The sequence below is a fragment of the Crinia signifera genome, chromosome 3 (genome assembly GCF_055691185.1).
Source record: "Crinia signifera chromosome 3, ASM5569118v1, whole genome shotgun sequence".
Classification (NCBI taxonomy): Eukaryota; Metazoa; Chordata; class Amphibia; order Anura; family Myobatrachidae; genus Crinia; species Crinia signifera.
The window spans coordinates 106,407,517-106,683,099 of NC_139219.1; the positions used below are offsets into that span (position 1 = coordinate 106,407,517).

The 275,583-nt window shown below is 43.7% G+C and overlaps 1 protein-coding gene across 1 annotated transcript; it reads left to right on the forward strand.

The window, feature by feature from the left end:
• The first annotated feature begins 28,387 nt into the window (after positions 1–28,387).
• Positions 28,388–199,857, forward strand: TULP4 (TUB like protein 4). Its single transcript, XM_083176351.1, has 15 exons — positions 28,388–28,540; positions 68,925–71,053; positions 114,755–114,883; positions 121,435–121,596; positions 124,598–124,778; positions 161,370–161,504; positions 162,036–162,202; positions 164,079–164,303; positions 165,304–165,538; positions 184,483–184,627; positions 190,920–191,064; positions 192,200–192,293; positions 194,356–194,499; positions 195,331–197,891; positions 199,285–199,857. The coding sequence occupies exons 2-15, from the start codon at positions 70,802–70,804 to the stop codon at positions 199,399–199,401; spliced, it is 4,692 nt and encodes a 1,563-aa protein (XP_083032477.1). The 5' UTR covers positions 28,388–28,540; positions 68,925–70,801; the 3' UTR covers positions 199,402–199,857.
• Positions 199,858–275,583: the final 75,726 nt, after the last annotated feature.

Genomic DNA, 275,583 nt, shown 5'->3' on the forward strand with positions numbered 1-275,583 from the left:
CATTCCTGAGAGTTGTGTAACTCCCCTGCCAGGCTCCATCATATAACAGACACTGAACTTTGTTTGCAGAATTGTGATTGGTGCAGCGCGTGGCATGCTTCTCAGAGTTTAGTCATGGGTGGGTTTGGATTGAGAAGGAGCAGTATGACTGTGAGGTGTTCTACAGAGTAAAGGGTAGAGGGTCAAAATCAGGCTTTCCATGTAGTATGTATGCATGTATGTATAGGTGTATGTCTCATATATATAGTTAGATATGTGTGTATATATATATATATATATATTTATATATAGAGATATATATATATCTATATATCTATATATCTATATATATATATATATATATATATATATATATATATACACACACACACCTGTCAGAATGCATGTTTAAAATGTAGGTTTGACTATGTTAAATGTATGCATGAATATCATTAGTCATTTTTAAATTTGAATTTCCTCCACAGATGAGCCTGCCCAAGCAGAGGAGGGTCGCCGTGGGGCCCTCCTTCGTCTACGAGGCCTGATGCGGCAAATGACGAGCCTCATTGAAAGCTTAATTGATGCTGAAAATTCATTTTCATTTTTGTTATTATTGTTTGTGAATAAATATTTATTTAAAGTTCAAAGTTGTCAGTGTTTTTTTCCTAACATGCTAAAGTATATGTGTAAGTTGTTTAAAAAGTTTAAAATAAGCAAAATGTACATAGTGTATATAGATGTATGATAGGGTCACATGCTGTAAGGGTTAATGTGTGTCATGAATGAAGTAGGAATGTGGGTTAGTATAGATGAGTATTTAATTGATTGAAATTGATAACAATCCCTTTTTCAGGAGGTTGCCTAATAGCCTAAGTGGGTCATGTGATCGTGTGGGTCATGTGGGTCGTGTGTACTCAGTACAAAAGTGTTGGATTGTGCGTAAATACTCCGCATCGGGGCGTACGGACAGCTTCCCGTACGTTCTGACGCGGTAAGACCGTGCTTGTGCGGGAAGACCATGCAAGAATCTGTACGTTTCCACCGCACACGCACGGTTTGTATGTCGCCCGTACACACGCCCTGTTCTTAAAGAATGAGTCCGTCCGAATGCGGAGGACACGTGGGCGTTTCTACGGACGATGCCCGCACGCCGCCGCACAGCGTGGCGTGCGGACCGCACTGTAAGAATTCGGGAATATCCGCACCGATCAGAATAAGGGCCAAAGTCTGCTGCCGATCAAAAAAAAAGCGGTTCTAAGCCTTAAAGTAGGAGTTCATGTTTGGATATAAACACAAACCCCCACAAAAAAAGTTTACTCCAAGGTTCATTGGTCCGTATCCTATTGAGAGGGTGTTGCATCCTACAAAGTGAAGCACCACCATATCTACGCATTTCTAGTGCTTTTCATATTTGTTTATTGAAACCTTCAGTGTTGATCCGTTCAGGCTTCCTCATCCGGCGCCAACGCACTTTAGGCGGAGAAACGCGTATGTAAGCCTCAAAGAAAGAGACCAGTCACTGCTGCTAATCTGCATTGTACTAGCAAAAAGCTGATTGATTGGAGATAATCTCTGATACTGTAGACATGGTAATTTTGCAATCCTGGGTGTGTGGAGTCCAGTATAAAGAGCTGAAAGGGGGCTTGTATACCCCATATGAAAGACTGCCAGGGAGGAATAGCCTTACAAAACAGCCATAAGGCCACAGGAGATACTAACCCTTTGATGCGGGACTGGTAACTATGTGATTCCATTGCCTCATTTAATCATCTATAAAAAGTCATGATTACCAAAGCCTCATTATAGTCAAAAATAGAGCCTCGCAATAAGTGATTTTGAATTTTATGTTGTATGTTGTACGTCTTGTGTGTCTATTTTTATTGTGTTAGAAGTGCACTTCAAAACGGTTTTTAATTTATGATATTTGATGAAAATAAATATATCATGTTTATTAATATAAAATTGTGTTTATTGTCCTGGGTGTAGTTGTACTTATAAAGAGAGCTGGTGATATATTCACCGACTCCTACAAGTTTTCCCTAGAGGGCCACAAAAAACTCTGATCATAGGGGGCAGCAACTTAGACCCAGAGTAATAAAGGATCCCCCCATTAAGATATTGGTATCAGCGCTACTGTGTGACACATTGTCATCCCTCCCGACCCCTAAAAAGAAGACTAGAGGAAGGAGAGGATGCCGAGGCAGGGGAGGGAATAAGCAGAGGCTGCAACAAAAGAAAAAAACTTCAATAGATCCCCCAACCCCCAAAGGCATTTTCAACCTCTCCGGATATACCCTCACTAACCCAGAAATTAGTCTACTCATTAAGGGATTGTCATTCGTATCTTCGAAAGGTAAAAGCAGATTTGTTATCGATCTTAACAAATTCACATGACAACTAACACTGAATAGGCACTTTCTCAGAAAGGATGGCGCAAAAATACAGAATTATGAGAAAAATTCCAAATCCGGCCTCAATCCACTTTGAAGTACTACCCCTTGGAGTCAAAGGGACCATATATAGGTACCTTCTATGAAGCGGTTAAGAATGAAATTCTTGCCAAAGATGAGCCACAAGTAACAAAGAAGAACCTCACGTACAAAGAAAGGGAAGGTATAAAATCTTTACAAGATGACAAGATAGTGATAAAACCAGCCAATAAGGGTAATGGATTGGTCATCATGGACAGATCAGCATATGAAGCGGAAGCTAATAGACTGTTAAGTGATACATTATCATATACCATACTACCCGAAGATCCGAAGGAAGACTTTGTAGAACTTCGTATTACTCTTCTTAAAGGCATGCGAAAAGGTACCTTTACTAAAGAAAAATATCAGTACCTACTCCACACCAATCTAACCACCCCTATCTTCTACTTTTTACCGAAAATACATAAATCCTTGCAGAATCCACCCAGTAGGCAGATTGGGACCGGTATAGAATCTTTGACATCTCATCTCTCAGAATTTGCAGGCAAGTTCTTACAACCTCACATCATGAACCTCCAGTCCTTTTTGAAGGACACCACCTCTGTTCTAAACATCATGGAGAATTTTACATGGAAAGAAAACTATAGATGTGCAACTATCCATGTCCAATCACTTTACGCTTGCATTAAACATGAAGATGGCATCAATGCCTGTCATGAATTCCTCAAAGAAGATAGTACCTTATCAGATGAAAACAGGCTCTTCATCTGTGACGTAATGAGATTCATCCTGAAGCATAACTATTTTAAATTCTTAGATCTCTTTTACTTACAAACCTGCGGTACTGCTATGGTGGCTATCTTTTGCCCCAAGCTTTGTAAATTTATTCATGGGTCACTGGGAGCGCAAACTCATTTATAACAACCACCGTTTTAAAGAAAATATTATTTTTAAACTATATATTGACATCATTTAAATTGTCTTGAATGGGTCAACATCTGAATTTGAGGAATTTTTAAACTACATAGGAGACAACAACCTCAATATGATATTTACTTCGAACATCAACACAGAACAAGTGCAATTCCTTGACTTGGTATTAATGAAAATACAGTGGGAATACAGTCACTACCAAAAAAATATATAAAAAAGGTGGATACAAACCAGTGGCGTAACTACTTATTATGCGCCCCCCCCCCCGCCGCAAAAAAAATATCGCCCCCCACTCCCCCTCCCCTCGGCGTGCCCCCCCCCCATGCCCATACCTGCCCACCCGCTGCTGTCTGCGGTAGGTACCTGCCTGCCGTGCCATCACAGTCCCGTTGCGCTGGCTCCTGCTGCTAATAATGAAAAGTGACTCTTAGAAAATGGCTGCCCCCATACTGCAGACAGAAAACTGTCTGCAGTATGGGGGCAGCCATTTTCTATGTGTCCGTTGTAATTATAGAAGCAGGAGCCAGCGCTAACAGAAACGGGACTGTGACGGCAGTCACGGCACGGCAGGCAGGTGCCGCAGACAGCAGCGGGTAACTATAGCCCCGCAGACCCCGGCGCCCAAACTTTCTTTGCACCTCCCCGCCACCGCGGGGGCTGCGGAGCTATAGTTACGCCACTGATACAAACCGCTATACACACTATGAAAGCAGCCACCTCAAGAAATGTAAGGACAACGTACCATTTTCTCAATACCACAGGCTCACATGAAACTGCAAAACAGAGACAGAGAGGGACACCCAAATAACTATCTACGCAGACCAATTCAGGGAGAAGGGCTATCCTGAATACATACTTAATCATGTGGAACAGAGCGCAAAAGACGTGGACAGTAACTCGCTACTCAAGTATAGCAAGAAGGAACAGCATAAGCCAGGAGTCAAGTTCATTACCACATACAACAATCATGAGAAAAGTATCAAATCAGCACTCAACACAAATTGGGGAATTCTGATAAATGATTCAATCCTCAAAGACCATCTACCTATACATCTAGAAGAAGTGGTATTTAGAAAATCTAAAGGACATGGTGGCTCCCAGTATTCTATGAGGTCAGGGCCGGTGCAAGGGTTCTTGGCACCCTAGGCAAAACTTCTGCCTCCTTTAGTGGTGAAGAGTCACTTTGAGCCGCTGACTGCTGCCCTCCAAGGCTGCTGCCGAGTGAAAGGTGATGTCCATCAACTTTAGAGAAGAGAAGAGAAGTCTATTGCCAATGTCCCTCTCTGCTGCTGCTGCTTTCGGGCGCCTGCCGCTGCCGCAAAAGCCAATGTGTCCCACTGCTGCTGCGGCTTCCGGCCGGTGCCCACTGATGCTATCCATTACAAAGAGAAGCACAACAGCAACCCAAATTCACTCAAATTCATCGGCTTAAAGAAAGTGACTGCACCCTGGAGAGGAGGGAATCAAGACGATCTACTAACAAAAGAGGAAAGTAGAATGATCTACAACATGGGAACCCTCTCACCCAAAGGTCTGAACATCGACATGGAGATCACCCCCTTCATAAAATAAAAATAAAAATAAAATACAAAGAAATATAAATAAAATAAAAATATATTAATAACAAAAAAGCAAAATAACACACACACATAGATATATGGCTGTTTTGACCAATGCGGATATAGCCAAACTACCTCGACCGAGACAGGTGTCCAGGACCCTTATTGGCATTTATTATTATTTGTGTATATTTATTATATTTCAGTACCTGTGTATATATCTTTTATATATATATATTTTTTTATATTGATTCGGATTCCTAACTTTAATATAATTGTCCTATATATATATTTTTATTAGCTATTTTAACATATATCATAAATACCAATCTAAATCACTCAATCATCGATTATACTTTTTTCGGCATCAATATATATACCAGTTGCATAACTTATGTCCTAATAAATTTCTGAGACCATTACACATAGCTTTATTGTGTTCTTTTCTCACAGTAACATTACTATTAATTTTACCACCTTTTATTACATATATATTCATATAGGCATCCACAATGGAATTTATATATTTTTATATATTTATATGTTTATATTTATTTATTTATTCATATATCTCTATAGATATAAATAGAATATAAATAGAATATTAAGCCAGACTTCTACAAGTGTCTATTACCCCATGTGTCATCTATGTTTGTATGTCCTGAATGTTAAACTGTACAAATTCCAATACTGGCAAATTTGCCAGTTTCAAAGATGGCGGATATAGCCCCAGACACCCGTATCATCGGACCAATACTCCCGGACAGTGTAGAACATAGCACAGACTAGTGCAAAGAAGCAACTCCCCCTCTCCCCCCGTTTTATGAAAGGAGATGGGCACTGCAAAAATACGCTACATAGCAACAGAGTATGTTGCGGTGCGCGAGTACCGGAAGTGACGAAACGCCGGCAAATACCGGCAGACACACAGACCCCCAAAAGGGCGGAAGTGACGCCGAGCGCTCTCCCGCGACAGCAAGCGGGAGAGCGCTCAGACAACACAGGCTAATACCTAACATAATCACCACACCGCTAAGGGCGGAAGTGACGCCACATACTCAGGGCGGAAGTTATCATCTAAGCCCCAGCTCCCATTACACTACTAAGGGCGGAAGTGACGCCGCATACCCAGAGCGGAAATGAACATTACCTAAGCCCCAGCATCCACGTATTTAAGAGAAGTGGCAGAGGCACCAGACCATTCAGCATCCTGAAGAAGCCGCAAGGTGAAACTAGTTGATGACCTGAACAAGGTTTGGAACCCACTGGAACTGTGCATCATCACGCAGCCCATCTGGGAAGTCTGCCGGCAGACCCTCAAGCCACCCACAGCACCCTGGTAAGCCACCAAAATCGGGTGTATTTATAATACAACACTTACAGGAAATGCAAGTTTGTCACTGACTTACGAAAGGGACAAATAAATCCCACAAAGAGACTTTGCAATCCACCACCTACTAAGGAGAAACTACACTGGACTGTTCCTATTCATTTATTTATTCATTTATCTATGTTCCTTGTTTGTTTGTCTTGTACTGTCTAAACCTACCCCAGTGTGTATACCGGTATTAGAGTATGGTTTTATTGAGCACACCCTACTAAAATGTCTTAATATGCCCCCCATTATAAACTTTTAGATTGTATGTACATACATTTATTTCTTAATAAAGTTATTGTATTTTGAAATTACCCATTGATATATTGCATTTATTGGCACACGGTTTTGTAGCGCAGAGTACACCCCCTTGACCAGAAAAACACTGATGCTCAGTGCCTGCCGCTCCCCTAGTCACAGTGACAGAGAGCTCTTCAGCTGTCTCGTCCTGCACTGCCTGCAGAGCCGCGGACGGCACAGGCTTGTGAAAAGCCGCCTCTGTCTCTGCCCTGCCAGGAACTCGGGAGCAGCGGCAGCAGGACATCGGCACTAAGCATTCACGCAAAAAAATAGGGGTGGGGGTTGCTGCTCCCCGCTGCTGCATGATTAATGAGCTGATGCTCAATTTCTCCCCCATCGTCTACCTCGCGAAAACCTATTAAAATTAAAAAAAAACCTGCTGGGAGTGGTAGCTCAAGGGCACCCTCCAGCGGCACCCTCTAGTGGTAGCGTCGGCCCTGTATGAGGCGAGACCAACTCTTCAAATATGATGCCAAAATGAGTAGGTAGGCTCAAGTGTGGCCATTGTAACGTCTGTCGATTGCTCCATCCATGCAGAAAAAAATTCCAGTACAAAGTAAAAACTAAGGATTACAAAATCAAACAGTTCACCACCACATCTGTCATCTATATGTTGGAATGCCCCTGCGGCCTCCACTACATCGATCAGACCATCTAAAGATCCAGATTAAAGAACATGTCAGAAACATTAAAAACAGAGTTTAAATGCATGCAGTATCCTAGCACTACTTAACCCATCACAACTCGGATCCAGAGAAACTTGTACTCAAAGGCATCTAACAAGTTACACAAGGAGAACGAGGTGGAAGCCTGTCCCATCTAGGATCAGTAAAGTAACTCAACACTGACAGCAGAATGAATTAAAATTGCTATTGATATTTTTATTCATATTTACAATTTTATTAATTCCTTATTAACTTTTTTTTATACTAATAACCCCTTTTTTTATCTCCTTATGAATTTTAAATTCATACACCCCGGCTCCCCGAGAATCTTAAAAGAGCATCTACTGTTAATACCACCACAAGATGTCCTTCCAAAAGAAGATTGCGTGACAGATGTGTTCCACAGATGAGGAAACAGGAAAATAACTCTGATCCGCCTCCCTCCACAAGACAGCATGAAGCACCGCAATATATAGACTGTCTCACCCCTCTACAGAAAGACACCACACACGCAAGCGCACTGGAACAAATGTGATGGCGGATGTGGGGCGAAAGTGACGTTGCCATTCTCCTACATCCCGGACGCCATTATATTTATTTTTCGGCTTGTGTTTATATTTAGGTTTACCCATAGACTAAATAATATAAGCTTTAATGTCTGTATTTACTGCACTTGTGTCCTAATGAGGTATAATTGAACAATTAGCAACAGGAAGTGATGTAACTCTGTCCTCCTGATAAATAGTAGCTCCTACCAGTTTGTCCCCACCCCCTGAGGAAGTTATACATGACGAAACATGTCGGCCAGCTTCTGAGACCTACCTCATCTCCAATTCAAAAACTATGCGTTCCCTTTTTACATTTTTATTAATGAAATTTGATCCAATGTACTTATCCGGCTTTTAACTATTTATGCAAACTATATATATATATATATATATATATATTCTTATATAAGCAGCATAGATTAGTGATTCACATTTTTATGAATTTTAGGTGACAGCACATTATATATACAGTGTGTGTGTGTGTATGTATGTGTATATATATATATATATATATATATATATATAAATAAATAAATAACAGACAGCGGCACTTAGTGGGATATTCCAAATGTGTATTCAGTGACCAAAAACCAACGTTTCGGGGTCTAGCCCCTTTTTCAAGGTGTAGGTGAGAAACAAATAACAATAAGTGCTTACCTTATATAAGGATTAACATCAAAACAATCTGCCCAGGCTGTGTCTCGGAACGGCACCGGGGAGCTCAACGCCAGACGTGTATTAGCCGGAAGTGACATATGCGGTCCAAATCCGAATGTCTGTGAGCATTTCCCTTTGTTCGAACGCAAGATGGTAAGTGGTTGTTATGGTAACTCACTGTTTGGCAGTGATTCTCCGGCACACGTCGGGAGGCAGACCTGTATGTATACAAAGAAATTGAGATTGTGACTTTGTTATTAAAACATAAGCAAACATCAGATATGAGTCGCATATATCAATAAAACATCTAAACATTTAATTGTGTTTAAGATGTAATGTTTTGCACCACAATGGATCTGTAGATTATACTGTGATATAATGTGAACACTAATCTCTGTTGTGTGGTGATGAGAATCGTTATGGATTAAAACAAGAGAGCGGTGTAAATACTGGTGTGAATAAGCTATTCTACTTTTAAACGGTATTCCGTATCTCTCAGAGGCACTTCTTTGCATTAATTTGGATCCCTTATGCTCATACAACGGTATCGCTACTTTTTGGATCCCTTATGCTCATACAATGGTATCGCTACTTTATGTGTCACGCCTCTAGATACGTCACGTTATATATACACGTGTGACTATACCAATTATTTTTGGACATGAGAACTGGAACTATCATCATCATAGCCCTGTGTTATCATATGTTTCAATTTGATCAATATATGCACACTATAGTTGGGTCTATGCAGAAAAATAATTATTAAAAGGGACAGTAAGAGAAGACAGAGAGGAAGGAAAAGCACACAACTATTAGCCTATAAGGCTAAATATAAGCACGATCTCTGGGTGGTGTCATTGTTGTCACAATCTTTTCAGAGGCACTATATTGATGTTCTTATGAAGTCAATAAAGGATAGTAAGGGGAGGTGAAGAGGAAAAAAAAAAAAGCACACTGCAATCGGCCTTACTAGGTCATCTTATTCTGATGTATATGTGGATTGTATACATTATATACATCATATACATTATACCCTAAATCAGCAATCCATACAATTGAGAACAGATGAAAAAGGGACAGTAAGAGTAGATGTAGAGGAAGAAAAAGCACACAACGACTAGCTTCATAAAGTTTTGAAAAGTTATGGGCTGAACTGATCCAAAATGTTCATATACTATTATCTTCATAAGAATATATTGAAAGACAATTTGTCGTTAAGTCCCTGTGGTTTCATGCTGTTCAGTCGATGGATCCAGGTGGCTTCTTTCCTGAGTAGATTCCCATCTTGATCTCCTCTTCTCAACATTTCTGGGACATGGTCTACTATGATGTGTTTTAAGTCTGTGAGCTTGTGTTGTTTTAACGCAAAGTGCTTGGCCACTGGCTGCTCGTTTTCCTTACCGGTCAGTGCTTTACTGATTGCTGACCTGTGTAGGGCCATTCTGGTGCGTAAAGACCTCAGAGTCTTGCCCACATATAATAACTTGCAGGGACACTGTATCACATAAACCACATGTGTGGTAGTGCACGTTTCCACATGCAGGTGTGGCACTCTGAGGTTTGAAAAAAACTAATACACCAGAAGGAGATATCAACTTTTCATTTTGCCTCACAAAATGTCATCAGGATACCTGCAGTAAGTTGTATATTTTCCACTTCTGAATATATGGATGTCATGGGCTGCGACCGCAGCAGCAACTGTTATTCATGTCCTGTGTGGTGTTTTTCTGTTCATCGGATTGCCTTGTTTCCATGCATACCTTAATCTTTGGGTGTGGCTGCCTTCTAAGCCACTGGGTACTGTATATAGGTATGCTCCAAGCAATAAACCCTGATGGTTATATTCCTGTGATACTCTTAGTATACTCCTTGTTCCTGGTGATTTCTATGTTCCCAGAGATCCTCAGAGTTCCTAGCAAACTACTGTCTGAGATTATTCAGTTTATTCTAGCCTGTGTATCTAGGATCTCAGTGCAGCAGCTGTGTCCTAGATTGCTCTGGCCTGTGTCTGAGTATTCCAGCAAGTACACCTGCCGGTTGTCCTGTGAGATTTGTGTCAGAGAACCACTGCATTCAGTGTGTGAGATCTTGTCTGTAACCAGCTTCTGCCCAGAGTACAAGTGGCTTCCCCGCACATTGAGGTGGAAGTCACACCTCTCATTACAATCTGCTGTTGGTATTCTCACAGTGCCAGCTGGAGACAAAGCTCTTGTCCTGAGACAGAGTCATGGAGGTGGTTAGGGCACAGGCCTTGTCTTGTTTATGTTTCTTGTTTGTTTGTCTCATGGCAGATGCCAGAGATCTTGGTCTAGCCTTGTGACAGTGTTGCCTAGGCAAATCTAAGTACCTTGGTTATGGTTCTTGTTTGGTTTATTGCAACAGATATGCATTATAGTGGTAAAGGCTGCTAATCCTGTGTTCAGTCCTTGTCTGCGAGGTTGCATATTCTAGTCCATGTTCATGTTCAGAGTCTAGTCAGTTTATCCTCTTACTAGTAGCCTGAATCTGCCACTGCGAAAGAAAAGGTGGCATCCAAATACAGGGTGGAGCTAGTCTGCCCTGGAAAGGTGGCTATTAGTGGCGAAGTCTAAGACCTGTGCAAGTGCCAGCCGACTCAGGGTATAGTAATAGAGTCATGGCCAGGCTCAAGTGCTGCTGTGGCTTTACCACCTCGGCCACAGAAGCACAATTCTGGCTGTAAGAAACATCTCGCAGACCTGCCAATGAGCGCAAAGTGTTAACCCAGAGTTCAACCCAGGTTATCATAACAATGGGGACACAAGAGTAATTATGTTCAATTAGAATAGTACCTGATCTGCAATGATATTTTATATACTGTGTGTGTATATATTATATATATATATATATATATATATATATATATAGAGAGAGAGAGAGAGAGACCGTGTATATATATATATATATATATATATATATATATATATATATAGTTATAAGAATGTGCAGCACTCCAAAACGTCTACATTAATGAGGTAAAAAAAAAAAATCAAATTCTTTTTTTACTTCATTAATGGAGAAGTTTTTGAGTGCTGCACATTCTGTTAGCTATTTAATACTTTTTTGTTAAGGGCGCCCACTCAACAAAAACATTTAAGAGGCTTTGCCAGGCAATCTTGATACTATATATAAATACATATAAGTCTCAGGAAGGCGGCACTCAAGGACGATAGTAAATACACAAACAATACTGGTGTCACAAACCGCAGATCTTACCATCGGAAACATCGCTCATTACCATCTCGATGGTCAGTACTGCGTGAGAGGCCTGTCATCCGCATGACTTCTGATGTGTGGCGCGATGTCCCCTGTGTCCCCGCGGTCGGTTGCCATAGTTCCCTGCCAAGCGCACGCCGTTCCCGGACAGCATGGATGCCGCCATGACACTCTCAAGTCAGCTGATTCCCCAGACCAATCCCCGCTGTCCATCCACGTCACCTCTGACCCACACACCTGTACCTGGATCAAGGTGTGTGCTCCTTTCCCAGCATTGATTGGTGCTACAGCTGGCAGCCAATCACAGACAAGCAAGGGGGATAAAGCCGGCCTGCGGCCTTCCTTCCTTGTCTTGAACAATTGCTTACCTGCTCTCAGTATTCTCCTGTGACAGAGAAGTTCCAAGACTCCGAGATCTCCAGGCTCCCCTGTGATTCTCTCCAGCGTTACCTGCATCCGCTATACTTACCTGGGTTGTCCATCTCCAGAAGACTCCTGCTATTCCACCTTTGCAGTCGAGTACAGGTGCCTCGCCATTACCACCATTGGCTCCCAAGCCTTTCAGAGACATTCTCCATCTTGTCCTGAAATAGCGACTGGCTCCGTCGACACCAGCATCGACATTCAGCTGCTGTACTCTATAGAGACATTACCATCTACGTCCTATTGTTCCAGCATAGACCTGAGTCATTCACCAGCCGTCGGCACCATTGTCGGCACCACAGTCTACCTCAGTTGTCGACATCCTGCGCAATCCTCTGCAGTCTCCAGATTGCCTTCCCTTCTCCATTGCTACCTCCAGTATCATCTCCCTTGCCTGCGTCCAGAGGACCAGGGCAGGGGGCCGCGACCTGCCTGTCAGACGCAGCTAAGTCCAAAGTTCCTTGCGGGGCTCCCTGGTGAATACCGCTGGCAGGTTAGACTCCGCGCCCCTGTTCCTGGTCTCCGTCAACTCTCTGGTTCGCTGTGCCCTGATCTCCCCGTGTATGTCCTACATCAAACCCTCTGCCTTTGGCTCTCCAGCGCCCTCCACTGGTCCACCACGGTCACAGCCGGGAACACAAAACCCGCCTGCGCTGACAGTTTGTTCAAGACCGATGGACTCGGCTCAAGACCCCAGTGTGGGACCAGCGGTCATCCAAAATGTTACCGCCCGAATAGAGACTCAAGAAGCCACACAGCAGCGAGTGATAAAATTCCTCCAAGAGGTATCCAATCGATTGGACACATTGCAACAGTCATTGCCGACTCCTGTGTCAACTGCCCAGGGGAATCTGTCTCCACCCGCTGCCCTACCTTCTCGTCTCCTGCTACCTGTCCCCAGCAAATATGACGGCGATCCAAAACTCTGCCGGGGGTTTATCAACCAGTGTCAGATCCAGTTTGAACTTCTTCCACACAATTTCCCTACCGCCAGAATTAAAATAGCCTACATGGTCTCTTTGCTAACTGGCTCCGCCCTCAATTGGGTATCACCGTTATGGGAGAGATCTGATCCCCTGTTGTCAGACTATGGCAAATTCTTACAGACTTTCCGCCGTATATTTGATGTACCTGGACGCTCTACTTCAGCATCTACAGATTTACTACGGGTCAAACAAGGGTCCCGATCCATGGGACAATATGTGATCCAGTTCCAGACTTTGGCCTCTGAGTTACAATGGAATAACGAAGCCCTGACAGCCGCATTCTGGCTAGGGGTATCAGACCGCATTAAAGACGAACTGGCCACCCGCGATCTTCCTGATTCCTTGGAAGACTTAATTGCCTTATGTGTAAAGATTGATCTCCGCCTCAGAGAAAGAGGTCTAGAGAAACAAGAGAAGTTAATTCCCAAGTTTACTCCTCGAGTACACTCAGAGTCCCCTGCGAGTGAAGAACCAATGCAAATAGGTAGATCACGCCTGACTCCTGAGGAGCGTTCCCGTCGACAGCGCAACAAACTCTGCATTTACTGTGCTGCTCCCAGTCACTTCATCAATGATTGTCCCGAGCGGTCGGGAAACTCCAGGGCCTAACCTGTAACGGAGGAGTTAGGTTAGGTCATGTCTCAAAGTCTCCTCCCTGTACTGACTTTATCCTCCCAGTGTCCCTAGAGACCCCTGCTGGACTCAGATCAAGCTCCGCTTTGGTCGACTCCGGGTCGGCAGGAAATTTCATTTCTCAACATCTTGTTACCAAGTTACAAATTCCCGTGATGCCTCTACATCCTCATCTCATTGTCACAGCAGTGGATGGCAGTAAAATTCCGGGCAGCGAGGTACGTGCCTGTACCAAGCCGGTTCTGCTGAAAGTGGGCACATTACATCAAGAGCACATTAAATTTTTTGTCATTCCTAAAGCGTCTTATGATGTTGTATTGGGCCTTCCCTGGCTCAGGCTCCACAACCCCACCATCAACTGGTGGCTTTTACAATTAGAGCAATGGAGTCATCATTGTCATCAGCATTGCATCAATCCTGTGATACCTGTGCGCTCTGCTGTGGCCACCTCTGTACCTGGCCTCCCCGAAGTTTACAAAGACTTTGCTGACGTGTTCTGTGAACAATCAGCCGACACACTGCCGCCCCACCGTCAGTGGGATTGTCCAATTGACCTCCTTCCTGGAAAGACTCCTCCCAAAGGACGTACATACCCCCTGTCGGTCCCTGAGACTCAAGCCATGTCTACATATATTCGTGAGAACTTACAGAAAGGCTTCATCAGACCCTCAAAGTCCCCAGCGGGCGCAGGATTCTTTTTTGTAAAAAAAAAGGATGGTGGTCTGCGACCTTGTATTGATTACAGAGGGTTAAATAACATCACAGTCAAAAACAGCTATCCGCTCCCCTTGATTACAGAATTATTCGATCGAGTGAAAGGTGCCACCGTCTTCACCAAGCTGGACCTCCGTGGGGCATACAACTTGATACGTATCCGCAAGGGTGATGAGTGGAAGACTGCATTCAATACGAGGGATGGTCACTACGAGTATTTAGTGATGCCCTTCGGCCTCTGCAATGCCCCAGCTGTCTTCCAACAATTTGTTAACGAGGTCTTTCGAGACATGCTGTACGTCTGTCTTGTGGTCTATTTGGACGACATTCTAATATTCTCCAGAGATCTACATTCACACCGTTCCCAAGTCAAAGAGGTCCTCCTCCGTCTCAGAAAAAATCGACTCTACGGCAAGATCTCCAAATGCACATTTGAGGTACCCTCAGTTCCATTTCTAGGATACCTAATTTCCGGGTCACAATTGAGCATGGACCCCGAGAAATTGGAAGCCATCACTGGGTGGTCTCAACCCACTACACTGAAAGCCGTACAACGCTTTATTGGCTTCGCCAACTATTACCGAAAATTCATCCGGGGTTTCTCCACTCTGATTGCTCCTATTACAGCTCTCACCCGCAAGGGTAGCAACCCGTCTGTCTGGTCCCCAGAGGCCTTGTCGGCATTCCAGTTGCTGAAACAGTCATTCATCTCTGCACCCATTCTGTCCCAGCCTGATATGGAACGACCTTTCTCCCTAGAAGTCGATGCCTCCAACATAGGGGTAGGTGCAGTACTGTCTCAGACATCCGAGGATGGGAAACAGCATCCCTGTGGTTTTTTCTCACGCAAATTCTTACCAGCAGAGAGAAATTATTCCATAGGCGACCAGGAGTTACTGGCTATTAAATTAGCACTCGAAGAATGGAGGTATCTCCTGGAAGGCGCCAAATTTCCAGTTATCATATACACTGATCATAAAAATCTCCTGTACCTGCAGTCGGCTCAGTGTATGAATCCTCGTCAGGCCCGGTGGTCTTTATTCTTTTCCAGATTTTCTTTCAAGATCTTGTACCGTCCTGGTTCTCAAAATGTAAAGGCCGATGCCTTATCTCGCTCCATGGAAGAGGATCCTCTAGTACCCGAGAATCATCCCATCATTGACCCCATCGCATTTGCTCCCACGCAACTTTCTCCGGTACCTCCTCCTGGCAAAACTCTGGTACCCCCTGAGCTCCGTCAAAGACTGCTGTCCTGGGCTCACAAGTCCTTATTCTCCGGACACCCTGGCGTTCAGGGCACTTTTGAAATCCTCCAACGTTCTTACTGGTGGCCCCAGATGAGAAAAGACGTCAAAGACTTTGTGGCATCGTGTACTGTCTGTACCCAGCATAAAACCCCTCGTCAAATTCCTGCTGGAAAACTTTGCCCCTTATCTATTCCAACGCGTCCATGGACGCACATTTCAATGGACTTCATCACAGAGTTACCCAAGTCCCAAGAATACAACACCGTCTGGGTGGTAGTTGATCGTTTTTCGAAGATGGCCCGATTCATACCTCTCTCCGGGTTACCCTCCGCTCCTACTTTGGCCCAGTTATTCGTGCAGCACATCTTCAAAAGCCATGGCCTGCCTACAGAAATCGTCTCTGACCGAGGAGTGCAATTTGTGGCACGCTTTTGGAGAGCCCTGTCTTCAGCCCTTCAAATTAAATTGAAGTTTTCATCTGCTTATCATCCGCAGTCCAATGGCCAGACAGAAAGGGTCAATCAGGATCTCGAGACATTCCTACGGCTGTACATCTCATCTTCCCAGGATGATTGGTCCAAGTTACTCCATTGGGCTGAGTTTGCCCATAATTACAGGTACCATTCATCCACAGGTCACTCCCCCTTCTTCATTGTTTATGGCCAACATCCCAGGCCACCCACCTTCGAGGCATTAGCAACCATCGAAGTGCCAGCAGCTACCGCAGCCCTGAGACACTTTTCACAAATCTGGAAGAAAGTGCACTTCAATCTAAAAAAAGCTTCTGTTCGTTACAAGTTCTTTGCGGATCGTAAGAGACGTGCAGTACCAGAATTCCGTCCTGGTGACAAAGTATGGCTGTCTACCCGAAACATACGACTGAGGGTCCCCTCAATGAAATTTGCGCCTCGATTCATAGGTCCATATGTTGTCGAACAGAAGATCAACCCGGTAGCATACAAAATAAAATTACCCAAGTCTCTACGCATTCCCAACTCCTTTCATGTCTCCTTGCTACGACCTCTAATTCTTAATCGCTTCCAGTCTTCATCCCCGGTATCACCGCAAGTCAGAACTGAGCGAGGAGTGGAGTTTGAGATAAAAAAGATCGTGGATTCTCGCCATCGTTATGGACGCCTTCAGTATCTCATTGACTGGAAGGGATATGGTCCTGAGGAGAGAAGTTGGACCAATGCTGAAGACGTTCATGCTCCTCGTCTAAGAGAAAAATTCCATCAGGAACATCCTTACAAACCCAAAGGGTGTTCGGTGCCCACCCTAAAAGGAGGGGGTACTGTCACAAACCGCAGATCTTACCATCGGAAACATCGCTCATTACCATCTCGATGGTCGGTACTGCGTGAGAGGCCTGTCATCCGCATGACTTCTGATGTGTGGCGCGATGTCCCCTGTGTCCCCGCGGTCGGTTGCCATAGTTCCCTGCCAAGCGCACGCCGTTCCCGGACAGAATGGATTCCGCCATGACACTCTCAAGTCAGCTGATTCCCCAGACCAATCCCCGCTGTCCATCCACGTCACCTCTGACCCACACACCTGTACCTGGATCAAGGTGTGTGCTCCTTTCCCAGCATTGATTGGTGCTACAGCTGGCAGCCAATCACAGACAAGCAAGGGGGATAAAGCCGGCCTGCGGCCTTCCTTCCTTGTCTTGAACAATTGCTTACCTGCTCTCAGTATTCTCCTGTGACAGAGAAGTTCCAAGACTCCGAGATCTCCAGGCTCCCCTGTGATTCTCTCCAGCATTACCTGCATCCGCTATACTTACCTGGGTTGTCCATCTCCAGAAGACTCCTGCTATTCCACCTTTGCAGTCGAGTACAGGTGCCTCGCCATTACCACCATTGGCTCCCAAGCCTTTCAGAGACATTCTCCATCTTGTCCTGAAATAGCGACTGGCTCCGTCGACACCAGCGTCGACATTCAGCTGCTGTACTCTATAGAGACATTACCATCTACGTCCTATTGTTCCAGCATAGACCTGAGTCATTCACCAGCCGTCGGCACCATTGTCGGCACCACAGTCTACCTCAGTTGTCGACATCCTGCGCAATCCTCTGCAGTCTCCAGATTGCCTTCCCTTCTCCATTGCTACCTCCAGTATCATCTCCCTTGCCTGCGTCCAGAGGACCAGGGCAGGGGGCCGCGACCTGCCTGTCAGACGCAGCTAAGTCCAAAGTTCCTTGCGGGGCTCCCTGGTGAATACCGCTGGCAGGTTAGACTCCGCGCCCCTGTTCCTGGTCTCCGTCAACTCTCTGGTTCGCTGTGCCCTGATCTCCCCGTGTATGTCCTACATCAAACCCTCTGCCTTTGGCTCTCCAGCGCCCTCCACTGGTCCACCACGGTCACAGCCGGGAACACAAAACCCGCCTGCGCTGACAACTGGTTTGGTGTCCAACGTTTCAGTGCAAGTGCACTTTTATCAAGAGCAGTTTAATAAAAAATCACAGTGCCTTCCCCCATATATAACATTCATGTAACATGCTTGAAGGACTGAAATTACATCATCACACCCGACAGAAGACATTGCCTAGCAATGATTGTAAACAATATATTGTTAGTGATCAAATGCTTGATGGTATTACGAAGTAAAAAATATAAAAAGTTTGAAAAATACCACACTCACAAAACCTTCACTTTATTCTGCTGTAGCCAATGACAGACTTGGCCTTGTATTTTGGATCATTGTCATGTTGGAACATCCAAGTCCATCCCATGCGCAGCTTCCAGACTGGTAGAGTGCAAATTTTCCTCCAGTATTTTCTGATAACATGCTGCATTTATCTTGCCATCAATTTTGACCAAGTTTCCAGTGGCTTTGTAGCTCACACATCCACAAAACATCAGCAATCCACTTCCGTGTGTCACAGTAGGAATGGGGTAACTTTCATCATAGGCCTTGTTGACTCCTCTCTAAATGTAACGGTTTATGGCTGTGGCCAAAAAGTTCTCTTTTGGTCTCATCGCTCCAAATTACTTTGTTCCCGAAGTTTTGAAGCTTGTCTCTGTGCTGTTTGGAATATTGTAAGCGGGATTCTTTGTGTCCACCATGGATTTTCTTCAGACAGGACGCCGACCCGAAGCCGCCGACACCGGAGCCGCCGACACCGGAGCCAGCGACCTACCGACGGGATCAAGATAGGTAAGTATTAGTGTGTGTGTGATGTGTGTATTAAACTTTTATTTAAAATTTGTGTCAGTGTGTTTTGTGTACTATTTTTTTAACAGTGGAACTACAAGTGCCAGCGGGCCCTTTAATGCCCAGCAGGCTGGGAATTGTGGTTCTCCAAGTCCCAGCTTGCTGGGGAGGCTTGCTGGCACTTGTAGTGCCACAGTAAAAAACAATAGTTTAATCTTTTTTTTACACTTGAATCAGCCCGATGCCCAGCGCCCAGGGGCATCAGGGACAGTACCAGGCTTCAGCCTGGTCAGGTTAGTCCTGGAGGGGGGGGACCCCTTCATTGGGGGGGTCCCCACTCCCCCAGGGCCCCTGGCCAGGCTGACTGGTCGGTAGGGATGAATGCTTTGGCCGGGGGGACTTGCATAAAAAGTCTCCCCCCGGCTGTGGCATTACCCTGCTGGCTGGTTTTGCCTGGGGCTGGTTCTTAAAATACGGGGGACCCCTACTCATTTTGTCCCCCGTATTTTGGGAACCAGCCCCAGAGCAGGAGCCTGGGGCTGGTTGTTAAAAATCAGGGAACCCCTATTTGTCGGGTTCCCTGATTTTTAATTACCGGCTCCAGGCTCTGTCAGCCTGGTGCTGGTTTCGGCTGTGGGGGGGACCCCACGCTGTTTTTTTTTTTATATTTATTTATTTTTCTATTTTTTTTTTACACTCTGCAGCCTGCACGGATCTGACTGATCCGTGCAGACTGCTAGAAAAATTTGTATTAGCGGCCGTATATATGGCCAGCTAATACGAATGAATATGACATCGGAGGGTTACAAAGCAGTCGTATATGACTGCTTTGTAATTTCCCCTCCGGAACACGACTTTGCATACGACTGAAACAGTCGTATGCAGTCGTAGGGGAAATACCAATACGAAAAACTAGGTTTTTCATATTGGTAAATTTCCCCCTAAATAGCATTTCACATCAGACAACCACCTCCCATTTCCGGAACGCAGCCGGTGGGGGTGGCGTCATCATAGCAGCTATAGACAATTAAGTTAATTACATAGTACAAAAAACATAAAAGTGCACAAATGAATAAAACAGACAAGAAAATAAACAGAAAATATCTGCAACACCACATACCAGTGTGCAAACAAGAAGTATTATAAAGTTAAAAAACACAGCATGTGGACCTAGAGAAATGCGCGGACACACCATCCATTCAAACTTATTGGACCAACAAGGTCCACAGTGCAAAATGAACAATAATAATGGCAGCACAATATAGCAACAAATGTACTCTTAAAGGTAACATTGTAAACCTAAAGATTTATTAAGCCCTTTAGAGGCCAAAGAATCCAGGCGGGAAATCCACCTTGATTCTAATCTTAGCAATAGATTAGAGCGATCACCGACACGTATCAGAGGAGGTACCTGGACGATGATACGGTATCTAAGGGACGCTAGGCTATGCCTCGCAGAGGCGAAGTGCCTAGCAACCGGCTGTTCACTGTGCCCTGAAGACAACGCTGCTCTTATTGCACAGCGATGCTGCACCATTCTTTCTTTGAAGGGGACATCTGTCTTGCCCACGTAAATATGTGAACAACGACAGGTGATGGTGTAAATAACAAATTTAGTGGAGCATGTGAGAAAATGATGTATGAAGAACACTTTGCCAGAAAACGGATGATGGAAAGTACGTCCCATCTGTAGAAAACTGCACGTAGTGCAATTAGGACATTTAAAACAGCCTAATGCTGCTTTCAGACCGCATCTCTGGCTTTGACCCTGTATTTGGAAACGTTTCCAAAAACGGGTCTGCCAGATAAAACCCCTTTCACACCGCAGCACTTAAACGGTATATTACCGTTTAAGTGCCGATTTTTTGACACTGGCAGACCCGTTTTTGGAAACTTTCCAAATACAGGGTCAAAGCCAGTGCAGCCTTCAGCCCTCCCCTCCGTGCAGCTCCCCCCCCCCTCGCGCGTGTCGACCGTCAGCGTGTCGACGCCCCCCGCACGTGTCGACGCCCCCCCCCCCCCCCCCCCCGTGTCGACTTACCCCGTGCCGGTACCTCCGTTGTGGATCCCGGCACTGCAGCTCAGTATGCTCGGAAAGCACTTATGAAAAAAGTGTCTTCCAGAAAATGGCTGCCCCATAGGAAACCCAGTTTAAAAAAACTGTCTTTCGTATGGGGGCAGCCATTTTCTGAAAGACACTTTTTTCATAAGTGCTTTCCGAGCATACTGAGCTGCAGTGCCGGGAACCACAACGGAGATACCGGCACGGGGTAAGTCGACACGGGGGGGGGGGGGGGGCGTCGACACGCGCGCAGGGGGGGCTCCAGTGCTGTGAATACTTAATGAGCGCTCATTAAGTATTCACTGTGCTGAATTTAGGACCCAGCTCATTGGCTGGGTCCTAAATACCGTTTCAGAACCGATTTTGAGCCTAAAATACCGGTTCTGAAACGGGTAGGACCCTGCATTTTAACCGGTTAGAAAAAACGTTTTTTTCTAACCGGTTAAGTGGTCCTGCACCTTTCAGACCGCACACATTACCGTTTTAAAACGGTAAAAAAACGGCAATATACCGTTTTTAAAGTGCGGTCTGAAAGAGGCATTAGTGACCTCAGGTTTCCCGATTTTACTGATGTCATTCTTAACAACGAGGTCCTTGATGTTGGACCCTCGCTGATAGCAAGGCATCAATTTGGATTGTTGCAAAACTTGTAACTCTTTATCCGTAGTTATTATGGGCCATAAATCCTTAGCTAAGTTGACTGCTTTTGGGGTATAATGATTAAATTTGTTAACCCATACGTGATGGCTCATTTTTTTTAACTTCCGGACGGTCTTCTAGAATGTAGATGCTGTTCTGGAATATCTAAGACTTGTTTTTTGACATTTTCCAATAATGTTTTTATCATAACCACAATCTAGAAATTTCTGCCGCATCACTTCAATTTGACCAATGCCCTCATCACAGCTACTGGACAATCTCAGTGCCCACAGAAATTGTGATTGCGGGAGTGCTTTTTTTCAACGGTACAGGGTGAGCACTTGACGCCAACAACAGATTGTTCCTGTCAGTTGGCTTACTGAACAGGGAAGTTTCTAAGTGGTTATCAACCTTTTTAATAGTCACGTCAAGAAAGTTGACCTGTGTCAATACTGTAAGTAAATTTGACAGGGTTGGCTAGGGAATTGTGCTCATCAATCACGGAACTGAATTCCGCTGCAGTGCCATCCCATACGATGAACAAGTCATCTATATAGCGAAAAAACGCAATGATTTTGTTCGCAATATTGGTAGTGCTAAAAAAGACATCCTGCTCAATAGGTGCTTCTAAGCACCCTAGGCAAAACTTCCACCTACTGCGCCCCCCTCCCACCCCCCATATTGCCACCAATACCCATTTTCCAACCCTTAAGGAATACTTGTCTAACATTCCGGAATGACAGGAAGGCTCCCAAAAACCTGGAGGCCTCCATTTGCCATCCACAACAGAGTACAAGGAGGAGGAAGCAGTTAAAAGTATGCCTCAAGGGAAAGTATGGAGATGAGGTCTTAGAAGTTCCACAGAAGCCACCTGCATTAAGTACCACAAGGATCCTCATAGACATCCTTGATTTTTTGATAGGCAGACTTGGTGGCACCCCTTCAGATCCTGGCGCCCTAGGCAGCTGCCTGAAGCTGCCTAATGGTAGAGCTGGCCCTGCACACACACACACACACAAAAATACAGTAATAAAGTAAAACTTGAATACATACTACTTTCACACATACATACAGATGGAACCGGGCTCCCTCTTGCTGGCGAATCGCCAGAACATCACCGCTGTCGATCCGCCAGCAGCCCGGCATCCATCTGACTGAGACACGCGTGTGTCTCACGTGCACGCTCGTCTCAGTTTCCGGGTGGCGGGGAGACGGGAACCCTGTCTGTCTCCGCTTCAGGGAGACGGACAGGGTTAGGGGGGGTGCGGGGAGGTGGTGGGGACCCCGGGTGACCGCCGACAAGCCGGCGGGGACCCGGGGGAAGCCGTCGGAAGGGGACGCGCGTGCATCTCATGCGCGTGCGTCCCCTTTCGCAGATACAGATGGCGGGTGATGGCGGCTGATCTATACGATGCTGATGGCTTGTACGTATTTGACTGCTGTAAATTCAGCAGCCAAATAAGAATGGCTTCGCCATTGGAAAATATGAATCAGGAGAATACGGCAGCTTAGTAAATCTGAGGGATTGTTTTGTCACCAGCGATTAAGAGTGAAGAGGTTAATATATACTGTAGGTTTGCAATTCAGCAGCCACCTGATTGGGGGATTGCCAGCCCCCAATATGAATATAGAAACAGAAAAAAAATCCAGGTGGAGCTTAAATCACATACAAGCGACTGAATTAAATTAATAAACAGTATTTATTAGTAGCAACATTATTATATAATTGTTATATTCATTTTTATGTTTAAGTTTAGGTAGAAACAATTTTATCGCGAAATTGATACCCCCGGGGATTCTTTTTCAGCTTAGTAAGTCTGCTGTATTCTCCATTGGTATTTGATCCCAGTCGTACCTGTTCGTACCGCAGATCAGTTGTAATTGGCAATCTTGGTAAATTAGGAGCTATTCACTACATCTACAGTATATCGCTTTTAATCATAGACATGATCTCGATGAAACATGTAGAAATAAAATAATTTTTTACTCCTAAAACATGCAGGTGATATACAATACCAGAGAGCAAATCCTAAATATTTGCATACCTCCCAACGTTTCAGAATAGCGAAGAGGGACAGCTGAGCGCTCCAAAGGTGTGGACCCAAAATTAGTGGGTGTGACTTAGCAGCAAGGGGGCATGACCTAAAAATGGCGTAATTCCTGGGAGACTACGCCCCTGTTTTCATCGCTGTGGGGGCATGGCTAGCGGCTCTGTAGGCTGATGGCCAGCCCCCAGCCTCTCTGCTGCAGTAATAGATGTCTATTCACCGGAGACAGGGGGGACTCCCAACTGCCCCCCCCTGCTGCGGGACACTGCCGACCCCGGGCAGGATGCAGGAACATTCCCAAAAAACAGGACGTTCCCACGGAAAGTGGGACAGTTAGGAGGTATGTATTTGTACAATGTGCACTGTGTCAACTTACGACTCATACATGTTGAAAAACTATTATCTGAGAGGAGTTGATATGTATTTTTTTCAAATTAATGTGAGTAAAGATTTATATGTTTTAATGTTGTGAAACGGGACAGGAGGGCCTGACAATTGATTAGCCATAGGACCAGAGGGCCCGACTAACGGGGGGCCTGACTGTGCCCACAGGCGTAGTGCCTGAACACCGGGTGGTCTAGGGTAGGTGCTAGGTGGCCCTACCTGATATTGGCAGCCATTTTCTGGCACAGGCCCGCCCTGGCCAGCGGCAGTGCCACCCCCCCCCCCCCCCCCTACAACGATCCCCATTTTGACACCCGTACTGTCAGCGCTGGAATCAGTTCATGGGTCCCAGTGCTGGAACTGCATCCCTCTGGGGAGACAACTCCCTCTCAGCCTGCCACTGCTGCTCCGGTGCTGGGAGCAGGGGAGCTGTCCCAGCACCGGGGCACATTATTAGTTTACAGTACCACAACTGAGTAATTTTTACTACACATACATTGTGGCCACCGAGGGTTCGCGGCCAAACTACCTTTGTGATGCCGCTTGCAGTGACAAATCAGCTGCAAAGTGATTGACATGAAGAGACCATTTGGGGCAGTTAGAATGTCTGCAGAAATACAGGCATGCCTCTTGCACAACTGCAAACTCATACTCATAACTCATGGCTCACAAATAGAGCAGTATGTAAAAATGGAAATTATATATTTATGTACACAATACAATGCACAAGAACTAATGTTAAAAGGCACAATTAACATTCATAGAAGCATATGCTGTTCTTAGAGCCATCTTAACATCATTATGTGACCCCGGACAAAGCAGTGCAGCAGGGCCCCTACCTAATACATACCATACATTACACAGTATACATTAACACAATGGACCTATGTCCCCCCTGAACATATAACACTAAGTACCTGTCCCCTGGCTCTCCCCTGCTCTTACCGGTGAGGTTGAGGCTCTGGTGCCTGGGTGATGTTGAGCCCTCGGCGCAGTACATACACCGGGCTGTACACGTAGCCCTTGCCCTCCATCTGTATTAGCAGCCAGCTGGGATCAACCAGGGTGGTAGACATTGTTGAGATGGAGCCGAGGACAGTGACGGACGGGATCCCGTGTCCAGGGCGAGGCTGCGACGGCATCTTCCCGGCTATGACTGGTTGACGGTTGCAGTCATCCACCACTTCCAGTGGCGCCAGTAATACTCTGCGGGCCTGTCAATGCAGTGCAGGATGGTTATCAGTATGTTGAAGAGTGCTGCAGATCAGGTAGGCCTTCTGATGGCCCGGGATGGGGCCCTTGGGCAACTGCCCATCAAGCTCATGCTTTAAGACGGCCCTGCTTTAAGACGGCCCGGTCCTTTTAGGGCTGTGGTAGTGGAGTACCTTGCAGCATATTTCATAGACACAGGGGAAGGTTGTAACGCACTGGCCAATCAGCTTCTAAATACCATTTTTCAAAGCCAGCGGTCAGATTTACTAAGCTTCAAAAGGTGATAAAGTGGAGAATGAAAAGTACCAGCCAATCAGCTCCAACTGCCATGTTACAGGCTGTGTTTGAAAAATAACAGTTAGGTGCCAGTTGTCTGGGCAGTTTATCACTACTAGCATAATGAGGCCCAGCCACTATGCCGAAAAATTCCACAATTGGACAACATTTGCATAGTGGTGGAATTGCTTCTTAAGGCTCAACCCATCCATTGGACTGAGGTAAGCTCCCTGTTCTGCTCGTGTGACTGACTCTCACATACATTCCTAGCTGACTCTTCTGCAGTTTTAAATGGAGCAGCCAGCAGGTGAATATTTATTATGAACAAACAGTGGGGCAGATGTATTAAGCCTTAACAAGAGATAAATACAAGGGTGATAAAGATAGATAAACGTCCAGCCAATCAGCTCCTTACTGACTTTTTTCAAACACCGTCTGTACCATGGCAGTTAGGAGGTGATTGGCTGGACGTTTATCACCCTTGCATTTATCTCTTGTTAAGGCTTAATACTGTACATCTGCCCCAGTGCTTTTAATCCCCAGGCTTATTTAGAACACTGATCATGCTGTGTTAACATCAATACATGTCTGTATTGGAGGCCATGCCCACTTTTCTGAAAAGACCTCGCCCATTTTATGAAGCCACACCCACTTTTCCGGGAGCAAATTTAGGGATGATGGGTGGGGGGAATCTCCAGGAATCAAAGGTGCCTGAGGTGGCAACCCTAGCCCTGACCCCAGTGATTAACTAGATTCATACCCTCCAACTGTACCGATTTTGCCAGTACAGTACCGTTTTCTAACAGTACTGTACCGGCAAAATCATTTTGTACCGATTTACAGATTTTTTGAAGCTGCACAGCTCTCCCCTCTCTGGTCCCATTCCCAAGGGTCCCTTGCGGTGCCGGAGGGCATTGCATGATGTCATGACATCACTGCCGCACCAGCGCCACACCCTGCGCACAGTCTGGCGCTCAGGGGACGGATGGGAGACCAAGTACTGCCCTGCATGCGCAGACTCAGGGCGCGAAAGGGCAGTGAGGCGGGCGTCAGTGACTGAGTGCGCGGTCAGGTGTAGCAGCAAGAGCCGGGGCGCGCATGAAGGGGGATCTATCTGGAGTGGACTACTGAGTGGGACCCCTGGTGACCCGAAGCCTAAGTAAGTGCATGATGCAGTGTTTTTTTTTTTAAAGTTTAGGGGTCGTGGCCACGCCCCCTTTATGCGTGGCCACGCCCATTTTCTGCGGTTGTACCGATTTTTACTCCTCAAATGTTGGAGGGCATGTAGATTTATCCAGTGTGCTGGATATTAACCGCCAGGGCAGGGCCGTAACTAGGGGGGGGCTGGGGGGTCACGCGCACCGGGCGCTGGAGGTGAGGGGCGCTGTGAGGTCCGGGGACGCTGTAGCGCAGGGACCGGCAACTGGCGGACCGCTCCGGACCTCACAGTATTTGTGTAAATATGCCAGGGGAAGTGAGACATGACGTCTCCTTCCCCTGACGAGCGAGCGTCCTATCGCGGCGCCTCACGGGGGCGGGGGCTGACGACGCGGCCAGCGTGATCATGTGGAGACGCCGCGCGCGCCAAGCCCGTCCGCCCGCCGAGTGAAGGAGCTTCCCGGCCACCCTCCTGCCCGTCCTCCCACCCGCTAAGTGAAGGAGCTGCCCGCCCTCCCACCCGCTAAGTGAAGGAGCTGCCTGCCTGCCCTCCCACCCGCTAAGTGACTGAAGGAGCTGCCTGACGCCGCACCCCACACCTGAGCAGGGGCTGTCGAGCAAGGGCTGTCCCTGGAGAGAGTCCAGGTGAGCAGAATGTGTCTTCATTGTCCCTGTATTGGCAGCATTGTCCCTGAATTGGCAGCATTGTCCCCGTATTGCCAGCATTGTGCCCGTATTGCCAGCATTGTGCCCGTATTGCCAGCATTGTCCCCGTATTGCCAGCATTGTCATTGTATTGCCAGCATTGTCCCCGTATTGCCAGCATTGTGCCCGTATTGGCAGCATTGTCCCCGTATTGGCAGCATTGTCCCCGTATTGGCAGCATTGTCCCTGTATTGGCAGCATTGTCCCTGTATTGCCAGCATTGTGCCCGTATTGCCAGCATTGTCATTGCATTGCCAGCATTGTGCCCGTATTGGCAGCATTGTGCCCGTATTGGCAGCATTGTCCCCGTATTGGCAGCATTGTCCCCGTATTGGCAGCATTGTCCCTGTATTGGCAGCATTGTCCCTGTATTGCCAGCATTGTGCCCGTATTGCCAGCATTGTCATTGCATTGCCAGCATTGTGCCCGTATTGCCAGCATTGTGCCCGTATTGCCAGCATTGTCATTGTATAGCGGCAAAATGGGGGTGTGGCCTCGCGGGAGAGCAGTGATTATAGGCCACGCCCCCAAATTAGGCCACACCCTCCCGAAAATTTCGGCGCGCAGCAGCATCACTAGGGGGGGGGGGGGGGGGGCACCAAAAGACTGCCTTGCCCCGGGCGCCGGAAACCCTAGTTTTGGCCCTGGCCAGGGCGACAGTGATACGGCTGCTCAATGCTATGCCCCTACACACATAACGATGTAGTGCCATTTTCTAAGCGATCTAGTGTGATTGCTTAGGTGCCCGTAAATCACTGTGTAGGCTTCATAAGTTTGCTCCACATCAAAAGCGCCATGGTAAAAAAGAAAAAAGAACATTTGTTATGGTATGTGTAAGCTATCGAAAAGGAATACATTGATTGCGTTCATTTTCTGCAACACTGGTATCTTAAGGGAACTATGATTGCAGGCTGCAGCCACACAATCACAGCAATCCTTTTAAGTGTGCTAAAGGTGGCACATCAGCCTTGACATCATGTCTCCTCTATTCAAGTCACACGCCACAAGGAGTGAAGGAGGGATGTGAAAGGAGGAGATACAGGGAAGTGACAGACATCAGCCTGGAGCAAGAGGCAGGCAGCTTTGGAAGCGGTCATGTGACAGCAGGGATCACGTGCTCTGGGAGATGGAGGAGGGGGCACAGCAGAGAGATAGGCCCTGCATAGAAGAGACAAGACAGGCAGCGGAGACGTGGGAGCTGGGTCTGCACAGAGGTGAGCTGCTGTCATGTATGTGTATGTGTTTTGCTGTATGAAATCTTCATCACTGTGTCCTGTAACCCGCCTTGTTTGTTTCGGTTATTCTTGTTGCCTGGAGCTGTGTGTTTTTGTATGCAGTAGTAATCTGCTGCCAGTGGTGTCTAGCCATGCATTTGTGTGTGCGTGTAGTGATGCAGCTATGTGTGGTATTCCTCCTGCCACTGCTTTGTGCTGTTCCTGTAATGCAGCTTTGCAGGCATGATAGGTGAACTTGTTTCCCTTGAAGCAGTACAGGCTATTGCTGTATAGCAATGAGCAAGCAGTCCCTTGCAGTGTACATTTCTCATATTGCTGTATGAGGAGCATCCATATACATTTTTCACTTATTGCAGACAGATATATTTTGGCTAAGGTAGCACTGCTGATCACTGCTATACATACCATTTATGTGTAAGGTCTATTTTTGGAGATCTGTGGTGGGAGCCCTTGGAAGATAACAGGGATTACAATATGTGATGCTGTCATGATAGAGGGCTTCTTTTACCTCTAATGCCCTAGTGTGGAACAGGTTACAGAAAACTGTCTGTCACATTCCCTGTGTCAGACAAACATTCATTCTCCTGTATATACTGTGGAAAGGATGGCTAGGCTTTATGCTATAGTGTGTTTAGGCTTTTTGCATTGCTTGTTTTAAATAAAAAATTTGTGGTAGATGCTGCAATTTGTGCCCTACCTATTGTCCATGTCCATTTATAGCAAAATTATCAGTATTATGTAGGTCACCTATTATGTGTTTTAAATTCAGACACATTACAGTCACTTAGTATTCTTACAAGTACTATTGTTACTACTGCTATATTATATTATTACAATATCATTTTCCTTAATATTAATTGAAAATAAGTTTTATTTTTAAATATTACAATATGGTGTTTTAGTTGTGGTACATGTGAGTTTATTTTTTTTTAAATACCCTATAACAAAATATGGAAAACTATTTGATATTTATTATTATAGAAAATAAATAAAATTGTTACTATTCAAATTTTTTTTCAAAACTGCTTTACGTAATACGTTCATTCTCAACTTCGATTGTAGTTGGGATCTGCCTATTTGTTAATGTTTTTATTATTCTCTGCCACCGTATGAAATACCTTGTTGCTGTTATCTATTGTAATTTAAATCCCTAACATGAAAAAATGGATTTCTACACACAGATCCTATACCCACCAGCTATACTGCTTTGTTAATTCCTTTTTTGTTTGTTTTATTTTTAAGTAACCTACAACGTAGGTTTAAAACAGTTTGCAGAAGGCTACGTTTAATGGTGTGTACACACGGTGAAGATATGTCGTGCTATGCTAGTCCCGATACGATCAGATCGTGTCGGGACTCGATTAGCACGGCATGCATGCAGTGGCACAATTTTGACTATATAGCGCAGATCTGCACTATATAGTCAATGCAGCCAAGACTTTGTCTTGCGATACGTGAACATGCATCGGGATCGCAAGGGTTAAAAACCCTTGCAATCTGCATGCGATGCCGACACAATGTTGACTATATCGCCAACATCCGAAGGCATATCTTACCGTGTGTTCACACTATAAGGTAGAAGCGTTGTTTTGTTTAGATGGTTACTAATAACAATAGCAGGTGTTACATTTGCAGTATCATTTCTATTTGCTTAAAATTGTATTTACAGTGTGTTAATTTCAGTAATGTCCTGAAAAATCCAGAATTATGTCATCCTTTGTTTCTGCATCTTAATTGTTGGACTGGAAATGGCATGTACAGTGCAAAACATAGTAAATCTATAACCGCAATGTGTGTCAGTGTGTCTTCTTTGTTGGTGGAGTGTGGGCCAACTGTGTTTTTATATGGTGGGTGTTTGTTTTTTTACATCTTTTTCATATTCCTGAATTGTGCCTGCTTCATCACATTGCGTATTTTTATACAAATACAATACAATTATTTTTATTTTTGGGGTGTCTTCAATTATTTCAGCAGGTTTACTTTTAAGCCTCAGAAACCTTCTCCCCTCCTTTGTTCTGCTTATATGTAAACTTTGATGTCTTCTGTTGAATGCAAGTCTTGTATGGTGTGTGTGTGATATAGGAGATGACATCACCTCCTACCTTCTGTTTTTGAAGTAACAATCCATGGGAAGGGTGGTATGAATTGCAGGGCAAGGAGACAACAACTGAGTAAAGGGTAATTTGGAGGTGTCTTAATTATTTCTCCAAACTGTACTTCTCTAGATATTCCAGGAAGTACATTTTTTTCCCAGCAGTATAAAATAACAGTGTAAACAGTATAAAATAAGAGCTACGTTTTCTATTATTTATTTTTATTGGGATGCTTCACTTTTGTTGCACGTATCTATCACACAAATGTCTAGATTTGAATTCTTGCAGCTTAATTTTTTTTTTTATATTCATTAGAATACTTTGTCAAATGTATATGTATCTGTAAACATTGAAATCAATGAGATCTCATTTAGTTAGGGTTCAAATTATTGTTGCTATTTATTATTTGTTTTTTTGTTGTTGTAGTATTAAAGCCAGCCATGCATAATAAGTGTCTTTTACTAACCATATGTAAAAACTTTTTATTTTGTATATTATCTGCTTCAACCTTTTGAACTATTTTCCCCTCTCATTTGTATCTTTATTCCGGACATCTTCAATTTTCTTCTCCGCTTTCCACCTCCCTTCACTGACTACACATTTCTTAAACCGTTAAGTTCAGGGGTCGCTGTGCTAAGCTGCAGTACAGTAAAACGGGGGTGTGACTCCCGTACAGTATAAAACAGAAGTAAAATGGAAGGGTAAGTGACAACGTTTTACATTTTAAATATGTAAAAAAAAAAAAATTAAAATAGGTGACTGTAAGCTCAGTTTTTTTTTTTTTTATATAATGGTTTAATCACCCACAGGTCATTAGACCTGTTAGAAGCGAGTGTCCGTTCCTGTTGGTGCCTCGTGGATGTAGCAGTCCCCTGGGAGCAATAATGGTATGCTTTCCTGTGGCTTTACAGAGAAGGCAACCTCCTGTGCTTTTTGTAGCCTGCAATGTTATTGATGGGTGCACTCCGCTAGGGGGTATGTATAAGTCTCCTCCCGAGTCGTCACCCGGGGAACAATTCCTTGAATGGGGAGGCTGGTCCAGACACTTTGGTGGTGATAAGTCTCTAAGCTGAATGGGTCAATAGAGATGGTCACCTGTGTGAAATCTCTCATGTATTTCCCACAGTTAGAGCATGAAACTGGCTTCCACACAGGTGAGCCAATGGAGAGTTGACATAGAATGATTTTCTGATGATGCACCAGTGGTGACCAAATTGTAACAGTTTGGTAATATTACCTAGCAACCCTGTAGCAGCCAGTGTGCGGTGATTGGCTGGGCAATTGAGAAAACAGGAGAACACTCAGGATTGGCTGTGAACAAACAGGTTACTGGAATGGACATGACTGCTTCCAGGATGGCGGGAAACTCCTCCTCCCCCTCCACCATACTTCTCCTGGCATCCGCCAAATCCAGACTCGCCCATCTGACTGCCAAACAGAGAAGTGTGATTCGTCACTCCAAAGAACATGTTTCCACTGCTTTACAGCTCTCCATCTGACGCTTGGCGTTTACACTTGGTTATGTGCGGCTTGCCTGCTGCTCGGCTATGGAAATCTATTCCATTTAGCTCCCGCCAAACAGATTTTGTGCTTACATTAATGCCAGTGGATTTTCAGAACTATGGAATCAGCAGAGAGTTGATGATTTCACCGTACCATGCTCCTTATCAGTTGCTGACCCCACTCTGTTATTTTATGTAGTCTTCCACTTTGTAGCTGAGTTGATGCTGTTCCTAAATTTTTTTTTCATTCTCATTTGAAACCTCAACTCAATAATTTAACAGGTGTGGCCAAATACTTTATTCCATACTGTATCTTATGCTCACCATCTTGTCTAATTTCACTACACCCTCCCTAAATCTACATTCTGCCAATGACCATCGCCTAGACTAGTGATGGCTCACCTCGACACTCCAGCTGTTGTTGAACTACACATCCCAGCATGTCGCCCTTCATCAGTTTTAGCATCGCCAAATAGCAAAACTGTAGCAGGGCATGCTGGCATGTGTAGTTCAACAGCTGGAGTGTCAAGGTTAGCCATCACTGTTCTAGACTCTCCTCTCATAATGCCTCCAAGACATATGCCATGTTGCCCCTCAGCAGTGGAATACATTTCCATGCCCCATCTGACTTTTTAACCGTTCTGCAAAGCTTGTAGATGATCCTAAACCTACCTCTTGATAAAAGAGTACAAGTTAATTTCAGTTACTGACCCAAGCTATTGCTGCCCACCTTTTCATAGTGTATGATTTGCTGCAACAAGTTTGCTCCAAGTTCTGCATCACAGGTTGCTTGTGAGCATTGTATGTCACCGCAGCTCTGAGGTGGGTCTTGGGCTGATTCCCAGGAACCCTCATGGGCTACTGGCATGAAAGCCATGCTTGAGTGTCTCATCACAGCTGGCAATTAATACTTTGCAGACACAGCAGGATTTAAAAGTGCTCCCGGCCAGGGTGGATATTCTAACACCCATACCAGGGGTGTCCCGTAAACGGGCACTTGAATCCATTGCACCTGACTCCGATATAGACGATGGTGATGGCGACGTGGATGAGGTTGTAGATTCTCAGGCGTCCCAAACTTGCATACAGGGCACTGAAAATTTGATCCTAGCTATTAGAGAGGTATTAGATTTACCTTTAGAAACACCTGCTGAAGGGGATCCCTTCTTTGTGTAACACATAAGGCAAGATATTGAACAGTCTGACTTAGAAGATGTGTTTAAAGCTGCCTGGAAAAATCCAGAAAAAGGCTTCCTTTTATCCAAGCATTTTAAGGCTTCCTTCCCTTTTGACCCTACGGGCAGGAAGGTGTGGGAGGAACCCCCTGCAGTGGATGCTTCGGTGTCCCGCCTTTCAAAAAAGGTTGTACTCCCAGTCCCAGGTACTTCGAAATTAAAAGACGCGGTCGATAGGAAACTAGATTGCACGGTAAAGGCTATGTATACAGCCAGTGGGGCGTCCCAATGCCCGGTGCTTGCTAGTTGCTGGATCGCTAAAGCTATCTTTACATGGGCAGGCCAGATACAAGAAGGCCTGTTGGGTGACAGGGATGTACCTACTGTGGCTGAAAAGCTACGTCACATCCAAGACACGGCTAAAATGATGTGTGAAGCACAGGAGGAGTTAGGAGCCATTAATGCCCATAACTCGGCCATGGCTGTGTCGGCCCGCTGGGCCCTGTGGCTGCTGCAATGGGTCGCTGACGCGGACTACAAATGCAGCGTAGAAAGCCTCCCCTTCTCCGGTGATAGGCTATTCGAGAGTGAGTTAGATGACTTAATTTCAAAAGCTAGAGAAAGAAATGGACAGACACCTGAGTGTCTGTGTGGGGCGCCTGTATGGGCGGTTAGGCCTGCAGCAATCAAATAAAGGGATTGTCAGTCCCTACAAATAACACAAGAACAAGAGGGGGGTAGATTGCGCAGAATTGATGACAGAACAAAAAATTGAATAAAAATAATAACAATATTAGTTTAATAAAACATACATTTATAAATATGGTGCAATTGCATAGGGAAAGGGTTAAAAATGTAAAAATAGGGATAATGGAAAAGCTGCGTCCATTTGCATTTGCAAATAAGGTGATTTATTCCAGCAATGGACGCAGCTTTTCCATTATCCCTATTTTTACATTTTTAACCCTTTCCCTATGCAATTGCACCATATTTATAAATGTATGTTTTATTAAACTAATATTGTTATTATTTTTATTCAATTTTTTGTTCTGTCATCAATTCTGCGCAATCTACCCCCCTCTTGTTCTTGTGTAATTTCAAAAGCTACAGCTGGTAAGTCCACCTTCCTCCCGTCCGCTTCCACTCCGGTGAGACGCCCCTTTACAGGGGGTACACCGCAGTCCTTTCGGACCTCAAAATTTAGGCCGAAGGCCAGAGGGGGCTCCAACGCCAATAGAGGCGTTCAGGGTAAGCCCAGAAAGGCAACGGCTTCTGCAACAAGAGACCGTAGCACAGGCGCAGCTGCGCCTAATCCTGCCACATGACTGGCTCTTCCCACCTTGGGATATTCTCGCGGTGGGGGCTCAGCTGAAGTATTTCAGCCACGTGTGGGATGCATCCTCCCTCGACCTTTGGGTCAGGGATATTTCACACGGTTACAAGCTGGAGTTCGAAAGACCACCCCCTCAAAGATATTTCAGGTCTGGACTCCCAGCATCAGCGGAGGATCACAGGCAGTACTGAAGTTGGTGCAGGTGATTATACCAGTGCCACCTTCAGAAAGGAACAAGGGTTACTTTTCAAACCTATTTGTGGTTCCAAAACCAGATGGGTCAGTTCGACCCATCTTAAACTTAAAGTCCCTGAGCCGCTATCTGAGGGTTTTCAAATTCCAAATGGAATCCCTGAGGGTGGTTATTGCAGGACTGGAAGAAGGAGAATATCTAGCGTCCAGCGACGTGAAGGACGCATACCTTCACATACCGGTGTGGGCTGCACACCTGGCATTCCTGAGATTTGCAATTCTGGACAAACAGTTCCAGTTCCAAGCCCTACCATTTGGACTCTCGACGGCCCCACAAGTCTTCACCAAAGTAATGGCGGTGATGATGTCCCTGTTAAGGACTCAGGGGATAAACATCCCATACTTGGATGACCTGCTACTAAAAGCGGAGTCCGTGTCGAACTTGGGGCCATGAGACGACGGACATCTTCTGTCGGGTCATGGATGGGTACTGAATATACCCAAGGCTTCACTGATACCATTCCAACGTCTCCAGTTCTTGGAGATGGTTTTGGACACAGTGGAAAGAAGGGTGTTTCTCCCATTGGAGAAAATTGCTGCACTACAACAGCTGCTACTGGAAGTGCTGTCTCTGGAAAGAGTCTCGGTCTACCAATGCATCAGGCTGATGGGGTCGATGGTGGCCTCATTCAAGGCTCTCCAATTTGGGAGATACCACTCGTGAGTATTCCAGTGGGACCTGTTAAGCAAGTGGTCCGACTCACACATCCACATGCACAGGTTGATTCGCTTGTCTGTAAAGGCAAGACAGTCACTGCAATGGTGGCTACATATGCCAAATCTTCTTGCGGGGAGATGTTTCGGGATCCAGGACTGGATCCTGCAAACTACAGATGCAAGGCTGGTTGGCGGTAACCCAGGGGATGCGGTTCCAAGGCCGATGGTCACCCCTGGAAGCACAGCTCCACATAAACAACTTGGAGTAGTATACTATGCTCTTCTGGAGGCTCGCTCCCTCCTGGAACATCAGGCGATACAAGTCCAGTCAGACAATGCAATGAGGGTTGCTTATATAAATTGCCAGGGAGGTACAAAGAGCAGAGCATGCATGCGAGAAGTCTTCAAGATTCTGGCTTGGACAGAGATGCATGCAGTTGCAATTTCTGCCATCTTCATCCCCGGGGTGGACAACTGGGAGGCGGACTTTCTCAGTTGTCACGTCCTTCACCCCGTGGAATGGGGTTTACAACCTCAGTTGTTCGGAAGCATCGTAGATCTGTGGGGGCTCCCACAGATAGATATGATGGCCTCAAAGACCAACCACATAGTGGAAAGGACAAGGGATCCACAAGCAGAGGCGATAGATGATCTGACTACGCAGTGGTCGTACGGACTGGTGTACCTGTTCCCTCCCCTTCTGGGGAGAGTGTTGCAGAGAATCAGACACCAAAGGGTGGAGGCAATCCTAATTGCACCGGATTGGCCCCGGAGAGTGTGGTATGCAAGTCTGCAAAGCATGTTGGTAGAAGAGCCGTGGAGACTGCCTCTCAGAAGAGATCTTCTGGTGCAAGGCCCCTTCATCTATCAGGACTTAGGGCGTCTTCGTTTAACGGCTTGGAGGTTGAGCGGAACATCTTAGCTCTAAAAGGATTTCATTCGTCGGTCATAAACACCATGACCCGGACCAGAAAGGCAGTGACGGCGTCACACTACCACAAGATATGTGTCTTGGTTTGAGCACATGGGTTTTCCGCCAGTGGACTTTAGAATGGACCGTTTTCTGCATTTCTTGCAGGTGGGCCTTGATAACGGACTCCGGCTGGGGTCTTTTAAAGGTTCAAGTGTCGGCCCTTTCTATAGTTTTCCAGAAAAAAGTTAGCAGACTTTTTTTTACAAGGAGTCTTGAGAATACAGCCTCCCATTTGTAGCCCCGACGGCACCTTGGGACTTAGATATAGTCCTGACGTATATTCAGTCATCCTGGTTTGAACCAGTGGACACCATTGACTTAATACCTCACCTGGAAGACAGTGATGCTACTGGCTTCGTCTAGAAGAGTTTCTGAGCTTAGTGCTCTCTCTTGTAAGAGTCCATACCTGATTTTCCATCAGGACAGGGTGGAACTTCAGACAAGACAGCAGTTCCTGACAAAAGTGGTCTCTGCGTTCCACATGAACCAGCCGATTTGTGGTGCCTTCTTGTTCGGGACATCAGGATATCCCTAAATCACTTGATGTGGTTAAGATCTTGAAGGTCTTTGTCAAGAGAACGTGCATAAGCACATCTACTAGACTTTTGTATTGAAGTCCAAAACTTTGTGGAATAAATTATTTACAAGAAATAAAGAGAAATATTTATTTTTTAACTAATTTATAGCAGCGCTCTCCTGTTTCTCTTCATGGAGGGCCTTGAATTCTTCAGAACTGTTGAGGTTGCAGAAATTTTCTAAGCTCTATTTAACCTTATGTTAAAATAATGACATTAACAGATGTGTTTGGTTGAATGGTGTAGTTCTAAAGTGGTCAGTTGGACTTCAGTGTAAAGACTATTAGTTTACAGCAAGCGTCGTACTAGAGACGGTGTCTGTTCAAATCGATGCCTCCTCTCCCGCCCCTGATAACGCGTGCCCGCTCCCTCCTGCCCCCATCTGTTGTCAGTGACCCAACTTATTTGAGGTGTGAAAGGATGTAGTGTATTCTGTCTGTGTGTTTCTTATACACCTTTTTTACATTGCAGAGTCGGGTCACACCCAGAATTGTGAAGCTGGCTTGAGAGCCCTTTTACACTGGTGTCCCTATTCAGCATAATGCTGGGTGGGTGACATCACCAGTGGTGTGTCCTGAGCTTGGAGATGAGATCTCCTAGGCCAGATGTTTCATTGCTGTGAACTGGTCCTGGGTCGCATCAACCTGGGTTACCCGTTTATACTGAACCACAAGCTGGGGTTGAATACGTGTTCAACCCTGCTCACTACTAAGGTTGAGATGCCAGGTCATTTCAACTGGGTGCTTTTACACTGCACATTAGGCCTGATTCAGACCTGCCTGTTGGGCTGCAAGGCTTCGGAGCCCAGCGAGCAGGTAAACGAGTTTGCAGCCATACACACAGGGAAAGTCACTTGCCATCAAATTATTTTCCCCTTGCTCGCTGTGCTGAGTAAAGGCCCATACACACTCGAAGATTTTCATTTCAAAAGACTTTGCCAAAATCTTTAAAAAATAAATTTGTCACCAAAATAGTGCGTACACACTGAGCTATTTTCCCAAAGAGCGAGAGATTTTCAGGAGGCGAAAGACTTTGCTGAAAATCTTTCATATAAAAGGCTATTTACATAATGAACTGGGTTTGTATTCCAAGGGTGGGAGCAGCGGCCATTTTATTCAGTGCATTTCAGTGCGCTGATGATTTTGAAAACACTTGCCGGACGCTGATTGCCAACCAAATCAGCGTCCGGCAAGTCGACCAAATGACTGCCGCCCCGGGCGCCGAAAAACCTAGTTTCGGCCCTGTATATAGTGACACTCCCCCAGGCTTTAGTTCAACCCCTTATTTACATTTTGAATTCTTTTTTTATTCCCCTGAAGTTTCTGTGAGAGATTTGAAATCTCTCATGCTGAATCTGCCATTATGAATCTCTGGCACAAATCTGTGTGTGTGTGGCTCATTATCTGAAAAATTCCGTTTTAGGGAAATCTCTCGTGCTGAATCTCCCGTTATGAATCTCTGGCACAAATCTCTGCGTATGTAGGCCCCTTAACTGTTTGTTAACTAGTTATTACAGTATTACCTTTATATAACCTTGCAGATTAAGTTTTTATAGGCATATTGACAATGAAGTTCAATTTGAATAATTTGTGGGAGCATTATAGCCACAGAGTAGTTTTGAAGCTGTAGTTTTGCATAGAGTTGAATGCTTTAGTATTCTTTTTGGTTAAGGTTCGATTATTTTGCTACCAATTAGAAGATTTCAGCATGGGTTGCTTCGCTCCCCATTTTTAAAGGGCCGTACACACAGAGAGATTTGTGACAGAGATTCATAATGATATTATATTCAGCATGAGAGATTTCAAATCTCTCACAGAAAGTGTTTCGGCGACTTCAGGGGAATAAAAAAAGTCTTCAAATTGAAATAACGGGTTGGAATAGAGCCTGGTGGAGTGTCATCTTCTTTGTCTATAGTAGAAAAATAATTTAATAATGTAAAAAAAAAAAAAAATTACGTCCCCCCCCCCCCCCCCCCCCCCCCCCCCCACACACACACACACACACACACACACACACACACACACACACACACACACACACACACACACACACACACACACACACACACACGCGCGCATGACCAACCATCAGGCTTCACTAGCAGGGAGTGTAATGCCATAGCCAGGGGACACGCTTGATGGGGTCCCGTAGCCAAAGCATTACCCACTCTAACTAGTCAGTCCAGGACGGGAGTTTTTGGGGTGTTGGGTGCAGTGTTGATAGCTTGTTTAAACTCCCCCCCCCCCCCCCCCCCCAGGGCTTCTGCGGAGTCTTCTTCTGGGGCAGCGCCCTTTTAAACTCATTTGCATGGCCGCTGCTTCCCAGGGACCTCCCAGCGCTTGTTCTTCTGGAGCTCTTCTCTGCTCCTCCTCCGCCGTCTGACTGTCTGGAGCTGGCTACTATAGCCAGCTCAATGGGGCAGGGCAATGACACGGCAAGCCATGATTGGCTGGACGCGGCCATTTAAAAAAAAAAAATCCTCCGCTCCGATGGATGAGGGGGACCGGGACTGCCGCCGACTCCATTACCAGGGTGAGTTTATTGAGGGGGGGTGTTTTCGGAAGTACCGTGAGGGTGAGAGGGGGGGTCGTAACTGCCGCATGTGGGGGACTGGAATTGCCGCGAGTGTGTGTGAGGGGGCGGGGGGCGAGCAGCTACCGCGAGTGGGGGAGGGGGGTTCCATTAGGCATTCACATATCAGGTCTACATGGATGGTAAAGTATGTTGACCTATCCACCAGATACTGGATTCTTTATGGGGAACAACTAGTAATGTTTATATAAGCTACCTTTTTTACCTTCTATTTTGACTCCAATCTTTCAGCTTACTTATGCCTGGACAAAAGGGTGATAACTATGATAATAATGCTGAAATGTGAACCTTCACAAATCCCTTGTTAGATAAATATATAATGTGGCTCTATTCCCTTCAAATAAAATTGGTCCTTTTACTAGGGTAGTAACTTCAGTTGCAAATCTTTAATATCGGCATTGAAGCTGAGAGTCTTTCATCTGATATTTCCCAGAGCAATGTGTAATATACATAAAGATGTCCCTCCCTTGGATTCTGTGGATACACTCTGTACACCCAGTTAATTACTATAGTGTGAAACATACACTACTTTTAAGAGACACTGGCTGCATTTAAGTAAACTTTTTTCATTTTTAAAATTGATGTTATAAATGGTCTAAAACCTTATCTTTTGTCTCTTTCGACTCCTTCTGTTGAGGACACATGAGGTACATTTTTATAGATAGATAGATAAAGGCAAGGAAGGTGGCACTCAAAGTACTTTTCTGATTAAAGAAGTTCCCTACCGCAAAGTGGTTAACACTGATATGTGTATCGAGCCGTGGCTCGGCCTCAGGGTATGAGGACGTACCCTGGAATATATATTTGTTCCAGGAAGGAGGCGGCACTCCAATTTTAGAAAGAAAAAAATCGGTACTTATGTATTATCTGGGCTGCCGATTTTTTGATTGTATGCCTTAACTTAAGGCATACAATCAGATGCGATGCGATATCGCATCGCATACGACCATATCGCATGTGATGCGATGACCCGATTTTTCCATCGGATTCAATGATAAAATGGACTTAGTCCATTTCAACATGGAATTCAATGGGAAAAAGGGGTCCTTTTCATACCCCTACTATCCAAGTGGGCATGGAGTTGGATATAAACCTTTGGCGAGCGTAGCGAGCCACCGAGCCCGAAGCGTGGCGAGCGAACGGTATTCTGTGTCCCATCGCGGGGCTCGCCACGCTTCGGGCTCGGTGGCTCGCTACGCTCGCCACAGGTTTAAAGGACCCCTTTTCCCATTGAATTCCATGTTAAAATGGACTCAGTCCATTTTAACATTGAATCCTATGGAAAAATCGGGTCCATCGCATCGCATCGCATGCGATATGGTCGGATGCGATGGACCCGATTTCAAAATCGGCAGCCCAGTTAGTACATAAGTACCAAAAAATCTATTTTAGTAGTGAAATAATCCAGCATAATCACTTACAATACATGATTAGCAAAACATAGTATTTAATTGACATTTCAGGACTACTGTGGCCCTTTTCTCAAGGCTACCATGTAAGGATTAAAAGTACCATGTTTTTTGCTTGTACATTTATCCTTACGTGGTAGGAAACCATGATGATATCTGAAAACGTTAACTGTTGGTAGCTCTCGAGGACTGGATTAGGCTACCACTGCTCTATATACAGATGTAGCAGGCTTCATCCTTGGCCGGCGCCCACCAGATCCCTTTCACTGGTGAGCGCCGGCGATAGGGACTGGGGCACACGCGCGTCCCAGTAACTGGGCAGTGTCTCCCAGCCCATCTCCGCTTCAGGGAGACTGCCCAGTTCGGGGTGGCAAGGACCGGTGGCAGGCTCCGTTGCCATGGGCGCTCCCCTTGCAGTAGACGGACGCTGGCGGGGGCTGGTGATAGAATCGCCAGCCCCTGCAAGGATGTAGCAAAATGGACGGCATTGGAAAATAAAGAATCCAAGGGCATTAAACAACCCGTGGCCAAAACACTTCAAGAAATATGGACACTCATTGGCAAGTCTACGATGCAACATCAAAGATCATGTTCCCCGTCCACAAAGTGGTGGAGATCGTCAAAAAAGACTGTCACAATGTGAATCAAAATGGATTCATACTTCGAACACCTTAGCTCCGAAAGGAAGTTTCCGTGGAACATTTTCCTCTAAATTATTTCTTTGAATAATTATTTTGTCATAACTTTTATGAAATGCTGGTGTTCACTCCTAATAGATGTATCCACTATATATACTCCATATTAAGATTCTTTGTGTATTTACACCCAAATAATTCCCAACCTGAGCAGACCGCTTAGTTGAATATTAATAAGTATACATTATATCATCGTTTATAATTCTACATCATGTCCCCCCTTTTTTAAATTCTATTCATTATATATATTATCTTTCACTTAGTAACGTAGTTATGTGTGCATCCCTTTAATCACGTTTTTTGTAGTGCACCTTTTTTTTTCACTCATTCATTTTTTCACCTAGACCGATGAACAGAGACAGTGATGTATGAGCCAACACACCCACCAGGGGCGTATCAGTTGGAGGGAAGATACTGTTTTTGTTTGTTTGTCTTTTGACCTGCAATCTTAAGGCCCATACACACTGGGCGACTTTGAGCTGAAAGTCGCTCAAAACAGCAGGTTTGAGCGGCTTTCAGCTCAAAGCCGCCAAGTGTGTGTGTGTGGCCCGGCGATGAGTGCTGCTGCGCGCTCCCGCAACATCGCCAGGAAAGCCGTTCATCTGCTGGTTATACCAGCAGATGAGCGGCTTTCAGGGCGGCTTTGCATAGTGCCAAACAACACTTCTACTATATACAAAAGCACACTTCCAGCATCTGCACTTGGTAACAATTACATTACAAGTTTTCACTATATTTATTTATTAACAATTTCTTATATAGCGCACCATATTCCGTTGTGCATTACATAAGGAGACAGTGATACAACAAACAGGGTTTTTTCAGACAGTCAAAAGGTAGGAGGGCCCTGCTCTCAAGCTTACAATATATAGGGAAATAGGCATTGATACATAAGGATAGATACTGTCATCTTTATTGCATTAATTCCACCAGAATGCAAAGGTTCTTGGTGTGCTGTAAGATACAGTGACCCAGCAGTTTAACCAGGGGTTAGGAGGATGGAAAATGTGAAAAAGAAAGAGTGGATATGTGTGGACTGTACAGTGTGCATGTGATTAGATAGGAACGTTACATGAAGGTTAAGTGGCTGGTTCTGGAATTTTGATAAGCTTGCCTGAAGAGGTGAGTTTTCAGGGAACGCTTATAGGTTTGGAGTCAAGAGTAGAGTATTTTTGTGCTTGGGAGGGCATTCTAGTTTTCATTCTAGCACCCGCTATCTTTAAAAACCCATGCAGTTCCTCTTCCCTGCCTAGGGTGTCGCTGTCTGCTGTATAGCTTCTAGCACAGTGTGGTCTGTATATCAGCACTGATATGCAAACCAGACCTGTGCTAGAAACACCACAGCAGGCAGCGACACCCCTGGCAGGGAAGTGGAACTGCATGGGTTTTCAAAGATAGTGGGTCCTAGAATGAAAACTACATTCCACAGTGGGTGCAGCCCGAAGAAAGTCCTGCAATCGGGAATGGGAGCGAGTAATGAGTGTGCACAAGAGATGCAGATCTTGAGGCGCGTAGAGGTCGGGTTGGAAGATATTTTGAGAGATGTATGTTGGGTTAGTCTGGTTTATGGCTTTGTGTATAAGTAAAATAATTTTATTCTATGATCCCCATGGCAGCCATCACAATGGGTTAACCCCGCCTTCGTCTAGACTAGACAGGATGTTTTTTTCAGAGGACTGCCCACTTCGGGTATAACACCCCTCCTCTCATCCTCATGTGTGTCTTTTTTTTCCTGTCTCTGTTCTAGTGAGATAGGATAGTGTAGGTGATGTTTGTTTTGTTTGTTTTTTTTCCTACATGAGCTACCTAAAACCTGGGGTGGCTCCCCGTGGGGGAAGAAGGATACAGTGGAGTGTGGCCTGTAAAGATTCCTGCCACTGATATCAGGCATGGGAAGTATGGTCCTTTGGATTCCTGTCCCAAAAAACATGGTATGCATGGAGCATGCAGAAGTCATTATTACAGCATGGTGATCAGGGTGCCAGTCTGCTTGGCTGGTCCCAGGAGATGCGAGGTGATGGATGGCTTGCACGCTGCCTGCAGAGAAGCAGGTAGTAAAACGCTGACGCCTGGGACCGGAAGTGTGTCCCTGTCACGGAACTAATAGTAATAGTAATGTAGCGGAGTTCCTGGTGTGCGCATTAGCAGCACGGACGCAAATAGGAGTAAAGCAGGGATTTAAACTGCTGAAGACAGCAGAGATACTGGCAGTGGAGTGTTTGAGCTGCAAACGGAATACAGCAAAGTCCAGTATGGAGTGTGTGTCGTCCCCCCCCCCCCCCCCCATCAGCCGGAGAATGCCCTTACTACTAGGTAAGCTCAATTTTTATTTGGGCATTAGAATATTGTTTTTAAAGGTAGTTATTGATTAGGCTATAAATATTGTATTTTAGTGTGCCTTCCTCATCTAAGAAAGAGTACTAAGAAGAAGAATATTGCTGCTACTACATGTATGGCTTGTGATAAGAAGTTTACCAGTTCACAGAAGCAATCATTGTGTGAAGAATGTGTAGTAGTGAAGGATACACAGGATAAGTCTGTGCAGTCAGAAGTGCTTTCTAAATTGATGGATTGGATGAAGCAATCCTTTGTATCTAAGGAGGCATTCCTAGAGATGCAAGGGACTAAGAGATCTAGAACTCAGGCTGGGTTACTAGATGAAGGAGGAGATTCTTCTGAGGATATAGAAGAACCAGATGGAGGTTCAAGTAATGAGGAAGGTGAAATCAAAGATGAAAATAGAACCTTTAACATTGAAGTAGTAGATAGCATGTTAAAGAATATTTAAAAGCCATGAAATACAAAGAAACAGAGGTAGCTGAAGAAACCAATGTATTTTTTGAAGATCGAGAGAAAAAGGGAAGGTGTTTCCCGGTCCATAAAGTAAAGTAATGAAAGAATTAGTGTCCAAGGAATGGAGCAATATGGATAAAAGGCAAGGGAGATTACCTAGAATTGATAAGATGTATCCCTTTAAAGATGAAACATTCCTCAGTTGGTGTGAGATCCCTAAAGTAGATGCTGCAGTGGCAGAATTAACATCAACGACCATACCATTGGAAGATGGGGCAGCGCTCAAAGATCCGATGGATAGAAAATTGGAAAGTGCGCTAAAGAAGTTACATATATCCTTATCAGTATCGTTAAAATCTGGAGTAGCTTCAGCGGCAAGGGCTCTGAGGCTATGGAGTTCTGAATTACAGACTGATGTAGAGGATAGGGTATCCAAACAATATCTGTTGAGGAATATACAAATCATGCATAAAGCGATTGAATACATATGCGAGGCATCATTAGATACTTTCTCGTTCTCAGCCAGATCTATGGCAGCGGGAGTAACGGCAAGAAGGGCCTTATGGCTGAAAGTCTGGAGTTCCAATAGGTTAACTACCCTACCATTTGAAGGTTCGTTTCTATTTGGTCCAAAATTGGATGCGATGATTCAGATAATCTCCGGTGGCGAATCAGTAAGATTACCACGAGACAAGAGAATCTGATTTCCAATACCTTATTCTTCCAAGATGCAATACAGAGAAGCCAAGAGCTACCGACCTGGCCGTAATTACTACAGAAGAGGTAATACTGGAGTGTTGCGGCAGTCATTTCGTCAATCCTAATAGAAGAGGCACAAAACAATGACTATGCTGGGCAAGGGATGATTGAAGCACGCCTATCAGCGTTTTCAGACATTTGGGAGAATTCGGTAAAAGACAGATGGGTAACAAGAATTATAAGAGAGGGGTACAAAATAGAATTTCAAATATTTCTCAGAAGCAGATTTCTGGAATCAAGAGCCCCAAAGACACAAGAAAAGAGGCAAGCGATGATAGAAAAGATCCAACAACTGTTACAGTCAGGAGCAGTGGAACCAGTACCGGTATCTCATTACAAAACAGGGTTCTACTCAAACCTCTTCTTAGTGGAAAAGAGTACCGGGGGGTACAGAACAATACTCATCTTAAGAGATTTAAATTTATTGATAAAGACCAAGAAATTCCGGATGGAAACTATGACTTCAATAGTGACAGGAATAAAGAAAGAAGAATTTCTTGCTTCAATAGATCTGAAAGATGCGTACTATCACATCCCAATAGAGAGAGAACACAGAAGGTTTCTGAGATTTTCTATGTTGGGGATACATTACCAGTTCACGTGTCTATCATTTGGACTCAAAACTTCCCCAAGAGTATTTACAAAAGTACTAGTTACTCTAATTGCCCGACTGAGAGAAAAGAAAGTACAGATTTGGCCATATCTAGATGATTTATTGATGGCAGGGGATTCGGTGGAGGAAGTGCTAAAAAGTATAGAGTTAAACACGAATTACCTTTAGGCACATGGATGGTTACTGACGGCCTTATTTTGGTTCATTCTTTCTGACAAAATCCTTCTTAGATGGGCAAAACCATGTGCACTGCAGGTGGGGCAGGTGTTACTTGTTCAGAGAGAATTAGATTTGGGTGGGGTTTTACTTCAAAGTGAGATCTATATTGCAGTGTAAAAATAAAGCAGTCAGTATTTTCCCTGCACAGAAACAAAATTACTCACCCAAATCTAATTCTCTCTGCACATGTTACATCTGCCCCCCTGCAGTGCACATGGTTTTGTCCATCTAAGAAGGATTTTGTCAGAAAGAATGAACCAAAATAAGGCCCTGAATACGGAAAAGTCAGTTAATACCGAAGCAAAGAATTAAATTCCTAGGAGTAATAATAAACACTCAGAGATTTACAATTGCCCTGTCAACCAGAGAGGTGTCTAAATATACAGAAAACTGATACAGCAAGGAGAAAGGTTCAGATTGGAACTAGGAATCCGATTACTGGGTATGATGGCATCAACCATTCGGATAGTTCCTTGGGCCCAGTCACATATGAGGATATTACAATGGCACCTTTTACCGTTCATAAGAAAGAAAGTCAACAAAGAAATATCTATTTTTCTGGACATAAACACAAGAAGGTCCCTTCAGTGGTGGTCAAAAGGTCTTCAAAACAAAGAAACAAGCCTTGTGTTACCAAACAATGATTATTACAACAGATGCCAGCTGATCCGGTTGGGGAGCCCATATTGGAGAGGTAACCGTTCAAGGAAATTGGTCTCACAAAGAAAGTATGATGTCATCCAACATGAGGGAGATGGAGGCAGTATGGAGAACAATGATGGCACTCAAAGTGATATACATATCACACCTAAGAGTAATGTCAGACAACACTACGGTGGTTGATCACATAAACCACCAAGGCGGCACCAAAAGCAGAAAATTATTTTTCTGGTAATAAAAAAGATCTTGGTATGGGCAGAAGAAAATTTGCAATCAATAACAGCACTACATGGACTGGGAACACAGAACAGTATTGCAGATTATCTGAGCCGAAAAGAATTACTTCCAGGAGAGTGGGAACTAAATGCAGAGGTATTCAGTCAGATTGTAAAGAGATTTGGAACCCCAGATATAGACTTAATGGCAACCAGTACCAACAAGAAGGTGCCAATCTTCTCTCTCAAGCTCGCTGCCTAGGTGTTATCCTTGAACTTTCCTTTGTACCCCACATTCAATCTATCCCAATACAGACTCTCACCACTACAGTCCATCATTAATGCAGCTGTGAGGCTAATATTCCTAGCCAGACGTTAATCGTCTGCAAAGCTACTCTGTCATTGGTTACCTGTATTCAATACAAAATCCTTTTATTTACACACAACGCCATAAACCAAACGACACCAACCTGCATATCTTCTCTTATCTCAAAATCTCTTCCAACCCGACCACTACGCTTCTCCCAAGATCTGCGTCTCTCATCCACACTCATTACTCGTTCCCATTCCCGATTGCAGGACTTTCTTCGGGCTGCACCCACTCTGTGGAATGCCCTCCTAAGCGCAATAAGACTCTCCTCCATACCTATAAGCTTTCCCTGAAAACTCATCTCTTCAGGCAAGCTTATCAAATTCCAGAACCAGACATGGAACCTTGCATTCTGGTGGAATTGATGCAATAAAGAATACAGGGTACTTGTGTATTATAGCGGCGTCCCCGATTTCCATTGCGCAAAGTTTTAATCGCGTCGCATCGCATGCCAAGCACCCGATGGCATGCGATGCGACGCGATTTTTGGCCCCTATACGATGAAAGATTGTATAAGCACCATAAAGGGTGCTTTTAAGCACCGTAATGGGTGCTTACAATGTTAAATGCACCCCCACCACTATAAACGTGAACCCGAAGCGTGGCGAGCGCAGCGGTACACGTCCTCCAACCTTTTCATACCCCCACTATCCACGTTGGCGTGGAGTTGAGAATAGAAAGTGTGGCAAGCGCAGCGAGCCACCGAGCCCGAAGCGTGGCGAGGGGACGCGGATACCTTCACAGGTATCAGTGTCCCCTCGCGGGCTTCACAGGTATCCGCGTCCCCTCGCGGCGCTCGCCATGCTTCGGGCTCGGTGGCTCGCTGTGCTCGCCACACTTTCTATTCTCAACTCCACGCCGGCGTGGATAGTGGGGGTATGAAAAGGTCAGAGGACGCGTACCGCCGCCCCTCGCGGGCTTGCTGCGCTCACCACGCTTCGGGTTCACGTTTATAGTGGGGGTGCATTTAACATTGTAAGCACCCATTAGGGTGCTTATACAATGTTGCATCGCATCGCATTGTATGGCATTGTATGCCATATACAATGTCATACAATTTTAAAATTGTATGGCATTGTACAATATTGCGTCGCATCGCATACCATCGTATGCCTTATGGTATGCGATGCGATGGGCGCCGCCAAAATACACAAGTACCGAATACAGTATCTATCCTTATGTATCAATGCCTATTTCCCTATAGATTGTAAGCTTGCGAGCAGGGCCCTCTTACCTTTTTACTGTCTTTAAATACTTTGTTGTATCACTGTCTCCTTATGTAAAGCGCAACAGAATATACTGCGCTATATAAGAAAATGTTAATAAATTAGCTCCTCTGTAAGCAAGAGGCTTATTGGATATTTGCATTGTGAAAGCTATATGCGAAAGGCCTTAATGAGAATATGGAATTGAACAACATCTAGATGCTCTACTTAATTGAACTATTGGAGGTTATTATAGGGTCATAAGTCTGGCTTAGATAGGTTGAAGCGGATGAGCACCCATAATCAAGCTACTAGCCTGAGAGGTCGATAGACTGGTTGGGGTCAGTGGCAATTTCATGGGGGGTTGCTTTGGGTAAGAAAGATAGATGTTTATGCAAGTCATAGATAGATGGACCATATGGGGTCCACTCAGCAGTTCTATAGAGCTGTGAACTCTGTATTCTCTTTAGTAATAACCGTTTCACTAACATTCATATGAGATACTGAGGTCTCAATACATTGGGGAATAGACAGGCACATACAATTTCTTCAACCAGGGTGTGCTGGCTCCTCCCCCTCATTCCCCTCCATTAGAAAATGTGCCCTCAGGAGAGGATGCACACTCCTGGAGCTCCAGAGAGTTTTTCTTCAATTCACTTTACTTTATTATTTTGGGGTTGCTGTTTTCTATACAGCTTCCCTGCTTCGAGGGAAGCCAGGGGAAGGAACAGTTGCTGGCCTCTTCAGATACCGAACTGATCCCTGCTGCAGGTCCACTGACCTGAGTGGGTGTTGTTACTGTGGGCATTGCACTGCAGCGCGCACACCCCTGGCTCAGCCTGAAGTCATCAGTGGTGAGTGTTACCCAGTGTCCCTACAGTGGGGTACCCCGGTTCATGTGCGGCAAGATGGTGGCGACGGTGTTCCTGCCCAGGGACCGCTTACAGCCCCGCTCACACTGGATGCCAAGGGCTGCCACTGGGCCACCAGGGCATGTTCCGATTCTGCTGTTAACTTGTTTTAACACAGGTGCCAGTATAAAAATAAGTATAGCCCTGGCGCCATTAGAGTTATATAGTAGATGTGGCTGAATAAAGACTTGCATCCATTGAGTTCAACCTAGGTTTTAATAGCTTATCCCTTGTTGTATAGTATGTTCTGAAATTTTTAAAGACCTATTATGATTCTTATTTGTACCCTTGGATGTTTTTAGCCAATAAAAACATCCACGGGTACAAATAATTATTGAGGGGCCGGGCTTAGCTCAGAGCGGGACCAGAGCCTGAAGCGTGCCTATACACTGCTTCCTGCTTCTTCCTCAGTGGGTGCCATTACGGAAATCAGCAACGACTCCTCAACAGTGCAGCCTTTGGGGGAAGAGATCAAACAGCAGAGACAGCAAGTATACTGCAAATTAGCACTTCTGTGTGCTTTGCAGCCACTTGATGTGTGTATATATTATATACACAAGCATACATTTACCAGTCCCTAAATCTAAGATGCTAAGGTTTAAGGGTATGCTGGTGTTCCCATATACCTCTGAGTCTCCCCCACTACTTTTAGCATTGCTCCATCCTCTAAAGGAATCATAGTTTTAAGATCAGCTCGGCCACTGATGTGTCCACCTTAGGCACTGAACACCCTGAAAGGAACTGTTCATCTTTAAAAGAATACATACGTTCCAATCTGGGTACTCAACCCAATCTCTTGTCCATAGTAAGCCACTCTATAGAGATCAGATGCTTTATCATGTTGTGCACCCTGAAACAACTTCCTCTCTTGGAACCAATATTTAAACAGTAAATCTTGACCAACCACAGGTTCCGAAGTTTCTTTATAATCAATAGATTTATGAATATTTTTTAACATACTTTCTACTAGTTCTAATTGGCAAGTTGCATACAATGCCCCATGAGCCGTCACATGTGATACATGGGGGGGGGGGGTTGAGTCGGAGGTCGGACATTCAGCACATCTGACTTCCGACTTCGGTCCGATGCGTACGGGACCGCACATTGGTTCAGATTGGATGTCCTACACATGCGATTTTGGCTGATTTCACTCGATTTCTCAGCCGGATCCACCTGAATCAAGTGAAATTGGGCCCAAATTTTATATTGTATAGGGGCCTTTGAGGCTGATACAGAGTTGACTTGCATTGCTAGGCAAATGGAAGGTACAATTTATGTACAAGTGCCACAATATATTCAGATGACTGCCTGTCTGCAACAGTAGCACATGCCCTTGGCTGACAAAAATCATGTTAAATACAGTACTTGCACCCATTTTCTCCATGTCCAGTGTGTATGTGTGTGCTTATGTGTATGTACCTGCCGAGTCCCCGCTGCCACTGATATTGATGGCAGCTAATTTTTGTCATTTTAGCTCGCAAAGAGCCACAAATGCCGATATTTCACCGGAAGGGGGCGGATGCGGGGAACCCCGGTAAATGTGGGAATCTTGCCCACCGTTCCGGGGGGCCGGGAGGGTGACTCGATTTTTAGGACCTGGTAGGCAAGTATGACCAAAATCAATGCAATTTTAATGGCAGGCCTGCTAAGGATTGTCGATCCAGTACAAAATTAAAATAATTTCTCTACCGTCCAATGGGATACTGGATTCAATACTATGGGGATAGAGATTCTCCGCAGGAGAGACAGGCACATTAAAACTTTCAGTGTGGGTGCACTGGCTCCTCTATCTCCCTCCACTAGTCAGTTTAGAAAAATGTGCCTCAGAAAGGCAGTGCTTCTGGATGCTCCAGAGTTTTTTTTTCTACAGTTTTTATTTAGTTTATTATTTTGGGGCACTGTGTTGACCAAGCAGCTGTCCTACCTCGTGGGAGTCAGGGGAAGGGTCAGCCTCTTAATGTGCAGAGCTGACCCTGCTGCAGGATATCCGTCCTGTGTGGGGCTTGTCACCGCACAGCATTGCACTATAGCGAGCAAGCCCCCCAGCTGCCGCACACCCCTGACAGTCGTCTGTGGTGAGTACTGGCTCTGTGAGGCAAGACGGTGGCGGCCCTCACGCAGGTGCCGCGCGACACCCCCCCCCCCCACCCATAATCACACTGGCATAGGGGGATTGCCGCTGGACCACCAGGGATAACCATTGCTATTTTCCGTCGGGGCGGGGCTTCACTCAGAGCGGCACCAGGCTCTGCTGGGCGCGCCCTGTCTCTGCTTCCAGTCTCTTCATGCTTCCAGAGGTCGCCATTACAGCTCCTCGGTGGCATTGTGGATCCAAGATCCTTGTCAGCAGCAGAGACAGCAAGTTGAAAAGCAATTTAGTACTGCAGCGTTATCTAGCTTTGTATATTACTGTGTTTGTTATATCACTCTGTTTGTTATACCAGCTCTCTCTCTCCCTAATCTGTGAGCTAAGGTTTAGGGTGTACTGGTCCCCCATTTTGCTATGATTTCTACCCCACTGGCTAGTTAAGCACTTGTTTAACACACTGCAGTAGTCACTAACACATAGAGTGTAATTGATATATACATACTGTGTATAGTTACAGTCTGATTGAATTGTTGTGTGTGTGTGTGTGTGTGTGTGTGCTACTGTGGGGTTTTTAGGTGAAGCCTCATCATGGTAAAGAAATTAACCTGCATGGTGTGCAGCACAAAATTCATACCAGCGTCACAGTCTCAGGTTACCTGTGAACCTTGTATCTTACCACAGCCTAGTGGTGTGGCCACTCAGGTCAGTGGGGTACCCCCACAACTTGCTGGGGGGTCACAGGCAGATAGTCAAGAGCCTGATTGGGCCAGCAGCATTAAAACACTGCTGCACTCTGTTGCTTCCCAGCTGTCCTACAAACACTCAGCAGACACAGAGGGTGCAGAGGGAACTGACCATTCTGTCTGCAAGGGTTACATCCTCACCCCTCCGCCTGCACAACCTCAAAAGAGGCCTGCTGCGGCAATGGCCCCTGATACTGAGGATGATGACGACATCCTAGATGAAGGGGAGGAGGGGGTTGAACAGGATACTGTTCAAGAACAGGCTTCGGCACATGGGCTTGAGCCCTTAATTAGAGCCATTAGGAAAGTTTTAGAACTTCCTTTGGAGGAACCCACTGAAGTGGATCCTTTCTTTATGACCCAGAAAAGACAGCCAGTGTATTTTACTGAGCAAGCAGAGTTAGAGAATGCATTTAAAAGTGCCTGGCAGATCCCTGAAAAGAGGTTCCAGCTCTCCAAGCGGTTTGCTAATGCATACCCTTTTGATCCTGCAGGAAGAAAGAAGTGGGTCGAGCCACCTGTGGTGGACTCGTCTGTTTCCCGCCTTTCAAAGAAAGTACTGCTACCAGTCCCGGGTGTATCCACTCTCAAGGATGTTGCGGATAGATGACTTGAAGCTACGCTCAAGTCCATGTACACGGCTAGCGGGGTTTCCCAACGGCAGTACTGGCCAGTTATTGGATGGCTAAGGCCATTTATACTTGGTCCACACAAATCCAGGAGGGTGTGTTAGGGGACATGTCCGTGGCTCAGATAGGTGACAATCTGCATCATGTTCAGGACACGGCAAGGGTGCTTTGTGAGGCACAGAAAGAATTGGGCGTAATAAACGTACGCAATTTGGCCATGGCTGTGTCAGCCCGGCGGGCACTGTGGTTGCTTCAGTGGGTTGCTGATGTGGATTCTAAGAAAAGTGTGGAAAATATTCCTTTCACAGGTGAGTGGCTCTTTGGAGGTGAGCTGGATGACTGGATTTCCAAGGCTACGGCAGGTAAATCCACTTTCCTCCCGTCAGCACCCACTGTTGTAAAACACACTTTCACAAGCTTCTCCCAGCAGTCCTTCCGTGCATCTAAGTTTCGCCCCAAGGCTAGGGGTGCCTCCAATGCCAACAGAGGCACAAGGAAACCTAATCCCTCAGGTCACCAGGACCGTACAAATGCCGCAGCTTCCTCCAAGCCTGCTGCATGACTGTGTCCACCCACCACGAGAAATTCTTGAGGTGGGAGCACGACTGTCGCACTTCAGCCACGTGTGGGATGCCTCGTGCCTAGATTCCTGGGCCAGGAGTCTTATTTCACTAGGCTACAGGCTGGAGTTCGCCAAGCCCCCTCCCCGAAGATATTTCAGGTCGGCCCTTCCAGCCTCAATGGAGGATCGGACTCTCCGTCAGGGAGCTATTCACAAGCTCCTTCAGTCACGGGTAATTCTACCGGTTCCAAGGCCGGAACAAGGTCAGGGATACTATTCCAACCTATTCCTTGTACCAAAACCGGACGGTTCAGTAAGGCCCATTCTGAATCTAAAATCACGAACCCCTTTCTTCAGGTGTTCAAATTCAGAATGGAGTCTCTCCGTTTGGTAATTGCCAGTCTGGAACAAGGGGAGTTCCTAGCCTCCGTACATGTGAAGGACGCCTACTTGCACATCCCAATTTGGCCCCGACATCAAATCTTCCTAATATTTGTGCTGGGAAACTATCATTACCAGTTTTGGGCTGCCTACGGCTCCATGCGTCTTTACAAAGTTAATGGCAGAAATCATGTCCCTTCTCAGGCTCAAAGGGTAAATGTGATACCTTACCTAGACAACCTGCTGATCAAGGCAGAATCGAAAGAGGCCTTGAGGAGTGCTCTCAATCTGACCATGCAGCTTCTAAGAGACCACGGATGGATTTTGAATATTCCAAAGTCCTCGTTGATCCCGAGCCAGAGAATGGTGTTCCTTGGCATGATTCTGGACTCGACGGAACAGAAGGTTTTTCTGCTGGAGGAAAAAGCCACTGCACTACAGCAACTGGTGAGAGAGGTCCTATCGAACCCTCTGGTTCCAGTTCATCTCTGCCTCAGGTTGTCGGGCAAAATGGTGGCTTCGTTCGAAGCTTTCCAGTTTGGTCGATTCCACTCCAGAACCTTCCAGCTGGATATTCTGACGAAGTGGTCGGGGGTCCCCACTGCAAATGCACAGGAAGATTTGCCTGGCAACACGGACCAAGCTCTCTCTACAGCGGTGGCTCTATTCACCTGTGGCGGCTTCCTCTAAGAAAATACCTACTCCTCCAGGGGCCGTTCGTCTATCAGGACTTGCAGTGGCTACGTTTAACGGACTGGAGGTTGAGCGGCAGATCTTCGACCATAAGGGCCTACATACCTCGGTCATTGTCACCATGACAAAAGCCTGGAAGCCAGTTACTTCTTCTCACTACTATGTAATATGGCGGAAATACGTGGCCTGGTGTGAGAAGAATGGCTTACCACCAGCTGTATTTCATCCGAACAATCTGTTAAGATTCCTTCAGGCTGGCTTGGAGCTGGGACTTCGATTGGGTTCCTTGAAGGTCCAAAACTCGGCTCTGTCAGTGTTCTTTCAGAAGAAACTGGCGGCCTTGCCGGAGGTTCAAACCTTTTTACAAGGGGTTCTGAGGATTCAGCCCACTTTTTGTGCAACCTACTGCGCCTTGGGACTTGGACATGGTTCTAACCGTTCTAAAGTCCTCTTGGTTTGTTCCATTGAAAGAATCTGAGTTGAAACCTCTTACTTGGAAGGCTTTTGTCCTGCTGGCCTTGGCTTCAGCCAGGTGGGTGTCTGAACTTGGCGCGTTGTCATATAAGAGCCCTTACCTGGTGTTTCATAAGGACTGGGTGGAGCTCAGGACAAGGCCGCACTTCCTACCGAAGGTTGTGTCGGCGTTCCACCTCAACCAACCGATTGTTGTTCCTTCCAGCGCGGCACATCCAGCTATACCTACTTCATTGGATGTGGTTCACACTCTAAAGGTGTATGTTAAGCGCACAGCCAGAATCCTTAAGACTGATAGTCTTTTTGTGCTTTATGATGTGCAGAATAGGGGCTCTCCTGCTTCTACGCTGACCATTGCATGTTGGATTCAATGCACGATTCAACAGGCATATGCAAAGGTTGGTTTGTCTCTTCCACCTTTGTTGAAGGCCTATTCTACCAGATTCGTCGGGACTTCTTGGGCGGCTGCCCGGAGGGTCTCGGCCCTGCAGCTTTGCAGGGCTGCAACTTGGTCAGGTCATCACACATTTGTAAGGTTTTACAGATTTCATACTCTGGCCCAGTTGGGACAAGCATTCTACAGCAGACTCCGCACATACCCGCCTGTTCTGGTAGCTTTGGGACCTCCCCATAGTATTGAACTCAGTACCCCATTGGACGGTAGAGAAAATAGGATTTTGGGTACCTACCGGTAAATCCTTTTCTCATAATCCATATGGGTGTTACGAGCCGCGCTGGTGGCTTCTGCCCGACGGGCTCCCGGCAGCGTGTCCCGGCTGTTGCCCGACAACCGGGACGCCGCTGCGTGACCACGACGGCGGGCGGGGACAGTATTGCTAGCCGCACTAGCAGCTTCCGCCGCCGCCCGATGGTCTCCCAGCAGCGCGTCCTGGCCGTTGCCCGGCAACCAGGACGCCGCTGTAGGACCACACTGACAGGCAGGGCTAGGGAGGCGGGGAGCAGTGCATCGCCACTTCCTCCCCAGCAGCAGCGGTTGCCTAGGCGACGGGGGACGCCAGGCAGCCGCAGGGAGGAAGGGGTTTAGCTCTCAGCTGTCTCCACTCGCAGCTGCAGGGCAGGCATTGGCTGGTCAATGTATTTAAACCCCTCAAGCCTCTGGTCAGACGCCGGATATAGTTCTGACGTCCTGTCCAGAGTGTTCCCGGTTCCAGAGGCCAGTCCTGTCTGTCAGCTGTTGGTTACCTGTCCTGTGAGATTTTCCTCTAGCCTTCCAGCTTTCCAGCCCAGACCCTGCCTTGTCCTTGCGCTCAGCAGCATTCCTGTGCACCTACCAGATAAGTGGGAACGTTTCCCATATCTTCCTCTCTTACTACGTAAGCTGTTTGCCATCTCAGCCGTGTGTATTTGAAGGTTGCAGGAATTGCCATTGATTGTTATATATACCACCTCAGAGCATTGTTGCCATTGATTGTTATATACCACCTCAGAGCATTGTTATATATACCATCTCAGAGCATTGTTGCCATTGATTGTTATATACCACCTCAGAGCATTGTTGCCATTGACTGTATACATCCTTATTGCCATCTCGGAAGAGTCACCCCTCCTTAGGAGGTTCAGGGCTCCTCGCTTAGCTCCGCACTAGTTAGAGGTTCCCCTTGTTGTCGGCTAGCCTTAGCAGACACGTTGTCACACACAAGACCTGGTGGCATCGGGGTTAGAGCCGGCCTAACTGGCTCTTTCGGACGCGGCTATTATAGGCGAAGCCTAGCACCGCACGTGTCCGTCAACTGCTAGTCCGAGACAACGGAGTTAGGGTCAGCGTGGACGCCCCGAAACCTTAACAATGGGATACTGGGAGCCCGCCTCTGTGCGGCATTCCTGCTGTAAGACACTGTTTACAATGTTAGGGCTTGTTGTCATATATTGACTTTATTCAACAGTTATTGGTGAGCTCAAAAGTTATGATTCACGTCTTTTTTTCTTATTTTTTTTGTTTTGTGTGGGTGTGCTGTGAGAATATCACCACATTATTTGTTCAAATACCTCCTCACATAGCTCTCCTTCGGCACAGTTTTTCATTAACTGACTAGTGAAGGGAGATAGAGGTGAGGAGCCAGTGCACCCACACTGAAAGTTTTAATGTGCCGGTCTCTCCTGCGGAGGATCTCTATCCCCATAGTATTGGACCCAGTATCCCATATGGACTACGAGAAAAGGATTTACCGGCAGGTACCCAAAATCCTGATTTTTTTTTTTTATTTTTTTTTTTATTTTTATTTTTTTTTGTCAGTCTGATCGGCAAAATCACTGTTCATGGCCACCAATCATAAAAAATGTGGATAAAGAAGTGTAATTCTGATTATCACTACATAATAACTTAAGGGTGATAATATTTTATGCAGTTTCTTAAACTTTTTGTCCTTATGATGCTTTGGAAATGGGGTGGATACTCCTGGAAACCGAGATTCAAAAACATAAGGGAACCACTGATTTATCGAATAATTCCAGTTAGTCACAAACCATAAATATTTTGAATGGTGGCCCCAGTTTTCCAGTTATTATTTACTGTTCATATGGCAGAGCTGTATGTGATAGTTTCTATTTTGATTCATACTGGAGCTGGCAGCAATATTAATTGCAGTATTTGATGATTATTGTTACATTTTGGCTCACAACTTTCTTTATTTGTGTGATTCTACAGGCAAAAATAAAAGCTAAATGAAAGAATAATTTTTTTTTTCCTTTCCATAAATTATTTTTGAATAACCTTTGTTCTCCCTGACACAGCAAATAAGTTTTTTAAAGAATTGTCTAGTTAAACCTTTCCTTCACCTTGCTTTACTTGAATGATCAGGAACAGTTGTTTGCTAGGTTCCAGAAGATTTACACATAACTGAGATAGAAACTATTGTGTTGTGATCTGTTTTTGCCTTGCAGCTAAGAATAAGTTACCATATTTTTCACTCTATAAGACGTGCTTGAGTTAAGATGCACCTACTGTAGTTTTAGAGGCAGAAAACAGGAAAAAAAATATTCTGAACCAAAAAGTGTAATAAAATATTTAATATTGTACGCCTGCTCCCCCCCCCCCTCCCCTGGTACTTGTATGCCTGCTCCTCCCCCCTCCCTGGTACTTGTCAGCTCACATTTGTAGTGCTAGTTCCCATCTGCCCCAGGGACCCCACTGATGATTTCCCATTCGGCGAACGGACCCCACAGCACACTGCATGATCCCTGCTGCCCGGACCTCTGTGAGCTGACAAGTACCAGGGGGGAACGGGCATACAAGTACCAGGGGAGGGGGGAGTGGGCTCTGCTGCAGCTCCTGAGATGCTGGTGCAGCATCCAGGATCCGGTGCTTTTTGAAGTATTCGCTCCATAAGACGCACATACTTTTCCCCCCACTTTTTTGGGAGAAAAAGTGCATCTCAAAAAGTATGTGCTTCACATCTTTGTACTAGATTGCATTGCATTGTATCTCATTGCATTTCAAAACGTATGCGATGCATTCTAGTCCAAATTGTATACAATAATTGTACCGTGTATGGGCACCTTTAGGTAATTTCATTGCAGGCTGAGCGGTTTCCGATTTATTATTTGCTTCTATAAAACCAATTATGCAAAAATTGGTATCACTTTCAGATTAAGCTGTTCTGTATTCGAGTTCTTTATACCACATGTGATTTGTGGGCTTGTGAAATGGTAAAAAAAAATGGAATCTGAGTTTTGTGTGGTAATTAAGATGCTCAATATTACATGATCTTTCTGAATGAGTGGTTGCTGTGAAGCAGTGATTGACAAGTATTGGAGATAGAAAGTGTCAGTGTCAAATGCTAACATAAGCAGCCCATACACGCTGCTTTATAAGCGTGCTTTCCGTGCTGTACTAGCACAGATCAAATCGCATTGCATTGCATGTGCACACGTTGTGCATGCAATGCGATGCGATTTGATGAGAACTAGGTACAAAACGTATGTGCAAGCACATACTTTTTGTACTGTGCGATGAGGTGCGCGGGAGCGCGCACCTCAAAGCACACATCGGCTCAGCACGCTTAGCAGCGTGTATGGGCAGCAATATTCCTCTTAAGAAAATAGTAAATACATTCTCTTTGGTTGACTTAAGATGAATTGACTTAACAGTACCAATCAGAGGTCATAGAAAACACATTTTTTCCAGTTTTTATTGAAATTTGCATTTAATGTCTTGCTTTAATCTCAGTGTGAAAAGGAAGCCCAAAATAAACCATTGGAGATTAAAAGTCATAACACACTTTTCACCTTCATTCAGGATGGGGTACTGAGGTCTTATAACCTTGGGGATTAGAGGGTATCCGACAGGAGACAGGCACATAACATTTTCTTCAACCAGGGTGTGCTGGCTCCTCCCCTCTATATCCCCCTACTAGCCAGTTTTAGAAAATGTGCCCTCAGGAGAGGATGCACACTCCTGGAGTTCCAGAGAGTTTTTCTTCAATTTATTTTAGTTTATTATTTTTGGGTTGCTGTTTGGGCTTAACAGCTTCCCTGCGACGAGGGAAGCCGGGGTAGGGACTGCTGCAGGCCTCTTAAGGAACCGAGCTGATCCCTGCTGCAGGTCCACCGACCTGAGAGGGTGCTGTTACCGCGGGCATCGCGCTGCAGCGAGCACACCCCCAGCTGCCGCACACCCCTGGCTCAGCCTGAATACGTCGGTGGTGAGTGTTAACCGGGTCCCCTCAGTGGGGACGCCGGATTTGAGTGCGGCATAACGGCGATGGCGGCGCGGTGACCCTGCACAGGGATCGCGCGCAGATGTTTTAACACTGCAGCCACGCTGACACTGGATGCCAGGCATTGCCACTGGACCACCAGGGCATATACCGCTATGTGAGGAAATCCTTTTTTAAAAAGGATTACCAGGCGCCAGTATAAATATCAGTATAGCCCAGACGCCATTACAAGGGGCGGGGCTTAGCTCAGAGCGGGACCTGAGCGCGCCTGTACACTGCTTCCTGCTTCTTCTCATGCTGTTTGGCGCCATTACAGCAGAGCGGAGATCACTCCTCAGCGCAGCCTTGAAGGGAGAGAGATCGTTCAGCAGAGACAGCAAGTATAGCGCTTGATAGCGCTTCCTCTGTGCTTTAAACCACAGATAGCAGCACACAGTATCGTTTATATTGTGTTTGTGCTTTAACGCCGGTCTATCAAATCGATAGTCCAGGTTACAGGGTGCTGGTGTCCTCCATTTTACTCTGAGTCCCCCACTGCTAATTAAGCAGACTTTACACTGTCATATAGATATATGTGATCCTACACATAGAGTGTTAGCTACATATATCCTACTGTACATTCACTGTGTGTGTGTTCAGCGTGATTGCAGTGTGTAAAGGGGGTATTATCTCTCCAACAATGGTGAGAAAAATAACCTGCATGATTTGCAGCAACAAGTTTGCTCCCAGCACTACCTCACAAGTCGCTTGTGATCAGTGTATGTCACCTCAGCTCAGTAGCATGTCTCCGCAGCGCAGTAGCTCGCAGGCTGACTCCCAGGAACCTTCATGGGCTACTGGTATGAAAGCCATGTTAGAGACTGTCTCATCACAGCTGGCGACAAATAGCTTACAGACAAAGCAAGTCCAACAGGACTTAAAGGTCCTGTCAGCAAGGGTGGATATTCTTACACCCTTACCAGGGTTGTCCCGCAAGAGGACACTTGAGGCCGTGGCACCTGACTCTGATATGGATGATGGTGATGGCAATGGTGATGGCGATGGTGACGCAGATGATGATATTGTAGATTCACAGGCGTCTCAGTCTAACATTCAGGGTACTGAAAATTTAGTCCTTGCTGTTAGAGAAGTACTAGATTTACCTCTAGCCACACCAGTCGAGGGTGACCCATTCTTTGTGTCACACAGAAGGCAGGACATAGTCTTTCCTGAACAGTCTGATTTAGAAGAGGTGTTCAAAGCTGCCTGGAAAAATCCAGAGAAACGTTTTACATTGTCCAAACGTTTTAAATCCACCTTTCCTTTTGAACCCACGGGTAGAAAGGTGTGGGAGGAACCCCCTGTTGTAGACGCTTCAGTGTCCCGCCTCTCAAAGAAGGTGGTGCTCCCAGTCCCAGGTACCTCTACCTTAAAGGACATGGTAGATAGGAAACTAGATAGCACTTTAAAGGCTATGTACACAGCCAGTGGGGCTTCCCAACGCCCGGTGCTTGCTAGTTGTTGGATGGCAAAAGCCATCTTCACATGGACAGGCCAGATACAGGAGGGCCTGTTAGGTGATATGGATGTACCTACGGTAGCTGAAAAGCTACGCCACATACAGGACACAGCAAGGATGATGTGCGAGGCACAGAAGGAGTTGGGTGCAATTAATGCCCGGAACTCGGCCATGGCTGTGTCGGCCCGCAGGGCCCTGTGGCTGCGGCAATGGGTCGCTGACGCGGACTCAAAGCGCAGTGTAGAGAGCCTACCCTTCACAGGAGATAGACTCTTTGGGAGTGAACTGGATGATCTGATATCAAAGGCTACGGCTGGTAAGTCCACATTCCTCCCATCAGCCTCCACCCCGGTAAAACGCCCTTCAACAGGGAATACACAGCAGTCCTTTCGGACCTCCAGATTTCGGTCCAGGGCCAGGGGAGGCTCCTCCGCCAATAGAGGCGCCAGAGGTAAGCCTAGGAAGGCAGCAACTGCTGCCACAAGAGAACGTGGCGCAGCTACGCCTAAGCCCGCTGCATGACGGGCCACTCCCACCTCGGGATTTCCCCGCGGTGGGGGCAAGACTGAGGTTCTTCAGTCACGTGTGGGATGCATCCGGCCTAGACCCTTGGGTCAGGGCCATTATTTCACACGGTTACAGGCTGGAGTTCGAAAGAACCCCCCCCCAGAGATATTTCAGGTCTGGACTCCCTGCAGCAGCAGAGGATCGCAGACTCCTCAGACAAGCTGTACAAAAGCTGGTCCTAGCTCAGGTCATCATACCAGTTCCAGCTGCAGAAAGGAACAAGGGTTACTTTTCAAACCTATTTCTGGTTCCAAAACCGGACGGGTCGGTCCGACCCATCCTAAACTTAAAATCCTTGAACCCATACTTGAGGGTGTTCAAATTCCAGATGGAATCCCTGAGAGCAGTGATTGCAGGATTGGAGGAGGGAGAATATCTAGCGTCCATCGATGTGAAGGACGCGTACCTCCACATACCGGTGTGGGCCCCACACCAAACCTTCCTGAGGTTTGCAATCCTGGACGAACAATTTCAGTTCCAAGCCCTACCGTTTGGGCTCTCAACAGCCCCACGAGTCTTCACCAAAGTGATGGCGGAGATGATGTCCTTACTAAGGACTCAAGGGATAAACATCATCCCATACTTGGACGACTTGTTGCTAAAAGCAGTATCAGTGTCCAAGCTGCTGAGGGCCATAGAGATGACAAGGCAGCTCCTGTCCCAACACGGATGGATCCTCAATATACAAAAGTCATCACTGATTCCGTCCCAACGCCTCCAGTTTCTGGGGATGATTTTGGACACGGTGGAAAAAAGGGTATTTCTTCCAAGGGAGAAGATTACAGCGTTACAACAGCTGTTGGGGGAGGTGCTAGCCCCAGAAAGAGTCTCGGTCTACCTCTGCATCAGACTGATGGGAACGATGGTAGCCTCTTTCGAGGCTCTGCAGTTCGGGAGACTTCACTCTCGAACCTTTCAGTGGGACCTGCTGAGCAAGTGGTCGGGTTCCCACATCCACATGCACAGGTTAATTCGCCTGTCTGTCAAGGCAAGGCAGTCCTTACAGTGGTGGCTACATACGCCAAATCTCCTGGCAGGGAGGATATTCGGGATCCAGAACTGGATCTTGCTGACCACAGATGCCAGCCTACAGGGCTGGGGGGCGGTGGTACAAGAAAGGCGGTTCCAGGGCAGGTGGTCCTTCTTGGAGACTCAGCTCCACATAAACATCTTGGAGCTGAGGGCAGTACACTATGCTCTTCTAGAGGCTCACTCCCTCCTGGAACAGCAGACGATACAGGTCCAGTCAGACAATGCAACGACTGTTGCATATATAAACCGCCAGGGCGGCACGAAGAGCAGAGCGTGCATGAGAGAAGCCTTCAAGATTCTGACATGGGCAGAGACACATGCGGTGGCAATATCTGCCATCTTCATACCCGGGGTGGACAACTGGGAGGCGGACTTCCTGAGTCGTCACGACCTCCACCCCGGGGAATGGAGTCTGCATCCTCAAGTGTTCGGAAGCATTGTAGATCTGTGGGGGCTCCCACAGATAGATTTAATGGCCTCGAGGACCAACCACAAGGTGGTAAGGTATTGCTCAAGGACAAGAGATCCTCAAGCAGAGGCAACAGATGCTCTGACAGCGGAATGGGCATACGACCTAGTATACATATTCCCGCCCCTCCCACTTTTGGGGAGAGTACTACAGAGGATCAGGCATCAGCGGGTGCAGGCAATCCTAATAGCACCGGATTGGCCCAGGAGAGCATGGTACGCAAGTCTGCAAAACATGCTGATAGAAGACCCGTGGCGGCTGCCTCTAAGAAGAGACCTTCTGGTACAAGGCCCCTTCGTCTACCAGGACTTAGGGCGTCTTCGTTTGACGGCCTGGAGATTGAGCGGAACATCTTAGCTCAAAAGGGATTTCATTCCTCGGTCATAAACACCATGACCCGGGCCAGAAAGGCAGTGACAGCCGCACACTACCATAAGATCTGGCGTAGATATGTGTCCTGGTGCGAAAACATGAGTTTTCCACCAGCAGATTTCAAGTTGGACCGTTTCCTGTTTTTTCTGCAGGTGGGCCTTGAGAAGGGACTCCGGCTGGGGTCTTTAAAGGTCCAAATATCGGCTCTTTCTGTATTTTTCCAGAAAAAGTTGGCGGTCTACCCTGAGGTTCAGACTTTTCTACAAGGAGTCTTAAGGATACAGCCTCCATTTGTGGCGCCAACGGCGCCCTGGGACCTAGATGTGGTCCTAGAGTTTCTGCAGTCAGCCTGGTTTGAACCAGTGGACTCCATAGATTTAAAATACCTCACCTGGAAGACGGTGACATTACTGGCTCTGGCCTCGGCCAGAAGAGTTTCTGAGCTTGGTGCTCTTTCTTGCAAGAGCCCTTACTTGATTTTCCATCAAGACAGGGCGGAACTTAGGACGAGACAGCAGTTCCTGCCAAAAGTGGTCTCGGCGTTCCATATGAACCAGCCGATTGTGGTTCCGTCTTGCTCAGGTCATAAGGATATTCCTGAGTCACTTGATGTGGCTAGAATTCTACAGATCTATGTGAAAAGAACATCAAGGATCCGTAAGACGGAGTGTCTTTTTGTGTTGTATGACACACAAAAGAAGGGATGCCCGGCATCGAAGCAATCAATTGCTAGATGGATTCGTTCTACTATACAGCAAGCATATGTGTCAGCACATCTGACTATACCGGCATCTCTGAGAGCGCACTCCACTAGAGCCGTAGGAGCATCCTGGGCGGCTGCTCGGGGTGTGTCAGCTTTGCAGCTATGTAGAGCTGCCACCTGGTCTGGTCAACATACCTTCGTCAAATTTTACAAGTTTGACACTGTGGCCAGGGATGATACCCAGTTTGGGCAGGCGGTGTTGCAACAGGCTCCGCACGTTCCCGCCCTTTCTGGAAGCTTTGGGACCTCCCCAAGGTTATAAGACCTCAGTACCCCATCCTGAATGAAGGTGAAAATAGGATTTTAATACCTACCGGTAAATCCTTTTCACTGAATTCAGATGGGGTACTGAGCGCCCGCCTCAGTGCGGGGCTCTGTTGCACAGGTTACTATCCTGTTGTTACCGTTTTGCTATTGCAAAGTCTGTTTTTTTGATAAGTTATAGGTCCATTGACCTGTTAGGAGCAGCTGAGTTTTTTGGTGACTATATTGCTCCATAAAAATACATTTATGTTACTAAGTAACACAATGACGAGGTTAACTACGTTTAGTTGAGAGAGTTGTTGTGTGTGTTGTGGTGTGCTGGCGCGAATCTCACCACGTTATCTTAATGATTAGTTCCTACCTCACATACGTTATCCTTCCTTCGGGCACAGTTTCTTAACTGGCTAGTAGGGGGATATAGAGGGGAGGAGCCAGCACACCCTGGTTGAAGAAAATGTTATGTGCCTGTCTCCTGTCGGATACCCTCTAATCCCCAAGGTTATAAGACCTCAGTACCCCATCTGAATTCAGTGAAAAGGATTTACCGGTAGGTATTAAAATCCTATTTTTTTTTTAGGAAAACTGAATATAATGGTTTACTGCAATGTAGCCACTTTTTACAGATCCACCTTTTGAACACACATGGAAGCATTTTTCTACGATGGAAATTAAAATATGGTTATGGAAGTTTTTTCTGGCATTGTTGTAGAATTCCCACAAATAGAGGTAGCTTTACTTTTACCCTTCTGTCTATTCATCCAAAACCAGCACATTTTTAACTCTGGATTCTGTGCTGGCCATTCCATGATTTGAAATCTACCATCTTGTTCAGTTTGGTGTTATGTTTAGCATTCCGTCCATGCAGGGCCGGCGCCACCACTAGGCAAATCTAGGCATTTGCCTAGGGCGCCGGCCACTGGAGGGCGGCATTTTGTTCCGCCCGGTTACCTGTCCTAAGGCGCTGTGTATTTAAATCTGGCGGCGGAGGCAGCGGGGGTCCCTGCAGTCCATTAAAAATCACGAGCGCTATCCGCCGGGCTATGCGGAAGCGCTTCTAGTGTGAAAACTCTGGCAGCACGGCGCACGCTGATCTCAGCCAATCAGCGTGCTGTCAGTGTTTTCACACTAGAAGTGCTTCCGCATAGCCCGGCGGATAGCGCTCGTGATTTCTAATGGACTGCAGGGACTGCCTCTGCCGCCAGATTTAAATACACAGCGCCGCTGGACAGGTACCCCCCCCCCCCGGCACCGGGGCGCCCCCACCCCGACTCGCCTGGGGCGCTCCGGTGCCTTGCACCGGCCCTGCGTCCATGGTCTAACTGTGTACTTTGTATGCTCTCTCCCCAAGATTGAGTGGGTTTCCACCTGGCACTCCAGTAAAATCCAAAAATATACTAGTAGGTCCGTTCTAGACCCTATAGAGCCTTAGTGTTGGTACATATGTTGGAGATTATAGAATATAAATTTCATTGATATTGCACAGAAAAATATTTTCTGTAAAGCGCTGTAGAATATGTACGAAATTAAGGTTAGTTTTTGCATGGCCTGGAATTGTATTGGATCATTTTCTTGCTACAGGATCCACCTTTGGCCAACTAGGCATAGGCAAAATCTGTGATAGCCCTTGTGGCTCGGAGTACTGCTCACTCTACAAATTGACAACTTGCGACCCAACAAAAGAGCTCCAGACGATCACACTTTCACCTCCATGTTTGAAAGTTGGTTTAGTTACGTAGCACCCTTTGATTTCTGGCATATTATGCTAAAAATGTTCATATTGGTGTAGTTTAAATCTAAAAGATTTAAGTGTATTTTAGGTAAGTGTGTGATATGTTCTTAGCATGAACCTTTTCTACCTGAGTACTTTGAAAAGAGGATATATATTTAAACCTTTTAACAAAGCACAGTTGATCTAGCATGTCATAAACATATTTACTTAGCAGATACACTGTACTGATTCTCACACCCTCTCATCCGTTCTCTCCCTTTTATCATTTGTTTCAAGAGATTTTTTTTTTTTCATTTTTTTTCTCATGTCTTCGTTAAGCGAGTGTAAATATATGTATGTATATAATATGCTGTATTTATATATAAAGATTGCTGTAGCTCCACCACAGGTTTAGTGTTCATGTGATCTTCATGGATTCAAGTATAACAAAGTTTTAATACCTATTAATTTAACTCTATGGGATTAATATATAGAATATACAATAATAAGCAACATCTTACCCTTTTCGAATAGTCCCTCCACCAGGCAGCTGCACCTGCCCAGTGGCTTCATCTGGTTTTGTCATGCAGCATCTGTCCATCTCGTTGGTGCCCAGTATTTTAACATCAATGAAGGAATGGAGTGAGACAATGCACTCCATTACTACCAGTGTATCATTATGCTACCAGCTATTCGTATTAATTGGGTAATACAATTCATTTTTTTTTTACTTGTACATGTAGTCGAAATGGGTAAATAATAGATCAGCAAGCAAAATATGTAGAAAAATGGTCCACAGGGCATAAGAAGAAATGGAATTAACTTTTTTACAGCCTTGAGTACTTAGACTGAATTCACCAGATTATTCTGCCAAGGGGAGAATACAATTGTCCACATTCATTTTCTGCATGCTAATTGATTCCTCAGATCTATTATATTAGCACATGTGAAGTAGAATACACATCTTAGTACATATTCCCCTTAGAGTGAGGTCCCTAAAAAAAATCCATAAGTGCCCTATGTTTTGTTAATGAAACCCATAGGACTGTGACCCTTGATTCTATGGGAGGAATTAAAATACTTGGTACTCTTTACTTAGAAGGGCGCCCATCTCGGGCATTGAATGCACTAAAAAATCAGGTGCGATGCGACAGACGAGATGCCCGAGATTTCCCATAGGGAACAATGTTAAATGTCTCAATTGACCCGATTTTCCTGTTCAATGCCTCAATTGACCCAATTTTTCCATAGGAAACAATGTTAAATGGGCCACAGAGGCCAAATAGGCACCCTGAAGTGAATAATGGCCACCCGAATTGTTAACGCCACCCCACGATCAACGTCAACCCGAAGCGTGGCGAGCCCGCGAGGGGCGGCGGTACGCGTCCTACGACCTTTTCATACCCCCACTATCCACGTCGGCGTGGAGTTGAGAATAGAAAGTGTGGCGAGCGCAGCGAGGCGAGCGGACGCGGATACCTTCACAGATATCCGCGTCCCCTCGCAGGCTTCACAGCTGTCCGTGTACCCTCGCGGGGCTCGCTGCGCTCGCCACGCTTCGGGCTCGGTGGCTCGCTGCGCTCGCCACACTTTCTATTCTCAACTCCACGCTGACGTGGATAGTGGGGGTATGAAAAGGTCAATTGAGACATTTAACATTGTTCCCTATGGGAAATCTCGGGCATCTCGTCGGTTGATCGCACCCGATTTTTTAGTGCATTCAATGCCCGAGATGCCCGAGATTTTTTACTAACGATGCCCACGATCAAAATCGTGGGTGCCCTTCTAAGTAAAGAGTACCAAATACTTATAACGACCTGATCTAATATCTAAAGTAACAAGAGATTGTGTGTGTGTGTGTGTGTGTGTTTGGGGGGTTATTCAATTGAAATTTTTGTTTGCTCTGATCGCACCATTTATGGCCAGGAGCATGACTAAATTTGACCAAAAATAAGGAATTTAAGATGAAAAGTCCAAATAAGTGGTGAAATGGGTTGCTTCAATGTGTGTTTGGGAATACCCAAAATCCCATTTTTAGCACCTGGAAAAATGTTCTGGACTAATTGAATTCGTCCCTTTTTAAAATGTAATAGAGGTACTTATGTATGTTGGGCGCCCACTATAGTTATTACGCTCATACCCCCACTATCCATGTCTGCATGGAGTTGATTTTATATAGTGTGGCGAGCGCAGAGAGGGGACACGTAAAACTAAGCAAATAGCTTAGTAGGTGCCCAACTAACACATAAATACCGTAATAGAAACTTGATCTTGTTGGTATTTCCTCATGTTCTATTATAGAGTTGGTTATTGGTGGATACTTGTATGTGTTTTTACAGTCTTGCTTTTAAATCTGGCATGTATATCATAGGTTGAGGATTAGCACATTGTACTACTACAAATTGAACTCTGTAATGATTTTTATTTCTTTTTTTATCACAGGCAGCCAAAAGAAATCACCTGGATTAACAAACCTCTCACAAGTCCCTACAGCACAGCACTGCCAAAGCCAACTTTAATGTATTGCCCTATGTTGACCGTGTGCAGACAGCTATGCACACTACCTACTTCACCCATCTGTTAATACTATCGCTCCCAACAAGAGAAAACTAGCCATAATCACTAGAGTGGTATGGTGTTCCTTCATCAACTCAAGTAACCAAGAAATACATTTTCCGTTGGACTGTTATTTAGGCAACAAATCATTTACAAAATAAATAAAAAATGCCTAAATTTTTTTTCTGCACATTGAGAGAAGAAAAATAAATTCCAACAAGATCTATCATTAAGGACCGGGAAATGTGTTTTCTGCAGCACACCAGAGACCAGTAAATAGCAGTGTCTAAATGTTTGGTGATAGCATGAAAGAAAGCGTGTTAGATTAAAGAGCCAAGTCTGGGCATTCAGCTGACAAATAGACTTTACTGTGCACTGTGTGAACTAGGTCGTGAAATTAATTTACTTTTTCCTCCATGTCTTCTACCCGCACTTCTCTCACTTCCTCAAATGGCCTAAATGCCATTTAAATCATAAATTGGCGGTTGACTGGTTCTTCGAAGGAGAAAGACATGCCTACTTTCTCTGTTTCTTACAAATCATCAGTGGCTTAAAATAAGAAGCCTGCTGCAACTTTAACATTAAGAGCCTGAAGCGTAGAGGGTAAAAAAAAAGCACTAAAGATACTGGAGTGAACTTGCAGAAACACTTTATTTCACCTACCTTACATCTCCTAGCAGGAACATTTTGAACAATAAAGTGGGAGTTATAGTAAAGTTGCTGGTTGTAATGCTTTGCACTTAAGACTTGTAATGCTGTTTGTTGTGGGCTGAATATTGAATAGAAAGCCTTCATTGGCAATGTAATAATAATTGCATTGTTCTTTTATCAGTGTTTTACAAATAACAAGGAAATGTTTCACTTGCAGTAACATTTACTACTCATAATGAACATGGCAGATAGCTTAATTCGAATATTCCTGTGTCATGTTGGATCTTGTGAGGATTATTGGTTCTGGATTGTCCATGTTTCTGATCATACGTCTTGAAGGAACAGTATATGTTTTCTCACATGGTCGGCTCAATAACCAAAATGGGGTTAGCAATAGCTGTACTCTAGAGACATAGTAGTTTTTATTGTTTTTGTTTTTCAAAATCTCTCTTTTGCACAACTGGATTTTATTTAAAGCCGTCAAAAAAGGTGTCCTGGAAATAATTTTTGCACAGTTTGTGTGCCTTTCCTTCTGCTTTTTATGCAAATATATGTGTTGGGTGCAAGAACCTGCCAGAACGTGACTCCGTGTCAGAAAATAATACGAGTTAAAGCAGTTGTGTTGTGCATTTAGAGGATATTGGTGTATGTACTTTAAAGCCTTAAATTACTTGAAACCTTTACAATCCTCTCATTTAAGGAATCATGTTTGTGATGCTATTAAAGAGCTCTGTTCTGATCCTGAAACTGGAATCTCAGGCTGCATATACTTTTGCATAGTAGCTTGCTGGTTAAACACATCAAGGGGGAAACACAAAGCGGGACCAGTCACCATGAATGTCCAAAGGGAAACCAACCACACAACCTTCATTATAAGAATCCAGACTGCTGGGTAATTTTTTTAAGCCAAATGTCCATCGTTGTTTTGTACATGGATATCTGTTACTATGCATTAAGAGGATGTTCATCTGCTCTGACCATTTAGCACGCCCAAGGTCTGGTTTAACACTTTCAGAACTTGGCCTAAATTAAATGGACCTGACTTTGAGAACTTGACTTATTTTCTTTATTTTTTGTACATCTGGGTGTTTGAACTAAAACTTTACGAAAGCATGTATGCATCTGTGGAACATGGGCCTGTTCTTTGCAGCGATTCCAACATCTTATGCCTTTCTTGGAAGGGAAGGGTGCCAAAAAGTGAAAAGGAGAAACCCGTGTGTCGAAGGCGCTACTATGAGGAAGGGTGGTTATCAACTGGCAATGGAAGAGGGGTTGTAGGAGTCACTTTTACTTTGAGCCATTGCCGGAGAGACCGAAACACCCCTCAGAGGACAAACTTCAATCTACGAGGTCACAACAGTGAGGTGAGCGTTTTACTATATAAACATTGGTGTTCGTTCTTTTGTTTAAAAAAGATGTATATCGGCACTCTTTGTTAAGGCATTACTTGCCTGCTGCCCTCCGGAATGCAGGCTGATGATCTCAGTGGCGATATGTAGCTATACTCAGGGCTATTTTTCAAAAGGCTCCAGCAGGAACTGAGGCCCTTATTCTAGTTCACTCTTTCTGACAAAATATTTCTTAGATGGACAAAACCATGTTCACTGCAGGTGAGGCAGGTGTTACTTGTGCAGAGATAATTGGATTTGGGTGGGGTTTTACACCTTCCTCACCTGCAGTGCACATGGTTTTGTCCATCTAAGAAATATTTTGTCAGAAAGAGTGAACTAGAATAAGGGCCTCAGTTCCTGCTGGAGCCTACTGAAAAATAGCCCTGGCTATACTGGATAGCGCCACTCAATCCTGAGTGCCGCCGTGCAGTGTAGATAGATAGATAGATTTTTATATAGGGGGATTAGCTTTAATCCATGTTCTGAAAGGTCAACATTTCGGGGTGCGGCGACCCCCGTCGTCAGGACAATAATGCACAATGCATAATATACAGTGGGGATCGAAAGTTTGGGCACCCCAGACAAAAATCCATTTTAATGTGCAAAAAAAAAGCCAAGGAGAGATGGAAAAATCTCCAAAAGGCATCAAATTACAGATTAGAAATTCTTATAAAAAAAGTTTGATTTTACTTCCATCATTTACAATTTCAAAATAACAGAAAACTAAAAATGGCGTCTACAAAAATTGTAGGCACCCTGCAGAGTTTATAGTATACGCTGCCCCTTTTGGCAAGTATCACACCTTGTAAAACGCTTTTTGTAGCCAGCCAAGAGTCTTTCAATTTCAATTCTTGTTTGAGGTATCTTCACCCATTCTTCCTTACAAAAGTTTTCAAGTGCTTTGAGATTCCTGGGATGTCTGTGACACACTGCTCTTTTAAGGTCTATCCATAGATTTTCAATTATGTTGAGGTCAGGAGATTGTGAAGGCCATGACAAAACATTCAGTTTACGCCACTTAATGTAATCCACTGTCGATTTTGAGGTGTGTTTAGGATCATTATCCATTTGTAGAATCCAACCTCTCTTTAACTTCAGATTTTTCACAGATGGCATCAAGTTAGCGTCCAAAATTTGCTGGAATCTTATTGAATCCATTTTTTCTTCTACTCGTGAAATGTTCCCTGAGCCACTGGCTGCAATACAACCCCAAAGCATGATTGCTCCACCCCCAAGCTTAACAGTTGGACAGAGGTTATTTTCATTTCATTAAACATTATATATATATATATATATATATATATATATATATTTATATTAGAGCACCGGCACTCACTCTTTGGACGACGGGCTTAATAAAGAAGCCCGAAACGTTGCAAATATGCTCCTCTGAGTAGCCTTGAATTCCTTCTGTAAAGAGTGAGTGCCGGTGTTCTACTATACATGACCCTAGCAAGTGCCGAATATATATATATATCTATATATATATATATATATATATATATATATATCTATATATATATCTATCTATATATATATATATATATATATATATATATATATATATATATATATATATATATATATATATATATATATATATATATATATATATATATATATATATAATCCAGGCGATCCAGCACAGCCACTGATAGAAATATCTTCGGCGGGTGCCCACACGACAAATTCAGCAATACATTCCAACAGAAGTGCCGCACTCCAGCCACTTGAATAAAGCTTCTTTAATAGTCAAGCTATAGATAGCTATCTATAGCTTGACTATTAAAGAAGCTTTATTCAAGTGGCTGGAGTGCGGCACTTTTGTTGGTATATATATATATATATATATATATATATATATATATATATATATATATATATATATATATATATATATATATATATATATATATATATATATATATATATATATATATATATATATAGAGTTTTTGGGGGACCGCACTCTCACAAGTTAATTTAATGCACAGGCAGGGGTGCCCACAAGTTATCCATACTATTCAGTATGGACACTATTTGTAATCCAAAGTTCCTCAGGAATGAGGGGTAAGCACTCTCCTTGTATAAATGAATCAATCCAATTAAAGGTAATTTCACATTTATTCATTCTTTATACATAAATCGTGCCCATTTTGCCCCGACGTTTCGGTCCATAAATGGGACCTTTATCAAGGAGCATGGGTCAAAGTGATAATCAGAAATCAACGGAGCCAAAAGAAGGAGAACCTCTCTGTAGCAGGAGGACATCTGTCCTCCTGGACCGAAACGTTGGGGCAAAATGGGCACGATTTATGTATAAAGAATGAATAAATGTGAAATTACCTTTAATTGGATTGATTCATTTATACAAGGAGAGTGCTTACCCCTCATTCCTGAGGAACTTTGGATTATATATATATATATATATATATATATGCACTACTGGGACTTGCAATAAATAAATACACAGACACAGCGGACTGGGGCAACGTTTCATTCACTTTAATGACCTTTTTCAAGCTCAAATGACAAACAATAATGTACATACCGGGTGACGTCACCAATCAGCATGCCAGCCGGCATGCGCAAATCCGGCCGGGTTGCTAGGCAACCTGTGTGTAAACAAAAAAATTAGTGTATAGCGTGAGACGGCAGTGATTAAAAAGAAAACAAACAGCTGGTAAGTACAGAGCTGGAAGCATGATGTCCAGTGGAAAGCTGGACTCTCATCAATGAAATAATGCAACAAAAAAACTGTAATACAATAAACAATGCCAAACAATGATACATGTACGTATGAGTGCTCCCCCCTTTTTTTTGGCGAGGATATACTGTAACACTAGTGGGCTACACAGACAAGTGTGCCAATGTGGGAGGAAAATTCAGCAGGTAGCAACAAATCAATCTAGAGAAATGACAACAAGCTGCAAGATTCGTTTAAGCCTGCCGGAGCCACCGTGTTTAAGCGGTGTATCCACCAGGCTTCCCTCTAGTAATTTTTTGTCACGATCACCTCCCTGAAGGGATTTGGGGATGTGATCGATTATTTTATAGCGCAATGTCGACAGACCATGTTTGAATTCTCGAAAATGGCGGGGGACTGGTTGTTCAGAGGGCATAACTTTGCCCTCTAATGCATGTCTGATGTGGGACCTATGTCCTGCTATTCTTTCCTTTAAACTGCCGTGTGGTCTTTCCTATGTAAAAAAGACCACACGGACAGCGAATGAAATAAATGACATGTGTTGTGCTACAGGTCAAGACCTGTCTGATAGGTATCCGTACACCCGTATGGGGATGATGAAAACTGTCCCCTGTTTCCATGAAGCTGCATGTAGTGCATTGAATGCACTTGTAGCAGCCCGGCTTGCGGGTCATAAAATTACGGTCAGATTGGGGTTTTTTAGTCGACACATCATTGTGGACTAGCCAGTCCTTCAGGTTGCGCGGTCGTTGGTAACTGGGCAATATGGAGGTATGTGCAAACATTTTAAGACCAGGGTCAGTCAACACCATGGGCCACAATCTTTTGGTGTCTTAACTATTGCAGAACTAGCGGTATTATATTTTTGGACAAAGGGAATCCTATCGCCTAGGGGGGCACTATTTTTGGGGATTAGAGTCATCTCCCGTGGGGTGCTCATGGCTTTGTTTTTGGCTTTAATTAGATCTTTCCATGCGTATTCCCTGTTGAGGAATTTATTCAACATGAGATTCATCTCACGGTCTGCCTCATTAGGGTTGGAGCAAATGCGCAGAATCCTGAGGAACTGGGAAAACGGTAGACCCCGTTTGGTGGAATCGGGATGAGCGCTGTCCACCTGTAATAAGGTGTTGCGGTCTGTAGGTTTTTTATAGATAGATATATATATATATAGATATATATATATATATATATAGATATATATATATATATATATATATATATATATATATATATATATATATATATATATAGATAGATATAGTGTACAAGTGTTCAAAACATGAAGTTTGTGTACTACAGTATATCAGGCACAGAATACTCAGGCATAAAAATAAAGCAGAAAAGAAAACTTACACTCATTTAAAACTGCAACAAGTTTTCTGGCACCTGGGTGCTTCCACAGTGTTGAATGTCTGAGGGGTTAATTCTGGTTCCTTTTGGCAAATTCTTAAATGGACAAAACCATGTGCACTGCAGGGGGGCAGATGTAAAATGTGCAGATAATTAGATTTGGGTAAGTTATTTTGTTTCTGTGCAGGGAAAATACTGACTGCTTTATTTTTACACTGCAATATAGATCTCACTTTGGGGGTTATTCTAGTCCATTCTTTCTGACAAAATCCTTCTTAGATGGACAAAACCATGTGCACTGCGGGTGGGGCAGATGTAACTTGTGCAGAGAGAATTAGATTTGGGTGGGGTTTTTCTTCAAAGTGAGATCTATATTGAAGTGTAAAATCATGCAGTCAGTATTTTCCCTGCACAGAAACAAAATAACTCACCCAAATCTAATTCTCTCTGCACATGTTACATCTGCCCCCCTGCAGTGCACATGGTTTTGTCCATCTAAGAAGGATTTTGTCAGAAAGAATGAACTAGAATAAACCCCTTTGACGGAAAACCCCACCCAAATCTAACAAGTAACATCTACCACACCTGCAGTGCATGTGGTTTTGTCCATTTGAGAAGGAATTTGCCAGAAGGAGTGAACCAGTATAACCCCCTGAGTCACTAGTAATGATCAATTTTTGCCAATTTTAGTTGCCTTTGTTAGCCCAGGTTTCATGTTTGGGTCAGAGCGTGTTTGGTCACTTACAATTTATATGCTGACACTACCTTTTAACAGCCCTGTATGGCTTGGATCACCATTTGTGCGGCGTGAAGCCCTGTGCACACTAGACAACGATATTGTCTGTCTATCTATCTTAAATGCATTTTTTTTTTTTTTATATATTATTCTCTACACTGCTCGGGAAGCTGTTTCTGGCACCAGCCAGGTATACAACAACAGCTGCAGCAGCAGGAAGAGGCTGAGGGAGCACTTGTGCTCTAGCTGGTGCTTCCCATTGCTCAGTCAGTCCCCGTGCGGAAATGCTGTGCATGTATTGTCAAAGAGTAGCAGCGGTGGCCAGGGACCGAGCGAAAAGCAGCGGACGCAGGGAGCTGTGGATAAGCAGCAGCTGAGTGTCCGGAAACATGAGAAGAGCAGCGGCTGGCGGGAGCAGGTGATTAGCGGCAGCTGGGGACCATGATAAAGGCAGCAGAGGCCGGGGCAATGTTAGCAGCGGTAGCTAAAGGCCGGTAGCAGGTGAGCACTGCAGAGGCCAGCCCCTGTGAGCAAGAGACCCACCCAATGCTAGTGAGAACAGATCTGCCTCCTCTTCCTACCTTCTCCTCTACCCTCTCTCACCTCACCCTCTGCCACCTCACCCCCTGTCAGCATGCCCCTCACCCCCCTTGTCTCAGCCCATCACCTCTCCCCTTCTTGCCTCATCCCGCCACCTTGCCCCTTCTCACCTCAGGCCGTCACTTCGCCCCTTCTCACATTAGCCCATCACTTAGTCCCATCTTGCCTCATCCCGCCCTTTCTCGCCTCATCCCGCCACCTCGCCCCTTCTCGCCTCATTCCACCTTCTCGCCTCATCCTGCCACCTCGCTCCTTCTCGCCTCATCCTGTCGCCTCATCCTGTCACCTCTCCCCTTCTCGCCTCATCCTGCCGCCTCGCCCCTTCTCGCCTCATCCCGTCGCCTCTCCCCTTCTCACCTCAGCTCGTCTCCTCGCCCCTTCTCACCTCAGCTCGTCTCCTCGCCCCTTCTCACCTCAGCCCGTCTCCTCGCCCCTTCTCACCTCAGCCTGTCGCCTCGCCCCATCTCACCTCAGCCCGTCGGTGCGCCCCTTCTCACCGCAGCCTGTTACCTCGCCCCTTCTTACTACAGCCTTTCACCTCGCCACTTCTTTCCACAGCCCACCACAACCCCCCTTCTTACCACAGCCCATCACCTCTTCCCCTCTCCCCATATTCCATCGCCTCAGTCAGTCACCAGCCCCTTGATCCGTTTATCTCCCCTACTCTTCTCCCCCTACCCCTTCTTGCTCTCAACCCTTTCACTGTTCCTCCATCTCACCTGTCTCTCCATCTCACCTGTCTATTTATCTGTCTCTGCCCTAGTCTTTTTCCTCTCTTCTATGCACCTCTTTCCCCATGCTTAGCCTCCTCCGTTCGCACTCCTCTGTCTCTTGTTCCTTCCCCATTCTCTATCTGACACGTCTCTCTCACCTCTATCTCTTTCTCTAATTCCATCTTCTTTTTTTCACGAAAAATAAACTCAAAAGAATAACATGTGTGAGACCCCAATTTATATAAGATGAGGGGTCTCTTGGACCCACACATGTTTTCACTGAGCGCTACCACTGCTCCATGGTGTCCAGAGAAGGGCGCCAGGAAACACCACAAGGTGGCCTTGTGCCTAATCCTAACCTCCCCTCCCACAGCCTAAACTTCTCTCCTGTGCCTAATTCTAACTTCCCACAGCCTAACCACCCCTCCCCTCCCATTGCAACCATATCATCCCTATTCACTGCCCCCCTGTAATTTTTGGGGGAACTGCACCTGGTCACAGCGCTCTCACGGAGCAGGAAGCAGGAGCCCTTTGTGCGCTCCAGCAGGCTGCCCTTCCACTGTGGCCGCCTTTCCTCCTTTCACTGTGCATGCCAGGGCGCAGGGTTACAGCGCTCTCATGGAGCAGGCGGCAGGAGCCCTGTGTGCGCTCTAGCAGCCTGCCCGATGCCCTTCCACTGTGCTGTAGTCCGCACCCAGCATACAGGGAAAAACCTGTATCAGTAGTGCTAAGCTTGTTGCTGAATTCCGTCGCCTGCTACATTGCACTCCTCCCAGGCCCCACTGACAGAATAAAGCAGGCACTGTTTGTATTTTTTACATGTGTCATTGTGCCGCTTTTCCATAAATGGGAGGAGAGGAGGGGGGGGGGGGGGGAAAGATTTCTATTTACGCCACTGACTGCAACTGTTATGCTACCCCAATGTTGTGCGTGTGTATATATGTATATTAGATTTTTATTCACTGTGTGGGATGTATACTGTACTTATTCTGATGTTTCATATGTTACTCTTAAAGTACTATTTAGGTTATTATTTTTTTTACTACCCATGTGTATGATGGTCTAGAACAGGGCTGGGCAACACCGGCCCTCCAGATGTTAATGAACTACACATCGCAGGATGCTTTGCATTAGTTTTGCTATGTGGCCATACTGAAACTGATGCAAGGCAGGCTGGGATGTGTAGTTCATCAACATCTGGAGGGCCGGTGTTGCCCAGCCCTGGTCTAGAATATAGATTACCTTTTAATACTTCAGATATTTCTTTTTCTAACATTTGATTTTGATCAAGACGACACTTGTTTTTGCTTTGGTGTCAATGAGCATGCATTTGATGCTTCCAGTGAATTCTTTCATACATGTGGGAGGGTGAGAGAAGGTTTGTAGCAAAAGGAAAATCCACAGCTATTTATGGCTTCTACTCCTGAGGGGATTGAGTTACTGTGAAGGGAGATGCCTTTGGTTTGCAACCTGCTTGATGTGAAACATGTGAAATAGCAGTTTAGCCATTCATTCTGGCTGTAGAAATATAAGCACGAAGTAGATATATTATGAATATAGCCCCTGATTCAAGTGGGCTCACAAAGCCAAATCATTTTCCTGCTTTGCGAGTCATGTAAAACCACCTGCCGGCACCCCACTACAAGCCGAATGTTCCCTCTGCACTGCAAACGGATGTTTCACATAAACATCCGTTGGCAGGCTTGCATGCGGGCCCAAAATAATTTGATGGTCGCTGACGACGGGGGCCGCATTGTCCTGACGACGGGGGCTTGACCTCCGAAACGTAGACAGGCTCAGCACCTTTCTGGATTAAATTTTATATATATATATATATATATATATATATATATATATATATATATATATATATATATATATATATATATATATATATATATATATATAAACAAAAGGATATATAGCGCTAAGGCAAGAGTTCTCAGTCCAGCAAAAATAAGCCTATACCATAGGCTAATATAGCACAAAATCCCAGTTTATTAGGACTGCAGCTCCCTCATATAGGATTCCTGGGATCCTCAGGAATAATGGATGTCTGTAGAAAATATAAGAACAGAGGGGCGCTCCATAGTGCATAAAACAGTTTATTTATATAAAAGCACACAGCATAAAGGATAACCAGCCAGTAAGTGCTCGTACCAAAGTAATCCTCAGTGTGGGCTGGATACCACAAGGTTCAAAACATTAACCAAGCCAGGCAAATCTCCAACCTTTATCCGGGGCAACCGCCAGGAACTCACAGCCCACGCTGCTCTCCCCTCCAGGGGTTACACAGCGTGCCGGGAACCTCGTACGGGAACAGATGGAGGAAGGACAGCCTGGACAGCGTACAGCATGCAGCGAGCGTCTCCGTAGCCACGCCCCAACGCGTTTCGTGGAACACTTCGTCAGAAGTGTTCCACGAAACGCGTTGGGGCGTGGCTACGGAGACGCTCGCTGCATGCTGTACGCTGTCCAGGCTGTCCTTCCTCCATCTGTTCCCGTACGAGGTTCCCGGCACGCTGTGTAACCCCTGGAGGGGAGAGCAGCGTGGGCTGTGAGTTCCTGGCGGTTGCCCCGGATAAAGGTTGGAGATTTGCCTGGCTTGGTTAATGTTTTGAACCTTGTGGTATCCAGCCCACACTGAGGATTACTTTGGTACGAGCACTTACTGGCTGGTTATCCTTTATGCTGTGTGCTTTTATATAAATAAACTGTTTTATGCACTATGGAGCGCCCCTCTGTTCTTATATTTTCTACAGATATATATATATATATATATATATATATATATATATATATATATATATATATATATATATATATATATATATATATATTGATGTCTGAGCCTGCTTTATCTATTTATATGTGCAAGTGTGAGAATGTCAGGCACAGGTATTGCATTCAAGGGCTCTAGGAAGCTCGATTCATACATGGGATGTAAGCCTATGAGGCATATTCAATGTTGCAGTTGACGAGTCAGACGAGGAAGTTCCTCTATTACAGTCAGAAAATCCCTCCAGGACTCTAAAACAGATCTCCCTGTGGAAGAATTGTAATCTTTCTCTGAGGGTTTTAAAGCTCCCATCCAAACTATGCATCCAGTTTTTCCAGGAGAGCTTTCTGGCTTAAGACACAGTGATAGGTTGCAGTCAAATCTACACAAGACGTGGAAGGTCTCCCATTTGCAGGGAATTCCCTGTTTGAACCATAGAGGGGGCCAGTCTACCTTCCTTCAGTGGCTCCATAACCTATTTTACACAGGTCCATTGTTTCAATCCTTTCAGAGGCTGTCTAGATTCTGTAGTCAGGTCTGTTGCGCATCCTCCTCAGCTGCTGGTGGGATTAGAGATCATTGTATATTTTCTGCCACAATCTCCCATCCTGATCACAAAAATGTGGCTACACCCTCAGCATGATGGGTTACATTTCACCTAGGGGATCTCAGAGTGGAATCAAGCCTCAATGCTTTTCAAAAGATTTGGGATCAAATCTGCCATGATACCAGAGTCATGCATCTCATTTCCCAGGGTTATAAACAGGAATTTGAAGTCCATCTCCCCATCGGTTTTTCATCTCCATAGTCCCAGATTCCAACAGCGGCAAGTTGTTTTTTTTTTTTTTGCAGGACTCTATCAGGATGCTGGTGAAAAGAACCCTGGTTTAATTTCCACCCTATTTTCGAAACTGGTTTTTTTTAGTCCAGTTTGTTCGTGGTTCCCAACCCGGACAGCTCAGTCAGGCCAATTTTGATTTAAAATCGCTGAATTCTTATCTGCCGCTTTTCACTTCAAGTAGGAATCCCTTCTTTAGGTGATTGCAGGTCAGGAAGGGGGAGAATTCTTGTTTTCTTTAGACATCAAGGATGCTTTCTTCCACATTCCCTTTGGGGAACCTCATCAGGAGTTTCTTCAGTTTGCAGTTCTCTAGTCTCATGATATACTGTGGCTCAGTGGGCTAAAGCCTTGGTCTACTGTCCAAGGCGATCACATATCCAATCCCATAAATACTAGATCAGAAGTGGTTTTCTTCTACATAGCAGTTAGGATACTCATATTCACTGTCATGGCTGTGATAATGTCTCATCTGTACACTCAGGACAGGAACTACATCCTTTTCTTGGATCTAACCTACAGCCGCTCTGCACTGAATGGGCCCTTTTCTGATCTTGTCAACTCATTCAGATGATGCCACGTCCAGACAGTGGGGGAACCCTGGGAATACAAGTACTGTATGTCACCCAGTTGTTACCTGCTCCAAAAATTATTTTCCAGATCATGACCCTAAACTCTGTGCTTCAAAAGGTTTGTCTTCCTTGGATCATTGTTCAGGCCTTACAGAAACCACTAGGGTCCTCAATTCAACTTTTGATTAGATTCCTAGGCAACATGGTGTCCGCTTTACAGGTTTTACAGTATGGCTTCTTTCACTCCAGAACCATTACCTGTACCTCCACAAACTTGTCCGTTCCCGTGGTCATTACAGGGTGCTCATCTGTTTGAGGGTCCATAGTTTTCAATGCCTTCTACCATGGCTGTTGGTCTCCTCAAGCGTAAAGCCTATTAATCCATGTCCTGGAGCTCTGATTGATTGGTTTAACAGGCTTGGTAGCAGGTCTTTCTTCACCTCAGGGTAACAGTCATACTCCTATATACATATAATGCCATGTCCATACAGGGAGGGGCACACAACGGTGCAGCCTTGCAAAAAGTGACTCCCATCTTTCGTTGACCTAAAAGGGTATGCTCTGGCTATTCTTTCGAGGAGTCTATGTCTGGGAGGCGGATTATTTTAACAGACTGGATCTTCATTCAGGGCAAAAGGGTACTCCATTTCCAGGTCTTCCAATGTTTAGTGGATCGGTGGGACCTTTCCTCATATTGATCTCATGGCATCATGCAACTATACCAAACTTCTTCTATCCTACTCCGGAATGTGCTGGTGGTTGACAACTTCACAGTTCCATGGCCATTCCCTTTGTTTATGTTTTCCTGCACTTCCTACTTTTACTGAGGCTTCTCCAGCGAATTTAGCATGGATATGTTGAAGCCATTCTCTGCTACAGATTGTTTTCTAAATCATGGACGATATTTAGCCGCTGCCTCAACTGGATCTGCTTCCAGATTCTTTCCATGGTTCCAAATGCTTCGAAGTCATTTCGAATCCTTTGTGGTTTAGTGTGGAAAGCATTGGCAACTTACCACATCATTTAATTTGGGAGCCTCCTTTGTTTTTGTTTTTTAAGCTTGCTTTGGGTTGGGACTGCATTTGAGGAAAATGTGAAAGATGGACTCGCTCTTTGCATTTGAGTTCTCTTACCGAGCAAATTTCACTCTTTCAGTGTTACATAGTAGGTGAGGCTGAATAAAGACTTGCGTCCATCTAGTTCAACCTATGTTTATAGTAGCTAATCCCTTGTTGTATAGTATGTTCTGATATTTTAAAGACAGATTGTTACTTATTCATACCCGTGGATGTTTTTAACCAATAAATGTTTATCCAACCTTATTTTAAACTTATTTATAGTGTCTGCCGAAACCACTTCTTCAGGAAGAGAGTTCCAAAGTTTGACTGTTCTGACTGTAAAGAATTTTTTTCTTCTGGATGAACAAAATATTTTTTCTTCTAATCTAAACTCGTGCCCTCTCGTCCTAGATTCCTGACTAGCAGAAAAAAGGGTGCTTGACAGTTCCTTATATTGGCCCCTGATATATTTGTACATGTTGAGCATGTCCCCCCTTAAACGTCTCTTCTCTAGTGTAAATAGTCCCAGCTTGCTTAATCTCTCCTCGTAGCTTAAAGTCTCCATTCCCCTAATAAGCTTAGTTGCTCTTCTTTGGATTTTTTCTAATTCTATAATGTCCTTTTTATAGTCTGGGGCCCAGAATTGTACTCCGTATTCGAGGTGCGGTCTAACCAATGATTTGTACAGAGGCATAATTACTCTTGAATCCCTTTTGGCCACACAGTTTTGCAGGACTCTCTGCAATCTCCTGCCATGTTGGAAGCTCTGGGACGTCCCCACCGTGTTTCTCTCTCCAGTGTCCCCTATAGATGAAAGTGATACTGAATTTGGGTACTTACCTATAAATCCCTTTCTCTGATTCCATAGAGGATGCTGGATACCCACCCTCCTAAGTGTTTTGGTTATTGCAGTTTTAATTGCCTCTGAGTGGCTATTATATCTGTTTTATGGTTTATTCTGTTTGTGCTGCACTTCCTCTTTTTTTGTGTGTGTGTGTTTTCCATCCCTCCTCAGGTGCAGTTTCTTAACTGATCAGGGGAGGGGAAAAGAGAGGGAAGAGCCAGTCACACACCCGCTGTATATGGCTCTCCAGCATCCCCTATGGAATCAGAGAAGGGTTTATTGGTTCCAAAATCCAATTTTTACATATTTTTTTAAAACTATATTTAAAAGAAGTTAGAATCTGGTTGCTATTAGCAGCATCTTTTTCTCTACAGATTAAGGGGGATATTCAATCACCGGCAAGCATCTCCCGTTGGGGGAGATGACCACCGGGCCATATTCAATGCTGTCTTCCTCAACAGGATCTCGCAGGGGATCTCGCAGAAGGAGCCCGACTTCAGAAGCAGTCGGGCTTGTTCTGCCGAGAACGTCCGGGAATTGCCGAGCTCCTGGCCGCAGCTCGGCGATTCCCAGCCAAGCCCCCTTCTCGCCCAGCGGCAGGTGAGACATTGAATCCCGCCTGCGATTTCTCAGTCGAGCTGACCGAGAACGGGACAGGGTTACAACTGTCAAGTCAGCTCGACAGCCGTGACCCCACATTGAACACCCCCTAACTTTCTTAAATATCCTTTAATTTATTTAGGTTAATATGTACTTTTGTGTACATCCATAAGTTCAGTAAAAATAAAATAAGACTAAAAAAAGGTAAAAACATAAAACCTATTTTAAACTGTAACCTGTTAACCGTACTACTTCGGGAGAAAAAAGGCATTGACCTGTTCTGACAAGTCAAATAAAAAATAAAAAAGCACAATAATTCTTTCAGAATAGTTTCATTTAGTCCTCAAACTACTTCAGTTGAGTTTGGTCATAGCTGACCTCATTACATTACAATACATTCAGAGCTTTCACAGTACCGTAGGAGCTCCTGATCTGTATGGAAAAGAAAGCTATAAATCAGTGTTTACTTTTCTTCCCAGTAGCCATTACTGACCTCTGAGCATGCTCCCTGTAGTTCTCTATTCTTGCTCTTGATAAGTGATTCAGGGCTGCTAAGTAACTACAAAGCTGTTTATAGAAGAAACCATTAGGCGTTTTCCACAAAAGAACAGTCAGCCAAGCACTTTCAATGTACGGTATTTTCAAGCTTTGCCTCAAATTACTTTTTAAAACTTCACCTACTGTAGGTAAAAGAAGGAAGGCAAAGTAAAGATACTCTTTCACTTAAGAGTCACAACTTTAATGTCAGTGGGGAGGGGCCAAATGACCAGCTTCAATCGTAGTAAAATGTTTGGTACTTGTTTCCTAGCACGGCCACAACTATCATGATCGTGGGCATCGTGAGGAAAAATCGGGGGCATCGCGGCCATCGCATGCACTAAAAAATCGGGTGCGATGGTCGCGATGCCCGCGATTTCCCCATAGGGAACAATGTTAAATGCCTCAATTTAGCCGCGATGCCCCCGATTTTCCATAGGAAACAATGTTAAATGGGTCAATTTACCCAAATCATCATAGGGAACAATGTTAAATGGGCCATAAACCCCCCAAAACACCCCAGAACAGTGAAATGTCCCCCCAAAAGTATTTTACGCCACCCCACGATCAACGCGAACCCGAAGCGTGGCGGTACGCGTCCTCCGACCTTTTCATACCCCCACTATCCACGTCGGCGTGGAGTTGAGAATATAATAGTGTGGCGACCGCAGCGAGCCACCGAGCCCGAAGCGTGGCGAGCGCACGCGGATACCTGTGAAGCCCGCAAAGGGACGCGTTTACCTGTGAAGGGATCCGCGTCCCCTCGCGGGGCTCGCCACGCTTCGGGCTCGCTGCGCTCGCCACACTATTCTATTCTCTACTCCACGCCGACGTGGATAGTGGGGGTATGAAAAGGTCGGAGGACGCGTACCGTCGCCCCTCGCGGGCTCGCTGCGCTCGCCACGCTTCGGGTTCGCGTTGATCGTGGGGTGGCGTAAACTACTTTTGGGGGGACATTTCACTGTTCTGGGGTGTTTTGGGGGCTTTCTGGCCCATTTACCATTGTTCCCTATGATGATTTGGTGAAATTGAGGCATTTACCATTGTTCCCTATGGGAAATCGGGGGCATCGCGGGTACATTGAGCCATTTAACATTGTTTCCTATGGGGAAATCGTGGGCATCGCGTCTGGACCATTTAGGCCTTTTTTAGCCGCATACGACGCGACCGACGCGATTTTGACTTTTTTCAATGCATTTCAATGGGAAAATCGGGGGCATCGCATCGGTCGCGTCGTATACCACTAAAAATGACACCCGATGCCCGCGATTGTGGCCGTGCTAGGAAACAAGTACCAAATGTTTATTGGTAGAGCAACTTTACATTTAACAGACTTCTTGAGTCCATGTAGACTTCTATCAAAATAGATACCAAATAAACCATAAAAAATCATGACGACCTTTTCCATGGCGATCTATTGCTTGTATCGACCTTTTGAACATGTCGACCTAATGCATGTCGACCTTGTGACTGGTGAGCAATAGTGGTCAAGCTATACGGGGAAAATGTACTTCATATAGTGCTTGATATTATAATCATCATAGTTCAAAATGAGGGGGTAATGTACATTATCAAGCATTGAAGAATGCACGACCACTATTGGTCAACAGTCACAAGATTGACATGCATTAGGTCGGCATGTTCAAAAGGTTGACACAAGCAACAGGTCACCATGGTAATGGTCGTCATGATTTTTTTAGTGATTTATTAGGTATCTATGTTGATAAAAGTCTAAATGGACACAGTATAAGTGTACCAAGGCCCCTCACATGGCTCGCTCCAGGCGCGTTGCCTCGCTATACTCGGCATATTATTATATTCTCTTTCTACATCCATGTGGTTAGGTAAGTATGAGAAACCCATGAAATGCATGTCGACCTTTCCCATGTCGATTTATTGCTTTTCAATGTGTTGACCTTTCAACTGTTGACCAATAGTGGTCGAACTATTGACTGTCAACCTAATTACTGTCAACCTATTGACTTCACCCTGTAGACCAGGGGATGGGAACCTTTTTTGTGCCAAGGGCCGTTTGTATGGGGAAAAGATCCTTCGGGGGCCATATGTAAAAATTCCTCTTACTAATTGTCCTGCTGCGGCGGCTGCCGCTGAATAGGGCTGACAGTCTCCGGCTGCTGTTGATTAAGAGGACTCTCGTGAGGACTACCGACCTCTCGCGAGAATTCCCCTGTACTTGACTTCCAGAAAAGCTGCCAGTCGGGTGGGAGGGCCACCCAGACCAGCTACGGCCCCCGGGTCTGAGGTTCCCCACCCCTGCTGTAGACAGATGGATAAGTAGTCTGTAACAATCAGCTTTGTGATGGTCCGCTATGTCTGCAATAATAGTTCTGATGTCATCTCTTCAGGGTTTTTTTATGCTGGGAACACACTAGGCCAGGGATGGACAAAACCTGTCCTCAAGATCTACTAACATGTTTTTCAGGCAACCTGTGGATCTATAGTAGGATTCAATGCAGCATGTTTGAAAATGTGACAGTTAGTTATGACTACAGCTGTGCACCAGCTAAACCAGTTGTTATGAAACTACACATCCCAGCATGCCTTGCCAAGGTTTCAGCATTCCCTAATAGCAAAACTGTGGCAAGGCATGATGGGACTTGTAGTTTCACAACAGCTGGAGCGTCATAGTTTGGACATGCCTGAGCTAGGTGATTTGGAAAAGGTGGTCTGTTGGTAGATCTCGAGGACCAGTTTCGCCACCCCTGAACTAGGCGATATGTCATCTGATCTGGCAGATCTGACCAACATACATGCTTCCGCATGCTCCAATGTACTGACATCTGTGTCGTCCCATCAGCTATGTGACATGACCAATAGGATGACCTGCCAGCAGACTCATGCTTCTGAATGCAGCCATGAATAATCTATCAAAGTATATCGTTCAGTGTGCATGGCTGACCGACATCTTGTCCTGTCAGTCGTGCCATCAGTGAAAATCCCTAGATCAACCTGGTATATACTCCGCTTTAGGAAGGGTGCATATTTTAAAGAAAAAAAAGCATAAGCTACTGTAAATGACTAGCTATTATTATACGTTACCAAGGAGTTATGCAATCATATAAAAGCAGGAACTTACAATAGGGAGTGAATCATCCTATTTATAATAAAGTGTTAATATTAAGGATAATAGATTTTCTTTTGACTTTATGGTTCAACAGTGAAATTGTTTTAGGTTTTGCTAGGTATATCCGTTGTGGCGTGACATCTACAGTAGGTAAATGTGAAGGGTCACAGAGGTCCCAAATTGTTTCCGGGAATGACCCATGTAATAGGGCAATGTATACGGTCGGACTTGTGCCTACTTTATAGTATAGGAACAGTTGGCTAACCAGCACTTAGAGATAATGTTTTCTTCAAGCACTGGCAGAACAGTTAATACTGCACCTACAGTATGTGCAGTGTAAACCCGGCTGACCCGGGAATAACTCAGGTCAGAACGTGGTGTAAGTGGGGGTCTGACCCAGATTGAAAATTTGTTCAAAATTTCTGTTTGGACCTTGGATTTTGGTTTGAAAGGAGCATTACTTGGCACCTGGAAAAACCAGGTTGCAATGCAAGGGGTGGAAATACATTTAATTTTTTTGTTTGCTGTTGCACTCACGGTATCCATTTCCTGCATTTGCATGTCGCCCACAAGTGGTAGACCCCTTTATTTTTACACTGCAATTGAGGTTTCAGTTTGCGTCTAGCAAAATTAAATCTCTGCACATTTTAAATCTGCCTCACTTGCAGTGCAATATGTTTTTACCAAGTATGCTGACATATGGAGTGATTCATTATCACTCGGCCCCCAACGTATTTGCTCCTGGGACGGATGGCGTGGCTCTGTGCATGCATATGGACGTTTATACACATGTGCAGGCCGCTGTACTAATGCCACAGTCACTGAGGCGTTTGCACGGGTAGGGGAAGGAAGGGGATGGGAGTTCCCATGAAAGCACTGGGCTTCCCCTGGTAATGCAGGTGGGCCAATGACGTCACATGACGTCCGTGCCCACTCCCTCTTCGGCGGACTGACTCTTATTTCCGAAATGAAGAGAAATCCTTCGATGGCCCCCGACCATTGAATGATTTCTCTCTCCTTCAGCCGCATGCAAGGGGATGTGTTAAGGTACATCCCCTTGCATGTTACCGAGGAAATTTGGTGGGTTGTTTTGGGTGGGTGGTGTTAATCCGCTCTCTAAACAGCAAACAACCACTGCTTAGTGAGCGGTACTGAATCAGGCCCTTAGTGCATTGAAGTGGGTGCAGCCACTGTCTTATTGAGAGCCTTGCTCATATATTTGGATATATATTTCAAGTACTGTAAGACTTGAACAGCTATTTGCTGGATTGTAGTTCAGAAGAGAAATGTGAGCAGTGGGAAAACTCTAAACCAGGCATGTCCAACGTTGGCCCTCCAGATGTTTTTAAACTTCACATCCCAGCATGCTTTGCAATAGTTTTAGCATTCTCTAATAGCAAAACTGTTACAAAGCATGCTGGGATGTGTAGTTTCACAACATCTAGAGGGCCAACGTTGGACATGTCTGCTCTAAACCATATTTAAACACTTTTGCAACTTGTGATCATAAAAACTAAAATGTAGCAATTGTAACCCAAGGTGTGTACACATGCTGTAATGTACTTTGTATTCAATTCCAATCGAATCCGGATTGAATCGCATGGTACCATGTACACATCCAATCAGCTCCTGAATTTTAACTTACAGGCTGGGTTTAAAAAGGGACAGTCAGGAGCTGATTGGCCGGTGATCAAGTACCAGGCATTTTATCACTTCTCCTCCCTTATCTCACTGCTTCATACATCTACCCCTTATTTTGGTATGTCTATGAGGTTTTTATCTTAATTTGGTTGTCTACAGACCTACTAGGAGAGCATGTAAAATATATATTAGTTTATTTATTTAGTACCAGTTTCTTCTATGATGCACACATATTCTAGAGGGCTTTACAGACAAAATTTGAACATTCACATCAGTCTCTGCCCCAGCGGAGCTTACAATCTATATTCCATACAACATGTTACACGCGCACACAGACCTTATAGGGTTAATTTTGTTGGGAGCCAATTAACCTACCAGTATATTTTTTGGGATTGTGGGAGGAAACTGGAGTACCCAGAGGAAATCCGTGCAAGCATGGGAAGAATATACAAACTCTGCACCGTTAAAGCCATGTTGGGAATCGAACATAGCCTAGAGGTGTGGCCATCCTTAACACATTGAGTGCCAAGTGAATTTGTCAAAATTGGTGAGATAATTGCCAAGCAAACCTTTTTATTTATCATAATGACCTGTAATGTTTACCTTATATAAGAACTCTATTCTTTCTTACTCAACATGTGAATTTATATAACTAATGTGAGTGACGCTGTGATTTTTTTTTTAGAAATTCTTTGGTACTTATGTAGTATCTGGGCGCCCGATTTAGAAATCGGGTCGTATCGGGCACATCGCATCGCATGCGACCAAATCGGATGCGATGGACCCGATTTTTCCATAGGATTCAATGTTAAAATGATCTGAGTCCATTTTAACATAGAATTCAATGGGAAAAAGGGGTCCTGTTCCTTGCCCCACTATCCAAGTGGGCATGCAGTTGGATATAAACCTGTGGCGAGCGTAGCGAGCCACCGAGCCCGAAGCGTGGCGAGCGGACAAAGAATACCGTCCCCTCGCGGGGCTCGCTTCGCTCGCCACGCTTCGGGCTCGGTGGCTCGCTACGCTCGCCACAGGTTTATATACAACTCCATGCTTACTTGGATAGTAGGGCCCCTTTTTCCCATTGAATTCCATGTTAAAATGGACTCAGTCCATTTTAACAAATCCTATAGTTTTCAAACAATTGGGGCAAAGTATCTAATGGTCACAGCTAGGAGGTCCCTCCCACTCCAACAACTATAGCCAGTAGAAGAAATTCAAACGGTCCTCCGGTAAGAGAAAAAAAAAAAAGGGGACAAGGGCACCACAATATCATCTCAGGTAAACCAAGTAAAATACATGTCACACAGTATAATATTTTAAGAACTTATCGTAGGTCAAATTATTACAAAATAATTAACAACCAAAGGAGAGACCATATACTAAAGAACACACCATCTTTGAGAGTCGATCATGAAACCAAAAAAAAAAAAAAAAGGGGGAAGAAAAACAAGTGAATCATCTCAGCAAGTAAATAGCACTTCAGCTCAACTCCGCTGAACTCCTACTGGAACTGTTGAACATTACTATTTAACAGCGTCCATTGAATGTCTGTCCGGAAAATTGGTGTCCAACCAAGCAGCTGCTTCTTTGACATTTGAGAAAAATAGAGCGGTACCATTATGTATAACTCGAAGTTTAGCAGGAAATAATACCGCATATTGCAGTTCAAGCTCTCTCAGACGCTTTTTAATCACATGGAACTGTGCTCTGTCACGCTGTACCTGGACAGCGTAATCTGGAAAGACAAGGACTTTGGTGTTTTCCCATTCCAATGGGCCTCTGGTTCTGGAGAGTTTAAGGATTATGTCTCGGTCAGTGTAATGCAACACTCTCGCTATTAGTGTGCGAGGGGATGTGCCTGGTGGAGGCATTCTGGCCGGGACACGGTGGGCCCTCTCTATTGAAAAATATTTAGAGAAAGAGTCTTTTCCAAATACTTGGAGCAACCAATTCTCTAGAAAAGTCTCTGGAGATGAACCCTCTGTTCTTTCAGGGAGTCCAATGAACCTGAGGTTATTCCTCCTGCAGCGCCCTTCCATGTCAACCATCTTTGTATTAAGGCGAGTTAACTCGGCGGCCATATTATCTACCTTCTTAGCCAGAGGTGTAATTATATCCTCCATATCAGAGGTGCGGGCCTCAATCTCTTTAACCCGTTCCTTGACCTGTTGAACAGCTTGGCGGATCAAGTCAAGGTCTTCTTGGACCTTTTCTATTTTAGCTGTTAGCCGCCCTTCACTTGCGGATAGTGCATCTAGTACTTTTTGCAAAGAAGCATCAGACTGTTCGCTGTCTGGGGAGGAAGCCGAAGGAATCTCTCCACTAGTTTGCGGCGTGTGTGAGCCAGATTGTCTGGCATATTTAGCAAGCTTCTGGGCTGCTGCAGAGTTCTGTGTTTTACCCATTACGGCCTTGAATACAGTCCCAGCCTCTTATAGCTTGTTAATATAGTAAACTCAGCCAGGTACTGCAAGTTGTTAGCTCTGGCTACCGACAGAGACTATGGGCTTTAAAGGAGCGCTACTCTCTGGGGGCACTTACCCCTTCCATATCCTGCACAAGGTGACCAGCTCCCGCCCGGAGTGTTCCCACACTGTGTGCCTCACTGGGTAAAACACTGTAGGTACAGACACCTATTTGCTCCAATGTCGGGGCTTCCTGAATTCAGTTCGCCGCTCCACTCACCGCTAGCCACTCTGCTCACTGCAGCGACGCGCTGCGATGCCAGCTCTGTCCCGCCCGGCACACAAGCTGTGACGCCAGGCTCTCCGTGCGGCGATCACCTCCCAGGTCTGCCACCTCTGAGCTCTCTTCCGCCTCCGAGCGCAGCACGCGCTGCCGAATCAGACAACGCCGCACTCTGTGGTTCCTGCGCCCTGCTGAGTGATCCACACGCCTGCCTCCCCTCACTCTCACCGGGGGATCCAAGGTAGCACCATGCCTCTTGTGGAGCGGGAGCAGACCGTGACCTGCGTCTCTCTCCTAGCTCATCGTGGCCACGCCCCGTGTAATTAAATTTTTTAATAAATTTTAAAAGCATCCATTGTAGAATCATAGATCCAAAACTTTTTTTTTTTTTAAATGTGTTTACACCCGATCTCCACCCCTTAAACTAGCAGTCAAGTATATTTTAAATATGCCAGGGAATGGCGACAGTCATTAAAATGTTGGCCATGGGCTGATCCACGGGTTTGCCCTGCAGTGCTGCTCTAATTACCGAACGTTGATTGGCCATCCTCTTTAATTATCAGTGTTGTCTTTCCCTAAATATAGGAGACCCCACAAGCATTTGATGTAGTAATTCATAAATTTGGAGGTGCATGTCAAGTCTGATGTATCTTGTTTTTTTTTTTTTGGATCAAGGATGAAAAAAATACATTGCCGGAGTAAATATTTTTGCATGCGACGCAACCTATGCATTTATAATTTCCAGGTTTTCTGATCAGAAAGTTTTTTTTGTGTCAATTCCAAGGTCTGACTAGAGACATCATTGTGGACCACACAATCTTTGATGTTCTTTCCTCTTTTGAAACATGGACACAAAGCTTTTTCTCTTAAGCTAGGCATACCCTAGATAACTAATACCCAGAGGTAGTGATCTGCCCTTGAGCCGCTTGGGACCTTCCTGGGCATCAGGATCCATTGCATGCCATATATCTCAAGTGATCCCAGCCAAACCGGTTAAGAAATAATCTAGTAATTTGGTGGGACATGTATGTATGTATGTATGAACTGTATGTATTCAACCTTTAGATAATGCTATAGAGTCTCCATTTCCAAATAACCTCTAGCTGTGTATAATTTATTTATATAGTTATAAATATAAATATTAATATGTACTGTAATCATTTTGACTAGACCTGCGCATTGTGCAGGTAGCAAAAATGTTATCTGACTCTTTGAGTACTGCGAAGCAGGTCTACTATTATGAGTACCAAACCAAATGTTTGAATGGCAGTTTCAGACAAGCAATAGTATAAACCTAAATATAATTTCTTCAAGCTGGAGGAACACAAAGAAAGTCACAGAACATTTTACATTAGCATGCACTTATCTGTGTGACCACTGGTGAATAGAATAGGATAGACTTGTCATTAATGTAAACACATCCATCTTTAAAATTCTAGAATAGTTCTCGAATATGTATGTTTCTGCAAGAGCTTCAATGGATGATGAGGTTATGGGCTGTTACAAGATATGACAATACAGTACAATAAAGGAAATTATGAAATGAATCTGAATTTCCAGAGGTGATCGCGAAAGGTCATGTAATTTCTCTCAAAGAAATAAGACACACATTGCTTTGGTTCAGAGAATATATTTATGACAGTGCTGGTAAAGCACCAACACATTTATCATGATGTAAGAAATTATGAAATGGGCATAACATATGGTTTGCAAAGTCATTAGGAGGTACCGTATATACTCGAGTATAAGTCGACCCGAATATAAGCCGAGGCACCTAATTTTACAACAAAAAAACTGGAAACTTATTGACTCAAGTGGGACCCTCACTCGAGTATGCCGAGGGGGCCTTTTTCAGCATAAAAAATGTTCTGAAAAAGTAGGCTTATACTCGAGTATATATGGTAAATTATTGCTGAGGAATAACCCGTGTTTTTAATGTATTTTTATAGTAGTGCTATTCTTTTTGTAAAACGTTTCCCCGAGTCCTTTTGGAATTTCATGTCAGCACTTCAATTAATTTCTTCTTCAATTGGACTCCTTATTTAGTGAACTACTGTGGCAGCGCTTACAATACCAGTGTCTTTATTTTTTTTTAAAGCTGGTTACTGGTCAAGGGACAGCATTTACTCATTACATTCCTCTAGGTCAGTTTTGTTAGATTTGCAGAATATTATTTGTAATATACCAGTAATGTAATCGGTAATACTGAAATCCAAAGGAACAGGAATTTTTAAATGATTGCTTAGATAACTGAAGTGGAACATTATTTAATTGATTTTGAAAATGCACTGTGGCTGTTTTGTAAATGGACGCTATTTCGATTAGTTTGCAATTGGCCGATGTTTATGGATATACTCAAGAGCCGCACTGTGAATGCAATGTCACATGCAGTTCACTAAATGTTCCAGAATGATTGATATGCTGCTGGCATTTAGGGACATGAAACCTCTACCATATGTATGCGGTTTTCTGATGCAGCTTCACTGGCCCTGTCAGTGTGATTTGGCCAGACACCATGAGTGTTACTGAGATGTCTGATTTTCACACCGTTGATGATCCAATGCTGCATTATCAGATGCAAACAATCGGAGCATCTTGTTACATGGGGTGCCTCCTGCTTCAGTGCTGCTGCCATTAGCGTTGAGTCTTAAAAGAAAAATAAATGTAGTGGGAGCCGCAATGTACTCAGGAATCCATGTGCATTGCACCCATTATAAATTCTTCACTGTATAGCTTCCACCTCTGAATTATCTCCATTGCTTTTTGTTACCAAGCTTTATACATCAATTATGTGAGCAGTAAAGTGTACTCACACAGTTCAATTCTGTCTCATGGCAATTTGGCCCTAAGCCATATACTTTCTACAGGCAAGGTAGTCAAGCTAGACTTGCCTGCAGAGTCTATTTATATATATATATGTGTGTGTGTGTGTGTGTGTGTGTGTGTGTGTATATATATGTGGTGTGTGTGTATATATATATATATATATATATATATATATATATATGTGTATGTATGTATGTATATGTATGTATATATATATATATATATATATATATATACACACAGACTAAACATGAGCACGCATCAGAATTGAACAAAAAAGGAAAGTATATAGCGCTTGGGTTAATCTGAATGATGGTCAGACACAAATATGTTGAAAAGAGTACAAATACAGTTATTATATATCACAATATAAAGAGAATTCTCTGTATAAGAAAAGATGAAAAAATTGCGCAATGAATTAAAAATAGGTGGTGGGGGGGGGGGGGATTGGTAAAAACAGTCAGTGCATGCACATAGCTCCAAGTAAATGGACAGGTAGTTTTTGGGGCCCAACTTGTTGGGAATAGTTACCACCAATAATGGTCGAATGTGTATCACAGAGCGGATATGACGTTATTCATGCTTGGCGGAAGTGCCTCCAATACGTCTTGAGTCTGGTTGGCGGAAGGGGCACTTCGTATATCGCAGAGCATGCATAATCAATGCGAGTGACATGTATGGCGGGCGGAAGTGCCGTGGGGCCACCATTGATGTAGCTGGCAGGCAGTTTATTATCATAATTAGACACCTTCAAAGATGAATATGTAATCGCAGAAAGGACTATTCTAAATGGTTTGATATACATTTGTTTCATTATGAAATATTCAACAATGGTATAGTACAGAGATGATAATATTGGGATGGGGAGATGCATGATAATGAAGAAGCATCCTGGAAAGAAGTTCTTAGCAATCTTGGATACGTTATGAAAAATGTAAAAAGACATGGTCACATATGTCTATACACATACTAAAGGATATGGAGCTCATCCAGTATATATAGGGAAAACAGAAGTCTAGAATATACTATATATATATATATATATATATATATATATATATATATATATATATATATATATATATATATATATATATATATATATATATATATACACATCAGAGAGATGTGACCTGAGGGTGGGTAGTGAGATCAAATCGAATCAGGATCATTAACTGTTGTGGTGTCCCTCAATGTCACATAATCAACAACTATGAACAAACCATTTAAAGGCTTCAAGTGTGGTACTGTGATAGGATGTCATCTTTGCAAAAAGACTATTTGCAAACTTTCATGCCTGCTAGATATTCCACGATCAAATGTAAGTGATATTAATGGAAGAGGAAGCGTTTAGGAACAAAAGCCACTCGGCTATGAAGCGAAAGAGCACGTTAAATCACTGAGCGGACTCAACAACTGCTAAGGCATATAAGCACTAAAACTGTTGTGGGAACTTAGTGGATTGGGTTTCCATGGCTGAGCAGCTGCATGCACACCTCACTTTATCAAGTCCAATGCCAAGAAATGGATGAAGTGGTGTAAAGCACACTGACACTGGACTGTGGAACAAACATGTACTGTGGGACACCGTATTATGCTTCTCTGTGTGGCAGTCAGATGGGTGAGTGTGGGTTTGGCAGATGCGGGGAGAATGTTACATGCCTAACTTCATTATGACAACTGTGAAGTTTGATGGAAGAGGAGGGCTTTTTTCAGGGTTTCAGCTAGGTTCCTTATCACCAGTGATAGGCAGTCTTGAACAATGCTACTGTATGTTTCCAACTTAGTGGCAATGTTTGGGAAGGCCATTTTCTATTCCAACATGACTGTCCCAGCACACAAAGAGGAGGGGATTGGCTTGGGATAGTGTAAAAGTTTAGGTTTAAATTTTGGAAAGTTACTTTTACCCAGACACTTTGGCACTTGTTGGTCAGTTGTTGACACAAAATGTGAAGAAATAGTAAATTGAACCAGCTTTTTTAGTAAAAAGACAAACAAACAAATATTGCTCAATATATATTTCTGGCACCCCTCCCTTGCACAGGTCACAGCTCAGACTGACATCCACACCACCCACCACAGGTCACAGCTGCTAAACCCCCAATCCAATCCTGCACCCACAGGCACAGAGGTCAAGGCTCCTGCACCTTCCCCCCCCCCCACCCAAGTGCACTGCCCACCACTCTGACTGACACCAGCTCCCTGCCCTCCCACTTTGGCACAGCTCCAACTAACACCAGCTCCCTGTCCCTGCATTTGAAACAGCTCCGAGTGACACCACTTCTCTGCCCTCGCATGGGGGGTATAGCTTTGCCTGAAACCAGCTCCCTACTCCTACACCTGTGACAGCCCCAACTGCATTGTAGAAATGGCTACTGATCCCATGATGAGTACTCTGGGACAAAGAAAGAAGGTAGTGTTAGTGACACAAAAATGGGAGAGAAAAGAAAGAGTCTGAAAAAATATGTATGAACCATGGAAACCATAGTATCAATACAATACATATCGGAAATATGGAACAAAAAAAAACGGGAATCAGTGCCGATATCTGCAACATGAAAAAAAATCCTAATTTGCATAGATATAAATAAACATGAAGCCTCTGACTTTAGAAATCACAAGTCACTCTTGTATATCACATATCAGTCTACTAAACATAACAGAATATTATAGGATCAGCAATATAAGTGCACAAATAGAAAACGTAAGACCTGTCATAAAGGCTGCTCTGCAAAATATCATGGTTTCCACGTTGCCAACAAACAAGGAGGCATGGAAACTAAATGGTCACATATCGTGAAGGAAAGTCTCCCAGCTTAAGGGCAGCAGAAACCTAGGAGGAGTAAATGTGGAGTTTGAAATGTGTGAAAGGACTAAAGATTTCCATCAACCTACAAAAGTCAAATATGCAAAAGTCAACTGAGACCAAATAAGCCCGTTCCACAACTCTGTTGACAAGAGGGATTGGGTAGGCAGATATCCAACAAGGCCCATTCAAGTAACATTAGGCGCAGCAGCAGCTCCCTGTTTCTTCCTAGATTGCCGTCTGGTGCCCCTCTCTGGCTGGAAGTCCTCTTCTGGGAGACTGCATTCCAAGAAACTATACCGTTTCGTCCCAACCTAATAGTGTGGGGTCAGGTATTTTCAGAATAGAACAGAAGGTATCCAGAGCTACCGAATCTCCAAATATATCAGTTTTGCCATTGTGTGAAGATTGTAGACCAAACGGGAATAGCCATTTGAATTTGTACTGTAAGCTGCAGTTAAAGGTCGAACAGGTGGTGCTTTTGGAGAGTGCACCATGACAAATCCTGAAAAATCTGAATCTGATTGCCATTAAAATCCACATTACACAATTTATTAAATATATCCTCTTTTTGATTGTAGTAGTGCAATCTACAAATAACATCTCTCAGGAGCTCCTTGAAGTTTCAGAGCTCTATGCCCTATCAAATGTGATCAGTGTGCCAGGATTGCTACCCAAGATCTCATTAAAATTCTTTGTTAGCATGTTAGCCAAACCTTGTGCTAGTATGTTTCCAGGAATACCATGGATCCATAAGATATTTCTACAACCTGTGAGTCAAGGTTGTCCAGCTGGTGCTGTAGAAGAAGTCCTTTAGCCTGTTTGTGGGCACTGTCTTTTAAGGCCTGTAAGTCCTTTGCCACATGTTCTTATAGGTTTACCAATCTAGTTGTCATCTGAGATAGGTATGCTTGAATGGTAGCCACTTCTTTACAGACTATCTTTGAGCCTCACTTCAAGAAGCTCAAAGTCCTGGTTAGTTAGTAAAGACTAGGAGCTTCATTATGGCTGAGATATTAAAGGGAGCTGCAGATGTCACATCTATTGTGTCACCCATCTGGGACAACACAGATGAGGAAGATCTGGTGACAAAGGTGGCAGGGAGGTTTCCAGAATGACCTAAGATTGACCTGGAGTCTGCAGGAAATGATGGAGATCCTGTTTCCGGTCATATTCCAGAAAAAGGCCTAGATAACCATATACCTCAACATTTGTATAGCTCATGGCATCTTGACAGTAGCATATAAAAGGTATTTGTAAGACCAGTGGTTCCCAAACTTTTTTGAATCTTGCTCTAGAGCATCAAAACTTTTTCATGGCACCCCTAGACCGAATATTTTTTTCGAAGAAGAAATGCAGAATAAATATTTTATTAAGTAAATTGTGTCTATATGTTATGTTTAGGTTCAGTTATGTAGCAATGGGCAGTATTTGTTATGGTTTCTCTCTCTCTCTCTCTCTCATTTTTATTTATATATATATATATATATATATATATATATATATATATACTGTATAAAAGGTATGTATATTATGATTAGAAGCCACGAGCACTGCTTTTGCCTTTTATATTGATATTATTATAGGTGTGTAAGATGGTCAGTACAATCGTGGCCTACAAGCATACATATACATACTATGAAGGGGAAAATCGCTCAGTACATACACACTGAGTGACCTTCACCCGTCCATGCTATTTTTTTTTTCCAGGGTGGAAAAGCAGGACACCATGGAATGCCACCCACCCTGACGCTCATCTGCTGGTAATACTAACAGATGAGTAACTATGGACGGCATTGATGTAGGAGTGCGCATTAGCACTCATCGCCAGGCCATAAACACTGGGCGGCTTTTGAATTGAATGCGGCTCAAAAGGTTAAAGTGAGCAGCTTTCAGCTCAAAATGACATAGTGTGTATGGACCTTTAGAGTGTGGCAAGAATATTCTACAATGATAGATGTAGATGTACTGGGCAGTATATACAGCATGGCCCTTGAGGGAGTGAAGTTGGCCCGGTATAATACCTGCGCGCACCTTCACTTATCTATATCTGTAAATTTGGGAGTATGAAAGTGTTTATGCACATAATCCGTATATGTCCCATGTTTATAAACGGTATATAGACAATATACTAATTATCTGGGAGTGAAAATTAGTGTGTGTGTGTGAGAGAGAGAGAAAGATCTGTAGTTTCATTTTCAATTACCTGTTTGAGAAAAAGAGATTAAGTTTAATGTGCCTCTGTGAGAGAGAAATATGTAGTTTTACTTGCCTTTGTGAGAGAGAAAGACATGTAGATTCACTTGCCTCTGTGAGAGTAAGAGATGTAGTTTCACTCACTGCCAACAGATGGCAGTGTTTCAGAGAAACACAGACACTAATAGAAGACCTATATAGTGTGGCAGAGACAGAATAGCTACATATGAGAGTAATGTGTAGGATCTTGAACAGGTTTTGGTGCAGTAACAGAAGCCAGGTTGTGTGATCTGCAGCACCTGTGTTCTCCTGATATAAGTGTTTCCAAGGCAGACTGCAAATGCTCTTGACGGTGGATTAGCTGCCTAAGTGATAGGCCGGGGTGTAGGCTATGGTAGGGACCACTGAAGCATTTGCAAGAGTCTGTTCCATGCTGTGATTTCCTGTATGCTGCTGCCTGTAGCTATGCTTGCCTGTGGAATTGATTTGGTATGCTGTGACCTGCTTTACAAAATAAAATAAAAAAACTAAATCACATTGTATGATTTTTTAAATAATTAATTTGTATATTCTTGCTGAAAGTAAATATTTCGACAACCAAAAACTCAATAGTTTGTAACATAAACCTGGTTGGCAATTACAGAGGTCAAACATTTCCTGTAGTACTTGGCCAGGTTTGCACACACTGTAGCAGGTATTTTGGCCCAGCTGGGGTTGGCTTACCCCCCAGATGACTCTGATGAGTTAACGTCTGATGTTAGTAAATCATCATACCCCACTTTCCCCTACCTCTAAATAAATTGGAGTCCTAATCTTGTTACCTGGAGAACCTATGTATTCTACTAGTTAAAAAAAAAAATTTAACATTATTACTAAGTACATTAGGCTATTGTAAGGTTTTTATGGAGGAAAAGGTACTGCAACAGTCTCGCTTCCATATGTCTTTGTATTTTTTTTCCCTTCTTTCAGCTCTCTTGCTTGCCATTTTTTTTTTTTCTAGTCCTATTCCAAAAGTGTATGTGCCTTTTGTATCCATGGCGACAGTACACTGTGTACATGTGAAAGAGACATTGTTACTATGGTACTAGCCAGTGTTTCTCGTCATGTACAGAGGATACCACTGGCTGCTGTTGGAGATAGGTTATTTTGCATTTACTCTTGGAACAGGAATAGTTAGGAAGAACCCCTAAATATCTATATTTTATTATTTGTTTTATCCATATAAAAAAAAAAAAAGAAGATGCTTAATTTAATTTTAAGGGTATTGATAAAAAAATGAATTTCAAGTTGCAATATATATGTTAAGCTCTTTTATAAAAGTTTTCTCTATACTATTTCAAAACCTTTCATATAAATATTGGTAGGATTAGTTTATTGCTTTTATTCATCTTTTATCTGTACTTATTTGCTTTATTAATAAGTAAACACCTGTACATACGTTTTATATTCTACATTTTCAAATTGTGACCAAAATGCAAAGAGTATTCTGTTGCGTAAGATGAAATGACTTAAGCTGAAGGAGAGCTGTTGTCAGGCCATAGCTTTGGTTCGTTGTGCCAACTATTATGTTCTTTTAAAAAGCTTCTTAACCTTTTGGCTAACATCACTTGTACTTAAAGTCATTCTCTGAGATGACAAAGCTGCATTAATCAGTGCCAGAAGGCCAGTTGTTGGAAGACTGCTGTGCTGGTACTCTTGGCTAATGTGCCTTCTGGTGTTTGACCACACACAGTTGATGGTCTGGAAACCAGTTGAAGACTGAGTAAGGCACGAGCGCAATCCCTTAAGAATAATTTGATTAGTAGTAGTCTTTGCAAACAAAACCGTGACTAGTTTTGTGACATTTTGACATATACATATGTGCCCTTATGCACTTGTGCTACAGTCATTCCAAACATCCCTCTTCAGAGCAGCAGGTCCCATGCAACTCAAGCTTGTACCAAGTGTCTTTTTCAATTCATGAGACAACACTCATTATTTAGACTAGCAAGCCAAATGCTGCACTTTCTATAGAACAGACGATGAAGCTTGAAGACACTGGGTTCAACCACAGAACAGCCAGAGAATAGTATTTTGTGCTGTTCTGTCATCACAGAATACAAGCTGATGCAACTATTTTGATGGAAAGTTTTTATTAGCTCCAGTTGAGGGGCATACACATAGCAGCAGAAGTGACATGTTCTACTTCGTTAGCCAATTAGAGGATATACATTTTTTAATTTCTATTAGTGTGAGTGTCTATGTTTAAACAAATTGGTCATATCCTTTTGATTTAGTATATTTATCCAAAATACTTTTTATTTACCATAAATCGGGGTGGGGGTGGGGGGGTGGGAGGGGTAATCAATCCTGGATGATATTTCCTATAGTTGGATATACCAGGACCTATTCAACTCCGGCAGTTTATAGCCTGATTTCACCGCTGCAGATTCAGCTCTTTGAAAAGCTGAATCTGTATTGATGAATAATGACACCAAATTTTCTATTTCTGTGTGATTCTGCCTTAAAAGATGTGGATTTAACTGGTAAGCTTGTTATGTAAACCACAAAAGCCGACAAATCTTATTGGCCGCCATGGCGATCTCCAGATCCGATCTAATGGGAGCGGGACTGGACATTAGATCCAGAGGTAAAACACATAGGATATGGTACTTTTCACACGATTTATCGCCCCGATGGGTCATATAGTATAAGTGTATGGGCACCTTTACCATGGATTTCTGTACAAACCTCCTGTTGCTCGAACTGGAATCCAAGTTAAGTGCTTCATGTATACTGCAATTGACTTGCTGAGGTTACTGGTACTGGGATACGGTCGATGGGTCGACCTTAAGATGGTCGACAGTCAGTAATTATATCGTCATTTTTTGAGCCAACATGTATTTCATGCCCTACCATCCACTAGGGCATGGTGGGAGAATAAAGTAGTGTGCCCGAAGCATGGCGAGCGGACGCGGTGCACTAAAACTGTGTCCATGTCGACTGTGTCGACATTCGGGTAATAAAATAGTGAAACCCCCATGCCGACCTTCTGACTGTGGCCCTAACCCATGTCGACATATCGCATGTGTAGACCTAGACACCTGTCGACATTCTGCCATGTCGACCTTCCAGTATGTCGACCTAATGACTGTTGACCATCATTAGGTCGACCCATTGATCCCACCCCCTGGTACTAGCACATGGTAAGTACCAAGCTAATTGAATCTTACCATATGTGTGCATAAAATACCCATTCAGAATATGTTGGTTATTTATGTTTATTAAATCATTTTAAAAAAAATTCTTAACTATTTAAATACCATTAGCCAGGGGTGCTGCTGTCCCCCTGAAGTTGCGAAATTCCGTTTTATTTTTGGGGTCCAGACTTTCCAATGGATTGCTGCGATGACAAGGGAACTCAGCGATTTGTCTGCCTCCTATAGCCCACCTGGCTTTTTAGCTCGCTGTTGGTTATTGTAAAATAGAGGGAACCCAATGTCGTTACCCCTCCCCTTTTTTCCCCATTACCAGCCCAGGCTCACAGGGCTGGAGGTGTGGTATGCGGCAGTCGGGTTTCCGACTGTCATTATACCGACATCGGAATGCCGACTGCTGGTACTCCGAAAAGGGGGTGAGTGAAGAGAAGGGTTCACTGTGCTTGCCAGACTGTGGGCTCATGGCTCGCTGTGCTCCCCACAGGTTCTATTCTCCCTCTATAGGGGTCGTGGACCTCCACGAAGGAGGTTAGCCTCTGTTTATCAGCATCCTAACTGTCTTGAAAAATATATAAACGCTTTCCCTCACATTCATTCTGTCACTTATACCTGTATAATGTCCAAAATGCCACTTTATGAAGATAGCTGATGCGCATAAATAGTAACACTCAGGGTTGCAAAGATCAGGGAGGTATTGTAGGCCAACTCTGTGCACCTATTCTTTTACAGGTTGAGTATCCCTTATCCAAAATGCTCGGGACCAGGAGAATTTTGGATTACGGATTATTCCGTATTTCGGAATATTTTAATATTTCAATGATGTATCTTGAGGTATCTTGCATTTATGTTGTACATCTACATCAAACACCTGAAATAAACACAAATATATTTTATTTGTGCATAAAACAAGGTTTCAAAACATGAAACAAAGTTTGTGTACAATCTCAGGCACTGAATTTAAATGCCAAGCAATCATTGTCTTGCACATATATAATGGCAGTTACATATCATTCCCTCAGTAGTGCTGTTACAGATGTCCCCAGTAAGTTTTTATCCCCCAAAAAAAAAATTTTGTTCACTTTCTGGAATGTCTGGTTTTCGGAATAATTCGGATAATGGGTATTCGGATACGGGATACTCAACCTGTACTTCTGTGTTGCTCACAAAGTGGGAAAAGGTTAGGCCTTTTACAGATGCTGTCAAGACCACCAATATTACATTATTCCATGTACGAGGTTACGTGGTTAACTAATTGTGGGTCCATGGGGCCAGATCTTCATATTTTGTATGTATAAACCTTTTTCCTGTGTCGACTTTTTGCTTTGTGAGGACATTTTAGGGTTGACCTAGACCTAATTACTGTTGGACCCTTTGAGTTTGTACCCCAGCACTGATGATATGTTTACATAGAGCTGGTTGGGTTCACATGAAATGAAAATCCCTTTTATTTTTTGTAACCAGAGATGCCCCACTTTCCTCCTGCAAGTCTTGTATTGTCACAGTAATAAGAAGATACATAATCTGAATGATGGTTGTAGATAAATGAACCAGTTGCCGGTATTGTTCCAGCGGTATAGATCCTGAAGAGCTTTGCATGTGAAGACTGTAAATTAGTTGTGACTTTGGATCAGTAGGGAGTAATCTATTTTAATACTGTTCCCTGACCTGAGGACAGAATTGTAGTGCATTTATTTTGCTGCATTGTCACATCACCGCTCTGTACAGGGCCATGTTACTGCTTTACAGAAACACTGTCCTTTTGGCCCCTGCTGCTGAAGAATTTCAGACCTACAATATTCGATGCATTAGACAGGGCAAGATCCAATGCTATTAATCAGTGCCTGTTGTTCACTCATGGTGTATGGCTAATTAGGGTTCTGTTCAAAGTGAAGAATAGAGAATGTCACTCACATGAGAGATGTTGGGATAAAGGCACAAGGTATTTATGAGACTGGATGGAGTATTATCTGAGAAAAGAGAGAAAAGTAGCATATTATAGTAAAGAGGAATGCGTTGCACATGTATAATGATGTTTTCGTTTCTGTCTGAGTTCTTCCAAGATCAAAAGGGAAAATCAATTTGTCTCACGTGCTAAAATCATTGCAGTAGATGTGAAAGTCACTGAACCATAATTAGCTGTTCCTGTTCTGTATAATTAAGACCCATATGTCAACCCCTTTCTGTGTTTTATTGCATCACAAATTACTTTGACAATTACAAACTTTGACCGTATTTTTTTTTGTCTCAGTTCTTTCCTTGTTTTTAAAATGTTCTTCTTTTTATGCGTACTTTTAAGTGTGAGATGATTCTACAATTCAAATTTAAACATATACAAATCTAGTTTTACTATAGCACCCCCAGCATTATTTCAGCAAGATTCTTGAAGGCACAATCATAGAATCAACAGAAACATTCACTTCCGAATTCTAGCAAGGGAGAGGTCTGGGTGGGTTGGAGGGGTACTGGACTATAGATGACCTAGTAAAAGTTTGCATCATATACTCTTTGCATTACAATTTTCCTGGATTTTAAAATAGAAATTCCCTGTCACTGTGGCCCATTATGTATGAGCACATTGACTTGACTTACAGTACTTAGCATTTAAAGGCCTGTGTCTGTCCCCACTGTACACTGAAACTATACTCCTGCAACTTTCTCTTCTGTACCCTGCAACTGCCCTTATACAAGTGACACACTTGCATCCTGTAACTCCCACCCCTGCATCTTATAAATGCCATCTGTGCAAGTGACACCACCTCACCCTATAGGTGTACCCACCTTCAACTTCGTATCCTGTAACTTGCCTGCCCTTTAACATGACTACCTGCATCCTTTAACTAGCCTCCTTGCACCTTGCAACCAGTGGTGCTGAGAGAGGGGAGATAAGGTACTACTTTCCTGGGCCCAGGTCTGATGGAGCGGCCAAGTGGGACCTCCCTTACCTGGGAGGAGGAGCAGCAGCTGCAGCAGCTCTGCTACCCAGCACATGCTGCTGTGTGCATGGCTGCAGTGTGGCCAGGGAGGTGATTAAAGTGATTTTTTCTGTATTTTATTCTATGGGTGCATGACCAAGCCCCCCACTGTTAGGCCACCCCCCTCCCTCCCCTCCTCCTAAAAAGCACCTAGGCTCCCTATGGCCCTGCTTGTAACTATTCCCCAAGCAAATGCCCCCTTATTTCAAGCATTGCCCCTTCTTGTAATTGCACCCATTTACAACTGCACATTATAACTTCCTTTCCACTGTGTGTCTCACCTCTAAGGAAGAACCGCAGATTCCCCTTCCCTGTAACTGCTGACACCTGAATGACCCCCACAACGAAGGGTGTCCTCAAACATTTTTACTGGGGTCATGCCAGGGCCGGGTTAAGGGGGGTGGGGGGCGTTCCAGGAGGTATGCAAGACCGGGCCTCCCATCTCTTAGGGCCCCCCTGTCCCTGCAGAGGGAGACATGCGGTTATCTCCATCTTTGCACGGCCCGTCCAGGGCCTCCTGCGCGGCACAATGGGAGCGTGGCTTGTTGCTCATACAGAGCTCCTGGACCAGCAGAGCTCTCTGGCAGCAGCAGAGGGAGCTAAAGAGCAGGTGGAGCCCCAGCAGAAGCAGACTCCGGATCTCCTCCTGTCCACTTCTCTTGTGGTTAGTGATGTATTGCGCGTGTGTGTGTATGTATTCTCTCTGTGTGTTTTGTATGCTCTCCGTGGGTCCGTGGGTGTGTGTGTGTGTGTGTGTATGTATGTATGTATGTATGTATGCTGTATGTGTATTATGTGTTTATGAATTGTTGTGTATACAGTACAGGTATATGCTATTACCCAGCCCCCCCCCAGTGTAGGCTATCACCTGGCCCCACCCCAGTGTATGCTATTGCCTGCACCCCAGTCTATGATATTACCTGCCCCCCAGTATATGCTCTCACCTGCCCCACCCCATGTATACTGTTACCTACTCCTCCCCAGTGTAAGTTATTACCTGAAAAAAAAAAAAAATAAGAAACTAAATCTCTGCGCTCCCACTTCGAATGCTACATGGTGCTTGGTAGTATCACCTCATACAAGTAACACACAATGAGAAAAAAGAATGGGAACCCGTGCTTCCTATTGGGGTAGATGATGATGATGATGATATATTGGGGAGATAGTCCTGATTATGAATTCTCCTTCTTAATGGTATTCAGCTGAAGTTCTTAACCTCAGAAGAGAACAGAAAAACATCTCATGGTGCAGAATTAATGCTGGAAAATGAGTGTCAAATTTAGCTAATATTTGCCCATACCATATAAGGGCCTTTCCTAGGCCAAAGAATATAACGTAGATCGGGGGTCACACTTGAAAATCTGTTCCCTATCTTTGATGATTCCTTCCAGTTTCCCTCAGAGATATAAGCGCAGAGGGGAAAAGCTATAACATAAAACATATTTATTCCAAAATACATATATACACACGCAAAACATATGCATGAATAATAAAGCCTGGTACTGTATCTGGCCTTATAACAAAAGGCTAGTTTGAAGCTTATGTGGGGTCAGATGTTGTAACCCATGCGGCCTCCACATAAAGTCTCCAAAAGTATTCCCAAAGCCAAGTTAACATAGGGATCCCAGGTACCTCCAAACCACCAACGCATTTCGACTTATCAGTCTTCCTCAGGGTGTATGCTGTTACTTGCTCTCCCCCTGTGTGTAAATATATATGCATTCATGCATGCTGTGTATGTGTGTGTTGTGTATGAATGCTGTGTGTGTGTGTGTGTGTGTGTGTGTGTGTGTGCATTTATGCTGTGTATGTTATGTATGTATGCTGTGTGCATTTGTTTGTGTGTGTATGAATGCATGCATTTGTGTGTCTGTATGTTATGTGCCTTTTTATGTATGATGTGTGTGTGTGTACGTGTGTTGGTTGTGTGTAAGTATGTTATGAGTGTGTGCATTTGGTGTACATTAGCTTTTTGTTCATGGGCTTTGGGTGTAGGAATACAGTGTTTGTGTGGTTATTTAGTCCTGGTCTTAATCAGCTCTGGGTCCTCTTGGCACACCATGTTGCGTGAGAATCTTCTAGGGTCTGGCTTCTTTTTTGCTTCCATTTTACCAAAAATCAGCACATTCTTCTTGTGCATTCTAGGCGCATTGCGTTTCGACAAAAAATGAACACTCAGACATTAGTAGAGTTGATTGGGACATGCTGCCTCACTCATGCCAGGCATCTTGTGCATGACATATGACTATACATTATATAGGAAGTGAGCCAGTAGAAAGCTCCTATTAACTCATGCCTGCAACATTCCCATAGTTGGCTTCAGCTTCAGGGCTCTCTGGCCTACAAGTTCAATGCCACCGAGATCTTGCAAACACTCAGTGCCTCTGAGGCTAACAGTAGTGCCAGCAACCAGACAAGAACCAGACACCCCTGCTATGAAGAAGAGTAGTAAGCAACCAGACCCTTATTGTGACATGAGGGGGAAAAGGGAAAGTGGACTCTTTTTGTGGGGCACTCTTTGTTTTCTGATTCTGATTTAAAATGTAACTTTTATTTTAGATTATTTAAGATAAGGCGAACATACATGTCAAACAAACAAACATCAACCAGAAAAGGACAAATAACATAAATTCTGCAGTAAGCTTTTAATAATATGCTATGCAGAGTACGTTCTGTACAATAAAGAGATGTGCCTAGCAGAGCTAATTGCTATATCGGCTAGGAATCGTCTGAAGGGTTATTGTAAGTTATTTATGGGGAAAAGATTTCCCTATCTAGACTGTGCTTGCACACTTAATTCAAGAAAAGTTCAAAATATCAAATTTTCACACACAATATATAATGATATTATTATACAGTAGTTGAGAGGATGTACAATTGGATTCTGAGCATTACTGCAAATGTTGGTAAGCTGGCTGCAGGTTGATAAGTTTATAATACCAGGTGTTTTTGGTATGCACTCGGATTTTCATATCACACACACAAAATCCGAGTGCATACCAAAAACACCTGGTATTATAAACTTATCAACCTGCAGCCAGCTTACCAACATTTGCAGTAATGCTCAGAATCCGATTGTACATCCTCTCAACTACTGTATAATAATATCGGTACTTGTTTCCTAGCACGGCCACATATCTTATGGATCGTGTACCTTTAGTTAAGGTGGACCCGATTTCCTTTGAAATCAGGTCTATTTGGCCGGCTAGGACAAAATATCGGGGGCATCGCGTCGGTCGGGACCGTTAACAATGGTCCCGACGCGACCGCCGCGATGCCCGCGATTTCCCCATAGGCTTCAATGTTAAAAAAAAATTTTAACATTGAAATCGTGTCGGAAGAAGGTAAAATATCGGGGGCATCGCGTCGGTCGGGACCATTTACATAGGTCCCGACGCGATGCCCCCGATTTTTACATAGGCTTCAATGTTAAAAGATTTTTTAACATTGAAATCCTGAAAAAATGTGAAAAATGTGAAATGGGCCAATATGACCCATTTCACATTTTAGATGTCCCCGTCGTCACCCCACGATAGACGCCAACCCGAAGCGTGGCGAGCGCAGCGGTGCGCGTCCTCCGACCTTTTCATTCCCCTACTATCCACGTCGGCGTGGAGTTGAGAATAGAATAGTGTGGCGAGCCACCGAGCCCGAAGCGTGGCGAGCGCAGCGAGCCCCGCGAGGGGACGCGGATACCTTCACAGTTATACGCGTCCCCTCGCGGGCTTCACAGGTGTCCGTGGCGACGCGGACACCTGTGAAGTCCGCGAAGGGACGCGTTTACCTGTGAAGGTATCCGCGTCCCCTCGCGGGGCTCGCTGCGCTCGCCACGCTTCGGGCACGGTGGCTCGCTGCGCTCGCCACACTATTCTATTCTCAACTCCACGCCGACGTGGATAGTAGGGGAATGAAAAGGTCGGAGGACGCGCACCGCCGCCCCTCGCGGGCTCGCTGCGCTCGCCACGCTTCGGGTTGGCGTCTATCGTGGGGTGGGGTGTACGCCGTGACATTTGGGGGGGTTGGGAATATTTTACATTGAATCCAATGTAAAATCGGGTCCCAGGGACCCGATTTACATTTAATTAAAAAAAAAAATCGGGTCCAAAATCGGTCGGTCGCGACGATCGCATCGCATTCGACCAAATCGCATGCGATGCGATCGACCCGATTTTTCCGACACGACCACCCCGATGTAAATCGGTGTGGCCGTGCTAGGAAACAAGTACCCTAATATCATTATATATTGTGTGTGAAAATTTGATATTTTGAACTTTTCTTGAATTAAGTGTGCAAGCACAGTCTAGATAGGGAAATCTTTTCCCCATAAATAACTTACAATAACCCTTCAGACGATTCCTAGCCGATATAGCAATTAGCTCTGCTAGGCACATCTCTTTATTGTACGTTCTGATACAGAACTCACTCTGCATAGCATATTATTAAAAGCTCACTGCAGAATTTATGTTATTTGTCCTTTTCTGGTTGATGTTTGTTTGTTTGACATGTATGTTCGCCTTATCTTAAATAATCTAAAATAAAAGTTACATTTTAAATCAGAATCAGAAAACAAAGAGTGCCCCACAAAAAGAGTCCACTTTCCCTTTTCCCCCTCATTGCATACAATCGGACTCAGGGGAGCACCACCAACACACGTAGACCACTTACCCCGCATAGGGACACCACGTCTAATAAAAGTTGGTATCAGGCAACTCAGGCCGAACCCCCACCGGAGTGGCGAAAAGGGTCTCTCTTGACCCAATTCACACTTAGTGGGCAATATCTAGTGAGGCTCTCAAACCCCCCGTTCCCTTATTGTGACATGTATGCAACTGAGAGCACTAGAATTGCAAATATATATATCATGATATGAAACTGCATGTAGGTCATTTGGGGCATCAACAGTGCCGCCCTCGGACCTTCGGTAAATGCACCGTTCACATACCCCTAGCCATGGCCTTGTGTAATAATCCCCACTTGAGGAAACTTAGTTAATTTTTTTTTTTATAGGCAACTATAGACTATATTAGTGGTACCCAAACTTTTTTAATTGCCCTAGAGCAGGCATGCCCATACTATGGCTCTCCAGCTGTTGCGAAACTACACATCCCAGCATGCCTTGCAATCCTTTTACCATTCCTTAATAGCAAAACTGTCAAGGCATGATGGGACTTGTAGTTTCAGAAACATCTGGAGGGCCATGGTTTGGACATGCCTGCCCTAGTGTATCAAATATTATGTACACACAATTTTTTAAAGGCACCCCTAGGCCAAATGAAGTTTAGATAGAAACACAATCTACTTCATTTTTTATTTTATGTCATCCTCATGCCGCGTTCACACAGTGCGTTTCTGACTAGCTTTAGATTCAATTTGGACTATACAGTAAAAATCGAATCGAAATTGAATCATAGAATGGTTTTCAGCTGCATTCAATGCCAATTCAAACCCAATTCACGGCATCGAAATCAAATAGAAAAATAAACTGAAGGCAAGACAGACCTGACCTGTACTGTATAGTCAAAATCAAATGTGTACACTGCACTGCACCATGCGATTCGATCCCGATCGAATAGGAAATGAATCACACTTCTGTATGGGGCTTTAGGTTCAGTTATGTGATGAGGAACTGTCTTCCAGCACTGCCTGTTACATTGACCATAAATAATTTTAATTGGTCCTGAACCACCAACCTAAGATACCCCTGCAAGTGTTCTGAGGCACCCCAAAAGTTTGTTTACCACTGGACTATTGTGTTGTATGTGCCTGTGTTTTAAAGTAATCAATGTATATTTTTGATATAACATACTGTATTAGTCTATGTGCACGTCGGTGCTTTTCATCCCCTTATGCTGCTTGCCATTTTATTCTGCCATTGAGAAGTTAGATGGTCTTATGGTTCCCTGTCTTTTTACCATTAAGATGCATGCAAATAATATTTTCCGCCAATGTGGTGAGGGAATATACAGTGTACAGTAGGTTCTATTTTTAACCTGCAGTGAGTAGGCACTGAGCAGTTTTTACCACTTGCACTGATCTATTGTTTTATTGCCATGTGGTGTTCCCAGTTAGTTCAGTATTCAATGTATTCGACTTATAATGTGTCGGGTTAAATTGTTACTATGTATACTTTAATGTGGCGCCTTTAAAAAAAAAAAGGAAATTAGAATACACATTATAAGCCTGATTCACCAGCTTTTATTCAATTCAATTACATAGCGGGAGAGTGTAAATTCCTGCTCACCACTATGTGGCAACATCCCTGCAAAGATGTAACAGATGTAGCAGGACATATTTGTACGTAGAATTATTAGTATGGCCTTGGTACAGATTTTTTTCCAACTTGGCCACTATACTTGTCGAAGCAGTTGTTTTAAGAGTACACCAATGAATCTATCCCAACATAAATGAAATCCGTGTGAAGCGTCAATTTACAACATTTTTCTGAACTTCATACTGAGATGTTTAGTTCATCAGCAGTATCACTCAGATGTGTCCTGATTCAGACCTTCAGTATGGCACTAATTGTCATCTGTGGTGGACCTGCTGGATCACTGCTCATCCTGAACATCTGTACTGCCATTTCCAAAGGCAGAGCACCAAATACAAACCTTTTTTTCCATGACATGACGTTATCAACGTAGCCCTCGACAAGTAAATAAATTAAATTCAGCTGCTGATGTGCCCTTTCAATACGGCTGTCTGATCACACTTTGCACCTCAATGTTTTACCATGTTTCCATCCACCCACCATCTTACAACTGATATTGGGGCAGTATGATGGATATTAGGTGCAGTCTCAGGGCAATGAGAGGAAGCAGTGGTCTACAAATGTAGCTCTCGTCATTCAGGCAGGGGCTGGCAAAACTTTCCTCATCCGCCAGCTCCCTCCAGGGGGCGCGCGCCCGAGATGCTTGCACTCCCCGTGGTGATGGAGTTCCCCCCAGGTCCTCGCCGCCCCGCTCCGAAGCTTCCCTGAACCCCCCCTCTAACCCTGCTAGTCTCCCTGAAGCTGAGACAGGCAGGGTCCAGGTGCACAGCCACCAAGAGACTGGGACGCGCGTGATACGCACTTGTGTCCCAGTTTAATGGAGTCCCTCTCAGCCGGCTCTCGCCAGTGAGGACGGTTTGGCAAAAGCCGGACCATAATGAGAGGGGCTCCATCTGTACCTCCTCTGGTATGGTGGAAAATTAGGATCAAATAGAGAACATTACATGTGTGAGAGTTCTTGAATCCTTACTTATTGAACCCCCTAATAGATGATGCCAACATTGATACAGATATTCAAAATATGCCATATGACTGTTTCTGCAGGATGCATGCAACTCTCAATAAGCCCCTGTATTTGTAATATATTGCAATTAAACTTTTTATTTTAACACTGTATTGTGACCCTTATATGAGTATGGTAGGAACATTCAACAGTTTCTTACAATTTAAATAGAGATGGTCTCTACCACTATGTTTTAGGTAAATGGTAAGGTAGCATACAAAGATTTCTGGAAATCTAATGTAGTTATGCTGTAAAGAGTCCAGTGCAGTTTTATTCTTGACTGGTCCACTTTAAAGTATGTGTAAAGCTGGCCATACACTAGAACGACCAGCTTACAATTCTGATTGTGTCATGATTTCCCTTGAATTCCCCAGCATACCTGGACTTACGATTTGGGGCATTTTTTTCCCAAATATATTTTATTGGATCTCCAAAAGACAAAAGCAATACATCAGACAATAAAGAGAGTGGTATACAGAGTACTAATGAGGATCAGGAACCATTTTCCATTTTTTTCCATAACAGATAACACTATAAAGGTGAATTAAAGAGTTATCTCCTATTTTAACAGCATTTAAAGTTTCTAAAGGACAGATAGGAGAAAATACCTCTAAGCATTAAACCCAGCGTAGACATAAGACCGTTATAATGTTAAAAATAAAATAAAAACTAACAATAAAATAAAAATGAAGAAAAAGAAACAAATCAATCAAATCAGCAGGAAACAAGGATAGAAAAGACAGGGAGTATGGGATGAAAGGGATAAGATTATAGAAGCAAGTTATTGTTCAGAGACACAATCAGATGGTAATAGGAGTATTTTGTAAGAGTTGAAGGGAGTACCATGAGGTATTTTGAAAGCAGCACTGAATCGCCAGCTTAGTGCGAGAGGGTAAGGTCTGGATAAATGTATTCCAGCAGTTAAATCATTTTGGAGTTGGAGTTGTTTTTTTATGTGACTTGGGGCATTTTTGATGCACAATGTGTTAACGATGTGCTTATGATCCATCGTGTAAACCAGTTGCCACATACGATCGATTATGAGTGCCAGAGGAGGTGGGTTGGGAATGCCCTGGGAACTGTCAGTCAAATGCGGCCAGTCGTACGATCAATTGAAAGACCGATCGCATGTCCAAAAACCAGCTCACGATCTGCACCCAATCACGACTGATCAGACATGCAGCAGGTATGATCTGAGGATCGACCCGCGGGATCGCGAATCGAATGATATACCACATGATGTGCACACAATCTATCGCACAGCCCATCAAAATTGTGCAACTGTACACTATATCATTTTAGTGTATGGCCAGCTTTATGGTTTTCTTCATTTTTCCACTACAAAGTTTGCATTCTCCAAGTTTTGTGAATATGCATATATTCTTTAAAAAAAGCAAATCCAGTTGTTTTTGTTTGCTGCAGCTCAAACCTTTGTCCTTGATCAGGTGTGCTTTTGTCTGACTATTTTATACTGTATCTTCAGCATACTTTTAGAGCTCTCTCTAAAGACTACTCCTTGCAGTGATAAATGGTTGACAGTTATAACTTTAAGAGATAAATTAGAAGTTAATGAGTCATAACAAGAAAAGACGCATTAAACTCATGCACAGAACCATTGGAAAATGTTGATTGATCTTGTTTGTGTTGTTTTTCAGGTGGTGTTAGTGAGATGGAACGAACCTTTTCAAAAGTTGGCAACCTGTGATGCCGATGGAGGAATATTTGTGTGGATTCAGTATGAAGGCAGATGGTCGGTGGAATTGGTCAATGATCGCGGCGCACAGGTGGGCAGTAAATCTGGTATTTTATCTATGCACTTGGTACATAGAAATTAATTTTACTTGATGCAGGTAAACATTTACTTAATTATATGTATTGTAATAAAAAGTTTTTCTATAGTAAATTTAACATGCATATATTGTACATTGACAGTTTTAACAGATAAATGTAGTTAGGCAATGAGAACTAAACCAAAGAAACACTATTATATTTTATTTAGTACTGCAGAATGGCCTACATTTCATTGCTGCATTTTCTGTTAAAAATCTTTCCTATTTTTCTCTTCGTTCAATAAGAAATAATTGGTTGTAGCATTGATATGTAGCCTCTGATTCACATATTCAGTGTTACCAGAGTTCAGTGTTGATTACAGCAGGTAATAAGGAATTGATTTTCTTTTTATTGAAAGAGCAAAAATAAACCCTTTAAAGTAAGGTTACATTGATTACTTTTTCTAGGAGACATTTACACGGCTACACATTTCCATTCTTTGATTACATGGCATCTTATCTGCATGAGGTGACTTTTCAACACCTAATCCTTTTGTAAATTCAAATAAAACCTTTTTTTAATGTAATAACAGTGTTATATCATTTGTATTTAGAGTTCTAACAGATTTCTCATGGAAGGGAGACAAATTATGTAAAGATAGTTTTGATTTTTGATTTCTTAAATCAGTACCAGTGTATGTCAGTTCTGTTTGGAAATGTTTAATTATTTCCTGCAAGTTCCACTCATTTGTGTGATTTAGTAGTCCTTTTTTTGTATTTATTTGTATGGCTATAAAAATGAGGTGGAATTACACAAAACACTGCGCATCCCCACCTGCATAAATCAGTGAAATAACGCAATATTACAGATTTGTATAAAATGAAAACCTTTTTATTAAGGTATAGGTTAAAAATATAGAGATAGATAAATGTATTAGTACAGTGGTTCCTAAACTGTGTGCCTAGGCACCCTGGGGTGCCTCAGGACACTTGCAGGGGTGCCTTAGGTTGGTGGATCAAGATCAATTCATATAATTTATGGTCAATGTGCCAGGCAAAACCAGTGCTTGTGGCTGCCAATCATAATATATGTGGCCAAACAGAAGCAAATTCTGTCCCTCACCAGATAACTGTGACATATAAACACAATGTACTTAATTTAATATTATTTTCCTGAATTTCTCGATAAGAAGCATTTCACCTAGGGGTGCCTTGAAAATATTTTGATGCTGTAGGGTGCCGTGATTAAAAAAAGTTTGGGAACCACAGTGTTAGTATATTCTTTAATCAGTAGTCACCACTTAGGATCTAAGCATAAATCAATTACAGTGTCATTTTCATATAATCTGGGACCTCGCATTGTATTTAATTCACACCATACAAACACCCAGAAGGTGAGCGCAGTACCTCCCCATCTGCAAACCACTTGTAAACAGAGTCTGGACCACTCTAGGTCTGCAGCCCCTTCGCGCACAGGTAACTTTAGCGCTACACCAACCCTGTTCAACCATATTCTTTAATCTAAAAGTAAATTCATAAATACATATATATTTTATCTGTCTAATCCTAATACCGGTATATTGTAATAAGTGCAAAATGCCTCTGCGATTCTATCAGTTTCATGGAGAGCTCAGCCTGTCTCATCCTTAATAGAGGATATAAAAGAAAGAGCTCTCTGTGTGCGAAGCGCACTGACCAACAATTTCCCAGGTTTGTTGCCCCATTTATAATATCTGCTACAGCATTTCCTGTAGGAAAATGTTGTCCTTGTCAAAGAGGATGTTATTCAATGCCGACCGAGCAGCAGCAAGTGCAGCGTAGGTATCAGATTAAAGGGAGGTTTTGTGGAAGGTTTCTAAAGATTCTATCTTTTGCAAAAGGCTTTCAATCTGGCCTACTCTTTGCTTTTTCAGGAACGAACCCAGTTGGATACACTTCCCTCCTCAATAAGCATTTCTGCGCCTCCCATATTGTAAGTTTGGAGACATTAGGGGTCACATTACATGCAATATATCCTTTGGTGGCCTCTTCGAGTTGGGATCTGCAGTAGGGATCGTTAAGCAGGGATTCATTAAAACACCAGGTTTGGATATGTAAGATTGGGGGTCCCAGGGAAAGATCGAGTACAATTGGGGCATGGTCAGACCAGATCATAGGACTTATCGGGCCTCTCGTGCACATTGGAGATGTCTATGATCTAATAATAGTCTATTCTAGAATATGACTAGTGTGGGGGAGAAATTGGTATAGTCTCTCTGTGAGGTGGAGGGCACGCCAAACATCGGACAGCTGGTGAGTGTGGAGCAGTCATCTTACCTTGCATGATGTGCGTTCAGGATGGGAGGGACCAGAGGACACGTCTAGGCGGGGGTCCAAGACCCAGTTCAAGTCTCTCCCGTTCATAGGATTCCTTCCTGGAGAGATGATCTCTTATCGAATATCTTTTCACGGTAAAGTGTAAATATTGACAATGGTGAAAATTTGGTTAGCTAGAGTACATTAAACAAGAAGGCATCTACCCTCCTCCTGGACACTATATCGGACACAGGTAGATGTTTAGCAAAGAGAATTGCCACTCCCTTAGATATGGAATGTGAGTAGTTGCAATAAAAAGTGATGGGGGGAAAAAGTGGTTACTAATTTGGGCGCCGTATCAGAGTGTCGGAAGTGTGTCTCTTGGACTAAAATAATATCAGCTCTCTTGGCATGGAGCGGAGGACCTGAGACCTTTTTTCTGGGACATTAAACCCTCTAGCATTGATTGAGAGTATCCTAAGAGAGGTAGCCATATTGGAGGTAAGAGGTGAATAAAGAGAAAGTTAGAGTACCGGAGCTAGGCGAAAGAAGGTAAAGGCAAAGGGAAGTCAGAGAAGTAGCGAAATAGAAAATCAGAACAACAGCGGGTACACTAGAAAGGACAGCAACCACCAGGGACAGCCGCGGATCTATGCAGGGGTCTCACTGTGAAGCTGACAGTTGGAGCTGCAGGAGGATGGCAAGATGGCTGCCGGGCATCTTGAGGCTCCATCAGCACACCCTGCCAAACTCCTCCGCAAAGGTCCATTTCCCAGCTGAAGGTGAAGGGCAGGGAGCTGGCAGAGGCGTCTGTGGGTCACTGGTTAGAGCAGAGAGCCGATGATGCAGCTCCAGGAGAGTCAGGCCACCCAGGCAGCAAATCAAGGTCCCGGCTTGGAGAAGTCAGGTAGGCCTGACTGATCTGTGGGATGTGCTCCCCAATTCAATGACTTGTACCCAGATGGTAGGGGTAGGCTGCGAAAGGCCAGGGGGGAATACAGGCTGGCTGAGGCAAGACAAAAGGGGAGTCTTGTGCAGAAAGAGCCGTAGCTCTGCTAAACGTGGCTGCTCTCCTCACCAGCCAAGCCACGCCCCCTGAGGACCGACTTTGAGAACATGCGAGTTAAATCCACAAGGAGCAATTCAATTATATAAAACAAGCAACTGCAATGCTTGTATTTTATTTAATTTTTTTTCTGTAACTTTATGGCAGATCTTTTTCTCTCCATCACAACATATCTGGGCGACAAGGGTCTCGTACAGTCTCGATACCAAGTACCCACTTTCAGTCAAGTGGAGAATATCTGTGGTAAATAGGGAGTAAAATTTTTGTTCACCATAAATAACAACTGATGATCATGGGGGTTACAAAGTCATCATGAGAATATGTCCCATTGCATTCCATCGCATCGCGTGGTGCCTAAAGTACCCTCTTCCAGCACCCAATGTTGTATGTCATCTGTGAGTTCAAAACACTGGAGAGCCCTCTGATTCTGCCACCGCCGCTAACAACCGCTGCCCTCTAGCACTCCTTCACAGCACCAAGCTACTCAGACGGACACCGCTAGCATTCCCTCTGGACCCCTCGGTACTTGTGTAGTTTCACGGCGCCAGTATGGCGCCATGCGTCTGAGTCCCCTTGCGGGGCTCGCTTCACTCGCCCACGCTGCGGACTCGGTGGCTCGCTACGCTCGCCACGCTATTTAAAAACTACTCCATGCCAGCATGGATAGTGGGGGTATGAACTATCCATGTTGGCATGGAGTTAAGTGACTTTTTTTTAACAGTTTGTGGCGACTGCGAGTGTAGAACCCGGAAGTAGCACGGCGCCATGCTGGCGCCGTGAAACTACACAAGTACCGCCCCCTCTCCTCCACAAATCTGACCCTGCCAATAGCACTCCCTCCGTCCCCCATTCGCGGATTGCATTTGAGCTATTGCATGTGGTTAAAAACTGCAGTTCTACTCGTAATCCTTCATCTCTACCCTAGACAACCCACCCCTGGTAGTACGTCTACATCTCCTTTATTTTCCTACATCTCAGCTGTGTTGTGTACAGAGAATTGTGCTGCTAATTGTCACGGGTGTGTTTTAGTTTTTCAGTTACTGTAATGTTTAGTTCTGTGTACCCTGTATTGGCATAATGTTTGTCATATGTACAGCGCTGCAAACCACTTGTTGCACCTTATAAATACTCTTAAAATAATAATAATTGGTTACTCACTTTGTAAATAATTATCTTTTTGCTTTTTCAATTGCTAATCAATAACTGTGCTATGCAGTAAGGCTTTGGTGCATCCGCAGTGGCAAAAATTGGTGTCTACATCTCGAGAACTGTATGTTAATCAAGGGTTATGTTGTAACGTTATTACCTCAAGGCATTGTTAAATGCTCTTTCAGCATTGTGAGATTTAAGAAAGTGCCACAAGATTTTCATACTGTCCCCATTTTGGCTGAAAATGTAGCAGCATATTTAGTATAAGCAGAATGGTAAAGTACCTGCCCTTAAACACATTTACAGTGCTTTTATCACATTAGTTATTAAGCATTCTTTAACCTAGCATTGCTCAGACAGTATAGAATTTTTTGATCTTTGTTGTTCGTTAACTGTAAAAACACTGTTTTCTGCAGCTCTTTATGAAACATAAACCACACCTTTGCAGTGTTACTATTAAAAGTCAGAAGATGCTATGTGTACAGTATGTATTAATGTAATAAATTGTGTATTTAATTAATATACAGTAATGCCATTATGGACATATGATCAGCATCTGAATATTTTTTTCCCTTATAATGTGTGCTTATGGAAGTACCATTTGTTGTTTTAATTAGTTCTTTACTCTGATTGGATTATCTTGAACAGAAGTCTTTTTTCTGCAAAAGTAGAAAAAATAATTATACTATTATTTTTTTTATTTTATTTATTAAAGCATAAGCATTGAAAATAGAGGCATACAGAGTACACACATGAATTGAGCATTTCAAATATTACCCTAAATAACAGTACAATTAAATAGAGCTTGTGTATTGCATCCCGTCATCACTGTATACCAATCTATACTATTTTTCATTAAGTTATTTATATGGCACACACGTAATCCGCAGCGCTTAACAGAGAACGTTTGAACAATCACTTCTGTCTTTGAATCAGTGGAGCTTACAATCTATATTCCCTACCACATGTACATGCACACACATTCATTCTGGGGCTAATTTTTTTTGGGAGCCAATTAACCTGCCAGTATATTTTTAGATTGTGGGAGGAAACAGAAGTACCCCGAGTAAACCCACGTAAGCCCAAGGAGAATATACAAACTCTGCACAATTAGGGCCATAGTGGGAATCAAACCCATAGGCCCTAGAGCAGGGCTGGGCAACACCGGCCCTCCAGATGTTGATGAACTACACATCCCAGCATGCCTTGCATCAGTTTCAGCATGGCCACATAGCAAAACTAATGCAAAGCATCCTGGGATGTGTAGTTAACTAACATCTGGAGGGCTGGTGTTGCCCAGCCCTAGAGCATGGGTCTTCAAACTGTGGCCCTCCAGATGTTGTGAAACTACATGTTCCAACATGCATTGCCACATTTTTTCCCATAAGAGCAGGCCAAAACTGTCAAGGCATGCTGGGACATGTAGTTCCACAACTACAAATGGGTGGCACTCCTTGGGTTTTTCATAAAAGTTCATGGCCCTGATCATAAAAATGGAAATATTTTGTGACCAGCTTCCACCAAGCAAAAACCCAGGTTGATGCGCATTCATGTGCAAAAAAAGGGTTTTTGAAGGTAGTGGATAAGGGGCGGTCAGAACTGCATCTAGCAACATAAACTTTAACTGTGCCTTCAAAACTCATCTTTTCATTCAAGCCATCCTCCCATAGTTTATCTGCCACATTTTCCAACTAGGCTTCACTTTTCTATGTCTGCCCACATCTTATCTTGAATGTAAGCTCTTGTAAGCAGTACCCACTCTTTTGTGTGTCTATGTAATCTGCAGGTTGTAATTATGTGAACATATGAATTTTTGTGTAGCAGGTTTTTCTTTGTGTGTGTGTTCTGTCACCTTTGTATGGTGCTACAGAACCTTTGTAGTGCTTTATAAATAAAAGGTGACAAGCTCCAGGGAAAACAGCTGTCTTGAGTCTATACATTCATTTTCTGCTCAGTATTTTAAGGTCCTGTTTAACAATCCTAAATTGCACTCTTTCTGGTGTTATATTTATAATATTGTTGCCATGCTGATTGATTTCTATATTGCCTTAAATAGGTGAGTGACTTTACCTGGAGTCACGATGGCACTCAAGCTTTGATATCTTACCGAGATGGATTTGTACTTGTGGGTTCAGTAAGTGGTCAACGACACTGGTCATCTGAGATAAACCTGGAGAGTCAAATCACTTGTGGTATCTGGACCCCAGATGATCAACAGGTATTGGATTGTTCACGTGTTATTTAAATGATTTGTAAAAAATGGTTAATTTAATTGTTATAAAAAGTGTTGTGCAGTGCTGCTCAGAAATGTGTGTAAAAAACTGTATGTTATTCACACACTTATACTTATGTTATTTATTGCTAAATGTTGATATACAGTACTTTAAATTCAGGGTTTATAACTTGGGGGATGCAGTTTAAATCCCGGCGTTCAGAATCCCGTCGCCGGAATCCCGACCGCCGAAATCCCGACAGTTTCTCTCTCCGTGGGTGTCCACGACACCCCTGGAGGGAGAATAAATTAGCGTGCCGAGCGCAGCGAGGCACCGGGCCCGCTGCGTGGCGAGCGCAGCGAGCCCGCAAGGGGGGGCGTTCCACGTCCCCCCCTTGTCGGGATTTCGGCGGTCGGGATTCCGGCGTCGGGATTTTGAACGCCGGGATCCCGACCGCCGGGATTTCATACTGAATCCTGACTTGGGTATTGGTTGAAAAAAGCAGACTCTTTGTATCTTCATATTTTTATATATGTTTATTTTAATAGCTGTAATAAACTATTTTTATAATAATATTGTTGTTTTAATGATTTAGTCTATCCATAGGCTTTGAACACAGCATTGAATCATTAAGCCTCAGCAGATGCACAAAGTGTAGTGAATAAAAAAGCCCCAGTAAATGTTCTATTTCTGGAACCAGCCATATGCTGGAAACCGGTATCTGAAGAACAGTTATTAACCTAAATTTGCTCCCTGACGTTAATTGTTAGAACGTCATTAAATCCTGCCAGTCATCAGCTGTCTAAATTATCTTTATATATACTCATTTAGCTTAATTTCCTTAAGGAGAAAAGTAAAGCGTATTTATGTATTCAAACCATAAAAAGTATGATTATTTGTTTTTGCATGATGAAGACGTGTCTCTGTGCATTTATGATTCATATATTATCCTTAAATACACTGGTGCAGATGCAGAGTTATTAGTAGATAATATTATGTGTGTAGTCACACTGTACATGCTCAGATACAGAACATACACAAGTATGGGCAATGTAGAGTCTCAATAAAAAAAAACCGCTACTTGTGTAGTTTCACGGCGGCACTTCCCAGCGGATTGCACGCAAATCTAATGCAATTCGCATGCGATATTTGCATACGATTTGCATACTATTCGACATGCAATGTTATTTAGCACATCCCCACTATCCACGTCACCCCGAAGCCTGGCGAGCGCAGCAGTACGTGTCCTCCTAACCTGTTCATACCCCCACTATCCACGTCGGCGTGGAGTTAATTTTATAAAGTGTGGCGAGCCCGAAGCTCGGCGAGCGCACGCATAAAATGAGCCCAAAGCGTGGTGAGCGGATGCGGAATACATGTCCAGTAATCCGTGTCCCCTTGCAGGGCTCGCTGCACTCGCCACGCTTCGGGATAATTTTCTGTATCCCCTCGCAGGGCAGGCTGCGCTCACCACACTTCGGCTTGGTGGTTCGCTGCGCTCGCCACACTTTATAAAGTCAACACCAAGCCGACCTGGATAGTGGGGGTATGAACAGGCTGCGAGGACACGTACCGCTGCGCTCGCCACACTTAGGGGTGACATGGATAGTGGGAGTGTGCTAAATAGCATTGCGTATTGAATCGTATGCATATTGCATGTGATATTTGCATACGATTTGCATGCGATTTTCAATGCGATCCGATCCGCAGGGAAGTGCCACTATGAAACTACACAAGTACCAAAAAAGCATAGCTGGGCTGTTCTGCATCTTTTCCATGAAGGGAAAAACCAGTAATGGTATGTCAGAGCACTTGCCGGCTATGCAAAGTTGGATATTATACAGAAATATAGAGGTTTCTTTTGCAGCAAGTATAGACTGTTACAAGAGCGCACTAATGAGCAGCAAGCCAAGCGTAGGATTTCGGACACATGCTCAGAAATATGCCTAAGGATGCACGTAAGCCTTATTTCCACGCATATAATGTAAGAGCACATACAGTATGCCCAATTTCTGTTCAGGGTCTGTTCATTATTGTGCATCACAATCATACAATCAACCTAATTTATGAACTACTAAATACACACAGCAAAATCATACTTGTCTGGAGGCCCACCTTGCACCCATTAAGTGCCATGTGGTACATTTTGAACCTTAACTTTGTGCTTTTGTTTAAAGTAAGCTTATATCCCTTTCCAATTTCAATAGAGCTAGTCTAATAATATTTGCATTGCTCTACATGGGAGAGTGTAAAACATCTGTGTAAATGGTCATTGAGGTCACCATAGTGTAGCCAGAATCCCAGTTCTGGTGTGACTAGAAAGAGGCCATGCATGAATGAGAACTGAAGCTAGTCGGAATTTTTACAAGAGGGCCTTCCGCTTTTATTTAGCTTACTCCATATCTACCGTAACACTTCAATCATCCCAGCCACAGGCTAGATTTTGTGATGGTCAGCATCCTATGTTGTGGATTAGGTACTAAATTCACAGTTTCAACCTAGTGTGGTTAATCCAGGATCTGCTGTGTAATCATGGGATCATAGAAAGATCTCACTATAGGATCCCATCTTTTTCATATCAATCCTGTGGGATTAGTACAGACCTAAATAATATGTACATGACATAAATAATTTCCAATTGGTGGGTAAATGTGATATGCTAACAGATATCTGGAAAGGCACGCTGTAAAACACTGTCACATAAAAGTTTCGCTAATCCATTTATGTAGGAATGTTGCTACTGATATCATAAAGTATAAGCAGGGTGTGCTTAAAAAGCAGTCATGCCAGGCTCCTTTAGTTATAAAAAAGTGTTTTTATGATATATTCAAGAACATACTGAAAATTACAAAAGTCCTGAGAAGTTGCACATGCCTTTACTGCTGCTGATGTTCTACTTTAGGTACCAATTACCAATGACTTTCAGTGCGAAATGCCCATATTTTTATGCACGATTGTAGAGAGGGATATCAGTCCTGACCTGTATGCTGCCGTTTTATTTGGTAGGTCTTGTTTGGCACTGCGGATGGTCAGGTTATCGTTATGGACTGCCATGGCAGGATGTTGGCGCATGTTCTCTTACATGAGATGGATGGGATTGTGAGCATGTCCTGGAATTATCCCAGCTTCCTGGTAGAAGATAGCAGTGAGAGCGACACAGACTCTGATGACTATTCTCCACCACAAGGTAATAACTGTAACTAGACAAACATTTTAAGTATTGCTTTGTATTTTTATTTAGACAGAAACTTGTGTGGTATATCACTATTAGGCGTGCTACATTACAATTTTCATTTAGTCTTGTTTACCCATCAAAAATTTCTTAAAATGGAATGTTAATTTCTTTCTTTCCTTATCTGTGCTGTATGTGTGTATAATGACTATTCACATTATGTGTAGTCAGTACCAGGAGTCCAATGACAAAACAGAATGTCATACAAAGCATCCACAGCAAGGCCATGTACATTGTGATCTCTTCCTTATTACAGACACCTGCCTAGCTAATAAGCTATATAATTCAACCTTTCTCTTTTCTTTTTAATAACTGATTTTATAGCACTGATAAGTCTTTGGGTGGGATGTACTAAATGTGGTTTAAAAATCTTGTTTTCAGGATTTTTACTACATTGCTATATGTACTAAGCCCGGAAATGCGTAAAGTAATGCCAGCGGAAGCCTATGGGATTCTTTCCCCATTGTGCTGCCTAAGGTATATGACCAAATCCCTCCCAGCACCCATCAGGGCAGCCATATTACGCTGTTATGAGGAGAGATATGTTAGTACATATGTGATTAGTATGAGTTGTGGATGTAACGCAAGTTATTAGTACATTCCACGCTTTACAAGGTTCCAATTAATCTTCAAGTACTTTTTTATTTCATTTATCTGGTACTGGATACGAGAGTATTATTCATTGAACCCTTATCATTTTGCCAATGCAACACAACTAATCTAAAAGTGCTAATATTCTTCACAATCCCTCTGATTCCCTGGGCTAGCTTTTCAGCAAGGGTCCCTTATTGGCAGTGCCATTAGGGAGAAATGGCTCTTAACGCTCTTCCACTTCATGCTCTTTGCAATATGCAGAATTACTGTCTGCCCTTACTGTAATTAGAAAGATCACATTGGATGTTCAATGGGGTGCAGACTTTCATCTTGTAACATCTAAACGCCATTTATGTCTGCTCCAGGCTGTACTGATAAGGAAGTGCATGAGAAATACATTTTTATTGTACTGTATTGCAAATTGATTATGGATCATAGGTCCACAGTGTCCAGGTCAACATGCACAAAGATGACATTGACAAAATAAAGATTACACAAATGGAAATATTGCAGGGCTGAATTATGTTACTGCTATTTGGTGCCTTGACAAAGACCTGTAATAGGTAGAAACATGTTGGCAGCCAGATAAATTGGTGGTGCTCATCCTGTGAAGACACCGCATGTAGTGAACTGTGGAATGGAGAGCAGAGACTTTTAAACAGCGCACCAGTTTGCTTTATACTGTATCGTCGGTGGTGCTTTACTACAGCTGTAAGCAGACCCACCAGCTTGAGAACCCAGGGAGTCAGGTGTTGTGGAGGCTAAAGGAAAGATCACATTGGCCCAAACACCCGCATAGTCCAAGTGTGCAGGATATCTTGAGATCCCCAGAGTAACGGCGGTTGTTGTGCCAGGAGGTACCAGAGATGATACAAGGAGACACTATCCCATAGCGATGTACGGGTGAGATCGCATAATTATTGCTCTGCTTTTAATGAGCCAGAGACCATTCAAGGAGTTATAGACCGCATATATATCCAAAGGGAGTCCTGGGAATAACATCCTCGTAGGTGATATCAATTTCTCGTATGAACCCTGAAGATCCCCTCTAAACAAAGTTCCTGCATTTTGACTTTTTAGACTGTTTTTTTCCTTTGGATTTTTTGTCCTTTTTATATTGTTTAAAGAAAAAGAAAAAGTTCCTGTTTTTGGATCTTTAACCCCTTCCCGCCCTGAGACGTACCATCACTGCAGCGAGGTAGTTCACGCAACTTGCCGTACCGGTACGTCCCCGCCGTGTCATGTCGCCTTGTCAAGTGACAAGGTGGCTGCTGTCATCGACAGCAGCCGATCACTGCAATGCCCCGGCGGACCAATCAGAGTGGTCCCGCCCCGCCGATCGCTGTGATTGGTTAGTCAGGACTGACTGACCAATCACAGCCTTTCAATTGAAACAGGAAGTTTTGCTTCTCCTCCCGGGCTCTAACCGTCTCACTCGTGTTAGAGCCTTGGAAGGAGAAGCAGAGAGAGCTGTGTCAGAGCTGTTTTAATGTTTAAAAAACTAAAATTGCGCCGATCACCACATTACCCCTGCCTATACACATTTGATCACCCTCCCTGTGGTCATCTGTGCTGGGATCACCCTCCCTGTGGTCATCTGTGCTGTGATCATCCTCCTTGTGGTCATCTGTGCTGTGATCACCCTCCCTGTGGTCATCTGTGCTGTGATCACCCTCCCTGTGATCACCCTCCCTGTGGTCATCTGTGCTGTGATCACCCTCCCTGTGGTCATCTGTGCTGTGATCACCCTCCCTGTGGTCATCTGTGCTGTGATCACCCTCCCTGTGGTCATCTGTGCTGGGATCATCCTCCCTGTGGTCATCTGTGCTGTGATCATCCTCCTTGTGGTCATCTGTGCTGTGATCACCCTCCCTGTGGTCATCTGTGCTGTGATCACCGTCCCTGTGGTCATCTGTGCTGTGATCACCCTCCCTGTGGTCACCACCTAATTTTGTGTGTTGTGATCCGTATAATTTTTCTGTACGTTATCCGTACACTATAATTTTTCTGTAGGTGATCCGTACACTATATTTCTGTGCGTGATCCGCATACTATATTTCTGTACCTTATCCGTACACCATAATTTTTCTGTGCATTTGCACACCATAATTTTTCAGTGCATTTGCACACTATAATTTTTCAGTGCATTTGCACACCATAATTTTTCAGTGCATTTGCACACCATAATTTTTCAGTGCATTTGCACACTATAATTTTTCAGTGCATTCGCACACCATAATTTTTCTTTACGTGGCTTAATTTTTCTGGAAAATTGTCAGTGCTACAAAACCCCACACGTGTTGAAGCACCTCATAAATACATACACCAATAAAACTATGGCCCACCGAACATATACTGCCGAGGAGGCATACGAGTTTCTGGCCTCTGAAACTGAGTCTGCTAGCGAGGATGAGACAAGTTTCCGTTTGTCATCCTCTTCATCATCTAGTGACTCTGATGAACCCCCAAGGAGGCAACGCAGGACTCCCACTGCAGTAGTCGAGTCCTCTGACCCCACATGGACAACCACTGAAAACTACGTACCCCAGGTCCCTGAGTTCACAGGGAATCCAGGAATACAATTCAATTCAGCAGGGTTCAGAGAGCTGGACTTTTAAAATTTTTTTTTTACTGATGATTTAGTTAATCTAATGGTCACCCAGACTAATGTTTATGCCCAACAATTTATTGAGCAAAACCCCACCTCTAATTATGCCCAGCCCCGCAAGTGGACCCCTGTACATAAAAATTAAATGGTTATATTTTGGGGCCTTGTACTGTGCATGGGGCTAGTGAAGAAGCCCACGATTAGGTCCTACTGGAACACAGACATCTTATACAATACACCAATGTTCCGTGTGGCTATGTCAAGGACCCGCTTCGAAGCGATCCTTAGGTTTCTCCATTATAGGGATAATGCACAGTGCCCATCCCGGGATGACCCCAATTATGACCGGTTATATAAACTTAGACCCCTAATAGACCATTTTAGTACCAAGTTTGCCCAGGCATACATCCCCGAGAAGCACATTTCAATAGATGAGTCCCTGGTACATTTCAAAGGGAGGCTCCAATTCCGCCAGTACCTGCCAAGTAAGAGGGCAAGGTATGGCGTGAAGATGTACAAGCTGTGTGAGAGTACATCAGGGTACACACACAAATTTAGGATATATGAAGGTAGAGACACAAAAATAGACCCCCCACAATGCCCCCCCTTACTCTGAATTAGTGGGAAGATAGTGTGGGATTTGGTGCACCCACTGCAGGACCAGGGATACCACCTGTACCTGGATAATTTCTATACCAGCGTCCCACTATTCAAAAGCCTCGCTTCCAGAAGTACTGTGGCATGCGGCACTGCACGTAAAAATAATAGAAGCCTCCCTAGGTCCCTGCTTGGGCAAACACTTAGAAGGGGCGAGAGCAGGGCATTATGCAGCGACAATGTACTGTGTGTCAAGTATAGGGACAAGAGAGATGTCCTTATCTTGACAACAGTGCATGGCCATAGCAGCACCCCTGTCCCAGTGCGGGGCACAAGTACCGAAACCCCAAAACCCAACTGCATTGTGGATTATAATAGGTACATGGGGGGGTCGACCTGTCAGATCAAGTGCTGAAGCCTTACAGTGCCATGAGAAAAACAAGGTTCTGGTATAAAAAATTAGCTATACACATAGTACAAATGGCACTGTACAACGCATTTGTACTACATCGATTTGCAGGCCAAAGGGGGACATTCCTGGAGTACCAAGAGGCAGTAATAAAGGCCCTTATTTTTGGCAACCAGGAACAGGGTGGCCCTAGTACTTTTGGAAGCGAGGCCTCGCGAATTGTACCAGGGCAACATTTTCCGAGTGAAGTCCCCCACACTGGAAAGAAAGGAAGGTCCCAGAAACGATGTAGATTATGCTACAAAAAGGGCATAAGAAAGGACACAACTTACCAATGTGAAACCTGCCCCACACAACCCGGCTTGTGTATCAAAGATTGTTTTAAGATATATCACACTTCCCTTGAATTTTAATGTTTTAACATTTATTTAGATGTACTCCACACAGCTTGTACAAAGAGCCGCATGCCATTACCTTCCCTTCTGAGTCTTGCCATGTGTCCAAACAGAAATTTACAAACACATATATGCTATTGCCATACTCAGGAGAAAAAGCACCCCATAATATGTTACACAATTTCTCCTATTAACCCTTGTGAAAATGGCACATTTTGATCTAAAGCTAAATATTAATGGAAAAAATTAGTTTTTTTTATTTTCACAGCCCATAACAATTTGACAAAACACCAGTGGGGTCAAAATGCTCACTACGGCCGTAAGTGAGTTCCATGAGGGGGGCTAGTAACAAAAAGGTATTACTTGCTTGGGATTTCCACTGCACAGGTACAATATGGGCTCTGCAAATGCAAGATGGCGCCCGAAAACCATTCCAGCAAACTCTGTGATAAAATGGCACTCCTTCCCTTCTGAAGCCTGCTGTCTGCCCAAATAGCGTTTTACAACCATATATGGGGTATTGCCATACTCAGGAGAAATTGTGTAACAAATTTTGGGGTGCTTTTTCTACTATTGCCCTTTGTGGAAGTATAAAATTATGGGGTGAATCTACAAATTAATGGAAAAAATGACATTTTTCATTTTCACGTATCGATGCCTAACAATTTGACAAAACACCAGTGGGGTCAAAGTACTCACTATACCCATAGATGAGTTCCTTGAGGGGTGTAGTTTACAAAATGGTATCACTTGTTGGGGTTTTTGACTGCTCTGATACAACAGGGGTTCTGCAAATGCAACAAGGCGCATGAAAACCATTCCAGCAAAATCTGCGCCAAAAACGCCAAATGGCGCACCTTCCCTTCTGAAGCCCAAATAGCGTTTTACAACCATATATGGGGTATTTCTAAAATCTGCAGAATCAGAGGATTCTATTTTATATTTTGTCTCCTGGTTAACATATGTTATGTTACAGAATATAACTGATTAAACTTGAAATTCTGCCAAAAAAAATAAATTTTAAAATGTCACCTCCATGTTGCTTTAATTCCTGTGCAAAACCTAAAGGGTTACCAAACTTCTAAAATGCTGTTTTGAATACTTTGTGGGGTGCAGCTTTTTAAATGAGGTGATTTATGGGGGTGTCTAACATACAGGCCCCTCAAAGCCACATCCATAGTGAACTGGTCCCTAAAATTTTGACATTTTGAAATTTTCTTGAAAATTTGAAAAATTGCTTCTATGTTTATAAGCCTCCTACCGTCCTAAAAATGTAAAAGGAAGTTTAAAAAATGATGCCAAAATAAAGTAGACATATGGTAAATTCTAGTTATTAACTATTTTGTATGGTATGACTATCTATCTTACAAGCAGAAACCTTTATCTTTTGAAAATGGCAAATTTTTTCACATTTTTGCAAAATTTTGGTATTTTTTACAAATAAACCCAGACTGTATGAACCAAAATTTACCACTAACTTGAAATACAATGTGTCACGAAAAAACAATCTCAAAATCAGTTGGATAAGTAAAAGCATTAGAAAGTTATTCCCACATAAATTGACACATGTCTGATTTGAAAAATAGGGCTGCGTCCTTTGGGCCCAAATAGGCCGCGTCCTTAAGGGGTTAAAGGAGACGTTTTGGTTAATTTGTGGATATATGAGACAATTGATACATCCAATAAAAGGATATACCACCCTGTTATCACTGTTACATGAGTTGTGATGTATATAATTACGACACTGTATGCAGATGTTGGGGTTAACTAAATGTATTAACTTAAATGATACTGGGGTATCAAGTAATGGGATGGGGGTGTAGGTTCCTGGGGCTGGTCCTCTTGTCCTGAAGGAGGGCCACCACCGTGTCGCTCTTAAGGGACCTAAGAGAGGAGAAAGGGAATCCTTTAGGGAACCCTTTATCATAGGATCCTCACCTGGTCCTATGTTCCTCCTGATGATTTGATAGTGGCCTTTTATGGGGCAGGTGATCAGTCTCGTTGAAATTGTAGACAAAGTTAGCATGAGGGCACCGAGCCAGGGAGCAAGTTATCATGGTTCTTAAACTTATTTCAAACCGTATCGATAAGAGTTCCCCATATGTCTTACATCACTTCACAAAATAATGCCCTATGGTAAGACAGTTTAGGGGGTACATTTTGCTACGGGGAGTATTCAGGGTAGCTGAAAAAAACAGACCTTACTATTCAATTGCAGCCCTTTTTGGACAGTATTTAGATATGCTTCTCTGCTACATCCATGAAACATGGCGCAGTTTCAGCGAGTAATTCACGACCCACATGTTTTTCGACCATAACGGATTTAGGGTGAATAGGTCATATTTACAGTGAAAAGTGACAATATTTCACCTGTTAAAAAATAAAACACGTAAATGATTACCCCCCTTAAAGCTTTTAAAAATTAAAAGCGGGGATGTTGCCAATTGCAACCAGAGTTTATCTATTGCATTTTATAAAAGTGTCAGAATCTGGTTGCTATGGGCAACATCACCTCTTTTCATTTTAGAAGATTTAGTAAATGTACCCCTAGGCGTCCCAAAGTTTGTCTTATATTTAGAGACCAGACATTCCTATAGCTAATACAAATACAAGAGTGTGCGGAAACACTGAAATTACATGAGATTTGCACTTTGATATGGCTGGCTTGGCCTTAATCCTCTTTGCATCATCCGGTTTCCCTCACCTTAGATATTTTTGCTTTTATGAACGATTGATACCATATTATGGCACAATAATTCCCCTTATTTAACAATCCTGACTTGTACCATGGTTGTAGTCCGGATAGATGTTATACACTCTAAGAGTGTAGGAATAAAACTTGTGAATTCCATTATCCTAGACTTGACATAACCCACATTTACAGACATTCAAATTTATTTTATTTATTTGTTGTCAAATTTAACATTTCCACTCAATTGTAAAACCACAGGTGACTCCTAGACTACGAATTTTTGGCAATTTTTACAGTGCAATGCAAATTATGACAAGTTCATGGTAACTAAAGACAGTTCCATTAGGGGACAGGCCACTGATGTAATTATTAGGGTGGCAGAGATATATTCTAAGAAAAGCACATGATTGTGGGAGCTTACATTCTAATATATATGAATAACCTAAAGAGACTCTTCTAACAACTTTACTAAAGTTATTTTAATTATTTAATTCATTAAATTGTCCAGCTTATGTATTTGTGTCAACCTAAATAAAACACAAAATGAAGTATAATTAATGCATGTCAATTGCAGAAATTTTTAACTTGAATATGTATTTGGATGGTTTGTGTTCATATGAGTTTATTTCAAAGACTTCTTGACTGACGAGGCTCATGTTCCCAGTTTACAATTTATAGTCCTCATTGTTTGAGATTACAGGTTCTCAAAGTCGGAAAACATGAACTCTGTCGGGTCCTGAGGACCGATTTTGAGAATCGCTGTTCAAAGACTATAAAGACTATAAAAAAACTTAGCAGGGGGTTCGGGCGGTGTGCCGGCAGACAGGTTGCTGCTGCAGTTGTATCTCTCCCACTCAGCACACTGCACTGAGCAGTACCCGCTCCCCCCCCCTTCCTTAAGTGGATCCTTAACTCCTTTAGAGGTGTGTTTTCTTGGGGAAGGACAAATCTCTACTAGGGCAGGTTTGTCATGCCCCAGAAATACCACAGAAGGGGGCAGCCACAGCCAGCTTCGGCTGTTTGCGACAGCTTGGAGAGGTTCAGGGCCTTTTGGGGTGTCTCGGGAGCGCTTGGTTGTTTGGGCGCTCAGCCGTTCATCTGTTCGGGCATTCCTGTGTTTGAACACACAATCCTCCCCGAGCAGATCTGCAACGGGGGGGGGGGGGGGAGATCAGTGACAGGGAGGATGGTGGTACGCCAGTGGTTCCCAGATCGAGGCACCTGCAGCACAGCTCAGCCTGAGAAATGTCCAGCCATACCACCAAAGGGGTTAAAGGCCTGTAAGGGTCCATTAAATGAAAAACATTTGCATAAGCATAAACTTTTGGCCATCCTTCGAACAGACCTTAAGACTAGTTGTAGATAAATAGACTCGAAGATCAGGCTCTTGCTTGCACACCAACTTATATTTTTTCTACTCTCTTCTGAATTTGATGTTCTACAGTTAGACACATTTTAACTTCTAGCTGATTTATTAATTATAATCCTTCAGATACAACAAATAGTTAAGTAATTGGTGAAGCAGCCATTCCCTCATTATAATAATTTATAGTGCTGTATATAATACAAAAAGTACCCATTTTATTATTGGGTTCTCCTTTTTGATGTCCACGTGCTTTATAGCTAACCCCAAAAAAGGAATGCAGGTGCTGGTGTGCAGATGCCCACAGTGTGATTAAGGTAACTGGCTGATACAGAAAAGGTTAAATACATTGTTTTTCTGTAAAGCATAAGTGACTTCTCCACATCTCAGAAGAAGAGCAGTCATGTTGTGAAGCTGACAAGACAAATAGACAGGAAAGAAGGGTTTTATTAAATGTGCCTATTCTGGCAGTGACAAAGATTGAATGTATCCTCACATCTGTGGCCTCCAGGTAAATTCGATTTAATGTGAAGATGGATCAAGCCAGATTATCTTTTCATGTCATTAAAACTTTCCCTTAAATAAAAAAAGTGGAAAGTGTGTTTGAGTAATTGACATTATTAATTGAAATGATTACTTGGAAAGTGAAAGTATATTGAAATTAATTAATTGTTGGAGGGATATAGATAAGCTTCACTAAACTAGAGCGTAAACAATGATTTCCCCATAATAAATGCCTGCCAACTGTCTGTCTTTCTGTATGGTCTTATTGGGCTGATTCGGGAGAGACTTTAGTGACCAGGGACAGTCACATGGCTTGCATTGATTTTAGCCGGAATAATATTGTGATGGTATGCTTAAATGGGCTGCAAGCTATTTGATTTTCCCCTACTTGTTTGTGTCTTGCACAGAGAATACTACCTACTGTACGAATGCTATGAGATGATGTATGAAAGCACAGAAATAAATCTATAGAATACAGAATACAATAGTTACATTTGCTTCTGAATTTAGTAATTGCATTTATTGCTGGCAAATATGGTAGATTGCCCTGCATTACTGATTAAGATTATGTGATTTTACTTGTTTATTATACATACAGTTAGATGCATATATATCTGGACACACACCATTTTTGTCATTTCAGCTGTTTACCAATTTAAAATTAATTATATAATGAATATTCTTTTAAAGTGCAGACTCAATTTAGAGTATTCAAATCCAAATTCGAGGAATGGTTTAGGAACTACAGTTATTTAATATGTAGCCCCGTCTTTTTCAAGGCACAGAAAGTAATTGGACAAACTTTTTATGGACAGTTCTGGGCGATTCCGTTGTTATTTCTTAGCTGGGGCTGCAAAAGTAAACCAAAATCCACCAGAGACATAGTAGGAACCTTAGCAGAAGCCAATCAACTGTTTGGAACATTCTGATAACAGAAATCTACTTTTGAACCTGGTAAAACAAAAAAATTGGTAAATGATTTTTTCTATTGTTGAGAAGAAAACACTACACAAAATCCAGTCAAGTAAAGAACACGCTCCAGGAGGTAATGACATTATTATCCAAGTCTACCATAAATAGATTTCATAAAAGCAAACACAGAGGGGTATATTCAATGTGGTGGGGGGGCGGTGGTGGTCATGGGGGGGAGGAGCAGCTGATGGCGAGTTATACAGCGAGCAGCATCATTAGTCCGCCGTCAGTATTCAACGCTCCCCCTCGCTCGCCATTTCCACCTCACCTGCTCCCTGAGGCAAGTTGTAAACGGCGGGTGCAGCTGTCAAAACATCAAGGCTCACCGCTATATGCAGCGAGTTCCCTGCATTTGCGGCGAACCTCACTGTTCCGGGGAGTCTTCACCACCCTCTGACAGTGAGGATTTCCCGAGAACAAAGAATACGGCCAGCGGCCGGTGAGAGGGCTGGATAGCAAGGATGGATTTTCCTCACTAAAAAAAGCCGTCCTCGCCATACAAACCCCCCTTGCCACCGCTTTCCAAGGGCATTGAATACCGCCCAGAGAGTTCACCACTAGGTATATGTGTAAGCCTCACAAATGGAAAGGCCAGATAGGACTTAACCAAACAGCATCTTTATAGGAAGCGTGTCTCTAGACTGCACAACCTAGCTGCTTGGAATTAATGATGCGCCCTTGCTGAGATTTATAATTATACTAGTGAAGTCTGTCAAAATGATGGCTTTGTCCCCATCTGCTCCTACCTCCAATCTCTGTCTTCACAGCTCCCTCTCTCCATATCCAGCAAGTTTGAAACAGATCATTATGCCATCACTTTCTGTTTAAGGCAGTGGTTCCCAAACTGTGTGCCTTGGCACCCTGGGGTGCCTTGGGTGACTTGCAGGGGTGCCCTGGTTTGGTGGTCCAGGACCAATTCAAGTATATTTTATGTCCATTATAATAGTCAAACTGTGGACAAACAGAAGGGAATCCAGTTCATTACCACATAACTGATCCTAAGGATGAGCTATAAACACAATTTATTTAACTTTTAATATTTGTTTCTGACTTTCTCAATGAGAAACCTTTAGCCTACGGGTGCCGCGAAAACATTTCTGATGCTTTGGGGTGCCGTGATTCAGAAACTTTTAAGAGCCCCTGGTTTAAGGCGTAATGTGGTCCGTCGAGTGCCTTTAGTGGTCATTGGCGGTAATTCACCTCAGAGGTGAGGAGTATTTAGCCTTTTATATAAATGCAAAAAAGGGGAGATGCAGGTGCACTATGCAATCATTACTACTTACATAATATATTACTTTTTATTATATTTAATTATTAGAAGTTGCCTGTATATATTTGGGAAAAGATATGGGTGTGCCCACCAACATGGTGGAGGCAGTGTCACGGTATAGGCATATATGGCTTCCTATAACACTGGGTCACTAGTGTTTGTTAATGACATGACAGAAGCAACCAGTTTGTATCACTGTCTCCAATTGTAAAGCGCAATGGAATATGCTGCACTATATAAAAATCTGTAAATAAATAAATATACTGTCTGCTTATAGTCAGTTGAATTTTGCGAAGTTAATTGGATTGTGCTTTACAGTATAAATGGACAATTTTAGGGACATTTCCAAGATCGAATGTGCACAAATTTAGATCATATGGGTATGAATCACCCATTCTTAATCGGTTGTACAAGTACGAATCAATAAACCATCGTCCAAACTCAGCAGGTCTTTCATAGGCACAAGGACAACTTGAAAATGTTACCATAATTCGTGTGAGTCAGATCCATGCAGTGCTTCTGTATGAGAAAATAAGAAAGGGTTAAAATTAATGGGGAAAAAAATAGCCCCATTTCTTAACCTCACCAGTGCACACTGGTACTCTCAACTGCCCTCAATGCAGCCCAGAGCATCTCCTAATACAGGGAAGCATTAACCCTTTATTGGTGCACAATGTTGCTGTAACTGCCCGTAAAAATGTTCAGTGTATGCCACCATTAATTCAGTATAAGTGCTGTGAGTTGCAGCAGTGTATAAAAAAAATTAAATAAAGAAAACTTGTGTTTGTTGTTCAGACATTGTGTTGTAAAATAATATTCATTATATGCCAGTATGCCTATAAGCGCAGTGAGTCGCAGCAGGAGAAACAAATGAGGGATTTTGGCATGCAAACCCCTGATAACTTCCTCATTTGCAATAACATAAAATACCACGCATGTGTGTGTGTTTGGAAAAGAAGCATTTTTTAATTCTGGTGACCAAATCAGATTGCCAGAAAAAAATCAATATATGTGTTAAACATCTGAAAAATCATAAAAAAAAGTTTTTTTTAATGCCAAATGTTGTTGTTTTTAATTGTAAGTTTAGGAACCTGTGGCCTAGGAGCACCATTACAAAAATATCTCTACAAAAGAAAATTCTGTTGCCCCTGTTCTTGGCTAGTAATATGCGCAAGTTAAACTTTGGAGTACATGCTGGAAAATGCAGTTGTTTTTTTAATGATGTTAAACCTTTCTAAGCGGTAAATTTACTAAAACTTCTAAAAATTAAAAGAAGGGAAGATGCCCATAGTCAACAATCAGATTCTGTCAATCTTTTTTTTTTTTTTTATATGTAGTAGAGCAATGATATACATATACTGTTTTTCTGGTACTTGTGTAATATCTGGGCGCCCGATATATCGCATCGCATGCCACTAATTAAGGCATGCGATGCGATGCGATTGGACCCGATTTTGAGCCTTTCCTGGGCGGAGGGTACAATTTTAATATCGCTTTGCATGCTATTATAATGGCATGCGATGCAACGCGATTATACCCGATATTACATTGTTCAGGCACCCTGATGCCTGATTACAATGTTAAATGCACCCCCATACCAGATTTTTAATTGTACACCCACCCTGATGGGTGATTACTATGTGAAGTGCCCCCCCCCCATAGTTAACGCCACCCCAGTATCAACGGCAACCCAAAGCGTAGCGAGCGCAGCGTGCCCCCGAGGGGCGGCGGTACGCGTCCTACGACCTTTTCATACGCCCACTATCCACGTCGGCGTGGAGTTGATTTTATATAGTGTGGCTGAGCGCGAAGTGTGGCGAGCGCAGCGGGATATAAGTGAAGTAATCCGCGTCTCCTCGCCACACTTCGGGCTCGGTGGCTCACTGCGCTCGCCACACTATATAAAATCAACTCCACGCTGACGTGGATAGTGGGGGTATGAAAAGGTCGGAGGACGCGTAACGCCGCCGCTCGCCACGCTTCGGGTTGGCGTTGATAGTGGGGTGGCATTAACAATGGGGGGCCATTTAATATAGTAATTACCCATCAGGGTGGGTGTACAATAAAAAATCGGGTCTGGGGGGGCATTTAACATAGGAATCAGGCATCTGGGTGAATGTACAATTAAAAATCGGGTCCAATCGCAACATGTTTTTTTTGCCCTGCGATGAAAAAATCGGGCGCCCAGATAATACACAAGTACCGTTTTTTTTAAGAAGCTTTAGAAAATGTACCCTTAAGTGTAAGCAAATGTATGGAGCAGACAGTTACGTTTGTTTACTTTCCACAAAAGTTTGGGCTTTATTACAAGTGTTACTTCCAGTAACACCTAGTTAAAAATCTTAGGGCAAGTCTTCTGAATGCTGAGATACTTATTTCATCAGAGAAACTATTTGAACTACTGGAATTGCATGGTTATAGATCATTGGATAGACAGCAACAAGGTCGACAAGCATAAGGTCGACATGACTGAAGGTCGGCATGGGGTTAGTTCAACACATACATTTAGTCATCATGGGGAAGGTTGACAGTCAAAAGGTCGACATAGGGTTTTTCACTTTTTTTGTCCCGAATGTCAACATGGACACTAAAAAAAGTGCACCGCGTCCCCTCCCTGTGCTCTCCATGCTTCGGGCACACTACTTTGTTCCCCCCTAATGACCCTGTCGAACCTAACCCCATGTTGATATTGTCATGTCGACATTCATGCAGGTCAACCTATTGGTGTTGTCCTAATGCTTGTTGACCTAGTTGTTGTAGACCTAGTGACCGTATCCCGAATGCACATGTCTTTATGTATTGACAGTTTCTTATAAAGCGCAGCATATTATGTTGCGCTTTACAATTGGAAACATTAATAAAACAAACTGGGCAGTAACAAACCGACATAGAGGTAGGAGGGCCCTGCTCACAAATTTACAATCTATACAGATGATAGGAGGGATACATAAGGATAGGATTATATAGCATGGCAGTCCCACCAGATTGCAAGACAGTAGTGATGGGATGCAATTAGAGATGAATGCTACTGGAGGTTATGTGGGGGTTTCAGAATATGATAAGCTTGCCTGAAGAGGTGAGTTTTCAGGGAACGCTTGAAAGTTTGGAGACTAGAGGAGAGTCCTAATGTGCGTGGAAGGGCATTTCATAGGGTGGGTGCTGCACAATGAAGATGTGTGGATGAGAGATGCAGGTTTTGTGCAGAGCAAAGAGGTCTGGTGGGGATATATTTTGAAATAAGCAAGATATAGGTTGGTTTAGTGTGTGTGTGTATATGTATATATGTATATATAATATATATATATAGCGTACATGGAGGCGGCACCCAGATAATAATGACGTGAGTCAGCAGATGCGGGATCAACGTTTCGACGTTTATTTACTTCTTCAGGATACAAGTGATGTACAATACATGAGGTCTAGAAATAGTGAGCAATAACATCATGTGCACAGAAAAAGTGCGGGAGCCCAATTAGTGACGTCATACAGGTGCTACAGGTACACTGTAGATTGACAGTTGGTGGAAGGAGTGAATAAGCGCAAGGGGGTGAGGCCCAAATTGGGAAAAACACAGACATGTTCAGTGTATGGGCATATACAAATAAGTGAAATGGATGGATATTTACAGTATATACATATTAACAAATGGTAGCAACAGTTGGAACAGTATTAGAATAGAATGTCCTTACGGAGAATAATTCCTACGGCGCCCATATCGGTGCAGATAGAGGAATGTCCAATATTATAACAGCTCTCCAAGCCATTAGAGTTGTATCACCATTTACGATGTAGGTCCAAGGCACGTTTATCATGGGAAATAGTCTTAGAGGAAACAGTGTAGTCCTCAGTGTTCATTCAATCCCCTGGGTGCCAGGGTGCCCAAGCGTTGGATCCATTGTGTCTCACAGTGTAACAGTTGTAGTGAGCGATTACCTCTTCTTGCGGTTTCTGGGATGTGATCAATGATCATATAACGTAGTGTGGCTATCCCATGACCTTGCCAGTCTCTTTTGACAATTTTGCTGATAAGCGAGCCTGCCGTACTGTAATAATTGACCCATGGAAGCTTGGCCTGTTTCTTCTTACTGGTGCTTTGTTGAAGAAGTTGAGCTCTGGGAACCTTCATTGCTCTGGTTTTAGCCTTGAATAATGCTGATCGTTCATATCCTCTCGCCAGAAAGTCTGTTATCATTCTGTCAATGTATGCTTCAGCTGTGGCATGGTGACTGCAGATACGCTTGGCTCTGATTAAATTGAGAGTGAGTTAAACCGTATTTGAGAGGTTTAGGGTAGAAACTGGAAGCATGAAGAATAGTATTGCATTCAGTGGATTTTTTTGTTGATGGATGTATGTATTTTGCCTTCTGCACTGTTATCTTGATGTCCAGAAAGCTCACAGATGATGTGTCTGTGGTGAACTTGATAGGGCTATCGGAGGCGTTGTGTGATTCCATGACCGATTGAAATTGTTCCCTGGACCCTGTCAGTATCAAGAACAGATCATCGATATAGCATGCATAGAATGATATGCTATTGGATATATTCACATCATTGAAGAAGATTCCTTTCTCTGAGTTCAACATATAGGCATTGGCATACGATGGGGCCACATTCGATCCCATCGCACAGCCAGATGCCTGCAGGTAGAATTGTCCATCATATAAGAAATAGTTATGCATCAGAATCATCTTGAGTAATTCTAGAAAGATCAATACATCCGGTCCACAGTACAAAGGATTGTCTGTGATCAGGTCGCATACTGCAGCGATGCCATCTTCGTTGGGGATAATGGTGTACAAACTGGTAACGTCGACGCTGCACAATATGCAGTTAAGTGGTACAGTGATGATGGTGTTGAGGCGGTTAAGAAATGCTGTGGTATCCAATATAAATCCAGGGCTATTCTTTATGCAGGGATGCAGCAGGGCATCCAGGTAGACCGAAGTTGGTTGGAACAGGGATCCACATGCGGATATGATAGGGCGTCCTGGGGGAGATACGAGGGTTTTATGAATTTTGGGTAGGGTATACAGGATAGGCATGCAGGGAGATGAGGGTAGCAGTGCATCACATAGTTCCTGTTCAATGCTGCCTGCCCTAACAGCATCAGTGAGTAAGGTGCGTAAGATCCTGAAGTACGCGTTGTTAGGATCGCTTCCAAGGGGTACATATACTCTGTTATTGGACAATTGTTTGTTGATTTCATCTTTGTAGTCACATAAGTCTTGTATGACGATCGCTCCCCCTTTGTTGGCGGGGCGTATCACAATGTCTGTGTATGTTGACAGGCTTCCGGACTGAGATTGTTGGTGTACACATTGGATGATTTAGATGCATTGATAGCGGTGTAAACCTCGGAGTTTAACATGCGACTAAATGTCTTGATACTGGCATTGGATGAAGTTGTGGCAAATTGTGACCGTGGTTGTGCTGTTGAAGTGCTCACACAACCTAAGTTGGCGACGAAGTTTGAATTTTTCAATTTCCTACTGCATTTTGTTGAACTTGATCGTAGGTACGAACTATAATCCCTTATTCAGAACTGCCTGTTCGTGGGGTGTCAGGTTGTGGGATGATAGGTTGAATAATATGTTCTCGGTTGTGCTGGTGGTCTCCCTCTCTTTCTTCCTCCCTCTTTTGCACTGGCCCCCACGACGGGTGTACTGCCTCTTCCGCCCGCATCCCGGGTGCAGGTGCGTGCCCCTAAAGGGGGTACCGCAGGGGTAGTGTTAGAGGTGGATGGATGTGGATAGTCGGAGTCACTGGATACAACTGCGTCTTCTGAGGAATCCGAGCTATGGGGGGGTCTCTGGGGTCGTTGTCTGTAGCCCCTACCTCTACCCCTCTGGCTTTGGTTGCTGTTGTTGCCGGTTACCCACAAATACACCCGATTCTGTTTGTAGTCGAGGTTGACTTTAAATTTTTGTTTTTTGAAGAGGATCAGATCTTTCTTGTATGAGGTCACCTGGTTGTTCAATTTGTCCAACCAGTCAGTAGTGGTGCCTTTGCAGAACGTGGTTTTATGTGCTGTTTCAAAAGTCAATAGTTTTTGTCTGGTATTGGTCAGCTCCCAACCGGCTTCCTCAATAACAAGGAACAATCAAGTCAAAACTGCATTTATTGAAGATGCTGAGCCAGCATTTGCAGAAGTTTATGTTGCAGCGTCCTATAGTGTGAGCGTTGCGAACCCTAAACCCTCTTGGGATGCATTTGTCCTTAAAGTAGTCGCTTAGCGTGATGCCGTGGTATAGGTAGTCGATCTCTCTTTGTTTGAGTTTTAGACAATCCTTGTATAGATGTTCCACATCAGATAATTGTTCGGCTTCTGATTCAGAGAAACTGTGTATGCTACCTTGTGTAAGGATAGCTAGGTTGACGGCTTTGGTACTGGTACTGTTGTCACCATCCTGCGGATTGGACATTGCGGGGCTAGATGTCGGTGCTATACCTGTCTGTTCCGTGCAGTGGGATGTGCGTTTCTTAGCCGGGTGCTTGGTCCCCAAAACGGTTAAGGTGTCTGCCACACCTGGCCGTTTGGAATGTAGAAGGCTGTTGCGGGGTAGCACTCCCAATATGAGATAGAGGTGAGGTGCCTTCCTAGGTGCTCAGCATGAAGCCCAACATAGCGTACATGGAGGCGGCACTCAGATAATAATGACGTGTCACCTGCAGATCGTTACGCACAGTTGACCGTTTCTGTCACCACCACAGAAGTAAGAAATACTCTGTGTTATAATATTAGACACCATGTAACCTGTACTACCAAGTTCATAGTCTACTTAATCACATGCCCTTGCGGCATGAGTTATGTAGGGAAAACTGACAGAACCCTGCGTGAACGAATGGCAGGACACCGCTCCGCCATAAAGGCTGTGATTGAGGACAGATCCAGTGACCAACCTGTAGCCCGACACTTCATGCTACAAGGTCATGGGATAGCCAATCTACGTTATATTATCGTTGATCACATCCCAGCAACCGCAAGAAGAGGTAATCGCTCACTACAACTGTTACACTGTGAGACACAATGGATCCAACGCTTGGGCACCCTGGCACCCAGGGGATTGAATGAACACTCGGGACTACACTGTTTCCTCTAAGACCATTTTCCATGATAAACTTGCATTGGACCTACATCGTAAATGGTGATACAACTCTAATGGCTTGGAGAACTGTTATAATATTGGACATTCCTCTATCTGCACCGATATAGGCACCATAGGAATTACACTCCGTAAGGACATTCTATTCTTGTTCTGTTCCAACAGTTGCTACCATTTGTTAATATGTATATACTGTAAATATCCATCCCTTTCACTTATTTGTATATGCCCATACACTGAACATGTCTGTGTTTTTCCCATTTGGGCCACACCCCCTTGCACTTATCCACTCCTTCCACCAACTGTCAATCTACACTGTACCTGTAGCACCTGTTTGATGTCACTAATTGGGCTCCCGCATTGATCTCCTGCACTTTTTCTGTGCACATGATGTTATTGCTCACTATTTATAGACCTCATGTATTCTACATCACTTGTATCCTGAAGAAGTAAATAAACTTCGAAATGTTGATCCCGCATCTGCCGACTCACGTCATTATTATCTGGGTGCCGCCTCCATGTACGCTATGTTGGGCTCCATGCTGAGCACCTAGGAAGGCACCTCACCTCTATCTCATCTTGGGAGTGCTAACCCGCAACAGACGAAACGTCGGGGCATGTTTGGATATGAAATTATGGATTAAAAACCTTTATGCACCTTGGAATGAATTGCATATTTGATCTGACAACACCTCACTGAGTGGCGTTGTCTTGGAGAGTGCCCCACACCTCTAGTTGGAGGATACTCTATATTGTGGGCATCACTACCCTTTGTCGGGCACCCCATTGTTGTACATTTTGCAAAGTGCGAGTGCGGTCTCTCCTTCTTCTATATATATATATATATATATATATATATATATATATATATATAATATATATATATATATATATATATATATATATATATATATATATATATATATAGACCAAAAAGACACACTCTCCAGACTGTTTGATGCTAAATAAAAAGCTGTGTATTTGTATTCACATAGACATCATAGTATAAAGAAGGGTACTCAACGTTAGCGTTTCAGTCCATATAGGACCTTCCTCAGGAGTTCGACAACAAGGGCATCCATTTGGGGTGAAGCACAGCGTGGACCACACAGCAGGTTCTCTCTGTAGGAACCTGCTGTGTGGTCCACGCTGTGCTTCACCCCAAATGGATGCCCTTGTTGTCTAACTCCTGAGGAAGGTCCTATATGGACTGAAACGCTAACGTTGAGTACCCTTCTTTATACTATGATGTCTATGTGAATACAAATACACAGCTTTTTATTTTGCATCAAACAGTCTGGAGAGTGTGTCTTTTTGGTCTTTATATACATGGACTTTGTTTCTTGTAAGGAAAGTTCTGGACATCACCCCAGCGGTTGCATATTTTGTATGGAGTGCGATCTTATTGCATATATATATATATATATATATATATATATATATATATATATATATATATATATATATATATATATATATATATATATATATATATATATATATATATATAGTCTTTAACTACAATATAAGTGCAAATGGAAATGGCAAAGATACAGCAACTGTTTGTTTCATACTATTTCACAAATATACGGAGTCTGCTGTTAAAATAATTAATTATTGAACATAATTCATAGATTGTTTCATGTTTTTTTTCATATCTAATGCCGATCCTTAATTTTAAAGTGGGAGTATTGGGTGAGTATGGTTTCACACTTTTCCTGCTCATGAAAGCTTGTTGGTAATGTGAATCGGTAAATGGATGATACTGTAGGTATGTGAGTCATTTTGAGGCGTGGGTGGCAAATAACATCTACAAAATATGCTTTGATGCGTTCTTGCTCAGGAGTACAAATGAAAGGCTTCGTTTTAGCTAGCAGGGAATTTACATATTACATTATCGGTATCCTTGCAAAAAGCATTGTATTAAAATAAATACATGCACATTATTTTCTTTTAAGCATATTCTTTGTAAAAGTTTTTATTATCCTGAAATTAAAATCTTCCTAAACATTTTTGGGAGGTTTTTCTACCATCAGTAACCTGGAATTACTAACCTTTTCTCAGAGGCGTAAGAGAGGAGGAGAGCCATGTGCATCCTCTTCGGCCAGGGACCCTCCTCTCTGCCGGGAGCATTAGGGACTGCGCGCTCTAGTGCTTTCTGCAGCGCTCCTGCCGCTGTTGCTCGAATCTGAAGAGCAAGTATTACCAAAATGGGCCATTATAGATATGCCACTGCCTTCCCAACTATGCCATTTGGCCACCACATACTCATGGACTGCCAGCATTAAGCGTGCATCAAACTGGAGTTTACATGATGTTGTACATTTAACTCATATGATTCAAATATCATCTAATCCTCCATATATATATATATATATATATATATATATATATATATATATATATATATATATATATATATATATATATATATATATATATATATATATATATATATATATATATATATAGAAAGACAGGCCAAAATGTGTTATCACATGTACTGGACCCCGTCTAGGATACACAGAGCCTGGCCGGACTCAATAGATACATGTTGGAGATGTAGGGAGGAGGTGGGAGATTTGGTCCACATTTTTGGGTCCTGTCAAAAGTTACGCACCTTTTGGGACAAAATTGAAATCCTGATACAATATGTGTGTGGGAACAGAATTAAGCTCACCCCACAGCTGATTCTGCTCAACCTACTTAACCAACTAGATCTTACACAGTCACAGAAATTCATAATCCTGCATATCTTAATGGCTGCTAAAACCTGCCTAGCGCAGTTATGGAAGCAGGAGAACATCCCGAATATCCATATTATTTATCCCGAATGTCATTAGGCTCCCATCTTTATGGCATTTTGCCACAGAATGTGGGTGCAAAATGATGTGTCTCTCATAGAAACATTTCATATTTGTACTACCAAAAGGAAACTGGCACTGTAGGAAGACTTTCTGTTAAACCCTGGCTAAAAACAAGTACACTATTTTCTGCATGTGTATATATAAGCAAATGGAATTTAATCTCAAAAACTCACAAAGCATTAATAATAAAAATGGTGATAACAATATACACAATCATCCTTTCAAAACCGCTTGTTAAAATAAAACACAGAAAGAGAAGAGTAACACTTACATAGTAATGTAGAAGGTATGGATCATTAATTTTGGAAACATCTACATTTTATCAAATTATGTTACTACTCTTTAAACCTTTTTTCCTTCCCTGAAACCCATTCCACAGCAATAACATCACATTAAGATGCCTTCATCTTTTTATTTGGTACTTGTGAGTTATCCGGGCGCCCGATTTTTTGATTGTATGCCTTAAGTTAAGGCATACAATCAGATGCGATGCGATGCGATATCGCATCGCATCGCATGCGACCATCGGATGCGATGACCCGATTTTTCCATAGGAATCAATGTTAAAATGATTCCTATGGAAAAAGGGGTCCTTTTCATACCCCTACTATCCAAGTGGGCATGGAGTTGGATATAAACCTGTGGCGAGCGTAGCGAGCCACCGAGCCCGAAGCGTGGCGAGCGAAGCGAGCCCCGCGAGGGGACGGTATTCCGTGTCCCCTCGCGGGGCTCGCTACGCTCGCCACGCTTCGGGCTCGGTGGCTCGCTACGCTCGCCACAGGTTTATATCCAACTCCATGCCCACTTGGATAGTAGGGGTATGAAAAGGACCCCTTTTTCCCACTGAATTCCATGTTAAAATGGACTCAGTCCATTTTAACATTGATTCCTATGGAAAAATCGGGTCATCGCATCGCATCGCATCGCATCCGATGGTCGCATGCGATGCGATGCGATGTCCCGATCCGACCCGATTTTGAAATCGGGCGCCCGGATAACTCACAAGTACCGTTTATTTTTTCATAAAGGCCCGTACACACTAGGTGAGTTTGAGCTGAAAGAATCTCACTTTTAGTATTGTGCACTACTTTCAGCTCAAAATCCCCCAGTGTGTATGGCCGGGCGATGAGTGCTGAAGCACGCTCCCGCATCATTACTGTCCGCCGTGCTGTTTTACCAGCCGAGTGAACAATTTTCCACAGTGTCCTGGGACAGGTAAAAATCGCTCAGTGTATATGCACTGATCTATTTTTCGCTTAGCGAATTTCACATCAACAATCCTCATACATGCTGGGCAAAAACACCCAGTGTGTATAAGGCTTTAGCGTTGTGCCTGTACATAAAATTTTGTTTTGAGAAATATACTTCTAGGGACTGTTTATGAACTATGGATACTTAAAAAAATAAAAAAAATAAAATAAAAATAATATCAATTTTGTCCATCTGTTCATTTTGGCATCAGACAAAAACTACTGGATGAATAAGGATCCCATTTTCAGTATTGTACAGCTTAGTACACTAGATAGGGTGGTGGGAGAATAAAATAGTGTGCCGAGTGTAGGGAGGCACTGTGCCAGAAGCATGACGAGCCCACGCGGTGTTACGTTCCGGTGTCACGTTCCGGTGTCCATGTCGACATGATATATGTCGACAGGTGGTATTTCATGCCCTACCATCCACTAGGGCACGGTGGGAGAATAATGCCCGAAGCGAGCCATGCGAGGGGACGCGGTGGTACGTTTTAGTGTTTATTTTGACTGTGTTGACATTCGGGTGAAAAAGAAAACATGTCGACTTTTTCACTGTGAACCTTACCCATGTCGACCTAATGACCCCGTCGACCTTACCCATGTCGACCTAATAACCCTGCCGACCTTTCTGCATGTCGGCCTTAAGCCATGTCAACCTAGTGGTGTCGACCTACTTGCTTGTGACCTAATGATCCATACCCTCAGAATCTGAGGTATACATATTCTTAATGTGATCATGGAGGAGAAAAGCTTTAAAGGAAAAAACAGGCGCATGTTAATTCCACTGAGAAATAACAGACATCCAGGCTAACTAAGCCACTGGGAAGTTTGATATACAAAATGGTTATGTGAAACCGTAGCAAACTGATTTGTGAACTTCAGATAGATCAAAATGTCAGCATTGTCAACATGCAGTTTACAGCTTACCTACTAATGAAAATGTGCATTCATTTTATCTGTTTGAGGTAAAATATCCTTCTTAAACCAATGACTCCCATATTCTCTAATGTCATCCTCTTATTCTGCTTTATTGCATATAGCGAAGGAACCCCAAGGTTATACTAGAAGTGCGGAGAGAATTTTAAGTGAAGATGCTATTTACTTGCCTAAAAGTGCACTTGAGGTCTGCTGTATAAAGTCTTAGCACTGCAAAAGATTTGACCTAATTTGCAAAATGAATGCATACTGTACAGCATATTTAGCAGCAAAAAAATGTTTTCCCTTGATGAATATGGTATTATCCAGCATTCTATAAATAAAGAGGACAGTCCTGGTTTGTCTTATGCACCTGTGCATAACATCTACTTATTTGTCCCTTAGCTAATACAGTCAATATATGTTTGGTTTACTATTATGCAATTTTTTAAATTTTTTGTTTGTAATGTTAAATTATGGTAGTGAAGGGCAACCTGATATATTGTACGTAAAGGTCTGCATGTTTGGTACTCCAATATTTAAAAGGATCACATGTTACCCTTAATTTCAAGTACCATATATACTCGAGTATAAGCCTACTTTTTCAGAACATTTTTTATGAAGAAAAAGCCCCCCTCGGCTTATACTCGAGTGAGGGTCCCACTTGAGTCAATAAGTTTTCCCAGTTTTTTTATGTAAAATTAGGTTCCTCGGCTTATATTTGGGTCGACTTATACTCGAGTATATACGGTATGATAGTATGATAAAACAGCCCCAAAATAACCCCTGGGTACAATAAAGCAGAGAATAAGCAGATCGGGAGCAGCCCCTCAATTAAAGCTTTGCAAGGCCATGTGTTTGCTACCACTGAGTTATGAGCTACAGTATAACATTCTTTATTTTTGTTTTTAAACTCTGTAAACTGGAAAGTTTTTATTTATATTATTAGCAACTAGTCTAAAGATGTTTATACTTATGCAGTTCTCAAAAGTTTTATAAGTGAAAATGTTTTTCATTTAATGGACCCTTATAGGCCTTTAATCCCTTCAGTGGTATGCCTGGAAATTTCTCGGGCTTCAAAAGTGGGCTCTCCAGAGAAATTTCTGTGAATGCCACTGTAAAGAAATAGTGTGCCAGTGGTGCCTCTAGCGGTGTACCGCTGGTGCACCACCATCCCCCTGTTGCTGAGGGTTGGGATCGTTTGGTGTACATTATGTTGGTCAACAAGCATTAGGTCGTCACCATTAGGTCAACACGGGAAAAGGGCGGCATAGGGAAAGGTCGACACAAGCATTAGGTCAACATTGTCTATATCGACAGTCAAAAGGTCGACATGGGGTTTAAACAGTTTTTTGACCAGAATGTCGACATGGACACAAAAAGAATATAAAATTTAACTTTTATTGTTACATCTTTTAAGAACTGCGAAAATACAAAAAAACAAGAATAGACAAACATGGGTGGGATTCACACATTTAAAACTAAGGTGACAGGCAGATGTTGCACTATGATAGATCAATTGCTAGATTGTGTATGTGTCCTAATTGGACAGTGTGTTTACTGACTTGAACAGTGTGAATACTGCAATCAGACAATTTCTCAATTGAACTAGGAGTGGGTCACATGACCCTTCGGAAGTATTACTCCATATGTCTCAGACTCACTTGAGGACATGCACATAGTAAATATTGTTGTTAGCTTATTGCTCACAAATAATCCCTGCTATGGGATATGCACATATAAAATGTTTGCATATAATATATTGTAAGGTTCCACTGTGGATCCTTACAGTGGAACCGACACCCTAATAAGGATGCTAATACTGTAGTATGTGGTCACCTATGCAGAGTTCTTAAGCATGGTGCCGTATGAAAAAGTAATAAATCCGTTGGTGAACGATCCAACGCTATAAAATGTGCATATGAATATATGTGGTATTCGCTATTTCAAGTCACTTTCCCACAGGGTGTTCCACTGCACATATGTAAGTGGGAACCGCACCCAGGTGGGGTACTTATGTATATTCTGTGGTCACCTATGTAGACACCATAAACTAGGTGCCACGCAATGGGTGTATTAAACAGGCATGCCTTGTAGTGAGTTCAAGCCCTTACAAGGGCTACTGAGACATTAAACCATTAGAACACATATTCAAAATACATTGTATGAAAAATAACAAAAGTTCAGTCATCTGCCTGCGCACCGCTAGCTGGCACACGCTTCACAGATTAGCTTCCGTCTGGCCCTGAGGAAGCTAATCTACTTTTTGTAAATCTTATACCTGCTATAAAAGCTTTGGGGATATCAGAGAGGCAGTGGGTGACAGGGGGAGGTAGTGGGTGACGAGGAGGCAGAGAATGGCAGGAAGTCGACCTGATGACTCCTCAGATCTCTAAGCCAGTGATGCCAGGAGTCTGAAGTAACAGACAATTCAACTGATATTTCAGACTTCTTGGACTGAGATCAGAGAAGTCATCAGCCTGACTGTCTGCAACAAGAAGTTGCAACTCCATGCTGAGGTGGTCCTGACCCAGTTTAAGAACTGCTGGTTTATTGCAATAGTCTCCTTACTGGTCTTCCTAATAAGAGTCTCACCACTACAATCCATTCTGAATGCAGCCGTGAGGCTGATCTGCCTTGTTCAACATGTGCTGATCTGCCGAGGACGGGCGAGAGGGCCCGAAACATGTTGGACACTTTATAATAAATTCACGAGTTTGCAGAAATCCGAGAGTGCTGCCTCATCTTTGGAAATATAAATATATATATATATATGGGAAAATAACCCTTTCACTGCGCTGTATAAATATAGGCGGCACCTCTATAAGTCCCCCCTGTTAGTGGAGGAGAAAGAACGTATGGATGAAAAAGAGATATAGCGTGCGCCTTTAATTGATTCACCACCACCACCTTAAATTTCAGATGGACATAGACATTTCTGGTAAAACAATTTGTACAATTTATTATAAAATAAAATTTGTTCCATATGCAGTCACAGTCTTCTTAATCACAATAACCCGACGCGTTTCGTCCTACGGACTTCATCAGGGGTATTACATATGACTCATATTGGCATGTGTTCTTTGATAAAAAGCTGGTTGTGCTGGTTTCTCAGTAGGATACTGGAACCGTCTAAAAAACGTGTCTCTGCAATTTCCCTTTCAGTATGGAATGGGGCAAAAGAGTTGATGGTTTGTAGAGGTTTTTTTTCTCTTAGTCCTCTCCAGAACGTATTCCGTACTTCTCAAGCTGCCACTCCAAATGACTGCAGATAGCTACTAATGCACGCTGGACTGATATATATAGTGGAGGACCCGGAACGTCACTTCCGGTTTGGTAAAGTCGTGCTTGCTCCTTTATTAGCGCTAATGAGCCCCTCAAACCATTAGTTATACCAAGGAGGGATGCCGGGATTGACGGGGATTAATCCTGTGTAATCCTTTTGTTCCACAGTTTTCAGAGTGTCTGACAGCCTTGTTTAGAATCCAAGTTGCTCTCCTGTATATCAGGGTAGAAATTGCGGCACTCTCGGTCTTGCTTCAATAAACACACTTAGAACGTGCTTAATTCTATTAAAGAATTCTCATTTTAAATTTATTGTACACAATTTTTCATTCTTTTTCACATTTATCTATCTTTTAAATATTTCACTTTAAGACAAGGTTATATAGTCCCATTCTAATAAGGGACCTTTTAAATTGAAACAAATTAAAGGTTACATTTTATGAATGCAATTGATTCTCAGTGCACCTTACAAGATACTTATTTTTCTTTGTGGGTGTTTAGGTATTACTATAAGTAGTGGGTAGCACCCCCCAGACTAACCTTGGAGAAGACTTGTTCTCTCCAACTTTTGGAAATAACTGGGGGAGGAGAATCCTAAACAAATAAATACTGGTGCGGGAATTCCTTCTTTTATATCACGTTCTAAGTGTGTTTATTGAAGCAAGACCGAGAGTGCCGCAATTTCTACCCTGATATCTAACCCCGCTTGAAGGCACCCGGTATCTGAATTATATGGACACAGGAGTGCCGGTCCTCACCTTAATACTTAATAAATAAATATATATATATATATATATATATATATATATATATATATATATATATATAAAAATATATAGATATATATATGTGTGTATATATATATATATATGTGTGTATGTATATATATATATATATATATATATATATATAAAAACATAAATTATATTGATTTTATGACATTTAAAATATCTAGTTTTAAAGTAGAATGTTTTTCTTAAAGTGCACCTGTAACTTAACACAGTTGAGGAAGACATTTTATTTAAAGCTTGTCAAAACTTAGGGAACCAGTGACAACACTAAAGTGCTAAATATTTGAAGCACTTGCTCCTTGATAACCTACATTCATAAAAATAACATTTGACTTACAGTGAGTGCCTTAAATATTTGGAGGTATCAGAAATTACTTTGGAAATTGTCACAGTAAATATATGAAAATGAGACGGCCTGAAATTTTATACTTAGATGCTCAAGTTATGCATAAAATATCATTTAAATGGAAATTCATGTACTGTAGTAATTGGTTTAAACAGGAAACAGCCAAAAATTAATATCACAAACAGTGGTCCAGATTTGATTGCTCTGACTTGCTTGAAATAGAATGATGACAGGACAGAATATACAGTGCTGTGAAACAGTAATGCTAACCATTACACCATCCGTACTGCCTTACTATGTTTAACCAAATATCTTACTGCTTATATATTTCTCATTTATATATCCTGGTGACACAGCTCAACCTTGGGATGTAGGAAGGTCCACAGGAGCAAGGCACCTATGCTGACTTCTTTGAGAGGCAGGCTCCTCCCTTTTGCATCCCAGCATTCCTTTCATTTTAAGTTTGTTTTAAGTGCCCACTGGAGTAGGTGCTGTGCTGGCTGGCTAGCTAGGTGTTTTTTGTTTTATTAATTCACTAGTTAGTGCAGGCTTTCACAGCGCTTCAACCTATATTGAGAAGTTTTCCTGGGCCCCGGGGGTGTCCTGAATCGGCTCCCTGCTTAGGGGGGGGATCGTGAGTAATGGACCCCCCGCGATGGCAGGCGCCATCTTAAGGGGTTTATAGGCTGAAATCCAGAAATGGAGTTGAAGTCTATTACAGGAGTCCACCGTAGTTGGACGCCTCCAAGTGGTCCCGGTCTGAAGGGAGACACTGGAGGTTAGGAGAGACACTTAATAGGAGCAGCTGATGGAGGAAAGGGCTCTAACAGGCTTCCCTCCTCTCTGAAGCAGGGACTGGCTCTCTTCCTACACTCTGTTCTGGTGCCTTTTTCTCTCCACACTGCGGAGCTGAAGTATGGAGTACACTGCAGAACTGAGTGAAAGTCTCTCCTGGGCAGTGTGTTCCCTGGTGATCGCTGAGGATCCATTGCAGCAAACACACAGATAAGTACTCTGTACATTATTCTTATTTAATGCCTGATATTGTGCACTGTCTATTCATGACTAAAAGGTGTTATGCTGCTGCTCATGGGGAGGGGAAGCCTGCCATGTTAATTATCTGCAAATTTTGTAGTGTTAATTATCAGTTGAACAGATGGATCAGGGGGATTTGTGCCCCTCATGTGAGTCTGTGTACAGTGGAGCTCAAGCCCAGAGGTCTGAGTGGGCAGCTGCCCGGGGGAGGCCTATGATTGCCTTAGCACAGGTTTTGAATAGGCAGAGAGATGACTTAGAAAAATCTCCCAACCCTCTGTGAGCCCTATTACTCCATCTCAGGGAGTCTCTGCTTTACTGCAGTGTATGCAGGACACTACTCGGAGTGTCCATAAAATGACTGCATTCAGGGAGCAGTGTGCAAGGCTCCTGAGGTACCCCTTAAAAAATTCCTGTCGCTGGCATTGAGGATTTCATTCTGGCAGTTAAATAGGCTTTGAATCTCTCAGATGAGGATAAAAGTGCCAGTGAAGAGTATTTTAGAGACTGCGCAGGGATACAGTTACTGTCCCCTCGGATGAGGTCATATTGGCGTTACTTGGTGAAGCATGGAAGACGCCTGATATCAGGCTTCTCATGTCCTAAAGGTTTGCAAACATGTACTGCGTGCTAGAGGAGCATGTATAATTGGGGTAATAGACCCTTCTGGTGGAGGCGCCTGTGTCCAGGTTGTCTATTCACTGCTTTACCCGTACAAGGGGGTTCTGCTTGTAAGGACCCCGTAGACAAAAAAGGCTGTCTTACGGCTGTCTGAAGGGGTAGGTTTTACCTTACCTTTACCCTACCTTTACCCTATTAGGGCATCCGCTTGGGTTTTCTAATGCCATGATAAAGTTGGCCAATGCCTGGTGTACTCAACTTCAGTCTGACACCGTAGCTTTCGCTTTGACTGAGATGTTAAAGTGAGCTGTGGAGTACGCTTTGTGTAGCTGGGGAAGAAGGCGCCAAGATGGCGTAAAAGGTTGCCAGCTACCTCCATGGCAGCCAGGAGAGCTCTCGGGCTTACAGCTTGGGAACCTGACAGTGAATGCAAGAAGTCTGTAGAGGTTTTGGCCTTTTAGGAAAACATTATTTTTGGAGTGGAACTCTATTCCACCTTTATACAGGCCACAGGGGGAAAGAGCTCTTTTCTTCCCGCCACGCCTAAGCATCCAGTGTCTAGGCTGGAGCTTTTGGGCAGCCCTTTCACTCCTCCTTTATTGGGGGTGTGTCCTTTAGAGGACAAACAGGTAGAGAAAAGTTTCCCTCTAGCATAGAAAAGGCTCCCTTATCACATTTTGGGACCTTGCAAAGAAACACTCTTCCATATGAGAGGATAAGTCCTCGGTATGAAGGGGAGGAGATTTCCCGTTTTGGAGTCAAAGTGGGGGTCGCCTTCGGTAGTTTTCAGGATAGGTAGAATCAGCTGAAGTGTTCCAGCAAAAGGTTTTTATTCCTACATACCTACGGCGGTAGGTCCTCTTGGAGGCAGCTCGTCGCTTCTCAAGAGGGGGGTGGTGAACACGGTGTCTCAAAACCAGATGGTTCCTTCAGACCCATGCTAAATCTGAAGTCTTTGAACATACATCTGTGGGTGGACCACTTTAGTATGGAATCTCTGAGGTTGGTGCTCTTGAGCATAGAATCTGGAGAGTTTCTAGCATCAGTGGACATCCAGGACGCTTATTTTCATGTGCTTATAGACAGTGAATCAATTGGTATTGCGTTTTGCAATGGGAGTAAGGCCTCGTACACACCAGAACGATCACGATCGTGAACCGATTTGCTGTGAACTTCTCGGGAGCGCTCCCCCGGGCCCAGACTCACGATTTGCATAAGATGGTGTATTTTTTTACTTACGATCGTCAAACGATCCCCCCAATCTGAGGTCGGATTGACAGATCTTTACTGCAGTAGGTAGGATCTTCAATCCGACCTACGACCGGCGGGTACGCGCATCGGATCGGAATTGTGCGCTTAATACAAATGATTTTGCACCAATTCATAGCAAACGCTCGTACGACCCATCGAAATCGGAGGTTTTTATGCCAAATCGTCCTGGTGTGTACGGCCCCTAACTCATCTGCAATTTCAGGCTCTACCTTTCGGGTTAGCCACAGCTCCGAGAGTGTTCACAAAAGTGATGGCTGTCATGACAGCAGCTTTCAGGCTAAAAGGGATAGGGATTATTCCTTACTTGGATGATCTCTTGTTCAAGGCCGTATCTGCAGAAAAAATTGCAGGAATATCTGATGTTGGCAACACAGTTTTTTAGAGATCACGGGTGGATGTGGAATCTTCCGAAGTCTCATGTAACACCCACTCAGAAACTTCAGTCGTTGGGTGTGAGCTTGGACACACATCTTCATCGTGTGTTCCTTACAGAGTCCAAGGCAATAGGCATTCACCGGTTGGTGCAGTTGATTCTCCAATCGCCAAATTAAAAAATTTGGCAAAGTTTAAAACTGTTGGGAAGGATGGTAGCATCTTTCGAGACTCTCCAGTAGGCAAGTTTTTTGTGATATTTTTTGGCCTGTTGGTCAGGGAACCCGGAAACCGTGAAACAGGATACACTGTTGCCGTCTAAGGAGACAAGGAGCTCATTGAGCTGCTGGATGGATCTGGAGTCTCTGCAAATGGGGAATTCCCTTTGCGTGTGGGATTGGCTGGCCATCTCGACCGATACCAGTCTTGGGGGCTAAGGGCCGATGGTCCTGCACATCGGATTGCAAGGTCTGTGATCCAAAGAAATAAATCCTATCTCTCGATCAACATTCTGGAGCTTCGGGCAGTTTGGAGGACGTTTTCTACAGGAGAAGGATCTCCTGGGGGGGTCACCCATACTTATACAGTCAGACAAGGCCACGGCTGTGGCTTACTTAAACCATCAGGGCGGTACTCACAGCAGGATGGCTATGTGAATATTTCAGGGCGCAGAGGTGAACATGCCAACTCTATCAGCTGTGTTCATTACGGGGATCCGGAATGTGGTAGGGGGCTTCCTCAACAGAGCAGATCTGCTAGAAGGAGAGTGGAAGTTAAACATAAGTCTTTCAGGAAATAGTGAGATAGACTTGGTGGCGTCCAGACACATTTGTCATGTCCCCAGGTTCTACTCTTCGACCGCGTGGGCAGTAGTTGCCATGACCGTTCCATGGTTTTTCACCCTCTCCTATGTGTTCCCTCTGTTGTCTATGATTGCTCGGGTCCTCAAGAGAGTGAGGACACAGGAGGTGCAAATCATACTGATTGCTCCGGATTGACCCAGAAGGTTGTGGTATTCAGACATGCTGAGTTTGTCAACGGAATGCTGGCGTCTTCCCCTTGCCGGGACTTAATCAAGGACCCGATAAAAGGGCTGTTCTCAGAACATTACCAAAGTTTCTACCGAAGGTGGTATTAAATTTTCATTTAAACCAGGAGATTGTGCTCCCAGTGTTTTGTCCTCCAGAGGAGGCAAGAGATAGGGACATGTTAAGAAAATTGGGCATAGTTTGCGCTCCGTGCATTTATGTGGACAGTGAAAAGGATTTTTGTAAAAACTGATTTGATATTGGTACCATATGACACACATATTAGAAGGTGGCCTGCTTCCAAGCAGATAATTACTAGATGGTAAGTTCGTTAAATGCCTTTGCTTACACTACGGTAGGCAGACCGGTTTCCACAGGATTAATGCCCATACCACTAGGTTAGTGGCTTCTTGTTGGGCTGTGCGTTATGGGAACACAGTGGAGCAGTCATGCAAGGCTGCCACCTGGTCCTCTGTGTTCATATTCTTTAGCAAAGTCTACAGGTTCCATGAGTTTGCATCAGAGGACGCTTCATTTGGGTGTGCAGTGAAGAGAACTGCAGACCTGAGCGTACCCTCCCAATGGACCGGCTCTTGAACGTCCCATGGTTGAGCTGTGTCACCAGGATGGACGAAAGAGAAAAGGGGATTTTTGTAAGAACTTACTGTTCAAATTTCTTTCTCTGATTCCATCCTGGTGACACAGCGATCCCTCCCTTACGCTCAATAAGTAATGCCGTTTCATGTGTTATCATGTTATATGGTTATTATGTGATTGTGCATATTAATATGTTCAGGCGTTGTACTGAGTAATGTATCCTAGTGTGCTTTAGAAGTTGAAATGAGGAATGCTGGGATGCAGAAGGGAGGAGCCTGCCTCTCAAAGAAGTCAGCATAGGTGCCTTGCTCCTGCGGACCCACCTACATCCCAATGTTGAGCTGTGTCACCAGGATGGACTCAGAGAAAGGGATTCGAATGGTAAATTCTTTCAAAAATCCCCTTTTGTTCTGTTCCCTTGTGCTTCGATGTGTATGCTTTACTGTATATGTACAACTTGCATAGTGATATTAATTTAATGTATTCTTAAACAAAATGTACACCTAACAACATGGGCATCTAATACCCCTGTCACATCGCAGATATAACGCGGTATATTGCTGATTTTTAAGCATGTCAACACTATTTTAGGTGCAGTTTGAAAGCTCCATAGTCAAAACACCGGGTCAAAAAAACCCAGTTATTCAACCCATGTTAAAAGAAGAATCCTACATGGTTAAAAGCCAATCCATTTTGCAGTGCAAAGCCTCAGACTCAGTATTTTGAACACATGACTGTGCCACAGAAGCAGTGGCGTAAGTTTGTCCATGTTGCCCGGAGCGAAGATAAATGTTGGTGCCCCCCATAGATAGATAGCTAAAGAGAGGGAGAATGATAAATATGGGGGGGGTTTGAGAGCGAGAGACAGAGGGGTGTATCAGTGAAAGTGAGGAAATTAGTGGGGCGAGCGAAAGTGTCAGGGATATAGAGAAGGGGGTGAGAGGATTTAAGGGTGAGAGAGGGGTCAGGTACAAAGAGAGAGGGGGTTAATGTGTGCGAGTGAGAGTGGGGTCAGGCAGAGCGAGGGATGGGGTGTGAGGGGGGTTAGGCAGAGAGAGAGAGAGACGGGGGGTAACGCAGAGAGTGAGGGGGGTCAGGCAAAGAGAGATGGGTGACAGTGGGGACAGGCAGAGGGATTGGGTGACATTGGGCTCAGGCAGAGAGAGAGGGGGGTCAGGCAAAGAGAGATGGGTGACAGGGGGGTCAGGCAGAGAGAGAGGGGTTCATGCAAAGAGAGATGGGTGGGAGGGGGGTTTGGCAGAGAGACAGGGGGGGTCAAGCAAAGAGATGGGTGACAGTGGGGTCAGGCAGAGAGAGAGAGGGGGGGGTCAGGCAAAGACAGATAGGTAACAGTGAGGTCTGGTAGAGAGGTACTGGGTGGGGGGGGGGAGAGAGAGAGACAGACACATGGGGGGGGCAGGTAAAGGTACCTTCCATGTCCTTGGGCCCACTGCGCTGCTGCTCCCCAAGATTCTCCTGACGGTGGTGAATGTTTCTGGGTTCGGCCCGAGGGCCTCTCTCAGCCCTGCTCAGATCTGTTGTGCTGCAGCGTGGCACTTTTCCGCCGGTGATGAGCTGCAGGGAAGAGAGCGGAGGGGGTCCGGCGTCACGGATATGGATGGCAGTGTCGGGGTAAGGGGCTGTGGGGATGCTTCTCCCCGCGGGCCCTCATTCGCTGCTGGTGATGGAAGGCGGGGCTGACACCCGGCCGCTGAGCACACTCCGCACGGACCTGTGCTGCTCAGTGGTGCCGGAAGCTTTAAGTATGCTGCGCTTAGGGACATATTTCTTTGAGGAGCGGGGAGCGACGGTGGACACGGCTGCATACAAAGGGGTACTGTCGGGCAGCACTTCTAAAATCGGAACATCGGGGGCAATGGACCCAGTGCCCCCTTTAAGGCTGGTGCCCGGTGGCAGATGACTCCATTGCCTCCGGGAGTTCCGCGACTGCACAGAAGGTGACACAATCCTGAATCAGGGAACAAGAGAAGTAGCATTGGAAGTAGAAGCATTGCTGGCATATTTCTACACTACAAAGCATACAGTTATGCTTAGAATAAGAGGGGAGGCAGAAATTGCCAGACAAATCACTGTCACTGTAAAGGATTCTTTAATATATAAAAACATTTGTAATTGGTACAGTACAGTACATAAGCATCAACAAACAGATTTATTTTTAGCTATAATACAAATATGTGAGCCATAAAAGCCCATTACAAATAACATTACACTGTTTTCTATGGTGAACCGGGTTCAGTGTGAAATGCATCAACCTTGTAATAACCCAGTAATAGACTTGCTCCACAATGCAAGCTTGCTCAGACCCATTTCAGAAACCTAGGTCTCCCCTTCTTCTACTTCATCTCCTACAAAGGGTCAATGTAACATGGAATTCGTTGTGGTTGTATTCTTCGCTCAATGTCCTTATGATTGGTACACTGGCCGTGGTGCTCCCACACACACCACAAACTGGCTAACAAGTCTGCGATGGTAGATGGAGCCACACGGAGCTGACACTGAGGTATCTACCCGACAAAGGTCAACCCCAGGAGATCAGCTTGCTAGATACCTCACAGTCCATATTCCCCACTGACTGCTGACCAGGCTAATCTTTCCACCATTTAATTGGTCCCCCCGCAACCACACACCACCCCCAGATCCATGATTAAGAGACATAACACACCTGGCATACGAACCACTGGACTTTAATAGACTAATTCCAGCATCAACTGATTCATACTGCAAGCTACTATCATATACTGTCTGCACCCCATAGAACTCTTTATTGTGTTTTTGTTGTGCATTTCGCAGCCTTGCGAGTCCACTAGTTGCTGCCCGCTCGCACGACTGCTCCCCCCCCACGCACAACGTAATTCCCCGCAGGCATGCGAATGGATTATTTGCATAATCATCCATTCGCAGCCATGCAGGCACAAAATCATTCGATGCTCGGTGACCATCTAATGATTTTTCAAGCATTCGCAAATCTAAGACCTCTTCGGTGTTTACATCTGCGAGTGCCTGTACGGAAGCTGACACCTACTGATTTTAGCTGCCCGCCCCCCGCACCCACGTCATCGTGGAAATAACATGAGAACGCCCAGCATTTTCATGGAAACGCCCATGAAACTGGGCGTTCCCATGGGTGAATTCCTTAGCCGCAACCCCATGCCCACCCAGCCGCAATGTTGTGTGTGAGCATGCCATTCACTGTGTTGTGGTCGCTCGCACACAGCGGATGCATATGCGCATAACTGACTATGCGCAGTCGCAATGCATGTGGGTGAGCGAATCAATCTGAATAAGGCCCAATCTACATTCAAGATGTGTTTAATTGGATGACCCCTTAAGGGTGCTATCCCAAGGGTCCATGCTATTTCTGTGAGAGATGCTTAAAAATGCCAGCGTTGCTCACATTTGTTATATAAGATCAAATAAATAGTGTTGTGTAATACAGATGATATTTACTATATAAGGTAAACATTAAAGATCATTAGGATGAATAAAAATGTTTGCTTGGCAAATTTTACACCTATTTTGACAAATTCACTTTGCACTCAAAGTTTTAAGTTCAACAATGTTTCTAGTATTGTCTATTGTATTGAAATATGTATATTTTTATTGGTTTCTTGTTTACCTTGCATTAATTAATCATTGCAGATGGCCCGGCTGCATATCCTATCCCAGTAGAGAATATCAAACCTCTGCTAACCGTTGGGTTTACTTCAGGAGATATCAGTTTGATGAATAACTATGATGACCTGTCGCCAACCACCATTCGCTCAGGGTTGAAAGGTAATGAATGTTCTTTATTTTACATGTTTTCTTCCATCATGCTTCTGTATATAACATAGTCAGAGTCTTTGTATTGCTTCTGATGAAAGAAATTTCCTGTAGAAGGTAATAGCAGTCTTAAAAAAACAAAAACAAACACAGGTTGTTGTGGCCTACAAACTCTTCTTACTAAGATTTTCAAACTCCCCTGAAGTCAGCTTAAATCTTTTCTACTATTATGCCTTTTCACTAACTTTTTGGATTCTCTGCTATAAGATGACTTTTACAGCAGTTTTATTCCTCAAATAATTTTCATATGTCTTTTTTGCCAGAACATACTGTACACATTTATAGGTGACTCAGATCCGCACCAGACTAAAGTGAGACCTTTGCAATACAAAGACCAGAATAATGTACAATTATGCTTTTTGGATAAATCCTTGTACTGCTGTTGTTAATTCTGCTAAATATTCTAGAAATGCATGGTACCTAAATTAAGGGAAATGCTATCTCGCTGTGCATGTTTCAATGTTGGTATGTGTTTTATTTTAGATGTAGTGGTTCAGTGGTGCACACAAGGAGATTTGCTGGCTGTTGCAGGGATGGAGAAACAGAATATTTTACCTGAGCTTGCCAGTGGTCAGTCTCTGAAGAGTGCCCTCATCAAGTTCTACAATGTCCGTGGAGAACATATCTATACTCTGGAGACCCCAGTGCAGGTATGAAAAAATTGTACAGAATAAAAACTCAATTAGTAGCACACACATTAACCCTGGAAACACATACAGTTGGGAGGATAAAAAAATCTAACTGAATTTGTTTAGAATTATCATTATAACCTGGAAAAGTTGCTGTCTTGATATTGCTTCACAGCTATAATGGTATTGTGTAGATTTAGCAATTATTGGACATTTAATAATGAAATCCAAATTCAGCAGATGTGTGGGATGCCAGCCGAACTTGGACGCTGTTTTAATCAATAATTTCCCAGCTAAAACCATGCTGTTTAAATGATGATTGCCCCTCTTTGGGTTGGAATATCTGTACTTTATAAATCTTCACATGGTCCTTCTGACGTGGGCAGGTGTAAATACTGTCTGCTTTATTCTTACACTGCAATTTAAATTTTCGTTTGACCACACCCCTCCCAAATCTAAATCTCTCTGCACATGTTGCATTTGCCCCACCAGCAGTGCCCGTTAAAATTTTGCCTTGAGATCCTTACGTAATGACCACCCCATAATATGTTAACAAAGCACTGAACGATTGATCTAGATCTAGAAGATGGCAAGTGCTGGGTATGTTCATCTTTTTAGACCAAAGACCAAAATGAACTAATTGTTGAATTGTCAGAATGTATATTAAAAAATTATTGATTGGTAAAAACTGTATATAAACAATTCTATAGTTAAATTGACACGGAAGGAGTTATGATTACATCCAAATATGTTATTTAATATTGACTTATGCAGGGTACACACCAGAACGATTTGGCCTCAAAATACCCAATTTAGATACAATCTCGACCGATTGTATCTAAATTGGGCATGTTTTGGGCCATTTCTGATCCGATTCCGATCCGATGCGCAGCCCCGCGGGTCGTTTGGTCATCTCACAGATCCTGCCTGCAGCAGGTAGTAGTAGAAGTTTGTTTATTAACGAACTAGGTAGGATCTGGAAATGACAATTCAGCTGGGTACAGGTTGAGATCAGATCGGATTCAGATCGCGTGCAGGGCGTGAGCAGATTATGTGCTTCAACAGAGCGTGAGCTGATCGTATGATCGTCTTGGAAACATAGAATTTTGACGGCAGAGAAGAAACACTTGGCCCATCTAGTCTTACTATCTGCTCACGACCTGAATCATTCTGGTGTGTACCAGGCATTAGACGGCTCAGTAGAAAAGGATATTTACAATATCACTAAAGACGCTTAAGTGTTGGTGTGCTTGACTAAGTAGCAATAAAAAAGGGGGTTTAAACTGCGCTAAAATGATGTTAAATGAGAATGTTCAGGTGTGTGAAGGTAAAGAATAAATTGACTACTTATAAAACATTAAAAACATGATATTAGAAAAAAAGAGACATTCAGGTCAATAGCTTTCCAAAGGCCAGTTTATGTGGTTGTAGTCCACCCTTTAGGATGTGGCGGGCCTCTGGAGGCAATATTTTGCATAAATCCATGAGGAGCGAGCCTTGTTGTAATCCACCCTTTTAGGTATGGGGAAACCTCAGGAATCATAGCTTTATAGACATCCTCACCCACTGGTGGTGATCAGGCCTTTAAAGAGGTGACGTGCCTCCAAATGCTCTTTTGCCTCGAAGTGGAGCGGGGGGATAAGAGGTGTCCTGAGGAGATGAATTCCCAAAATGGAGGAAAGGGTTGTAGGTGATAGATGGCAAATTGGCTCTGTTCCACAGGGTTTTTAAGGCTGGATCCTCTGGTAAGGGTGTTGATTTAAAAATAGGTGTCTGGTGGGGTGAAAACAACTTACGCGTTTCGCTGCTATCGGCAGCTTTCTCAAAAGTTCTCAGATGGCTCAGTATCCATTTGCTACTTAACAGACTAACTTGTATGTAACTGTTTATCCTTCAGCGTCCAATCACTTCCATTTGCTGGGGCCACAGAGATTCACGCCTCTTCCTGGCATCAGGTCCCGCTCTTTATGTTGTCCGTGTGGAACACAGAGTTGCTAGTTTGCAGCTTCTCTGTCAGCAAGCAATCGCCAGCTCCATCCATGATGACAAGGACATAAGCAAACTGACCCTGCCTCCTCGGCTCTGCTCTTACCTCACCACAGCCTTTATACCTACCATTAAGGTAACGATTAATATTGACCTCTTGCAGAGTAAAGGTGGCCATACACTACACCAATTTATTGCATGAGACACCCTGGCAGCTGACCTGGCAGCTCCCCCCGGAGGTATATCACATGTGATACATCGCATGCGGTAATTTTGCATGTGATGCCTTTATACCTACCATTAAGGTAACGATTAATATTGACCTTTTGCAGAGTAAAGGTGGCCATACACTACACCAATTTATTGCATGAGACACCCTGGCAGCTGACCTGGCAGCTCCCCCCGGAGGTATATCACATGTGATACATCGCATGCGGTAATTTTGCATGTGATGTATCACATGCAAAATTACCCCCATTTACTGCTCCGGGTATGATAAATCCTTAACGTAGCACTGACAATCTCCGAATCCGATCCAGTGTACACAGGTCCGCACATCGGATCATCGTGAATAAATGACATATGATTTATCGGCCTAATGCGGCAAAATTTGTGTAGAAAAAGGCCAAATCATACTAGTGTATGGCCAGCTTTAGTGACCACAGTATTGGATTTGCCAGTTCTATGCACCGTGAATAACCTGTTTTTTATTGATTTTTAGGTTTTTTTACATTTTAGAAGCAATTGTTAATGTTTTCACTGATAGAATTTAAATAATATATAATTCTAGTCATAATGGTAACAATCAAAGATGTTTCTGTAGCGCTTTCGGGCACATACAGCGCAGCTAACACCCAAAAATCCAGCTGCTCAGAAAGTATTGTGATATATTTATAAACACAGAATTAGCGTGTAAAAACAGCCAGCGTGTATATAAAAATTATTATGCTATTCATACATTGCAGTGATGGTGAATGTGTGATGTTTTGTTTTGGTCTGAACCAGTAGTAGTAGCACATCGTATCATGAAACACTGCTTTCTTTATGGGATAGGCAGAACAATATAAATTGACATTGTCTCTTTTTACTACAAAGCATTATTAAGTGATGTGTATAATGGTTTATGTCCCTTCTAGCCTCCTATACCTGACCCCAATAACATGCGAGATTTTGTCAGTTACCCGACATCAGGAAATGAGAGGTTGCACTGCACTATGAAGAGGACAGAGGATGACCCAGAGGTTGGGGGTCCCTGCTACACTCTATATTTGGAGTACCTGGGTGGTCTTGTGCCTGTTCTCAAAGGGCGAAGAATTAGCAAGTTGCGTCCTGAGTTTGTTATTATGGACCCCAAGACAGATGGAAAAACAGGTATTTATTTTGTTTGACTACTTAATGCATATGTTACATTTCTTTAATTATATTACACACAAATACACTCATTGGACGCTTTGCCCTCGAAAAAGCTGTAGTTATTTATGCCATATAGTTTACGGAGTGCTTTAAATATTAATTTTGGTCCATGGTGACATTTTAGAATTACAGAGTTACTGCAGATCTGTGCGCTGCACATGTCTGCTGAAATCTCCTATTCCACCACTTTCTGGTGTGTACACACAGTGAAATCTGCCGTGCGATGCGATCCCCGATGCGATCACATCGCACGGCATGCATGCGATGGCATACAATTTTGACTATATAGTGCAGATCTGCACTATATAGTCAAGGCAGCCAAGACTTTCTGCCGTGCGCATCGGGATCGCAAGGGTTAAAACCCTTGCGATCTGCATGCGATACCGATGCGATTGTGACTATATAGTCACAATCGCAGGGTGATTGTACCAGTGTGTACACACCATAACTGTGTCCTGTGTGGCTGAAATCTGATGACAGTGGAGTTCATTGGTGTACACTGTAACATGGAGTGTTATCCTGCTGGCAATATCCAGTGGAAGACAATTTAAGGGCCATAATATTCCAAAATTAATAATTGCCACACCATTACGCAATCACCACCAACCAAAACTACAAGCATAGATGGATCCATGTTTAATTTTGCATGAGCTAAATTTTAACCCTACCATAACCATGTTGCAACAAAGCAGGCAACTTTTTCCAATATTCCCCTGTCAAGTTTTTTTATCCTGCTGAAGTCTCCATCCATGTATGTCGCATTATCACCCATATTAATGAAGGACTTAACTGAACTGTTGTTTGTGTCTGGGCACTGTGCAGCAGAACATACACATTCACATTTGACATATGATATAGCTATGTTTTTGGATAAAGCTTCCTTTTTAAATGTAATGCAAGCATAGTATGATTTATCAGTGTGATTATTGTGCAGGAACATAACCTGTTGAACCGCTGCTAAGTAAATGACACAGAAAATATTTTGGCCCTCACAATTATATACATGCACTTTATAAATAACAATATACAGTCATTTACTCCACCCCTAAGATTTTTATGTATTGCTGTACATCTATTCATCTAATATTGGTACTTCCATGAATGTGAAAAATAGTAATAGACTCAAGCTTTGCAGTCACTTTATTAGTGCATATGCCTCCAAAAGATGTAGCTACATGAACAGGAGTGAAAGTGTTGACAGTGCTCCACTTTCCTTGCAATCAACGCATTTCACCTTTACTCAAGCCTCATAACAATGACAATGCTCCTGTTCTGTTTATACCTCCCACTTGACTGACACTTGTGTATCAGCTGATTATCCGTCTCATTATTTACTGACACACATTAAAAGATCCACAAGTGGAGCTAATTATTTCACTTGTGTGGAGACCAGGAAAATGTGTACTGTTGTGAGTACTTGAAGACCGAAGTTGGGAACCACTGATGTAGAACACTGAAGAAATACCTATGGGGTGGAGTAAATCGCAAAAAAATATATCTCCCACACAAAACATTTTAATAATTAGAGATAAGGGATTGCATCCTGCGTTTATTGTTTTGTTCTGTTTATGTTTGTTTATCTGCATCTATTAATGTGTATACTGTACATCATATCTATCATTTTATGTATTAAATTAATGTGTCTAAATCAATACATTTTTAAATATAATTATTGCCTATAATTATTGTCAATATAAAGTCCTAAGTCAACGCTAGAGGAACTTATTATACCACCTTTTTATTTTCCTAGTTCACAAACAAATAATGTCAACAATTAGAGTTATTGTTAAGAAAAGTTAAGCTTTTAATTAAATACAGATGTATGGCAACTTGTCTTGTTTAATGAGATTGCAAACTCTTACGCTGGATACACACCTACAGATTTATCTGTCCAATCTATCTAGTGGGAACAAAAACCTGGAAATATATTGGAGCAAAGGCCAATCAAAAATTTGCTCGCAAATGCTGGAAAAACAGACAATGGTCAGTCAAAAAAAATGTTTGAATCAATCTGAGACAACTAATTTTTCCAACCAGTAGTTTTTATCTGTTTTCCATCATTTGGGATCAAATAGTCATTTGCTCCTATATATTGCCAGATATTTTCTCCCACCGGACAGATTCAACAGATAAATCTTTGTGTGTGTACTCCATTTTAAGGGCACTACATCGATATGTCTGACCCTGTAGTTGGATGGACTCCCCCCTGGACCTTCCGGGGAGTGATTTCCATCCGATTTGGTAGTTTGATGTCTTTTTTGCATAAGATATATCGCATGTGATATATCTTATGGATTACAAGTGTACCACAAGCAGTGGCGTAACTATAAATGTTGCTCCCCCCTGCCAAAAAATGTATTGATAAAATAAAGTTCAAGTTTTCTAATCTTGTTGCTTAGAAGGAAGCTAAATTCTTGAAGTGAATTAACAAGGACTGTACAGTTTGAATAGATGAGTGAGAGAAAGGTTGCTTCCAGAATTTGGCCTCTTTTAGAGACTAGCGGTGGTAACTGTAAAACCATTGTTTGCCATCCAAAACGCTAAGTGCTCTTCTAATATGAGCCACTCATTGTGCTAGGTGCTCTAGCTGTAAATGCTTGTACTAAAAGTGTGAAACAAATTGTACAAAGTTAATGCATGCGGGCATGTTGCGCTCTTTTTTGTTTTCACATACTGAACAGTATTGATATATTATAGGAAAATTAAGATTGAGATAACTGCTGATGAGTTGAACCAAAGAGAAAGCTCACACTGAAAGCTCTTTGGAAAGAGACCCACATGCACTGATATAAATTAAGTAGGCTTACGATTCTATCCCTTTAAACCGAAACACTCATGACTTACACAGGTTCTGTGGCTTGCTTTACTTCACGCCTTCATTTAACCTGATTTTAATCAGCTGAAGAACCTGTGTAATTCTGAAGAGTCCTCATTTAAATGGATAGTATGATAGGCATAGAAATAAGGAGCATACATTCTTTATTTCCACTGGATGAAGTAAGTACAACATCTTAAGGCAGTGGTTCCCAAACTATGTGCCTAGGTACCATGAGATGCTGTGAGTCTCTTGCAGGGGTGCCTCAGGTTGGTGGTCCAGGACCAAATCAAATTATTTATGGTCAAAGTGATATGTAAAACCAGGACTAGTGGCTGCCAATTAGAATTAGAATGTAAGCTCTCAGAAGCAGGACCCTCTTCCTTCATGGGCCTTTCCTTCTTTTACCTTAACCACCTCTAGACTTCCTTTGATGGCATCTAATCCATCAGTTTTATGCCACCCTATTACTTATTTTAGCATTGTCTGCTGGTGCAGAAATGTTTATATCCACTGTTTATATATCCTATACTGTATATTTATATATCCTATACTGTCTTGAACTGTAAAGGCCCCCTTACACGTGTGAGATTTTTGTCAGATTTGACCCAATTCAGATGGATTGGGCCAATTTATCTGACAAAATCTGATGTGCCTGATGGGTAGGACTCAATGCACATCCCCGTGGGCATTGGGTCTAACCAAGAGATTGATCCTCCTGTACATAGGATAAATATCAAGTCAATCAGGTCCAACTTGTCCCTCAGATAAGTTGGACAAGTGTAAGGGGGCCTTTATAAGTCAAGTTTTTCTTTTTTTTGTTTTCTTGTTTATAAACGCTGTAACTGGGCACTGCTGAACTCTTGTGGTGCTATATAAATAAATAATAATAATGGACAAGTGGAAGCACAACTGTACATCAGCACATAACTGAACCTAAGGACATATTTCCCAACATGACCCATCTGTGGAGGGACAAAATGCTCTTTTCTTCTTCCTACTTCATGGCAGCCACACAATGGGTTCATCCCTCTCTCCCTTGTATAGTAGACATGTAGTTTTCCCCTAGGACACGCCCTCTCTTCTCACTCCCCTATATGAGTCAGCTCCTCCCCTCTGACACTAGTCTTTTTCCTGTCTCCTTGTAAGATAGGTAGTGTAGGTTTTGTTATTTTTTCCTTACCAGTATGCGTTATGCTGCTGGTCCTGGGCAGTGAGGGATGGTGGTGCCTACAGGTGGAACCCTCCTCATTTAGCCTGTTAATTGGATTATGTGAGTAATAGGATTACTATGATAATCCCCTACTGTATTGTGAGAGTGGGAGCTTTCAACTAGTGGTTCGCAGGTTCGGCCAACCACAAATAGATCTCATGGCAACAGCAGCCAAAAAGAAAACCTTTCAGTTTTTCTCCCAGTTTCCAGCTCTAGGTTCCTTAGGAGTAGATGCCCTGTCTCACAGTTGGCAGTTCAGCCTGGCATATGTCTTCCCACTGTTTTCACTCATTCACAGAGTATTATGGAAGATAAGATTGGAGCAGATACAGGTGATGGCCATCTTGCCATATTAGCCCAGAAGGGCTTGGTTTCCCATGGTGAGGAGCATGGTGGTGGCAGAGCCGTGGTTCCTTCCAGTATCTCCAAACCTATTGAGACAAGGACCAGTGTTATGTCAAGACCCTCAAAAATTGCGATTAGCGGCTTGGAAGTTGAGCGGAAGCAGTTGAGTGATAAAGGTCTTTCACCAGTAGTCATTGACATTCTTCTACGGGCAAGAAAGAAGCTATCCTCATCTCACATGTCCAAGGCCAACATCTCACATGTCCTTCAGTTCCTTTGTGAAGGTTTCAATAAAGGTCTGGCAGTAGCTACATTGAAGTTTCTCATTTCCGTATTAAGTGCTTTATTGGATGAGAGACTGGCCGAGCACAGTTTGATAAGAAGATTTTGTCAAGCGATTAAAAGAATCCGACCAAGGGTCAGGTCGGTGATCCCCCAATGGGATCTCAATTTAGTATTGAATGGTCTCATGTCGGCCCCGTTTGAACCTTTCGACAGGGCCAACCTAAAATTCCTGACTTCGAAAATTATTTTTCTCGTGGCTGTCACTTCAGCAAGAAGGGTGATCGAGCTTCATGCATTTTTAATGCAAGAACCTTATTTAACCCCTTCCCGACATTTGACGTACATTTACGTCATGGTCGGGAAGTACTTCCCGACACATGGCATAAATGTACGTCATGCCATTTAACTGCCACCGCGTCTATAGACGCGGTGACAGTTTAAACATGTCTGCTGTCCCTGACAGCAGACATGTCCCTGCATGCCCAGGGGGGGCTGCGATGCCGCCCCCCCGTCGGCGATCGCTGTGATTGGCTGTTCAGTGTGAACAGCCATTCACAGCGTTTTCTGTGTCACCGGCGAATAACGTTCGCCGGTGACACAGGGATCGGAGGTGATTGGTGCTGTAAAGTACAGCACCAATCACCGCGGGGTGTAAGGGTGACACTGGTGTCACCCCACCTCACCCCGCCCGCCCCCAAAGGCCGTGATTGGTTCGTCGGACCGACGAACCAATCACAGCCATGGAGGGGGGTTTAAACTAACGGTGACTGCACTGCAGACGCCATTCCGGTCTGGAATTGCGTGCAGTGCGGTCACCGTGCCTAGCTGCCGCAGTATACTGACCTGAACCTTGCAAAATACTTACCTGATCACTGCCTGGATCTTGCTACTTCTTGTGACTTCCTGTGCTGTGTTGTGCTGTGTTGTGCTGCTGCAGTGTCATCGAGTTATAGAGAGAGAGATAGAGAGAGATAGAGAGGGCTAGTGACAGAGAGTGCTATATTTTGTGCTGCTGCAGTGTGATAGAGTTATAGATAGAGAGAGATAGAGAGAGATAGAGAGAGATAGAGAGATCAATTTGGGATCAAATTCCTGTATAAAGTATTTTTTTTTTCTGCACTACATACACACTACACACTACATACCCCCCGGGTTGAAATAAAGTTTGTACCCCCCCCCCCTACACTATACACGTGTTGAAACATTTCACTACCAGTAACACAAAAATAAAAATGGCATCCCAAATGTCATCCCAAATGTCATCCCAGTCATCCAGAAGAATGTATTCAGCGGAGGAGGCATATGCCATGCTTGCCTCTGACTCTGACACAGCCAGTGAGGCAATCGGGGAATTTGAAGGATTCGTCTTAAGCTCCTCTTCCTCCTCTGGTGATGAGGGACCCCCTCAAAGACGCCCCCGTAGAGCAGCTGAGACCCCCCCCCCCCAATAATTGATCTCGTATGGACCCCACCACCAGACAATTTTGAGCCCCAGGTTCCTGAGTTTTTGGCCATGCCAGGAATCCAATTTGATTCCACAGGTCTCAGAGAAATTGACTTTTTCAAATTATTTTTCTCTGATGATTTTATAAATTTAATGGTGGACCAAACTAATTTATATGCCCAGCAGTTTATTGCTCAAAACCCCACGTCATCATTTGCTAGGTGGACCCCTGTAGATGCAGTAGAGATGATGACGTTTTGGGGTCTGGTGTTTCATATGGGCATAGTAAAAAAGCCAGAAATTAGGCAATATTGGAGTACAGATGTTCTGTACAGCACCCCATTTTACCGTATGGCCATGACTCAGGCTCGTTTTGAGATGATCCTTAAATTTTTGCATTACAACGATAATGCACAGTGCCCACCCAGAGATGATCCCACCTTTGACCGGCTATTCAAAGTCAGGCCGGTCATTGATCATTTCAGTGCCAAATTTGCAGAGATGTACATCCCTGAAAAATTTATTTGTATTGACGAGTCCCTTATACATTTTAAAGGAAGGGTTAAATTCCGCCAGTACCTTCCCAGTAAGAGGGCAAGGTATGGCATAAAAATGTATAAGCTGTGTGAAAGCACCTCAGGGTACACCCACATGTTTAGGGTATATGAAGGGAAGGATTCAAGAATTGAACCGCCAGAATGCCCCCCCTCCCTCGTAGGTGTTAGTGGAAAAATTGTCTGGGATTTAGTGCACCCCTTCCTGGATAAAGGTTATCACCTCTATGTGGATAACTTTTACACTAGCATCCCCCTGTTTAAGGCCCTTGGTTCAAGAGGTACAGCAGCTTGCGGTACTGTGCGCAAGAACCAAATTGCCCAAGTAATGAGAAGGGGTGAAAGCAGGGGAATATGCACCGAAAATATGTTGTTGGTCAAATATAAGGACAAGAGGGATGTCCTTATACTGAAAACAATTCACGGAGACCGTACCACCTCCGTCCCTGTACGAGGTACCAGTACCCACACCTCAAAACCTAATTGTATCCTGGATTACAATAGGTACATGGGCGGAGTGGATCTTTCAGATCAGGTACTGAAGCCGTACAGTGCCCTGCGGAAAACAAAAATCTGGTACAAGAAGCTGGCCGTGTATATCATCCAGATGGCACTGTATAACGCTTACGTGCTATTCCGTTCTACCGGCCAGAGGGGGACATTTATGCACTTTCAAGAGGAAGTCATTAAGGGCCTAATATTTGGGAACCAGCAGGCAGAGGGCCCCAGTACTTCTAGTACTGGCCCCCGTATTGTACCAGGGCAGCATTTTCCTGATGAAATCCCCTCCACTGGAAAAAAGGGCAGGACACAAAAAAGATGCAAAGTTTGCTATAAAAAGGGAATAAGAAAGCAAACTATTTTCCAGTGTGACACTTGCCCCGACAAACCCGGCCTATGTATAAAGGAGTGTTTTAAAATATACCACACATCTATGGATTATTAGGTTCATAATTTCACCGTGCTTCGGGGGTCTTGCTAATGCCACATAGCACCCACCATTCATTCCACCAGAATCTGAGCCGCAAAATCCAAAAATCACTCCTTCCCTTCTGAGTCCTGCCATGCACCCAACTGGTATTTTTTGGTCACATGTGAGGCATTGCCGTACTCGGGAGAAATTGGGGCACAGATTTTGGGGTGCTTTTTCTCCTTCATACCTTCTGAAAATGAAAAATTTTGAGCCAGAACTGCATTTTTGTGTAAAAAAATGTAATTTTTCATTTTCACTGCCCAGTTGTATCAAAATTGGTGAAACCCCTGGGGGTTTGAAATGTACACTATACCCCTAGATGAATTCCCTGAGGGGTGTAGTTTGCAAAATGGGGTCACTTGTGGGGGGGGTTCCACTGTATTGGTGCTTTGGGGGTCTTGCTAATGCGACATAGCACCCACCAACATTCCACCAGAATTTGTGCTGCAAAATCCAAATATCACTCCTTCCCTTCTGAGTCCTGCCACTTTTTGGTCACACATGAGGCATTGCCGTACTCGGGAGAAATTGGGGCACAGATTTTGGGGTGCTTTGTCTCCTTCATTCCTTGTGAAAATGAAAAATTTTGAGCCAGAACTGCATTTTTGTGTAAAAAATGTAATTTTTCATTTGCACAGCCCAGTTGTATCAAAATTGGTGAAACCCCTGGGGGTTTGAAATGTACACTATACCCCTAGATGAATTCCCTGAGGGGTGTAGTTTGCAAAATGGGGTCACTTGTGGGGGGGGTTCCACTGTATTGGTGCTTTGGGGGTCTTGCTAATGCGACATAGCACCCACCAACATTCCACCAGAATTTGTGCTGCAAAATCCAAATATCACTCCTTCCCTTCTGAGTCCTGCCACTTTTTGGTCACACATGAGGCATTGCCGTACTCGGGAGAAATTGGGGCACAGATTTTGGGGTGCTTTGTCTCCTTCATTCCTTGTGAAAATGAAAAATTTTGAGCCAGAACTGCATTTTTGTGTAAAAAAATGTAATTTTTCATTTTCACTGCCCAGTTGTATCAAAATTGGTGAAACCCCTGGGGGTTTGAAATGTACACTATACCCCTAGATGAATTCCCTGAGGGGTGTAGTTTGCAAAATGGGGTCACTTGTGGGGGGGTTCCACTGTATTGGTGCTTTGGGGGTCTTGCTAATGCGACATAGCACCCACCAACATTCCACCAGAATTTGTGCTGCAAAATCCAAATATCACTCCTTCCCTTCAGAGTCCTGCCACTTTTTGGTCACACATGAGGCATTGCCGTACTCGGGAGAAATTGGGGCACAGATTTTGGGGTGCTTTGTCTCCTTCATTCCTTGTGAAAATGAAAAATTTTGAGCCAGAACTGCATTTTTGTGTTAAAAAATGTAATTTTTCATTTGCACAGCCCAGTTGTATCAAAATTGGTGAAACCCCTGGGGGTATGAAATGTACACTATACCCCTAGATGAATTCCCTGAGGGGTGTAGTTTGCAAAATGGGGTCACTTGTGGGGGGGTTCCACTGTATTGGTGCTTGGGGGGTCTTGCTAATGCGACATAGCACCCACCAACATTCTACCAGAATCTGAGCTGCAAAATCCCAAAATCACTCCTTCCCTTCTGAGTCCTGCCATGCACCCAAATGGTATTTTTTGGTCACATGTGAGGCATTGCCGTACTCGGGAGAAATTGGGGCACAGATTTTGGGGTGCTTTGTCTCCTTCATTCCTTGTGAAAATGAAAAATTTTGAGCCAGAACTGCATTTTTGTGTAAAAAATGTAATTTTTCATTTGCACAGCCCAGTTGTATCAAAATTGGTGAAACCCCTGGGGGTATGAAATGTACACTATACCCCTAGATGAATTCCCTGAGGGGTGTAGTTTGCAAAATGGGGTCACTTGTGGGGGGGTTCCACTGTATTGGTGCTTGGGGGGTCTTGCTAATGCGACATAGCACCCACCAACATTCCACCAGAATCTGAGCTGCAAAATCCCCAAATCACTCCTTCCCTTCTGAGTCCTGACATGCACCCAAATGGTATTTTTTGGTCACATGTGAGGCATTGCCGTACTCGGGAGAAATTGGGGCACAGATTTTGGGGTGCTTTGTCTCCTTCATTCCTTGTGAAAATGAAAAATTTTGAGCCAGAACTGCATTTTTGTGTAAAAAATGTAATTTTTCATTTGCACAGCCCAGTTGTATCAAAATTGGTGAAACCCCTGGGGGTATGAAATGTACACTATACCCCTAGATGAATTCCCTGAGGGGTGTAGTTTGCAAAATGGGGTCACTTGTGGGGGGGTTCCACTGTATTGGTGCTTGGGGGGTCTTGCTAATGCGACATAGCACCCACCAGCATTCCACCAGAATCTGAGCTGCAAAATCCAAAAATCACTCCTTCCCTTCTGAGTCCTGCCATGCACCCAAATGGTATTTTTTGGTCACATGTGAGGCATTGCCGTACTCGGGAGAAATTGGGGCACAGATTTTGGGGTGCTTTGTCTCCTTCATTCCTTGTGAAAATGAAAAATTTTGAGCCAGAACTGCATTTTTGTGTAAAAAATGTAATTTTTCATTTGCACAGCCCAGTTGTATCAAAATTGGTGAAACCCCTGGGGGTATGAAATGTACACTATACCCCTAGATGAATTCCCTGAGGGGTGTAGTTTGCAAAATGGGGTCACTTGTGGGGGGTCCACTGTATTGGTGCTTGGGGGGTCTTGCTAATGCGACATAGCACCCACCAGCATTCCACCAGAATCTGAGCTGCAAAATCCCAAAATCACTCCTTCCCTTCTGAGTCCTGCCATGCACCCAAATGGTATTTTTTGGTCACATGTGAGGCATTGCCGTACTCGGGAGAAATTGGGGCACAGATTTTGGGGTGCTTTGTCTCCTTCATTCCTTGTGAAAATGAAAAATTTTGAGCCAGAACTGCATTTTTGTGTAAAAAATGTAATTTTTCATTTGCACAGCCCAGTTGTATCAAAATTGGTGAAACCCCTGGGGGTATGAAATGTACACTATACCCCTAGATGAATTCCCTGAGGGGTGTAGTTTGCAAAATGGGGTCACTTGTGGGGGGGTTCCACTGTATTGGTGCTTGGGGGGTCTTGCTAATGCGACATAGCACCCACCAACATTCCACCAGAATCTGAGCTGCAAAATCCCCAAATCACTCCTTCCCTTCTGAGTCCTGACATGCACCCAAATGGTATTTTTTGGTCACATGTGAGGCATTGCCGTACTCGGGAGAAATTGGGGCACAGATTTTGGGGTGCTTTGTCTCCTTCATTCCTTGTGAAAATGAAAAATTTTGAGCCAGAACTGCATTTTTGTGTAAAAAATGTAATTTTTCATTTGCACAGCCCAGTTGTATCAAAATTGGTGAAACCCCTGGGGGTATGAAATGTACACTATACCCCTAGATGAATTCCCTGAGGGGTGTAGTTTGCAAAATGGGGTCACTTGTGGGGGGGTTCCACTGTATTGGTGCTTGGGGGGTCTTGCTAATGCGACATAGCACCCACCAGCATTCCACCAGAATCTGAGCTGCAAAATCCAAAAATCACTCCTTCCCTTCTGAGTCCTGCCATGCACCCAAATGGTATTTTTTGGTCACATGTGAGGCATTGCCGTACTCGGGAGAAATTGGGGCACAGATTTTGGGGTGCTTTGTCTCCTTCATTCCTTGTGAAAATGAAAAATTTTGAGCCAGAACTGCATTTTTGTGTAAAAAATGTAATTTTTCATTTGCACAGCCCAGTTGTATCAAAATTGGTGAAACCCCTGGGGGTATGAAATGTACACTATACCCCTAGATGAATTCCCTGAGGGGTGTAGTTTGCAAAATGGGGTCACTTGTGGGGGGTCCACTGTATTGGTGCTTGGGGGGTCTTGCTAATGCGACATAGCACCCACCAACATTCCACCAGAATCTGAGCTGCAAAATCCCAAAATCACTCCTTCCCTTCTGAGTCCTGCCATGCACCCAAATGGTATTTTTTGGTCACATGTGAGGCATTGCCGTACTCGGGAGAAATTGGGGCACAGATTTTGGGGTGCTTTGTCTCCTTCATTCCTTGTGCAAATAAAAAATTTTGAGCCAGAACTGCATTTTTGTGTAAAAAATGTAATTTTTCATTTGCACAGCCCAGTTGTATCAAAATTGGTGAAACCCCTGGGGGTATGAAATGTACACTATACCCCTAGATGAATTCCCTGAGGGGTGTAGTTTGCAAAATGGGGTCACTTGTGGGGGGGTTCCACTGTATTGGTGCTTGGGGGGTCTTGCTAATGCGACATAGCACCCACCAGCATTCCACCAGAATCTGAGCTGCAAAATCCAAAAATCACTCCTTCCCTTCTGAGTCCTGCCATGCACCCAAATGGTATTTTTTGGTCACATGTGAGGCATTGCCGTACTCGGGAGAAATTGGGGCACAGATTTTGGGGTGCTTTGTCTCCTTCATTCCTTGTGAAAATGAAAAATTTTGAGCCAGAACTGCATTTTTGTGTAAAAAATGTAATTTTTCATTTGCACAGCCCAGTTGTATCAAAATTGGTGAAACCCCTGGGGGTATGAAATGTACACTATACCCCTAGATGAATTCCCTGAGGGGTGTAGTTTGCAAAATGGGGTCACTTGTGGGGGGTCCACTGTATTGGTGCTTGGGGGGTCTTGCTAATGCGACATAGCACCCACCAACATTCCACCAGAATCTGAGCTGCAAAATCCCAAAATCACTCCTTCCCTTCTGAGTCCTGCCATGCACCCAAATGGTATTTTTTGGTCACATGTGAGGCATTGCCGTACTCGGGAGAAATTGGGGCACAGATTTTGGGGTGCTTTGTCTCCTTCATTCCTTGTGCAAATAAAAAATTTTGAGCCAGAACTGCATTTTTGTGTAAAAAATTTAATTTTTCATTTTCACTGCCCAGTTGTACCACAATTGGTGAAACCCCTGGGGGTTTGAAATGTACACTATACCCCTAGATGAATTCCCTGAGGGGTGTAGTTTGCAAAATGGGGTCACTTGTGGGGGGGTTCCTAAATTTTAGCATCTTATGGTGCCTAGAAACCTACATGGTGCCTAAAAAATAATCTCATAAAAAGGAGGCTCCAAAATCAAGTAGGTGCTCCTTCTATTATGAAGCCTGTAGTTTGGTCAACGTGCACACTAGGGCCACATATAGGATATTTATGAAAACAAAAGAATTGGGGGAATCAATTTTTAGTCACATTTCTCTAGTAAAATCTATGGTGTTCCTTAGAAAAATGTATTAAAATTGCAAATCTGCAAAAAAAAAAGAAATTTTGAAATTTCACCTACACTTTGTTTTAATTCCTGTGAAACACCTAAAGGGTTAACAAACTTCCAAAATGCTGTTTTGAATACTGTGAGGGGTGCAGTTTTTGAAATGGCATCATTTATGGGGGTGTCTCACATACAAGTCCCTCAAAGTCACATCAGAACTGAACTGGTCCCTAAAAAAATCAGTGTTTGAAATTTTCTTGAAAATTTGAGAATTTGCTATTCATATTGTAAGCCTCCTAGTGTCCAAAAAAATTAAAAGGAAGTTGAAATAATGATGGAAACATAAAGTAGACATATGGTCTATGTTAGTTATTAACTATTTTGAGTGGTATGATTATTTGTCTCACAAGCAGAAAATTTAACATTTTGCAAATTGCTAAATTTTCCAATTTTTTACGATATTTTGGTATTTTTCACAAAAAAACACAGACTGTATCGACCCAAATTTACCACTAATTTGAAGTACAATGTGTCACGAGAAAACAATCTCAAAATCACTGGGATAAGTAAAAGCAAAAAAAAGTTATCCCCACTTAAGTGATACATGTCAGATTTGAAAAAAAGGGCTCTGTCAGGAAGGCAAAAACATGCTGTGTCAGGAAGGGGTTAAAATTATTTCCAGACAAAGTAGTTCTCAGGACTCGTCTTTCATTTTTGCCTAAAGTAGTATCAACCTTTCACATCAATCAAGAAATTGTTTTACCTTGTTTTTTTCCCAGTCCGACCAACAGAAGAGAAGATGATCTTCATACGTTGAATTTAGTTAGGGCTGTCAAAATTTATTTAGACCGGACCTCCAGTTTTAGGAAGACCAAGTTTTTATTTGTTATTTCACAGGGAGCAAAAAAGAGATTTGCTCCATCTAAGCATACTATCTCAAGATGACTTAAAGAAGTGACCAGTTTAACTTACAGAAAAGTGGTTCGTCAGGTTCCTGAAGGAACTAAGGCACACTCGGCTAGAGCGATGGCAGTTTCCTGGGCGAGAGAGGCTAACGTGTCAATTGTGGACATTTGCCAAGCAGCAACATGGTCGCCAGTACACACTTTCTCTAAGCATTATGCCCTGGATGTATCAGAGCAACGGTTTGGAAATAAGCTCCTGCAGCAAGTGTTGAATTAAGGTATTGTAGCCTGCCCTACTGCTTTGATATGTCCCATTGTGTGGCTGCCATGAAGTAGGAAGAAGAAATCAACGGATTATACTTACGATAATTCCTTTTCTTCGGAATACTTCATGGCAGCCTATATTTTGCAATATATTATTAGTAGCTAGGTTGATTTATATCCAGATGTTATTGGATACGCCCTGTCGGCAGTGTGTCGACCATTTTTAGGGACACTGGTTAGTGTAAAAAAGGGTTTTAGAATGTCCGCTGTCTGGCCAGACAACACCAAACCAATAGTTGGTTTGCAGTTAAAAAAAATTAAAAAAATAACTTTTTACCTTTTTAAAAATCAAAATAGAGATCCCAGTACTGTAGTTGCTGGCTGCTGACTGTCCAGCTGCTATTATGTGCAGTGCTGGATTATATTATGACAGTACTTGCTTTTCTTGCAGGCAGGTGGGGGGATCACGTTCGGAAGCTCCAGAGAAAATGGTGAGGTAGCATGTAGTCATATCACATGTTTCTCCGCCTCCTGTAAGGTGTCAGCGGCTTCATCAGTGCCAGCAATGTATATATTACTAGCATATCGGTAAATACATCATTGGTGTCCAGTATAATAGAACAAAAGTGATGCTGCAGTATAGCAGGGGACGGAGCAGGAGAGAATTGATGTGATTTTGTTCTCTCACCCGAATACACGGATGTGAGGTGGCATCTAGAAGTGTGTACTGCGCATGACGGCAAGGAAAACCCTGCACGTGCGCAGTGCAAAAAAAATGCGACGGATGCACTGTCCGCAACTCCAGCCTGGAGGTACGGACAATAGAGCATACGAGACGGATGAAAAAGCTGCTGGCAAACATAACGCAGCGTAGGAAAAACTTTAGGTGAGCGGGAATTTTTTTTGAAATTTAGTACATCCCGCCTCTAGTCCGTTAAGGAAGACTTCCTGCGGTCAGTAAACAACCTGTTTGGGGATACACAATCCAGGCCTGATCCCTATCTCTGATAATTGTCTCATCCTGGATTCTAGGGTGATTAGTTCCACCAAGCCTCCTTTGTTTTGAGAAGATATTTACAAAACGTAGATGCCGATTTCTGCTTAACTTATCAAAGAGCTTGGCTACCGTGACACAGTGTTCTTGCTGTAAAGGGGGCTGTTAAAATGACCTTTTCACAAAGGATTTATACATAACCACACAAGGGGCATTTGCAAAGATTGATCAATACAATATATTTTTTAGTTATGCCCATTCTGGCATGATGTTTTCGGTGTATGCGACATTAAAATGCATCCAGTGGTTTCCAGGTAACCTATACATGCTCCTGGGAAGTGACTGCAGTGTTAGGAAGTTCACTCCTCCAGAAATACCTGCACTTTTGAACTGCACTAGCAGCTGGGAGGCATACTACTGCAGGGTTGCCGACCCTCCCGGAATTTCCGGGAGTCTCCCGAAAATCGGGTGCCCCCTCCCGGCCCCCGGAAGGGTGGGCAACCCTCCCGGATTCAGGGGGGACCCCCGCTGACCCCCGGATCGCGGCATTAAAATGCCGCAATCCTCGGGTCTCAGAGGAGGGGGCGGAGCTAAAACGGCACAATCGCGTCATTTTAGCCCCGCCCCCTCCATGGAGAACCCTGAATTAGCTGCTTTTAACAGTATGGGGGCGGGGCTTAGTGATGTCACTCGTAAGCCCCGCCCCTGAACGGCTGCTGAAACTCTCCTCTCCGGGCTTCTCCCGGAGAGGAGAATGTTAATGTCGGCAACCCTGGTACTGTGTGTGTGCTTCCACTGAAAAGGATATGGTAAAGAATCATACAAACCCCCTCTGATTGAATTCTATATATTTTCAAATTTCCTGGTTAAGATGGGATACTGCAATATTACTAAGTGAATTGATATGTATTCTCTTCAGGTAATCCTAGAATGAATGTTCATGTGGTAGGGAATATAGATTGTAAGCTCCACTGGGGCAGGCACTGATGTGAATGTTCAAATATTCTGTCATTTGCTGCAGAATATGTATGCGCTCTAAAAATAACTGTCAGAGTGTGTACACACGGTTCGATGTTCTGTGCGATCCGATGTACGATTCGATGTTTTGTCCGATTTTTACTTTTCCCTTTTTTTTTTTTTTTTTTTTTCTCTACTTTTTAAGATATGCCTTAAGATATGCTTAAGATTTTGACTTTTTACCATACAATTTGCTATGCGATTTCCTATTTGATTTACTATGCGATTTCCTATGTGCCTTAAGATTTGCTTAAGATTTTGACTAAGCGATTTTGACTTAACAACAGGATGACTGACAGGGCCCTGGAAATCATATAGCACATCGCATCTTAAGCATATCGCAAGGCACATACGATGCATGCGATATGCTTGCGATTTGTGCTAGATAGAGTGTGCTGCCCACTCTATCTCCCCTCCGATCTCTCCTTAAACGGGAGCGCGCATCGGGCTAGGAAGCCCTTACAATGCATACAATCAGTATGCGATATGAATGCGATATGGCTTCCGATGTTGACGATATCGTCAACATCGGAAGCCATATCGAACCGTCTGTACACACTATCAATAAATAACTATTGTGATAATCAACATCAAATAGTGCTTTCAAAAGACATTTGACCTCTTCCTGTGTATGGACGTTGTTGCCAGCATTGTTTGTTTTCAGTATTTTTTTTCTCAAATTAGGTTGAGATGTTTTTTAATACAACCTTTTTGTTTTCTGAATTTATTTTTCATTGGGGCAGATAATAATAATAATAATAATAATAATAATAATGTTGCCTAGTAAACGGTTTGAAAATAATCAGTCCCTCTTCTCCTGCTTAACAAGGAGATGTGTACACCTGTATCAGCCAATTGTATTAACCACCCTGTACCCCATTGTTATTTTATCTGAATATATTTGGCAGTTAAATACTGTTTGGTAACCCTTTTTTTTTCATTGTTGTTTTGTTTCTCTGAAATAATGCCTATATTAAAAGCAGCAAGTAATCAGATGATTGAACGGCTTGACAAATGGTGTTAGGTTTTGTTATTATTAGCGGAAGACTTTACTGCTGTTTGAGTACTGAACGTAGGACATTGTCCTGAGTGCTAAAGGGGTTATCTATCATTGATAAATACAGCCCCTAATGTGATATAAAGTGAGAGGTATAAGAATGTGATGGTTACGCATGCTGCATAGGATACTGGGAAGGAATACATGGTGGGGAAACCAGATGGAAAATAAATACTGATTATTGTTTTTTTAAATGATTTTGAGAATGCAGGGTTATGGTGAGGTGCATGGTAAACAAACAAATATTGATTATGATGATATAAGTGAAGAGACCTATATTGTCGTAATCAACCACAGTTAGAACATACATGAATACAATAAATATAGTGCCGTGTCTCCCTGATAATAAGACCTACCCCACTATTAAGACCTACCCTTACTTCTGCAGAACAGTCCAAAGCCCTACACCAAAAATAAGACCTAGCTAAATCCCCATTTTGCCCGGACCCTGTGCTACACTACAATGCTCCCAGCTCCGCTACCCCCCGCATGATGGATGCCGCTGTTAAAGATTTAACAGTGGCATCCAATCACAACTGCAGCGTATCACAGTGAGTGGCACCCTCCCATCGTTTTCTGTGAATGACACTGGCATGCGGAATTCGGGGTATGGACACTTATGATGATGATGATGTTGTTGAAGAAGATGACGACATGACCATATTTGAATAAAGGTAGATTTTTTTGTCATAGGACTTGGAGAGAATCCTGCCTGTGAGAGCTTACATTCTAGAGGGAGGAGTTATGATAGACCACATGTTAGAGAGTGATATTGCGCAATGTAATACGTCTTTTAAACCAATAACCTTGTTATTTACATAGTGCACGTTCCACAGTTTTTTATTCAGACTTAGGTATGTTAGGTTTGAGGAAGTGTTTGTTAATTTACATGTATCAGAGCTTGGAAGTAAAATAGAGATAAAGTAAATAGAATTGGCTCCTAAGTGCCATTTTAAAGGCTTTGTTTAAAAAATGCCAGGAGCTGATTGGTTAGAACCTTATTGCATCTCTCTCCAACCTTTTATTCATATACCCCTAATGGAGTAAGAATAACCATATGCCAAATGGTTACCAGGAAGATGGTAATCAGGTTACTTTGTTTAAGATTACAGAGAAGAGTTCTAGGATGAGTTTATTTAATTTTTTTGCAATTGGATAATACATTGCTTTGAAAGATAAATCTACATATACTTCTTTACAGGGGCATATTAATTGAGCAGGGGGCCCATGTGCATCTGCCATCCAGGCCATCTCCTTTCTCGTGGGCAACATATAGTTTGTGTCATTTTTACCAGAGAGGGAAAGCAGCAGTGTGAAGTGGGCCTTTCATTACCCCCCCCCCCCCCCCTCATGAAAGTCCCATTATTAGGCCCCACCTCCTACATGATTTCCAGATTTATCTGCATTTTCTGCCAGCTTTCCTAAGAAGTGGATGTGATGCAGGAGGAGAACTCACACTTCCAGTGTTGCAGCGGGCTACCCCAGTAAGCAGGAGTCTCCTGCACACTTCCCAGGAGAGTAGGTAAGTATGGTGTATGCCATTTTCCCAGCAATTCCCCTTGTATGCATGTGCAAAATGCCTATGCAGATGGCAATCACACCAGGTGGGTCCCTGGAGAGGTAGGAATGAAAGAAATAGTTGCATTGTGTGCACTGTGTGTCCCCTGTATGCCACTGCTCCATGAGCCAGTACAATATCATACTGCTCTATGAAAGTGCATTACTTATTACAACCTATTGCATATTCATGCTGTACAATGATTCTAATATTGCATCTTTTTTTCAGATGAAATCTACGGCAATGGATTGATTTCCACAGTTATAGACAGCTGCAATTGTTCAGACTCCAGTGATATTGAATTGAGTGATGACTGGGCTGCTAAGAAATCTCCAAAGATTACAAGAGCAAGTAAATCTCCCAAGTTACCTAGGTCTGTCTGAAGTCATTAATTCTGTTTATTTGAAAATGACTTACAATAAAAGTAGGCAAGGTACTTGTTTCCTAGCATGGCGCCAGCGTTAAAACGATGGACGCGATTTTTTAATTGTCGGGGAAAAGGCTAAAAATAGCCCTAAAATCGCGTCGGTCGCGTCCATCGCATGCCTTAAGTTAAGGCATGCGATCACCTACGACGGGCTCCGTGCTAGGAAACAAGTACCGTAGGCAATGCTGTGGGGTGAACTTCACCTACCTTGTTGCTGTGCTGCCAAACTGGAATTCCTATCAATGTTAAATTATACTATCTTTTTAATTTAATAGATTAAACATTTATAAGGCTATGCACCAATCTGTTTAGAGAACAACTGCTAAAAAAAAAAGAATTTTTTTTTTCTACAGCTGTATACACACAATAAGATTATCTTTTCAATCTGACTGGTTAGAATGAAAATTCTTAAGCTATGGAATCAGAGGGTTGGCGACTTTTCCGCACCTTGCGTCTTAGCATTCGTTGATCCCACTCTGGGTTTTTACCTGGTTTTCCACTTCATGGTGGAGTTGCTGCTGTTCTTAAACACTTCCACTTTCTAATAATATCACTTACAATTATCCATGGAATATCCATCAGGGATGAAATTTCATGAACTGTCTTATAGCAAAGGTGGCATCCTATCCCAGTGCCATGCTTGAAGTCCCTGAGCTCTTTAGAACAACCCATTTTGTGTCAAAACTATTTGCAATTGGAGACTGCATGGCTAGATGCACTTGATTTTATAAAGCTGTGGCAATGGGTCTGATTGAAACACCAGAGTTCAAAAATGAACATGTGTTGCCAAAGAGAGAGAGAGAGCTATAACAATAAGGAAGAGTGGCCCATAGTGCAAGTATGTATGATTCACGTTTTATTTCTAAAAGCACGTAGAAAAGATCAGATCACGTACTGGAAAGAGCGGTTCAATCACCGCAGTAAAACAGCATAAGTGTTTAAACACCTGGAAGTTGGAGCCAACACTGGTGAGTGAGGTAGAGGACAGCATGCTGATTAATACCCCTTTTACACCGCCGAAAAATCCGGGTCAGCGGCGGGTCAGACCCGGATCCGCGGCGGTGTAAATGGGGGGTATCCGTTTCCATTTACACGGGTCCTCTACCCAGGTCCTGACCTGGGTAGAACACGGATAGGACCCGTGTAAATGTCGGTGTAAATGGTCCCGCTGCGGGTGCAGGCACCCGCAGCGGGTCCACAGCGTGCAGCGCTGGGGAAGATGTTCCCAGCTGCTGCGGGAGGAGGGGGGTCCCTGCGGCTGCTGAGGAGAGGGGGGTACCTGTCAGCCTGCTGTGCTGGGGGTACGGGGGTGCTGGGGGTACCTGTCCTGCCTGCGGTCGGATCTCAGCGGAGAAGATGATGTGCGCCGCTGCTGTATCACCCCCCCCCCCCCCCCCGCATCCGGCAGCCGGTCCCTGCGGCGTATGGAGTGTCAGTATCGGCGGTCCCTCCAGCGCATAGGAACTAGTACTAGTTCCCATGCGCCAGAGGGACCCCCGCCACTGACACTCCATACTAGAGATGGGCAAAACGGATCTTTTCGCGGACCCGGCTCGACCCGGGTCGGTCGCTGAAAAGATCTAGATCCTTTGGGCGGCTCTACGGATCAGTTTGTGTAAAAAAGACAGTTATTTATGGTTTGAGTTAGTGTACCATACCTCCCAACATGACCCTTTCCAGGAGGGACACAATGCTCTGTTTCTGGACTTCCCTCTTAATGTTTGATTGTTATTACCTGTGTGGAAACACCTTTCTTGCCCATTTACCTGTTTAGAACAGGTAATAGCAATCATTCGTTAAGAGGGAAGTCCAGAAACAGAGCAAAGTCGTAGGTCAGAGATGGGGAACCTTTGGCCCTCCAGCTGTTGTTGGACTACACATCCCAGCATGCCCTGCTACAATTTGCTATTTGGCCATGATAACACTGTTGCAGGGAATGCTGGGATGTGTAGTCCAACAACAGCTGGGGCCAAAGGTTCTCTAACCCTGACCTAGGTGGTGCACTTAACATAGATAGTCGTTTGGTCGACTGATCTAGGTCGACATTAGGTCAACAACACTAGATCGACATGCTGAAAGGTCGACGTGGAACAAGATCGACATGGTTATAGGTCAACATGAGGAAGGTCGACAGGTCATAAGGTCGACATGGGGATTTTCACTGTTTTTTGAGCCGACATGTGCCGACAGGCGGTATTTCATGCCCTACCTTCCACTAGGGCATGGAGTGAGATTATAATAGTGTGGCGAGCGAAGTGAGACACTGTGCCCAAAGCATTGCGAGCGATGCGAGGGTCCGATTCTCACTTCCAACTGTGTCCATGTCAACTGTGTTGACATTCGGGTCAAAAAACAGCGAAAACCCCATGTCGACCTTATGACCTTCCTCATGTCATCCTAACGTCCATGTCTACCTTTTCCCATGTCAACCTTTTCCCATGTCGACCTTTCTGCATGTCGACCTAGTGACTGTCTGACCAACGCTTGTCTGACGAACAATCCAGTTCCCAGGACCTGGGTAGAAGTCCCGTATAAAGGGACACGGCGTGTCCCATTTACACTGCCGCTGACAGGGGTCTGACCCGCTGAAGACCCGGGGTTTTGCAGCGGTGTAAAAGGGGTATTAATTTGCTCGTTGCCAAGGGAGACTAAATTTGCTCATTGCCAAGCCCCCCCTCCCCCCCCCCCAAATGAAAGTTAAAAGAAGGCCCCCTCCCCCTCCAAATTAAAGTTAAATGTACTACACAGCCCAGCAAACAGAGATCTAGTAAAAAAAAAAAAAACACATGTGCACTGCCTAATTTATGTCTGTGTGTCTGTGTGTTCATACTTCTACTACACACCTTTCTGTGATACTACTGGTGAACTCAGGTGAAGCAATCTTGAAATGCCTGCCAGTGCCAATGCCTCTGCTCTGCTTAGTCTGCTGTTGATGTGTAGTCACCAGACGGTAGAGACTAGTTCCCATGCAGTATAGCTTACAGGAAGTGACGTTCAGTGAGGGCGGAAGTTGTTAGATGCCCTCACAACGTTTTTAAATTTATGTGTAATTCATGTAGGTGTCGTTTATTTTGTTTTATTTTTGCAGCATTGTACCCTCGCGGGCTCGCTACGCTCGCACGCTTCGGGCACGGTGGCTCGCTTCGCTCGCCACAGATTTATATTCCCCCTCCAGGTATACGTGGACCCAGGGCATGATGGGAAAATTACCTAAACTGCATGGGATCTAGACACTACCGTCACCAGACCTCCCTCAGGGCTTCCAGATTCAGAAGAATCTAGATCTGCACGTGACACAGCAGCAGCAGCACAAGCAGCCAATTAGAAGAAAATATCTCAGCTGCCAAAGGGGGCAGTGCTGAGCTCAAGCAATGCAATGTGCATTGTATTGTATGTAATGCTAAGCGAAACCGATCCGGATCACCATTTTGGGATCGGCGGCTCCCTCGTTCTTTTGATGGATCCGTTCAAAAGAACCGGGTCGTTCGCGAACGACACATCTCTACTCCATACGCCGCACGCCGCAGGGACCGTCTGCCGGGGAGGGGGGGGGGTGGTACAGCAACGGCGCACATCATCTTCTCCGCTGAGATCCGACCGCAGACAGGACAGGTACCTTCAGCACCCCTTGCACCCCCCAGCACCCCGGTACCCCCAGGTACACCAAGCACAGCAGGCAGGACAGGTACCCTCCGGCACCCCCAGCACCTTAAAAAAAAAAAAAAAAAACACTTAACCTGGGTCAGCCCTGATATATATATATATATATATATATATATATTATATTTCTATATATTATATATTTCTATATATATATATATATATATTTCTATATATATATATATATATATATTTTTCTATAAATATATATATAAAATATTATTTAAGGCAGGGCTGACCCAGGTTCAGTGTAAATGGTGCAGACCCAGGTCCGACCCAGGTCAAAGTGCTGTGTAAATGGGGTATAAAGCAGGGTCAGACCCTGGATACTCCAGCATTCAAAGACCAGGGTCCGACCAGGGTTTTTGGTGTAAAAGGGGTATTAGTAAAAAAAAAATGAAACATCTTTATTAGAAAAACTCTTTGTTTAAAAACGGTATCAGTCAGCAAAAAATGTTGTTATAATGCAATCCTAATTGGGTATAGTCATATTCACCCTTCCATATATATGTGGTCTTATACCCCTTTTACACCGCCGAAAAATCCGGGTCAGCGGCGGGTCATACCCGGATCATCGGCGGTGTAAATGGGTTATATCCGTGTCCATTTACACGGGTCCTCTACACAGGTCCTGGGTAGAGGACCCCAGGTCACCGGCATTTACACGGATAGGACCCGTGTAAATGCTGGTGTAAATGGTCCCGCTGCGGGTCCACAGCGAGCAGCGCTGGGGAAGCTGTCCCCAGGTGCTGCAGGAGGAGGGGGGTCCCTGCGCCTGCTGAGGGGAGGGGGGGTACCTGTCAGCCTGAGGTCGGAGCCGGAGGGGATGATGTGCGCCGCCGCTGTCCCCGGGTGCTGGGAGGAGGGGGGGTGTCTGCAGCTGCTGAGGGGAGGTGGGGATACCTGTCAGACTGAGGTCGGAGCCGGAGGGGATAATGTGCGCCGCCGCTGTCCCCGGGTGCTGGAAGGAGGGGGGTGTCTGCAGCTGCTGAGGGGAGGTGAGGGTACCTGTCAGCCTGAGGTCGGATCCAGAGGGGATGATGTGCGCCGCCGCTGCTGTACCTCCCCCCCGCAGCCGCGAAGTTCCAGTCAGCATCGGGGGTCCCTCCGGCGCATGGGAACTGTACTAGTTCCCATGTGCCGGAGGGACCCCCGACACTGACTGTCTATTCACCGCAGGAACTTCGCGGCTGCGGGTGGAGGTACAGCAGCGGCTGGCGGCGCACATCATCCGCTCTGGCTCACAGTCTGACAGGTACCCCCACCTCCCCTCAGCAGCCGCAGACACCCCCCTCTACCCCCTCAAAATTTTTATTTAAGCAGTAGTTATGTATGTATGTATGTGTGTGTGTGTATGTGTGTGTATATATATATATATATATATATATATATTCGTATGTGTGTGTGTTGCCTCCTGGCAACAAGCAATCCCCCCCCCCCTTGGCAACAAGCAAGCATTTTTAACGACATCCACAAGGAAAGGCAGGGCTGACCCAGGTTCAGTGTAAATGGTGCAGACCCAGGTCAAAGTGCTGTGTAAATGGGGTATAAAGCAGGGTCAGACCCTGGAAACGTTCAAAGACCAGGGTCCAACCAGGGTTTTTGGTGTAAAAGGGGTATTGCCCCTTCTTCCTGGACTGCTACTTTAGTACTTTGTATGTGTATATATGAATATATATATATATATATGTATTGTGCATGCATATTGTTTAAAAACGTGTTGAATCTGCTCATATAACTTGTCCTGCTGCACAACTTGTACTAATGAGGAAGTGTCAAGCACATTTTGCAGTGTGTACTTGACTTTTCCAACCTAGTTCACTTGTAAACACCACCTTTGTATGACAATTAGGACATACAGTGTAATCATTCAAATAAGATCACATAATGTAGTAATGTGTTTAATGGAAATTGGATTTTGTCAAGATCATTCCAACTTTCAGAAAGTTGTGGATTGTGAATAAAATAATTTATATGTTTACCTAGTTTGGACTTAGGACTTTCCTCACAACTTCCCTGTCTATTGTGTTAGACCCATACCGTATTTTCTTAGTATTTGATTACATTTCTTTATAATATGGGAGCAGCTGAAGAGCCTTAAATGTCTGATATTTAGACAAACATATACTAAATAATGTATTTGTACTTATAACCTTAATATAGTATCACACACTTGACCTATGGACTTTTCTTAGCGTTTCTGTCTCTGGTTTCCTCCACCTTTGTACACCTGTGCTGATTGCAGGTTGGGCAGTTGTGACTATTTTTGCACTACAAGTCCTTTTGTATTTAGAATTGTCTATGTTGGTTAATGTAAATGTTTCCATATGCTCGGCACAGTCTGTTTCTAACCCTTATTTGTATGTTAGTAGTGAATGCCCTCGTAGTACAGTGTCTGTAGAAGTGTATAAGCGCAACCTGTGCCCACAAGACTATCTTGAGAGCAGTTCGCTGATAAGGGAAAGACTTACCATGATAATCACCATTAGTGCGATCATCTCTGTAAATACTTCAAAAATGTTAAAATGTTTCTATTTTTTTTGCTTACACTAATAAATACTCTACCTACTATATATAGAATTAACATAGAAGCAAGAAAATCCCCAAAGCTGTCTCGAACTGCACAAGAAATTACAAGGTCCCCTCGATTACCCATAAGGAAGCCTTCAATTGGGTCACCGAGTTTAACTCGCAGAGAATTTCCTTTAGAAGACGTAACCCAGGTGAGAGTACAAGGTTTGCATCAGAAAAACCAAAGTGAGGATATGAGAGATGGGCATTAGGAAGGATAATAAATGCAGGTGATTTGGCAATTGAAGAGCACAGTTTAGTAGTTCTAAACACAACTGATTGAATATTGGAAGGTAGAAAGGATACAGAAAGGCACTCTTTTTGTTGGGGGGCGCACTTTTAAAGAAAACCGTATAATATAAAGTATAAATTTTATTAGTATAGGATAAAAATAATAGGGATGGTCACCCGTATCAAAAACGCTACAATCGCAATGCATAAAAAACACCAAAAGTCACAAAAAAGTGGAAACATGGAGAAACACACAAAAGTACACAAAAAAACAACACAATAAGTACATTTAAGGAGACTGGTCACTGGTTAGTTAAGGTGTAAGGGGGATCATAACCGAGAGATAAAAGAGCTGGCAATATATACAATAAACAATATGTGTCTGAAAGCAATCACCATCATTTGTCTGTAGGTCAGAATGGTCAAAGTGGTGGATCAGTTGTATTATTAACACACACCGGTCCAGGAACTTATCCCAGTTTATGAGAAATGTAGATACAGCGGCAAGCCGCTTATAGAATATAGGCATACCGCCTATCATTTAGGCAGCAGAAGCTGATTTTGCACAGCTTTGCGAATAAGATGCATTATAATTTTAAAAAGACGCTCAACACATGGCATGGCGCAACTGGAAGGGCCGTTTAACACTCGTGGAGACTAGATGTATGTGGACATCTGTATTTTTTCTGCCACCATTGGAGGAAAAAAAGTGCTTCTTACCGAGGATTTGCATTGGGACTAAGTGGATTGCCCCGGGTGAGGTAATTAGGTGTGGCACTGGTTAATGGCATACCTCACTTAATCATTTTAAAGCTAACTGGTTATAACATCTGCTCATATTGTCTTTAAGTTCAGTGAAGTGTCATGACAATAAAACCAAATGGTGAGATTTTTTGGAAATTAGAGTCTTTTTCAAAAGAGGTATTTATTTTTAAAATAAAGCTGTAATAGAACATTGAACACCCTATTTTATGGATACAAAACATAATAAATACACTCATGGATTCTACTATATACAATTCTTGCTACAATTACAGTTTTCTTATGTCTTTTCAGCATAACTACCTTGCTCAGGTCACATCCAATATATGGGGAACCAAATTTAAAATTGTGGGATTAGCGGCATTCTTGCCAGCTAACCTTGGAGCGGGTAAGTTTTTATCTAATATTTTTCTAATTTTTTTTTTTTATTACGTAAAAAAGAAAATGCTGGTTTACAGGTCTGAAAATACAAAAACAAATATCTGAATAATAAAGGAATGAGCTTATTTATTCTAAATACACATTTATCAAATGGTTATGCAATCGACTGGCATAAAGTTTAGCCTTCTACTCACAGGGTTACCTAATAATATAGAACAATCATTATAGCATTGGAATGGTCATTATACAATACCTGTGGTTGTGCAATAAATTATTATAAAACATTTTTTATAAATATTGTGCATAAATAAATAATATGCCCTGGTTCCTGGCTCAAAATGCAAAAGCTGATCAGGGTTGCCCACACATAAAAGCACCAACCAAGTTTGTCACCTGGAGAAGCTTTCCATTAACAGGCTCATTTACTTTTGTCCTATCCACTGGTAAGCAATTGATGTTAATATTATTGGTGCAGTCCTCAGCTCTTTCTCCCCTGCAGCCAGAATGACATCTGTAAGTATAAGGTCCTCGTCTCTGCATTCTAGAGTTGTCTTTTTCCAGGACAATTTGACATCGGGTCTCCTTCTAATTGGTTTTGCTCCATATTGAAGCTTGAGGTCCGGCAGCCAATCAGGAGCCACCACTGCCTGATTGGTTGTCCGGCGTGGCATTTGAAATAGCTGTTGACCTTCTATGATAAAGCCGCAGACAACAGCGGGCCGAGACTTGCAGCGCCCCATGCAGTTACACGGCTCATCCACCATGTAAAAACGGCCCTGGGAGCATACACCTAACCCACTATGACTCGATCTGTGGACCGGATCATAATATAATCCTATTACTACATGCATAAATAGATCAATACAATAATTCAACATAACATGACCAATGCACATGATCATTATACAGTTCTGTAGAATTGTATAATGTACTGTAGAGCAGAACACGAACAATTCATTGCTAATAATACATCTATATTACACTCACAAGCAGCAAAAAGACAATCTGTCACTCTCCCGGTGGTCGGAAACTCCTCTTCCAAGCATGCTGTGCAAGGTGATCGCCAGCGAGGGCATTCTGGTGATTCTTGACACTGAATGAGAGGCGCTCCATCTGTATTATGTACAGGAGCAACGATAAATTGCATACAACCAAACAGTGTAATACTGTATATCATTAGGTCATTGCAGTGTGTGTGTGTGTGTGTGGTCAGTTTTGATTATTCTGGGATCAAGATAAATCATCAGTAAAATTAAGAAATGTTTTGTGAAGGAAAGGAAAGTAAATGAATGCTGTTAGGCAGCAATTCTAGCCATTAGACCAGTGGAAGCTAACCCTAGCCCTCGAGAGCTACCAACAGTTCACATTTTCCAGACAACCTAGCTGCTGCACAGCTGCACTCATTAATCACTGACACATTTTAAAAGATCCACAGATGGAGCTAATTAGCTCACTTGTGATTCTGTGAGGAGACCTGCAAAACATGCACTGTTGGTAGCTCTCGAGGACTAGGGTTGGCTACCCCAGCATTAGACCAAGCTTTGAATATAAGGAGGAAAAATGTCAAGTGATGTATGGGGCATGAATCAGAATGAAAATCTAGTGTTATGTATTTGAGGAACGGGGGCTCCAAACCGGTATCTTGCCTAGAGCCCAATGAGGTCTACATACAGCTCTGGGATTTGTTGTGTTAAGCTGGTTTAGAGAATAAATGCAGATCAGACAGTTGGCAGCTGAACCTTTTTCAAAATTGTAATTACAGAATTTATAAAGATGATTGTTTTGAGTAGCAAGCTCATATCCCATATTTGTAAAAACTATTTCAAATGTAAATGGATGCTATAGGTTATGCCAAATACATTTTGATTAGAATTTTGTTTTTCTTTACTGTAGAAGGAAAGGGACTGCTTTATGTTTTTGTTATGACTAACCTGATCTTCTATACCATTTTAACTGTGTAACCATTTTAATAAATATCACTCACTATGTTTGTGCATTAAGGTAATTTGACTTCTCAGGGTGGTTATTGATTACCTATTTAATTTTAATTGTTAATGTCTTTGATGCAGTTATTTATAAGACAAGTTTGCTGCACCTTCAGCCGAGACAGATGACTATCTACCTGCCGGAAGTGCGAAAAATTTCCATGGACTATATAAATTTGCCAGTATTTAATACAAATGTGTTCAGTGAAGATGAAGATGATTTACCAGGTGAGAACCCCTTACTGTGTGGTTTATGAAATTGAAGTGATGCTTCCCAAATGTTATTCCTCTTAACCTGCACAAGAATGATAGTCTCATTGGCACTTACTAATAGTTCATAAATCTATATGAATTAAAAAAAATTATAATTTTTAAATATTTGTGAACAAATAGACTTGACAGCACTAATACGTTACTGATAATTGAAGGTGTGTGCATGCTCTCTTTTTCTCTCTTCTTCCATTTATAGGTCTATGTATGTTCATATGTGTCCAAATACATCTGTGCTTTGTGTGATACAAGTTAGGGAATTATACATAACGCTGGAGCTCCGTGTGATTCTGTAATGCTGGGTGTCTTTTTTACTACTTTTTACAATAAAATGCATCTTAATATGCAAATGAGCATAAAGGAAGGACAAACAGCTTCTGCTGTTTACAATGATATGCTGCATGCCTACTGTATAATCAGTGTGTGGCTGCCGCTCTATCTGCAATAGAAATGGAACATAGAATTCCATATGTAGACACAGCCACAGGCATGCCACGTGTCATTTTTTAATAGCTTATGCTCCAGAGAATATCCACACTGTTTTGCAAATAAGACACATTTTAATGAAAAAGTCACCTGGTCCTACAAAGTCACACCATGGCATGACATAACTAGAGGGCTGTTTATATTGGCTAGATGTACATGGATACATCTGGATAAGGTACTTTTTGATATAGTATACTATTCTCTAAAATAGTGTTTATTAGTATTGTAATTAGTGAATTATTTAGCTTAATGTGGAACCAAAATAACATACATTTTTTCCATTTTTTTCTTCTCCTTTTGTAGTAACTGGAACATCAGGGGTACCTGAAAATAACCCACCTTGCACTGTGAATATCCCCATTGCACCTATTCATAGTTCTGCCCAAGCCATGTCACCAACACAAAGCATAGGCTTGGTTCAGTCACTGCTAGCCAATCAGAATGTACAATTGGATGTGTTGGCTAATCAGATGGTATCTCCTTCGCCATCAGATCATCCAGTAGAAAATGCTGTTCAGTTTCCAGCAACAAATCGATACTCCAATCCAGGGCAAGTGATATTTGGTGGAGTTGAAATGGGGCGCTTGCTGCAGCCTCCTTTGCCCCACCCACCCCAGGGTGCAGTACAATTGTCTGTTGATCACAGTGACAGAGACCATGAACATTCTCAGAAGCCAAAACCTTTGCGTCCAATCCCTCAGTTTGCAGAAGGAGATGCTGTTGTTTTCACAACTGTTCAAGAAATGCAGATGAACAAACTTAATCCTCCCCCTCCATATCCAGGAACAATCCCTGCTCCTCCAACTTCAGCAGCACCTCCACCGCCAATCCCGCAGCCTCCCGTGGATCTCTGCCTAAAAAAAGGAGACTTTTCCCTGTTTACGAGTGGCCATTATCAGACTCCACTTGGATATGAGCGGATCACAACATTTGACAGTAGTGGAAATGTTGAGGAAGTTTGCAGGCCACGAACCAGAATGCTCTGCACACAAAACACATATACCCTTCCAGGTCCAGGAAGCTCTGCAACATTAAGAGTTTCTGCAACAGAAAAGAAAATTAAGCAACCTTGTACCAGTGCCACACTTAATAGGCTTACTGTTCCCCGATATTCCATACCTCCTGGAGATCCACCACCATATCCCGAGATTGCAGCACAGCTTGCTCAAGGTAGGAGTGCAGCTCAGAGAATAGACAGCAGTCTCATCCATGCTACTCTAAGGAGGAATAGTCGTGAAGCTGCTCTTAAAATGGCTCAGATGATGGATAATCAAAGGGCAACACTACAGCCTCCACCCAAGTCAAAAAGCAATGTTGTGACTGGACAGTACCAACAACGGACAGCAACAGCACTGTACACTTGCAGCCAATGTAGTAGTAGCACTGGAGTTATGAGCAGTAGCATCAGTAATCATAGTGGCAATATGAGCACTAACACCATAAATGCTGGAAATATGCGCCCTGATTTATCCACAGCTTGTGGTCCACAGCAGAGTACTGTTATAGTACACTCTGCCAGCGCCACTCCTTTAGCATCCCAATCCTCATATAATTTATTAAGTCCTTCTGAAAGTTGCAGAGACAGAACAGATTATATAAACTCTGCCTTTACAGAAGATGAATCTGTTTCCATTCATTGTCAGGTAGAAAAACCAGTCAGGCATATAAACCATACTGAGGCAGGACTTACAATAAAACGGCCTCCACCATATCAGTGGGACCCAATGGTAAGTGAAGATGTATGGGTGCCACAAGAAAGAACAGCTCATAATACATTGCCAATTCCCCGCAGGCCTCCACCCCTTATCCTTGGGCAGGGCCAACATTTAGATATGTCACGTGTGCCATTTATGTCTCCTAAGTCACCTACCAGCCCACTTTCTACATTCCAAACAAACTTTGGAGTTGGGATACCGTATAATGGTAGTTATAATATCCCACCTCCTCTCCAGCAAGTACAAAAACCTTGCTCCCCAAAGGAAGCTTTAGCTCCACCTCAGTTTCTGCAACAGGATCCCACCATAGTAGTACAATCAGCATATCCACCCAACCTGCCTTGTTGCCCCTTGCCGCCAATGTATCCTGGAAGCAGTAATTGCAATGGTTTGCAGCTTCCTGCAATAGCGCTGCACCCATGGAACACATACAATGCATGTCCACCGGCACAGAACTCACACTCTACCCTTCCACCAAAACCTCATTTGTTGCCAGAAAAAATGGTCATCTCACCCCCTCAGACAGATCTCCAAAGTAATGTGGGCACAGAAGTTATGGTAGAAACTGCTGATAATTTCCAGGAGGTCTTATCCTTAACAGAGAGTCCTGTACCTCAAAGAACTGACAAAATTGCTAAGAAAAATCGTAAACGTTTAGACAGCCGAGCTGAAGAAGGAAATGTTCAGGCTATCACTGAGGGCAAGGTAAAAAAGGAAGCAAGGACATTGGGTGACTTTAATTCCCTGATTGCAAGCCCCCGACTTGGAAGAGAAAAGAAGAAGGTAAAGAGTCCAAAAGATCCTCTAAAGTCTAAGAAGCTAAATAAGACAAATGAGTTCCAGGATAGTTCAGAGAGTGAACCGGAGTTATTCATCAGTGGTGATGAACTGATGAATCAGAGTCAGAGCAATAAAAAGGGATGGAAAACCAAGAGGAATCTTAGGACAGCTAGTGATTTAGATGAGTTCAAGTGTCGGAAAGCAAATGATAAAGATGATGGCAGGTTGGGAAGCCAAGGATTTGTCTATGTTATGGCCAACAAGCAGCCTCTTTGGAATGAGGCAACACAAGTCTACCAGTTGGACTTTGGAGGTCGGGTGACTCAGGAATCCGCAAAAAATTTCCAAATAGAACTGGAAGGTAGACAGGTATGAGCAAAAGATTTGTTTTTTACTTTATTTGGAGGTTTTTATATTTAGCACATAAGTGTAAATATGTTCTGATCTGGCTCAAAGAAACCACAGACTTATTGTACATTTTTAAGTCTGGATTATGTACAGATATTTTATTTTATATACAATTTGTAATCTTGTGAGGATCTAATATTGCATAGTGCTTCACATGTTCACATTTTAGAATGGCGTTTTATTTTGTAATCAACCAGCTGACCACAATATGTTGCTGTGAACAATCAAGCTACTGTAGTACATTGAGTTTGGTTTGTGCCTTGTGCACTCCATGCTTTATTATATTCTTATAGGGTCTTAAATGAAAGAAGTGTTGATCCATGTGCTCTCAACTCTCCTTGTGCTGTTTCCTCATACTCTAGTGTTGTACTCGCCTTTCTCCATGTTACCAAATGCGCCTTGCATGTGAGGCATGAGTTAAAACATTTGCCATAAGCAGTGCATTGTGTTTTACTAATAAACATACACACTGCATCCTTAATCCCCAACCAGCCACAGCACTAGACAATTGGGCTGGTTTCTAATGCATATGTTGTCCTCTTGTACCTTCCTGGAACAAAATCTTGAAAAAGATCCACCCACATGCTACTAATGAGGCAGTGCCAATTATTCTGGGTTGTCTCTGCTCTTTTTAATTATGATTTGCCACGCAAAGTGGGTTGGACAGGAAAGAAGCCTAGTGGTTTTTTTTTAGTGCAGGGCAGTATCCAAGAGCATACCTCCCAACTTCTGTCCTGAAGAAATAGGGACACTCGCCGCGTGAGCGCCCGAAAAGGGGGCGGGGCGTATGCAAATGAGGGTGCGGATTATGCTAATTAGCCGCAACCTCATTTTTATACGAGAATAGACGCACAGCGTCTATTCTACTAGATTGGGGGGTCTCCCAACTGCCACCCCCCGCAGCGGGACAATGCCTGCCGCGGGTGGGACAGCGGGACAGGACCCGAAAATCGGGACTGTCCCGCTGTAATCGTGACAGTTGGGAGGTATGCAAGAGTAAGGAAGGGCACACTTATTTCACCTCATGTTTAATTACACAGTGTAGCATTTGTGGTCATGGTGATTGGAGGCCAATCTACATTCTTTGCTTTTCACTATTTTTTTTCCTGTAGGTGGCTTAGCAGTTTATATTTTAATAGGTTTTTTTTTACATTCTGTTTCTCAAATTTGTAAACCCTGTGTGTTCTTGTCCTCTGGCCTTGTAAGAACTGTGTGCAGCCATATTTGTAGGTCCTATATATATTTAGTAGATATTACAGCTAATCTACTTACTTACTCTGCTTTTTTTAGTGCTAAATATTATCAATATGATATAATCATTGATAGATCTTTTTTTTTTTTTTTTTACCAACAGGTGATGCAGTTTGGACGGATTGATGGCAATGCATATATTTTGGACTTTCAGTATCCCTTTTCGGCCGTCCAAGCCTTTGCAGTGGCTTTGGCTAATGTGACTCAGCGCCTCAAGTGAGCTCAGCACGGGACACAAACATTTCATCTAGTGTTGTGTTTGGAACACGGGATAATGCAGCAACATTTTGTTAGTATAGATAGTGCAAATGGAAAAAGAAACATTGAAGCATTCAACTGGAAACAAACACTACCGCCTGTGTGAAGGCACTATGTTTTATTTTATTTTGTTTTTCTTTCTTTCTTTCTTTCTTTTTTTTTATTGCAATTTTGCTGATGGTTGAATCAGGAGCCATTTCATATTATGGGTGGGATTGTGGCTTTTGACTTGTATTGATGGATCTGTTCTGTTATGTTTGGTGCAATAGATGTTAGAATATTACATGGGAAAAACTGCCTTATTTATAATAATATAATTTTTTTGGGAAAACTGTAAACTATGTGGTTCATTGACCTGTTTTTTTTTTTTTTTCTCAGTTTGTAGAATCACAAACTAAATAAATGCAACTAAACAATATTTTTAATACTTGACTGCATTCAAAAAAAATTGTGTGGGTACTGAAAGTTGTATAAATATCTTTACTGAGGGGTTCTACATGAAATTATTTCTAAAAACTTTGCATTTTTGTTCGCATTTGCAGGAAAAGCAGTGTTTTTTTTGGTTTGGATCTCTATACCAAATTGCAAAAACGATTTGTAACGGGATGCAGTTAAGATCCCGGCGGTCGGGATCCCGGCGTTCAGAATCCCGACGCCGGAATCCCGACCGCCGAAATGCCGACACTTTCTCCCTCCTGGGGTGTCCACGACACCCCTGGAGGGAGAATAAATTAGTGTGCCGAGCGTAGCGAGGCACCGGGCCCGCTGCGTGGCGAGCGCAGCGAGCCCGCAAGGGGGGGCGATCCACGTCCCCCCCTTGTCGGCATTTCGGCTGTCGGGATTCCGGCGTCGGGATTCTGAACGTCGGGATCCCGACCGCCGGGATTCAATACTGAATCCTTTGTAACTATTTCTAAGAAGGTGAGAGGGCAATGTTAATTCTATTGTATAGTTAAATAAACTAGATCAGTGGTTCTCAACATCGGTCTTCAAGTACCCAAACTGCACGTTTTCCAGGTCGCCTGACAGGTGCACTCATTATTTACTGACACATTTTAAAAGATCACATGTGGAGCTAATTATTTCACCTGTGATTCTTTGTGGAGACCTGAAAAACATGAACTGTTGGGGGGGTCCTGAGGACCGAGGTATAGAACCACTGAACTAGATGATGGGAGCCACTTTTATAACCTGACACTTGTCACTCAAAGTTATTGCACTCCGGTACTTCTGCATGAACATTTAAAAATCTATGATAATGCAAACGTTACTGCATTGACCATTACTGTATTTATTCAGTCCGTAGTAAACTTGATCCAGGGGACCCATGCTATTTCAAGGTAAACCATAGGGACGTGCATTTTACAGTTTAAATTTAGAAAAAAAATAATTTTATCTTTTTTTTTTAGGTTTTGTAAAGAGAAAGGAAATGTTGAATTGCAATCTTTGCAGGCATTGTTTACATCTATACCTAAAAATACATTTTTAGATTTAATGAGTAAAGTTATATATTGTTTGCAAATGTATTTTGTTTTAATGTGGCTTACCTTCTGTTAGCACATTACACTGTTTCAGCTCATAATAGATCAGTGTTCATGTATGATTTTGAAAACAAAAATGTATTCTTTTGCCCCCTTTTTCAGGTTTCAGGTAGCATAAATATGCAGTTTTTTTTATCTTAATTTACTGTCCTATACAAAATGACCAGTGCGCTAACTAAAAGTAAAAAAGTACAGGTTGATGTTAAATCGGCAATATTGTGCTATATATATCATCTCTATGGGGCAGATTCAATTCATGGGTAAAGCTCCTGGTTTAACTCCCTACATTGTTCTGCATTTCCCTGAGCACCCGCATATAACACTCTGTAATCCAGATTCAGCTTTTTTGGAGACTAAAGTTGTGTACACCCTAGAAAACGTGTGTATCCACTGCCAGCTACATCAGCAACGATGGAACTTGTAGGAAGACCGCTTCATCAGTGCATACACACTTGCCGATGCTGGCAGCGACGGCTGCCGCCATGCTGCATTCTGCAGTATGTCCCTTTCTAGCAAAGTCTTCTGTTGGTCATGCCTGTAGGGCTGACACGGGCAGATTTATTAAGCTCGGTGAAGTGATAATGTGGCTGGTACTTTATCACCGGCCAATGAACTACTAACTTTAAAGTTACAGGCTTGGTTTGAAAAATAACAGGTAGGATCTGATTGGCCGGTAATAAACACCAGACACTTTATCACTTCACCGAGCTTAATAAATCTACCCCACAGTGTGCAGTAGCGTGCTTTGTCAACGACATAGCGGATACACACAAGATGATACTTTTATATATTTAGGGAGAGACTGGGGCTTTATAGTGTTTGGGTTCTACATGGCATTGGCTTCACCTACAATAGAACAGTTCCAGATTCAGGCCCATTAGGCTCTGTGTGTGGCAGGTTTGACTGCAGAAAGGTGGATAACAGAATGGTATATATAGTACATAGTAAATGTACACAACTACACATACTGGGTAAAATTTTAACTGAATAGGTGTCCTCTTAACATGCAATTTACAACTGAACACTGTATTGGACATCCCCTGAAAATGTGATGGAATATATTGGAAAATAAGTATGTCAAAGAATATTACAACCGTCCGATAGCATGCTATTTAAATACAGTGTATAAAGGTTTAAAGGCTAACATATGGGAGATGGTATACAAAGATAAATATATCGACACACTCTGTTTGCCAAAATGTAACAGCAATTCCAATTTTAGGTCACCAGTAAAATAAACATAATTATCTGGCCCCTATGTGTATTGTTAAGCAGCTCTGCTATTAGGTTAATGGGGGGAACGGTTTATAAAAACAGAGTGCTAAAATGTTTATAGCCATTTGTGAATAAATTGAGTTTCTGGATTAGTGTAGCCCAGGATTACAAAAATATGCCCTGTATGAGGATGCATCCAGCAGGGGCTAGCATTCCTTGCTCTCCTACCTGTTGATGTGTCTTCTTCCTGGTTGCCCGTTTCCTCTTTTGGGTGTCATTATTCAGAACTTCTGGTTTCCGCTGTACAACACATTAACCCTTATTCAGATCTGATTGCAGTACAAATTTGTTTGGAAAATGGGCAAAACCATGTGCACTGCAGGTGAAGCAGATATAACATGTGCAGAGAGTTAAATTTGGGTGGGGTGTGTTGAAACTAAAGTCTAAATTGGAGTGTAAAAATAATGCAGCCAGTATTTACCCTGCACAGAAACAAAATAACTGACACAAATCTAATGCTGTGTACACACGGGGGAGACAGGTGCTATAATCGCTGGGAATATGGTCGCAGGCGACCATATTGCCAGTGATTGGGAGTGTGCCCCGGCGATAAATCGCCGGGTGCGCGCTCCCGTTTTCTGCCCCATTGTAATCGCTGGTCGCAGGAGCTTGCTCCTGCGACCAGCTAATTACCTCTGCGGCTCCCCCAGCAGAGGTCCGTTTTCAACAGCGACCATCTCTGGTCGCTTGTTGAAAAAGAGACACTGAGCAATATATTGCTCAGCAATATATTGCAAGCAATATATCTCCCCCCGTGTGTACGCACCTTAACTCTCTCTGCACATGTTACATCTGCCCCACCTGCAGTGCACATGGTTTTGACCATTTTTCAAACAAATTTGTACTGCGATCAGATCTAAATAAAAGCCATTATGCGGATCCACACTTTGTCAAGCATGCTTGGTTGGCTCCAGTGTTCTTCTTTAAACTGTACTTTAAAACTTGAAAAAGCTTTATTTTTTTTTCTTGAGTTAAAAAAACATAATGGTCAAGCAAATAGAGAGCAGTAACCTCATGCTCACAATAAATGATTTGCTTTAAAAACTAATTCCAATGTGATATGAAAAGTGTATATAAAATATGTAAAGAATATATGTATTTATCTAAAAAAAAAATTAGATAGCAGATCCATCTTGTTTTATTTTGAATCAGTTCAGATGCTATATTTCCTCTTCTCCAATTTATATATATATATATATATATATATATATATATATATATATATATATATATATATATATATATATATATATATATACCTTAAATTTAAGGGTGGAGGAAAAAAGTTTTGACACACCGGATCTAATTAGATTAGCAATCCTTTTTGGTACTTATGTAGTATCTGGGCTGCCGATTTCTAAATCGGGTCGGATCGGGAGATCGCATCGCATCGCATGCGACCATGCGATTCGATGCGATGCGATGCGATGACCCGATTTTTCCATAGGAATCAATGTTAAAATGGACTGAGTCCATTTTAACATGGAATTCAATGGGAAAAATGGGTCCTTTTCATACCCCTACTATCCAAGTGGGCATGGAGTTGGATATAAACCTGTGGCGAGCGTAGCGAGCCACCGAGCCCGAAGCGTGGCGAGCGAAGCGAGCCCCGCGAGGGGACGAATACCGTCCCCTCGCGGGGCTCGCTTCGCTCGCCACGCTTCGGGCTCGGTGGCTCGCTACGCTCGCCACAGGTTTATATCCAACTCCATGCCCACTTGGATAGTAGGGGTATGAAAAGGACCCATTTTTCCATAGGAATCATTTTAACATTGATTCCTATGGAAAAATCGGGTCATCGCATCCGATATCGGATGCGATGCGATGCGATATCGCATCGCATCGCATCTGATTGTATGCCTTAACTTAAGGCATACAATCAAAAAATCGGCAGCCCAGATACTACATAAGTACCTCCTTTTTGGTCAGATAAAAAGTCCTGATTTTTTTTTATTTATGACCGATGGCCATTATGACTATCCAATCAGAGGCTGAAATTTATTGTCCCAAAAAGATTTACAATAACGTGATAATACATGGGACTTGCGATAACCCCATGTATAATTGCGGCTACCATAGCTGCTTATCTCGGATTATGCTTCAAGTGCATACTTATTCCAATGGAATAAGTTTCATTACCAACTCCTTTATATTATAAGAATGAGGTTACCTTTCTTGTTGCATGATCATTTTCTGTTAAAGCACTACTGTTTTGAACTAAATAAAGTTTTTGTAAGTTTTATAGTAAAAAGGACTCCTGGAGTCAACCAAGCATCTTTGATAGTGCATACTTGTGGAAACTGAGTGTTCAGAATGCTGGTATCAAAAGTATACAAGTGATGAGACGGGAAACTAGCTGGAGGAAGAAAAGTCATCCACATTCCCCATAGATTGTAAGCTTTTGAGCAGGGCCCTCCTACCATTTTGACTGTTTGTTTGATCACAGTTTTCAATTGTAAAGCGCAACCGAATTTGGTGTACTATATAGGAAACTTTTAATAAATAAATCCACAGGTAAGATTGCAGGGACAGCTATCTTATGGCCCTCACAGGATGCATTCTCACACCTGGAATATTTTTGGAAGCCTTTACTGTACAAATCAGAAACAACAATTTATTCACATAAGGCTTTACACATTTTGCTAAAACATGGTATTGCACTCGTAACCCAGGTACATTAGCGCTCTGTTTTAGCAGCCAGTAAAACACAGGGTTCAACTGTGCCTGCAGCCATGTTTTCAAAGCATTTCCCCCTGAATATTACATTTCCTGCATTTTACGGCAGGGTTCCTCAAACTATTTTGCTCTGGGACCCCATCAGACAATAAAAATAATTACAGGCCCCCGAGCAAGTTACTGCGGAAGGTCATCACATTACATGTGTGGGCAGTAGACAGTACATGCATAGCAGCATTGAGGATTCACAAAGTATAACATAACAGACAACTCAACAGATTTTTCAGACTCCTTGAATCATTGACTGAGATTAGAAAAGTAATCAGCCTGATGGCCAGCAACATGGAGTCACGACCTCATGATGAGAAGATCGGGACCCACTTTGGGGTCGGGACCCACAGTTTGAGAACCACTGTTTTAGGGCATCATCAGATGTACTGACATATGGTTATCATCATTTTAAACCTGGTATTTGACACTTGACTCTGTTATTGTTTGTGTTTACATCAACCTGCATTTCTTTTATTTTTTTTAAGATATCATCCTACAATTAACTTATTATAAATAGCAGATTAATTAACATCAATCCCAAATTGTGGTGGGTCAGATGTTAGAACTGTACTTCTGTCTGTGCTAGATAAATGCACTTGTTAGCCTTTGGTTATGTGTGATTGGTAGTGCTAGTGATTCATCTCCTATTCAGGCAACATTGGGGTCCGTTGGATTCAGGTATTGGTTCCAGCACTTGCTTTTCTCATTATCAGTAGGCAGTAAAGTATACCCCAATGAAACCAATATTTATTTTTTTCAATTAACACTAGACTGGCCACTGACTGATCCAAAGGCGATGGGGGCTTGGGTTACATAAATAAGCAAGGCCAAGTCCCTTACTGTTCCCATGGTTGTGATGGGGGGAAGGGCACATTTAGCAGTCATTCACTGTTCTCAGTAATGTCCTATCTGTTATATCTATTCAATGAGAATTCCGTGGTTCAGATGGGAATCGGCTTCTCAACCAAAGTCCCTGATATTTAATTCGGCACTCATATCACCACACTGACCTGGTGATTATGCCCTATATGCTATTAATCAAACCACACCAACTTATCTCTTTCCTTATCTCAAAATATCTCCCAACTTGCTGTCTCCGCTCTGAACAAGATCTGTCTCTCTCCTCTGCATGGATTACTAGCTCCCATTCACCGTTACAGGACTTTCATAGGACTGCAACCACCATATGGAATGCCCTCCCACGCACAATAAGACTCTCCACAAGCATACAAACTTTCAATCACATTCTGAAAACTCACCTCTTTAGGCAAGCCTATCAAATTTAGGTACCACCCACATAACCCTCAGAGGCACTCATGTATTAATAGCTTCCCTTCTGGACTTACAACTTGGTGGGACTGCTATGCCATTACCGGTGACTAGCCTTGTGTTTCCCTCCTATTTCTGTATAGATTGTAAGAGCACAGCTTGGCCCTCCTTTATCCATGTATGTATGTCTTACCCAGTTTGTTCTTTCAGTTTTGTCAACATTTGTAAAGTACAATGGAATCTGCTGTGCTATATAAAAACTCTAAATAAAATAATAAATTTGCACATAGGTTTCTTTTGTACTCAGGTCAGATCATCTTTATACAGTAGGTGGAGACCCCTATGGGCATGATCACCAGGTCTGTATGGTGATATGAGTGCCAAATGGGGTTTTGGTTGAGAAGTTGATTCCCATCTGAACCACAGAATTCTCATTGAATAGAAATACCAAAAGATAAGACAACGCTTTAGTTTGTATTTAATTTATTTGTGGAGTGTTGTAACGGGTGTGGTTTGTCCAGAAATACATACGTAAGCTGCAGTCATCAGGGCACATTTATTTTCTAGAAATATTGTTTTTAAAGTGGTTAATGTGACGAGAGTGATCCGGTGTTGGGTATGGGTCATTGGGTCAACACAATGTAGGCCGACACACTGGATCGACAGGCCATATGTCAACATGACAGGTCGACATGGTGTGTTTTTTTTTTTTGTCTGTCGACGTGGACACCGTATAATTCTACCGCATCTCCACACATGGCTTGCTTCACTCGCCATGCTTCGGGCACACTATTTTGTTCTCTGTCCACTCCCTAGTGGATGGTAGAGTATGAAAACCTGCCTATTTTTCATACCCTACCTTTGTCATGTTGACCTTAAGTCCCTGTCGACCTAAGCCATGCTGAACTTTTATACAGTAGGTTGTCGACCCAATGTATGTCGACCAATTATAAAGGTTGACCCAACGACTGTATCCCCTGGTGGTTTAACTAGAGGCCTGAGCCTCTGTTATCAACTGTCTTACCTCAGCTTTTGGTCAGCCCAGACTCCTGACTTAGGATGTGCACTGCTGGAGGGAATATCTAGCATGGCTTTTGGGTGTGTGAATAAACTATTTTAACATAATATAATGCAAATATCCAAAAAATAATAAAAGAACATTACCAGCCCCTGAGTTGCTGCACCCTTCCTCCCCCCCCCCCTCCCCCAAATTTATAACTCTCACCTCCCCATTTATAGAATAGTCAAGAAAGGGGACTAATAAACACATTTTAATTACAGTTCCCAGACCTTAGTGGCAGACTAACAGAAAGGTGCCCGATGCTGTGCTTTTGTCCAGAGAAGAGTCATCAGCCTACCCTCAGTCACCTCACCCTTTGGCTAGTGCTGTGCCCTGCTGAAAGAGGTACTGAACCCGGTGACCCATCCCTGCCTATTTCCCACACGACACACAGAAGGATGCGGTGGAAGATGTGTGGCACTGTGATGAGATCATAGGGGGGAGGAGTATTAGTGTCACTCCTCTTATCGTCCACCCACTGCCTTCCTGTGTACTTATTTTGACAATTTCAATTTCAACTCAAAGCGCCTCAACTGTAAGTCAGAAGGCCTGGGTCCAATGTGATGGGGTGACAAGCCAGGAATAACTTACAAGGCAAGGTTTTGCTTTTTAAAAAATGCACTCAGACACTGGATTCGCATTACATTACATCCTGCCCAGAGTTTCTCAGAAGGTGCCTTCCCATTAGTATACCTATGTTTTTATTAAAAGATTTCTCCCAGTTGTCAGTTTTACTGTGGTTTTGGTTCAGATTTTATTGTTTGACTAATGGAGATTTTGATGGTAATGTAATGCAGAGCAATTGTGATGTTTTGGCAAATCAGAGTCCGTACAATGCAGTTTGTTCTGGACTTCAATCTCTTAATTATCAGTGGTTTAGTGAAACTGCTGTTCAGGGTAAATGGCAATATCTATTTGTGCCTCTGCATCTAGGGATGGTTGGGCCAATACAAGTAGCATTTTGGCCCCCTTCATTATTATTTATTTTAAGAAAATCAAAACCCCAAGTGACTGGACTACTGCATAGATATTCATTGATGCAAAGGATTTATGATGGACTTGCCTGCCTACTTCGTTAAAAAAAGATTACAGATGTGCAGGCTCTGATTTACTCTGATTTCAAAGCAGGATCTTATTGGCTATCAACTGTTAACAACTGTCATGTGATTTGGGATAGCCAATAAGATCCTGCTTTGAAATCAGAGTAAATCAGAACCTGCACATCTCTAAAAAAGATTCATTGAGGATTGGCCTTTATTTGTGGATAACAGAAGTCTGCTTCCGATTGACTTCACGTCTATTAATTAGACTTTATAGTAGATTGTGTTTGGGTTTGCACTTGTTACATTTCCATTACTGCTGCTTTCCTTCCATGGAGACCTGAAATGCACACTGAGATGTTTTCCCAGAGCTACTTAATTTCTGTAGTCTAGCACCCCTAAAACTCTGTACTTTTAAATCACCTGGGTGTGGGGGACTATTGAAATCCCTCTGCTTGCAGCTATATGGCCCGTACAATCACACTCCCTCTGCACTATCGCACTGCACGGAGGTGTAGGTGATTGAGCAGTGAGTAGGGGTATAAACAATATCTACCCAGCACGACATTGAGGGTGAAGAACCCGATGGTGATGCTGGCAATGGCAAATGCATACACACTTGCCGATGCCATCTGCCACGAGCGACTGTGGGGAAGCATGGTCCTCGCTAGTGAAGTCTCCTGTCAGCCCTGCATGCAGGACTGATGGAGGATATTGCTGACAATATGAGAGATAATGCATTATCGGCGACGTAGTGTATACACTCTAGAGCAGTGGTAGCCAACTACGGTCCTCGAGAGCTACTAAGAGTTCACATTTTACAGACAACCTAGCTGCTGCAAAGGTGCACTCATTACTAGCTGAAACATCTTCAAAGATCCACAGGCGGAGCTAATTACTTCACTTGTGATTCTGTGAGGAGATCTGGAAAACATTAACTGTTGGTAGCTCTCGAGGACTGGAGTTGGCTAACCCAGCTCTAGAGTATATTTAAATTCCCATTGGAATTCGCAAAATCTTTAGAAATATCATCTAGTGTGTACCCAGCTTCAGTCTAATGCAGTGATGGGCAACTGGCGCCCCTGAGACAGCTGTATCATCTTGATTTTTCTCTATCGTTAAATTTGTAACTTGTAGCACGTGTTTAAATACCTATCAATATGTTACTACAGATAGGTATCTTTATTTTGTCAAATGTGTTTTAATTTATTATGGAGATAAAGGTGAAGTACTGTAGGGCCCTTTTTAAGGTTTTTGAACCACCCAATGTGTGATATTGATATCACTCACTTTTAAATGATATTCAGTTAAGAGTTTGGTTGGATTCTAAGTTACAAATACACAATTGTATTTTTAGCCCATTTTATAAAATCCCCACAGTATATTCGTATAAAAGTGTTATGCAGTGGTGGTGTCTAATATATATATATATATATATATATATATATATATATATATATATATATATATATATATTTGTGTTTGCTTTGTTCGTGTTCTGTCAAAAGTGAATGTCACCTTTTGAGTTTGCCTTATGTCTGTGAGGTTTTGAGATTAATAAAAGAAATGTAAAAAAAAAAAAAAATCTGTAAGTGTGCAAGTGGGTCATATTATGGCATTATGTACTATAACCACCTTGCATAACCAACATTTTAAATGCTAGAACCATTTCAGCTTAATTTTACCTGTACATATATTTTGTTGACTAGATTTAATTTAAAAAAGCATGTATTTGGCTTCAAATGAGAGACATTGATGATTTGTATTCTATTTTCAAAAACAAAACATCACTTTGATACTGTATCTTGAGACATTATTTCTACTCATGTTGCATCTATTTCTGTTTTCTATTTAAACTTTAAAATCAGAGTGTGCACTAAACGTACCCTAGACAGACTGGCTATGCAGCTGCACTAGCTGTACTGGCATGTGTTGTACTATAACCCGTATATAACCTTTTTACTACTTTGTGTATTTTTTTTTAATAAGATGCATTTATGACTCATTGCTGATTTGCATTGTAAAAAGAAGAAGAAAACACTGACATTTCTCTTCATCTTTTTTTAATGTGTTTTATGTACTGTATTAAAATTGTGCTACAGGCACTGGGAAAGTGTAACGTGGTTTGTTTGGTTGCTTAGATGTAGATAGTTTGTGGTCCTAAGGAATTGACTGCCCTGTTTCTTCCATCATGACTTGGATTTGTAATGGTTATATAGCTATTGCTTAATAAAAAGAAAAAGAAAAAAACTGGCAACTGGAAAAATGTGTATATTTTGTATATTTTTTAAAGTCATGGCAATGTACAGTCATTGTACTTTATATGGGGAAAGTACAATGGTTCAGGTGATACTAGTTTAAAAAAGAATGTCAGGTTTAAATACTGCACTTATGTAATGCCCTAACCACATATCATATATGTATAGTAATAAAATCATTTGTAACCTGGTATAATTTTACATCCTGAATGTTGATACAAAAAGTAAAATAATAAAATAAGCGCTATGACCTGAGTCCCTTCAGACCGTGAGACAAGAGTCTTATGCACAGATATATTTTGATTACTGTGATCTGTAACTTTAAACTATACTTCCAACTGTAGTTCAGTGTCCTAAAATGAGACCGGTTACGTGAGACTATTCCAATGGAGAAGATTGCTGGGTGCTATGCTGACCAAGTTACTTAGAAACATAGAATTTGACGGCAGATAAGAACCCTTTGGCCCATCTAGTCTGCCCCTTTTTTACCCTTCAGGTAAACTCAACCCTTTTTAATCCTTATTTCTTTGTAAGGATATTCATATGCCTATCCCAAGCATGTTTAAATTGTTCTACTGTCTTAGCCTCTACCACCTCTGATGGGAGGCTATTCCACTTATCCACTACCCTTTCTGTGAAGTAATTCTTTCTAACATTTCCCCTGAACCTACCTCCCTCCAGTTTCAGTGCATGTCCTCGTGTTTTATTACTTGTTTTCTTTGAAGAAAATTTCCCACCTGTACTATGTTAAAACCCTTGATATATTTGAAGATTTCTATCATGTCCCCCCTTTCCCTTCTCTGCTCCAAACTATACATGTTAAGATCTTTTAGTCTATCTTACTGTATATGAGACAATGGGAAGTGCTGTATTGCTAGACAGGCCCAAAAATCGGCCCTGGCATTTTGAGCACACAGGCCCACCTGTAGTAGGCGGGACCCTTGCACGGTAAAGCCGTGCGGCAAAAAGGGCGTGGCCTCCTGGAAAGGAGGCATTACACTGCCCATTACACATTATGGACACACCGTAATTCCCATTACACAGAATGGTGCACACCGTAATTCCCATTACACAAAATGCTGCACACCATAATGCCCATTACACAAAATACTGCACACCATAATGCCCTTTACACAATATGCTGCACACTGTTATGCCCATTACATAATATGATGTAACGCTAGGCTGACAACACAAGGGGAACATATTTAGCAATAACAACAAATACTGTACAATATGTGGCCATTTGAACATATAAAAAATTACAAATAACACTACTGTCATATATATCTATATCTCTAGCTCTATCAGTAGCAGGGACTGGCACTCACTGTACTGTCATATGATGCTGCTGTGCCATCCAAGACCAGCCCGGTCAGTAATATACAGCGGAGAGGGTGGCACTCAAACAGACTGAACGATGAATAGTGAAAAATAAAAGCATTTAATCCTACGGTGTTTGGGGGCCAAGCACCCCCGTTTTCAAGGACAGACAAGGTACACAAATCAACACTTAAATACATATTTACAGTGCCTGCCCACACCCCACTCCCGGTTGGAACATGCCCCCACTCACCGTACCCGCTAGCAGCAGGTCCAGATTGTCAGTAGCCGCCAACCACCGGCCAGTGTGCACCGCAGCACAGCTCCCTCCGGAACACAGACCCACCACTGTAGTTCCTGGTGCCATACAACGGAGCCCCCACTTCCGGGTATGTGATCACCTGACTCCCTCCACCAATCAGCACTCAGCCAGGGACGGTGTAGTTATTGTACCTAGGCAACCTCTCTCTATGTACCGGCGCATTCTGAACTCTGCCAAACTATTAAATGGCACACATCTGGCTGCACAAAATCGGCCCACAAGGCCATCGGCCCTTCTGGCATTTGCCAGAAGTGCCAGATGGCCAGTCCGGCCCTGGTCTCTGCTGAGAGGTAGGTAGTGTGTTGCTTGCTTACATGTGCTAAATTCTCTCTTTCCGAGGTCACAAGAAGGTGCCGCTCGGCTGGGGCTCTGTTCATCCTGCTTTCTCCTCTGAAGCCACAGGTGTCAGAGGGAGAGATACAGGCAGGGTCAGATTAACAATGGGCCAGATGGAGCTGTAGCTCTAGGCCCACCATTGCAAATAGGCGCACCATGTCCTGCAATGCAGCCAGTGTTGACAGTCTGCATTACAGGTTCGTCCACAGGGCCCCTAAAATCTGACTGACTCTGGTGCACGAAAGCGGTCACTCCTAGAGCTGGAGGAAGGAAGCAGCCATCGGCAGCTGCTTCTTAGTTCTTGTCCATGTTCTTGTTAAGAATGTAACTCCAGGCGCCAGCAGGGGGAGCTGACAGGATCTTTTTTTTTTTTTTTTTGTGATGGTGTGCTGCAGTCCGTTTTTCCTGCACCTGCTCCTGTAATGTAAGGAGGCAGTGCAGTAATGTAGTATGGCAACGCACCACACTGCTCGCACAGTAAGAACTTCCAAGCAGTGTTGATCTCACACCCTGTGGTGGTACACAATAGGCTCTTCAGAAATGTCAGATCCAGGCCTATGTGGACCTTAATCTGGCACTGGATACATGCTGCTGTTGCTGAAAGGAAATACCAGCGTCTCCTGCACACTCAACCGTGGTGTTGCATTCGGTTGTACCCTCCAACTGTACCGATTAAGCATGTACAGTACCATTTTTTAACAGTCTGTACCGGCTAAAAAAAATAGTACAAGATTTTATGATTGACGTGGCTCCTCCTCCAGCGCCACATGATACACTATGAGATCGATTGGGCCCGGCGGTTGTTGTGAATTTATTCTGGCCCTTTACAGCGGTTCTGCACCCGTTCCCAAACGGACTGCATTGCACCAGGTCCCGGCCAGCGTTCAATGCATCATGATGTCACGCAGCACCGTGGACCCTCCTGCACTCAGGGGCTGTCTGCAGTGTATTTTCCAGAAACCGTGGAGCTGCAGTTGCAGAATCAGTGGCGGGAGGTGAGGGCTCTCAGCAGCCAGGCATCACTGTTGTCATCTGTCTGTTTCAGAAGCAGCAGCCGGTGAGTGAGATAGGCAAGGAGCACAGTGGCCCTTATTCTGATTGAGTCGGATGACTCCGAGTGCAGATGGACAGCCGATGGTTGGTGTTTGCGCATGTGCAGAGGCGTATCTGTGCATGTGTGAACGCCGCGCACGTCCAAATACGGCGTGAATTCTGTACAGAAAACGATCAGTTGGAACAATCTGAACAGGGGGTGGAGAGGGGCGTGAAGGGCTGTTTAGGCTCATTTCCATATGCGTACGCATTTCATGGGCGTTCCCATGAAAACGTTGGGCGTACGTATGGTAATGCGGCCGTGATGCACGTGTGGGGGGGCGGACAGCTGTCATAGTCGGATATCTGCTGCCCGCCCATATCCCTGCTTTTATACGGAAAAATGTCCGAGTGGTCTGGACCACTCGGTCCATCATTCGATGGTCGGGGACCATCGGAGGATGGGGGAGGTTCCCACAGATGGAGGAGGTGTTCACATGAAACATCCACTCGCGGTCCATTCGGTCTGTGTTTTACCGTATTCAGTCGGTGTGAGTTAAGAACACTCGGTTCCTGTCCGAAATACGCCTCCGTCCGATTCAACTAGAATAAGGACCTATGTGGCATTGTACGGGAGATGGTATTGATAATAGTATATACTGGACTGTTGCTGTGGATGGGACATATATGTCAGGTGTGTCTAACGACTGAACTCATTGTATTGTTACAAATTACACAAGTTATTCTACAAGTGGAAAACTCTTGATTCTTCGATCCTGACTGAGAATAGGTGGTTGGTCAATTAGGGATAATACATATAGGGGTAAAAATGGCTAGTAAACATTTGGAAAGGAGGCATGGCCACACCTCCACCTTTGAAATTGGCCACATCCATTTCCCAGTGGCTACACCCCTTTCTGGATGTGTACCGATTTGTACCATTCAAATGTTGGAGGGTATGGTAGGTAACAGTCACACTGTCTGGGTCTCACACTCCTTCTCTCTCCATAGGCAACTGAACCCTCCTCTTCCTGCAGGTCTGAGCAACCTCCCTCCTGTATCATCAGATATGAAGCCTCAGCCAATCCCTGTCCTCTGCTCACATGTTCCTCTCATGCTCCGCTGACTTGTTAACCCCTTTGGTCCAGAAGAAGCAGGAGGCTGTATCAACTGCTTATGCACCAGCTAGAGCATCACGTTATATTAACCCCTTCCAGTCTTGGGGTATTCCTGGGTGTTTACACTTTCAGATTACACAGCTTGCCTCTGGATATTGTCATTGATAGAGGAATTCAATGTATTGTTTCGTTTTCATCTTTTTGTGCATTATTAAGCATCAAATTCAGTCTATCTGGGGGTGTGGCCTGGTGGGCTTCCTAGTTGGACGCGCTTTGCTGGAGCTCCCCAATCGGCCAAATAACCTTGCCTTTTCCCCAGCTAATATCCCCTTCCCACCCCATCAACTTACTCCTGCCTCGTCTGCCTGTGTCCCGACCGCCGTCGACTGCTGCCTCGGAGCCGGGGTGCACTTTTTAGTGCTCCTGCGGGTTGCAACCTGGTGGAGAGGCCGGAGCCGGGACCTGGATTTGGCTGAGGCAGAAAAATCGAGAGCCCGAAGAAGTCGCGAGACACGGCGCCTTCTAAAACAGGACCCGGTCTGCAGCTCGCCACACGGGACCCTCCCTGCACGCGAGCCCCAGAGGCACAGGAGTGACACCCGCCGCGCGCCAGGAACACGAGCGGCGCCAGGCATAGAAAGTGGGGAGCGAACATCACACCGAGCAGCCACCGCCTCCTGACAGGGGACCGCAACAGTAAGTGACAGCCCCGGCAGGCAACAGCGGGGACGGAGCGGCAGGTACCCGCCACTATACCACTACCGCCATTTTACAAAGAGCATTCCCCAGAGACTTGTGTCCCGGAGGTTAAAGCACACAGCTCCATTAACCCCAGAATATCACGAGACTGTCTCCCCCACTCACTATACGCATCTAGGTGCATAATAAATCCTAAGTGAGGAGTCACAGCTTGCAAACCCTTTAATGACCCCTGCACATGCACTGGGGTATATAAGACCTGTTGCAGGCTACTTATTTCTGCATCAGGAGACCTGATAAGGTCTGACTCCTCTTGTGCCCACACCTGCATATATAATACCCCAAGCCTGCCAGTAGTGTGTTCCACACAAGAAGCTGGGACACATCCCAGCAGTTGTACAGAAGTGCAAGTGGGGTTATACTGCCTAATATCCCACGCAGCCATCCCACAAAAGGGGCTGAACTCCTCACCTACAAGTACCTGGCTACTTAGCTCAGCTCTCCGAGGCACATAACCTCCTTCCCCAACCACATAGATCCAGGAGGAGGGCCCTGGGAACCCAACTGCAGGGGCCAGGTGCCCTGAAATATGACATGAGCCACTGGGGAGAAGAACTTAAAATACAGAATAACCTCAACCGCCCCGGTGTGATACAGCCGCACCCGGACATGTGATGCCCTGACCAGGCCTCGCTGAGGGGACTATGTGCTAAGCTACCTACACCATACTGCACCGCCCGAGACCCACCACCAATGGCTGCTCTGCATTCACGACCACATGACTAAACGCCGCCGCTCTAGATCTTTGGTGACCACCTCTGCTAAATCATCTCAAGTGGCCGCATTTCGCTCCCTGTTCGGCACCCCTGCATCTGAATCGGCCTCCTCTGCACCATCATCTCCCTCTCAACCTGTCGACACCATAGAAGAAACCATGGCGGCAAACTCCCCCTCCCAAAAATCAAAAGCCGCAGGAGGGGCCCCAGATATGACAGCTATTCTTGCCAAATTGCAATCGCTGCCGACTCGCCAAGAGATGCAGCAAGACTTGCTGACCACAGAAAGGAGACTAGAAGAGTCCATGCAAACCCACATCTCCACTATCAAATCTGATATCAAACAGATTGCGAATAGGGTGGTTATGCTAGAAGAACAAAGTGAAGAAGCAGACTCGAAATTCTCTGACCTTCATGATCTTGTCTCACGCCAATCCCGCTCACTAGTGGAAATGAGCCGCAGGCTAGATGATATAGACAATCGGGGGAGAAGGAACAATCTGAGAATAAGGGGCCTCCCCGAAGATGTTACACCCCACTCCATAGAGCCAGCTCTCACCAAGGTGTTCAATAGTCTTCTAGGATCTGATCCTGGTTACCAGATACTATTTGATAGAGCGCACCGGGCCCTACGACCCAAAGGGACCCCGACAGAAAAACCGCGAGACGTGATCTGCAGGTTACACTATTTTCAGGAAAAAGAAGAGATTCTTAGAGCGGCGAGACGCAATCCAGATGTGGAATTCGAAGACCACAAGCTCCAAATCTTCCAAGACCTATCATGGTCCACCTTGCAGCAAAGACGCCTACTTCGACCTCTCACAGACGAACTTAAGAAACGTGAGATCAAATTCCGCTGGGGCTTTCCACTAAGTATTCAGGTGAACTTCAAAGGATCGCTACTAACCCTGTATGACCCGACGGACGTTGAAGACTTCTGCAACACTCTGGGAATACCACCCCCGACTCTACCTAACTGGTTGGATCCATCTGAACTTTCCGTCCCACCCCTGCCACGCAGGGAACGATGGCAGACTGTCCCAAGGTCCGATAAGAGGCTACGGGCAGGCACAGCCAGTGGCCCAGCCTCTGAAAAGGAGGACCAACAGCTACAACAGCAGCCGAAGCGACCAATCACCACTACCCCAGCCACGTGAATATTAGTTTCTTTTCTTCTATGTTGCAGTTACTAAATGTAATACAATGTTTCCATACGTTAGGAAGAGGTCTCATCTTTTACAAATGACCTTAGTTACAGTTAGAATGGTCTTAGAATATGTTTGTTTGATTAGTGCCAATATATAGTGCTAGAATTCTTAAGCCCCCGGGTGGGTGCATGTTAGCACTTTTCTAATACTGCCTGTCTATATATTTAAAAGGTGGCTTGCTCTGGTTCCCCTCTACCCCCCTGCTCTGCTGTAAATTTGTAGACTATGGGCCTTTTTAGGTTCCACGGGTCTATAGACGCAGAGATAGCTTGTTCTATTATGCTTGTTCTATTATGTTTATTAAGTTTTTTCAACACCATGTGATGTACACCCTCTCCCACCCTCCCATTTCCTCATGTGTCTACCCTGTCCCCCCCTCCCATCGACACCTACTCAGCAGGAAGCAGTGACATAAGATAATATGGATACTACTAATAATGAATGGCTGAACTAAAAGTGATTTCCTTAAACGTAAAAGGCCTTAATATACCAGAGAAGATATCTAAAATCCTTCACATGATGCACACAGACAGGGCAGATGTGATCTTCCTACAGGAGACCCATTTTAGAAAGGGCATGGCTCCGAGGTTGTCCTCCAAACACTTCCCAGTGGGATACTTTAACGATTTCTCTGAGACCAAATCCAAGGGTGTAGCAATTTTATTTGCTAAAAATGTACGTTTATCTGAGGTAAAATAGACTCCGATAGGAGATGGTAGGGGCTTAATGATTAAGGCGACCATTGCTCATCAGATTTTTACATTTGTTAACTTGTACCTTCCCAATAAAGGCCAAATACGCTTTTTCAGAGAAGCTATGGAACAGATAGAAGATGACCTTGAGGGGGTACTGGTGGTGGGGGGTGACTTTAATTGGACATTAGAACCAGAAGTAGACACCACAAGCACGCCTAATAGATCCTCACAGAGGGAAACAAGAAGATTTAAAGCTCTATTACATGATTTCCAGCTGATAGACACTTGGCGCCTAGCTCACCCCACAGATAAGGATTACACTTTTTATTCACACCCGCACAATTCATACTCCCGTATTGACTATCTGTGCATAGACCATAAATCCCTGGATCTTGTAGTCGAGGCCTCCATAGGCCAGATAGCGAGTTCTGATCATGCCCCTGTAGTCCTTACCCTATCCCTTAACCACCCACCAATACACCAATGGAGATGGCGCTTCAACGAACAGTTCTTAAGGGACGATGCCTGTCGGACACAGATAGCAGAAACCATTGATGAATACATAACCCACAACAATATAGAAGAGGTGTCACCGGTAACCATTTGGGAAGCGCACAAATGCGTTATTAGAGGCAAATGCATCCAACTAGGCTCACATATGAAAAAGACAAAAGCAAAAAACAGGGAGGCCTTACTAGATAAAATTAAGAAATTAGAGCTGATACACAAATCCTCCCTGACTCCAGAAATCCTAGTAGAATTACAGGAAGCAAGGTCTGCTTTAAATAGCTTACTGAGCGAAGGCACCCGCAGAGCATTCCGCTGCTGCCGTTACAAGTACCATAGGTGGGGAAATAAGCCTGGTAAACTGCTTGCCAGAGCCTTACGGGCCCAAAGATCCCTGACCTATATTAGGGAGATGATGGACCCAACATGTGTCTTACATGCCTCTGATGCTAAAATGGCGGAAATTTTCCACGGTTACTACACGACTCTATATAACTTAAAATCTAGTAACCCCCATTGTGACCCATTAGTGCATGAGCACGATGTGAAGAAATACCTAGAGGAGATAAATTTCCCCACTTTATCAACAGATATTACGTCAGCATTGAACGACCCCTTCACAGAGCCTGAACTACTAACGGCACTAAAGACCACCCCATCCGGTAAAAGCCCGGGACCTGATGGCTTTACGGTAACGTACTACAAGGCGTTCCAGGATAAACTTATCTCTCTCCTGCTACACGCCTGCAATGCAGTCTCCCCAGCCTCCCCATTTTCCTCCCAATCCCTGGGCGCACACATAACAGTCCTCCCAAAAGAGGGCAAGGACCCAGCCTTGCCATCCAGCTACCGATCCATTTCTTTATTTATTTTTATTTTTTTAATTATAATCTTTATTTAATTTTCAATATAAAAGAGAAAAAGAAACAAAAAACACATAAGCGCTAAAGAACATGACAAACAAAGAATAACAAAGATACAAAAACATCTGTGGTACAGTCTTAATTTCGTAAAAAAGGCAGGGTCGGGCTTGGTCAAGCTTGGTCAAACAGATTCCATACTGAATACTCAACAAACCTGTTGGATTAAATACAGGTAGATTCCATGGGGCGAAATTAGGTCGCCGACAGGGACCCGCATTGGGGGTGATCTTTACAAGATATGCTTTAAGTTCATAGTGGAACGTGGCAGCCAGATAGGTACTATGGGGTGGAGGCTGATCCTTAGCTTTCCACTTACATGATCGGGGGGAGCTGGATTGTCGAGTAGTCCTATGGCCTGGTTATACAATTTTACAGATACTCAGAGTGAAAATAAACATATAAACAAACAATGATCAAAAAAAATTACGCAGTGTTATCGATAATGTAATACTATACAAACACATCCTGGATATATTCAAATATAGATATACTTAGGTTTTTACACTACTATATCTCACCAAATGGGGTAGAAAGGAAATAGACACGTGGTGCAGGGGGAAAGAAACCAATGAATAAACACAACAACCATAAGAGGGGCAGAGACCCCAAAAAATACAATCATATTAAAGAACAATAAAGAATTTACGTATTTCAATAGTGCCAATATCTGGAAGATCTCCATCTATCCCATACTACATTAAATTTCCCTAGTGTATTCCTACTTAGGTGCAAATATTTCTCTTGGGTGCAAATGTAATTAACCAGGCCAATCCAGCTGTTAATTTCAGGGCTTTTTGCTGCCAACCATGTTCTTGCGATGATCATTTTGGCTATAGCCACAAAATTTATAAGATATTTTTTTTCACTACCAGATATCCCTACTTCATCTACAATATTCAGGATACAGCTTTTCAGGGATAAAGCTTCTCTAGGGATCCCTGTCTCCACCATAATATCCATTACTTGCCTCCAAAACGCTGCCACTTCCTGGCACTCCCATAATAAATGTAGAAAAGAACCAGGTAATGATCTGCATTTCGGGCACATCAATGAAGCATCAGGTCTAAATTTGACAATTCGATTCGTGGAAAGATATGCTCTGTGTAAAACAATTGGACCTGCTGTACTCGAATAGAGTTGGTGGATAGCGATACTGATGACGTGGCTATTTGCCATTCCTTATCGCTTAGGGGGCCTACCTCGCTTTCCCATTTTCCTCTTAGATGCGACATATTTGTGCATAGACGAGCCTTGTTAAGAAGCTTATAAAGTATGGCCACAGAGCTATATTTAGAGTCTTTTTTCAATAATTTTTTTAGCGGGGATTCCACCAGGCACAGGGGGGAGGAGGGGAGGAACTTATTTAGAAGACTTCGTAATTGTAAATAGCGGAAGAAAAATGTTTGCGGGACCCCAAACTCCTCTCTAAGCTGCACAAAGGACTTCAAGCAACCATCTTTATATAGCTGACCCACTGACTGTATCAGATACGCCCCCCAGGTGGCCTTTAATTGCAAGGTCGCCATCGCTCCCCTATCGCCTAATTCCCCTATAGAATATTCCGGATCCAACTCCATAGATCCAAGCAGTGAATTGGCCTCTCTCCACACCTTTATGGCTTGGACTATAATGGGCGGGTCTCCTGCTCGAGTGTGCCCCCCAAGGAGTTTCGACAGGGGACTAGTTCCTGGGGAGGATGAATGTACCAGGGTCGCTAACTGGTCCGCGTTTGGATGTGGGCTTAGCCAAGGCCTCAGTTGAATTAATTGAGCCGCGATATAATACCTCCTAAAATCCGGTAGCGCCAAGCCCCCCTCTTGCTTGTCTTGCATTAAGATTTGCATTTGCAATTTAGGTCTGGAGTTATGCCAAATAAATGATGACATGATACCATTAATTCTTCTAAAGATCGCTTTGGGAAGATAAACTGGGACCTGTTGGAGAACATACAAAAATTTAGGGAGAATAACCATTTTTATTAAGTTCACCCTGCCCGTTACAGTAAGCGGCAAACGATTCCAGACCCTACATTTTTTTATTAACTGATCTATTAGTGGGAGTATATTCAGGGGGATAAACGCACTGGGGTCTTTGGAGATCCAAATTCCTAGATATTTGAAAGTAGGGACCCATTTCAAAGGGAGTGGATGGGGGGCCGCAAGGGAACCTGGAACATCAACATGGAGTGCATGAGATTTCTCCCAATTTATCTTAATCCCGGAGTGGCTACCAAATTCCCCCAAAGTCTTGAGTACCACTGGTAGGTCGGACTTATAATCAGCCAAGTAAATTAATATATCGTCTGCAAAAAGTGAAACAATATCGCTATCTTCACCAGCCCTAAAGCCTTTGATATTTGAGTGCTTCCTAAAAATACAGGATAGCGGTTCCACTGCCAGGGCGAAGAGGACAGGGGACAGAGGACAACCCTGCCTAGTCCCCCTGGCGAGGGTGAAGGCCGGAGAGGTCCACCCATTCACTGATGCTCGGGCTGTGGGGGCAGAATATAACATTTGCAGCCATTTAATGAAGCTAGGGCCTATACCAACGGCCCGAAGTACGGACCAGAGATATGGACATTCTAACGCGTCAAACGCCTTAGAGGCATCGAGCGAAATTATAGCTGAAGTTTCACCGGCATTTTGTGTATTCTGTAAATGGCAATACAATTTATGTAAGTTAAGGTTAGTGGATTTTCCTGGCATAAATCCAGTTTGTGCGGGATGAATTATTTTTAAAATATATCTGTTCAGCCTAGCAGCTAAGATTTTAGCCAGAATCTTTGCTTCTATTGGTATTAGCGATATCGGTCTATAAGAATCTAAGGACAATGGATCTTTCCCTTGCTTTAATATAATAATGATCTTTGCCTCTAACATAGATGGTGGGAGAATACCACTAGTAAAACAAGATGTCAGTGTTTCCCAGAATAGGGGGGCGATGACCTCCGAAAACTTTTTATATAGTTCCGCAGGTAGTCCATCAGTCCCGGAGGCTTTGCCTATCGGGAGATTACTGACTGCCGCCTTGATTTCCTCTATGCTTATTGGGGCGTCGAGTTCTGCCGACTCTACCTGATTAAGGGAGGGAAGATCGATTTTGGATAGGTAATTTTCTATTTCAGAGAGTGAACGTTCCAATTTGGAGGTATAAAGTTTACTATAATAACTCATAATTTCAAGCCCAATCTGGGCCGTAGTGTCCACTCTGGTGCCATCGTCTTTTTTAATACAATTAATGGTGTTAGGTGGACTTTCCGCTTTGGCCAAGAGCGCCAAATATCTACCCGGGCGGTCGGAATGCTGAAAAAATCTACGCTCCCGGTAAGACATAGAGCGAATATTATCCTCCTTTAAGCACTCCATCCATTCCCCTTGAGTCGCCAACCACTCTTGTCTATGAGAGTCCCTCCTAGTTGCCAAATACCTAGCCTCCTGTTCTATGGTTCTCTCTTCTAGTTTTTGACTTTTCGCCCTGCTAGCTTTTTTTATCTCGGCCACACGTTTTTTTAAGGTACCCCTAACATAGGCTTTAAAAGCATCCCACACTAGATCTGGTGAAGACGTACCTCGGTTTAGTTCCCAAAACTCCTCCCATTGGGCACCTAATGTTCCCTCTACTCCCAGGCGGTCCAACCAACTAGCGTCCAATTTCCAAAACCTCTGTCCCACGTCATGATTATCGCTAATAGATAAGATTAACGGAGCATGGTCTGAGACCCCTCTAGCCTTGTATTCGACCCCCTCAATCTGGGTTATAAAATTCTTGGACACCAAGGCGAGATCTATCCTTGAGAAGGTCGAATACGATGCCGAGTAACATGAATACTGCTTAGTATCTGGATTGCGGACTCTCCAAACGTCTATCCAACCAAGTTCCTGAATAAAGGAAGAAAATCCTGTGTTACTCCTGGATAGAGCAGAGGTAGTTTGAGCAGTCCTCCATCTGTCTATATAAGGATCTGGGACATTATTAAAATCGCCCATACAAACTATGCAGGACTGAGGAGATCCTGCTACAAACTCCACCGCTTTAACAAGGATTTCATAGGAAAAGGGGGGAGGGATATAGACAAACAACAACAGCATAGCTACATTATTAACCTTGCAATCGAGAAAGATAAATCGGCCCCCAGGATCCGACTGTACCCTCACACACTTAAATGCCAGCGTTTTCCTCACGAGGACGGAGATCCCCCGCGATGAAGATGTAAACGGAGCATGAAATATTTCTCCAACCCAGGTTTTTTTTAATGACAGTAACTTCCCCCCAACCAAGTGTGTTTCGATTAAACACACAATATCGGCCTTAAGCTTTTGAAGTTGGCCCATTATCAGGGAGCGCTTAACTTTATCGTTCGCCCCTCTGACATTCCATGACAATATTTTAATCATTGAATTGTTGGGCTGATAATCTCTCCTTATATTTACTACCCCTCCATCGCGTGGGACCCTCGGCTCCCGTAGTACCCTGGAGCATACACATTGTTTGTTGAGAAAACCTTTTTTCCTTGACCAAGCCTTTGCCTCGACAACATACAAGAATATAAATACCACACACAAAAACCCCAACCTCCCCCCTCCCTGCATACCCTCCCCTTGAAGGCATACCTTAACTCCCCCTGCACCCACCCACCCTCAAAAAGAGAAGAGGAAAAAAAAAAAAAAAAAGAGGAAAAGAAAACCTGTTGTCTAGGGGCTAGCGATAAATACCCTATAGCCACTATAGTGAGGTGAGCTCCCCAGTTACACTAGAAGAAAACAAAACTGCCTAGCTAGTGGACAGCTGCCGAGTACCCGGTGCCCAACCGTCCAGCCATTTTGCTGCTTCTTCGGGGGTTGCAAAAAAATGTGTTTCCCCGTTGGCAGCCACCCTCAATTTAGCCGGAAAGAGCATTGAGTACTTCAGGTTACACTCTCGCAATCTTCGCTTAATCTCATTGAACCCAGCCCGGTCCTTCTGGACCTCCCGGGAATAGTCAGGAAAGACCGAGACCTTGCTGCCGTTATATTCCAATTGGCCCTTGGAACATGTATGTCTGAGGATAGCGTCCCTGTCCTGGAAGTTTAGAAACTTCACTATTAATGTGCGCGGAGGGGCACCAGGGGGTAGTGGTCTTGAAGGGACACGATGGGCCCGCTCCACCGCGAACTGCCGAGAAAGGGCAGATTTCTCTAGTTCTTTCAACATCCACTGTTCCACAAATTTAACCACATCATGGCCTTCCGTATGCTCGGGGAGGCCTACAAATCTTAAATTGTTTCTCCTCAGTCTACCCTCGACATCCGAAAGCTGATGGCGAACTTCGGATAGTTGTCGGGCCAATAAATCAACTTTGGTTGTCCAACGCTGATTAGTGTCCTCTACCGCAGATATACGGTCTTCCACGAGTTTCATCCGCTCGTTTGTTATCCTTAATTCAGTCTTAACAGCGGCTATCTCTATTTGTATGCCATTTATTTGTTCTGAGATACGCTGCTCACTGCAGGTTATTGCGTCTAAGACCTGCTGAAGGGTTATTTCGCCAGCTGGCGGGGGACTTTTGCTTTTACAGGGTGTAGTTTGGGGGGTGGTTGCTGGGGTATGGACTGGATTGCCCTGGGTACGGGCATACTTTTCTAGGCGAGCAGCTGCCGCTGCCGTCCCGGTTTTCCTCATTGCCACAGATATTACGGGGTATTAGCCTCTAGGAGTGATGCAGCCTATTCACAATGAGCGCTGTATTATTTATAAGCCTGCACCAAGGCTAAATGACAGTTTGTATATGGGGAGCGAATGAACAATATTCTCAGAGTAGAAAAAGCAACACCAGGCTCCTGTACCCGGCCACCGAGTGTTATACAGTCCCGACTTAGGCTTTTGGCAATCAGTCAGCACGGCAATGAAAAAAACTGTTCAATGCAGCATATAAAATCAACGTAGCATAGGCAGTACTTTACCCAGCACAGAATTTCGGGCAATCCAATATCCCCTGCTGTCCTGGCCCCCAGTGGATTTCGCTACTTGCCCGATGCACCGCTCCAAAAGCCAGTCTATTCGGTGGGGCTGCAGCGTCTCCAGCAGGACCCGTGTCTGCTGCTTACTATCCAATCGTTTAGCCCCTTTGATGCCAAAGGTGATACATCCAGACCAGGTGGGCTTTGTCCGTGGGAGGGAAGCAAGGGACAACACTATCAGAGTTATTGATCTGATTGCACACGCCCAGTCAACCAGGACCCCTACTATGCTCCTTTCCACGGACGCAGAAAAAGCTTTTGACCGAGTAGACTGGACCTTTATGGAGGCGACTCTACGACACATAGGCATAGGTGACATGTTCTTACAAAAGATACTTGCGCTCTACCGATACCCCTCAGCACAAGTAAGAGTAAACGGCCTGCTATCTGACCCGATAACCATATCAAACGGCACCAGACAGGGATGCCCACTGTCCCTATTGATATTCGTACTTTGTATGGAAGCCCTGGCTAGGGCCATTAGGGCAAACCCTGATGTCAAGGGACTGACAGTGAGCAGTACTGATCATAGACTAGCGTTGTTCGCTGACGATCTCCTAGCAGTGATCACAAACCCCACAGTATCGCTACCTAACCTCATGAAAGAATTCTCACGCTTTGGCACACTTTCAAATTTCAAAATAAATTATACAAAGTCCATGGCCTTAAACGTATCTCTTCCCGTCAGCCTAGCCTCCTCACTAAAACACACATTCCCCTTCTCATGGCACCCGACACATATCAAGTATTTAGGCATATACATCCCCTCCTCATTACAAACCACAGTAACTCTTAACCATACCCTCTTACTGCAGAATCTACGGAGAGAAATGACACAGTGGTTGACACAGAAGTTTTCCTGGCTAGGCCGAATAAATATTGTTAAAATGAACATACTACCTAGGCTCTTATACCTATTCCAGACAATCCCTTTAAAACTCCCCCCACAGTTCCTAGCGGAAACCCAAAGAGCGATTAGCAACTTCGTATGGGGGGGCAAGAAACCCAGATTTAAACATTGCTACCTATTTCGTAGAAGATCCCAAGGAGGCCAACAACTCCCTATGGTATCAGCCTATCACCAAGCCACGACCCTCCACAGAATTCTAGACTGGACGCGGACGGAAACATCAGGGAAACAATGGGTGGATTTGGAGGGTCACTCTTCGGGACTGTGCCTACAAACCGCCCCATGGCTTTCGAGCGTCGTACGTTCCTCACATCTAACGGTGGGACCCACACTGTCGATGTGGAGAGCCATGAGATACAAACTTGGTCTCTCCTCGAAAGATTCCCTATTACTCCCCTTTATCAATAATCCAGAATTTACACCGGGAAGGGCCGGAAGTATAGCCACTAGATGGCGAGCGGCCGGACTGACCAGAATAGCGAACTTAGTATCGGGGGGTCAGTTCACATCCTTCAGCGACCTTAGAACAGCCAACAAATTGCCCACAACAGACCACTGGTTCTATTTACAGATTCTGCACTTTACCAACTCAAAAAGGAATCCCGCCCAGCTAGCAAAGGAACTCACGCCATTTGAGACACTGTGTTCCCACACCTCGGAACCCGTACATGTTATATCAGCAATCGGTACTTGTGTATTTTGGCGCCGCCCCCGATGTCCGTCGTACGATGAACGGATCGCATCGCATGCCATGCACCCGATGGCATGCGATGCGACGCGATTTTGACCCCAATACGATAAAAAATCGCATAAGCACCCTAATGGGTGCTTACAATGTTAAATGCACCCCCACGCCACCCCCCCACTATAAACGTGAACCCGAAGCGTGGCGAGCGGCGGCGGTACGCGTCCTACGACCTTTTCATACCCCCACTATCCACGTCGGCGTGGAGTTGAGAAAAGAATAGTGTGGCGAGCGCAGCGAGCCACCAAGCCCGAAGCGTGGCGAGCGGACGCGGATACCTTCACAGGTAAACGCGTCCCTTCGCGGGCTTCACAGGTATCCGCGTCCCCTCGCGGGGCTCGCTGCGCTCGCCACGCTTCGGGCTCGGTGGCTCGCTGCGCTCGCCACACTATTCTATTCTCAACTCCACGCGACATGGATAGTGGGGGTATGAAAAGGTCGTAGGACGCGTACCGCCGCCCCTCGCGGGCTCGCTGTGCTCGCCACGCTTCGGGTTCACGTTTATAGTGGGGGGGTGGCGTGGGGGTGCATTTAACATTGTAAGCACCCATTTGGGTGCTTTACATTGTATAAGCACCCATTAGGGTGCTTATACAATGTTTAATCGCATCGCATCACATCGTATGGCATCGTATGCCATGTACAATGGCATACAATTTAAAAATTGTATGCCATCGTGCACTATCGTACGATATCGCGTCGCATCGCATACCATCGTATGCGTTATGGTATGCGATGCGATGAGCGCCGCCAAAATACACAAGTACCCAGCAATCTATAAGATTGTCCTTCACAGTCATACAAGTGAAGCTCCCTCATTTTACGCGGCATGGGACTCCGATCTCTCCCCTTCGGGGGATAAAAATAAACTGGTCTAAACACTGCGAGACCATGGCCCGCTGCTCAACGAGTTTAGAGGTTGTGGAAACGCAATACAAATTATTCTCCAGGTAGTAGTAGTAGTAGTACGTTTATTTATAAGGTGCTGCAAAGTGTCCGCAGCGCAGTACATAGCAAACAAAAAACAAATGACAGGGTAACGTACAGGGTGTGTTGAAAAATACAGTATAAATAGGGGTATAGCTGGTAGAAATAAAATCAGCATCAGTTCAGAAGTAGGTGTCAAAATTGTCGAGGAGACTGAAGATGAAGTAGAGGAAGGGAAGAACAGGACAGGAGGACAGGTGAGGTAAAGAGGTAGGGTGAGTACGTGAGGCAGGAGGGCCCTACTCATAAGAGTTAACATACTAAAAATAGGTGGGTGGACGAACGAAAAACAACATGATAAGTAGGAACGGAGGGGAACGGAGGCAGGATAGGAGGATCAAAAGAGGTTAGGAGGAGGGATAGGCTAGTCGAAAAAAGTGGGTTTTGAGGGAGCGCTTGAAGGAGGTAAGGGAATCAGAAAGCCTGATGGGTGGCGGGAGGTTGTTCCAGTGCAGGGGGGCAGCGTGAGAGAAGTCTTGGACACGGGAGTGGGAGGAGGTGATTAGGTGAGAGGTCAGTCGGCGGTCAGCGATGGAGCGAAGAGGACGGGAGGGAGTGTGGATAGAGATCAGTGAAGAGAGGTAAGGAGCGGTTGAGGAGGAGAGAGCCTTGTAGGTGGTGGTGAGGAGTTTAAAGAGAACTCGGAAAGGAATGGGGAGCCAGTGAAGAGATAGACAGAGGGGGGAGGCGGAGGTAGAGCGGCGGGAGAGGAAGATGAGCCTAGCAGCAGCGTTAAGAATGGTTTGGAGAGGTGCGAGGCGGGTGAGAGGTAGCCCAGAGAGAAGGATGTTGCAGTAGTCAAGGCGGGAGATGACAAGAGAGTGAATGAGAATTTTGGTAGCGTCAGTGGAGAGGAATGGTCTGATGCGTGAGATGTTGCGTAGGTGAAAGCGGCAAGACTGTGAGAGAGCACAAATGTGGGGGGTGAAAGAGAGGGAGGAGTCAATGATGACACCGAGGCAGCGCGTTTGGTCGGTGGAGGTGATCTCGGTTTCACCAATGCTGATGGAGATAGTGGGAGAAGAGGGGATGTTCGGGGGATGGAAGATTAGAAGTTCAGTTTTAGCCATGTTTAGTTTCAGGAAGCGTTGGGTCATCCAGGCTGAGATGGCCGTGAGGCATTCGGAGACCTTGGACAGGAGTGATGGGGATAGGTCGGGGGAGGAGAGATAGATTAGGGTATCATCAGCATAAAGTTGGTAATGAAAACCATAGGAGCTGATGAGGGTGCCCAGAGAGGTGGTGTAGAGGGAGAAGAGGAGAGGGCCAAGGACTGACCCTTGGGGAACACCGACTAGCTGCGGGGTAGTAGGAGAGGAGGAACTCGGAGTGGAGACGGAGAAGGAGCGATCGGAGAGGTATGAGGTGAACCAGGAGAAGACCGTGCCAGTGATGCCAAAGGAGCGGAGGGTGTTGAGCAGGAAAGGGTGGTCAACAGTGTCAAAGGCTGCCGACAGATCAAGCTGGATGAGGATAGAGAAGAGGCCTTTGGATTTAGCCGATAGTAAATCGTTAGTGACTTTGGTCAGGGCAGTTTCAGTGGAATGTAAAGGGCGGAACCCGGATTGGAGGGGGTCTAGAATGGAGTTAGCAGTAAGGTGGCTTATTATTATTAAAGGCTGCCCGCCTTTAATACACAAGATCTTCCCTTCAGTCTCTCCTCTTTGCTGGCGCTGCGAAAAAGACAGGGGCACACTAGTGCACATATGGTGGGATTGCCCTTGGATCACGGTCTACTGGGATAAGGTCATTCAAATTTCCTCGGAAATTCTGGGGTTTTCGGCTCCCGACAATATTGACTTCTGGTTGCTTTCCCATACACCCATCCCCATAACAAAGTACAAACAATCCTTGCTTAAACATCTTAACAATGCAGCACGAGCAGTAGTACCAGTCCATTGGAGGTCAGTAGACCCCCCAGGGATTTGGGAGTGGTTTCAGAGGATAGAATTCTATAGGACCATGGAAGATATATACTATTCAGCACTGGAAAAACAGTCCGACTACCAAGCCACATGGCTAAACTGGATTAATTTTAAATCCTCAGACACGTATAGAAGCTATGTACCCTGTGACCCAGTAACACCCTAATAACATGCATCTCCCAGCCGCACTGTGCTAGGTGGTTGAATACCCCAGGTATAAATGAAACTTCTGCTTTCCTGCGAGACTACACCCCTCCCTGCGTCCACCCCGCCCCAGTCTTACCTTCCCGCCCCCCAGCCCCCCCCCCCTCCCCCCCTTTGGTCTTCCATGTACCAATACTTCAAAAGATACAACACAAAGATTTTACTTTGTTTTCCAACAAAAAAAAATATTTTCATTTCTGACAACAGAACATGGAAAACTCGTCTTTCTTTCATATTATCAAATTAATTGACTGTTTGTTAAAACAAATAATACACCGGTTTTCATAGTCTGTTACAATATTTGAATTGCTGTTGTTACTCTTTGTTACCTGTACATTGTACTATGTCAAAATGTGATGTACTATCTTTAAACCCTTTGAAAATTTAAAATAAAGAATATATAAAAAAAAAAAAAAAAAATTCAGTCTATCTAGTATATATTTAGTCTAATGGCAGATAGAAATGTCCTTGAAACAATGGGCCTGATTCTGGTTCATTTGCAAGAGCTAATTCTCTCTAATGGACAAAACCATGTGCACTGCAGGTGGGGCAGATGTAACATGTGTAGAGTCAGATTTGGGTGGGGTTTGTACATCAAACTGATACATACTGTATATATTGCAGTGTTAAAATAAAGCAGCCAGTATTTACTCTGCACAGATACAAAATAACTCACCCAAATGTAACTCTCTCTGCACATGTTAGATCTGCCCCACCTGCAGTGTACATGGTTTTGTCCATTAGAGAGAGAATTTGCTTTGGCAAGTGAACCAGAATCAGGCCCAATGTCTTCGCCATTCCAGATCGTCAAACAAGTTAATCACGTCATGGACCTGACAAAAGGTCAAGAGAAACCTCTACACCCAGAAAAACTAAAGAATAAAGAAGGACTTTTTCAAATAATTTCCTGATGAACCTGGATTTAGTGGTTCCTTAACCCCTTCTCAAGGGTAAACTGAGTACTGCAGTGGATCACAGGTTTTATGTGTCCTGGTCATTGCTAGGCAACTAAAACATTGTGTCCAATGGTCTCGACAGCTGATAAGCAACCAGGGTTTTTGGCAGCTTCACTGCCAGTTGGTCCTGGCTGTTACTAAGCAGCCAGGAAGCCTCCTGTGTACTAACAGCCACTCAGTTGCAGTATAATTTATTTCAAGGTACCCGTTTCTGTCCTGAGTTTCTGGTCCCTGTTTCTGATAAAAGGCAGGGAGTGTTTAGCCACCATTTTGGTTATACCTTCTGCTTGCTAGAAGTCACCTTTCCTGCTGCTGTTGCGAAGTAGATACCGCAATACTTTGCCAGCTATTTTCCACTGGATTTTTTTTACCGGTTTTTGGAAATCCCTACTTGAGCCTAGCCTTTACTCGGTCGGGTGTTTGTCTTGTTTCTCTAGCTGGTCTGAATACTGACCCAGCTTTCACTTATTATGGTACTCTTACTGTGTATTTGCCAACAATCTCTGATTTATTCTTGCTGTTTCCCGCCTCAACCCATTTCTTGTGCTTACCTAGTTATTACAATGGCTACTTTATTCTGTACATAAGTTCTGGCAGCATCCAAGTTGTTTAGTGTCCAAGAGAGGAAAAAAGAACTCTAGTGGGGGGCACTCTTAAGTACCAGAAATATTTATTTTGCTATTTCTATATGTTAAAATATAACTTTAATTGACATATTTCTAAAATACTGTGACGTCTTTAGCATATAAAAATGGAACACACTGCGAAATCAAACTGTTTAACAACTCCATACAGTCCATTTAAGGACCGTATGGAGTTGTTAAACAGTTTGATTTTGCACAATGTTCCATTTTTATATGCTAAAGAAGTAAGTAAATAAATAAAATATGAAGATGGCCGTCCAATAACCAATGTTATAATATCCAATGGAGGACATATGTTGGTTTAAATCATAGGTCATAAAATATAATTCAATTCTTCATGTATTATTGCGAGACTTATTGGTTTGCTGATAGATTCTCCAAAGTTGTTTGCTGTCTAGTTGTGTAATTATATATAGAGACAAGCTTTATCTTCTATCCATCCTGGTGACACAACTTAACCATGGGATGTAGTCTGATTCAGAGGAGCCACCTATGCTATAACTTTAAGAAGCAGGCTCTTCCCCTATTGCATTCCAGAATACTTCAGTTTCCTTTAGGTACCCACAGGAGTGGTTGCATATGTTATGGGACTGCGTAATGCATCCAGATTAGAGTTAGTTAGGATTTTTTATTTGATTAATTTATCTGGGCTAGTTGCAGGCTCAGTGTGATGTTTCTAGTGAGAAAGATCTCCTGTGCCCTGGGGAGACACTTCACTGGCTCCGGTGACAGACACCCCCCCTTCCCCACCCACCCACCCACCCACGCACTCAACAAGCCAGTTACAGGAGCCCTGAGCACTCCAAGGCGATCCCTTTCAAGGGGAGTTACTAGGAGGTAGAAGAATCAGCAGTGGTAGTGGCTGAAAGGGGAGGGCAAAGTGCTCTTCCTGTCTGTGGCCTGGCACTCTTTTTCTCCATACACGGAGCTACAAGGAGCTTACCTTGTTACAGTCTGCAGCTGAGATTCTTATGTGCAGTGCCTTCCTGTGATCACTTTGGGTCAGCGACAACAGCAGCTAACAGATAAGTACCACTGGATTATTACTCTTTATAGTGCCAGACAATTGCACTGTGTTTGTTTTATTACAATGACAGAAAGGTGTAGTTCTGCTGTTGTTGAAGAGGGGGCATCTGCTATGTTAATTTTCTGCAGATTTTGCAGAGTTAAATTAACCAGTGAGCAGTTGGACCAGGAGGATCTATGCCCTGCCTACAAAGCTGTTCCCAGTGGGGCTGAAGTGCAGAGGGCAGTGCAACCTGAGCCTGCGTGCGCAGCAGCCCTAGGCAGATCTGTGGCTGACTTAGTGCAGGCCTTAAACAGACAGAGGGATGATCTTAGCCGATCCCCTAGACTTTTGCCATCATCTCAGCCTACTCTGAGCTCCCCTCCATTCACACAGGGGTATCCTGCTTTACTGCAGGCAATGCAGCACACTGCACATGGTGTGAATAAGATGAGTTCATTTATGAAACAGTTTCTGAGGGTCCCTGACACCCAAATTACCAAGTGCCCATTACTGTCTCAGCTTACCTTGGAACAGATTCAGAGGAGGAAGAGGGCTAATTTACTGAGGAAAATCCCTGGGGGCAAAAGGAGGATATTGATACCTCTACCCTTGGAATGGAGGATTTAATTATGTCTGTTCGCCAGATGTTCGACATTGCTGATTTGTTCAGCCGGAGGGTGTTTTCAAAAGGCAGTGCAAGTCTGGGGTAACATTTTTTACAGATCAGAGTTTCTGACCTAATACACGAGGCGTGGAAAATGCCTGATAAAAAGGTTGTTACGCATAGAAAGTTTGATCAATTGTACCCCATGGCTGAGGATCACATTAAGTTGTGGGAAAAAGTTCCCTTAGTGGACACACCCGTGGCCAGTCTGTTGAATGCTACAGCCCACCCTACACGGGGGAACAGCATTTAAGGACCATGTCGATAAAATTATAGAGGGCTGCCTTAAAACCACTTTTGAAGGGGTGGGAACTGTATTGTGCTGAGTAATTGCTTCAACTTGGGTCTTAAGGACCATGGATGTATGGGCGGATGCATTGTATGCTGAACTTCAGCTAGATACAGAGTTGTTTGTCTTGGCTGAGAAATTTAAATGTGTTGCTGAATATGTATATGAAGTGGGACAAGGCACCATTATGGCATCCAAGGTGTCAGCCACTACGGTCGCTGCTAGGAGAGCGCTGTAGCATTTAAAGGAGAATTCCTTTTTGGTGCAGAGTTGGAGTCTCTGATTAAACAGGCTACGGGAGATTATGCCTGTACCAGCGGAAAAAACAAGGTTATTCTGGGCCTTTCATCCTTCCTTTCGTTCCTCCTTTTGGGGGGGAGCATCTGGTAGGGGACAATCTGGCAGAAGTAAATTTCCCTCTGGCAGGGGAAAATCTGCCAAGCCCCATTTTGGTGCCTTCACTAAGAAGTCCTCAAAATCTGAGGATAAGTCATTGGCATGATGGGGTGAGTGCTACCCGGTATGGTTTCAGAGTGGGGGGGTTGACTTCTGCAGTTTCGGACCAGCTGGTTGCAGTCCACACAGGACCCTTGGGTGCAGAATGCAATTTCGGAAGGTTACATGTTAAATCTTAGGGGAGACCCCCCAAAACGTTTTCTTCTGACCACCTTACCATGAGACGACTGTATGAGACGGGCCCTTTTGGGGGCAGTGGCATCTCTCAGAGCGAAGTGATAATTCCTGTCACGGTTTTAGACTTGGAAGGGTGAATACCAGACTGGGAATTGGCTTGGGTCGCACCTCTCAGTTGGTGTGCACCCCAGGACCCCACCCCTATCCGCAGGGTCGCACCTCTCAGTTGGTGTGCACCCCAGGACCCCACCCCTGTAACTTTATCTCTCATTTTTTTACCTCTCACTTACTTATCCCTGCTATCTTTTAGCAGCCTCTCTCACTAACCTATCCTCACTTTGTTTCACTATATATTTCTTTCAGTCTTGTGTTGCCCTGGGGTCACTCAGCTGCACCATTTTAGGGTGCCCTGTGCCCTAGATTTGTACCCCGCAAAATGTTAGGGACTTGCCCGACTAATGAGGTCACCTGGTCGCGGTGGGCAAGCCGTTACTTATGGCCATAACTAAGCGAAGAACCTCGCTAAAAATGCAAAATTTTATTGCAAAAATTTTGAAATTGGGAGTTTAATTTGTGCACCTGCACCTTTGACTTTGTATGCAGTTCTACTGAAAGGTCTCCGCAGGGTCGCACCTCTCAGTTGGTGTGCACCCCAGGACCCCACCCCTGTATATGGGAATTGGCTTGACCTGACTCAGGGGTGCGGAGTCTAACCGTACCAGTGGTTTTCGCCAGTGACCCCTCCAAGTGGGATTTGGGCTTCGCTGCACTCGGTGCGCCGGTCGCGGTCCCCTGATCAGGTTTCCTACATGGTGCTGGTAAACACTGGGCGTAAGGCAGGATATGCTCTGGAATGCTCATGGTCGGACTAGCCGGGTCAGGAACTTGCAGATAGATACAGTTAATGAAAGAGCAGGCTTGAGCAAGAGTCCAAGTACTAGCCGGGTCATATACGGAGAGTCACAGGATGCAGTACACAGGGAGCAGGCAGGAGAATGGTCACAGAACAAGCCAAGGTCATACACAGGATGTCACGGATGCAGTACACAGGGAGCAAAGCAGGAGAATGGTCACCAGGATAGCCGAGGTCATACACTGGAAACACTAGACACCGTACCGGAGGATCAGGCAGGAGAATAGTCAGGAGAATAGCTGGAATCATACACTGGAAACACAGGATATCAGACCAAGCACTGGGAACGCTGGAGCAGGTTAGTGAACCTATACTCTGGCAGCGTCTTGTCTGTCAGAGGCTGCCTTTTATAGGAAGCACAAGGAACTGGATTCTCACATGTGCCTCAAGGGCTGAGCATGTCTCACTCAGGTGCTTTAATCATTAAGCAATGGTCAGGTTACACAGAACTGTGGCAGCATGGACTGGACCAGGTGCTGTAATCAGCATGCAGTGTTAACAGAGCTGTCAGCCAATGTTCCCTCTAATTTTACGAAGGCTGTGCGCGGCAAAAGATATTGGCTGTGCAACTTTGGAAGGAAATTTAAATTTCTTCTACGATCCCCATGGCAGCCAATACCTAGGGATTTCATCCCGCGTCCTCGAGTTAGACAGGTTACTTTTTTCCTAGGAACCTCCCCCTCTGGTATAAATCCCTGCGCCTCCCCTTCTTCCATGTCTTTTTTTCCTGTCTCCTGGTAGTTAGATAGGATAACAGTGTTACTTTTTTGTTTGGGCTCACCTCTAGAGACAGGGTTCACTCTGGGGGTAGCAACATGGGAGCGTGTCCCCGGTGGGGTTACTGTCCATGGATCACCCTGGACATTTTCGGGTAAGAGCATGGGAAGCTGTAAGTCTCTTTTTGACTAACCTGTTTTCGGCGTGGGTTGCGGCTAGGAGATCTCTCCCGCTCAGGCTTGCGGCTCTGTACGGCGCCGAATGAATGGTGAAAGGAACTAGGTTTCCCAGAGTGCCTGGAAACACGTGGAGCGTGTTCCGGGTTCGCGGCCGGATGTCGTCACAGGCCGCGGCGCAACTACAATCCCCAGGATTCCCGTTGGTAAGCGCACGCTTCCGGGAGCGCACTCTGCATTACAACGCCACTAGATGTTACAGGACTACAAGCAGAGTCCTGCGATAAGCACACGCTTCCGGGAGCGCACTCTGCTATTGGTCGACGCGCATGAACTATGAGCGCTGGTACTACAATGCCCAGAATCCTTTGGGATGCATGCTTCTGTGGGCGTACTCTGCAATTAGGAGGCGGCTATTTAAAAACTGGTATCTTGTGCAGAGAGTGGAAGCTGTGCAGAGAGGAGCTGTCTGATATACCTGGAGAGGTAGGCACCTGAAAGGTGACATGTCTTATTTATTTTTCATTCTGAAAGAAATTGGTACTGATACAATTGTATATATGATTATACAGGAATCAGTGTGTGCATAGAATGGATCTGCTTTCCCCCCCTAGGCTGATAGTGTCCCTGTGAGGTGAGCCATACTCTTTTTTGCTATATAGGAAGAGTAGTATTTTATTTATAGTGTTAGTGATAGATTATTCATTTTTTCTTTCTTAGTGTGCCTGTAATACCTAAGAAGAAAACTATGAAGAAAAGGCATAGTAATTTCAAGTGTATGGCGTGTGACAAGCTGTTTGAAGGATCACAGGAGAAAACATTATGTAGTAACTGTGATGTCCAACCCACACCTGATACAAGTCATGATAAGATGTTAAGACAGCTGATGGACTGGATGAAGCAGTCATTCGTGTATAAAGAGGAATTTAAGGAATCACAGGTCACAAGAGGTCTCAGACTGAATTTGAATCAGTTTCCTCAGACGAAGTGTTTGAAGTTCAGGATAATTCTTCAGAGGATTCGGGTGAAGTTAAAGAGGATAATAGAGTATTTAATTTTGACATTGTAGAAAATGTACTTAAAAACATTTACAAGACGATGAACTATAAGGACACGGTGGTTCAGACTGAGGGGGAAGATGTCTTATTTGAGGATAAGTCTAAGAAAAGTTGAAATTTCCCAGTACATCAGGTGATGAAGAATCTGATATCCAAGGAATGGATTAATGTAGAGAAGAAGCAGGGAAAGTTATTCCGCATAGATCGCATGAATCCAGTTAAGGATGAACTTTTTCTTAAATGGTGTGAGCTTCCGAAAGTAGACGCTTCAGTGGCTGAGATTACCTCACGTACGACTATCCCTTTGGAAGACGGAGCATCTTTCAAAGATCCGATGGATCGAAGGATGGAGGGTTCTCTTAGGAAGTTACATATGTCGACGGCGGTTGCTTTGAAGGCCAGTGTTTCTATTGCGTCAGTAGCAAGGGCCCTAAGAATTTGGAGCATGAATCTTCACTCTGATGTGGAAGAGAGAATATTGAGACCATATATCCTAAAGAATCTAGAGATTATGCAAAAAGCCGTTGAATTTTTGTGTGAGGCCTCATTAGATATCACATCGTTTTCGGCCAGGTCCATGGCAGCCGGAGTTGCTACCAGAAGAGCCCTTTGGTTAAGATCTTGGTCGGCGGACGCCCATTCTAAGAATAGACTAGTATCCCTTCCGTTTGAGGGTGCATATCTATTTGGCTCTAAATTAGACGCCCTCATCCATCGTATTACGGGAGGGAAATCTCTGAAACTGCCTCAAGAGAAGAAGTTCAAATATCCGAGTAATACTCCTGGAAAGCAGATGTATAGAGAGGCGAAGACATACAGACCGGGTAGACCCTACTCTCCGAGAGGTGCATTCAGTACTTCTAGAAGATTTTTTCGGGCCAACTTTAGAAGAGGAGCGAAACAATGACAATCATGGAGACCCATCTGTCGGAGCACATCTTCTTCAATTCGCAGATCAATGGCGTTGTTCAGTACAAGACAAATGGGTAATGAGGGTGATAGAAGAAGGGATAGATGGGGTTGTGGATTCTGCACTCAAAAGGTTTAAATTTCACCCTGTATTGTCGGGTTTTTTCCCGCTCTTTATATTCAGTGTAGCGGGGGTGCTATCCTGACCAACTGGGGGTCAGAGATCAAAAAATATGAAAGGGAAAAGGGAGAAGGAGGGAAAGGCCAGTTATTAATGGATGCACTCCTTATTCTAAAAATTGATACTGTGTTTTTGATGAATTATTGGGTTTTCTCTGTAAAACCGTGGGGACTCCTACCGTCTTTATTGATTGGGTATTTAACAAGGAGTTACCCACAGATGTGCGAAAGAATGAGAGGTTAAAAATATCCCAACATACATATATACCTGGTGATAGAAAATAAAGATTAGTGTTGAAAGAAAGTTATTTTTAAAAACGTGTAGGCAGACTCTATCGAATAATTTTAATTGACAATATTTTGGTAATATTCCTTTGTCACCTGTGTTTTCTTATTTTATGTCACACTGTTCGTGGATTTTGGTTCACTCCAACCCTAGGATTTTAATATATGCCTATTGGCAGTTCAACAAGATTGTCCAATACCATTAGACAGATATATTTCAGCTTCTGTCAACATATAGGAATTCAATCGATATGTGCTTTGGCCTTAATTTATGGCTCTATATCACACTTTGCTGTTTTATATTTGTTGTGTATCCCACAGTCTAGGGTTGATCTTGTTCCTTTCTGACGGTATATACAATAATGCAGATGAATTTTTGGAGCTTATTTCACGTATACTGGTTATAACTTTAATTCTGTCCTTTAAATGGGACAAGTGATTTGGCCATAAGATTGGCTCTATGTCACATAGGTATTATTAACGGGATTTATAATACTTATCTTATATGCCTATTCAGCTGTTAATCGGTATTTGGCAATTTAAGAATATTAGTGATTTGGCCTTGATTCAGGCTCTATGTCACTTTATATCACGTATATTCAGTTTTAAGCTATACCCCAGTGATTGAGTGTGTGGTTTGGCCACAAAATTGGCTCAATGTCACATGGATATTGTAGTCGTGATTTATAGCTCCTGTTGTGTGTGCCTATTTAGCTGTTAAATCAGTGTTTGGCACTTGATAATGTTTGTGATTTGGCCTTGATTCTGGCTCTATCTCACATTCATCTGTTTTAATGTTTCCTATATTCACCTCAATTTCGGTGTTTTGTTCAGTACAGTGCGTGATTCAGCCTTCTCCTAGTTCTGTGTCATACATTGACTATTAGGGGTGCAGAGGCTCTGTGTAATTCTAGCCACTTAAATTCAACTTCTGCCTATTGGTATTGGGAGGGTTGGATAGTGTGATTACTTTAATAAGGATAGTTTTATCCTGTTACTGTAGCTTTCAGTGGGTGGTTTATTTTGTTACACTCTTATTTCTGTTTTTGGCTTGTTGCCTAGGATTTTTTTTAAAGAGTGGACTTTGATACATATTATCTGTTCCCCACTGTTGGCTGCTGACCTCTGCTGGTGGTTTTTTATATGTGCAGTTTAAGCACTGTTTTATCAGCTAAATTGCCAGTGAATTTTTACATATGCAGTTATTACAATAATAATAGGTATTTTAGTATGTTATTAACTCTGCTTATAGATACACTTTTGGATCCCACCTGCTATCACCTCCACCAGCTGTTCTGGTGTTAGGTGGTTTAGTTGGGTATAGGGATATGGCCTTAGATTGGCAGTGTGTTATATTCAGGTTAATGCTAGCATATGGTATGTGCCTTGCAGGTTACCCTATGTAGGGAGACTGCAAGGCAGCGGTTGCTATGGTTCCACCAGTGTTAGATCACAGACAGCCACGCTAGAGTTCTACCACATAATAAATTGTTTACATTGATAATACATAACACATTTACATCCTATAAAGTCTGCCTAGCACGGGTCTAGGACACGTGTTTCGCACTTGGTGCTTCTTCAAGCTAGCCAAGCGATCGTTATCCTCCGTTCAATCTTTATTCATATGACCCGCCAATCATCTTGGAGTGCGCGGGTCACGTGTCGACTGTGTGGCCAATGACGCGGCTTGCTATACGCCTATCATTTACTGTGCAGCCCCCACGTGACTGATCATGTGGGTGACGAGGAGACGTTCATTGGCGCATGTCACCCACATGATCAGTCACGTGGGACCAGCGGCCGCAGCAGCATGACGCTGCACAGTAAATGATAGGCGTATAGCAAGCCGCGTCATTGGCCACACAGTCGACACGTGACCCGCGCACTCCAAGATGATTGGCGGGTCATATGAATAAAGATTGAACGGAGGATAACGATCGCTTGGCTAGCTTGAAGAAGCACCAAGTGCGAAACACATGTCCTAGACCCGTGCTAGGCAGACTTTATAGGATGTAAATGTGTTATGTATTATCAATGTAAACAATTTATTATGTGGTAGAACTCTAGCGTGGCTGTCTGTGATCTAACACTGGTGGAACCATAGCAACCGCTGCCTTAGCAGTCTCCCTACATAGGGTAACCTGCAAGGCACATACCATATGCTAGCATTAACCTGAATATAACACACTGCCAATCTAAGGCCATATCCCTATACCCAACTAAACCACCTAACACCAGAACAGCTGGTGGAGGTGATAGCAGGTGGGATCCAAAAGTGTATCTATAAGCAGAGTTAATAACATACTAAAATACCTATTATTATTGAAATAACTGCATATGTAAAAATTCACTGGCAATTTAGCTGATAAAACAGTGCTTAAACTGCACATATAAAAAACCACCAGCAGAGGTCAGCAGCCAACAGTGGGGAACAGATAATATGTATCAAAGTCCACTCTTTAAAAAAAATCCTAGGCAACAAGCCAAAAACAGAAATAAGAGTGTAACAAAATAAACCACCCACTGAAAGCTACAGTAACAGGATAAAACTATCCTTATTAAAGTAATCACACTATCCAACCCTCCCAATACCAATAGGCAGAAGTTGAATTTAAGTGGCTAGAATTACACAGAGCCTCTGCACCCCTAATAGTCAATGTATGACACAGAACTAGGAGAAGGCTGAATCACGCACTGTACTGAACAAAACACCGAAATTGAGGTGAATATAGGAAACATTAAAACAGATGAATGTGAGATAGAGCCAGAATCAAGGCCAAATCACAAACATTATCAAGTGCCAAACACTGATTTAACAGCTAAATAGGCACACACAACAGGAGCTATAAATCACGACTACAATATCCATGTGACATTGAGCCAATTTTGTGGCCAAACCACACACTCAATCACTGGGGTATAGCTTAAAACTGAATATACGTGATATAAAGTGACATAGAGCCTGAATCAAGGCCAAATCACTAATATTCTTAAATTGCCAAATACTGATTAACAGCTGAATAGGCATATAAGATAAGTATTATAAATCACGTTAATAATACCTATGTGACATAGAGCCAATCTTATGGCCAAATCACTTGTCCCATTTAAAGGACAGAATTAAAGTTATAACCAGTATACGTGAAAAGGGGATTTTGTACTTACTGTTAAATCCTTTTCTCAGACTCCATAGGTGACACTGGAGAGTTACAGTGGGGAATAGAAGGCGACCACAGGGAGCTTGGGCACTTTAGAATAAATTAATAGTGACTAACTCCTCCCCTTCTACTTCCTCTCCTAGGCAGTTAAGTATGTGCCCGGAGGGAGCTGGAAGAAAGGAAAAACAACCCACTTCCGAGAGGAGGTCAAACATAACATAACAAGTCACACACACACACACTCACATAGAGTGAACATATAGTTTGAAAAATAGCATTCGTGACAGAATGAACCCATCCATAAAAACTTATAAAAAAGTTAGAACTCAGACTGAGTATAGCAGTCTCTTTAACCTCAGGTAATTGATTAACCTGAAAACCAACAGTAAACCGAAGAAGCAGCGTCGGGTGGGCGTCCAGTGTCACCTATGGAGTCTGAGAAAAGGATTTAACAGTAAGTACAAAATCCCCTTTTCTCTTTCCTCCACTAGGTGACACTGGAGAGTTACAGTGGGGACGTCCCAGAGCTCCCAACACGGGTGGGATGACGCTGAGAACCCCTTAACACAGAACGGCCGAACCGCGAAGCGGCCGCCGCAAAAGTGTCAAACTTGTAAAAGCGGACAAAGGTCCTCTGACCGGACCACGTAGCCGCTCTACATAGATCCTGTATAGACACTCCACGGGCAGCCGCCCAGGAGGTACCCACCGACCTTGTAGAATGGGCGGAAATTGAAGAAGGTGGCACCCTAGAGGAGGCCACATAAGCCTGACGAATTGTCAACCTGATCCACCTGGCCAGGGCCTGCTTGGAGGCTGGCCAGCCAGGACGCAAGGAGTCATAGAGTACAAATAAGGCATCCGACTTACGTACAGACTCTGTTCTGGCCACGTAAATGCGCAAGGCCCGGACCACGTCCAGAGCCCTAGACTCCTGTGAGTCCTCCCGAAAGGCCGGCACCACAATAGGTTGGTTAATGTGGAATGCCGAAACCACCTTAGGGAGAAAAACACTGGAGGTGCGTAGCTCCGCTCTGTCCTCATGGAACCGTAAGAAGGGTGCCCTACAAGAAAGAGCACTGAGCTCAGACACCCTTCTAGCTGAAGCCAAGGCCAATAGTATGACAGTCTTCCAGGTGACGTATTTTAGTTCCACCTCCTCCATGGGCTCAAATACAGAAGACTGGAGAAAAGCCAGTACCACATCCAGGTCCCATGGAGCAGTAGGAGGTTTGAAGGGGGGTTGCAGCCGCAACACCCCCTGGAAGAAAGTCTGTACCTGAGGAAGAAGAGCCAGCTTCTTCTGGAAGAAAATGGAGAGGGCGGATTCTTGAACCTTCAAGGACCCCAGCCGGAGTCCTGAGGCCAAACCCTTTTGCAAGAATAGCAGTAATCTTGCCAGTTTGAAAGTCACAGGTGAAACCCTCCTGGATTCGCACCAGGCCACATAGGCCCTCCAAATGCGATGGTAATGCACCGAGGTAACCTGTTTCCTGGCTCCTATCATGGTTGGAATCACCGCCTGCGGGATCCCTGCCTTCCTCAGGATGGACCTCTCAACAGCCATGCCGTCAAATGAAGCTGCTGTAAGTTGGGACAAGCGAATGGCCCCTGTGTTAGCAGGTCTTCGCAGAGAGGCAGAGGCCATGGCTCGTCTACTAACAGGCCTGTTAGTACCGTGTACCACGACCGGCGAGGCCAGTCTGGGGCTATGAACAGCACCGTCACCGACTCCCGTCGGATTCTCTGCAGAACCCGAGGGATGAGAGGCACTGGAGGAAAGATGTAAAGGAACTGATCCGTCCAGGGTGCTGTGAGAGCGTCCACAGCCTCCGCCCGTGGATCTCTTGTCCGAGCGCAGTACCGGGGCAACTGATGGTTGTGTCTGGAGGCCATCATGTCTATCTGCGGACACCCCCACCGGCGAGTCAGGGTCTGGAAGACCAGAGGGTTCAGGCACCACTCTCCGTGGTGTACGTCCCGCCGGCTGAGGTAGTCCGCCTCCCAATTTTCTACTCCTGGTATGAAAATGGCGGACACGGCCCCTGCGTGCTCCTGCACCCAGCACAGAATCCTCTTTACCTCTCTCATCGCTGCACGGCTGCGGGTGCCTCCCTGCTTGTTGATGTAAGCCACCGCCGTGGCATTGTCGGACTGCACCCTGATGTCCTTGTTCCGGAGAATCACTTCTGCCTGGAGCATGGCATAATACACTGCTCGCAGTTCCAGCACATTGATGGACATCTGTGCTTCCTCCGGGGTCCACAGGCCTTGGAAGTGGAGGCCCAACGTGACCGCTCCCCAGCCCCTGAGGCTGGCGTCCGTGGTGAGGAGCGTCCAATTGTGAATGGCGAACCTCCTTCCCTCCTGCAGGTTGCTGGAGTTGAGCCACCACGCCAGTGACGCTCGAGCCTGATGGGAGAGAGAAATCCTCTGGTGTAGAAACAGGTGTGAGCCTGTCCACTGGCGGAGCAGACACAGATGGAAGGGCCGAGAGTGAAACCGCCCGTACTGCACCGCCTCGAACGTGGCCACCATCCTTCCCAGCAGCCTCGTGCAAAGAAGAACTGAGACTGTTCGATGTTGCAGCACCAGTCGCACTGCTTCCTGCAGGGACAAGATCTTGTCTATGGGGAGGAACACCCTTCTCTGGACCGTGTCCAGAATCATCCCTAAGAACAGGATTCTCTGCGATGGGGTCAGCTGTGACTTCTGGATGTTGAGCATCCAGCCATGGGACTCCAGGGTCCGACGTGTTAGTTGGATGTTGTGCAGCAGAACCTCCTTGGACGGAGCCTTCAGCAGAAGGTCGTCCAAATAAGGGACAATGGTAATTCCCAGAGCCCTGAGTATTTCCATCATGACGGCCATCACTTTGGTAAATACCCGAGGCGCAGAGGAGAGGCCGAATGGGAGGGCTCGGAACTGTAGGTGATAGTTTTGGACTGCGAACCGCAAGAATGCCTGGTGAGGAGGCCAGATGGGGATGTGCAGGTATGCGTCTTTGATATCGATGGATACAAGAAACTCCCCAGGTTCCAGGCCTGCAATGACAGACTGGAGAGACTCCATCTTGAAGCGAGTGAACCTTAAGAAGGGGTTGAGCTGCTTCAGGTTCAAGATGGGTCTCACTGAGCCATCCGGCTTGGGGACCAGAAAAAGGCTGGAATAGAATCCCCGTGCCTTTTCTGGTTCCGGGACCGGGATCACCACCCCCTGATCCCTGAGTTTTTGGATGGCGGCCTGTAAGGCCCTGCCCTTTTCCTGAGAAGCTGGCAAACCTGTGGGAAAGAACCGTTGAGGAGGAGGCAACAAGAAATCTATCTTGTAGCCTACTGCTACCAGGTCCCTTACCCATGCATCCTTGCATGAACCGGCCCATACCTGATGGTAAAAGAGAAGCCGGCCTCCCACCCTGTGATCTGGACAGGAGCTGGGAGAGTCATGCTGAGGGCTTTGAGGTAACCTTTGCATCCAGTATTGGGGCATTGGCTGATCCTCTGCCTCTTCCTCGGAAGCCTCTGGAGCTAGTAGCCGCTCCCCTAGACCTGCCCCTGAATCTGGGGGTGGGGCGAAAGGACCGAAAGGACTGCCCTCCAGTGGTAGGAAATGACCTACGAGGGGGAGGGGCTGCAGTGGGCAGGAACTGAGACTTACCCCCTGTAGCCTGTGAAATCATTTTGTCCAGCTCTGGACCAAAGAGAGCCTCCCCAGCAAAGGGCAATGCCTCCACCGCCTTTTTGGAGTCGGCGTCTGCATTCCACTGTCTCAACCAAAGAGTACGGCGAGCAGACACTGAAAGAGCAGAAATCCGGGCAGCAAGCATACAAACATCAGAAGATGCTTCCACTAAGTAACCTGCAGCCTCACGTATGTGATCCACTAGGAGCAGCATATCACTTGCCCCTGGGTCTAGAGAGGAGGCCACCTGGGATGCCCATACCTCCATGGCCCTATTGACCCAGCAACCCACCTGTGCCGGCCGTTGTAAAAGACCAGCGGCTGTATAAACATTCTTCAGGGCACTCTCTAACCGTCTATCAGAGACATCTTTAAGGGTAGAGGCACCTGGAATGGGTAACACGGTCTTTTTTGACAAGCGTGATACCGAAGAATCAACAGCAGGTGGCGTTTCACATGACTTTCTGGCCTCCTTAGGAAAAGGATAGGCAGTGAAAAATCTCTGAGAAACCTGAAACTTTTTGTCTGGGTGTAACCAGGCTTTTTGCAAGTGTTCATCCAGCTCCTCTGAGGCTGGAAAATATGCAGACTGCTTTTGCCTTTTAGCAAACACTGAGGGACGCGCAGCAGGTCTCTCCTCCTCTGCTACATTGAGGGTTAACCGGACTGCTTGTATTAAGTCCTCTAAACCCTGAGAAGGGACATCAGTGTCCTGCATAAGCGGAGCATCAGGCTCAGCCTCAGGTTGAGCATCAGGGTCCTGAAATTCACCCTCCTCTAGAGCTGGCATGTCATCATCTGTATCATCTAACAGAGGGACCTGAGGAAACATCCTATTAGCAGAAGCCAGTCTAGGGGGAGGGGGTGTAGAGGTGTCTGCATGTAATGCTCTAGACAGACTCTCCACGGCAGAGGTTAACTCTGCCTGCTGATCCCTGGCTGCATCCCTGTCCTGTCTGGCAGAAGATAACTCAGACGCTAACTGAGAAATCACTGTAGACAATTGTGAAGCCCATACAGGTGGTTCCTGCCCCGATGTAGATGGGGTGGGGGCTGGGGATGCAGTACATGAGGGACATAAAATGGCGCCCTCCGCTTGTGGGGCAAACTTATTGCTGCACTTTTTGCACGCAATCTTTTTACCAGCCATCATACACTCCGCAATCTTACACAGAAAGGAGAGAAAAGCTGGAATACTGGACAGGAGAGGAGGTATAGGAAAGAGGCAGAGTCTGCCACGAGGCCGCTACGCGCACTGTATATAAATATAACTTGCGCCGGCTAAGGGACCTTTTTGGACACAGTCCAAGCTGCCCTGACCTCCTATGTCCCGCTGTGACTCACTGAACCAGGGTCACCGGCACTTCTCAGACGCTTCGAGGGAGCCGCGGATCACGCTGCTTCTTCAATGGCCGCCGCTCCTACAAAGAAGGAGGAAGCGGAAGTACCCAGCATGCCGCGCTCTCGCTCCTCAGGAATGGCGCCGTATTTAAAAAGTGCGCTGCCGCGGCTTTTTACACTGAATCCCCCGCTAGCGGGGAATCAGTGTTATACTCACCCCTGCCATAGCTGTCGGGTGCGGCATGCTGAGTGGTCCTCGAGGCGCGCTGCAAGCAGCGGCGACGGGACCTCAGGATCAGTGGATCCTGCAGCCAGGTACCGGAGGCGAGCTGCATGCAGCTGCGACCGGACCCGCCGACAGCGCCCTCGTCGCAGGCAGGTAGGGACAGGGAGCTACCTGCCTGTCCTCTTGCTGATTGTAGCATCGTATATTTAAAAAATCAATAAAGCTCAGGAGTGAGCCTTGAACGCACCCAGCTCCCGCAGGGCACATGCTAAAACTGCCTAGGAGAGGAAGTAGAAGGGGAGGAGTTAGTCACTATTAATTTATTCTAAAGTGCCCAAGCTCCCTGTGGTCGCCTTCTATTCCCCACTGTAACTCTCCAGTGTCACCTAGTGGAGGAAAGAGAAATAAGCTCCAAAAATTCATCTGCATTATTGTATATACCGTCAGAAAGGAACAAGATCAACCCTAGACTGTGGGATACACAACAAATATAAAACAGCAAAGTGTGATATAGAGCCATAAATTAAGGCCAAAGCACATATCGATTGAATTCCTATATGTTGACAGAAGCTGAAATATATCTGTCTAATGGTATTGGACAATCTTGTTGAACTGCCAATAGGCATATATTAAAATCCTAGGGTTGGAGTGAACCAAAATCCACGAACAGTGTGACATAAAATAAGAAAACACAGGTGACAAAGGAATATTACCAAAATATTGTCAATTAAAATTATTCTATAGAGTCTGCCTACACGCTTTCTTTCAACACTAATCTTTATTTTCTATCACCAGGTATATATGTATGTTGGGATATTTTTAACCTCTCATTCTTTCGCACATCTGTGGGTAACTCCTTGTTAAATACCCAATCAATAAAGACGGTAGGAGTCCCCACGGTTTTACAGAAAAAAACCAATAATTCATCAAAAACACAGTATCAATTTTTAGAATAAGGAGTGCATCCATTAATAACTGGCCTTTCCCTCCTTCTCCCTTTTCCCTTTCATATTTTTTGATAGAAGAAGGGTACAGAATAGAGTTTTTTTTTTTTTTTTTGAAATATGTTTATTGGGTTTTACCGTTTCATGGATAACATTTTACATGAAGAATGTAGTGCTTTTTTGCATAATCTTTGTCATCTTAGGTACTTTAGGGACTATGAACAGTGTCTGAATTTATACATATTTCTTGCTGTCAATCGTTCATATTATCTTCATATTGCACTTACATCCTTGTTATCTTCATAAGAATATTTGAAACAAAACATTTAAAAAGGAGTGGGGGTGGGGTAAATGAGGATTAGTTGGGAGGAGTGGGGGGGGGGGGGGGGGGGGAGGGGAGTACAGTGGGTTTTTCTATCTTTTGGATTTGGTTGATATCGGTTACGGTATATCGAGTTCCTAAATTACATATATTCTGCATACAAAACATAGTTTAATCCAATCATCACATTTCTTTCTATTTCATCAGTATCTTGTTTGATTTGTTTATTCATCTTCCTGTAGCGGGCCCCATCTTTCGTGAAGTTTCATCGGCTGTGTGGCCTGTATTTGTGCGTTATATATTTCGTAGTTCATCATTCTGGTCATGAATTGGATCAAAGAGTCTATTGAGGGGGTAGTTTTGCTAAGCCAATGTTTCATTATTAGTTTTTTCCCCGCCGTTACTACAAGCGTCATAAAGGGTATGTATCTACTACATCTCTGGTCAAGTTCCCATATGTCAAAATTGGCAAAAAGAATAGGATATGGGTGTAAGGTTACTTTCGTGTTTAATATTGCAGAAATATAGTTTATCACTTTATGCCAATATTTTTTTATTTTTCCACAGGACCAGATATTATGATAAAAGGTCGCCGGTGTCAAGCCACATTTCATGCAGGCTCCAGTCTCTTCAGGAACAAAATGTTTCCTTTGGGCTGGGGATATATATGCTCTCTGCAATATTTTTATATGTGTTTCTTGTAGCAGGGCAGACTTTAGGATACGCATTGTAGACTCAAAATATTTGAAAATTGTATCACAAGTATCTAATAAAGGTATATCTCCAAGCCATTGTCTCCTTGTTTGTTCTGTTACTTTTGGTGCGTTTAGCGCCATGAGTTCGGTATATAGTGTTTTTATTTTATAGTTTGGTTTTTCAAATTTGGCTATATGTTTTTGTAGTTTGTTTGTTTGTGAACTTATTAGTAGTGTGTCTGATATTGATGCTGCATAGTGTGTAAGCTGAATTAGAGAGAAGGTACTGTGTGCGCTTAGGTTAAATTTGGTCTTCAGCTGCATTGAAGTTAGCTGATTGCCCCCAGGGTCAAAGACTTGGGTCATCTTTCTCAATCCTTTATTGGTAATGTGTTTAAAAACCGGGTTTTCTATTCCTGGGGTGAATCTGGGATTTCCCCAGATGGGTAGCCACTGGGATGTATGTGTAGGTATTTGTAGTGATTTACACATTGCATGCCATGCCCTGTATGTTTCCTTAAATAACAAATGATTTATGATGTGTTTCGGGATGTGGGGACTTGGTGTATGTAGTAAGGCTCCTGGTGAGAATGGGTGGAATAGGGCACAATCTAGGTGGAATACTGTAAATTTATTGGTTTCTAGAAGCCAATCCATAGCGTATCTTGAATGCAACGCTCTGGAGTATTGTAGGAGGTTTGGGATGCCCAATCCTCCTAGTGCCTTAGGTGCTTGTAATTTTTCCATGGATATTCTTGGTTTTCCAGATTTCCAAATAAATTTAGTGCATATTTTTAAGAACCGTTGGGTATCTTGAGAGGTAAGTTTAATGGGTAGGAGTTGTAATATGTATTGCAGTCTTGGTAAGATAATTGTCTTAATTATTTCTATTCTGCCCATCATCGATATAGGGAGATCTTGCCATACCTCTAGGGTTCGCTGTGCTTTTTGGATGGCCGGGGTCACATTAAGTTTATATAGTGCCTCTGGTATATGAGGAATCTGTATTCCCAGGTATTTAATTTGAGTTTGCTGTGTTTTAATTGTATTTAGGTCTGGGTTTAGTGTGAAGTTGGGCCTGGTTCCTCTTAATGTGAGAAGTTCTGATTTTGATACATTAATTTTGTATCCTGAAAAGCTCCCAAATTGTTTTATTATCTGCATGGCAATTGGTATGGAGTGTTCAGGGTGTGACAATAGGAGTAACATGTCATCCGCGAATAATGCCACTCTCAAATCCACTCCTCTTATATTTATTCCCTGATATAGCGGGGATTCACGTAGTGTTACCGCCAGGGGTTCTAATGCCAATGCAAATAATAATGGGGACATAGGGCACCCCTGCCTCGTTCCTCTCATGATTGGGAACGGGTCTGATATACTGCCGTTACATAAAATTCTAGAGGATGAGTCCTTATATAGCGTCCTGAGCCAGTCCACAAAAATCTCTGGGAAACCAAACCTCCCCAGTGTGTGGAATAAGTGCTCCCAGTGCACCATGTCAAATGCCTTTTCGGCGTCTAGTGATAGTATAGCTTTATTTGAGTTTGACATGGCGCACTGGGAGTCACAGACCGCCGCCAGAACTCGTCTGATGTTGGTCACTGGTTGCCTCTCCATCACAAAGCCTGTTTGATCCTCATGGACTAGCCTCGGAACTATCACCTTTAGTCTCTCTGCCAGAATTTTAGTAAGAAGCTTGTAGTCTATGTTAAGGAGAGATATCGGCCTGTATGAGGCTGGGTCTGATAATTCTCTGCCTGGCTTTGGGAGTACTCTGATGTTGGCTAAATTAAAATGTGCCGGTGGGGCCGTGGCTTTGAGTATGGAGTTAAATGTTCCTGTTAGGCAAGGGGCAATTTTATTTTTTAATAATTTATAATATTCTGAGGTGAGACCGTCTGGTCCTGGAGCTTTATTTGGTTTCAATGAGGTAATTGCCTTTTGTACTTCCTCCTGTGTAATATCTGTTGTTAGTGCCTCTGCACTCTCTCTAGATAGTTGAGGTAATTGTAAGTTGTCCCAAAATTGGTCTTTTTGGTTTGTGTCTGTGGAAGGGTTAGAGTATAGTTTTTGATAAAATTCATGAAGTTCTTTTGCTATTTCATTGTTTGATTTTGTCATTGTGCCGTTTGTTTTTCTTAAAGGGTGTATTACCGCAGGAGTTCTCTGGCCCTGTAGTAAGTTAGTAAGTAGTTTGCTTGACTTATTGCCAAATTGATTGAAACGAGCTTCTCTTTTGAAGGAGTACCAGGATTCTAATTGTGCTATTATTTTTTCATGTTTAGTTCGGGCTTTGGTGTATTGGGCTTTTATAGTTGGTGTGGGTGTTGTTTTTAGATTTTGGTACGCTTCAGTGAGTCGGCGCTGGGATTCTACGTAGTCTTGTGTAAGGCCCTTTTTTTGTGAGGATGAGTAAGAGATGATTTCTCCCCTTATTGTGGCCTTTGATGCCTGCCAAAACAGGACTGGGTCTATGTCTAATGTCTCTTTATTGTCCTTATGATATTGATCCCATGCGTTGTTAATCTTTTCTTTTAATTTTGAAGATGTGGATATTGAGGATGGGCATCGCCAAGATATATAGGAAGACTGCTCTCGGGATAGTTTAATTGTAGTTCTCACTACTGCGTGATCTGATATGGTGATGGGTTCAATCTCCGCTTCCTCTACTTGTGAGAGGAATGTGTGTGATACTAGTAGGTAGTCTATTCTTGATAGTTGGCCCGTGGAGGCAGCCAGGCAAGTGTAATCTTTTTCTGTGGGGTGTAGTACCCTCCACAGGTCAACTAATTGTAATTGCGAAGTCAGTGCTTGTATTCCAAATTTTGGCAGTTTACTTCTATTTTTATTTTCTATCTGTCTGTCCATGTTTATAGATGACACCAAATTGAAGTCACCACCAAGTACTATTGGTGTGTTTAGATGTGGTGTGAGGAGGGATATTATTTTTAGAAAGAATGGCTTGGAATACACATTAGGTGCGTATATCGTCATGCATGTAAATGATTGCGAGCCCTGTTCCATGCGACATTTTAAATAGCGTCCCATTGGGTCTGCCACTACCTCAGAAACTGTGATAGCTACATTAGTTTTAATTAGTATTGCTAGGCCTCTAGCTTTTGATGTGTAGGGTGCCGCTGCTGCTAGTTTCCAGCCCATCATGGCCAGTTTACGTGTTTCAGATTCTGTTAGGTGAGTTTCCTGCAGCATCGCTACATCTAGTCTTAATTTGTTTAGGTAAACTAGTACATTTTTACGCTTCTTGGGAGAATTAATTCCCCCAATGTTCCAGCTACCTATTCTCAGTGTCATCTCTGTGCTATCTGTATTTTATATATGTTTATGTGATGTTGGTATCTGGATGTTTTCGGACTCTTTTTTTCCTTTTGGGTATGTTTTAATTTCCATGCCCTTTTTTTTGTCTAATCCACGTGTTTTGGGGGGGGAGGGAGTAGGATAGTCTGAGGGAAAGGGGGGAGGGGGGGGGAACAACAAATACAATATTATGATGAACTTCCGACATAAAATATATCGGTATTTAAACATTACGTTTAACTTTCTCTGGAGTAGATCAGCTCCTAAAGCCAACCGCCCCTCTATGTTATATAAATTAATTTGTTTTGAAAAGACAGTATTTGTAAATATTTGTGAACATGTATAAACGTTTGTGGCACTAAAAATTTTGTGACTGTTGAGACCGTCACCATATTTCCTGAAAATAGAAAAATATTGCAAGGCCATATAATAACTTATCAACTTTAAATTAACATATACGATACTTGTGTTCTTCTTGTTTAAGTCCTTTCCTGTTGATCAATTTCTTAGTAGGGTGGACAGATGTTTTTGCATTCCTCTTCTTCTTTAACCTTCGCTTTGGTATTAAAAAGGATCTGTCTCTGAATGCTGGAATTCTGCAAATGATCAGTGGAAAGATCTCGGAGACACATAACAATTTAAAGGATTTGTATACTTATAACCAAACATTCCTTCATTTGTGGAGCAAGGTGTCCCTCTTGTGGTGGAAAGAAAAGTTATTTTCTGGCAAGTCATTAATGCAGGTTTAATTCACACATTTTCTCCATTTAGTCACAGTCTACCATGCGATGTGGGTCGCTTTGTGCATAGTTGGATTCTTTAAGATATTCCTCAGCATCTTTCACGTTTAAAAAGTCTTTGTATGAGGATCCCTCAAAGACTCTGAGTCGGGCTGGGTACAATAAGGCAAATTTACGGTTCTCTCTGATTAGTGCAGAACACACAGGGGAGAAGTCCTTCCTCGCCTTGCTTAATTCTGCCGAGTAATCCTGAAATAATAGGATTTTATTTCCCTCCCATGTTATTTCTTTCATTTTTCTTGAGGCTGACCAGAATAGTTCTTTATGTAAGTTGTTATGTAATAGTTCTTTAGTGTTTTGAATATTACTGCACGCGGTCGTGCCCCTTCCTGCTGTCTCTGGGGCCCCAGTCTATGTGCTCTTTCGATCACTAGATCCTCACACCTGTCGCTGATTTTGAGTATGGTGGGTAATTGTATTTTGATAAAGTCATATAGCTCCTGGCCTTTAACTGTTTCTGGAAGGCCTATAATTCGCAGGTTATTTCTCCTGGATCTATTTTCAAGATCCTGGACCTTGTTTTGCAGAGACTGTATAACTTTAGTATGATCTGCAGTGATTTGCTTGGTCTCACATAGATCTCCAAACATCTCCCCCATTTTCTGTTCGGTGTGCAGGATCTTTTTCTGCATCCTAGCTAGCTGTCTGTTTATGTCTGCAGTCTGGGCTTGTAATAGCGGTTTCACCGCCATTCTCATTGCCTCTACTAGCCCCCCATATAATACTGGGGTCTGTGGGTCTGGATTATCAGCCATGGGATTTGTTATCTGGGTCCCCAGGTCAGCGTTTACCTGATTTTCATCAGCTGTATCCTCGTCTGATGCCCACGTGCTGTGTGCGGGAGACGCTGGCTGAGATGCGCTGTGTGTCGGCGCCATTTTGGGAGCGCGGTCTCTCCTGCTGCGGTCGCGCTGTGCTCGGGGTTTGGAGCCGGGCATCGCCGATGGCGTGTGGGAGGTCAGCGGTGAGGTTGGCTGTGCCTTCAGGCAGGTGCTGCTGTCTTTTTTAGAGGCTTTGCGCCGTGTAAAGGGTATGTCGGGGCGGCAGTGTGAGCGGAGCGAGCTCTCCTAGCTGCTGCTCATTCAGCCGCCGGAACCGGAAGTCCAGAATAGAGTTTATTCAGATGCCATCAAGAGATCATTTCTTCCAATCAAGAATGCCTTCCTCTTCGTTAGAAAAGAAAGAACTACTAAAGATCCTGGAACAATTGCTAAGAATCAAGGCAATAGAAAGAATACCGGCTTCACAACAAAAGAAGGGGTTCTATTCAAATCTGTTCCTGGTGAAGAAAGCAATGGGAGGATTTCGTACCATTATAGACCTGAGGATCCTAAACCAGTAAATAGAGATAAGGAAGTTTCGGATGGAGACTCTGAGGACAATCACGGCAGGCATCAGGAAGGGAGATTTCATGGTCTCCCTAGACCTGAAAGATGCGTACTATCATGTCCCTATCCACAATTTTCATCAGAGATTCCTCAGATTCTGCATCCAAGGCGAACACTTCCAGTTCACATGTTTACCCTTCGGTCCGACCACCTCTCCGAGGGTTTTTACCAAGATACTGGTAACTCTGATTGCGCATTTAAGAAGACAGGGCATCCAAATCTGGCCCTATCTCGACGATCTTAAGAGACTTAGACATTGTGAGGTCAGTACTCCAGAATCATGGATGGTTAGTAAACCTTCCAAAGAGTCCGTTAACCCCAAGCAAGAAAATAAAGTTTTTAGGAGTTATTATAGACTCAGAAAATTTCAGGCTCCTGCTATCAAGAGAAAGATGTGTGAAAATTACAACTCTCGCGAGAGAAGTGGCGCAAATGAAGGCAGTACCGTTAAAGGTGTGTACTCAACTCCTAGGTATGATGTCTTCCACAATCGGAGTCGTGCCATGGGCACAGTGGAGGATGAGGAGGTTCCAGTGGGCGGTTCTACCGCATATAAAAGGAAGAAACCTCAAGTCAGGTTTTGTGAAGCTGGATATATCGGTGAAGATTCCTACAGTGGTGGACACAGGAAGATCTGAGCGAAAGGGCAATGTCTCTTTATCTACCACAATTTCAAATTATAACTACAGATGCAAGTCTATTAGGCTGGGGCGCCCACTTCAGAGAACACACAGCCCAGGGGCTGTGGACGAAGAACGAAAGCGAAAAATCGTCAAATTGGAGAGAGGCGGAAGCAGTGTGGAGAGCAATATGCGAGTTCGGTCACAGAGTAGCTCAGTCACACCTAAGAATCTTCTCAGACAATACAACTGTAGTAGCCTACATAAATCATCAGGGAGGAACGAGAAGCAAGGACCTGATGATAGTGATTTCCAAGATCTTAACCTGGGCAGAGGTAAATGTGAGTTCGCTAACAGCAGTCTTTGTGCCAGGGAAGGAAAATACCTTTTCCGACCTTCTAATTCGGAAGGAAATACTTCCGGGAGAATGGGAGTTGAACTCTATGATCTTCAAAGAAGTGGTGAAGAGGTTTGGGAAACCAGACGTGGACCTCATGGCGACGCATACCAACAAGAAGGTAGAGAAATTCTTTTCAAGGTTTTATCTTCCACAAACATCAGCAGTGGATACCTTCTCGGTCAAATGGAATTGTCGCCTAGGGTATGTGTTCCCGCCATTCCCTCTAATTCACAGAGTACTAAAGAAAATAATGGAAGACAGGGTAGAAGTAATTATAATCCTACCGTTTTGGCCCAGGAGGGCGTGGTTCGCAACCGCCCTCAGGCTATCAGTACAAGAGCCCTGGACGCTTCCAATAATTCCGGATCTGTTATCTTAACAGTCTCATCCAGACCCAACAGCATTATCGTTAACGGCATGGAGATTGAGAGGGATGCCTTAAAGGAAAGAGGGCTCTCAGAAGAAACTATTTCAGTACTACTACATGCAAGGAAAGAGGTATCCTCAACAGTATATTATAGAATATGGAGGGCCTTTATAAACTGGAGAGGATCTAAAGAAGGATTAGGAACTGTACCTACAGCGGAGGTTTTACAATTCCTATGTAAAGGATTCTTTGATGGGCTAGCCACGGCAAGATTAAAAGTCCAAATATCTGCACTTAGTGTTCTTCTAAACAGAAGGTTGGCGGAGGATGATCTTATTATAAGATTTGGAAACGCTATTAAGAGAATGAGACCACCAATGAAAACATTGGTTGCTTCTTGGGACTTGAACTTGATCCTTAAAGCTCTAACAAAGGAACCGTTTGAACCATTAGCAGAGATTCCTTTGAAATACCTAACATGGAAGATTGTATTTTTAGTGGCGATCACTTCTGCTAGACGGGTGAGTGAGATACAGGCTCGCTGGGCAGAGGAACCCTATCTAAAGATCTTACCTGATAGGGTTATTTTACGTACAAATGCGTACTTTCTTCCCAAGGTTGTCTCCGCTTTCCACCTAAACCAAGAAATCTCTCTGCCAAGATTCTACCCAGATCCTAAAGATGAGGAAGAAGAAAGGTGGCATAGATTGGATGTAGTAAGAGGAATTATTACATACTTGGAGAGATTAAAGGAGGTAAGAAGATCTAAGAACCTATTTGTCCTTCCTGAGGGAATAAGGAAGGGTCTACCTCCAACGAAACAGACGATATCAAGAAGGATACGTGAACTGATAATCTTTGTATACAAGAATGAAGGGAAGGAAGTCCCCTCCATAATTAAGGCACACTCTACCAGGGCGATGGCGACATCCTGGGCCTGGAAGGCGAAGGCTTCAATCAGGGAGATCTGTGATGCGGCAACATGGTCGTCAACGCATACCTTTGCTAGACACTATGAGCTTAACGTATCTCTGCCACAGTTTGGAGCTCAAGTATTGCAGGGAGTCCTTGATAAATAAAACTCCTTACTTACCTGCATTCCTGGGTCCCTCCCTTTGTTATTATTATGCTATGGTATTTCCCTAGGTATTGGCTGCCATGGGGATCGTAGAAGAAAACAACGGATTATGCTTACCGATAATTCCTTTTCTTCCTAGAGATCCCATGGCAGCCATCAATTACCCTCCCTTGTTGTCTCTTTTTTCCTAAAGGAACCTGACAGTAAGGAGACACTCGAAAAGACATGGAAGAAGGGGAGGAGCAGGGATTTATACCAGAGGGGGAGGTTCCTAGGAAAAAAGTAACCTGTCTAACTCGAGGACGCGGGATGAAATCCCTAGGTATTGGCTGCCATGGGATCTCTAGGAAAGGAATTATCGGTAAGCATAATCCGTTGTTTTTGTGCGTCACTTACATATATAACTGGAAAATGATGTTCAGCATTTGTGTTAACTTTACTTTAAAATGATATTAAACATTCAAAACACAACACACAATGTAGTTAATGGGTGAAACACATTAATTGAGTCCACAGCGGCAAAAAGGTGACCACTGCTGCTTTGTGCGCTCATTTGTAATGTCTGTGTGCATGCTCGGCAGGTTGTGTGCGCGCGCACAGCTTAGAGGGAACACTGCTGTCAGCAGCATGAGACAGAGCAGAGCCAGCAGGATTTCACAAGCAGGTAACACTAAAATACTCGAACATTGTGACAATTCCAGTGCCTCCAGGGGAGGGAAAGAGGGGTTTCTATTCAATCCTCTTTTTGGTTCCCAAACCAGATGTCTCTCTCATGTCTATTACGAACCTGTAGTCCCTAAACAAACATTTGTGGGTGGATCATTTCAGGATGGAGTCTCTACAGTCCTTTTTACAGAGCATGGAGCTGGAAGAATTTCTGGCTTCCATAGACATTCAGGACACGTATTTACAGTTTTAATTTTGCAGGAGCATCAGTCTCTACTATGGGTTGCTGTGTGACCACTGCATATTCAATTCAGGGCCCTTCCCTTTGGGCTGGCGATGATGCCCAAGAGTATTCACCACAATTATGGCGGTCATGCCAGCAGCTCTTAGTGATCATTCCATATTTAGATTACCTCCTTTTCAAGGCTGAGTCAGAGGATTTACTACAAGAACACCTCAGAGTCACAATACAGTTTTTGCAGGATCACGGATGGATTGTGAACTTCAGGAAGTCTCAGTTAATCCCCAAACAGAAATTGCCGTTTCTGGGAGTGATACTGGATACACATCTACATCGGGTGTTTCTGCCAGAGGACAAAGCCAAAGGAATAAGTCAATTGGTGATTCTTATCCCCCAAATGTCCAGTCCATAGGTTTGGATGTGCCTAAAACTGTTGGGCAAGATGGTGAACACATTCAAGACCTTACAGTATGCCCATTTCCATTCACGAGTGTTCCAATGGAACATTCTGAGCTGTTTGTCAAAGCCATGTTGGTCAAAGCCATGAAGCAGTAGAAGATATTCTGGTCACAAGAGACAAATGAGTCTCTTCAATGGTGGATGGATTTGGAAAATCTACAAATGGGTCGCTCCTTACAGACCTGGTCCTGGATTGGGGGGCCTCAGGGGTTGGGGGGCGATAGCTTCAGGGACTTTGGTTGTTGTATCTGGCAATTAATGTGCAGGTCTTTCTGATGCTTGCATGACTGGCAAACTTCGTAGCATGAGCCCATTGGAGCAGTTTTTTTCAAAGATGAGATGGAGAACCTATTTTCACAGAAGAGAATGAAATAGGATCGATGATTAAATGCATTTCTGTATTATTAGATTCATTATCTTGTTCGCATGAATGGGAAAGTGCGTCTATCTTGTCCCAGGACAGAAGGATAATTTAAATTCAAAATGAGTAAGAGAGCCCAACAAGCATTCTTGAGGTAAAGATTATTGTGATCCATTAGAATTTAAATTTCATTGGTGGCACCCTCCAGGCGATAGCGCCACTCTTATAAGGCTAACTTGATAGCAAGTAACTCTTGATCACCGATGGCATAATTGTGTTCAGCTGATGAAAACTTTTGGGAAAAGAGCCCACAAGGATGTAGGTGAACATTGGGACCTCTTTGGGATAACACTGCTCTTGTGCCGACTGATGAAGTGTCAATTTCTAAGGTGAATGGAAGCGATGTATTGGGCTGTCGCAGAACAGGAGCAGCTGTAAATTTTCTCTTGAGACGATGGAAAGCTTCAATGGCTTCTTCTAACCATTTAGCATGATTGGCTCCTTTTCGGGTGAGGCACGTAATTGGTGCCATAACGGTGATAACAGGAAACGTTGAATGCTTTTGGATGGTAGTTGGCATAGGCCAGTCTTGAATAGCCTGAACTTTCTCTGGATCCATTCTGAGACCGGAGCCAGAGATAATATAGCCTAACACATCTCAAACATGAATTTTTCTAACTTGCAGTATGGGCATGGAGATGAGCATGGACTTCTTCGAACCAGTGGCGATGCTCCTCAAAGCTGTTGGCATAAATGAGAATGTCGGCTAAATAAACGACTACATGAGGATATAAAAGATCTCTAAAGATTTCATTGACAAAGTTCTGAAAGACTGCAGGAGCATTTCTGAGACCAAATAGCCGAACAAGGAATTCATAATGTCCATCTCTGGTGTTAAATGCGGTTTTCCACTTATCACCTTAATTGAATGCAGATTAAATTGTATGTCCCTCGCAGGTCTCGCTTGGAAAATATGGTGGCTCCGCATTTAGGGGGTAATGGATAGCTGTTCTCCATAGTGATCTTGTTTAACTGCCTATAGTCAATACATGGTTGCAGACTGCCATCTTTTTTCTTTATGAAGAAGAATCCAGCCCCAGCTGGTGAAAAAGAGGGTCAAATAAAACCTTTGGATAGGTTTTCTTGGATGTATTCTGCGATAGATTGAGTCTCAGGTAGTGACAAAGGATAAATTTAACCCCTTAGGGCAGGGCTGGGCAATTGCGGCCCTCCAGATGTTGAGGAACTACACATCCCAGCATGCCTTGCATAATTTTCAGCATGGCCACATAGCAAAACTAGTGCAAAGCATCCTGGGATGTGTAGTTCCTCAACATCTGGAGGGCCGCAATTGCCCAGCCCTGCCTTAGGTGGTCCAATCAATGTGAGCATTGTGAAGTTTTAGCCATGGGAGGCCAAGGACCAGTGCGTGTGAGGCTTTCACTAAGAAGATGAGCATTTCTGAATAGGATAGGTTGAATTCTCTAAGGGCAATAGAGCCTCCGTGAATCTTACGGCCATCAACTGCAGTAAGAAAGACAGGACAGGAAAGTCTCTCAGTGGGTAAGGACAACTTTTGAACTAATTCTATAGCAATGAAATTCCCTGCAGCACCAGAGTCCAACAGGGCAGATACTTTTCTGGTACGCTGTTTGATAAGTAGGGAATCTTGAATGATGCAATCTGTGCTTTATGGAAAAGGAATGAATTACTGTGCTTGATGGAGAGGAATGAACTACTCCCAGCCAGCCCTCTCCTTGACTGGTTAGGAGTTTTAGTTTCCCAGACGCTTGTGACAAGAACTCAACGCATGCAATGGAGCTGCAAAGTAGAAACCGATATTCCCCGATTGTCACCTTTTACATTCCTTGGGATATAATCGGGAACAGTTAACTTACACAGGCTGATCCTTTTCAGGGGAGACTCGCTGGTGAACAAAAGAGGAAGGTGTGGAATGTGCAGTTATTCCTCTCTCAACTGCTCTTTCTCTGAAACAGATATCAACTTTATTGCAGAGGGACACTAAGTCCTCAAGTTTAGCATTTAGGTCCCGGGTAACCAGTTCATCTTTAAAATGGCCGAACAGACCATTCCAAAAAGTAGCTAGTAATGCCTCATCATTCCAAGACAATTCAGGTGCCAGAATTTGGACTTAGATGAGATATTGTCCTATGAAAAAATAATATAATCAAATGAGGCTGAGGTGATGCATTCTGGCTCCTCAAAGATGTGCCAGAATGTAGCCACAAAGTGTTTGTTGGAAACTAGCAGGAAATCCACTCTCTCCCACAGGGGAAATGCCTAATCCAATGCTGAACGCGAGAGTAGCAAGATGATGTAAGCAACCTTGGTTGCGGTCTGTGGGGAAGTCATCGGGCAATAGCTTGAAATGAATTTCACATTGGTTTAAAAACCCTCAACAGTTCTTAGGAATCCTATCAAATTTTGTTGGGGTTGGGAGATGAAGATGAGAAGGTGTCATCACAGTGGGTGGTGATTTATCATTATTAGCAACCAGGGGAACCACGAGGCGCTGGTGGGTGATGTCACCGAAGACCGCTACGGACTAGTGCACAGACCAGCTGACCAGGAGCAGGCAAACAGAGACCCAACGTAGGGAGATGTTAGGAAAAGCATCCAACTAACCCAGGACTCTGCAACACTGATGCGCTCCACACCAAAAGTGTCTGTAAACATTTTATTAATATTTTTATAATATATATATATATATATATATATATATATATATATATATATATATATATGACAAACCTGTCAGTCATGGTCTTAGTGTTTACAATGTGTTGACAGGCTTTACAACTTCCACAGGGATACATTCCTAGGTACTTGTGAGTTATCTGGGCGCCCGATTTCTAAATCGGGTCGGATCGGGCACATCGCATCGCATCGCATGCGACCATCGCATGCGATGCCCCGATTTTTCCATAGGAATCAATGTTAAAATGGACGGAGTCCATTTTAACATGGAATTCAATGGGAAAAAGGGGTCCTTTTCATACCCCTACTATCCAAGTGGGCATGGAGTTGGATATAAACCTGTGGCGAGCGTAGCGAGCCACCGAGCCCGAAGCGTGGCGAGCGTAGCGAGCCCCGCGCGGGGACACAGAATACCGTCCCCTCGCGGGGCTCGCTTCGCTCGCCACGCTTCGGGCTCGGTGGCTCGCTACGCTCGCCACAGGTTTATATCCAACTCCATGCCCACTTGGATAGTAGGGGTATGAAAAGGACCCCTTTTTCCCATTGAATTCCATGTTAAAATGGACTCCGTCCATTTTAACATTGATTCCTATGGAAAAATCGGGTCATCGCATCCGATGGTCGCATGCGATGCGATGCGATATCGCATTGCATCGAATCTGATTGTATGCCTTAACTTAAGGCATACAATCAAAAAATCGGGCGCCCAGATAACTCATAAGTACCCATTCCTATAACCTTTTGATCTGTTCTTTCTTTCTTCATGTAATGACTTGTTACCAGATGGACCTTGAGATTTCTTGCTGTCCTCCAACTCATTGGTACTTGATCTCCAAGGTTGTCCGCTAATACTGGGTCACGTGTCGGTGAACATCGCACCAGGCAGGGTGCGAGTACACGGGTGGGCACCGGATACTAAGCGGAAGGTTCACGGGTAAACGAGAGATTAGAGGTTGGAGAAAGGGGGTCGGTGAGAAAAACTAAATTAAGTAAGAAATCAGTAGCACATCAAGAACACAATAAACCCTTGAAGGGAAAAAAAGAGAAAGTAAACTGAAATGCCTACTGGCTAATGCAAAAAGCTTGGCAGGGAAAATTGGGGAACTAGAAACCATGGCTACAAGGGATGATTATGATATAATTGGGATATACCCTTTTCAGAAAAGACAGGGAAAATAAAAGGGGTGGGGATGTGCGCCTTTATGTAAGAACTAACTTAAAACTATTGGGGCTATTCTAGTTTACTCTTTCTGACAAATTCCTTCTTAGATGGACAACACCATGTGCACTGCAGGTGGGGCAGATGTTACTTGTGCAGAGAGAGTTAGATTAGGGTGGGGTTTACTTCAAAGTGAGATCTATATTGCAATGTAAAAATAAAGCAGCCAGTATTCACCCTGCACAGAAACTATTTAACTCACCCAAAGTTAATTCTCTCTGCACATGTTACATCTGCCCCCCCTGCAGTGCACATGGTTTTGTCCATCTAAGAAGGATTTTGTCAGAAACAGTGAACTAGAATAAGGCCCTATGTGAGAAGAAAATCAGGGATAGCTGAAGCTAATTCTGAGGCCGTGTGGGCAGTGATAACTGAAAATAACAAAAAATGTAATAATATTGTAATGGGGTATGTTACAGACCACCGAACATTAATGAAAGAAATTAGGCCCTTATTCAGATCTGATCACAGTACAAATTTGTTCTCAAAATGGGCAAAACCATGTGCACTGCAGGTGGGGCAGATGTAACATGTGCAGAGAGAGTTAGATTTGGGTGGGGTGTGTTGAAACTGAAAACTAAATTGCAGCTTAAAAATAAAGCAGCCAGTATTAACCCTCCACAGAAACAAAATAACTCACCCAGATCTAACTCTCCCTGCACATGGTTTTGCCCATTGTGAGAATAAATTTGTACTGCGATCAGATCTGAATAAGGGCCTTAGTCTCTACTTTTAAATCAAATAAAAAAATCAGCAGATATGGGGCAGGTACTGTATTAATTATGGGAAATTTTTACTTTCCAGACATTGACTGGACAAATGAGACATTTAAGTCAGCAAAAAGCAGTTGGTTCCTAAACTTACTTGAGGGTCAGTTTATCACACAATCTGTTGAAACATGTAAAGTAACTCGTAACGGGGCATTATTGGATTTAGTAATAACAAACACTATAGATTTAGGCCCTTATTCAGATCTGATCGCAGTACAAATTTTTCTCAAAATGGTCAAAACCATGTGCACTGCAGGTGGGGCAGATGTAACATGTGCAGAGAGTTAGATTTGGGTGGGGTGTGTTGAAACTGAAATCTAAATTGCAGTTTTAAAATAATGCTGCTAGTATTTACCCTGCACAGAAACAAAATAACTCACCCAAATCTAACTCACTCTATGCATGTTACATATGCTCCACCTGCATTGCACATGGTTTTGTCCATTTTGATAACAAATTTGTACTGAGATCAGATCTGAATAAGGGCCTTAGTTTCAAATAAAGTAATAGAACTCTAGGAAACAGTGACCACAACATGGTCAACATACGGGACCAGCTAAAACATAAACTTTGAGGAAAGCAAACTTCACATTATTCAGGGACTCTTTTTAGAAGAAGTAGGAAGTGTTATTTGAGGCTCAAGAATGCAGAGGAAATGTAAGAAACACTGAAAATGTGCTTGAATCATTAATTATTAAATATATCCCAAAAGGTAATAAGGGTATATTCGATAAGAAAAAGCCATCATGGTTGGACAAAAAAGTAACGACAGCAATTAACAAGAAGACAAGAGCATTTAAATTTTACAAGGATAGCATGAATGAGGAGGCATTCAGTAAGTAAGTAAGTAAGTAAGTTTTATTTATATAGCGCACTTTCTCCAACAGGACTCAAGGCGCTTTACAGACATTAAAAATAACAGTGCACATACTGCAATACAAAGGGTTATCAGTACAAGGAACAGGCAACAATGGCAGTACAGATATACATCACATGTACAGATATGCACAAAACGCATTCTAATAAGGGACACGGACATGGGGAACATAATTACCGAGCTGTGCAGCACCCAGGCAGCCATTCAGCGGCGCCACATGGTGATTGCACAGCCAGCTAGGTAGCCAGTAACAGTACAGATATATATACTAGATGTACTCTAATGAGGGACACAGACATGGGGAACATATAATTACTGAGCTGTGCAGCACCCAGGCAGCCAATCAGCGGCGCCACATGGTGATTGCACCAGCTAGTACTGTACATATAGAACACAAAAGAACAGTACAGGGTACACAGAACTAGACATAACACAATTAAAGCACAATTCTTAGTACACAATACAGCTGAGATATAGGAAGTGAATGAGAACAGATGCAGGTATAGATTGTAGAAGAGTAAGAGAGCTGTAGTTGAAATACAAGAAGAGTGCAGTGAGAACAGGAGTAGTGTACAAAGAATTCAATACAATTTGTCAAGGGGTAATCAAAGTAGCTAAAAGGGAAAATGAAGAGCACATAGCCACTGAGAGAAAAAACAATCCCAAGAAGTTTTTCAAATACATCAATAGTAAACAAATAATTAAAGAGAGCATAGGCCCATTAACCAATATCAACGGTAATAGTTTTACAAAGGATAAGAGAAAAGGGTACTTATATGTTAGTTTTGCGCCCGTTACGTAGTTTCCGTAGTGGTGTATTGAGAATACCAATACACCACTATGCTAGTTACGTAAACTCGGTAACTTATGTAAACTAGGTAAGTTACGTATTTTGAGCTACGTTAATGAATAATGTTTCATACCTCCACTATCCACGTGGGCGTGGAGTTAACTTAATAAAGAGTGGCGAGCGGACGCGCATCCCCTCGCGGACGTATACGCATCCCCTCTCAGGGCTCGCTGCACTCGCCACGCTTCGGGCTCGGTGGCTCGCTGCACTCGCCACACTTTATAAAATTAACTCCACGCCCACGTGGATAGTGGGGGTATGGCGTGGATAGTGGGGGTATGAGTGGATACTGGGGATATGTTCTCCGTGGATCCGCCATGACAGTCCCAGCGCTTAGGGATGGCCATCAACCATCGATGTTTACAAAGAAATCCCTGGAAGACCATCAATGTGTAAAAACATTAATGATCCTCCATTGCATACTTATACACCATTGATGGTCGGTTGCATTTTTGCCATCAATGGCAAAGGCAACGATTGCCATCTCTGGATGACCATCGATGTGTAAAAACAACAGGGGCCAATATAAAGAACTGTCAGGCGACGCATAATAAAGGATGAAGCTAATAAATCATACACGCTAACCAAGGACCCAAGTCTTTATTCAGCCTTAACTATGTAAGAAATACTATGTAACTTAACTATGTAAGAAAATCTCAATACTGGGTCAAGAAATCTCAACACCCTTATTCTTGTGGGATGAGGGCGTTATCTGCCATATGTAATAATGGCAGCCCTGTCTACTAATCGAGGTTACTGATACCAACAGGCAGCAGCCCCCGCACTCTGGACAATCCGCGCATGGCCCAATGCCCAGCACAATCCCCGGTGGCGTCCAGCCGCAATCACTCTGCTGGATGCAGCACAAGCGTCCTCCATTACTCAGGGAAGTCGCCTGAAACCAGGCCCTCACTAAATGCTGTCGGTTGCAATACAGAATGGATGGCCACTGCCAGTGCAACAGCTAGAGGGTCTTATCCGCTCAACACAACACTGGCCAGTGTGATGCAGTACAGGTGACTGTCGTAAGTGCGATCACCAATGCATTTACTAGCAACGGCAGCACAACAGCTACACACACACACACACACACACACACTGCAAGCGGTTGGCACAGTCCCTCACCACATCACTGGAGGGTTATGTGTGAATCAGCTGCGCCGGCAGCTGCAACAGCCCCAAGTAAGTTTGAAATCTGGTACTAATACCTGCGGGTCACGTGTGTGCACCACGTGAACCATCACTACTGGCGTACATTTTGCATTTGCTTTCTCAAAGTGTATCTGCCCTGGGCCTCTAGAGTACATATTTATTATGGTTGGGATCCAATCAGGGAGTTCCTAATTTAATCATGAGAAAAAGCCCATTGTTTAATATAAATGCTTATTGTTATTGTATGTGTAAGTAAAACAAGACATTGGTTCCCCCAGCTCACTGAATGGTATTAGTAACCAATCTTGAACACTACATGATAATAGAATTCAGAGATATTGGTTACATATACCTGCGCAGGTGTATGATATGCCCCCAAGCCACATCAAGGCTTCTCTGTATATTGGGGTCCCTAGCGCTATATCTAGGTGCAGGGTGCGGTACCCCAAAAAACTAGCATAAGCTAGAAAGCCCAGTGCGGCACACCAGTGAAAAACTATAGTGTTAATAAATATTAGTGGTAAGAAGCCGAAGCTATGTATAGAGAGAGAGAAAAAAAATGAGATTTAATTAAAATATTTAAGAAATAGTGTTAGTGAGGAAAATAAAAAAAGTGTTAATAGAATTTAAGGGTGTGCCGCACTAGAGCCACCCAGCCGAACCAGTCCAGGGGCACCCCACACCACCGTTACCCTAAATTGGGTCTACGATTAACCAGCAAGAAGCCACATGATAATGGCTCCTTACTTGATATATCCAAACTAAGAGCTACCTACCTTGGAGCAACCCCAGACTACTCCATGTGGCATATCAGGACCCACATCTCCTAATATGGGCTCCCTTCTGCCTCCCACAACATACATATGGATACTGGTAGATGCTCAATTAGTTCTGTAGTACCACTCAGGTGCATGCAAGGGCAAAAAAACTTGTGTTAAAAGGCAAATTTCCGGGTCGACATTCTAGACCCGGGAATTTGCCTGCAGTGAGATCGGGGTTTAACAGAAAGGATTGTATGTGTAAGCTTTAATCTTCTATGGTGCAGTAGTGTGCTGATTTGGCCCAGACCTGTACCCTGCGCTTCTGAATGGTATCAAGGTCAATCGGCACACAATTGGTACAAGATACAGACCACTTTGTCTATCATTTCTGCCAGTATACTTCTGATAAGATGGGTGAAGAGTGGACGTGGGCTCTTCCCCTCAAAAGACTGCCTCTATCATATATATCCTTTACAGTAAATTAGAAATATCTTATGATTCCATATAATTTGTAGTGACTTATGACATATTGGAGATTTATCTCTGAAAGTCAGTTATACCAGAAAGACTAACAATATACCCGGACTGCCAACACGTACAATTAGACTGGTAGATGACGGTTTTTCTATTTTTTTTTGCCATCCAAATACTGTAAGAACTTCCTTATTTCGGGAACAACAGCTGTAGGTGAAGCCGCCTGGTTGTGGTTGATAGACCTACAGTGTCTAGATATACAGCAAATAGGTCGACCCCAAAAGGTCATCAGGCAATAGGTCGACAGGGTCAAAAAGTTGACAGGGTCAAAAGGTTGACATGCAACAGATCCATGGGGTCAAAATGTCGACAAGAATAGGAAGAAACATGACAAGGCTGACATGCGCTTTTTATGATTTTTCTTTTTGTTAAACCAGCTTGTTCTTAATTTACTATCCGTTAGCATAGAGGGAAAACATAATAATGTGCCAAACGATGCGAGCCATGCGTGGGGGCATGTTACACTAATTGGGAGTCAATGTTTGCTGTTGTCAATATTGACACAAAAAAAAACCTCACGTTGACCTCTTTACCTTTTCCATGTCCACATTTTGACCCTGTCAATTTTTAACATGTCAACCTTTTGACCTGGCAGCCTATTGTATGTTAACCTTTTAGGGTTGACCTATTGACTGTCTATTCAGACACTGGGCCTTATTTTGGTTCATTCTTTCTGACAAAATCCTTCTTAGATGGACAAAACCATGTGCACTGCAGGGGGGGCAGATGTAACATGTGCAGAGAGAATTAGATTTGGGTGAGTAATTTTGTTTCTGTGCAGGAAAAATACTGACTGCTTTATTTTTACACTGCAATATAGATCTCACTTTGAAGTAAAACCCCACCCAAATCTAATTCTCTCTGTACAAGTAACACCTGCCCCACCTGCAGTGAAAATGGTTTTGCCCATCTAAGAAGGATTTTGTCAGAAAGAATGAACCAAAATAAGGCCCACTATCTAATAATCCACAGCTGACATTGGTAAAATCCTGTGGTTATCTAGCATGGGAATCATGGTCCATGGTGAAGGGTGTTGCTAAAGTGACAGGATTCTGTTACATTTGCTTCATTTAAATGCAGGAGCCATGGCATAATGTCACAAGGGGATATGTATGTGTGACTGGCAGTCAGGATGCCAGTGGTCAGAATATCAACGCTGGTATCCTGAAGGAGAGAACTCGTCAGGGGTTAGGTAAGTATATTTACCCTCTCCATGCCCCCCAAACCTTCCCTTCAAGCAGTCTAAACCTAACCCTTCCCCACCACAGCCTGACCCTAACCCTTCCCGCTAGTGCCTAACCTTAAACCCTGTACCCCTCCATGTAGCCTATATGTAACCTTCCCCTTCCTGAATCATAATATCCATCCTACCGTTCATATTCTGGATGTCCTACAACCTTCTGTCCATTTATGTTAACTCCCCATATCTGTCAGTCTGTCCCCCCATATGGTTCTCCGTCCCTCCATCAGTGCCCCATAGCATATATATATATATATATATATATATATATATATATATATATATATATATATATATATACAAAAATCACTTAGGGGTTAAACCAATGAGTAATAAATAAAACAAATCAACACATCTTATATAGCACAATTAAAACATAAAAATGGACACCTTTATTTTTGAGGATCATAAATATAGAAAACTGTGAATAGATGGTTTCTTAATGTGTGAAGACACCATTGACCGCTAAAAGCTTTTATAAGCAAAATACACAGTTTAAGTGGTGCCTCACTGGTCCAAAAAAAAGGGGGGCAACAGTGTTCAGCTTTGAATAATTAATAAACTCAGTCAAAGAGTAGATGTGCTCCAGAGGCTGTATAGATGTTAATAAAGAGCGTTTTTGTAGATGTCCACGTATTGTCGGAAATGTATTTTAAAGTATATTTTTATGTTTGTAGCGAACCCCTGATGAAGTCCCATGTAGGGACGAAACGCGTTGGTAACATCTGTTTGCTATTCTGAAATATCTGAAATTTACCAATGAACCTTTTAATGGTCTGGAACAGCCACTACTATTGTGTGGAATAAGAGACTTTTTAATAAGTGTTTATAAATTTTGGACTTTACTGTGCCTGCTTCACAATTTGCCACAAGGCTATATTGATTTAATCGTTAAAGGTCAAAATAGGGTGCCAACTCACAACTGCTATCTACCTATATCTTGCTGGCTGGATCCCTAGGAGAGCACATATCCCTACACTAAGGGAACTATTTCAAAATATAAGGTGATCAACCTGTGAAGTTTATGGTTTACGGCAATTAATCTATGGAACTAATAAGGTTGAATTTATCACTGAATATGCCCCAAATTAAACCCTTGGAGAAATCCCATTGTATTTTTATAGATATTCTTCTAAGAAAAGTATAACTTCGTATATAGTGCTCATTTTTTAAATAAGGTTCTAATTTGGCCAAAAATCTACCGGGCCATTACAGATATTTTTATCTGTCCACAATCAAATATGACCTGACTTTGATGGGTACTAAATGCTAAAATTCAAATAAAAGATCACAAACCCCTGATGAAGCTTCTTATCGAGGCGAAACTCGTTGAATATTGATCACGGTTTTTGAAAAATAAAAGAAAATTTTCTTCAAAAGAACTACCTATGAAGTGTATCTAATCATTTTATTGTATTAATGTTTATTATATTATATTGTATGGACATTACAAGTAAAGGGCGCTGAAGACACTATTGTTTTGTGTATTGAAGGTATTTACAGTCCCATCTAGTAGGGGACTGAGTGTTAACAGCGACCAATATAGAGTTTGGAATATAATAGCGCAATTTGAGAGATTTTGTGATATATATATATATATATATATATACTCACAGTAGCAGTGCTGCTTACATCAGTGCTGTAACTAGACATTATTTTGGTGCCCTGTGCCAGAGTGGGAATTATTTCCCCCTAAATATACACAAAAAAGGGATAGTGCATGCCGAAAAGGCATGGCAAAAATGTAGGGGTGTATAATCAATGTTCATCCTATAATATTATTTTTTATTAACGGTTTCTTATACAGTGCACACATATTCCGCAGCGCTTTACAGAGAATATTCGAACATTCACATCAGTCCCTGCCCGAGTGAAGCTTACAATCTATATTCCCTACTACATGTACACTCATACACAGACATTCTAAGGTTAATTTTGTAAGGAGCCAATTAACCTACCAGTATATTTTTGAACTGTGTGAGGAAACCGGAGTACCTGGAGGAAACCTATGCAAGTACGGGGAGAATATACAAAGTCCAGGGCCGGATTAACAATGGACCTGATGGAGCTCGAGTCCCACTCTCCAAATAGGCCCACTTTATAGCTGAGGGCCAGGGCTTTCCAACGAGCCCTGCCCCGCGTCGCTAGCCCCCTGAGAACCGGAGATACCATCAGGCAAATCTGGAACATTTTCCCAAAGGATAACATGGGACCCGCTAATTCCAACACCTGCCCAGTTCAAACGGCTGCTAGTTTCCCCTCTGTCATCACAGAAGCTCAAGGTTGATCATTTGAACCCAAATCGCTGGACCTTCAATCTGATACCAGGTTGGTCCATATGGGTTCATTGGTTCCAGAGATATTGTGGGTAAACCGATTTTTTCATTTCTGAAATGTAATTTCATGGCTGTTCATGTTGTTTGAGGGCAGATTTCTCTGGAACCAAACCAAAATCATTCGAAGCCCACTCAAAAGTATGATACTGGTCTCATGTAAATGGGTCAGTTGGTTCCAAAGATATTGCTGTCGGTTAAAGGGGGGTTCTATCCCCCTCACACCAGAAAATGCAGGGACTAGGCTTGTGTAAAAGGGTCCGGGAATTTCCCTGCATGATCCTGGGACCATTTTCCCAGTAATGCATTTTCTGGTGTGAAAGGGGTATTATTTCAAATAGCCAGGACCTTCAATGCTCTGAATACAGCCGGGCAGCTCCCTGCTTTCTGCCCGGCTGTGGCTGTCCCCCAGTTACTGCTAACATGTAATCCCCCTTGGCAATGAGCATGTAATTATACATGGCATGAGCATGGAACCCCTGGGAATGAGCATGGAATCCCTGGTAATAAAAATGTAGGTAAGCAGCACTTATGTAGCATTATTTTATAGGCATTATGGTGTTTGGCATAATACCTAATGGACATTATGGTGTGTGGCTTAACATGTAATGGGCATTATGGTGTAAATTTTTAAAGCGCGCCTTCGGTGCGCAATGCCCCTGTTTGTGAAGCATATTGTGCATTATTGCTCAATCCGTTTGGTATAGTGTGTATTTTGGCTCAATCCATGTGGCACAATGTGAATTTTGCCTTAATCTGTGTGGCATAACGTGAATTTTGACTCAATCCATGTGCCATAGTGCGAATTTTGGCTCATTCCATGAGGCATAATGTGTAAGAGGCAAGTACAGTATAAGGGGGTTACTATTGTGTTGCATGATTTGTATAAGGGGTATATGGTGTGGAAAACTTAGGTGACCACATAAAGGGTGCTGAAATGTTGTCTACCAAGTTTTGGCTTTCAGTATTTTTTTTTATGACTGGAGTGCCACCTCACTCCGCAAGTATCTGAGGATATCGGTGTCCTGCGGGTGCACCTTTGGAGGGCACCCGCCAATATATCTCCCTGCATTTTTCCTATGCCAGCCCCCTGCCTTTTCCAGGCATATATAATTAGTTAAAGAGGGGGTTCAGTTACCGAAGTAACTGGAGGGGCGCCTGTATGAGTGGTCTCCACCAGCAGCTGTCAAAAAAAGGGATTGTCAGTCCCTACAGAAAACGGGAAAAAGGGGTGGATAGACTGCGCTTATTGATGACAGAGTGAGGATATTTAAAGCATAATAAATTTTAATGCTACAATAACATATAAAATACAATGTAGATACACAGTAAAATCAGGGAGGGGTAGGGAAGGGGAATAAAAGAATATGCTGCATCCACTGTAGGTAATATCACCTTTTGGTATGTCCACAGTTCAATGGGAACCCAAATGCTGGTTAGATCCTATAATGCTCGGACACAGCGGTGCTCTGTAAAACTTTATCTGGATATGGTGTGGGGGTAGCGAGCCTCCCAATTGGAAAGTTAGGTCGAGACGTCCGCTGGGTGACACTGGGTGGGTGTTAGATAGGCGGCTTGCCTTCAGAAGGAGAGTGCCTCACTCCAGGTCAGATTAGCTGATGATGTTTCGCAGCTTAAGGATCTCCAGTGATGATGGGTGGTGGATGGTGGTGGTGAGGAGCAGCGTATTCAAGGGGCCAAATTGCAGCCTGGTCCAACGCGTTTCGCTGCAAACAGCAGCTTTTTCAAGGTGGTTTGAGACAGGCAAGGGAAGGGGTATATATACCAGTGTTACTCAGGTGGATTGTATGCACCTGTGCATAGGTAATCAATTCTGCATGACATAAAAACATATAAAATAGCACCTCATAATGAGCAGGAGACATAACTTAATAAATTCTTTATATGTGAAGTGGAAAACGAGTGTTATCTCAGATAGAAAACATTAAAAAACATTCAGGAGGACACAGAGTCAGACCATAGCGTTATGTCACTTCCGGGTATGAACTTCCGGTTTAGTGAATGAAACGCATGTGGAGCGCACAGCGCTGTTAATACAGCGCTGTGTAAACAGGAGTTGACAGATGATTATGATATAGAGCCTAGTACATTTGTGCATGTTTGTAGAGCGAAGTTGCGCTGACAGGTAGAGGCATATAGCAATATGCTACAGCGCTACACCATGATACTTCCGGGTATGGACTTCCGGATTTTGCGAATGGAACGCATGTGACAGCGCCATAGTTCCCATCTTTGGAACCAACTGACCCATAGCGCGCCACGCTATGGTCTGACTCTGTGTCCTCCTGAATGTTTTTTAATGTTTTCTATCTGAGATAACACTCGTTTTCCACTTCACATATAAAGAATTTATTAAGTTATGTCTCCTGCTCATTATGAGGTGCTATTTTATATGTTTTTATGTCATGCAGAATTGATTACCTATGCACAGGTGCATACAATCCACCTGAGTAACACTGGTATATATACCCCTTCCCTTGCCTGTCTCAAACCACCTTGAAAAAGCTGCTGTTGCAGCGAAACGCGTTGGACCAGGCTGCAATTTGGCCCCTTGAATACGCTGCTCCTCACCACCACCATCCACCACCCATCATCACTGGAGATCCTTAAGCTGCGAAACATCATCAGCTAATCTGACCTGGAGTGAGGCACTCTCCTTCTGAAGGCAAGCCGCCTATCTAACACCCACCCAGTGTCACCCAGCGGACGTCTCGACCTAACTTTCCAATTGGGAGGCTCGCTACCCCCACACCATATCCGGATAAAGTTTTACAGAGCACCGCTGTGTCCGAGCATTATAGGATCTAACCAGCATTTGGGTTCCCATTGAACTGTGGACATACCAAAAGGTGATATTACCTACAGTGGATGCAGCATATTCTTTTATTCCCCTTCCCTACCCCTCCCTGATTTTACTGTGTATTTACATTGTATTTTATATGTTATTGTAGCATTAAAATTTATTATGCTTTAAATATCCTCACTCTGTCATCAATAAGCGCAGTCTATCCACCCCTTTTTCCCATATATAATTAGATGAAAGTATTTACACAAATAGAGGCACACCCATAAGCAGACCACCCAAACAGAACACCACATTATTAGGTGCTGGCCACAACCCCTATTATTGCACACAATAAGCCCTTGATAATTTTCAGCTCCAGGCCCATTTAGACCTTAATCTGGCACTGACAAACTCAATTCGGGCCATGGTGGGAATCGATCCCATGACTTCAGTGCTGTGAGGCAGCAATGCTAACCATTACACAATCTGTACTGCCTCAATAATAACAATTATGGCCATGAACTTGTGTATATACACTTTCCAATTTGTATATCCTTGTTAGGTTATAAGTGCTGAAGGATAATGTTTGTAAAAACAAGTTAGGAACAGCAAGTTACCTGTCTGCTGTCCTGGAGACTGGGATGGTGGCTGAGGAATCTCTGAGGCTGCTCTCCTATACAAAGGAGAAAGTGAAGGGCGCCCCACCTCTGACTGATTGCCGGACGTGCATGCCGAGTGTGCACCAGTGGACTCCGGGCAGATGTCTGCTCCTTCCTCTCACGAGATGATTGTATTCCTCCAAAAGCGAAACGTCAGGTCTGTGTGCAGTTGAGTGATCTCTGCTGCTCGTGCTGTCACCAACAGTGTCCCAAAGGCTCTCTCTCCTGCCACTTACGCGTTTTGCTCCAAAGCTGGGGGCTTTTTCCATTACACATTATGCCACACATTGTTATGTCCCTTACATACTACACCACATAATGCCATTCCACATTTTGCCGCACACCATAATGCCCTTTACAAACTATGCCACACACCGCAATTCCCATATGCCATTATGCTTCACATAATGCCCCCAGTACTCCTGCTTATACACATAATGCCACCAGCAGAGCCCCTTACACAATGTCCTCAGCAGTGCCTATTACGCATAATGTGTTATAATGCAGTATTGCCTATAACACATAATGCTACCAGTAGTGCCCCTTACACAATGCCCAGAGTAGTGCCCATTGCAGTATGCCCCATATTGCTCAACATGTAATCCAGTCCGGTCCAGCCCTAAACCTGGCATCTTGCTCGTGCTGTTAAAGATGGATGACTGATAAAATCCAGAATGGGGCAATTGGATGTAGGCAGCGCACTTAGTACATCTATTTGCAAAATAATTTTTTAGTTTTTAATTATCAAGATCATACTAACTGTATATATTAGTTATTAGTTTAACAGAATATTTATTTTCTGATATTTATTGAAAAAAAAAACCCTATTCATTTGGTGCTGACAAATCATG

What these genes read in the sequence shown, in the direction of transcription:
- TULP4 (XM_083176351.1), top strand. Translation starts at nt 70,802, where the DNA reads ATGTATGCATCTGTGGAACATGGGCCTGTTCTTTGCAGCGATTCCAAC. An exon ending in TACGAGGTCACAACAGTGAG is followed by an intron (nt 71,054 to 114,754) that starts GTGAGCGTTTTA and finishes GTTGTTTTTCAG; the next exon opens with GTGGTGTTAGTGAGATGGAA. An exon ending in CTCTGGAGACCCCAGTGCAG is followed by an intron (nt 162,203 to 164,078) that starts GTATGAAAAAAT and finishes TTTATCCTTCAG; the next exon opens with CGTCCAATCACTTCCATTTG.